Raw genomic sequence first — 288358 nt, forward strand, 5'->3', positions numbered from 1 at the left:
GTTTCTAGAGCTAAAAAAAATATAATAGCAATAGTAGTTAGACTTATATACTGCTTCATAGGGCTTTCAGCCCTCTCTAAGCGGTTTACAGCATATCGCCCCCACAGTCTGGGTCCTCATTTCACCCACCTCGGAAGGATGGAAGGCTGAGTCAACCTTGAGCTGTAAGGTGACCAGACGTCCTGCATCTGGCGGGACAGGCATGCCTTTTAATAATTTTTCCCGCGTCCCGGACCGTTCTAGAAAAACCCTGCTTTATTTTGGGGCTCGCTCGCTCCCCCGCCCATCAGCTGCCACTAGCTCGCTCGTTCGTTCCCCTATCTATTTCTAAAAATCTAAGCCAGCCCAGCCTGCCGCTCACTGATTGGCCTGGACTCCAGCCAATCAGTGAGCTGGCTGGGATGGAAAACTTTAAGCACGCACGCGTGAGTTGCAGGAGTCTCCATTTCATTTTTCATCCGTTTGCTTTGTTTTGCTGCTTCACTGGTGAGTAACCAGTGGGAATTATTAACCTGCGCGGGGTTAGTGAAACAGCTGCCGCCGCCCTCCTCCCCTTCCCTGTGTGTGAGAAAGGCGCCCACTCGCCAGCCCGCCCACCCTTGGGCTCCAGGGGTAGCACCTTCCCAGCGCCGCCACCGCGCTGGTTCCTTCAAGCCCTCCCACCCCTCTGCCTCCTCAGACCTCCACGCAAGAGTGGCGGAGCGAACGAGTGGCCACGGCCATCATTGCTTTTAAACGAGGCTCCGCTCGCTGCTCATCCCGCTCCTTCAGGGCCGGCAAGCGCCAAAATAAAGCCAAATCCTTTTGAGAGGGGACGGGCGCGATTGGCAACGGTGGAGGCCATGCCGACGCTTCCCAGGTTGCGCCCGCCCCCTCTCAAAAGGATTCCGCTCAGCCACCGCTTCCTCCTCTTCTTCTTCTTCCTCCTCCTCCTCCCCGTCCAAGGCCCTGAGCAGCAGCAGCAGCAGCAGCCGCAGCAGCAGCCGACCTTGCGCGGCGGTCCTTGGAGGTGCTGCGGAAGCCCTGCCAAAGTGCCCCTTTCCCGGCTTGGCGGCTGCAGGGGACTGCGCCGCTGCTTCTTCTTCTTCCCCGCCCTTCCCAGTTAGCTTGCTTGAAGCTCCGAGGAGGCAGGAGGAGGGGAGTGGGAGTGGGGGGAGGTCTCCCCAGCCGGGAAGGGCTGAGAGGCTGCCGGCCCCTTTCGCCAAAGTGCCTGGAACTTTGCACGGTGGAGATCGTCAAAGTGCAGAGAGGACAGTTCCGTAGGGATCGACTTTGCAGCGGCAGCTTCCGGGTGCGCTTCCCGAGAAAAGTCTTCCTCCCATTGATTCTGCATCCGTTGCTTTCGCAGGTGTGTGAGGCTCAAGAGCTAACATAAAAAAAAACAGGACCATATTTTCCTGGCAAGATTCTTGCAAAATTTACTTGCAAAATTTTAGAAAGGCTCCTTATGTGAAGATTTTAAAAAGGTGAACTAGACCTCTATTAGGGAGGGGAGTAGAAGATCAGAGGTAACCATTTGAATCCCTTTTCAAAAGGGAATAAATATTATCAGCAGTTTGGTTAGTAAATTGTAGTTAACAGCATGTTGGCTTGAAAAGTGGTCTTTAGATTAGAGATTGCAGCTTGCATAGAATAAAGTTAGCATACTTGAAGTGAAATAGGCTTTGGTTATGTTTAGGTTGCATTAGCTAAAATGTGCCAATACCGTCCTTGTTGGGTAAGAATTGTTGTCATGTTAGAAGAATGACTAAGGCTGACAGCCTAATCTACTCTGTGTTAAATAAATAAAATGAATGGATGGAAATGAAAGAATACACAAAAGGTTGGTGATGCATTTAGTGGCCTATGGATGAGAATGGCGGCTGTTTAGTAAGAAAATCTGTTTGGAATGTGCATATATATTCATATGTGGCCATAGCAAAATAATAAATAGAAATAAAAAAGCATGATTGATTTTTACTGTTTTTGATGAAAGTGAGAGGATTAGTGAAGGCTTGGTGCAGCAAGGATCCCACTATCTTAATATTTTATTTTTCTTTATCTACACTGAGAGCATATTCACCAAAGACAAATTCCTTGTGTGTCCAATCACACTTGGCTAATAAACTATTCTATTCTATTTTACTCTACTCTATTCATGTCTATTTCAATTCTAAGAAGGAGTTTAGCTTCTCTCTCTTGAAAATGTAAGCTAGCATAAGGCATTATAATGTAAGCTAGCCTTAACTTTCAAACAGTTCATTTAGTGACCAAAGTTACAATGCCATTGAAAAAAGTGTCTGATGACCATTTTCACATTTAGTGACCATTTTCACACTTAGCGACCGTTGCAGCATCCTCATGGTCACGTGATCAAAATTTGGATGTTTGGCAACAGATTCGTATTTATGATGGTTTCAGTGTCCTGGGGTCATGTTTGATAAAATATAAAATTTTTAATCAAGCCCCCCCTCCCCCCCGTCAATGGTATCCCTCTTTACCAATCTGAAAATTTGGTCACCTTATTTATTGAGCCGGTGAGATTAGAACCGCTGAACTGCAGATAACAGTCAGCTGAAGTGGCCTGCAGTACTGCACCCTAACCACTGTGCCACCTTGGCTCTTACTACAGTGCCCTAAAAAATTTTTTTTATAACTAAAGCTCAAGAGTAAACTTTCCTTTCATTCTTTCTCAAAGATAAAGTCTACTTTCAATTCCACAACTAAAACAAGAAGTCTCTTTTTTGTCATGCAGCAATACTGACCTCTGCTGAGCAGTTACAATATAGAACCAAATGTATCAGCGTAAAATGGAAAATTCTTCTTTAGATTGCCCTTTGCACTCAAAAAGTCTGAGAAAATCCTGTAAACAACAATAAATGAAGCGGTCTTATCAATTGTGATTGGAGTTAATCAATGAAGAATTGTATTTGGAACTGTGATTTTCTTGGTGTTCTCTGAGCTTGGTTGTTTTCCTGCAGATGTTTCATTACCAAATTAGGTAACATCATCAGTGCTAAAAGAGAGCGGGAATTGGTCTCATTTCATATACTAGTGGTTTGCCCTGTCAGTATTCATGGGAGTGTTCATGTTGGTTCCTTGATAGGCTGTTGTTTATTGTTTGTCTGAGTTGGTATTTCCTTAATTGGAGTATTATTTCTTGATTGTTGGTCTAGTGTTGTAAAGTCTTGGGGTTAATTTCTGATCATCTGGGTATTGAATGCTGTTGAGAAGGTGTTTTGGTCTTTTTGTTTCTTTTTTGTGTTTTTGATTGTCTTTTTTGAATGGTGGATATTGTTTATCTCTTTTCCAAATGTTCTTAAAGGGCCAGACCACATAGACCATATTGCAGTAATCCAACCAGGAACTGACTAAAATGTCAATGAGTGAGAGCCTTCCAGTCCAGGATTTGCACAACTAATGCACAAGATGAATCCACACAAAGGCCCGAAAGCCATGACTTGCTTTTTGAACAGCAACTATCAGTCCAGGGGAGCTCCAGATTGGGCACCAATTTTGTGTGGGGGAGTCCTACCCCATCATGAGTTAAAGAACGAGATCTAGGGGCTCAAAACCACTGAGTCTTGCCAAGATTGAACTGCAGCCTATTCTCACTATTCAGGCCCTCACAGCTTCCAAGCACTGAATAAGAACTTTGATAGTTGTCACCTGGACAAACAGGAAGCGCATACACTATATAGGTAAGTCCTTCATAATAGGTTTCTATATAATTCTTATGAAACCAATTATAATATGAGTTCAATGAAATTTAAACTATGTATAATAAAGTATGTTCTTCACTTTCACAGTATGCAAATTGCATTATTTATCCTATAAAAGATATTAGTTTGTTTAGCAATCATCTTTATGATTAATTAATAGGGTATCTAATCAATGCCACAGTGGAGTCAATAAACAAAATTATGGAAACATTTTTAACAAAGCTTATCTGACCACCATTGATCTCAGATCTGCTTGATTTGGATCTGCTTAGAACTTGAAAGTTACACCTCAAGGAAATCTCAGGCCTACACTTAGGTTGAGCACTAAAAACAAAAAGAAGAAAGCAGTGACCAACTGCTTCTGCCTTACTGCCAAGAAAATAACATGAAATCACTAGGAGTTGAGCTTGTGTGCAATGTTGAAATAACAAATGTATGACTAAGGGCCTTAACCAATCTTTATGTGTTGACTCATTTATCATTGGGATTTGTTTCTTTCTTTTCCCTTTTGTAAGCATAATAACACTTGCACAAGGAAGTTAGCCAAGGAGAGAAGAGGACTTTTCAGTTTCCAAAGGGGAGGGAAGTGCAGTTTGGAAGGAACGTCTAAGTAGAATATTTGTGATAAGCGAAAGGATTAAGACATTCTTTATTTTTTCCTCAAGTTAAGATAATATACTTATAATTTACAACAAAAGAAGTAACAAAATATAAAAATAATCCCAGAGTAATAGCCAAATAGAGTAGCTTTAGTCCAATATTAACATTACTAGTAGTGTTTGACATAATCTATATTGCAGTTTTTGTTTCTCAGACAAATGTCAGCCTTTTTTAATGTCACATTTCCTAATGAAGAAATGTGTGTTTATACAATATATCATCTATCTATAGTTTAGCACAATGTTTTGTGTAATCAAGCCATATTAATGAATCTTCATATTCATATGAACCTAGAATTTTTATTTTTAGTTGAGTGATTTCACTATTAACACCTGTGTAAATATACCAAATAGGTAACAATGTGTCAAGTAGTATCAAAAACTTTCAAATACACAAACTCTTTTCCTCAAAAAAAAAAAAGGTGGGGGGAATGGTATTTATTAATAACTAAAACCATCAGTGGCAGGTTTCCAATTTTTTGACTACTGGTTTGCTTGTGCATGTGGCGTCCGGGCGGCTGATCTGGACCGAACCAGGAGCAATCCACCTCTGATTACCATGACATATTTAAGTATCATCAGGGACATAATTCAATTATTTCTAGCTAATCTTTACTTTGCAGCATTACCTTATCTTATCATTCACCAAGACGCTCTGTCTAAAACATTATTAATCTAAATCAAGCTGGCCCACCCAATTTTTCCTAAGTATAATTTTTATCTATAATCAGGCTCTACTTGGGTATGCCCAAAGTCTTAACTAGAGTAGGGGCCAGAAAGATGAAGAACAATCTATCCCTGGAACCAACTACCATGATAAGAATTTTTACATTTCTGACAAGTGGACAGCTACTTGTCAGAAATGCTTGAGCAGGGGTTGGACTAGATGACTTACAAGGTCCCTTCCAACTCCGTTATTCTGTATTCTGAAATGCATTTTTACATTCCTTTCAAAAGTGCTCTAAAACTTTATTTCACTGTTAATTCCATTAAGTTATTCCCACCCATGTGCAATACACACTGGCATTTTACTAACTGGCTAAGATTGGTCAGGTTTAACAATACATTTCTAGCAGTGCAGGGATACTTTTCTGAACCCTATCACAGTAACTTACATGTAGCTTCATTACAGTTTCTGAGTCGTATTTTGGAGCAGTTAACCTTTAGACTGAATTGCATATATAGATGTTAACATGCTTAATGATTAAAACTCCGGCTTAACTGATTGTAAATAGTCACAGATATTTTATTCAAAACTCATATAATGCTTGTGTGCTGTGCAGTCAATCAATCAATTATCAGGGGCAATTCAAAGCATTCTGTGACATTCCTGCATGCCATTTGTCATAAAATCTGCACAGAGGGAATTCTGTATACAAGTATAATGTATCTTCACCACAGCTTTCTTTGTTTGGAAGGGGAAAATGGTATAAAAAGAATTTATTTCTACAACTTAACTATGTCTCATGAATCTGAATAATATTCTAACAAATAAGTAGTAATGGTGCATTCACTGGTAACCTGCATCATCCTACTCTTAAATGCAATTTCATTAAAAAAATGTTCTTAAATAAATCACGTTGTGCTTTGCTTAGAGTTGATTGGTGGCTTTAGGCCAAAGCCTTGAAAGCAGTCCTGGAAATCTAAAGTGTGTGGCTATTCAAACCACTTGAATCTCAACTATCTAAATCTTGGTGCCTAAATAAAGAATAAAGTTAAAGAATAAAGTCTAGGACACATACAGTTGCCAATCCTGTTTTCAGATTAACCAGATACTGACAAAGTACAAAGGTTGTAAGTGGGAAAGAAAAAAACAAAATAACCTCAATTGCCACTAAGCAATTTGAAGTCTTTGATAACATCTGAATTATCTAACATATTTGTACTTCCTCACTGATTCCTTATATATACAATAAAATATCACCGTTATATGATTTGTGAATAAAATGAAGCCTTATGTGAAATAAACATTTAAATTATACAGTGTTTTTTAAATTTAAAAAAATGCTGCCTTTTAAACTACCATAAGATTGAATAGTTATTTAAATTCACCCACAGCAAAACAAGTTAAGAACATAAGAAAATCTGACTTACATAAGTGTATTTGCTTCAGGATAGAAGTTAATTATCTACTAAAATGTGGATGGAATTTTCCTTAACATTAAAGGAGAGGTCTGAATACTTTGCAGTTTTGTTCTGCTTTCAACAGTACTGAAAGCACAGGACAAATTCCATTGAACAGTAGCTGGTTTCTGCTACTGCTAAATCTAAATATGCTTTCTGTAGCTTGATTTAGGCAATGCTGACTATTTCTTCAACAAGGAAACTAGATTTTGAACAAATATGTGCTTATGTGCTTACTATTTTTGTAGTCCTCTTCCCTGTCTACATGTAAGCATCAATTTAATCCACAGAATAGTTATATGGAAAACTTTGATTTACAAAGAATTATTTTAATTGAATGTCTGTTCCTGAGATTTAAAAAAAACCCTTTACTTAAATTCAAACATCCTGACTTTTAGTGCTTCCTTGGTCTTTTTTCTCCATTCACTCCCTTTTTTACAGAATTTTAAACGATACCTTGATACTGGTATTAAAGTATCATATTTGATCTTCTTACAATAATTCTTACATGTTCTTCTACCAGCTCCTTAGTAGGAGTAGAAGTATTAAAGAAGGAAAGAAAAAATTGCTTTATATTTTGAAAGCTGCTAGTGCTTATGACATGAAAGACTACACTTGAATTCATTAAATTAATGAAATTGAACCATTTTGAGCATATTCATTTATTACGCTTAGTACACAGTCAGCCAGATGTTTAGAGGCTGTGCTAAACAAGAAGAGAAACCAAAGATGTTACATAGTCATGTAATGTAATGTCTGCAGGAAAACAACAAAGTTCAGAGAGCACCAAGGACTCGGCATAAACTAAGTAGAAACCATAAAACTTGGTTTCTAGTCCCTCAAGTACCCTCATTACCCTTCTTTGAACTTTTTCCAGATTATCTGAATTCTTGAACTATGGACTCAATACTAAAGATGAGTGTAGCCAATGCCAAATAAAGTAGGACAGTGATTCTTGTGATTTGGAAATTATATTTCTGTTCATCCAGGCTAACATTTTCATATTAAATTATTATCACTCTCTTGTCAAAGAAGCACATACATCTAATATTCCTGCTGCTCTCTATCCCCCCACTCCCAACAAAGAAAATGGCCAGGTAAGTTTTCATGACTAAGAGAAGATTAGAAGTCCTTGTCTCCTGGTTTTTAGCCCAGCAACCAGGTCATTACCCAAACTGTCTCTGTGCTTTTTGTAGCCACACTGCTGATTCATATCCAGTTTCTAATAAGTTACTAATATAAAATAATTTTCAGAAGTACTTTTGCTACATTAGTTATGTCCTGCTCTAAATCTATTAATTTGGATGCATTTCCTAAAAATAAATTTGCCTATCAAACAGTAATCTTTATGAAACATTATATTTATAGCAATAGCAATAGTTAGACTTATATACCGCTTCATAGGGCTTTCAGCCCTCTCTAAGCGGTTTACAGAGTCAGCATATTGCCCCCAACAACAATCTGGGTCCTCATTTTACCCACCTCGGAAGGATGGAAGGATGTGCGAGTCCCTTGGTCTACAAGGTGATCAAACCGGTCAGTCCTAGAGGAGATCAACCCTGACTGCTGTTTAGAAGGCCAGATCCTGAAGATGAAACTCAAATACTTTGGCCACCTAATGAGAAGGAAGGACTCACTGGAGAAGAGCCTAATGCTGGGAAAGATTGAGGGCAAAAGAAGAAGGGGATGACAGAGAATGAGATGGCTGGATAGTCACTGAAGCAGTCGACGTGACCTTAAATGAACTCCAGAGGATAGTAGAGGACAGGAAGGCCTGGATGAACCTTGTCCATGGGGTCACAATGGATCGGACATGACTTCGCAACTAACAACAAAAAACATTATATTGCCCATTACTTTTGTCAAATAAGATCATTCTGAATTTGATTTTCATGTTCTAGAATATTAGTTGTTCTATCCTAGGTATGCACAAATTTCATAAATAGATGGTGGCAGCACGAGAATTTGTTGAGGTTTTATTCTTTTACAGAGCTGATGATGTTTTTCCCTTTTGTGGAGCTTGGGTGGCCGCGGGTCACCAGTTTGACACCCCTGACAGCTGTGGTACAGCTGTGACTAACATTAGGGCCAGCTTTTTCTGACACTGGGCAAATAGCAATCTTAGGAGAGATAGGACTTAAAGGTAATGGTTTACATTCTCTTTTGCCCCATGCGTAGTACTGATTAGTATTAGTTTGGTCTCAAGTCCACATGCATAAAACCATGTCCAATCATCCTCATATCTGAAGGTTTCCCTCATATTCATGAGTCTGCATCTGAGTGAATCAAGGGGGTATCTGTTTGAATATGCATTTACATGACCATAGTTAGATATCACAAGCAATCTTCCAACTAACTTTAGGTAAATTTATGGTCCCTTAATTGCTATTTGACTCAAGGTCTCATATTGGCAAGCTATATGGCACACTAAGGCTAATGTGTATGTCATTCAGCTGAGAACTTAAGTCAAGCAGCAATTAAGGTATCTTTTTTTATCCAAGATTGTTGGAAGATGGCTCATCTCAATTTTGTTTGCCTATGTTGCTCAGGTCAGGAAGGAGAATGTTAAATTGAAATACAGGTAGTCCTCAACTTACGACCACAATGAGGCCCAAAATTTCTGTTGTAAATGAAAAATGTGTTGTGAATTTTGCTCCATTTTATGACTTTCCTTGATGCATTTGTTAAGTGAATCACTGCAGTTGTTAAAATTAGTAACCTAAATGTTAAGTGAATGCCTTCCCCATTGATTTTACTTGTCAGAAGGTCTCAAAAGGGGATTGTGTGACGTCGGGACACTGCGACCATCATAAATGTGAGTCAGTTGTCAAGCATCCGAATGTAAAGCACGTGACCATGGTGATGCTGCATCAGTCATAAGTGTGACAAACGGTCATAGGTGTGACAATGGACATAAGTCATTTTTTTCAGTGTCATTGTAACTTTGAATGGTCACTAAGCGAACTGTTATAAGTCGAGGACTACCTGTAGTCTTTTCTGGTTTACAGACCGACACAAAAGATAAAATTCTCCACAACTGGTGTATTGAATTTGAAAGCTGTAACTGGTGTAAAGTAAATTAAGAATGACTCGAATAATCTGCCTTGGGTTATTGTTACTCTTGAAGGAGGAGTAAAGCTCTTTTCAAAACCTTCCATCTCCCTTTAAGAGACATATTTTATGGCGTGGCAGAGAAGCCCTTCTGCAGACCACAAACGCCTCAGGTTTTGCATGTCTGACAAAATATACTGAGCATTAGGAAAATATGCAAAAGTCCTCTCTTTCCCCAAGCATTTATTACCAACTAGGTTTTATGCGATGTTGATCGCAAGTTTTTCCACTTTCAGATATATTTTAATTTTGTTGTCTTGGGTCCTCTGAAGAGGGGAAAGCTCTCCCGAGTAAACTGCACGCAAAGATTTGGAATCGATTAAATAAAAGTGCAATTGAAAAGGTATAAAATAAGATGCCATAGCAACAATTCTGATTTTTTTCATTGCAAAGAGTACGGATCACCTAAATAGCTGCAGCTTCGTGACAATCGACTCAAAGCCAGGCTTCCTCTCCCCACCCACCCCAACCCCCACCTCCACCCCGCACCCCACTTTCCTCAGTGCCACGTTCCAGGCGATTAGTGCTCCCGGCGGCTATCGACAACGCCCAGGCGAACTTTTAACGTCCTCGACGTTTTCTCCATTGGACCAATGATGTTCCGATCGGCGTTTCCACCTCTGCCTCGCGATTGGTTGAGACCGGCTGCCAATCTTGTGTCATCAGAGGGCTTGGTTCACGTGGCCGCCGGGTCAGGCTAAAGCGCGGGGCGGGGCTGCTTCAGGTTAGTATTGTCATCCTCACCTCGTGTCGGCCCCGCCCAAATCTTGGCTCCTGCGCTCCGAGGCAGCGTTGTTACCTGACAGGAGGCGACATGGCTCCGCGCAGGAACCCTAAAAGCGGCAGTCCCGGCCCCGGAGCCCGGAGAGGTCAGTAACAGCCGGTTCGCTGGGCCTCAATAGCAGCTGAATGGGACGTGGGGGGTTGGGATTGGATATGGAGATTGGGGGGGGGGGCGTAGACCAGCATCCCCCATCTTTCTGCTGCTGGAGACGTGATGGTTTTGCAGACCCGAAGCTATTTGGGGGTTCCCCATAGCGCCCCTTCAAAGAGCCGCAGGGTTTTCTTTTGCTGGCGCCACGATTTCGAAATTGGCGCTTTTCATCCTCCTCTCACCCCAGTCGGCTGAATTTGCTCCTCTGCTCAAAGGGAAAACGAAGTGGGACAGGACCACCTATACTTATAGAAGGAAAGTGGAAAGTAGAATGGGCTCTAGGATTTCATTTCCTGCAGTGCTTTAAGCTACAGGTTTTGAAAGAGCGCCTTACCCTTTTTCTTTGACCTCCTCCTCCCTAAATGCACACAAAAGAGAGACAACACTAAGGGAGGAGCTTCGCCTCGTTTCTTCCTCCACCATGCACTCGGGTCACACCTGTTTGGGGAGGTTTTCAAGCGAAGCTTGTGCAATGATGAGTTTATCTGGCAGCCAAATCTTTTAAATGCACACAAGGGGGATTTATTTTCAAACGGATTTATGTAGATTTCTGTTGCAAGACTACCGTGGTATTCACATTTAAAGATTAAAAACATGCTATGGCAGTTCTGCTGGATGATCTTGTCTGGGTTTGGAAACCAAGCTGGGCTGGACCGGATTAGTATTTTCATGAGAAACAAAAAAAGAATTCTGGGGTTGTAAGAAGAAAAGAGGGAGGTTGAAAAATATTCCCAAAGATGTAGGGATAACCTGCTTCTTTATTGTTTGCAAGAAAACCACACATTTTCATCAGGAGTTAAGCTTGTGTTGGTTATCTTACCTTTTAATGTTTCCTGGAAGGGCTGTTTTTACATGTTTGATGGAAGTTAGTGAATATTAAGTACTCTGGTCATTCTCTTTCCCATCATACTTTTTTTTACTGAGTCATCTTTAAACCATAGTATTTTATTCAAATTGTAGCTGAGGCCAACAGAGCTTTAAATGACGTATTTTTGCCCTTCAAAAGAATATTCTGTGCTTAAGATCAAAATACTGGGTTGCTTCCGTTGTATTATTAAAATATAGTTCAGTTGTATTATTAAAATATAGTTCAGTTGTATTATTAAAATATAGTTACAATTATATTAGCCTTCCTGACTTTTATTTTTTCATTGAACTATGTATGAAATGTTCAGAAACTTTGTCTCCATTTTTCAATAATCAAAGCTTGTTACACTTTTTGTACCTGGACAAACTAAGACGAACACAAACAAGCTAAATTTCCCTACAGAGAATGATATTCCTTTGAAGAATATAGATGAATACTTAGAAAACAAAATGTATTAAGGATTAAGAATTAATTAAGGTTTTTAGATTCAGAGAAATATTTTGACAATTTGAATTGAATTTTTCTATTTTGCAAGGTATGAATTCTAGCGAGTATTTAATAAAATGAGTAAAGTTGATTTGTGTCCCAACTCCCTCTCCACAAATTTTTGTTAATGGAGATCTAACAATACCATGTGCAATACAAGACAGGGCAGCCCACTGTCTCGTCTTCATTTTATTTTAGTTCTTGAAATTTTTAATGGAGATATAAGACAAAATAACAAAAATGTGGGAATAAAGATTTTTAAAAGGGAGAAGGTAAAAATGTTTGCAGGTGATTTGATGCTAATTTTGTAATATTTTTTAAAGAAAATTGAAATATTTATGGAAAAACAATCTATTTTGTGCCTTAGCAGGCTTCGAGATTAGCAAGCAAAAGACAAAGAGATTAACAAAAAAAATGAAAATAAAAGAACACAGAATTAATAAATAAAAGATCTAAGAGAAGTTAAAATACTTTTTGACAAATATGAATTACATGTTATTTTAAAATAATGATGTTATGACATAAAATGAAGTTAATATATATATATTAAGTTGAGAGAAATTACAACTCATTGTTGGGTTGTATGAACATTTTGCTTAGAATGTTATTTTTATTATAGACAATAACCATTTTGACAACCAATATACCAATTAAACAGTGTAAGAAAGATATAGCTATATTTGTGTGGAGGCAGAAAAAAAACACAAGTTAAATAAAAGCTATTGTAAGATGCAAATGAAAAAGGATTTAATTTATCTGATTTGAAATTATACTTTGCAGCTTGCTGTTTGGTTTGATTGAAAAATTGGGATATTGCTCAAAAATAAAAAGCTTTTGGAGCTAGAGGGATATGGCCTGATTTTGGATTGTATGGATATTTAAGGTATGATAAAGCTAAGCTTAATGTAGATTTTAAAAACCATTTTGTTAGATTAGATTTGCATATTGAGAAAATGGAACAGATATAAATCCAGGTTGTGTCTAAAATACCTTTGTGACTCTAAGCACAAGAAGCATTTCATAGAGAAGAAATGATAAGTAAAGACAAATAGCCCTATTAGAATTTTGTCAAGGAAAATATAAAATGCAAAGTAAATTCAAGACAAGATCTGGAGGCAGGAGGTTACACTTGTCAGTGACAGTGAAAGTAGATAAAAAAAGTTTTGATTTTGAGCATTGTAAGAGTGAGTTTCAAGTTGAACTGCTGATGAACATGTTATTGCTAAATTGTATAATTGTCTTAAAAATTCAAACACAACAAGGGATAACGTATGATAGCATAGGTTAAAAATGCTTACAATGCACAAATGGATCAATGGCAGGATGTGTAGTTGAAAGAACATTTATGTTGCAATCTTTAAGAGTAGTTTTATAAAATGATGTATCATTGATGTATTTCACCAGAAAAAATGTCTAGAATGTATAAATATATTCCAATTTATGCTGGAAACATAAAGAAGAGGTGCTTGGTTTTCATACAAAAAACAAGAAAAGTTTGAATTTGATTACATATATTAAGTAATTCAGAAGATTAAAAAAATAATATACTGTTGACACCTATAGCTTTTATATTTGGGCTGATTGATAAGCAACATGGAACTTTGTCTTTATATATTTTCTTTACATATAATAACTGTAGCAAGATTATCACATGCACGAAAGTAGAAACATTCAACATTACCCATAATGGAGGAATGGATTGTGTAGTTGATGGAACTTGCTGAGATGGTCAGTTGACAGTTTGATTAGAAAATAGACATTAAATTTAATGGTGACAAGAAAAACAATATAGGCATTTTGGTAAAATGTAAAAACATGAAATTATGATACATAGTTTTGATGGTTAGAAAAAAATAGATTACAGAAAAATGTAAGTCATGGGGAAGAAGTTAAATCTATCCTTATAGCTGTAAAAAAATCAGAAGTACTATTTATTTTGTGTGTGTGTGTGTGTGTGTGTGTGCATTTATCTTTGTAATTTATAAACTTTAGGATTATTGTTTTAATTATTATTTTAATAGGCAAGTTCATTACCTTACATCCCTTGCCTTGCTCCCAATGTACTTTTGTTCCTTCAGGTTGGTTAATCCTTGATTTCTTCTAAAATGTTTACATGTCAACTGCTGATGAAAAGGAAATAAGTCAGGGCCAGATTGTTTTACATCTCCTACCGTGTTTCCCCGAAAATACGACCTAATAATAAGCCCCCAAAATAGGCCCCCTTTTATTAAGATTGACTTGAGGGAGATTTTATCTTTCACTTATTTAGGATACATATTTTGAAAGAAGTATATATTCAAAGTATAGTCTTAAATTGGTTTTTCATAATAAGAGGAGTTTAATACAATCTCTCTTGGAACGATCTCCCCGTGGAGATTCGCACCCTCACCACCGTCCAGACCTTCCGCACAGCCCTCAAGATCTGGCTATCCCGTCAGGCCTGGGGATAAAGATTCTAATCTGCCCCACCCGAATGCTGAATGAAAGTTGTGTTTTATCGTTTTATTTTTTTCCACTCACGTATTGTCTTATGTTTTGTCTTGCACTTCCCCTCCCATGAATTGTAAGCCGCCCTGAGTCCCTCCAGGGAAAAGGGCGGCCTATAAATAATAAATAAAATCTAAATCTAAAAAATCTTGCAGAACATTCAAGTTTGCATGTACCATAACTTCCTCATCCATTTTGACTGTGTGTACATCTAGTACTCAGTGGTACCAAGAGATTACTCAATGGTAATCTCCTTACCCATAGTTTATCTTACCTGCTTATTAGAGTATAACCCAAAGCCAGAAATTGTAGTAAATCAAACTTTAAAATAGTTTGTAGGAAGAAAACAGAATTTACCTTTGTCTTTCTCAAATGTTTCTTTTATATGCCAAGATAGGCTGGGATGCTCCCACTGCAATTCTGTTCAATGGTGATATTTGATTTAAATAAGTTTCTCTTATTGAAATAAGAGATGAGATAAGAGATAAAATGATTGCTTCTTGCCATGTTCATAAAGTTCCCTACTATTGTGGAACAAACAATAGGGGGAGGTAAAATTGGCAATGTTACTTTCAAAGTGCTGTTCTTCAAACCTGCTGGATAAAAGTCTAAGTGGAGGAACAAAGAAGGAACAATTTATGTATCCTTCCCTATAATTTTTTTAAAAAAATTACATTGCTTAAAAGTGTAGTGTATCTCCTGCTACATATACATTTGTGGTAGCCTAGTATTCAGTTGCAGTGTAAAAAAATGTGCATTTACCATCCCTATGGATTTTAGAATAGATTACTATTAAATTGTTGTAAATCTCTTATTAAAACTGATGATCCCCTCTTTTTATCATTCAGCTTCTCATTCTATCTCAAAAAGAAATCCTATATAAGGAGCTATTTACAAAAGGAAAGCAAGCTCTGCCCTTTCTGAATGTCAATAATCCTTGCTTCCATCTCTTTTATTGCAAAATGGAATACAACTTGAACAATTGTATAAAAGGTAAAAAAAAAGTTTTAAATGATAAGTTTCCTCCTAGAAACTTACAACAGGAAAGTAAATTAGATGGGAAGAAGGCATGACATTGAAAAGGATAGAGAATAGCACGAGACTAACTAGGTCAATCAGCATATGAAGATTTCATGAATTTAAATTAACAGGCTACCTTTATAGTAACAACAAATATACTATATTTACTCTGTAAGTTTTTCCTGTCATCATCATTGTATTATTTGCTTTTATATAGCTTTGTTTCATGATTTTAAAGGTAGCAGTGCAGGCCTACCTCCACTTTACCCCTAGGTATTAGAGTAGGATTAGGTATTGTGCTAATTCAATATTTATCATAGTTACTGTATGTGTGTCTGTGTGTATGTATATATATATGTGTGAGTGTATGTGTGTATAATTGATACATAAATTTCATTTTAATTCTGTTGCCATATATATATCTCATATCATTAATTTGTGACTCAGTGTGATACAACTGTTAATTCAATAAGCCTTAGTTCAATTACCATATTTTTCAGACTATAAGATGCACCTTTTTTTCTCAAAAAAGAGGCTGAAAATCTGGGTGCATCTTATACACCAAATACAACATTTTTTGCCTCCCGAAGCCTTGCCCCTTCACCAAAATGGCTGTGCATACCCTTATGGAGGCTTTCAGAGAGCTCCTGGGGGTTCGGGGGGGGGCAGAAATGAGCAAAAGATGGGCCATTTATTGTTTCCCCAGCCTCTAGCAGCACTCTATAAGCTTCCATAAGGCTATGCATGCAATTTTTTTGACAAAAAACGGGCCTGTTTTCATGAAAAATGGGCTGTTTTGCTTGTTTTTGCCCCCCCCCCCGAGCATTCTGCAAGTGTTGCCCCCCCCCCCCCAGCATCACTCTATAAGCCTCCCCAAGGCTATTCATGCTTTTTTTAAAAAAATAAAATAAACGGGCCCATTTTCATGAAAAACGTTTTTTGGGAAGTTTGTAGAGTGCAAAAACTTTCCCCCCCTTTTGGAAAGCTCTTAGATTGATGAGAATTACATTGATCAAGTGCTGTGCCAGCAGAAACACCTACTTATCCCTCTACCTACCTACTACACACACACTCTCCCTAACTACCTACTGTATTTCTCTCTCTATTTCTCTCTATCCCTTTATTTATCTACCTACCTACCTACTCTCTCTACCTATCTTCTGTATTTCTCTCTCTCTATTTCTCTCCCTCTACCTAGCTACACACACTCACTCTCTCTCCCTACCTACCAATTGTATTTCTCTATATCTACCTGTCTGTCTGTCTGTCTGTCTATCTATCTATCTATCTATCTATCTATCTATCTATCTATCTATCTATCTATCTATCCCTTTATCTACCTACCTACCTAACTACTCTCTCTCTCCCTACCTATCTACTGTATCTCTATCTCTCTTTCTATTTCTCTCTCTCTCTCTCTCTCTCTCTCCCTCCCTTTATCTACCTACCTGACTACTCTCTGTCCCTACCTACCTACTGTATTTCTCTCTCGTCCTCTCCCTCTCTATCCCTCTATCTACCTACCTACTTTTTTTTTAAAAAAAAGCCTCTTCAAAACCTTGGTGCATCTTATACTCCGAAAAATATGGTAATAATGGCTTGTTAACACAGTTTTGAAAATATAAGCCAAATGATAAATCAGATATAGATGATTATAGATGCCCTCTAAGAAAAATTTATTTTTTCATATAGTAGGGACTATATAGTAATACATTCACAAGGGATGTAATCAAAGAAACATATTTGTTTGGAGTTCTTAAAATCCAGATTTCTTACAATATGTAAAGAATAAAGATGTAAAAGATATACCTTTAAAATAAAGAAATGCAGTATGTGACAGAAGAAAGAATTGCCTACTATGCAATTGAAATGACTTTCAATTTACTTTGACTTTTCCTTTAGAGACAGTTCTAAGAAATACTTATTCTTATTTTTATAATATTAGAATTATAAACAGTGCTGAATCTTAAACGTCGTTTGTTGGATTCTTCATTGTAGGTTTATTATGCATTGAAGTTTTCCTTACATCAAGGTGATTGTTTCCTGATGAACATCATAAACTGGTAAAGTGTGATAAGACTGGAGTATCAGCACTTATTTTATAACCACATTTGTAGGTTGACTTGCTGCATGAAAAGCTTTCGTTTTACTTTTGTTGTAATTTAAAAAAAAACTAGGGCTGGAAAATCCTTCAGATCAACAGATGTCAGTTTTAAAATTTGAAGTTTTAGCTATGGAAAATTTGAATAACTTTATGAAGAAAGCTGTGTCAAATCAGATCATTGGTTTGTTTATCTACTGACAGCAGCTGTCAAGAGTTTCATGTGTAAATCTTAGCTTTGCTAAGTTTAACTGCAATTTATAATGTTTAAATGTTATTGAACTTACCATTTTATTATTATTTACATTAAAAGCTTACAAATAAATTTTAATTCATTTTTCGATGTCCAATCAACTTAGTTCTAAAATCAAGATAGCAAATTATATTTGATTTTTCAGCCCTGGAGAGAATTATTGTGTCATCTCTTCATTTTAAAGCTATCTTATAATAGTTATAATATGAACTTGTTCATTTATATTGCTTGGATTGCTAAGTACCTAATTAATTTTTTTAATGCTTCTGGCTTCTAATTTAAAAAATACTAAAGAGTGGTGTGATTGTAGAATGGTCATTTTCTCTGAATTCAGGAAACATCTAACAATATAGTTTTGCTTTAAGAAATTTTTATTTTAATAATAATTAAGTTATGTTCTAATTAAGTTCATATTTGAGATCTGAAACTATAATAATTGAGGACTTATTTGTAGATCTTTTCTGTATTAAAATGTTTCTTAAATGTTATGTTCCTTATAGGAACTTTACTCTAGTAAAGTTTACAATTTCTTCATTTAGGTGATGGAGGATGATTTAGTAATATCGATTCATAAAGCATGTTGCATCTTCAGTATATGCACAAGCTTTTTTTCTTGTCATATTAAAATATGACATACACATGATATATTAGGTTCTTTAATGTGAGTGGACAGACTTTATGTTGGGCAAAAGTCAAAGCCAAATGCTGCTTGAGCAACATTTTTTGCTTCTTAAACATGTATTTGGAAATAAGTGGCAGGATTTCAAATTTAGGTTATTAGCTAGAAATTACAATAGTGGAACAGTAATTAAAATTGTGATAGCGATAAAATAGGATTAACTATTTTTCTATTTTACAAGTCACAACATTGTTATTATTTACTGTTTATTTTTTCAAGTGTGATAGAGATATAAATCTTTATTGGGAACATTCAGCCACGTAGGTGATACAAAGAAGTATTAAAGCATAAATGATTAATTTAAGATTTAAAATTAATCTTTCTCTTTCTTACCTGTCCCATTGATTAACAGCATAATAACTAGCACTTATCTGAGCTGTGTCCAACTAAAACAGGATACAAAATGGTTCATAAATCACAGGAACCTCATAGATTCTGTTTTCATACAGAGGACTCTTAGACAATCCATTGCATTTTATGATAGCTAACTGTTCAAATATAATTGTATTTATTTTTATCCCATCTTTATTACTTTTTAATATAGTACTTAAGGCAGCAAACATACATAATACTCCTTTCTTTCTCCTAATTTCTCCATATCAACTGCCCTGTGAATTGAACTGAATTACACATCTGACTTCCATGCCTAAAATGGGACTCGAACCCACAGCCTCCTGGTTTCTAGGTCAGCACCTTAACCAGTACACCAAACTGGTTCTACCACACAACGTAATATAATGCCTTGTTTAGGTGGATCATTCATTACCCTCATAAAACAAAGATTTTGATCACAGAATTTTCAGCATTGAGGATTGGGAAGAACAAATAAAATGGAAGCAAATTAATGTTAAGCTTATATCAGCCACACAGTTTGGAGTTATTTATCAAATAGCTACTATTTAAAGATTATTAAACAACATTTTTAAAAGCCATTTTTAAATTTAAAAAAAGCATCTATATTGGGACATATACTTTAAAAATTTATCAACTAGTTATGGGAAAGAATTTAGGTGGCTAGGTTTGCTGTGCTAATAAATTTCTTAGGCATACAGGTAGATCGGGAATTCAAATAATGCAATATTCAATTGAGCTCATATTGTAAATTGATATCAGGTCATGTTTAATCTAGACTAAAATTCAGTTAATGCTAGGTACTGTTAAGGGTTCTGCTTCTTCAATTGCTGTTGTGATTTACATCCTTTTAATATTCATGTGTTCAAAATAGAAAAAAGGAGGATTCTGTCAGAGAAAAACAATGCAAGTTTTAAAAAAGAAGAGGCTCATTATTAGTGCAAAAATTGATGAAATTCAATGACATGTACGTAACCATAGCAATGTTAAAATAGAGTGAGATATTGGAATGCCTGAATCTGGGGTTCACAGCATTATGAAACATGCAGGAGAATTTTAAAAAAAATTAAAGTTGCAAAAGCTTTTTGTGGTTTACAAACAGATACAAGGAGATTGAGAGATAATAAAGATGTTTTTATCATATATATATAAACTGTTATATCGCATATATAAACTTATCCTTAGTATTAATAGATTCTTTTTTGTTTTTATTTTGCTTTCTATAACTACTTTGTGACTTTGTTAAAAATAAGTTTAAATTATTGCATTCTTTTTATTTTTTACTGTAATATTTCATTAATATACATCTAAAACATGTTTCAAAATTATATTTTCTTTGTCCTAAAAATTCAAACTAATCGCCATTTTCTCAGAAATATAAATATTAATAATGCAAATTCAAGATAGATGCTTGCAACGAAAAAGACAATATCCACGTTATATCTTTTCAAACATAGTTGAATATTAATTGATGCAGTGCTAATTTTTTTTAGATACCACAAGGATATGCCACAGAACTAAAATGTTTGAATATTTGCACATCATAAATGATGTTGTAGAACCAGACAGTATACAGAAGAAAAACAAAAAGAAAAAAAACATACTTTTTCCTCTAACTATTTTGTAATACCCCCCCCCCCCCCTTCTACACTGGAGTTTTAAAACTGTGTTCTTACTTTACAAAAAACTTGATTAAAAGTTTTGGATTTTTTTTTTAAAAAAAACTAACTAGTTCTGCAACTGAAAAATTTTGAAAATACTTGGTCTAGACTATCATACTGTAGGTTCACATTTGCATTATCTTCCTTCATTGTTAATCTTTCAAATTTGCATTATCTATCTTCAGTTCTAATCTTTCAAAGATATTCTTTCTCTGTTCATTTTCTGGAAAGTAACTATATGTATTATTGGTCTTAATTGTGCTACAATTAATTGCTTCTGAAATTACCGTATTTATCGGCGTATAACACGCAGTTTTAAAACTAAAATTGGAAGCTTAAACCCTGCCTGCGTGTTATACGCCGATACTGCGCGTTATACGCCGGGTCCACTGTTCCCTCTAAGGTGCGCGGCCGCGCGGCCGCGCACATGGCAAGAAACCCCCGCGCAGAGGTTTCTAACTCCCGCGCAGAGGTTTCTTTCAAAGCAAACGTGGGGGAGTCCTTTGCAGGCGGCTAGAACTGGCCGCCCGCAAAGGACCTTCCCAAACTTGTTTCAGCGGCAGCTCTCAGCCTGGCGGCAGCGTCACTCAGACTGTGGAAGGAGGGGGAGGAGGAGGGAACTAAAGAGAGCTTTTACCGAGTCTGCGCCCCACAGCCAGGACCGTCCTTGCGCCTCCAGCCGCGTTTCTTCCCCGCAAAGCCCTTCGGGCAACCCGAGAGTTCCGCTTGACGCCAGAAGGGCTTTGCAGGAAGAAACGCGGCGTTTCTTCCTGCAAAGCCCTTCGGGCAACCCGAGAGTTCCGCTTGACGCCAGAAGGGCTTTGCAGGAAGAAACGCGGCGTTTCTTCCTGCAAAGCCCTTCTGGCGTCAAGCGGAACTCTCGGGTTGCCCGAAGGGCTTTGCGGGGAAGAAACGCGGCTGGAGGCTCAAGGACGGTCCTGGCTGTGGGGCGCAGACTCGGTAAAAGCCTCTCTTTGGTTCCCTCCTCCTCCTCCTCCTCCTCCTCCTCCTCCTCCTCCTCCTCCTCCTTCTTTCTGGAGCCCCTTCCTCAAAGATTTGGTACCAAAGCAATGGCGGTGAGGAAGTTGTGTCTTTTGGATTTTGCACTGTTGTCTTTTCAATGGTTCTCAGACTGGTTGAACCTTTAGCAGCTGGGGTGATATTCTTTACTGTTAAGGTTACAATTGGATGTGTTGGACAAATCTTAAAAGATGAAACTTTTATTAAAACGTTTGACTTAACTAAAAACGTCTTCCTTTTTCTTCTTCTTCTTAAATATGATTTATTTATTTATTTTTACTTCAGAAGTTTGATGACCGTTGTACAAACTAATCCAACCTAAATGTAGAGGAGGAGAAGAAGGGGGGGGGATTTAAAAAGAGCAGAGGAAAAAGAAAAGAAAGCATGAAGAAAACATAAAGAAAGGGATGGGAGGGAGGGAAGGAAGGAAGGCACTTTATGTTGAAACAGAAAATATTATATAAGGAAGAAAATGGAAATAACTTTTTGCTCAAAGAGGTGTTTTTTCATTTCATATTTGCCTTTTAAGAGGAGTTAATGTTATAATTCATGTTCTAATGTTATAAATTTTAATCCAACATTAAGTTCCGAGCTTCCAAGTCATTTATTTTTAATGAAAAAAATTTTTACTCAAATTTTTGTGTTAAAATGGGGGATGCGTGTTATACGCCGGTGCGTGTTATACGCCGATAAATACGGTATTGTTTTTAGTTTTAATTTAGCAGATCCTGAACTTTTCCTATATTTCAGAATTGTGTAAACTTTTAAAATCATGTACTTTTTGTAAGCCAATACTGAAGAATTCATTAATTTGTCAGCCGTTACCCTTATTCTTATTAACTCTTCTTGTTTAGTAAAATAAAGTTGCAAAAAATATCATTGAGGCACTGAGTCATTCTTCCTCTCTAAAGTCAGTTTGTAATCTGTTTGTTTTATTGAATAGATCAGGAAAAACAGCAAATTAAGGTTAATGTGATCAATGTACAGAGAGTACTAATGAGAGTATAGGTAGTCCTTTCTTATTAACTATTTTAAGTTTCAACAGTGCTGAAAAATGAGACAACTGGTCCTCAAAGTTACAGCCATTTCAGCATCCCTGTAGTCATGTGATTGAGATTGAGTTTCTTGGCATTTGGTTTGCATTTACAACAGTGGCAACTTGCCACAGTCATGTGATCATTATTTATGATGTTCACAGCTACCAACAAGCCAAATCAGTAGGGAAATCAACAGGAAATCATGTCACAGTCGCTGGATGTCATACGTAATCTGTGTTCACTTGCTTAATGACCTAATTGAAACTGATGTCGAGATGACTATGACACTTAGAGATGTAATTGCAGGTCACTACAGTGACCAGTAAATCAGGCAGGACTACTTGGAACAAAATAGCTCAAGGGTGTTAAACTGGTGGCCTGCGGACCGGATGCGTCACGGGCAGGCTACACCCACCCCAGCTCCATGAAGTGAAAGAACATCGCGATATGTCATGTGATGACAATATGATGCTGTGAGTTTGACGCCTGTGAAATAGTTGAAAGACTAGTATTTACTCATTTCTGTCTGTGTTTATATACGGTACTCCTGGTCATTTCAATGATGTCCAAAAATGCCATAAAAATGATCAATTTTAATCAGGAGCTATTCCTCTGGAATAGTAAAAACATGAAAACCCATATTCTATTTCAAATTCAAATAACATTTGTTAGTCCTCCCACAAACATACATTTTGGGAAATGTATTTTAATATCTCCTATCACTTTTAATAATTTAGAAGTATAAGTGGTGCTTTAAAATCAGTTCAATTTAAATTAAAAAAAACCCAAAGTTGTAATATTTATTTGATGATTTTATGTTTATCAAATTGGCCAGCAAATCATCATGCTACTAAGTGGAGGAATTACATTTCTTCTTTGCGGTAATAGAGAATGTGATATTTGTAGATCAAAACATCATGATGACTGAATATTTGTTCAACATTTCATCCAGGTAATATTTTCTCGAGATACAAATAATTTAAAATAGTTCCTTATTTGAAAGAAAAGCTAGATACTTGGACAATAATAAATGTGTTTTATAAATAAAATACAAATATTTATTATTTAGAGCTAATAAACACACATTTATTAAACTATGTTTTCTTCCAACACTGTACTCTGTTTCTTTAGAAGTTTTGTTTTGTTTTGTTTTTGGCAGTTCCCCCAAAATATCCGCAAGAACTGGGGACTTAACTGTCCTATATTCTGAAATAACTTTCCAGGTCTACAGCTAAATGTACAGTTTACGTCTTAGGAAGTCATTAATTTGTATCAAATGCATAAGAGTTTTATTATTTGTTGTAACATTAAGAATGGCTACAGGTAGTTCTCAACTTACCACCACTCATTTAGTGACTCTTCAAAATTACAACAGCACTGAAAAAAGTGATATGACCGTTTTTTACACTTACAACTGTTGCAACTTCCCGATGGATACATGATCAAGATTTGGAAGCTTAGCAACTGGCATATATTTATGATGGTTGCAGTGTCCTAGGGCCATATGAACTCTTTTTGACTTGCTGACAAAGTCAATGGGGAAGCAGGATTCACTTAACTGTGTAACTAACTTAACAACTATAATGATTCACTTAACAACTGTCACAAGAAAGGTTGTAAAATGGAGCAAAACTCACTTAACAACTAACTTGCTTAGCAACAAAAAGTTGGGCTGAATTGTGGACATTAGTCAAGAACTACCTATACTAACCTAGGTTAATAACAACATTAAGGCAAGCAAGATATATTCTGGGACAGTATAAAGACCATCCAAATTGGAAGACCTTCCAGCATTGCTGAATCTTTAATATTTGGTCTGGAATTCAATAGCTCAGATTCAGTGGTTGTGAAGCAATCTTAATGTCATTTGAGGGGGAAAAACAGGAGGCAGAGTTAGAAAGAGAAAGGGGAGAGCATTCTTACAGGAGCAGCCTGAAGATTGCTTAAAATTACAGTATGGGTTCATACTCTATTACATTTCTCACTCAAAGTTTGGTTTATATATAGTAACTTAAATGTATTTTAGCTTCCTGTCTCTTTCTTACTTGACAAATTAGTAACAAAGTAATCTCTAAATTTTAATATACTATGGACATATTATTGGACTTTTTATAATGCTTTAACTTATTACTAGTTGTGGTTCAGTGCTGCCATTGAAGGAAATAAGTAAGAATGACTATCTGATGCCCAGATTGGACAGACAAGCTTTGTACCTGGACTTTTGTCTGAGTTTGTATAGAAGATTTGATGATCTTAGATTTTAGTTGCTGAGGCATGCATTTAAAAAAAAATCTGTTCCATTTTGCTTTTCTGGTATGCTGATGTTTAGAGATTAAATGAGACATAAAAAATTATTACCCATGATGCTTTGTTACTAGGAGAGGGTGAACTTGATTGCTGTCAGCGCTGGGTTTCAATATGGGTACGTAAAAGCATTTAGCTTGTGATGGCTGCACTAAAAATAGCTTTTGAGCAGAGTTTGCAGTCGGGTCTAATTTCGGGGTTTAGCCGAGTTGGCCATAAAGATCTTCCTGTGCTGCTGTTGCAAGACAGTGCAAGTGAATTTTGCTGTTTGTATCTTGGACACTGGTTTTATATTAAAGTGTACTTTATTCATGGATAAAAGGATCTGATACCATGGCTGAATATTCAGGTATGTCTCTTGGAAAATTGAATGTGTTTATGACTTTCAAACTGAGCAACAAAATTTAAAATACCGTTATCTAAAAATTAAATGGAATTTTTAAGTTTAAAAATTTGAAATGTTACCTCATTTACTGTATGTCACCATTACATGAGATACTTGATTTTAAGATTCTAAGATTCTTTAAATACAGTGATTGAACATAGATTGTTTTAATAATAAAGTACAATGTTATAAAACTGTAGCAGAATCAATATCATACAATTAAAACAATTAAAATATATTTCTTGACATGATGTTAATGCATAATTATATTGCTTTAGACAAGTGGCGGATGAAAGCAAAGGCGTACCAAGTTTGGACATTGACCTACTTTCTGATTGCTGGCAGTATCTGGGTGAAAGATAGTAATTTTGTTTTAGCTCTGAGAAATTAGTTTACATCGTAAATAGTTTTTAATGAGTACTTTTGGCTTGGTTAAATATTATTTGATAAATTTAAAGTCAAGGTAAAAAAAAAAAAAAGAGATTTTTGTGCGATTTCTAAGAGAAGACCAAAAGAGAAACTAATGTTTAAGTAATTTGCACGATCATCGCAGTAATGGTTTCATTATTCTAAAAATAAATATAAAATTGTGATATCTTTAGAAATACTAAATAGTTCAGTTCAGAGAAGATTATATGAAAATATTTTCATTTATCTGAACCCAATCATATTTTACCTAGATATTTATATTTAAGATACACCAGTTCTCTCTCTTTCTATTTTCTCTTTCTCCTTCAGTGCTCTCTATTGATAGTTATAATATTGAATACTTTATGGTACTGTCAATAATAAGGGCAGGGAACATTATGAAACTGCAGTATTCCAGTATATTTTAAACTGATTAAAAGCATAAGAAATATAAATATATGTTTAGAAATGCTATATATTGGATTATGTGTGTCTGACCTAAAAAAAAAACTCTGAGGCACCAACCAGATTAGGAGTAAGCATAGCATTAACGTTTAAATTAGTTGGTGCAAGTCTTGTATCATTAATGGTGTTTTCTAGAAAGAACAAACATAAATACTATTTTTCAGCGGTAGATGAAACAATGAAATTAGAAAGAAAATAGAGAAGAAAATAAGTTGACAGAATAATTTATATTTATGTATTATTTATTTTTCTTGTTTATATTGCCAATAATGTTACTTTCAATGAAGAATAATCGCTTCTAAAATTAATTTAAAATCTCTTTCAAAATATTATACAATTTTCTTAAAAATGACAATAATTTACATATAAATAGCTGAGGCAGGGAATAAAAATCACACATCTTTTCAACAGGATGGGCTCAGGTACCATCCAGTTCCAAGGTATGGGAGAAAACTCAAGTCTTCACAGTTCTTATAAAAGGATATCTAAACTACAGAAAGGAGAAATTCATTCTGAACATCAAGCATTGTAACAAATAAGGCATGTCTCAAATTGTACCATTAAATGATTCTTAAAGAGGAGAACTGGAGCACACCTACCTTATGCAACTATTGGATGGGCAGAAATAATCAGAGATAGGTAATTCTGTAAGTAACCTGGCCTGGTGCCTTGGTTGGCCACTGGCAGAGATATTCATCTGAGTATCATCAGGATACTAATAGTAGTTAGCTGACTTCACACAGTGGATTTATGTGGATATTAAAATGAGAGTGGGGGAGAAAGAGAGACAGGAGCCCCGAGACTTTACAAAGTAGATGTTAGAACTTGATTTCTTCCTTATCAATATCAATTGCAGTTGGCCCTGGAAAAAGAGGAATGACTAGAACACCATGCTTCCAATCCCCTAAGCTATTCAAAAATAATACAGTGATTGATGGTATCAAAGACTGCTGAGAAATCAAAAAGGACCGGAAGGAATGTACTCTTCCTATCTTGAGCCTGCCATGTCATCACAAAGTGCAACCAATGCTATCTCAGCCTTATATCCTGGGTCCTAAGTTGCTGCAACTTAATTCCTAAGAAAGTAGAGAAGGTCCCAATAAAGGAGAATATTTGTAGCTCAAGTTTGAAATGAGGGATCCTTGGTCCTCTCTGAGCTTGCTTGTTTTCTTGCAGACATTTTATTACCCTAACTAAGAACATTATCAGTGCCTGCTTAGCACTGATAATGTACTGCATCTCTTTCTCACCATACATTCTCTCTGTAGCACACCCACACCCTGAATCTTTTCTCTTCCATATTAAATGATTCAATCAAATCTTCTTTTTGGCTGATGATTCAGATATTGGGGACACTTCTGCCTTGTATTCAGTGTCCCAGTCTCAGATCAATAGCCACCAATACCCATAATAACACATCTACATAATATCTTGATTGACCCTGTCTCTCCATATCAATCAAGATAAGATATCACAATTAATAATAGGTAAGCTAGAAAATTTCATGCCCCTGCCTTCCATTTTGTACCCAGCCCACCCATTATTATTATATACTTTATTCATTAAACATGAAACTCAAGCCAACTGAACATTCAAAAATGCATTACAAATACCAGTGACTGGTGCTAATGGTTGATACGGTTTGCTGCCAGCGTCCTAGGTATCAACCAAGTACCTTCTTAAAATATAAGATGTTCCGAGTAGCGCAGTTTTTTGCAGTTCCGCTGGTGTTATTGCAGGAAGCTGCAATTTGTGGCTGTATCTTGTAAAATTCTTGGACATGGTGCCAAGTGCCCCGATGACAATGGGTATCACTGTTACATGCTACATCCATAGCCGTGTAGTTTCGATGGCCAGGTCGCGGTATTTCATTATTTTTTCTAGTTCTTTTTCTTCGACTCCGTCATCTCCAGGAACAGCGATATCAATAAACTGTACACTTCGGCCATCATCATCAGTATCATCATCATTATTTGGTTAATCTTTGGTGAGATTCACAGCCTTTGGGGCTGGTTGGTAGCTCAACAGCTCGAGTCCTAACCAAGGACCTAGGAACTGTTAAGGTAACGTCCGAGGATATAAGCTGTTCCAAGTAGGGTGGTTTTTTGTAGAATCAGAATGTTAGTTAGTTAGTTAGTTTATTAGTTGCGTTTATTTATAGGCCGCCCTTTTCCCTGAGGGGACTCAGGGCGGCTAACAACTTATATGGGAGGGGAAGACATACAATAACATAAAAACACAGTATATAATTAAAAACAAGCAACATTCATTCAACATTCGGGTGGGGGCAAATTATAGTCTTTACCCCCAGGCCTGGCGGGATAGCCAGATCTTGAGGGCTGTGCGGAAGGTCTGAAGGGTGGTGAGGGTACGAATCTCCACGGGGAGATCATTCCAGAGGGTCGGAGCTGCTACCGAAAAGGCTCTCCTCCGCGTAGTTGCCAGCCGGCACTGGCTGGCAGATGGAACTCGGAGGAGGCCTAATCTGTGCGATCTTATGGGTCGAGAGGAGGTGATGTTCAAGTCTGATAAATTTAAAATTTCCAAATAGCGAGGTAGCCCTTTAGGTATTGCTCCAAGGGCTCCAATTACAACAAATGATTTCTTTTTCCACAGTTGGTCAACTTCAATTTGCAAGTCCCACAAGATCTTGACTTTCTCATTCTCTAAAACCTTCTGAACCTGATGTTCCCAGTGGTTTTTGCTGTACTCAAATCAAAACTTTTGGCACAATTTCCAGTGAATGATCTTAGCAATGCGGTCATGACGTTGTAGGTAGTCAGTTTGTGAAATTTTGCTGCACCCACTGATCAAGTGGTCGACTATCTCGTCTTTTTACCAATCAGTGTGACAGACTACAAAGGTATTAGGCAAACAGTGCAACAAATGATTATATAGCACAATGAGGAGTGCATGCCTAAAATTGTCGTACACAATGAGCACTGTTTGGCATAGATTTCTAATCTGGACACTACTTTCCAAGTCAACAACATAATCCTACCAAATAGGAAATATATGCTGTGTATTAAATTTGCTTTGAAACAAATTAATTTATAGTTCTTTAATCTTTAGATATAGTGTCATGTATTTAATAGTAGCATTACATTTTATGTTATGAATTTTATTTAGTAATTCATTTCCAAAGTTTTTAACTTTTGATAATACTTCATTTGTATATCTTACAGAAGCAAAACATGGTGGAAACAAGAGTGCCAAGAAAGAAGGAGTTTCCGGGAGCTCTTTTTTTACGTGGTTCATGGTAATTGCCCTCCTGGGAGTATGGACATCAGTTGCAGTAGTTTGGTTTGAACTTGTTGATTACGAGGAAGTGCTAGGTAAGAAATTGGCCTAGTAATGATAAATGAATGAATATTTATTCATTTATGTAAAACATTTTTATGGTTTTTCATGTTATATAAAATAATCCACAGGAGCCAATAGGCATACATATAACAAAAATACAACAAAATTAAAAATTCTTACATACCAGCAATAGTGATAACACTCCATCGCAAGAGCACAACCTGGCCTATCATTGAAGGAGGCCTGAGGTTAGGGGTTCTCTATATCTCAGCATTGGAATCTTTTCCATAGTTAGGTGCCACTATGGAAAAAGGCTTGTTTCCTGGATCCCATAAAATGGCACGATTTAATAGACCTGGAGTACACCCACTTATCCAATCTGGCAGGAGATCCTCAGGAAGAGGTATTTGCTCAAATAAACTGACCCTATGCTATTCAAGACTTTAAAGTTAATGAGCAGCTACTTAAATTACATATAGAAAGAAAAAGGAACCCAGGCAACTTATACAGTTGTGGTGCAATGCTGGCAAACTCTGAGCAGCCCAGAGCTGCTGCTGTATTTTGGACCAGTTGAGGTTTCTGAGTGGTCTTCAAGAATAGCTCCATGTAGAGGTCATTGCAGTTGTCCACACAGGACATGAATAAAGCACGAGTGACTGTGAACTGAGACTTCTGGCCTAGGAATGAGTTTGTTTGTTTATATCCAAGCTTTATTATTTGTATAGATAGCTCAAGGTGGTGAACATATCTTGCACACTTTTGTCTTCTATTTTCTCGACAACAATAACCCTGTGAAATGAGCAGGCTGCGAAAGAGTGACTGGTCTAAAGACACCCAAACAGCTTTCATGGTTTAGATAAGACTAGAATTCACTGCATCCAGCTTTCTAGCCACTAAATTGGCTCTCAATATGCACATTAAATACAATATGCACACAAAATAAATGACTGACAGCTGTTCTTCAAGCAGTAGCCCTGCGTACAAGAGGACCTTCGTATTCTGTCCCAACCTATATTCCAGAGTTGACTTCAAAAAAGAGAGCTGTGTTTTTATGACAAATGAAATTGATCTGAACACAACTGCTTCTATATCTGTCTCAAATTGATGTGGTAATAGACAGTCTTGAAATATGGGCAATCTTGCATTTGCTCAAGTTGAAACACCCTCAGGATGGATACATTCCCCACCCATTCAATTTCTCTTAGACATTATTCCTTTATTGCAGAATCCGCAGCCTAGCTCTGTGGATAAACAGAGAATAATTGTTCCATCAAGAGTTAAATATAGCAACTATTCAGATCCAGGGGACACAGAAAAACAAAGATACTTGCATGTCTATAATTCAGTTATAGCTAGTTCCTTCCCATCCAAGCCTTATGGCTTCCAAGCACTAAGTCTGTCAGAGATGAACAACTAAGTAACATCAGTGTGCTGATCATACTTCATTCCATTCTGCCAAATAATCTCACCATAGCTTCATGCAATGTTAAATTGGAGGGGTGAGAGAGCAGTCCTCTCTCCCATGTAAGAGGGACCTATGGCTTGATCTCCCCTCCCCACCCCCCAAACACTGACTGGAACTGGTTATAGAGGAAGGAAGATAACCATCACAAAATCATTTCTAAACCAGTCCAGAAGAATACAAATGTTTTTCATTCTCTGAACTACTTTCTCTACAAATGGAAGGTGAGGCTCTATGTATGTTATCCAACATTATTGGGTCCAATAATAGCTTCTTCAGGATTGGGTCCAATAATAGATTCTTCAGGAAGGAACAAATCATTGCATTCTTCAAGCCAGATGGAACTATATTCTTCCTCAAAGTGGCATTAACTACTGTTTGGACTCAGTCACATGGCACTTCCTCCCAAGACCTTAGACAGCCAAGAAAAGCAGAATCTAGAATGGGGGTCCTCAACTACTTCCCGGCGGCTGGATACGGCTTGCCGAAGCCATTAATCCGGCCTGTGACAGACCACAAGGCAACCCCACCCATATCACCCCACCTACTCACTAGCCCCCACCCACATGTTGGATGCTGAGGAGCCCAAAAACAGGAGGCGTGGAGGCCTCAGAAAGCCAAAAACAGGCCTGGTTTTGGGTGGCAGAGGGGTTCTGGAGGCCACGTAGCCACACCCACCCATTCATATGACCACCTAGCCACACCCAGCCAGCTATGAATTGGCCCCCTGCTTAAAAAGTTTAAGGACCCCTGATCTAGAACATAGGTGGCAGAGCTGACAATAGTAAAAATTCTGATCACTTCCATAGGATCACATGCCTGAAATTGCCTTGATTAACTAAGCAAAGGTGGACCTCAATAATTTCTGTAGGATTTGCTCAGCTGGATTCCAACAGTGCAAATCTAAGCAACTTTATTCAGTTGATGCCTATTCACAGTGGCCCTGCAGGTGTTTCTCCAGTTCCTGCTATTAATATTAAAATCTGGAGGAGGGGTTAAAGTGTTGAACTAGGAGCAAGGAAAAAAAAAGTTCTAGTTCTGCTTTAGGCATCAAAGCTATTTGGGCAATTTTGGGCCATTCACTCTGCCTGAACCCTAGGTATAAGGCAGTAATAAACACTTCCAAAAACGGTACCAAGAAAACTGCATCAACCTCTCTAATTAGTCACCAAGAAACAAGACTGACTTGAAGGCACAAAATAAAATAAATATTAAAATACAAGAAATTATATTAGAAAAGTAGAGTTAGATATATTTTTTATTTAGTATATTAAGTCCAAGGGGTGCAGAGAAAAGATGAACTTGCAGATTGAAAGGGTGGACAATTTTGTGGATTCTGATAATGGTATCTGTATTTTTGCCTTGCATGCAGCCAAGGCAAAGGACTTCCGTTATAACTTGTCAGAAGTACTTCAAGGTAGGATTATAAAGGAATGCTTATATTATGTGTTATACATGATGGGGTTGATTTATAAAATTTTATTTTTAAAAAATATAGCTATATTTATTTCTCCCTAGACAAGATGCTTTTATTTCCAGATAACCTTTGAAGCTGTGGTGAAATTAACTTTAGTAAGAAAATGTACTGTTACCCTTTGTTTTTGACTTCTGAAGAGGATAGGACTGATTTTCTTTTATTTACATTTCGTCCCCCCCCCTTCTTTTACATTGGTTTTGAATGTAGCTTCTTTTCCTTAGCTTATGAAATTGATTCAGAAAAGAAGAAATAAGTAGCAGGAAAAAGCAGATCACCTGAATAGTATTTTGCTATTGATATTTACTTCTGTAGATAAGATTGTTCAATATTTTAATGCCATTTGCAAACTTCTGTGAATAACTTAACCAGGATATTGGCTTTTGTTTGTTTTTTTCTCTAGTAAAGTTTGGGTACATTTGGTTAGATTGTCACCACTTGCCTAAATAATGCAGAAATTGTTTGCCACTATGGTTTTAATTGGGGCAGGGGACTAGAAATTTGTGAAATGAAACGTAACTGTGTTTTACTTTCCTATATCAAACTTTACATTTGTTTATTGTTGTGAAATGGCTATAGGGAAAATTATAACCTCCAATATCAAGGCTATGAAAATCAAAGTTCTTGACAGAATCTGTGGAACACCTTCCCTGGTTCTTTAGAGATTAATAATTTATTGGTATTTTGAGATTATATGGAAATGATTATATGGAAAGAAAATGTTTAGAAAAGTGCTATTCTGTTTTATTTTAAAATAATGTGGGTATACAAAACATTTAAAAGAGGTATTTTGTAGAAACTGCTTTCCCTAATTATTTATACAGCCTTAAAGCGATACAATTTTCAAAATGCTATGAAGGCTCTCCTGGGTTCTTTTTTAAAATCTTGTCATGCACAGTCACTTTGCTTTACTGATGTTTCCCACAAGGGGCAACTGTTGAAACAGCTGTGCAAGCCTTCCACTGGTTATTTTAATACATTTAAGAGAAATACTTTGCTCATTCTAACACTTTTGTAAAAGTTCCTATTTCAGATGATTTGCACTTCCCTAAAAAATGTGTGCGGCAACTAACTAGATTGACAACCTTATTAGGCCATAATATAGTCCATTTCATTTTATCTGTCTGTGTTCTGTAAATTCAGTCAATTGTGATTTACTCAATAATCCATGTTTGCAAAGGATGATTTTATTATTTTAGTTCTTTATTTATTCAGTTTGTTTAGCTACCCATCTCAGACCAATGACTGGCCAGCAAATAATCATAAAAACAATTGTCCTAAAGGTGCTTTTTCAAGAGGCAACTGGAATTCCTTTGTTTTTCTTTGAAGATGTTTTGCTCCTCATCTGAGAAGCTTCTTCAATTCCAGAACTTTTAAAAAATGAAAGTCATTAAGGAAAAACAAAGAAAGTCCAGTTTGCTTCTTGAAAAAAATACTTTTGGGACAACCATGAACTGAGAGTCTCCATTGACCTAACAACAGTTAAAACACAATACAGGGCGGAAAAAGTACAAATAGCAGCTGAGAGTTATTATAATCCACCAGTAGAGAGATCTATGAAGTCCAATAGCTATCCCAATTTAGACATGTTGTTTGGAAACTCAGTTATGGCATTAGTTCTAAACTGTATAGCAAATTATGTTTTAGTGGAATTTCTTGCTTTATTTTCTGTTTTGTACCTTTTGTACCTTTTTTTGAGGAGCTTTGGCTTTTAAAGGCCAATAGATAACTCAAACCTCTCAAATCATTGCTAGGCTATTTGAAATGGTTATGTGTTGCCTCTTGGGCAACCTTTTAGCAAATCTGAACAGTTTTTTTTCCCTTTCAGTAAACAGTAGTCCCTAGTTTTTGCCAACTTGACATGTGTTCCTCATTAAATAAAATATTGGATACCTGCAGTTCAGTAATGGTATCCTCTTTTCTTCACTACCAGTTTGGTAGCGGGAGCGCGCAGCATGCACAGAAGGTCCATGATGATGCAGCCTCTTACCACTACCGATTTGCCCAACCGGTGTGAACCGGTAGAATACCACCACTGCTGCAGCTATTCCAGATGCAGTATTTCACAAATTTTCTTTGAAACAAGTATATCTCTACATTGCTCCTATATGCCTGAATGCAAAGTTTCTGAAATCAGAATCTGCCTATTTAGGGAATAGATATGTAAATATATTAGCACACAATCATACATACATAGTACACAGTATATTATTAGTAATATTCCTGTTGAGGTGAAAGGTTTCCACTAATGTGAAAAGAAAAGGATCAAAGTTATTATATCATTTATTTTATATAAATATATCTATCAAATATAAAATTGTTTCGTTAATGTTAGTAGATACCTATATATATGTATGTATGTATGTATGTGTATATATATGTATGTATGTATGTATGTATGTATGTATGTATGTATGTTTTCAAAATAGCTTATATTTGCATTTAAGAGTCTAGTAAAAAATATCAACTGTACTTTTTTTCTTTGCTATTTTTTCACTGTTCAAAGATTCTGAAACAGATTTATTTCTTCCCCTTTAGGAAAACTTGGGATCTATGATGCTGATGGTGATGGTGATTTTGATATGGAAGATGCCAAGGTTTTACTAGGCAAGTAGATATTTTTAAAATGCCATTCAAAAATGCAACATTCAAATAGAAAGTATAATGCATTGTAAAGTTATCCAGAATCTTAACAGTATTAGTAAAGTTCTGTGATACCAACAATGTATTGCTATCGCAGAAGAATTAGTCTTTGATGTTTATTTTTATTTATTTATTTTATTATATATATTTATATGCCGCCCAATCCCGAAGGACTCCGGGCGGCTTACAAAAAATATGAAAAAAACCCACATAACAAGAAAAGAAACAGTTTAAAAACAGCAATACCCTCATACATTCATTCTAATCGGGGCTGGACCTCAACAGTGAATTTATGTTGAATTTATATTTTCATCTATAATACTAAAATATATATTTTGTGGAGGTTGCTTATTTTATATGCATTTATTTTGTTTTTGTTTCTTTTTGAAATAAATGGACTGTGAAAACGATGATAACGCTTGGCCTGAGGCCAATTTCTCCCTCTCAATCCCTTAATTCATTAAGTAGCCTTCAAGTTACAAAGACTTTTGGTAGGGTAAAGGAAACAAAAAAGATGCTGTCAGTTCTTCAGCAACCACATTTATTGTCACTTATACTTCCTAGCAGCATGGTGCCTCCCATTCAAAAGGTTGAGAGTTTAATCCTAGATAGCAGGATATATTTCTTAGGATGCAAAGAAAAAAATATCTGCATTTACTGGCCATATGCCAGTCCGCCTAGGCATCACGACAGCCCTCCAGCCAGTAAATGCTTAGCTCCAATCAGTCACCCCAACTCTATCACAAATTAAGGGATTATAGGATCATAAAAAGAAAAGAAATTCTTCCTGGCATGTAAGAGTTACTGAATGATTCTCTTTCATTGCTCTTGGTCACAATGAAGTATATTCAAAATAAAGGGCTCCCTGAATTTTGAAATTGACATTAGTATTGACCAAGAATTAGATCATGCTTAAGATAGAGCTGTTAAAATGAACTGCTTAATTATCTACTTAATTTACCTGTTCCATTGATTACAGAAGTCTTAATACAATACTATAATACAATAGCAGATTGGAAGGGACCTTGAAGGTCTTCTAGTCCAACCCCCTGCCTAGGCAGGAAACCCTATACCAGCGATGGCAAACCTTTTTTGGCTCATGTGCCATAAGGGAGGGGAGCGCAGGGCGGTCGTGTGCGGGCATGCCACACCCATTATGCAATGCATGACCCCCCCAGTGCGCATGGGTGCATGAGAGGTGCCCCCCCCTTTTTCCATGCTTTTTTCGCCCTCTCCAGGCTCCAGAGGCTTTATAGGAGCCTGGGGAGGTGAAAACAGCCTTCCCCCCCCGAGGCCCCCCGAGGCTTCAAGGACCTTCAGGAATGCCCAGTGTTCAAGTTTGTCAAGATCCTTCTGTATCTTAAGATCCTTCTGTATCTTCTCAGAACATAATTATATTTGATCCAAGCTGTTGCCCTGCCTTTCTGAAAATATATATCTAGTAGCCTTATAATCTGAATCTCTATTATGAAGTACTAAAGTATTAAGAACTATAAATGAAAAGGCAAAATATTTGCAGTGAATATATACTTTGACCTATTTTTGTTCTCCTGAGAAAAATCTATCCATGTGGTTGTTAAGCATCAGCACCAACTTGACAGGGCATGATACCAGTCTATTTTTATCATATATAGTGACATGCTCAGTACTCTTCATAATCTGATTTACTTCTGTAATCTATGGGAAAGGGGGACATAAAAATTATTTGCTGTCATGGTTTAAGTCCTTTTGTTTTCCACTAACAATAAAGAAAAAAATAATAGAAAATAATTTAATCAGGTAGTTAATTATTTAACTAGTTCAAAATGTTTCAGAATTGGAAAGTATCGTGCTCAGAACATCCTATTCCAAATAGCTGTTTTGACATTATCAATGCTGTTTTTATGTTATAATCATTCTAGAAATATTCAGAACTCAAAATATTTTTAGAAGGGTGAATAAGTTTGGCTTAACCTTTTGGATTCAGAACGTTTTGCATATCCTATTGAAGAGGCATAATATCTAAAATGAAGTTTTCCTGCAAGCAATTTCAATCCCCACAATAGTTTCCTAACTTTGATGGTGGTGGGGAGAGGGCAGAGTTGTCAGTACTAGCTTAGCATAGATATCAGTAAATTGTAGGGGGCTAAAAGTAGGAGGCTGAAACAGAAACATTCTAGCTGTGCTTGGTAGGGGTAAACAGCAAGCACCTAGACACCCATGTACCTATGACATCACTGATTTATGTTTATATATCTTGGCATATTTTTGCAAAATCAGACATACTATTATGCGACATCACTTGTTGATATCCAGCACTTGAAAATGATGTGAAGGATTATACATTTTATGTTATGCTCATGTTTTGTTTGACTGTCAACTATATGCTACTCTTAGGCTAAGATACATAGCATCCCCATCTGATAGAACTTCAGAGCCCATTGGGATCTAAATTGTAGATTGTTCTATTTCCTCCTACATTGTGAAAGAAAGTTTATAGTTAAGGCAGTTGAGATAAAAACCCATTATGTTCAACAGAATTGGCGTATCCTATAAAGATAATATATTTTTCTGAATACTAATTCTTTGTATTTACCACATATGTATTTTGTTATTGTATTTTCTGTTACCTATTTTATCCAAGAATTAGATCCTGTATTTTATTTTTATTTTTTGATATGGTTCAAATTAATAAACAATTAAACTAAACAATTAATAAATTGTTTTATAATTATATGTTAGATGAAGTTACTTGCCTGTATCTTGAAGTTCAAAGGACTTCAAATCCGAGTTTCCTCATTTATAAATAATACAAGACATTGTAATCTCTTAATTTTAAAAACCTAACTCCATAATATTATTATACAATTCTTCTGTATTATTCACTAAAAACAGGAAAAAAATAACAGCTTTGTGGGCACTTTATGTTTAATATCATGAAAGCATGTCCCATTGGGGAAACCGTAAGCTAGATGATTGAGAATCTTCATAGACATCATGCAGACATGTATTACATTCCCAAATATTATTCTAACAGTTCTCATACTTCACCCTTTGCCTTTGCACAAATCAGTGAATTATCTGTAAGGACAACACATGGAGGTCATAGCATCAGTTTTTAGAAATCTTAATTTTTCCTCAGAGCAAGTAGTTTCAGTTTTTCCCCTAGGCAACTAAATTTCAAATATGACCAATAAGGTTGTTAAATTTTAACAATAGCTATGACTTACAGAAATCCTCTGGTGCTTTCCTTATACTATTAATTGCTTCAGGTTTTATATATTTTATTTTATTGTTTTATGTTGTTGCTTTATATCTTATGTGTTTTATGTCTTTTAAATATTGATCATGGATTGTAAATAAATGAATATATTTCACCTGCAGCTTGACAGAGATGGGATTTCCATTACTTTTCCTTAAGTGGCAAAGTAATATATAAGCTTTACAAGAAATACACCATTCCAATTTCTGTAAATCTGTATATAGAAAAATGCCCGTGTGTGTGTTCCAGCATCACTCTGGAATGCCTCGAGCAATTTCAACCAAACTTGGTACACAGATGACTTACTCTATAGAAACAAATACTATGGGGGCTCCCTCTGGTAAGAGGGAAAATCCAACATTAGAAATTATGTTTGGTGTGGACATTTCCCACCTATAATTACATACCTGGGCAATGCCAGGTTATCAACTAGTTGCTTATAATCCTCAACTTATGTTATAATGGACCCTGCCCATTACAGTCATAGGCCATGATGATCATAAAGCAGATTATCACATGATTTACATGACTTCACAACCTTTTTATAATGACAATTGTTAAATGAAACACCATAGTTGTTAAGAGACTCCATTGTTCACTATGGCTCATTTTGCCAAAAATCAGAAGTAAATATGGATGGATTGATGGATGGATCGGAAGAAGAGAGGAAGCAAGCAAGCCTTTCTGGCTCTGTCAGTCAGCTTCCAACTAAGCAAAGTCAGTGAAGAAACCAGCAGGCAGTTGGGTGTTGATCTTGCTTCCACTATTTTTTTCTCTCTGTTTATGTAAGGAAATCTCTCTAAAATATCTTAATGGGTCATGGGTTATTTAGGTTAGTCATGAAAACCATGACTAAAAGAACAGAAAGATTAGTGGTCCAATTTTGGGACTCTGTGTGAAATTGATTATCCTAATATTTCTCAAACACTTTATTTCATTATCCAAAATGCTTACCAGAAATTCGCTTTTACCCAATGCAAGTAAAACATTGCTAGAACAACAGATAGATATAAGGATAACTTTGTGATTTCTGGTGTGCCAGTTTTAGTCCTGCCTAATGCAGAGAACCTGGCTATAGTAATCTATGCTCTTATTAATATGCATTTTACCTAGGTCCACCCTCATAGTTTATTCCAAAATTGCAAATGTGTAAAATGTGGCAGCTTGCCTACTGGATGGCTCCTGCAGTGAGAGCATATTAATATCATCACCTCATTTCTGCCTCCCCCCACCCCCTGGTCCTCAAAACTGAAAATGCACTGATGATATTACCTAGTTTGCAGAATGAAATGTCTGCAAGAAAACAAGCTCAGAGAGCATCAAGGACCCGTCAGATAGCAGAATTTTTTTTAAAAATGAGAGAAATATGATGTCGCACTGGGGGAAGGGGGGGAAACAATAGCAGATAAAAGTTGTAGATGCTATACTATTTTAGACCTACAGCAATATTAGCAAATGATTTGCACCTGATTATATATCCAAAGCTAAGAACTGAAATATTAAACTGCTGAGTTCCTAGAAAAAACAAAATATTAAATTAGCAGAATAAATAAATAGCCATTTTAACACCTGTTTTAAAATGAAAATGGCAAATAATTAGAATTGGAGGCCAGCTATTTAATTTGTAATTAATTAATTGGTGGAAAACATGTTTATGACAGAATAATTAAAAATAGAGCACTCGCTCATGGAAAGTAATATTATTTTAGGGGGTAGTCTGTAGGCTGTACAAATGTTATATATTTATGAAAATATTTATGAAATAATATAGATCATAAATATGGTTCTAAAAGTTTAGCTTCATATAATAATAATAATAATAATAATAATAATAATAATAATAATAATAATAATCGCACAGACTGATTATAAATTGCGGCACAATTCAGTAGCACAAATGATCCACTGGAATTTGTGCAAAAATTATAATATTAAAACAACAACAAACTGGTGGGAACATCAGCCTGAAAAAGTCACCGAAAATCAGATGGTCAAGATCTTGTGGGATTTCCGTATACAAACGGACAAAATACTGGCGCATAATACACCAGACATCACACTGGTTGAGAAAAACAAGGTTACAATCATAGATATTGCAATACCAGGTGATAGCAGGGTCGCCGAGAAGGAACATGAAAAAATCGCAAAATACCAGGACTTAAAAATCAAAATTCAACGACTATGGCACAAACCAGCAGTGGTAATTCCAGTGGTAATTGGCACACTGGGTGCTATTCCAAAAGAACTGGAATTACATTTAAAACAGTTAAAAATTGACAAAATCACCATCAGTCAAATGCAAAAAGCCGCACTGCTTGGATCTGCACACATATTACGAAAATACGTTACAACGTCCTAGGCCCCTGGGTGGGGCCCGACTAGTAACCAATGCCAAATCCGGCGAAACAACTGGCCGCTGTGATACAATTGTATAATAATAATTTTAATAAGTTAAAAATTGACAAAATCACCATCAGTCAAATGCAAAAAGCCGCACTGCTTGGATCTGCACACATATTACGAAAATACGTTACGACGTCCTAGGCCCCTGGGTGGGGCCCGACTAGTAACCAATGCCAAATCCGGCAAAACAACTGGCCGCTGTGATACAATTGTACAATAATAACAATAATTTGTTGCTTTGCATGTAAACTGAGAACAACACCAGAAGAACTGGGCTAGATATTTTCTTATAACTATGCCAGTTGAAATTTAATCAGTTTTTGGAAACATTAAATTGGAGAAACCTAGTTTAACCACTGGACTATGAACTCATTCAATCCTTGATCAAGTAGATATTTCTTTGGATTGGCATTTAGAGTACTTTGTTTTTAACTTTACCTTCTTTACTGCTATCCTTGTTTGTTTTTTAAATGTCATGAAAGCATTTGCTTGTCACCTGTGGACAGTTTTATTTTCAATAGAGTAGATGTTTTGTAGCAATAACAAGGAAGGAGGGAGGAGGGGGAGAGAGAAAGAGAATATATCTGTATATGTCTATTGGACATTTTCCCATAATCTATAAATAGAAACATTTCATCCCTTGACACTTTTATTTTTCATTTTCTTTTACTAATTTCTTCAAATATCTTTTTAAAATATTCTAGTTAATCTAGGATCTCTTAAAGCTTTCTAGATCAAGATTTTTCTTTCTACCTAATACTTCCTTTTCTCTCTCTTCTTTCCCCTTTATTCTTGTATAGGCCTAACCAAAGATGGCAATAATGAAAATATTGATTCACTTGAGGAAGTTCTTAATATTTTAGCAGAGGAAAGTTCTGATTGGTTTTATGGCTTCCTCTCATTTCTCTATGATGTAATGACTCCTTTTGAAATAGTAGAAGAAGAAGAGAACGATGCAACAGATGATGTTGATAGTACGTCACAGAATGAAGGGGTTCAAGGAAAAAAGACATGTGTTATTGTGGATTTGCAGAATCAGTGACTTCGGTTCATGGAACAGTTCATTGATGAATGGAAATGTCCATAAAATTAATTAAGTGCAAAAAGGTGCTGGAGTAAAACAGGCAAATCCCTCTTACGGACAGATCAGTTGTATGAAGACTTGCTGTCTAGACTCTTTTAGATAAATACAGTCAAAAGATAAATAACATTTGTCAATATTAACCCAACAGTATTCTAACTAATGTGATTGGTTTATGTCTGCCTTTGCACAAGCTCTATAATAATAGCCTACATTACTAATCTGTAAATGGTTCTTTTTTCTAACAACTGTTAATTGGCTGTAAATATTTAGGCATGTCTGGCAAATTGCGTATCTATTAATATTCTAGATTTTAAGATTCTGCCTACCATAACATCAAATTAGAGAACTATTATTGAATTTAGTATCAGTAATTATTTCCTAATTTTTTAGTTTCTTTGATTTTACAGAACACAACAGTTGTTAGCATTTGTTATCTGGCTAATAAGCTATTTATTATTTAAAATAAAGCAGGCAACTTCTATAGATTTTTAAAACGGGCTTCAGTCACTTCTTCATATATTACTATTCTTTTAAAGGCAGTTTGTTTGTAAAAAGAAGTGGATATTTTATGAGAACAAAAAACTGTAAATAAATAAATATACCCCCCCACCCCACCCATGTATATATGTGTTTTTTTGTAATTCTGAACATATTAAAGATAGTCAGTACAAACTGACTTTCAAAGTGATGGCTGACGGGTTTGATTTTATTCCTTGTCTTAACCCTGGCCTTATAATGAGGTAATTGATTATTCAGACTCTTGAAATCCAACTAGTTCTCAATGCCTATGTTTCTGTGCACTGGATTTCCTTTCTGGAAAATGTGAACTTTGAGAAGGAGAGAATCCAATATCCTGCTTTACATGCACATCGCTGAATAAATGCTGAACTTTGCAGATCATGGATTAGTCTTGTAAACAGTAGCAGCTTTAATTATTTGTACTAACATTGCTGTATGGTTTTAAATAATATTTACAATTTACAAGAGAGATCTGTAATTTTTGTTGCTTGTCTTACTTGATAATACTGAGCATGTAATTGTGAAAAGCTGCTTTTAGTTTCTGCTTGTTTTGCTGACATGCTAATATGTAAATAATTTGCATAAAATCTTTCATTTTTATCTGTTCAAATCAAAACTTATCAGCTGAACCCTGGATTTCTGTGACCACCTTCAACTGTATCTGAAACAAGCAATGAGTTTCCAATCACATTATAAAATACTTTTTGAGTTAAATGAATAAACATTCCAACCATGTAATATATTTTGTATCATTAGCTATTATAGAACACCTTAATTGTACAATAGATCTTGGAAGTCAACATATAATGAATAGCAAATGAATTGTAACAAAATGATATTTGTAGTATAGAGTTTACTTTGCTAATTCTTTTCATATATACAAATGTTTGTATCATTGATACTGCATATTGAATTGATTTTTAGTGTATCTTAGCTGTACTCAAAGATTCCCAGACTCATTAGGAAGGGAAAGTCAGAATAAACTTGCTGGGTTCATGTTCTCATGTTACGTTCTTCCCTTCACATTTATAGAGCAAGGCTTGAAATAGCCTGGATTATTTATGAAAGCTCATGGAATATAACTCTGTATAAAAGGGTTTTAAATTGTTTATGAAACTTAACAAAAATAGAGCAAGATCTTTCCCAAATATGTGAGAAATTGGTGGAGGTGGATTGAAGGTTACAGATTATGAGAGATTCTTCCCACTCAGATGGCTATTATAGGTAAGTCTAAATATGCAAATAGACCCAAATTCCTATTTGTAAATGGTCTTTATTCACAACCTATTAACAGATAAGTCAGGAAGTCTTGGTCCTAGATTATTTATTAAACTAACATACCATATTTGCTTTTAAAATTTTAAATACTTTATATTTTGGGCAGATTAAATATAAATAATATTTCAGTTTAAATCTTGCTAAGTGGTGGAAAAACGTTAAAAATACTTTGCCTCAATTGCCTAATATTTAAGACTAACTTGGTATTGTAAGATTTTGCTAAGGGATATAATCTGTTATTTCATGAAATTGATTTATAATTTTTTCTGAATTCCACTTGAAACAATGGCACTTGGCCAGGCACCAAACATTAAGAGCCCAATTAGGTTTGAGATAGAATGGAACAGAGAACTTAATAAACTTAACTGAGCTTTTCAGAACTTTATCATACACAGTGTGGGTATAACCTCCAATTCTGTCTAGAACAGTATTTTCCATGCTGCAGGATTTCTTTGGCTTTGGATGGGTATAGTCCATATAAAGGATATGCTCCAAAAATTAAGTACTATAAGATCATGACCAAACTTTTAAGTTACATCTGCATTGTAATATTTTCTTATTTCACATTTTACATTTAGCAATTTTTTAGCAATGTTTACATTCAAGCTTTTCAAGGATCTTCTAAGCTTGGTCTAAAATATAATGAAAATCTTTGATAATACGCAAAATGCTGTGGGAAAGGAGGAATCTGTTTCATTTCAACTGTTCAAGTACAATCAGCAGTACTGACAAAAGCTGGGCGGAGTAGTATTTTGGCATGAATGGGGGATATTAAATTGTCTTCAACTTGTGCCCCCTTGTCTTTTTAAACACGTCTGAGATCTGGGAGGCCTCATGACCTTCCAAAAAGTTTTGTAGACCTGGCTTTTCTCATAAGCATTGGGATAGTGTGTGGCTGGGAAACCTGTCTGTTGGTATGAGGGGTGTGCTGTTTGGGGACATCAATAATTTTATGTAGGGGTTATGTTTTTTATTATTTTCGTATATTGTTTGTAAGCCATCCAAGATGTTGATACATAAGATGTATAATTACAGATCTTATAAATAAACATAAAATAAAATAAACAGTTTAGAATCATGGGATAGGTGTGATGTAGCTATTACTTGTGCAGCTTCTTTAACACTTCTAAAGATAAGAACAATTTCAATGCTGTACTTATCTCTATGACATATATATGAATTACTTGTTTACAACTGATTACTCTCAAATCAGATTTCTGTGAACTATTACCAATTCATATATTCATGTGTCCAGAATACTTTGTTAATGTAGTTGACATAATGTCAGAGCCCAGATTGCATTTATTTAAGATTTGTTTATAAACATATTTTATCCTAAATATATCTTTCAATCCAATCCAATGACTGCAACAAATTAAATCTCAGTACAGTTATAACTAGAGATAATTGCCAAAAGGAAAAGTGAAATTGGAATTCCAAGTCTGGTAACATGAATAAACTAATGTCTACTGGAATAAAAATTGGGATGTTTTTGAGGTTTGAGGTTTATTGGGATTTATATGCCGCCCTTTTCCCTGAGGGGACTCAGGGCGGCTTACAACCACAGGGGAGGGGGGTGCAAGGTCAAAAACAAAACAATATGTGCACAAAGAAAAAATAATAAAACACAACTTTCATTCAGCAATCAAACACTCGGGCGGGTAATTGGAAACCTATCCCCAGGCCTGCTGGGAGAGCCAGATCTTGAGGGCTGCGCGGAAGGTCTGGATAGTGGTGAGGGTACGGATCTCCATGGGGAGCTCGTTCCACAGGGTCGGGGCAGCAACAGAAAAGGCTCTCCTCCGTGTGGTCGCCAGTCGACATTGACTGGCAGATGGGATTCGGAGGAGGCCCAGTCTGTGCGATCTGATTGGTCGATTTAGGGAGGTAATCGGCAGAAGGCGGTCTCTCAAGTACCCAGATCCACTACCATGGAGTGCTTTAAAGATGGTCATCAGTATCCTAATGTTTCCTTATCCTGCTTTATTATCTGTAAAAAAAATCTCTTAGTCAAAAGGAGATATTAGGCAAATATTGTGTATTGAGCTTTTTCTAGCTTTACTGAATAATGAAAAATATAAATGTAGACTATTAATAACTTCATGGTGAAATATTTCTGGTGGAAATTTTATTTTTTAATTAGTGTATGAAATTTTCTAAAATAATGTTTGCAACCTATTTCCATTTTTAAAAATTCAGGAGTAAAACCTGGAGAGATTATCAAGAGCAAAGTCAAAGGTACTTTACTACCAAGCCTTAGCAATGTTTATTGCTTATTGAGCCTGATGCCTGCAGTGCATGAGTTTTGCCATGTTAATAATTATACCTACTAACTTTGGATGCTATTATACAAATTTCAAATATGGCCTATTTTTCTAAACAGTTTTTCAAAAGACTCAAGCAGTTTATTATATTTATATTATGTTTTGGCTTCAATAGCTCGGTACTTTGCATTGTGCTTCCAAAATATATAACATTTTTATCACTATGCCATAATAGAATCTCTCCTGAAAACAGTTCTGTGTTATAAATGTATAGAAGCAAGTTTCCAGGTGCATCTCATCTAGCTGGAGAAAAAAAAATGCCTTTATTGAGATCTATCAGCTGGAGTTATATATAATTATAATCTCAAAAACACATACTACTCTTATAAATTATCTTTCTAATGATATAAACAAGACTTTGGATTTATTCATCCTGATGCTTGCCAAATATTTAATTTTTGTCTATCAGATGTGTAAACTCTTGGTTTATAATTTTACTCATGCAAAACATTTGGGCAAGCAATATAATCAGATGAATTGATAGGTTCCCCATTTTATTTATGGTAAATGAAAATGTGTTTACATCCCTTTGAGTAGTAGTATACTCTGAAAATATATAAGGGATTTATGGGATAGTGATCAGCCTTTCCTAGTAAAGAATAATACTGTTGAGAATTGTTTTATATGTATATTTAGGATGTAATAGTGACTATTTTAGCATAGCATGAGGATTTGGAGGGGGGGGAAACTATAGGATAGAACACACACTTTATTTATAATGCCATTTGACATTAATACATTTATCTTCAATTATTCTTAAGAGTTCCAACAGCTTTTGGGGTTCAGACAAGGGTACTAGAAAAAATTAAGGGTTGACAATATCTTGGCAGATTGATGAATATTGGCCTTGATGGATGCCTAGTGAGAATAACCATTTGCAAAGGTCTTTGATTTCATTTGTCTGTCTTTTGTTCATGTTGATGATTCAAGACTATTTTTCCTTCAACTGAATTCACTTATGGTTTTGGAGTGCCACAGTAATTGAAAATTATGCAAAACAGCTATTTTCAGGAAATAATCATTTATGCATGTGTCAATTGTTCACCCTTACCTCACTTCCATGGTTGCCTAATGAATATTGTGTATTTTGAGATACTCCCGACATGGAAGTCAGTATTTGAGTCAGTAAATTTAGATTTGATATGCCTTATAGCACTAACAAATTAATTGTATAACACATTTTTTATATTTTATATTTCTCAGATTGCAGTCAGAAAAAAATCTTGTAAATATTAATTTATTGGGGAGTAACATAATCAAGTTTAACCTGAGTAACATAGATGTGCACCTCAGTCTCTTCAAAAATTACCTAAATCTATTAAAAATAGTGCATTCTTTTCTTATTTTATCATCATAAAACACTGATTTCTAAAAATGTTTTACTAGGTCTGTATTAGGTTCAGTTAAATTATGGTAATTGAAGTTGACTACAAGAGGATATTTTTGATGTTGGACTAACCACATTCAGTGTCTATCATGTCATTAAGTCGCTGAAGTTAATACCAGTGCTGAACTTAACATTTTCTAAAAAAAATGACATCAATATTTCCCAGCTGGTTCCTTGTGGATGTATAGAACCTACACCTCACAGATGGCATAGTCATTGCTATCCTTCCTTCCTTCCTTCCTTCCTTCCTTCCTTCCTTCCTTCCTTCCTTCCTTCCTTCCTTTCTTTTTTTCTTTCAACAGCTAATATAGCCATCCATCTTGTAGCTGTGAATCTGGATGGCCTAGGCAAAATTACAGTACCTCCCCCCAGCAATATAGTATATAAGTAACCAAACAATCAAAATAACAGTAATATTGAAATTTGAAACCTCAGAATAAACTTTTGCGTAGCTTAAAATACAGTAAAAAATTTAAAACAAAATTTTAAAATAACAGTTCTTAAAACAAATAATATTAGAGTACCAGCTTAAATAACTGATATCTGAGCAATGACACATCACCAAAACATTTTCACTTGAGACTAAAAAGCATAGTAAAATCCATATCAAGTATACTTCACTGAGAAAGATGTTCCATAGACCAGGGGTCCCCAAGCCCTATTGGTTATTGTTTGAGAACACACAAGCAGCAGGGGAACTCACAAAGCTTCATTTGCACAAGCGGTGGACACGTGCAAAACCATCCCTTCCCCCCACTGCCACTGCTGTCAGTCTACAGAGCTGGAAAGGTTGAGGACCACTGCCATAGACTGCTAATGAAAGGGCCTGATTTGAGTAAACTGCTATACCTGCAGCATATCTCTGATTTCAGTATACATAGTACATATAACAAAGTGGTAAAATAATAGAAAGCAGAAATAAACTGGGACCCTGTATGAAAGTAACAGAAGACTGAGGTATTAGTCTTATACTACCCAGTTCCATTCAGTAGTCTGCTTGTAATTATTTTAGTTTTGCAATTCAATCACTTGTCACTGTCATTTGCGCACTTCACAGTTCTCTTCAGACAAACAGAGTCAATGGAATAACCTTCAGTAAATTGCATGTCTCACATGTCTCTCTTAACAACAGTGTCACTTAGTGCAGATCCCAATTGTGGTCATTAAACAAGAACCAAACTGTATTATATTGTGTAAGTATTGTATAAAGATAACCCTACTACTTAAGAAGACAGATCTGAAAACAATTAATTTTAAATACTTAAGTAGGAAGAACATCAACAAGGTCAATGAAACAACGCTAAGAGACACTTCCCCACAAAATAAACAAAAGGCAGAAAAGGCTATACATTATGTATATTTTCTGCTTCTACTAATATTGTGTGAGCAGCTTATTTTGAAGTGGAAACATGAGTTCATGATTTGAACTTGGAATGGATATGCATTTGGCATGCTAATCTAGTGTTTTTTAAATACCTATTAAAAATATTTTCTTTTTTAAATAATGAAAAAGTGATCAAAGAATCAGCCAAGAAAACAAAAGAAAAGCAGCAATTAAAGAAAGAAGCCAAAGAAGAAGAAAAGAAGAAGACAAAGAAAAAAATTGAGGACTTTGATATAAAAGATGAGAAAATTGATGATAAATCAAAGAAAGATTCTCATAAAATTAAGCAAGACAGAAAAACTGGAAAAAATAAATCAGAGTTAGACAAAAATCATAAAGATAAAGATACAAAAGTATTAGCTAATGGCAAAGATAAAGAAGTAAGGAAGTTAGCAAAAAGTATTTCTAAAGCATCTGAAGAAGATAAAAGAAAAAAACCAAAGTAACAATTCTTAATCTCTGAATAGTGCTTGAGTTAAAAAAAAAATAAAGAAACCATTGATATTTCATCTGTAATACAATTTTTCTTGAGTTGGTTGGAATAAACAAGAATACATGCTTATTTCCACCCGAGCCTTGGTATATGTGTGAATTTATAAACATGCAGTATTCCAGTTCACATAGCTTGTTTACACATATTGTATTGTTATCAGTTATACAATGGAATTTATTTTTGCTACTCAGTATGTCGCACAAAAAAGGCTAATGTAAAAATAAAGAGACTGAAATGTTTGAAAGAAGTATTTAATTTAGAACAATATTTCATACCAATTCTTAGAAGTGTAATGGAAAAATAAACTTGGATTTGGTTCTCAGGTTTCTGTCTTTGTATGTGTGTATATGTGTGGGCAGTGCACAGACATCCATCATATAAAGCATGGATTCAATAACCTGTAATATTCCAGATGTTACTTATTTTTGACTCCTACCATCCCTCACTATTAAGCAAGGTTGGCTGGACTACTGGAATGCAATTTCTATAATAACTGGGATGCCATAGGTTGCCTTCCCTGTTACAGGTTTATCACAATAAATGACCTCATTAGATTACATACACCATAATATTTTCCATAATGAATTATTTAACTGTATCAAACACGAGTTGTTTGAAAATATAAACCATGACAGTGAATTTAGAATGCATAAACTTGATCAAAATACTGATTTCATCTACCCTTTTGCAATACTTTTTCTATAATGTTTGTTGCTTAGAAAACCAAGGGGTGTTAGGGGAGAAAATTGAATTTTATGGTTGTATTACAGTTTAAAAAAAAACACCATTGAACAGAGTCGTCATTTGCAAAAAGTAATGACTTTTTAGAATTCCTTTCAACCAAGAAGCCTTACAGAATAAGATGTACTTCAGAAACATATATGAAAAAATAATGGAGATATCCAGGCCACATTTCGGAGGAATTTTAAATAGTTAACATTTTGAACATGACAATAAAGCAAGCGTTTTCATAATGGCTTTGAAGTTATGCACTGAATTTGCAAATGTATAAAATATTATATTTTAAGTGACTATGTGAAAAATAGTAACTACATGTATGCAATTTAGAAAGAAATGTGGCATGTTTTATTTTGAGAAGATAGTTTTAGTGATTTATTTAAAAATATTTAAAAATATTTTAAGGGTGTGTGCTTGAGGTATGCATTTACGGTATATAATAGTATTGATCTAGTTGTTTGATACAAATTCTTAAAGAAAATATTAACTTGAAATAGAGGCAGATAAGGGAGAACAAAATGAATAATATGCAACCACAATGATCTTAGTATTTCTGTAATAGTATATTTTTTGCAGTTAAATAAGAGATAGAAAAGAATTTCACAATAGAAACCTCTTTGAAAATTTAAGAACTTATACATGAGCCAATGGTGATGTCATTTGTCAGGGAAGAGAAAGGTTATGTAACATTTTCAGAAAACATTTAGGAATAACGATCATATTTTCAAAAGGCATTTTTGTCTGGCCATCAGGAAGGACCTGTAGACACTGTCCTCTGTAATAAATGGAAGGCACCCAACTGCTTAGATGTATAGATAGTCCATGGAGTCTCACTGTAAATATTTTTAATTCATTTTTGAAGAATTTAAAAGAGTTTTGAATGAATTTTTACTTTTATGACATGTTACTCTACATTTATTTTGTAATGTAGAACACTGAAAATAATTCATATCCTAAAAGGAAATAAGGTAATGAAACCTGTCACTTATGCACATTCAGTTTGTTTATTTGAAGAGATGAAATTCAATAAAAACATCTGAGCAGAAGAATTGTTCAATTCCTTTTTATTCAATGTTAGAATATTTAGTTACAAATCGGCTATCTAAGAAATACAGGTAGCAATACAGATAGTTCTGGCTTAATAGTGGTAATTAGGAGTGACAACTCTTTCATTAAGTGAGACATGTGACTGCTGACTTACAGTGAAAGTTGCGGCAGTTCCAGTTAATGTTGTACAAATCCTGCATAATGGTTAAGCGCAGCTTTATGTGATCACTGTTTGCAATTTCCTGCTGGTGAGGGGATCCTTGGTGATTCCTGAGCTTAGTTATTTTCTTGCAGATGTTTCATTATCCAAATTGGGAAACATCATCATCAGCATGATGATGATACGTCCACAAGAAAACAACCAAGAACCTTTTATTTCAACCCTGAGCTACAAATATTCTCCTTATTTACTCTGCTGGTTTCATCATTGATTTTGCCTATTGGAAGTTGGTGGTGAAGGTTGCAAATGTGAAAATGGGATGCTGCAGTATTTGTTAGTTGGTTGCCAGCACCAAGTTGCTATTGTGTTACCATTAGGATGCTGCAATGACAATAATTACGAGGATCAGTTGTAAATCTTCCTGTTCAGCATTGTTATAATTGTGAACAATTGCTGAATATGTGTTCATAAACTACTTGAAATAATTTAAGATAAAAAATAGTAAAAATCAGAATGTACTCTAGTTTACTGTCCCTTAAGAATTAGTTATATATGGGAACATTGAAAATTTAGCTATTTCTCTTTCCTGTCTAACTACAAAAGTACAATATATAATCATTTTTTGTGCTATGTACATAGCTCCTTTTTGTCTGTATTTCTTGCTGCTGGGTGTGCAGTATGAATATAATTCATAATCTCCAATGCTCAAGAAACCTCAGGAATTATACTGTTAAGTGAAGCAAAAGATTTTTTTCTATTCACTTCCAGCAGGTTAAGGTCTACTATAACATCCTTTAATCTATTGTATTTTATTCATGAGTGGATAAGAGGGACAGAGCTAGAAAATGTTGAGAGTAACAAATTTAAGGTTGTACTAAATGACATTGTACTGCTGGTTGATATTTGATCTCTAAAAATAATGCACACATATAGACATAATTTTAAAGAGATTTCCATGAGACAGTGGTCTTTTAATGTCTCCCATTGTATTCTAGGCATCTATATTAGAAATCAGTTTGGGAATATGATATACAAAATGTTCAAAGGAAATTGGGAATAAAGCCAGTGTATGCACATACAGAGCAATTCCTTTTAAATAGTTGATTTAAAAAAAAAAAGTATTATAATTTTTAAACGTATGTTTAAAACTTAAATTGAAGATGACATGATTTTCTGGAGGTGGTAAGTATTTTTCACCTTGTTTGATGTCCCCCATCTTAATTAATTAATTAAATTTATACATCTCCCATCTCACCCTATGTTATAATAATGATACCTAATTGGATCAAAATATTGATGCAGAGATTAAAGTTAATGTTATAACTAAACAATGCAGGACTTAAGGAAAGATCTGTCCCAGAACAATCAATACCAAGAAGTGCTGAAGAGGTTATCCAACCTGCAGAAAAGCCACATGTGAAAACAGGTGAGCCCTTAATAATACAAAAGCTTCAGAACATGAGATCTGCAATTACAACATTTCACCACTATTGCAAAATTACATTTATTCTGTGCTTCCTATGAGTTTTTTCAGATGTACAACATTATAGTTAATTTCTATTTAATATGATCTTTGTTTTTACAGTTTCTTTAGCAGTGAAGCTTTTTCCCTGATTGATATAATCTTCAGAAATTATTCCAAAATCAATATTTCATAAAAATGAATTGCAAGTCAAATATAATGCATATTTCAGATGTAAAATGGCAGCTACAATTAAAGGAAATTGGCTAAGATGTATAACAATTTAACTTTTAATTTAATAGTTTAGTTAATAGTTATACATGAAATGAGAAGAGTTTTTAAATAGATGCTTTGAAATATCAATAAAACATCCTACTTAAATTTACTAATATAGAGATATATACAAAGGGCCACCGTTCAGGAGATGGCCAATTTAAAATTTGCTGCTATTGTGGGTACGTTTCAGATATATTACATGAAGAGAGTGATTTGCTGAAATTAATACGCCAGGTGAATGTAGAAATTTTGACTAATTGATGAAATTGCAAAGATGAAAATGCTAGAGTTATTTTCAAAAGCTGCAAATTGCATAACAAGAATATACAACTGAAGGTTCTGGCTTGGATAATCACTCTTAGGCCTTGCTCATTGGTGGAGCTAAAAGGCAAGCCACCTTCGAAAGCTTTTAGTGTCCAGTCTTTACATATTGAAAATGGCATTCTAACAAATACTTGGACTAAAGCCATTTAAAGCTTTATAAAGTAACAATTAAAGAGGGCTTTGAAATAAATTGGTAACCATTGTAAATCATAAGGAAGAGAGGTTTTGCAGTTGTTGGAATTTCTAAGTAATTTTCAGGAAATCTCTATGTAAAAACATAGTAATCTACATAATGTCACAGCCATATTAATATAGTGCTCATGGGATGCAGTAATTTGTTGGAAACATAATGTAAACATCTATGTTTACATTTGACCCCATGCTGATAACACTATTTTAATCCTGGAATCTGTTCAGAGATCTTAAGGTTCCCTTAAAACCTGTTGTCTTATCAAAGACAAGCTATAATTAAGTATTTTGCTTGTAGGCTATGCTTGCTTATCCTCGGATATGTTAAAATACAACCTAGAAATGTATTAAGGTGAAAATTTCAAGAGTACATTTTTACATTAGGTAACAAATTCCATTCCAAGCCCTGTATATAGCAAATTTGCTTACACTATAAAATGGATGGATTGAGATCAGTTGCCTTATCCTATTTACTCTCTTTTCTTCACCTGAAGTTTTTTATTATGATTTCTTTTTAATACACACATTTGCAAAATACATAAATTGGTAGCCAAATGCATACATGTAGTATGTTACAAAAATATATATATTCTATCTTAGGTTAATAGTATTGAATAAAAAAATTGTATCAGGAACACAATAAAAAGAAAATATTTGTTGAATAAGATTAAATGTAATATTTTCATTTTATTTGCAAAAATCAAAATGTTTTGCAGTTTTTTAAAATTTGAAAATGATATCTCATTTGAACTTGCTTCAACTTATTCCAGGCTCTGGAAAAAGTTGAAGCAGGTTTAAATAGTGGTATAAAAATCCAAAAAGCAAGATGTAGCTGTTTTGAGCTCAGATATAGCATATGTGTCAGTTTTTAGTTTCGTCAGATCATTGGAAGAAGCTTTAAGTATATTTTAAAAAGTTGTAAGAATGCTTTAAAAATAGTAGAATGAACCAACATCTGAAATGCCAGTGTAAAACATCGATTACGTAGTTGAGAGAGACTCACAATTACAAACTATTTTAAGGGTAAAACATATTAATTTTTCTCTAGATATTTATTTTCCATTTTCTGCTATTTCAAATTCTGTTCATACTTTTCAGTAATTTGTGATATATTTTCTAAACTTATGCAGAACACGTACATGTTAAAACAGAACCTGAAGATGAAATTGAGGCCTTGCTACATGAAGTTCTTGACTCACAACTTGGTATGAATGTATCCTAGATTCATTTCCCCCCAAAATGTTTGGATTCTTCCCTTTTTTTTTTTTTTAGAAAATAGTTTGCCACTACTTTGATCTATGTAAGATAGATTATAACATACGTTTCTGTTTATTCCTCTGTTGCATTGACAATTATTTCTTTCTGAGGTGGAAAAATGTTGTCTTTGCACAGCATATAGAACTTTCCCATGATAAGAATAAATGTTTCTGGCATAATCTATTCATAAATGGACAATAAGGCATTAGACAAAGTAGACCGCAACCTACTTTTTGGTAAGATACAAAAATGTGAGATGGAGAGCATCATTACCATGGATATGTAATTGGTTGATCAACTGCACTCAACATGTAGTCCTCAATGAAACTACATCTACATGGAGAAAAGCATGCAGTGGGATACCCCAAGGTTTTATCTTAGTCCCAGTACTCATCAATATCTTCATAAACAATTTAGATAAGAGGATAGAAGGGGAGCACATTAACTTTGCAGGGAACATCAAGCTGGGGGAAGTAGCGAACTCTTTAGAAGATAGGCTTAAATTCCAGAAGGATCCGTACAGACTTGAACACTGGGTCCTATCCAACAAAATGCAGTTCAATGATGAGAAAAGTAAGGCTTTAAACTTAGACAAGAAAAATGAAATGCACAGGAATAGAATAGTTGGTACCTTATCAGCAGTATCTGTCAGAAAAGGATCTAGGACTCCTAATGGACAATCATTTAAATATGAGCCAGCAATGTACTGCAACTGCCAAATATCCAGCGCAGTTCCAGGCTAGATGGGTGGAATCAAAATCATGTGAAGTGTTAGTATTTTTATACTGCTTTGGTAAGGCCAGTCTTGGAGTACTGCATCCAGTTTTGGTCACCATAGTACAAAAAAGATGCTGAGACTCTATAAAGAGCGCATAGAAGAATACAGAGATGATTAGGGGGCTGGAGGTGAAATCATATGATAAATGGTTCCAATATCTAAGAGGTGTCACACTGAAGGGGGAACGGGACCTATTCTCCAAAGCACCTACGACAGGACAAGAAGCATAAAGTGTTAGTACTAGTATATAAAGCCTTGATAAGACCACGCTTGGGATATTGCATCCAATCTTTCTCACCACAATATAAAAAAAGATGTTGAGACTCTAAAAAGAGTGCAGAGAAGAGCAACAAAATTATTAGGGGACTGGGGGCTAAAACATATGAAGAATGGTTGCAGAAATTGGGTCTGTCTAGATTAACGACAAGAAGGACTAGGAGTGACATGATAGCAATTTTTCAATGTCTAAGAGGAACTGCCACAAAGAAGAGGGGTTCGACATATTCTCCAAAACAGAAAAGGCAGAACAATGGAGCAATGGATGGAACTAATCAAGGAGAGAACCAACTTAGAACTATGGAGAAATTTCCTGACAGTGAGAAAAATTAGTGAAAAGCTTGCCTCCAGAAGTTGTGGCTGCTCCATCATTGGAGGTTTTTAAAGACAGCCATTTGTCTGCATTAGTGTAGGGTCTTCTGCTTGAGCAGGACATTATACTAGAAACCTCCAATGTAGAATAGAATTGAATATTAACTTTATTGTCACTTTGAATGTACACTAATTGCCATACATTAAAATGAAATTTCATTGGATACAGCTCAAAGAGTCACCACTTCAATATACACTAAATAAACATGATTAACTAAATAAAAAATAAATTATGTATATACTCAATATAATACATGACAGTGATGTGTGGTGAAGTTTATACCTGGTGAGGTTCAGCTGGGCATCCTTTTGCGAAGCAGCTCAGCAGGGCAGCGGTCGGCCTCGGCAGGGGGGATTTGCATCACGGGAGCAGCCAAGCGCCCGGGTCTGCAGCAAAGGCGCTTGGCGGCTCCTACGATGCAAAGTGCCCCGATGCCGCCGCCCACCTGCTGCCCCGGCCTGTGGCCGCTGCTTCTCCAAGCTCCGCCGCTGGAAGTCCCGGATCACCTCTGGGGGAAGGCTGGGTGAGAAGCGGAGCGAAGCTTCTCTGCACTATGCAGAGGCTCTCGCAGGAGCACGTGCCGGCGGCCTGGAGCGGCCCCGGCTGCAAGACAAGGCAGCGCTTAAAGCAGCCGCTGCCGCCGCCACCACCCTTCCTTCACCCGGAACGCCCCGCCGGGCGAAGGAGGAGTGGTGGCGGCGGCACGGCTGCTTTAAGCGCTGCCTTGTCTCGCAGCCGAGGCCGCTCCAGGCCGCCAGCCACTGGCACGCGCTCCTGCGAGAGCCTCTGCGTAGCACTGGGAGGCCGCGGAGAAGCTTCGCTCCGCTTCTCACCCAGCCTTCCCCCAGAGGCAATCCGGGACTTCCAGCAGCGGAGCCTGGAGAAGCAGGCCAGGGCAGCGGGCGGGCGGCAGCAACGGGGCACTTTGCATCGCGGGAGCCGCCAAGCACCCAGGTCTGCAGCAAAGAGCCAGCCTCCTCCTCGCCCACTCCTCTCTCCTCTGAAGCACGCCCCGCCCAACGTAAGCGTGCTCAAGAAGACATGATTCGCTGCTTCCAGATCAGGAGGCGGGAAAATTAGTGCCTCTTTTCCATCTGAACTTTTTTGCCTTTTAACTCTTTCTTAACTTTTAGAAGGCGAAAAATTCCTCATGGAAAAGAGGCCCCGAGTTCTCTCGCCTCCTGCTTTGGTTAACACTAAGCAGACACCAAGCCACTGTGACCTGGAATCTGGTAGCAACTATCTTGGCTTTAATTATTTTAAAAAAAATATTTAAATTTCTTTTTCCTGAGGAGACTGGTGAGGCTCCGCCTCCCTTGCCTCTAGTGACTGCATGTCCCTGATACATGACATACAGAAACAACACAGTCTGGTTCGGATGTACATATGTACATGGCGAGAAAAACAAATCTTGCGAGTTTACCAGTTGGATGGCATAGGGAACAAAGCCATTACAGAATCTGGTAGTCCTAGAAATACTTTGAATATCCATTCCAACTTCTCTTATTCTATTATTATGTAATGCTGATTGAGCATTACATAATGCTCAAACCTGATGTGAGTTTATGAATGAATGAACGATTCACTAAGATGCCAAAATTACCCATTTTAATTTTAATACCCTTTACTTTTGTAACAAAGCACAGATTAAAGAAAAATATACACAAAAATGCACAGACTAATTAAATTATTTTTGTAGAGAACAAACTATATTTAAATCATATTTGTTCTGAAATATTAAAAATATTGAAAATTATATTGAAATACTTAAAATTGTAAACTTTACAAACTTAAGCATCACTGTTTATGCTTTTTTATTAGGCAAGATGCAATTTTTACTACTGTTTAAATGGATGGTTGATTTAATGAAATTAAGGCTGTTTACTGAAATTCAGTCTTCTCTCTTTTTTTTTTTTCAAAAAAGAAAAAGGTGAAATAGATGTAGAAAAAGTTGAAATCGAAAAAGATGAAGTAGATGAAGACCATGAAGAAACAGATTTTCAGGAGGAGGAAGAAAAAGAAGACAATAATGAAGTATCTGAAGAACCCACAACAGAAGAGACTTATGATAAAGAAATAGAAGATAAAATACCTGAAACATCAGAGAAATCAAGTTCTACCCAAGAAGGTATCTCAATTGTAGAGAAAAATAAACATATCTTAGATATTTATGTAGCATTTAATTTTCTGAACCAATTCAGAGAGGCATTGAGGGTTTTGATGTTTAATATGTATGTAGCTCAGTGTTTGTTGTAATTGTTCACTTACAATGCAGTCTATGCTATTGTATTTTGTATAGTGTGTGTGTGTGTGTGTATTTATGTATTAAGGCAAACATATATATGTTTTTATGTACCTTTTTTCCAGACTCTTATTTATTTATATATATCCTTTTTACATACATACATACATACTTAGGACTGTCTAGGCACAGGTTTTGATTCATGCTTGAATTGATTTTACACTTAGATAAAGGCATGGGTGTATTCAAATGCAATAAAAATGGAATTGTAAGAAAACCTGCATAGTTCTAAGACTTGCTCACAATCCTTGAATTCTAATATCTGTGTATCATATCGAATGGACTTCTAGGCTTCACTTGTAAATTAATTTAATTTAGTAAATTTAAATTTCACTGTATTTTCCGTAATCTTTGTACATATTTAAAAAGAAACATTTCATTTTCAGAACCTGCAAGTCACTACCAACCCAAGGATCAAGAAGAATATGACACTGATGGTATCTAATGTCTTTCATAATTTGATATAAGAATTAGATATAAGATGGACATATAAAAATGTTTTAAATTAATAAATAAACTAATAACTTTCTAGTGCTATCAAGTGACTAAGTGCTGAATATGCAGGAACTGCAAATTACTGTATTTTTCAGAGTATAAGACGAATCTTTTTCCCTCAAAAAAGAGGGCGAAAATCTGGGTGCGTCTTATACACTGAATGCAGCATTTTTTTGCCTCCTGAAACCCCGCCCCCTTTGCAAAAAATGGCTGTGCATAGCCTTTAGGAGGCTTCCAGAGTGCTCCTGGGGCTGGTAAGGGTAAAAATGAGTGAGAAATGGGCCATTTTTTGCTCATTCCCCCCCGCCAGCCCCCAAAAGCACTCTATAAGCCTTCTAAAGGCTAGGCATGCCTTTTTGTTTGGCAAAAAATGGGCCTGTTTACAAAAAAAAAACCAGGCCATTTTTTGCTTGTTTTTGGGTGTGGGCCACAGCCCTCAGAAGCACACTACAAGCTTTCTAAAGGGTATACATGCTCTTTTTTTTGACAAAAATGGGTCTGTTTTTGCGAAAAAGACTGTTTTTTTCTTGTTTTTGCCCCAGCCCCCAGGAGCACTCTACAAGCCTCCTAAAAGCTATGCATGCCCTTTTTTTGATGAAAAATGGGCCGTTTTTGGGAGGTCTGCAGAGTGCAAAAACTTTTTTTTTAATTTGCCTCTTCAAAATCTTGTTGCGTCTTATACTCCGGTGCATCTTATACTCCGAAAAATACGGTATATTCAACACTTTCAGTGAAATTTTTATATAGAAAAAAAATGAATCTAAAGGACCAAGGACTCTTAAATCTAAAGTTTTGATAAGAGTTTCAACAATTCAATTACAACATAAAATAAATTTACTTTATATTATTTTAAGTAAAATTTCTGACTGAGAAAAAATTAATTAGTACACTAGGAAAAGGCATACACACACACACACACACACACACACACACACGCTATCTGTACAAAAACTGTCAGTGTTTGAATTTCACACATGCAAAATTGCTACTGTGAGCACTAGTTGGAGATTTGTAGAAGATTTTCTTCTGGGTCGAATACAGATTTCTTTCCTGTTACCTTATTTCCCTGAATTTTTTAACTATTGGTTTATAATATAATATGGCATTTCTAATTTTCAGTTTTAAATGACTATTCTCCTGTGGAAGAAGACACAAATGAGCCAGAAATCCCAGGTTTGTCTGATTTATATTACAATAAAGGAAATATATTTAATGATTGTTAAAAGTACGTAATAGATTGGTCAAAAAAAAGTTTTTACTATCCTTTAATTGTATAATCAGCCTTTTCTATTTAAATGATCAAGACTAATAAGTATCTTGCTTATTTTTGGTCATAAAAGATAATGTTGATAGAAAACAGTTATATCTACTTCTACCTAGAACCTAAGACGTCTTTCTGAATTTAGAAAAAAACTCTCTTTGGTTGCATGCACTGATTTCAACCTTGAATTTGCTTATCTCCATCTTAAGAGGAGAATAACAAATTTCACACATACACAAACACGAACTGTATATTTGAAAAGAACATAGAAAAGAGAATTGATCATGTTCTGAAGTATGTTCCTTGCTACTTGTCAGTAGTTTTAAACCTGAAGAAGTAGAATTAATTTTTCTTGACATATTCATCTTTGGGGGAACCAAAAGTTACTTCATGATATTATAAAACTGTGATAATTTCTGACTTCTTTGAAGAATGTGACTGAGCAGGAAAGAAAGCATATGCACTCAGTCTTTTAAGCTTCTCCTAGAGAGATTGGTCATTTCCAGTTTTGTGAATCAAATAGAATTAGTAATGTGAAACTATGTATAAGTGTATGGAATGGTATGGTTGGAGAGAAAATGATTTTATATGTTTAAACAAAAAATTGTAATTGCAATCAATACTGTAACACACTTTCTAGGTGGCAAGTAAAAATGAGGAACACATCTGTGAAAGCGTAGTGGCTTTCATCCATTTAGGAATCAGTATGATACAGGATTGCGGTGGCTCAGTGGCTAAGACACTGAGCTTGTCGATCGAAAGTTTGGCAGTTCGTATCCCTAGTGCTGCATAACTGGGTGAGCTCCCCGTTAGTTGTCCCAGCTTCTGCCAACCTAGCAGTTCTAAAGCACATAAAAATGCAAGTAGAAAAATAGGGACCACCTTTGGTGGGAAGTAACAGCGTTCCTTGCGCCTTCTGCGTTTAGTCATGCCGGCCACATGACCATGGAGACTTCTTCGGACAATGCTGGCTCTTTGGCTTTGAAACGGAGATGAGCACCGCCCCCTAGAGCCAGGAATGACTAGCACATATGTTCGAGGGGAACCTTTACCTTTACCTATGATACTTAAGGGTGTGTGTGTGTCATGATTTCCATTTTTATAACTACCTCTGAAAGGATATACTTTCTGAATAAGATTACATAACATCATGTTTCTTCCAGATCTTAATATTCTTCTCATTTGCAGAATCTGGTCCAGGAAATGCAGAACAGCCTGACCATATAGAAGAAGAAGGTATCTTTTTGCATGGTTTTCTAACAGTATTTCAGTAGTGATTATCAACATGGCATTGTTTTCCATTATTAATCTGTCATATCAAACCAATAATTCCATATTTTAAGTCTCTTTCAGTGAATGCTGGCTTACTTTTGCATACCCAAAGTTTTGCCCCATTTGACTCTATTGAAATTCTGTGGCTATGTGATGTTTACATAGACTTTTTCCAACTGATTGGTATCTTATGCTGATGGAGATCTGTTCTGTTGGCTGAACACATGGGAGTGATGTAGAGAAACAATGATAGAGCGCTAAGTGGGTAGGAAAGAGCTGGCTCATCAAGTTTGTAAAACCTAATATGTCAGTGCAAATAAATTGCCAGGCCAAACCAGCCAGAAACAATGTTGTGGCCAAAGGTCTTGATACACTTCCAATTTTTCCCAAAGAAAATGTGTTGTGAAGTATTTTGAAACAAGGAAATGGCACAAGGAAATGGCATTCACCATTTTTATTCCAGAATCCACAGAGCAGATACTTTGCTTTTAATGCATAACGTATTATTGTAAACAATGTCTATATATAATTGTAAGTAAGAGAAATGATATGTTTTAACATATGATCTACTTGTTCTATAACAGAAAATTTTAATTCCTAGCAAGTTGCCACTCAATGTTTAATTTTAACGTATGCAATTTTTTTTTAGAATTAGAGAGAGAAGACTTCAATGAAAATACTGGTATGTAGATTACTATTTCCTTACTGTGCATTAAATGTTTACAATATCTATATCTAGTCTACTCAACATTTGAATGTAAATTGACCAAGAAATCTATTTAATATTTTCCTCTGCAGTTTTTCAAAATAAGTAGAAGTACACTGACTCCCTGATGTGTGATTTCACTCACAAAGAATAAAAAATGTTTTTTCTGATAGTTTACAATTACAAGAAAATGTTATCAACATTTTTAGTTAATGATAGAAATTGTTCTGTTGTTACAATTCTAATAATTGTTTTACATTGTATTTGTAAATTTATGACACAGAGCACTGATAACCAATTTCACACTTCCCTTCTTTTTAATGAAAAGTATATTTTTAATGCAAAGCTATTACATTCTAATTGCAGTCTCTGTTTATATAAGACATAATATATTCTTCATCTGTGAATTCTGTATCTATACTTTGTTTTCAAATAGATAGTAATGGCACTTTTATTTCAGATACATAACATTTAATTGAACACATATAAACATAGCCAAAGTGAAAAAATATCACAATTAGAACAAGGTATTGTAATTGTTACAGAATCATTTATTGCTGGATTGCAAGTACCCTACTTAGTAGCAATAGCAATAGCAGTTAGACTTATATACCACTTCATAGGGCTTTCAGCCCTCTCTAAGCGGTTTACAGAGTCAGTATATTGCCCCCACAGTCTGGGTCCTCATTTCACCCACCTCGGAAGGATGGAAGGCTGAGTCAACCTTGAGCCAGTGAGATTTGAACCGCTGAACTGCAGATAGCAGTCAGCTGAAGTGGCCTGCAGTACTGCACTCTAACCACTGTGCCACCTCAGCTCCTTACCAGCTGCAATGCTTACTTTTAACTCCTGCTAAAAAGCACAGCAGAAACAGGAAATTGTACATATTCTTACTTATTTAATATTGCATGATGACTATATATGTGTATTTTCTATATCCTGTATAGAGTAGAAAATATTGGAAACATCCATTAATTAAGGATTCTTATGTGGATGCATAACGTGAAATAAAACACATACATTAAATAAAAATATAAAATCTATAAAAATCTGATTTTGAATACATTGGTAAGCAAGAACATAATGAATAATATCTCTTGAACTACGTTTCAGGTGGAAATATAGTAATAAAATAGTTCAAACATCAATTATACAATGAACTGAAAACTCTACCTATAGCGTGCTTCCAGCTATAGCTTCATCCTTTTTAAAAGAAACTACTTTTGGAGAAAAAAATTGTTAGTTATGTTTTCCTAAAACTTCCATTTTCTTTGTTACAATAAATTTACAGAAACAATTGATCGTCCAGAACAAATACATGAACGTAAGTATAAATTGGTCATTTTTATTTCTGAAGATTTTAAGGCAATACCCTATGAGGAAATATTAATTTTTAGCTTTCATTTTCTGGTTACTGCCACCACATTTTAAAGCAAAGATTCACACAAACAAAATAGGTAAGTATTTTGTGTGGTCAAATACTTTCTGACGAACAAGATCCAAGTGATACTGGTTCGCAGGGCATTTGCTCCAGAAGAATCTAAATGGGGTTGCTTCACTGAAACACCACTTTTTCTGTATGTCAAGTGTGACATGTTAAAAAAAGGGGGGGCTTGAAACCACAGTTGCAGTTGTCATTATGACACTGTGATTATGTTCCTCAGAACATATGGAATATATAGTTTGAGCAAGATGGCTATTCCCTTGTATTCCCAGAGTCAAAGTTCTAATCACCCTTTTGTTGTGTGGAGCATTTGTGGACAACCTCAAGTGCTCTTTTTGTCCAAAGAAGATTACAAAGATCTAGTCTATTCACCAGTTCTTCATTCCTCTATAGTCATTCCCTCTGCTTTTAGTGGAGAATTCTTCTAGGTCACTACTGTATTTCTTCTCTGGAAATCCAGCCTCATGAAATTGAATAGGTTGTATTTTCAAGTAAGCATGCATGGAATAGAGTTTCACAAAATAAAATGAAGAATAAAATGAAGAATAAATGTTCCTTGAAAGTATTTGTGATTATTTCTTGTGAAAGAACATAGAACAAACCAAACATTTGGGGCATAGCACAAATTGCCATCCCATCCCTCCCTGGTCTTTAAAATTAAACACTGTGGTACAAAAAAAGTATTCTTTCTCTTACCAGCAGTAGTTGATTTCTCAAAATGCTGAAATATTTGAACGCTTCAAGTTTAGAGAAATAAATGAAATATTCCTTTTTTATAGGATTGTTGAATACACATTGAACTGAATAATCAACCTGACAGACACTGGTTTTCCTATTGTTATTTGTTGAAACCAAACTGAGATGAAAATTATTCCCAAACTTAAATATATTTTACATATATTAATAAAATATATTAACATATATCAGTAAAAAGGAAAACTATATTTTTATATTGTACTCTGTTATTTATAGTGCTTTTAAATGCTGTAACCTGAGATGCACAGCTTTATATCAAATAAATATGCAAATGTTACCATTAAGAGTATGGAAAAAGCCTTATTCATCACATTAGCCATTTTGGATGGCAAGGACATGACTTTATTCACTTCAGCAACAATCTAAAAAAATCATTGTTGAAATATGCCTTATTGTGCCCTATGAGTTTTCCATAATAATATATTAATAGAGATTTTATTGTTTCCTTAGGTGATGCAGATGTTTCAGATTCTGTTACTGAACCTGTTCAATCAGGTAGATATCCATGAATTATCTAAGATAAAAAGAACTGAAAAAGAAATTATTAATTATCATAAATATATGGTTGTTCATTTATATGCATTTTATACAAACAATTTTGGAATAAACAAATGCAGTATTGCAAGAAAGCTTCATCATATAATTTGGAACCAATTAATATAGTCCTTGACGTACCACCATAATGGAGCCTGCCTATTGCAATCATCAATGGTGACAGTTATAAAGCAGATTATCACATGCCCAAACCAATTATTAATTAATTTGTTTGATTATTCATTCATTCAATTTCTATAGCCATTCATCTAAGTCATCTAAGTCAGTAATTCTGGGCAGCTTACAATTCAAAAATATGTTACAATTGAAATGCTAAAATATTTTAAAACAATAAAAATAATAACTAAATAACTAAATACATGCATGCATGCATGCATGCATACATACATACATACATACATACATACATACATACATACATACATACAGTAGGCCAGATATTTGGCCAATTAGCAATACGCCAGGAAATAGGGCCCTTAACACATTTAGCTCCTGGGCAAGGGAACATAGGTAGGTTTTACAAAACCTTACAAAAGACTAACTGCTTTCATTCTAATCATCCCTGCAGAGAAACCTTCAGTGACCTTTTTTTGACTTTTTCATTGACTTTTTTTGTGGCAATTGTTAAAACCACTCAGCATTGTCATTAAGTGCATGCACAGTCATTGAGCAAATGCATGGTCGTTAAGAGGTCATTATGGGGCACTATTCCAAAAACAGGAAGTAAATACCATGTTTTGGCAAAAACTTTATAAATTGTGGTCATGTAACTGCAGGATGTTGCAAACAACTGTAAATGTTGACAGACAGTCAAGTGACTGAAATGCAGCCAAATGATTGCAGGGGGAGCAGGTATAGGATTGTTGTAACTGAGTTGTAAGTACCTTTTTGGGATTCATCATAACTTCAAATGGTCGCTAAGTGATCTATTGTAAGTTAAGGACTACCTATAGAGATTTTGCACATTTTGACCAGTTTTAACCAAGTGTGGTTATTCCTCTCGAAAGCTTTCACGTTTGTATATTCCTTGGTGTTTATTTCTATTTTTTATGTATGAATGTGTGCAAATAAGCATGGGTTTTCCAATTATTATGTGTGAAGTCCTTGGGAATAGATTGGGAATTAATTATTGCTTGAGTGAGAAAGACAGCATTATGAATTATCAGGAAAAACAGAAAGAAACAGCAAATGTATGTTCTTAAGTCAACTTGTTGCAAACATTTAGCTCTGGGACCCAAGCTTTGATATGTCCAGGTAGTCTTTGAATTACAACCATTCATTTAGTGACCAAGTTACAATTGCACTTTAAAAAGTGACTTATGACGTGTTACCCCTGCCCCGTGCATGCGCATGCAACACCCACCTATGGCACAAGCCAGCTGATTTTTGGCTTCCGGAGTGCTGGGGGCAGGGGTGAGTTCCTGCCAGTTCTAACCTCTTCTGTAGAAGAGGTTCCACAAATGTACAGTGCCATTGTACAGTGCGGTTCCAGCTCCCTCCTCCCGCCCGTCCGCAAATCATCAAGATGATGAGCAAGAGGAGGAATTCTGGGAGTTGAAGTCCACAAGTCTTAAAGATGTCAATTTGAACATCCCTGGGGTTTTTTTCTAAAGGGCTAGGGGTGCAAGGGTCTTGTAACTTGATAGCTTTAAGACTTGCGTGTTTCAAAAGCCAGAGTTCCTGAGCCAACATGACTGGAGGAGGAATTCTGGGAGTTGAAGTCCACAAGTCTTAAATCTGTCAAGTTTGAACACCCTTGGAGTTTTTTTTCTAAAGGGTTAGGGGTGCAAGGGTCTTGTAACATGACAGCTTTAAGACTTGCACACTTCAATGCCAGAGTTTCTGAGCCAACATTTTGGTTGCTAAGCAAGAGCGTTGTTAAGTGAGTTTCATCACATTTTACAAGTTGGCCACACCCACCCAGTCACATGGCTGGCAAGCCACTCCCACTTGGTCACATGGCTGGCAAGCCACTCCTACTCGGTCACATGGCTGGTAAGCCACTCCCACAAAGCAGGCCACACCTACAGAAGGGGTTCTAAAAAAATTTGAAATCCACCACTGCTTATGACCGTTTTTCACACTTAAGAATTGTTGCAGCATCCCCATAGTCACCTGATCAAAATTGGTCATTGACCTGTATTTATGATGGTTGCAGTATCCTGGGGACATGTGATCATCTTTTGCGACCTTCTGATAAGCAAAGTCAATGAGAAAGCCAGAGTCACTTAACAAAAGTGTTACTAACTTAACAATTGCAGTAAATCACTTTTAGCAAGAAAGGTCATAAACACTCATTTAATTATCTTCTCAGCAAAAGAAACTTTGGGGTAAATTGTGGTTTTAAGTTGAGAACTAAAGTTGTAGTTGTAAGTTGAGATATAAAGAAGCAAAAAAGGGGTAAAATTTGAATTGGAGGAAGTCCTGCAAAGAACATTAATCACAGCAAGGGTTAAGTGAGACGAATTTGGAACGTAATTCCTACCCATCATTTCATTTTGCATTCCTTTGCAGCAAGTTGGGGAACAATTAAAATTTCCATTTCCCTGTGACTCTAATCTTTTGGTTTCTGTTAATGTTAAAGGTGATATGTGTCTCTAGACCAGACACTGGGGTGTTATGGTTAGCAGTTGCTATTTTGTATTTGATCTCTATTTTTATTTTGCTATACTCTATATAATTTGTTTAATCTAGCCCTGATAATTCAGAATAAGGTATTACTCATCAGTTTCTGTTATTGAAATTACTGAGTCTATTTCAAGAAACAAGTGTACATAATTTAAAAATACCATTTTTTCCCAACTTGTGTTCATAGTACACAAGGAGGAACATAAAGAAGATCATGTAGCTGCTCAGCAACATGATACAGGTTGGTATAATATTTGTCCATTCAAACTAGTACTTTGTATACAATAGCATTAGTAACTGTATGTGACCAAAGCTGCTGCTAAAATACATCAATATATATTCTGCTTTTATATTTATATGGTATAAGCAGAATTATTTTATAACAATGTTCATTTGAGTTACTTTTTATCAAGAAAATCACTATGTACACTAGAAGTTGTCCATGAACAGTAATATACAGCCTGAATGTAAATAGTAACAATTGGCAGTTGCCAATATAACTATTAAATATAACGATCTGTCTATGGATTGTTTGAATAAACCCAATTTTGGCAGAACGTTACCCTTCTTTGCCATGTATATTTGCACCATTTCATTTCTGAAAAAAGATTATTTTAGTAATCCTATAATGTTATAATAACATCTGCAAGCTTGTTTCATAATAATTGACTAAAAAACTTTGAATTACAGAAGTTCCTGTTCACGCAGAAGATTATACAGAGGATGATGTAATTGGTAAGTTACCTCTTCACATTCTTATCTTTAATTAGAAGTAACACTGTGCTCGTAAGACACATAAGACACATTTGAAATAAAACTCATAAGCAAATTTGAGGTTTGTTGCCAAAGTTAAATGGATAACGTTTTTTCTTGACAAATACAGAACCATAGAGTTTAGGAATTATTTTTCTTGGAGTAGAAAAAGCAATTAGAACAAGGCAATAATTGTCATTTTTATTGATATTGATCAATAAAATTGGTTGATTTTTTATGTATTTATAGCATTTTTTTATTCCTAAGAATCCTATATTTTTTCATTGTGTTTATTCAGATTAACAATTCAACATCTAATTTAATAACATCATTTAATAAAACAGATGGTGATACATTTTTAAAAATATTGATTAGTCTTTAAATAATGGAATAGATAAAACCATGAAATTTGAACAAAGGCCAGACATAAAGTCTTTGAATTGGACAAAAACTATATTAAAAATGAGATAATTATAAAATAGGATCATAGATACCATTAAACAGATGACACTGCAATAAAAAACACGTGTCTTTAGAAGAGTGTTAAGTTATGCTCATTTTTGGGAGCTACTGAGCTGCAATAGGAACTTTTCAAATCTTATGCCATAATAAATTTATACAGTATTTTAATTTTCAAAATACATTCCTAGAAAGCACATAGTTATTGATGTGGCATGCAACAGCCATATTTTATGAGATGTATAGCAAAATATGATATGGCGTAACTTATTATCTCTCCTATATTCACTGCACTTTTCCATCCACAATATAGCAAAATCACCTCAAATCTTCTACGTTTGTGGCTCCTATTAGTATGAATTCTAAGCAGTACTTTAACAAGGACAGACACGTCGCAGGGGAGTTTAATGTGTGTGATCGCATAGATAAATCCGGAATTATTTCCTATAAATTTAGCCTTTTACTAGGAAGTTGATTGCCAGAAAACAGGAAATGTGGCTTCATTTAAACAACCAGTTTTGCATGTTTTTCAAGATTGGAAAATATACTGAACTGAAATTCCAGAAGCCCCTTTCATTTTCTATATTCTTTCTCTACTACAAATTTTGAAGTTTCTATTTTTGAACTGAAAAGTATATTAATACTTATAGATCTACCAAGAACTGAAGTGAAATTGCTATTTAATCAGTTTTTTAATGTTGCATTTTTTCATGTGAGGCAAATAATGGCTTATAGAGTGTTGGTTGGAGTTTTTTATGTGTAATGTTCAGTTATTGTCTAAAAAAAGTCTACAAAAGGAATTATTTGTTTAATAGCATTATTTCTTTCAGTTTTAAAAATAGTTTAGTTTTACATGAGAAAATTTCATTGCATTTAATTTTAGCTAATATTCACACATAAATTTCAGTAGTAATAAGAATCTGGCAATTTTTATTCATCGTGGTATGGATTATCCATACTATTAAATAGTAACAGTTCAGTACAGGTAATGTTCTGTTTCAGGGTGATATGCCCCCACACATACTTACAGTATTCAAAGCTGGCAATGAATTTTAAACAGATAACAGTCAGATGTGTGAGACAAATGTCTAAGAGAGCTTGCCTGAACAGTCCAAAAAACAATAACATAGACAAATACATTCCAAGAGTCACAGGATGCCAAATTGGGTAGTTAGTTGGTCCAGTGGTCAATGTCGGGAACAAAAAGCAAGAACTAGAAAGTCAAACAAATGTCTCTAGCAAAGACTGCAAGCAAAGGGGCTAACTAAAGCTAGTTAACCAACTGGCTACAATTACACATGCCTTGCCCTTTTCTTAGTGAGAAGCCTCCTTGGGGAATGTTGCTTAGGTCATGTTAGGATTTGTCTAGACCTGAGGCTTGGAGATTGTGCCTCATCATCTGAGCGCTCCAGTTGAACAGGAGATCCCTATGGCTCATCAGCCTCCATTGAATCCTAGCTTCCTGATTCTTAAGACTGACCATCTTGAAGCAAAGGCTCAGCTGGAGAAATATTGTCAGATGCCAAGTGAAAATTGTTAAATCCTAATGTAAGTCTTCGACTTACGACCGGCCACAGGTCCTACTTACGAATGACAGCCGACTCCAGCTGAGCCATGCCTGATTGGCTAAGGTGCCACTGGCTGAGCGTGGGCTGTTTACACCATTCCTATTGGTCGCCCTGCTTGACAGCTCCTGTATAAATAGCTGTCAAGCAGGGCGAGGTGCTGAACTCTGTATATAGTTACCTGTTAGCTGGTTCTGTTAAATAAAGCTGTTCTTCGTTACCTCAGCCATCCCACATCTCTTCAATCAGCTCAGTCTTCAATAAAAGTCAAACTTTGAATCATGGCTATATAAGAGTCCTCATTTTGTGATCACAGCTGGGTTGGAACTGCTATGTGAAATAGTCACTAAGTGGTCAATTATATAGCCACAACTGTGCTTTCCTTTTCTTCACTTCCCTGCCCTTTGCAATGTTTCTCTCAGAAACAATGCTAGGATATCCACTTCAAAACTGACAAGACAATTAGTTTCACACCTTTTGCTTTTGTTTGCCTCCTAAATTTCCTGATCCTTTCGAATACTCACTCAGATGTTGATATAATTAATAAGAAAGGAATTAATGTTTATATTTGACATTCAGTGGAGAACAAGGGTTTACAAGAGAGTAAGCAGGTACATGATGAGGAATACACCTTGAAAACAATAGCAGGCAGCTGTGAACACACTCAGCAAATAGCCAGTATATTCACCATTGTTTGCCTGCTTATAATCTTGAAATCCCTTCCTCTCCAATATTTCCACTCTGCAAAGAGGGAGAGAATAAATCAGACGCAAGAGAATGCCTACAGAAATCACGTGTATTTTCTTGTCGTCGTCCCCCCCCAATGCAGATTTTGGCTGCATATATAAATTCCTTGTTTGTGTATATCTATCTTCTTGTAATCAAGAGCAAGAGTTTATAGAAAATAGCTATTAGGGTGTTATTAGTGGCTTCAAACTATGAAGTTGATGTTTATTTTTTCATTATATTTATTGTTGTAAGTAAACTTGATTTTTAAAAAAGTCTTACCATGTATATTCAATAACTATTGTATGGATTTACATACAGTATCTCTGAACAATAGAAAATGTCAAAATTTTGTTTTAAAAGATGTTCCTTTTATGGGTTAGTCAGGAAAACACAAAGTATTAATATATAATTAATAAAATATCTATATTAATTAATGTAGGTGTTTTAGGTATTCAGGTATACATGACTTAGTTTGCATTTTATAGCATAGCTCCTTTCCCCAATATAAATGCTGAGAAATATATCAGGGAGATGGTTCTTCTTAGGATTAGGACACAATCTGCTGGGACGCATATCTAGCTTGGCTATAGACTGGACAACTGCTTGAATGAATCTTACCTTCTTAACCAGATGTGAAGATGAGTTGATGTGAAAGCTTTGTGGACAGCTTATAGAGTAATTGATATGCATTTCAACAGTAGTTTTGATGATACAGGTCCTTCTACTGTATCTTATTTTGTTACAGTGTCTGAATATGAATGTTTAGTTCAACTGACTTATATTTGAAAATTAACTGGCACATGGATTTGTAGTTCCATTCTCATAATTTTTCTCAAAAGACTCCAGGAAATAAACTACTCATATTTAGTTTTAGTTTTTTTTTTTTAGTTTAGTTTTATTAAACATTTATAGGCCGCCCTTTTCCCTGAGGGGACTCAGGGCGGCTTACAATAATAGGGGAGGGGAGTGCAGGACAAAACACAAAAAGAAAATGTGAGTAAAAATAATTAGTGGTAAAAACACAACATTAATTCAACATTCGGGAGGGGCGAGAGTAAAGTCTTATCCCCAGGCCTGACGGGATAGCCAGATCTTGAAGGCTGTGCGGAAGGCCTGGACGGTGGTGAGGGTGCAGATCTCCACGGGGAGATTGTTCCATAGCGTCGGAGCTGCAACTGAGAAGGCTCTCCTCCGCGTAGTCGCCAGTCGGCACTGACTGGCGGATGGAATTCGGAGGAGGCCTACTCTATGCGATCTGATGGGACGGAGGGAGGTAATTGGCAATATTTCTCTGGTTTTGGTCTTGAGGCATCCATAATGGTTCCATATCTGATGCTATCAATACCCTTGCACATACATCTTACTTAATCTTGTATGTATATAATTCCTGCTATTCCCAACATGATATTTGCCTTGACTCTTTTTGGCACAGTTTTGTGCCATTTGAAGGTATATCTCTTTATGTAAAATGTTTGACATGATAGAACAAAGGAGAATATAAGTAATTTTAGATGTCTTTTCTATTTAAACATTGGTTTGCCATTTTTTTCTACCTTCATGTTCACGATTTGAAGATTGGTAGCAGAAATAATATATTGTGATTTGGAGATAAAGACCTAATTCCAGTCTATTTGTTTTCAACTTCATTATTCCTTCTGCCCTTCAGTATACATATAAACTACTTTTTCAAACATTCTGCCACAATGTCTAAGATCAAATTTGTTCATTCTTCGGATACTCCAGCTTTCATAAATATGAATATATGTTGGATAATTTTCCTTCCATCATAATGAGAGTTTTTTTTTAATGTATATCTAATAGGTGTCTCAAAGAGAGGTGGGGTAAAAGACTGTTGGATTTCTGTGATCATTTCAGTTTGAAGGGAGTGTCCTTTAATTCTGTTATTGTCTACCTTTTCCCCTAGGTAGCAACTTTGTGCTTAAACAGTATTTGTAATAAAATTAACCATATTACAAAGTTGCATATTTATATTAAAGATTATTTCTAAATCACCTGTTTTATGGTTGGTCCTCTAATTTAGATCTCCCCTTATTTTTCAGATACTTAACGCTTCAAAAAGACTCCCTACATCAGGAGGACCAGCCTAAACCATATTCTACACAGTGGCAGCAGATGTTTGTTAAATTTTTCTATGACATAATTAATGGAGCTCAGAAAATTAGTGGTGGGGGGTAGACACTAAAAAGTGTTTTACAAATTACTTTATGAGACCATTCCATTTAGAAATTCCATTTTTAATTCATTTCCCATAACTACTAATATAACATAAAAATGTGAAACCTTTTTAAAAGTACTTAATATGCATGGCAAATTTCTTTCTTAAAATGATCCAAGAAATGCAAAATATACTTCTGAAAATTCCTAAAACAGTGAAGGATTACATAGCGCAGTGGGTCTCAACCTTCCTAATCCCACGACCCTTTAACACAGTTCCTCATGTTGTGGTGACTCCCAACCATAAAATTGGTGTCTCGGTTTCTAAGACAATCGAAAATATATGTTTTCCGATGGTCTTAGGCGACCCCTGTGAAAGGGTCTTTTGACCCCCAAAGGTTGAGAACCACTGACACAGTGCCATAGCACATAGTTGACCTTTTAGTATGCCAATTAACTTTAGCATATATTTAGAATACTAATATTCACTTTTAATATTTTTGTAGCATTTAGTATATAACATGGGTTTTTTTTACCTCTCCCCTTATTAGTGGACAAACAATTTTATCTGAATCTTAATATGTGCTGTTCACATAACTGTAAATGTGCTATTTATAGTGTAACAGTAAATTATGGATGTAATCTGATTTTACAAAGTTTTAAAATGTGAACAAAATATTATGGTATATTTACATGCCTTCTGGCAAAAAAGCTAGTGAAATAGGACTGTGAAATAATTTTGACTTGGACTTCTACATACTAATTTTGTATGCCATTATTTATCTGACATTAGCCCAGATAAAGCAAATAATTCAATCATGGGCCTATTCCAAGAAGGTCACTAAATATATTTTTTACTTTTTTATGTTTTAATGGACTGATTCTTCTAATGAAACTTTAATATTGAAACACAAGGATTTTCCTTCTCCTTTTGTCTTTATTATTATCTCTGCTACAGTTTCACATAAAATGCTAGGCAATTAAATATTGATAAGTGATGTCTTTGTAACTTCTTATAATAATAGAACTTCTGTAAATAAGATTGAAAAGTAAATGATCTTAGGCTTACAGTTTAATCATTACTGCTTGTACCTGCTTTACCAAAAACTGTTTGTTACCTAGATTTCTTAATAAATATTTAGTCTGCTTACAAAAGATGAATATTAACTGACGCAGTGTGTAAAAGAATTGTTCTCAGTCTGCTGCATAATTAAAAGATATTCTTTCAGAAAAAAATAAAAAGCAGTTACATTTCAAACTGAGATTTTGGTAGGAAATATATACTATTTGAATCCTTGAGGGTTCACAAGAATAGCAATAGAATATGTGGCTTATATATTTTAGGAAATGATTGGTTGTAACTTGATTTTTTGAGAAAAAAAATAGAGATAAATGCAGTGCATTTTTATTATGTTGAAATCCAAGATAGTAAGGACTACATAGTTTGAGTGTGTACGTAGTGCTTTATCAGGTATTTCTATGGACTTGTTCTCTTCTTCTCAATTTCTCCATCTATGAAAGAGTTCCCTGTAACTGCCTTGGTCTCTTCCTATTCATTGTGTATGCACAGGTGCTGTAGCAAATGAGAACACTGCTAGAAGGACTATGCCATATACATTTATAATACTTAGGAAGCAATCTGTTCATACAGATCGAGGCAAAGTATTATTCTTCATGGAATTAAAATTGTACATTTCTAAATGACAGCAATACATTTTATAAAGCCATAATTTTAAGGATAATTAAGATTATTTTGGGTAAAATAAATTGAATTTTTGTACGATGACTCTATTTTTGAAATAGGATAAGATGATTGTGCTGTGATCAAATTTTCTGTTATGCTACTATGTTTTTCTTGTTTACATAAGTGTGCCATGGAGACAAGGTGAAGGGGACTGTTAATATGTACTTTTTCTTCTGTGTTAACATTTGCTGCAATAAAATACAGGAGAAAGTTTAATGAATCGAGTCTTTTTTTTTAAAAAAAAAATACTGTTATATACTTTAGTGATTGGTCATTAAATCATTATAAAGGTTAGAAAAAGACCATTCAGGAGGAAGGCAAAGCTAGAAACAATTCAGGGAAACAGAAAGAAAATAAAACATAATATGGCCTTAACTATTATTTCCAGAATATGTCATGAATTGTATTATACTAAAGGTATAACTCAAACTGTTATTTAACACATTAGGACCATTTGTTTCATATCGACATTACAGAGACTTGTGGCATAAAGATGGATTATCTTTAAGGTTACTGCACAGAATTCCTTGCATGTGCTGTAGAACTAAACCTAGCCAACCATTGCTGAATTTATTTCACAAATTATGTTTATTTGTTTATATATTATATTGTATACCCAGACTGCTCTTTGAAAAAATTTGATGGTTTAGAAAGAAAGAAAGAAAGAAAGAAAGATAGATAGATAGATAGATAGATAGATAGATAGATAGATAGATAGATAGATAGAGTAGTAATTAGAACTGAATTTATCTTATCTGTTCACTGATAAGGGCACCTTAATTTATGTCCTGGATAACAAATGTTGCCTTCCTAAAAGTGGTATAGCAATCTCTGTAGAATTAATAGTATTGAAGACATATAAAGCAAATCTAAGCAAACCATATAAAATCTAATTTAGATTAACAGTTAATTTGTAAAATTGATCTAGTAATTAGTAATTAGTAATTTAATAAATTTATATGCCGCCCAATCCCGTAGGACGCCGGGCGGCTTATAGAAACAAGATAAAAGTTAAAAATAGAAAAATAAACAATTTAAAAACAACACGCCATACATTCCATCTAGGTGGGGCTGGACCTTGTTTGTGAAGTCAACAGCCCCAGGCCTGCCGGAATAGCCAGGTTTTAGTGGCTTTTCGGAAGGCCGAGAGAGTGGGAAGGGTCCGGATCTCTACGGGTAGATTGTTCCACAGGGCCAGAGCAGCTACAGAGAAGGCCCTCCCCCGAGGGGCTGCCAGCCGGCATTGTCCGGTCAACGGCACCCGGAAAAGGCTCAACCTGTGAGATCTTATCGGTTGTTGGGAGGTATGTGGCAGGAGGCGGTCTCTCAGATATCCAGGTCCTAAGCCATGTAGGGCTTTAAAAGTAATGGCTAGCACCTTGAAGCGCGTTCGGAGACCAATAGGAAGCCAGTGCAGCTCACAGAGGATAGTGTAACATGGGTGTATCTAGATACACCCATTATCGCTCGTGTGGCTGTATTCTGGACCAACTGTAGTCTCCGAACGCTTTTCAGGGGCACTCCCATGTAGAGTGCATTACAGTAATCGAGCCTTGAGGTGACGAGGGCATGAGTGACCATTCGAAGTGCCTCCTGGTCCAGGTAGGGCCGCAACTGGTGCACCAGGCGAACCTGGGCAAAAGCCCCTTTGGTCACAGCCGACAGGTGGTGTTCTAACGTCAGCTGCGAATCCAGAAGGACACCCAAGTTGCAGACCCTCTCTGAGGGGTGTAAGATTTCACCCTCCAGGCTAAGGGATGGAATGTCTGAACTATCCTTGGGAGGCAACATCAATAGCCACTCGGTCTTGTCTGGATTGAGTGCAAGCTTGTTCGCTCCCATCCAGACCCTGACAGCCTCCAGGCACTGGCACATCACTTCCACCGCTTCGCTGAGTTGGCACAGGGCGGACAGATACAGTTGGGTATCGTCCGCATATTGATGATATTTAATCCCATGCCGGCGTATGATCTCACCCAGGGGCTTCATGTAGATATTAAATAGGAGGGGTGACAGGACCGAGCCCTGCGGCACCCCATATTTGAGGGGCCTAGGGGTCGACCTCTGTCCTCCTACCAACACCGACTGCGACCTGTCCGAGAGGTAGGAGGAGAACCACCGTAAAACGGTGCCTCCCACTCCAACCTCCCATAACCATCGCAGAAGGATACCATCTGATCTGATCTGGTTCAACACAACAAAAAAAATAAATTTGATTTGACTTTGGTACCATATTTTTCGGTATATTCAGAGTATAAGACACAACTTTTCCTCTAAAAAAGAGGGTGTGTCTTATACACTGAATACAACATTTTTGGCCTCCTGAAACACTTCCCCTTCATAAAAATGGATGTGCAAAGGGTTTGGGAGGCCTGCAAAGTGTTCCTGGAGAGTGGGGAGAGCAAAAGGGGGCATTTTTTGCTTATTCCCCCCCCCAAACCCCTAAGAGCACTCTACAAGCCTCCTAAAGGCTATGCATGGCCCCTTTTTTGGCAAAAAATGGATCGTTTTTGCTCATCTCCCCAAGAACTTTGCAGGCCTGTCAAACTCTGCATGCCCCATTTTTCACAAAAAATGAGATGTGCAGAGGTTTTGGGAGGTCTGCAGAGTGCAATTTTTTAAAAAAAAATTTACCTCTTCAAAATCTTGGTGCTTCTTATACTCCGGTGCATCTTATTCTCCGAAAAGTATGTTAGATATTTTTTCAGATATATTCAGAAAATTTAAGCAAACTCACTAACTTGTTTTATAAATGTGATTTGGTATGAACATTTCATAAGCATCAAATCTCCAAACTGAATATTTGAGTAGCAAATGTGCTGTTATATAGGAAACTGATCAAGACTGGGATTCCATCTGAAAAGGAAAACTATTTCAAACTTTGTTTTCAGATGTGTTGTGATTCTTGTTGATGATGGTAATGGTACTTTGTGTCATCTCAAAGCCTCAGCCAGCAGTTCATATAGCCAGCAGTAATAATCAGTAATATGCTTTAACATGGGCAAAAGCTTTTTTCCATACATTGGTGTTACCAGGAGAAGCCTCAGAAGTGAAACGAAGCAAATCAATGCAGACAGCTTGATATTCAAAGCTGAGGAAAGCACACTGCTTTTGGAAGCATTTCAAAGGAATGCTTTGCTCAAAGTATCATCAAAGCAAAGCAACCCATTTAAACTTTGCACATCCTTAATTAACAACACATGTATATTTTACTCTGTGTACATTATGATTCCATGCTATTTATTTAAAGACAGCATTTTAATAATTTAGTGAATATACACTTGAACTTGCGTTTAAAAAGGATCAAGATGATAAGAATTTTGTTTACCTATTCCAGGAGATGGTGAAAAGGATACTCTGCAAAAAGAAAAAGGTAAGCAATTGAAAATACAAACAGTTCAAAAATCTAAAATTCCTGCATTGGTAAGAATAGATATGAAATAGTCTAATTTTTTTCTGCATGTTTATTTTTTGGGGGGTGGGGTAAGTAAGACTTACTTTTTTGGGGTGGGTGGGGTCTAACTTGAGAAAGTAATGATCGCATCTTTAAAAAATACTTTGGATACCATTCTAGGATTTAGGAGGAAAATGTTTCATCTATATAATCTGTATAATTACAGATATCATGTTCTCTATTGGAAATGGCACTCAGGCAAATTTTAAGACTACTCTTGTCCCTAATATATCATTTAGACTTCTTGATTTACAACCTTTTTTGTTTATTTAAGATTTAAGAAATATATCCTTTTTCACATTCTCCCCCTCCCCCCAAAATAGAAAGCCTCAAAAGACGATAATAATTTAAAAGCTTGGCCAACTAGATGCCTATTGTGCATCACACGCCATTGCTCCCTGGCATTTGCAATTTGGAAGCATGCTGTTCTCATGCTAAAAGACAAACAAAGAGACAACCCTTCAAATTTCTGAAATGATCTATCATTAAATATACATTGTTGAAGATCTCTAGTTTTCTTACTAATCTTATGCTGAATGAGTTGAGTCAGCTACACTTTCAATTTAAAATCAAATGGGTAAGAAATGAAAAGTTTTGCTTTGGCTGGCAGTATTGATACCTTTTAATTTATTATTATGACATAGTATTTGAACAGAAATATAGCAAGTAAAACGGCTACTACGACTTCCAGTGAAATAAGAAATGCTCTGTAGAGGTTGCATTCTTAAGGCAGCACTTTATTGATTTTGAAATGTATTGTAAAAGTTATACCATATGCAGATATATGAATTGTATGCATTTAAAAGAACAACTGAATTGTGCAAGCATGAAACGGCCCCACCTTATTTATTTCTACATAAATTTTATATGTATATATACATACGTACATGAATGTGGGTATATGTATATATGTATGTATGTGTGTATGTATGTATGTATGTATTATGTCACAACCCTGGTATGCCCAAATATGGGAAGAAGCATACTGCTTCCTTTCTCTGTCTATCGGCTCATCACAAGAGACCATCCAGACAGAAAGCCATTATTTTTACTGTTGCCTTTGTTACATTTGTGTTGTATTTGTGCTGATAAATAAATAAAGGGAGACTAGTATAGATCTATTTCAAGCTATTTAGCTCTCATCAGCTAGCCATACCCTTACTGGGATTTGAACCTGTGCTGTACCAGGGGTTGTGACATAATACATACCTATTTCCCTGGCTTAGCTGATAAAGAGCCTGTGGCTTAGTGGCTAACACAACTGCTAATATGTAATACAGCAAAGGTATAAATCCCAGTAAGGGTATGGCTAGCTGATAAGAGCTAAATAGCTTGAAATAGATCTATACTAGTCTCCCTTTATTTATTTATCAGCACAAATACAACACAAATGTAACAAAGGCAACAGTAAAAATAATGGCTTTCTGTCTGGATGGTCTCTTGTGATGAGCCAATAGACAGAGAAAAGAAGCAGTATGCTTCCTCCCATATTTGGGCATACCAGGGGTTGTGACATAATACATACCTATTTCCCTGGCTTAGCTGATAAAGGAGGAGTGCCTGTGACTTAGTGGCTAACAAACCTGCCTAATATGTAATACAGCAAAGGTTCAAATCCCAGTTCGGGTATGTCTAGCTGATGAGAGCTAAATAGCTTGAAATCGATCAATACTAACCTCCCTTTATTTATTTATACAACACACACACACACACACACACACACACACACATGTATGCAAACATACACACACACACATTTGTAGATATTAACGGGTGTAGGTATGCTGGTCTTGTATTCAGGTTTTCTCGCGTGTAAGATTGAGATTGTCTTGGCAACATTTCAGCAAGGCCTCACTCGCCATCTTCAGGCTGGTGTTTTCGAAAAGTGAGACCTCGCCGAAATGTTGCCAAGACAATCTCAATCTTACATATATACATATGTATACACACACACACACACACACACACACACACACACACACACACATATGAATGGATTTCTGAAAGTGGATACACTTTTTTACAGTCATACACAAGACAGGTTGCTTTAATGGACCATTGAGACATTTTGTTTGTACCAGATCCAACCATTTCTTCTGAATCCTCTTCAGAATGCACCGGAATATTATACAATACTGGCCAATGTAGACATCTGTCATTGTTTCCTTGTCCAAAAACAGGATACCATATGGTAGAATGTGAACTCAATGTCCTGAAGTTTACCGGTGTTCTTGGAAACAATCTATGAAAATAGACCTCCCAAATCTTTAAAAAATATTATTTTATTTTCATGCATTCGTCTATGCAATCAATCATATTGAGCTAAAATTCTGTAATATTCAAAATACTGAAATGTAGATGTATTTAAATATTAAGAATGGACGGACTAATAACACTGCTACATAGAAATATAACTCCTACAAATACAGTTTTGACAGCTGAGAAATATATATGTAAAATAGCTTACAGTAACTGTAAATATTTCATTTGGCAAATTGGTTTAACAGTTGGTGATTTTGGAGTTCTGGTTAAAAATATCTACAATTTGTCTTATCAGCCATAGTTGTGTTGAATTCTATAATGGTAAGGTCCTTGAGTTTTTGTTTGTTCTGGATTAATTTTCCCCATACAAAAATTTTGGAACCCCCCCTTCATATGCCCAAACCAGCAGGGGGGAAATGCTTTAAAAATTGGGGGAAAGCATTGTGCGGATCAGCTGTAAGCCATGCGATCATCAGAAGCTTTCCACCACATTTTTTAAAGCATTTTTTCCTGCCTATTCGCACAAACAGACAGGAAAAAAATGCTTTAAAAAGGGGGGGGGAGCTGACAATCACAGGGATCAGCTGTAAACTGTGTGACCCTTGGAAGGTTTTGTTTTACTACTGGTTCGCAGAACCAAGGACATTCGTCCTTACCGAACCAGGAGGATTTCACTCCTGCCCCCCCCCCCCCAATTTGCAATCCTTGTTTCCTGATGTAATGTTTTCAATGTTAATATTGGAGACTCATAATCTGAAATTTCAGGACCAGTTTTATTTCCAAGGGCACCTCCGAAGGACGGAAAAAGATACTGTACACAGAAAGCGACCATATTAAATTCAATAATTTAGATTTTATTACATCAAATTTATTTTTTTGTCTTTATTCCACCCACTGCTTGGAGGGAGAGGCTTTCTTACTTACAGTATTTATATTTTATGTTCATGTTGATCCCCTATGTGTATATTGAGACCTCCAAACAATAAAAGCTATAGCTCTGCTACTTACCACATTTGGAATAGTAAAAACCAGAGAGGATAATAGGACTGGCAGAAAGGCAGGAGAGAGATCTTTGGAAGTGCAACTGTGGGGCAGGTTTGGGGAAAGGAAGGAGGAGACCGAGAGAGAATGGGAAACAGAAGCTGATACCAACATACAATTTTTAGTTTGCAAATTATGGATGTAAAAAGTATTTTTCCTTCCAAAGGAAAAGTTATTTATTATACCAGAGTTCCTGAGTTGTTCTAAAGTAATCTCCAATATTATTGAATTTGGTGGAAATTGTGTGTGTTTTTTATGTTCTTTCATAGTAAAGAAGAAGAAACCAAAATTGCTCAATAAATTTGATAGAAGTATTAAAGTTGAACTTGATGCTGCAGAAAAGCTACGCAAAAAGGTAAAATTTGGTTTGAAAAATTAAAACTGTGTGTGTGTCTGTTGGTCAGTCGGTCGGTCCATGTAGCATGCCACATTGCTAAATTAATTGCTAGTAAACTTCTTCTGGGGGAGGGGAGAAAAGAGTATGTGAGTGGGCATTAGCAGAAAAGTTTTAATAGCTTTGAACATTCATCAACATCAACATGCCAGTAATTGATATAAAATCAATCTTGTCTTTGGAATGATATTCTTGCAACTATAGAAGTTAGCACAAGCCATTTGTCATAATTTCTTTCAGATAAAGAGGATTTTTTAATGATACTGTAAATATCTCATGTTAATTTCTTAACATAATGATCAGAAATTATTCAAAGTTAATACCCTCTTAAATAATTATATTTTAAATACCTATTGAGGCCTTTTTAAAATTTTCCTAGAACATTCCTTTTAAACCAGAAACTACAGAATTTTGTTTTCTTCCCTGAATGTATATCATTATTTGTATTTCTTTTAATGATATTTTAATAATGGATTTGCAAAATGTCTTTGTATCTGTTCTTAAAAATGTATATTATATATTAAATACAAAATATTCCATCACGGTTCCTTGACACTTTAGGTTCTGCTGCCTCCAACTTTTGTCCATTTATATGTGTTGGGTTCCAATATTTTATATTTCCTTGTTTGGGCCTTGTGGGAGTCAGCATCCAACATATCTGGTGTGCAGTCTTACTTAAATAATAATTGTAAGGATTTATCTTCTTTATTGATAGCATATCTCTACCTGACTTTCAGGGGAAAACAGAAGAAGCTTTAAGGGCATTTGAAGCTTTGGTAAGCAAGTATCCCCAAAGTCCTCGAGCAAGATATGGAAAAGCCCAGGTAAAAATTAATAAAGCAAAAAGTTGTGCGTGGAAAATCAAACTATGGTATATCTCATTATATATCCAAGTTTTTTACTGATTGCAAATAAAGTAAAGCAAATGAAGTAAAGTATTGATATTAGGAAATAAAGAATTGCATTAGGAAACAGCTTCAGATTTCATAATCTATCACTTATTGTATTCTTTAAAATGCAGTGATATCTTGGTACTCATCATTAATTGGTTCCAGGATGTGTGATGAGTACCAAAAATGATGAGCACCAAACAATTTTTCCCCATAAGGAATAATATAGTGTGTCACAAGGCAGCTGACACTGACAAATTCTAGCTTATGCATTGAATACCAAACAAATAATGAGTACCAGGACAACCTTTTCATATCAAAATGCACTGGGTACAAAATTCAATGAGTTTCAAAGCAATTGCATACCAAGCTACCACTGTATATAGGGAGAAAATGCAATATTATCTCATAGGTTAATTTGATAGATTATGGGTACATTATTTTGTTGTAACTAAATTAATTGGACTTTGACAAATTCCTCTTAACTGAGAGTATCTTCCTTTATTTCTCTCTTTTAATAAGTAATCAGGAAATTATATGTATCAGAATTGGCAAAAAAACAAGTACAGAGCATAGTGAATTGTTGTGGCCCGGCAGGAGCCGTTGGAGCTGCCGCCAGACTCCGACAGCGAGGGGTCTTATGAGTCGGCCTTGGAAGAGGTGGAGGACCCTGGACAGGGTGTCGACTCCGAGCAGGGCGAGGAGAGACTGGTTGGCCACCAGGTGGCGGCAAAGCAGTGGACCAAAGGGAATGTTCAGGAAAGCATTTGGGAGTTGTATCAAGATGCATGCAGGCGCAGGGCTACTGGGTGTAAAGAACAACTGAGTACTTACAGGAGATGATTACGAGCAGCTGTTGCTCGTTAAGGTCTCCTCCTGCTGATAAAAGAGACTGCTGGTGCCATGCCCTGGTTGCAGAAGTCAACGTTCTCGTTCGCGTTCATAAATCGAGAGAAGCCAACTTGGATAAGTGGCTTGAGATAGAGAAGCCTGGTTGCAGTGTTGTGTGAGTTAAAGGACTTTTGCCTGAGCAATTATCTTTGTTTCTTTTGGGCTCGCAGGCAGGAAGAGCCGGGACTGATTAAAACATTCTTTCATACGTCTGTTTGGCTTTCGTTCCTGAACGGAAAAGGGGGGGGGGGTCAGAACAGTGAATTATGGAATTTAAGGGCCAAATTGTAGCATGGCATGAAAAGGATTCTGGTGGGAATGATCACCTTTTCTGAGGCCAAAATCTGACTTTGAAAGAAAGCATTAATAAAATTGGGATTGGGAGGGAGAAACTTAATAAAGAGTGAATGATTTTTTTCAATGTTATTTGTTTGTCCTACGGGATTGGGCGACATATAAATTTATTAAAAGTTAAAGTTAAAGTTTTTCATTTTGTCATATTGAAAATTCCAATTTGCTACTAGCGTTTGTATGGATTTGGAAGCAAGCTCACATTTTCCAGATTGGTGGGCACAGGTAGCTCTCTGATTCTGCATGTTACAAACCTCTGGATTTCTAAGGGAGTTCCCTTGCAAAATCTTTATTGCCTAGAATTGCCATTTCATTATTTTGTGAATGAGATTAGCAATAGCAATAAGACTTCTATACTGCTTCACAGTGCTTTTACAGCCACCTCTAAGCGGTTTACAGAGTCAGCATATCGCCTCCAACAATCTGGGTTCTCAGTTTATCAACCTTGGAAGGATGGAAGGCTGAGTCAACCTGAGTTGGTGAGAATCAAACTGCTGGCAATGGACAGAATTAGCCTGCAAAACTGCATTCTAACCACCAAACAGAAGAAGCTTTAAAGACATTTGAAGCTGAATAGTTCTGTTTATGTGTGAGGGAATATTTGATAGTTAGCCATATCCAACAAAGTTGTAGTCAGGGATAAGTAATGAAAAAAATAGATTTTTGGATCTAAATAATTGAAATTAATATGTTTCTTTCATGGTATTAGAATGATCATTAAAATTTATCCTAATAATATTGGCTAAACACAGACAAGGTACTAATTTGGATCCAGTATTATACCTTTCATCTTCTTGTATTGCACTGAGTGAATGGAACTAAGTCCCAAATACCCATTTAAGTCAGCTCCAAAGATCGGAGAAAGAGAGATATAGTTGGATGGTTCAGATAACTTAAGTGGCAAGGAGTTGAGTAGAAATTGCAAATATTAAGGGCTAAAGTTATATAGGTGATGGGGGGGGGGAGAATTCCTTACATAACCCTACACAGGGCTACAGTTTCCCCTTGTCCTGTAAAAATTGAATGGTTAACTGCTTAATTATTAAAAGCAACACCACTTTGCTCCTACTTCATCAGCTTTCACGTTTTCCCTGAAAGAAGGGAACAGGTGATATAATGTAACACTTCCTTACATCATGAGTAGAAGAAGCTAGCTAGCTCATGCCTTTCCTCTTCTGAATGCCTTTGAGCTTCTCACATTACAAGGGATTAAGACATGGTATTTACCCTCCTACCCTTCTCAGGTGATGTAATCCTAAAATGAGAGTGTGTTCCCTAACCCTGCAGTCTGAAATTATCTGGTGAAAATGTACAGACAGTCCTCAATTTATGACCATTTGTTTAATGACTGTTCAAAATTATGAAGGCACTGAAAAAAGTGCCTTACAATCAGTCTTCACACCTACAACTTTTGCAGTATTCCTGCAGTCACATAATTGTGATTTGGGTATTTAGCAACTGGCATATATTTATAATGGTTGTAGCGTCCCGGAGTCACATGATCACTATTTGTGACCTTCCTAGGGGGGTTCTGACAAGCAAACTCAATGGGAGAAGCTGGATTTGCTTAATGACTATGTAATTTGCATAACGACTCCAACAAAAATGGTCATAAAATCAATTGTATCTCATCTAACACGCGCTTCGCCTAACAACAGAGGTTCCGATTCCAACTGTGGTCGTAAGTTGAAAATACCTGTGCTGTGTAACTTCTTTAAGGACATCAGTCTAAAAACCCACAAAAGAATATATTTAAATCCTTAAAACCTAGTAGCACTCTAGAGTCATTCCTGACTCTAGGGGGTGGTGCTCATCTCCGTTTCAAAGCCAAAGAGCCAGCGCTGCCCAAAGATGTCTCCGTGGTCATGTGGCCATGACTAAACCTAAGGTTCCCGGAACACTGTTACCTTCACCAAAGTGGTCCTTATTTTTCTATTTGCATTTTTACATGCTTTCGAACTGCTGGGTTGACAGAAGTTGGGATGAGTAACGGGAGCTCACTCCGTTATCTGGTAGTAGGGATTCGAACCGCCAAGTTGCTGACATTTCTGAGTGACAAGCTCAGCATCTTAGCCACTGAGCCACCACGTTCCTCTAAAATGCAGACATGATACTATTCAAACTTACAGAATTTATTATGAAATTACCTACTATTAAAACACAATAGTCATTTTAGATGCATTTAGAATACAGAAGCAGATATTTTAGGTTTTTTTTCAGCCTTCTGTCCCTTTCGCTGCAAGGATCATCTTAAGTTCAAAGTCATTTTACAGACATCTCAGAAAAAAACAACAAAAGAAAGGAATGCATTGAAAATGTATTGATTGTTTTGAAGCAACAGTGATATCTGGATATAGACATGGCTTTCAAAGTCTCAAAATAAGTTCTTAGTTTTTGATGATTTAACAGTGTCAGAGAGTTGAAGTCTCATTCTTCCTTTTGTATTCAAGAATTAGGTATCAGTTTTTACACATCAAAACTTTAGAACTCACATAATGGTGATTTTGAAATAAATGTTATAATCTAACAGCCATTGATTAATTTAACTTGTGCTTTAAATTTGATAGAAATTTCAGTACTAATTAATGCTTTATTATCACATACAGAGTGAGGATGACTTTGCTGAGAAGATGAGAAGCAATGAAATACTACAGCGATCTATCACCACCTATGGTGAAGTGGCCAATCTGCCAAATGTCCCTGATGTTCTAGTAAAGATGACACTGAAACGGCGGGCAGACAGGCAGCAGTTTCTTGGTAAGTTTCTGAAACTATACTTACCAGTGGCCCAAATGTTGAAAAATGTTCCATGTTTTCATATCCAGAAATTTGATATTCTTGTGCAGTTTCCAAGCTCCGAAGCTTATGAGCATCAGGCAGGATGGAAATTTATTAAATTAATTTGAATACCTCAAAATACCTCTCAGTCTCTTAAATGTTTATTGTAAACCATCTAGAGTCATTTAAAGTAGGTAGGATGGGTGGTGTATGAAAGAAAGAAAGAAAGAAAGAAAGAAAGAAAGAAAGAAAGAAAGAAAGAAAGAAAGAAAGAAAGAAAGAAAGAATAGATGATGGATGGATGGATGGATGGATGGATGGATGGATGGATGGATGGATGGATGGATGGATGGATGGATGGATAATCCTGCAACAAATTTCTATTGAATCTGAAAGTGGCATTTGAAGAAAATTGCATTGGACAAATTATCACTTAAGTAGCAATTGTTAACTGACTGGTATTTCAGAAATTCCTAAATTCAGCAATTCCTACAAGCCAGTTTGGTCTAGTAGTTAAGGTACAGGCTAGAAACTAGGAGACAGTTCTAGTTCCCACTTAGGTATGAAAGCCAACTGGGTGACTTTGAGCTAGTCATTCTCTCTCAGCCCAACTCACCTCATAGAGTTTTTGTTGTGTAGAAAATAGGAGAAGGAAGGCATAATCAGGTGGAAGGAGTATTAGATATGTTTGCCATCTTGAGGTAATTATAAAAATAAATGAAATAATAAATAAACAAAATAAATCAGATAAAAAAATGAAATAATTCAATGAAATCTAATGTTATGAACTAGTAATTAAAATTAACGGCTTTTGTGAGGAGTCAGGGTGTATCCAGCCTCACTTCTTTTCACTGCACAAATGCACAATGTTACCCTCTTTCTGCCTGAGATTAGAAACAAATCACATTAGTTCCTGAGAAGTATTTGTCCTCATGAATTTCTGCCTACGTCTCGTCTTTTTCAAGTTATACCTAAGAATGTCCCAGAGAGTAACTGAAGAAACAGGTTAAGCCTATTCAAATCAGATAGTCCAATGACGGCAGGATCTTTCCAAGTTGCAGACTTTTGGTAACTGTTATCACTTTCCCCTCTGAGAACTCATGTTGGGGAAACGATAGGTGGAGAGAAATGTTTTTCTGTATTTGTGGGTCAAAAGTGCTGCAGCTGCACTCTTGCCAGCTTTGCCAAATGCTGTGGAAATTTGAAGGTGTGCTGAAGCTGCCCGACTAGAGAATTCTTGACTCATGCTGAAAATCTTCTTATGCTTTTGGGAAGGCTATGAGTAATCCTCACAGCATGTGCTGAAGCTGTCCAGAACATAAGTGGCCAATGCATATAGAGAATGCTAAGATGAGCCTTCTCCTGCAGCTTAAAGCAATTGGAGGTAATATAAACTGTTTTGTCAAAGTGATTCATGTTACCGCTCACATCTACAAAGAGAATCTGGTCACCTGCTTGCACAAATCTCTTTGTTAAAGTGAATCAAATACAAGGCTAATGCAAATACACCTGTCTGTTTCCAGTGGCTAAAATTGCAGTGTACAGGCTTAAAAACTGAAGTTTTATTGTGCAAAAATAAATAATTTTCACAAAATGCATTTCAACTAATCATTCCCAGGAGCATTATATTACATATATAATTTACATTTGAATCATTAAAGGTAGTAATTTTCCTAGTTTTATTCTGACGTAGCCTATGTAGTTTCAAAGATATACAAGCAGCAAGCCTTTCATTAAATAGTGTGATAATTGTGAATACTGTGATTAAAGTCAGTTTATTTATATCTATAATGGATGCAGTTGAGAAAAAAGGCCAACAATTTGGAACAGGTATTATTGTCCAAAAAGAGAATGGTGAAAATGCTTTGATTGTGCACTAGAGGTCTCCAAAACACTAAGCAATGCAAGCATAGTTTTCTAAGGCCTTAGAAGTGTAAGTTTTACACATGTTCTAATGTTTAATAGCACATAGTCTGTTTTATTATTAAACAATCTTAATTTATTTTGCTAGCAAAGTTCCTGTATTCCAAGTTGCTTCTTCATGTATGTAGCCAAGTTGCTTTTTTATTGTTTCCCCATCAAATTAGGTCGCATGAGAGGTTCGTTAGTTACACTACAGAAACTGGTTGACCTGTTTCCTAATGATACTTCATTCAAGAACAACCTTGGAGTGGGTTATCTTTTAATTGGAGACAACAACAATGCCAAGAAGATTTACCAGGAGGTGAGCTTCTATTAAGTACAGATAAATGATTCCAAAAATAATATATATGTGATTATGCAAGTCTTTATATATAAGAACCATGCATTAAAATAACCTAGGTAGTGGATAAAAACACTAGCTATAAGTAATTAATTAATTGTATTGCCTATTTATTTTCACAAATCTAGAAACATCATTTGGATATTCTCTAAGGCATTAATGGGCAATGCCTATAAGCCTTAAAAGTAGTTTTTGCTATTTATATGCTTTTTTCAAATTTTAGATCCTTAATTTTTATATTTTTTACTCTTTTTTTCTTCCATTTAGATAAGGATGACATATTCAGGGCAACACCATAGCTTTCTTTAGTCAATCAAACCCAGCTATGTGACAGTACAGCTACAAATAAATTAAGCAAGTTGAGAATGAGGATAGTGCTTCTGAAATAATCATGTCTCAATAAAAGAGAATATTTGTAGCTCATGAGGTTGAAATGAGGGGTCCTTGATGTTCAGTGAACTTGGTTATGTTTTTTCAGATGTTTCATTACTTAAACGAGGTAACATAGGGGTGTCAAACTGGTGATCCACGCGCCAGATACATCACGCGTAGGCCATGCCCACCCTAGCTCCATGAAGGGGAAAACCATGATATGTCATGTGACAGCAACATGACACTGCAAGTTGGACACCCGTGAGGTAACATCATCAAAACACTGATGATGTTACCTAATATGGGTAATGAAAAATCTGCAAGGAATAACCAATAATAAGTTCAGAGAGCACCAAGGACCCCTCATAGTCATCTCTCTCTGTTGGTCTGTCAATCTGTGTCTCTATCTATCTGAGAAAAGCAATCTTGCATGGTTTTCATGAGATTTTATGAAATTTTATTATTTATTATAATAGCAGCGCTGGCACCATGGCATCTCTGAGTGCCATAATGTTTCACCATAATATACTCCTTCACATACATGAATTGGAATAAGAAGTTGTAGGTGAGCTGCAAACTGACAGAAATCTTTTCTGTCGTCTTAAAATGCTTTTAACTACTGTTCTCAATAGCTTTAACTAGCAAGATCAATGGTAAAGTCATGTAATCTGTCAGATGTTAAAGAGCCAGATGTTAACAGCTTGACTTCAGTGTTATTCAACCCTTCAATTATTCAGACCTGTTTTTTTTAAAAGAATCTCACTCCTTCAGTGAAGAGGCTAAGTAGTAAAAATTAAATCAAAGAATTATATGTCTTTAACTGGAAATCAATCTGATGGGAAATGTGCCCTATTTCTGGGAAATGTTTTATGAGACCATCCATTGTATCACAGCTTGGAGGCAATGTTAAAAAAGGGGTAGCATTTCACTTTTTCCCCCCATTATATATTTTTCTTTTTACTGTCATAGTCTGGAACTGAACACGATACATTAAAGATACTCTTTGTAAGAAATCAAAGCTGCTTTTGTTTTCAAACAGCAATTGATCTTGTTTTTACTTTTTTCAAGGGCTTCCTCTGTTGTACAAGAAATCTGAAGACATGTTTTCGCTTATTCAGGTTATGCTAGTGCTCCGAACCGTGCATGTAATGGCTAATGGAGTCACTTGACTATTACAAAGAAAATTCTCCTATCAAACAGACATGTGGTGTTCTCTGTACTGTTTGACACCCCATCCTCCATTAAATCCATTGTACAGATATCAAATCCAACATTCAGAATTCTTAAAATGCATCTGAATAAAATTCATTTCTATGAGAAATTTCATTTCTACTGTATTCCATCTGAGAGGCAAAAAGAAAATGGTACCGAAACCACTGTCTTCCATTGATATTGAGTTTTTTTCTTCTTTCTTGTAACATTTCACATCTGCTGCCAAGTTTGAATTTCTCTGTTTCTACTGGAGAAGAAAGTGACATATAGCAGGGACTTGAACATCATGACAACATCACTTTCTGCTTTTTAAAAATTTGTTTATTAGATTTATAGTCTGGTGCTTTTTGTGTGTGTAGGAACTCAAGGTAGCAAACATTGTGGTCTTCCTTCCTATTTTTCTTCTGTAAGAGCCCTTTGCAGTTCATTGGACTGAGAAAGAGTGACAGGCCCAAGGGTCACCCAGTGAACATCTATGAGTAGGGTAAACTACAGCCTAGGCCTCCCTACTCATAGTCCAGAACCTTAACCAGTACACTCATGGTCTGAAATAGCGCACCTGAACCAAAGTTCCCCAGGGGCTGAGTAGGGACTAGAATCTGAGTCTGTCAGCTGCTAGTCCCATTCGAGAGTTCATAATGCTATGAGATAAAGAAAAGAGAAGGACTGATAGAAAAAAGTGCATCTTTAGGTTTTCTAAAAGGCTATAAATCGATGTTTTAGAAAGCTACAGAAGTGAAGCCGTAATTATTATTTGTTTTGTTCTCCCTTAGGTTCTAAGCCTGGCTCCTAATGATGGGTTTGCGAAAGTTCATTATGGATTCATTCTGAAGTCAGAGAACAAGATTGAAGAAAGCATTCCTTATTTGAAAGTAAAATTTACATTACGACTTTTATCTTTTTCTATTTCAGAAAACAAAAGATGTTGCCCAAAGAAGGGCAATTGGGATGTCATGTATTGTATAGGATCCGATGTGAAATACTTAATAGTAGAGATGTCTTAAAGGCCATTGGTGTGTGCTATGTATCTCCAGATTTGGGACTTCTAGTAATCATATAATGTTTTTTCCAGTTTTCTAGCCACCCTGTTCAAAAGCTAATTCATATTTCCCTTTTTGTGACGGTTTTTCTGAAGTAATCCTCTTTATGGTAAAATAGTACATTAACACATGTTGAGTTATAGGCAACAATGTTTTTCACCTATGAACACTTGGGAAAGAAGTATCTTGTGTTGCAGGGAATAGTTGGCTTGGAGATCTCAATACACTGATAATGTTAGGAATGATTTTAAAATGACTTATCAGGTAATTGATGGGGTTTCTTTTTTTTTCTAGGAAGGTCTAGAATCAGGCGATCCTGGCACTGATGATGGCCGCTTTTATTTTCATTTGGGTGATGCCATGCAACGAGTTGGAAACAAGGAGGTAGGAAGACTACTGACTTCATTTGAAAAAGCAAACTAGACCACAGCCATAGAGGGGAGGGGTAACTTAGTCCTAAAGACAAGGAACCTGACAAGAGAAGACGAACATCCCTATCTTGCTGTACAGGAAGTACTTTGCTGCCTCTTCAATTGTATGTTTTGATCAACACTCAGAACTTAACTAGAGGCAATGCTATTAATATCTTTAACATTGGAGTGGCTGTTCTGTGCCTATAAAAAGTTTAACAAATGAATAAATAGCTGGCATGGAGGCTTTGGCTAAACCTCTGACTAATATTTATTCCTTATACTATAATTTCTTTCCAGTTATTAAAAGTTGCAGCTGAACAGAAAAGTGGCATTCCCTTCCTTCCCTTCCTTTTAAGTTATCCCCTCCCTATTAAGTTTAGCCCAAGTTTTGGCTAAAAGCCATGATTTTGGTACTAATCATGCAAATCTATGGAGGAATCATGCAAATGCTATTTCAGAGATGGCTTATTGCACATAGAATCCAATTGACAACCAGTACAAATCACAAAGCATAGACATTATAAATATAATATGGCCTGCACATTACTGTTTAAGCCACTGGATTTTGGACTGTCTGTATCTTCCAAATGGTTTTCAGGGAAAGCCCTATGTAGATTACAGTCCAACCACAAGGTGATTAAGGCATGAATGATTATTAGAATGGCCTTTTAATCTAGGTTAGGGCACCCTTGATGTGCAAGAGAATCTATGGAAAGGCCCTCCTCCTGGCCACCTTCTGCAACCTGCTGTTCAAAAGAACTGTGAGTTCAGAAGGACCTGCAGATTGCATGCTAGACTCAACCCAGATTCTGCACTCCCATTAAAAGCTGAAGAAGAAAAATCTCTCATAGCTGGGCCCAAACATACACAGTTACTCAGTCTGATTACGTTTAAGGTCCAGCTTGTTCCTCTTCATCGAAATCTTCAGTGCCATCAAGCACTGGGATATGACTTCAACAGCATCATTTAGCCAGCCCACAATTGAGATATACTGTTGTGTATCGTTGATATACTGAGAATATCTGGGCCCAAACTGATGGATGACCAGACTCAACAGCCTTATGTTGATGTTAAATGGTGGGAGAAGAGTATTTAGTCCTGAGGTTTCCCATAGATCAGCTCAAATTATCTTTTTCCTGTTACGAACATGACAAATCAGGCAATCAAGCTGTGTTTATTTGGTATATTCATTAGTTTCAGTGTGATTTATATTGTATATGTTATTCAATGGATAATCTAGTTTGGAACAAAATTAGTGTTCATGAAAAAAGATCTCCTTTGGTCAAAACATGCCACTGAATTTATCACTATGAGTCAGTTCTGAATGAACACAAAGAAATCCTGACGATGTTCAAATTCAAGATTTCATCAAAGAAAGCAATCAGTACATAAACATTTGTAATCTCCATTACTAAAAATATATGTTCATTATCTAAGGTTGCAGTCAGGACTAAAAATTAAGCTACTGATGTTTTGAAAGATTAATTAAAAATCAGTACTTTTACATAACTGGCTAAAGATTTTTTTAGTTAAACTGCTCTTAGCTATATAATGCCAAAAATGGATACAAGCATTCTTAACTGCAGTTGTAGGAAATATATCCTTCTGGTCTGACTCTCTACTCCAGGGGTATCAAACTCAATCCGCCCCCGCCCCCCAAACCCGGCCAGCCCACAGAGAAGTACAGTGCTGATCCAGCCATCAAAGAAATCCAGTTTGACACCCTGCTGTAGTCCAATCTTACCATTTGAATAAGAAGGTGTGAAAAATAGTTTTAAATGCTTTTGATATACTAGCAATGCCTTATACAATATAGGACCCTATAACATAAGAGTTCTGAATTCTGTGCTTTAAAAAATACAATGTAACTCACCTTCAAATTGCCCTGGTAAATCCAAGGAGATCAGAGGTCTTGAAAAGTTGAAGTGAAGCACATATCTTTTCTCATCTCCATAATTATAGTTATAAAGGGGTTTTAATGCAATAAAAATTGGCATAGGAAATAAGCTCCTGCTTATTCACTAGGTGGTGGAAGATGAGGCTTTTCAGAGCCCTTTGCACTATCCCAAATAGAGAAGCCAAGTTTTGACTTTCATGCTTGACATTTCAGTTAAATGCACACGAAGGAGTTCTTATACTTGATGCCACTCCAGATAACTGCTATTCATTCTTTTGGTTCTGACAACATTATTCATAACAAAGTAATGCTTGTCTTTGTTTTGCCAGAAGAGAAGGCATAAAAGATATAGAGAGCCCTCAGAAACATTATGAGGCGTAAGAGGTATGCATTGTTGCAAATAGAGAACATTGCAGAGATGTGGGTAAAGACGTATTGAACAGGAGAATGAGGAAATCATCTCACTTTTCATTATTCTTTATTCCAAATAGAATTAGAGGCCTCTTTCTCTTTCCTCTTTTATTTCATCCTGGTTACAGATCATCAGTGACAGACATTGGATTTTTTGAGTCCTGATTCCTTTGTTTCCAATGTATTTCTGCTGCTTCATGGGTAACAATAGCTTCTATATATGATCGTGGTTTTATTACATCAATGCCTCAAAAGAAAAAGTTCACTCATTCGTAGTTGACTTATACAGTTATATTAATACTCGTTAAATATAATGCCAGTTAAAGTGATATTATAAAATTTTGGAAATATGAACTACAGTAATAATTTGGAACTAATTTTGTAAAAAAATAACTTTTCTCCAGGCCAGATTAACATTGCTTTCTTATAAATCACAGTAATTTCAAAAATGGGTTTCAAATTATGTATTATGTGGACAAACAATAGAGTGAAGCAAATGTTCTTCTGCTCTAATGCTCAACATGATCATTTCAATTTTAATAACTATTGATATTTTATTGTGAAAAATAAGTATCATTAGAAAGCTGGAAATAATGACTAAATTATTATATTTCTTATTAACTTGCTTTTTCTGTTGAAATGCAGCAACTGAAAAATATGCTGTCAAATTTCAATCTTCTAGGCATACAAGTGGTATGAACTTGGGTACCAACGAGGTCACTTTGCATCTGTCTGGCAGCGTTCTCTGTATAATGTCAAAGGCTTAAAAGCTCAGCCATGGTGGACAGCAAAGGAAACTGGTTATACAGAACTGATCAAGGTGTGCAATGTTGTTCTTCCTTTCTCTATAGAAACATTAGACTAAGTTGATTTTAAAATTGCTGCTTTGTATATTTTAGAATAAGCCCAATGAACATAACGGAACGTACTTCTAAACAGAAGTGAATGACTGTCAGTTCTGGTTTCTATCCTAGCCTCAATTTTTTTATTTCTATTTTTGTTTTGCCTAATTTAATTTCTGCTTAAACTGTGATTTTAAAAAACTTGGAAAATGTGTATATTTTGCATGCATATTTCTCCTTGGATGAATCTCCTTTCCCTCTGCCTCCTGCATACACAGCCTAAGCCAGGAGGCCCTCTAAGAAATGTAACTTTGGATGTAACTCTTTATCAATCCAAACAGAAAAGTAGTTTTTTAGGGAAAAAATATTAATAAAATGTGTTCTGTTTGTTACTTTTCCTAATGAACATGGTCAATTAGCCTGCTTTTTTTAGTCTATTTTTGGCTCCTACCATCTGGACTAGTCCTTACAGTTGTTTTTTTTTGGGGGGGGGGGTAAAGATTTTTGGAAGTGGTTTGCCATTGCTTCCTTCTTAGAGCTAAGAGAGTATGATGACCTGGAGCTGAGCATGAAAACAACACAGCCAGAACAAAGGCTTAACTCCCTTTTATTGTTCCAACTTTAGCCCAAAAGTTCCACCATTCACTACAAGTCCAGGAGCCAACCCCTAAACACGCACCTCCAATAGGTCCTGGCTGCTATTAGTCCAGAGGAGCAGCGCAGTACTGAGAGCAGCTACAGTTCAAGGAATTTGGTTTCAAAGAGAGTTCCTTGTCCCAGGAAGAGTTCCCTGGGACTGCAGCACCACCTAGAGTATAACTGTATCACTGTGACCTCACACTTAGCCAGGCCAGGCAAGCAAGGCCAGGACGCCATACAAGGCAAGCAAGACAAAGTGTCCAGACGTCAGTAACAGCACCTGAGAAAGGAAAAAAGCAATGCTTGTTCCCGACAAATGCCCCTCCCAATGGCGTCTCCCTAAATCTCATTCCCCAGGTAAGGCCTGTGAAGAGCAGGACGCCCTTCTCCTGAGATCCCACTTCCTCTCCATTCTCCAAATTCGGGGATCAGAGGGAGGAGGTAATTGCTTCATGGTAGAGCTCCATCGCTTCTCTGTTCTGCTGCCTGCCCTTTCCTCCCCAATCACTGGCGACCCTTCCCAGGACCGAAGGACCTGGAATGCCTTGTCCTGCTCCTTTGATCGTTCTTCTGTTGGCCCTAGCTTTGTCTCGTCCTCCTCCTTGGACTCAGGCTCCAACAAGGCCATGACAGAGAGAATAAATAGTCCAAGATCACCCAGCTGACTTTGTGCCTAAGGCAGAAGTAGAACTCACAGTTTCTCAGTTTCTAGTGTGATCTCTTAACCATTGCACCAAACGTATGCTACACTGCCAAAGATATAAATAGAAAAGATAATTACACTTTGATTTAGCATCTAGTTACATAGGTTTGCACTAAAATGAGAACAAATTAATTTCTCACTACTGTATTTCTATTCCTGAATAATCCTTCAAAATATAAGACTGCCCCAGGCAAGACGTACTTATAACTGATAAGATTTATTTTCTTTCTTCACTGGAAGTTAAATTATTTCATCCTAGTTGAAATTGCTTTACAACAATGTATTGGAAGAATTAGATTGCATAAGTATGTTAAGTAGCAAACACAATGAATTGCATTGTTGGCCCATGAGTTGGATACATAAAGATAGCTTCAGTAACTCAATAATTCACACTAATTACTAGGAGGCAAGCCTTTAATTGCTGAGTGTTGTAATTAGTGGATAACAGGCCAATCTATGTTTCCTTATGCTCTCATAACTCTTAGAGGTTTCAGTGGGACATTTAATTGCATATGGTAGAGGATATTGGACCAGCTGGATAAATGGAGAAATCAGGCTAGATTGAAAGAACTGAGAAATATTTGTACTCCTTGGCAATAGATGAAAAAAGTATTTATGATTACTACACTACTGTTCCTTAACTACAATTTATTTGCTCTAGTATTAATCTTACATTTAGAATATCATTTGCTGGAAGTTTTATTTTTGATATACATCTAAGACAGGCTTACCTGGAACTGGTTCTCCAACTGTATATCTCCAACTATAGTCACATTATTTGGGGGAAGAATACTACATTTATGGTCTTGCAATGCCTGAAATACTTTTTTTAAAATCACGTTCAAAAATGCACTGTCCTAAATAGGAAATTTTTAATTTGTAATCCCAAATCACTTATGAGAACACAGAATTAGGAAAGATGATCCACGTCAAATTATAGGAGGGACATTACAAGTTTTGTAATTTTGAGCTATTCAAAATTTTAAAAGACGATGCAGTAAAAGTGCTGCACCCAATTTGCCAGCAAATTTTGAAAACTCAATGGTGGCCACAGTATTGGAAAAGGTCAGTTTACATTCCAATTCCAAAGAAAGGCAATGCCAAAGAATGTTCAAACTATCACACCATTGTACTCATTTCACATGCTAGTAAAATTATGCTCAAAATCCTATAAGCTAGGCTCCAGCAATATGTGGACCGAGAACTACTGCAAGTACAGGCAGGATTTCGAAGAGGCAGAGGAGCTAAAGATCAAATTGCCAACATACGCTTGATCATGGAGAAAGCTAGGGAGTTCCAGTACTTCTGCTTCATTGACTATGCTAAAGCCTTTGATTGTGTGCATCACAACAAATTGTGGCAAGCTCTTAAACAGAATCACAAACTGGAATTAAGATTACCGGAAGAAATATCAACAACAAAGATATGCAGATGATATCACTCTAATGGCAGAAAGTGAAGTGGAACTAAAGATCCTCTTGATGCAGGTGAAGAAGGAGAGTGCAAAAGTTGGCTTGAAACTCAACATTAAGAAAACTAAGATTATGGCATACAGCCTTCTCAATTCCTGGCAAATAGATGGGGAAGAAATGGAAGTGGTGACAGATTTTATTTTTCTGGGCAGATGGGGAGTGCAGCCAAGAAATTAAAAGACTTTTGCTCCTGGGGAAGAAAGCTATGGCAAATCAAAGCAGAAATATCATTCTGCAACAAAAGTGTGTATAGTCAAGACTATGGTTTTCCCATTTACAATGTATGGCTGTGAAAGAAAGGCTGACCACCAAAGAATTGAGGCCTTTGAACTATGGTGCTGGAGAAGACTCCTGCGAGTCCCTTGGACTGCAAGGCGATCAGTCCTAGAGGAGATCAACCCTGACTGCTCTTTATAGGGCCAGATCCTGAAGATGAAACTCAACTACTTTGGCCACCTAATGAGAAGGAAGGACTCACTGGAGAAGAACCTAATACTTGGAACGATTGAGGGCAAAAGAAGAATGGAACAACAGATAATGGGGTAGACGGAGTAACTAAACCAGTAGGCATGAGCTTAATTGGGCTATGGGTGATGGTAGAGGACAGGAAATCCTGGAGGAACATTGTCCATGGGATCGTGAAGGGTTGGACATGGCTTTGCAGCTAACAACAACAATTACTAGTCACCCTTAAGCATTTCAATATCCTGTCACAGGTTTGCATTAAAATTGCTAAGGTTTCATTCATGTGTTCAAGAAGAACTTGGAAGGTCCTCTGCTAGAGATGCTTCCGTTTGGATTTCTGCAAGAAGCAGAAGGTAGGAAATCCAAACAGTTTCCTACAATTCTATAATTCTATGAGGAAATAAAGGGGTAAGTGTCCATGGGCAGAAATATTCAACTATTGTGGGTTTTAAAAGCAATCAAGGAGATTTTTTTTTAAAAAAAAGTGTATTCTAGTTTTTATTTTATTTATCTTATTCTAAAAATATGAAATATAAGATAAAAATCATGACTTGGTCTAGTTTAGGCAGACTGGGGAGTTTGCTTGTTACCACTCCGTCTAGTCTTCTCACTATTACTTTTTATCAGTTCCAATTCCAGTTATTAATTTCTGAGATTGATATAGCTGTCCATCTCTCAATAAAATGACTCTAGGCAGTTACAATGAAAAGAATTATAAAAACAATTAAAAATAATTAAAAATTGTTAGATCAGGTAATGGAGAGGCACACTCAGGCTTAGGCAACAACAGATCTTTATTTTAACAGAACAAGTATGTACAATCCAGCAAAGGGTCAGTCTGACAGCAGCCATTTTATAGGGAACTGTCAGACCCTTCGACCAATGAGATTGAATCTCTGTTCTCGCCGGAACAGAGGACCTTGGTGGAAACCTTTATGACAGTTGCTAGTATCTAACACCCCTCCCCTCTTAGATGGAATCAACTGACTGGTGACGTAGTCACGCAGGTAGGTGGGCTTTTTGGTAGCTCTGCTAGACCTGCTCAGTTCAGTCGGAGGGTGTTCTTCAGACAGGTCGGACGGACTTGTTGGCTCTGCAGCTTCGCCTGATGGAAGCTCCTGGAATCTTTCACAGGCCGCGGCTGGAGTTTCTAGAGCCGGTTCGCTCGGAGCTCGCTGCGAGCCTGCAACACAAGTAGATAAGTGTTGTGACTCAGCAGAAGTTTGCTGTGAGTTGAATCGGGATGCAGGAATAACAATGCAGCTGGGGCTCATTAGTGTGGTCTTCTGAAGATAAAAGGACTGATGGTGCCACGCCCTGGTTGCAGAAGTCAACGTTCATCATTCATCAGTCGTGGTTTGTTTGTGAGAGACACTTGGATAAGTGATTTGCTTTCTGTAACCCTGATTCAAGGAGACACTTGGAGAAATGATTTGCTTTGTAAGAGAACTTTGTTTTTGCATTCTGTTATCTTCTTGCCAGAGACTTTATTTATGTTTATTTTTGGGTTCGCAGCCAGCATGAGCCGAGGCTGATAAAGAAAAGTCTGCCTGACTGTTGTCTGTTAACGAGCGGAGAAGGAGGGTCAGAACAGATTGACTTCTGCCAAAACAAGCCTCCATTTGATTAATTATGGAGCAATTAATTGCTGAAAATAGGCAAATGGCTCAACAGATATCGTTGTTGGCGGACCAAATTACACAGCTGCAGAGAGCTGCAAACCCCCGCCCCCAGCCAAGGAGGAAGTGCCCAGTAGCCATGCCTGATAAATATGATGGGAGTCAGGCCATGTTTGCCGCGTTTCTGGGACAATGCCAGCTGTTCCTGAGTTTGAGACAGAGGACTTTCCCACTGACCGGACGAAGGTGGGATTCATTATCAGTTTGCTCTCAGGCACAGCTGCCTGTTGGGCTACCCCCTTGTTAACTCAGCCAAGCCCTTTGTTGGATGACTTCCAGGCCTTTTGTCAGTACTTTAAATGGATGTTTGAAGATCCTATCAAGGGGGAAACATCAGCTAGAAGTCTGAAGTCACTGCAGCAGGGGAGTGGTTCCACATGGAATGAACCAGCTCTAATGGACACGTTCCAGGATGGTTTGTCAGAGGCCTTGCAGGATGAACTGGCGACATTCGACGCGTTGGTCCACTTGTGCCTCTGGATAGATGCCCGGCTGCAGAGGCGAAGGCCTCGCCGTGCATTCCAGGGGACCACCAGCATGCCGGTTCAGCAAGGGACTGCAGTGGACTGGGAGGAGCCCATGGAGTTGGATGCTGTCAGACCTAGAGTGTCACATACTGAGATGGACAGACGACGTGCTGAGGGATTGTGCTTCTACTGTGGGGATCTTGGACACGGGGCAGGGAGTTGCCCCAAGAAGAACAGAAGGGTTGCGCAGACTGCAGCTGTCCCTCAGCAACGCACTATCATGTCGGACAACCAGCACGTTTGTGCAGCCATGATACCCCATTCACACAAGGTAGCATGCATTCGGGGAGTGTGGAATCCCAGGGCAGATGCCCTGTCTAGTAAAGTAGAGAACTCTGACCCTGCGAACTCTCTTCCACCTCGGACTGTTCTACCCGTTGCATCCTGCGCTGCCGTTTGTCATCCCGTGAGCATGCAGTCTCTGATACGGGATGCGCAGCGGGGTGACGACTGGGTGGAGCGATGAAAGGCGGAAGTAGGGCCGGCGTCCCCATGGACTTTGGAAGGGGATCTTTTGACGTATCGGGGCTGGTTCTATGTTCCCGCAGGGCACATCCGTAGCCGGGTGCTCTCACAGGTTCATGGTGCTCCTGCATCGAGACATTGGGGGTTTTTCAGGATTTTGCACCTGGCGTCCCGTCAATTTTGGTGGCCCCATCTGAGAAATGACGTGTGGAGGTGCGTGGAGCCATGTGCCCGGTGCCAATGGGCCAGGTCTGCAAGGAGGGCTCCGCCAAAATTCCAGACTTTGTCGACTCCAGTCCCCGCAGCACTGGACTTTGTTTCTAGGTTCCCAGCGGGGTACCAGTGTCTTGGACTGTGTTCCATGGAGGCCATCACCAACCCTTCTGGGCTACACCCTGATCGTCGGAACCGGGGGAAGGGCCCTGCAAGATGGGAGTGTGTGGTGGCTCGGCAGGAGTCGGTGGAGCTGCCACCAGACTCCGACGGCGAGGGGTCATATGAGTTGGCCTTGGAGGAGGTGGAGGACCCTGGACAGGGTGTTAGGGCTCGGCCGGAGCTGTTAGAGTGGCCACCAGACTCCGACAGTACGAGGGCTGGTTGGTCGGCCATGGAGAGGGTGGAGGACCCTGGACAGGGTGTTAGGGCTCAGCCGAAGCTGTTAAAGCTGCCGTCACCCTCCAAAAGTATGGGGGATGGTGGGTCGGCCTTGCAGAGGGTGAAGGACCCTGGACAGGGTGTTAGGGCTCGGCCGAAGCTGTTAGAGCTGCTGTCAACCTCCGACAGTAGTGGGGCTGGTGGGTTGGCCTTGCAGAGGGTGGAGGACCCTGGATGGGGTGTCGACGCTGTGAAGGGCGGAAGGAGACATGGTGGCTACCAGATACATAGGGAGTTCCGGCTCAAGGGGACTATTCCTGCAGAGGTTTGGGACTCATGAAAAAGGCACCACAGCAAATGCGTGCGGGCCATCTTGTGGACAAGCCATTCCAACCGCATCCAGACTATCGGAACCCGGGGAAAGGGCCCTGCGGTGGGGGATAGTGTTGTGACTCAGCAGAAGTTTGCTGTGAGTTGAGTTGGGATGCAGGAAGAACAATGCAGCTGGGGCTTTTTAGTGTGGTCTTCTGAATATAAAAGGACTGATGGTGCCACGCCCTGGTTGCAGAAGTCTTCATCGTTCATCGTTCATTGGTCGTGGTTTGTTTGTGAGAGACACTTGGATAAGTGATTTGCTTTCTGCAACCCTGATTCAAGGAGACACTTGGAGAAGTGATTTGCTTTGTAAGAGAACTTTGTTTTTGCATTCTGTTATCTTCTTGCCAGAGACTTCATTTATGTTTATTTTTGGGCTCGCAGCCAGTGTGAGCCGAGGCTAATAAAGTTCTTTCCTTTTAAGTCTGTCTGACTGTCGTCTGTTAACGAGCGGAGAAGAGTGGTCAGAACAGATAAGTATCCCGGTATTTTCAGGTTTGAGTTGGCTGTGGAAGGAGTGACTTCGTGCTCCTTTTGGGTAGGGCTTTGGCTAACTCGTACAGGAGTTACCTCTGGCTGCCTAAGAGTGGAGTTGGAGAGGCGGCCACGGAGTTGGTCAACATACCTTCTCCAATTCCAACCATCCTCAAGCTCTATGAGATAAGAGCAAGACCCGGTGATGCTTATCACTGTGGCAGGAATCCACAGAGTTCCCCTGGCATAGTTGTGGGCGTAAACTGAATCCCCTATGCTAAAATTCCAAAATTTGCTTATTGAGTCTGGGGGCGATGCGGCAGAATAGTTTGGGTGTAGCTGGTCTAAGTGGGACCTTAGTCGGTGACCTATGAGAATCTCGGAAGGGCTTCTCCCCGTGGTAGCACTTGGCATGATGTGTTGAATTACAAGATAATGATCAACCCGTGTTTGCCAATCTCCCGCGCCCATCCTGGATAGGGCCTCTTTTGCAGATCTCACCATTCTCTCCACCTGACCATTGGAGGCCGGATGGAATGGCATGACCAGGGCATGTCTGATTCCCTGTGCGGCTAAGTAGGTCTCGAATTGCATGGCCATGAATTGGAGCCCGTTGTCAGAGACCAGGACATCGGGCAGGCCGTGTGTGGAAAAAAGTCTCCGTAGTACCTTGATAACCACTTCTGCTGTAGTGGAGATCATGAGGACTACCTCTAGCCATTTCGAGTAGGTGTCCACAACTACTAATAATGTCTGGCCATGAACTGGGCCAGCAAAATCTCTGTGCACCCTAGACCATGGTGCTTGAGGTCACTCCCACTCCTTAGCGGGTGGCTCTGAGGGAGCAGGTCTGGACTCCTGGGATGGTATGCAGGTAGCCACCCATTCTTCGATCTCCCTGTCCATGTTAGGTCAGCACACATAACTCCTAGCCAAAGACTTTATCCTGACAATTCCAGGATGCCCTACATGTAAAGCCTCTAATACTGCAATGCGCAGTTTGGGTGGAACAATGACCTGGTCCCCTCACAACTAACAGCCATTAATAACAAACAATTCATATCTTTTACAATAGTACATCTTGAAATCAGACAGGCCCCTTGGACCACCCCCTCCACACCCAGGTCAAAACTTGTTTGATCGTGGAGTCTCTTACAGAGTGACAGCCTTGCAGCCTTGCAGACTAGGGTCTCAGGGGTAGGATCCACAAGTAGTTCTGGCAGTGGGCAGCAACTCAAAGAATTGGCATGCCCCAAGGTTGAGCCTGGTCGATGGACGAGGCAATAGGTGTAGGCCACGAGGAAAATAGTCCATCTGGTCATTCGCGGTGACAATAACACAGAAGTAAGCCAGTCCCCAGCCAGCAAGCCCAGTAGCAGTTTGTGGTCCGTGATGTGTTCAAAATCACGGCTGTAGAGGTACTACACTGGCCACTGCAGCCAAAGCCTCACGGTCCAGGTGGCTGTAGTTCCGCTCGGCAGCGGACAAGGTCCTTGAGTAATAGGCTATGGATGTCTCGGTTCCATTGGGCATGCGGTGGCTGAGGACAGCTCCGATGCCAAACAGTGAAGAGTCGCAAGTTAACACAAGTGGCAGGGTCTGGCTGTACTGGACCAAGAACATGCCTGCTGACAGAATTTGTCAATTTGTCAATTTTAATAGATTTGTATGCCGCCCAATCCCGGAGGACTCCGGGCGACTTACATAAAAGACAGTTTAAAAAAGAAGATATAAAAAATGTAAAATATAAGAGAACAACTTAAAACAGAACACAACATGCATTCGATCTTAATGGGGCTGAAGGTCAATCAAGATCAGCAGCCCCTAGGCCTGCTGGAACAGCCAGGTCTTAAAAGACTTTCGGAAGGCCTAGAGAGTGGGGAGGGTCCAGATTTCAGGGGGCAGTTCGTTCCAAAGGGCCGGGGCAGCTACAGAAAAGGGCCTCTTCTGAGGAGCCACCAGACGACATTGTGCAGTCGATGGTACCTGGAGAAGGCCCACCCTGTGCGATCTTATTGGGCGCTGGGAGGTTTGCTGCAGGAGGCGGTCACGGAGATATCCAGGTCCTAGGCCATGTAGGGCTTTAAAGGTCTCTTTACCGTGGCAAATGTGGCAGCTTCAGCTCTGCCCCAGGACCACTTCGCGTTTTTTGCCAGGAGACAATGTAAAGGCTCAGCAATGGTGCCTTTCTGTTTAAGAAAGACGCTATACAAAATAAGGAGCTCGAGGAATGCCTGCAGCTTGTTCTGATTGCGAGGTGTAGAGGTGCTTTAATTTTCTTAGTGGTTGGGTGAATCCCAGAGCCATCGATGAGGTACCCTAAGAATTCAACCCTTGGCATGTTAATTTGGCATTTTTCTTTTTTGAGACGGAGGCCTTCGTCTCTAATTCTGGTCAAAACAGTTCTTAAACGTTTGAAAAGTTGCACCTCATTTCCAGCCGATACGAAGATGTCGTCAAAATAGGGACGACTCCTGGAATCCCCTGCAAAAAGCCGTTCCCTGACACTTTGGAACAATCCAGGGGCAATACTAATTCCAAATTGCAGGTGGTTACATTTGAAAGCACCCCTGTGCGTCACAATGGTTTGGGCCTCTGCCGTAGCGCCATCTACAGGCAATTGTTGGTATGCTTGCGCCATGTCCAATTTAGCGAATACTTTGCTGGGGCCTAAGGAATGTAATAAATGCTGTACAATGGGTACAGGGTAAGCACTTTGTTGTAACACTTTATTGATTGTGCACTTGTAGTGGAAACCATTATGACAGTTGCTAGTATCTAACAAAAATATTTTATAATTATTATAATTATCATCTTTATGGGCATATTTAGAAACAACATACTGGGTCTCAGCCAATGTTTATCTTCAAAAGATATTTATGAAGCCTACGTATAATCTAACTTCCTAGAAATAAAGAGGTTTCTGAAGCTACAACTTACTTTTAGTTCCACCTTAAATTATTTTTAAAAACTAATTGTAGTAGAATCTGGTAATTGCTAAGGGAGATGTTTACAGAAACACTGCTACAGTTGGCACTTCACTGTACTATCTAGTTTATATGTGCAAACTATATGAAAAAATAAAAATATAAGTAATATACCTGGACTATAACAAGAAACTAATACAGTAATTGAATACTATAATTCAGTGGTTAAAGCAATTTATCCTTTGAACAACATTGGTAACTGATTTTATCTAGCTGTGGTGGTATAATGTTTAGAATGTGGTACTGCAGGCTAACTCATTGCTCACTCCAGAAGTTCGATCCTGATGGGTTCAAGGTTGACTCAGCATTCCATCCTTCCAAAGTCAGTAAACTGGAGACCAGATTGTTGGGAGCAATGTACTTACTCTGTAAACTGCTTAGAGAGGGCTGTAAAATGCCATGAAGCGGCATATAAGCATAAATGCTATTGCTATTACTATTACTATTGCTTTGTATGCCTAACAGCAAAAGTTCTTGCTGCAGCAAATATCTATTTTGTTTAATTGATATTATATGTTGGGTGCATAGCTAATACAGTTGTAAGGTTGCCTAAGGAATCAGAAAATGATAAAGTTGTGGAGTCATTAGAAAAGAGTATTTGTAATTTATCATATTTTGCATGTTAATGCACTGTAAAATTATTACAATTTTTGAACAAAAATAATTATAATAAAGACCTTTGTTTTTGCTACAAGCAAAATGTGGCATAACAGAATAATAACCAGCTTAATAAAGATGATATTTTCATTAATTTTGAAAAGGCTTTATGCTTCTATTACAGCTATTTTTAATGCCAAGAAATTTAGGCAAGTTTGCTGTTCATAAAATCTAAATTAGCTAGTGTTTTCCTCTTTCATGTTTCCAACTTTGGCATTCCAGTTACCAATCACAACAGCACATCTTGCTTGCATGTTCTGTTGATTTTAAATTGGACTTGATCCTAAAGTCCCCCTCTTTTTCGAAATCAGCAGTTAGAACATAAATTTGAATGACTATCATATTATTGGATTGTCCAAAAAATAGCCCTCCCTTGGGTAAATCAAAAGCAAATTAAAGTGGAAACCATTCTGGTAATATTGGAATAGTTATGCTACAAAGATAATTGAAAATGAGAAACTATGGGAGGCTATATTTATTTTTGAGGAGAAATAGCTAAAAGAATATGCAATGTATAAGTATAATCTTTATTGTCATTGTACTTAAATACAGCGAAATTGGTTGTGTGTGTTTGTGTATGTGATGTTTTGTCCTATTAGTCCTTAGAAAAAAACTGGAAGGTGATCCGGGATGAAGGACTTTCTGTAATGGATAGAAGCAAGGGCCTCTTTCTTCCAGAAGATGAAAATTTACGAGAAAAGGGTGACTGGAGCCAGTTTACTCTGTGGCAGCAAGGTACACAACTCATTACTTTTCTTGTCTGTTCCAGTGTCCCCTTTCCATGCTAACAAAAGGAAGCAACTAAAATGTTAAAGGGAAAATATGTTTTGTGATGCTAAAGAGCAGGATAATGAAAACTGAAGTGCCAGGCCTATTATTATTATTATGTAGTTAATCTTTGGTGAGATTCACAGCATTTGGGGCTGGTTGGTAGCGCAACAGCTCGACCCCTAACCAAGGACCTAGGAACTGTTAAGGTAACATCAGAAGATATAAGCTATTCCAAGTAGGGTGGTTTTTTGTAGAATCAGAATGTTCAAGTCAATATTACTATTATTATTATTTGCAACAACAGAATTGTATCACAGCGGCCAGCTGTTTCGCCAGATTTGGCATTGATTACTAGTCTGGCCCCACCCAGGGGCCTAGGACGTCGTAATGTATTTTCATAATATGCGTGCAGATCCAAGCAGTGCGGCTTTTTGCATTTGACTGATGGTGATCTTGCCAATTTTTAACTGTTTTAAATGTAATTCCAGTGCTTTTGGAATTGCACCCAGTGTGCCAATTACCACTGGAATTACCATTGTTGGTTTGTGCCATAATCGTTGAATTTCGATTTTTAAGTCCTGGTATTTTGCAATTTTTTTCATGTTCCTTCTCGGCGACCCTTTATTATTATTATTATTATTATTATTATTATTATTATTATTATTATTATTATTATCTATTATTATCTATTATTATTGTACAATTGTATCACAGCGGCCAGTTGTTTCGCCGGATTTGGCATTGGTTACTAGTCGGGCCCCACCCAGGGGCCTAGGACGTCGTAACGTATTTTTGTAATATGCGTGCAGATCCAAGCAGTGCGGCTTTTTGCATTTGACTGATGGTGATTTTGTCAATTTTTAACTGTTTTAAATGTAATTCCAGTGCTTTTGGAATAGCACCCAGTGTGCCAATTACCACTGGAATTACCACTGCTGGTTTGTGCCATAGTCGTTGAATTTCGATTTTTAAGTCCTGGTATCTTGCGATTTTTTCATGTTCCTTCTCGGCGACCCTGCTATCACCTAGTATTGCGATGTCTATGATTGTGACCTTATTTTTCTCAACCAGTGTGATGTCTGGTGTATTATGCGCCAGTATTTTGTCGGTTTGTATACGGAAATCCCACAAGATCTTGACCATCTGATTTTCGGTGACTTTTTCAGGCTGATGTTCCCACCAATTTGTTGCTGTTTTAATATTATAATTTTTGCACAAATTCCAATGGATCATTTGTGCTACTGAATTGTGCCGCAATTTATAATCAGTCTGCGTGATTTTTTTACAGCAGCTGAGTATATGATCAACAGTTTCATCAGCTTCTTTGCAAAGTCTGCATTTGGCATCATCAGAGGATTTTTCGATTTTGGCCTTAATGGCATTTGTGCGGATAGCTTGTTCTTGCGCAGCCAGGATTAGTGACTCTGTTTCTTTCTTTAATGTACCTGTTGTTAACCATAACCAAGTTTGTTCACTGTCCACTTTATCTTTTATTTTTTCCAGAAATTGACCATGCAGTGCTTTGTTCTGCCAACTCTCCATTCTTGATTTTATCACATCTTTTCTGTATTCTTGTTTCGTCTGTTGGGCCTTCAGTAGATTTTTGTTCTTTACTTCGATTAATAGATGTTCTTGACTTTCTTTTAAATAATCAGCCAGTGCATGTTTTTCTTCTTCAACTGTTTGCTTCACTTGTAATAATCCTCTGCCACCTGATTTTCGGGGCAGATATAGTCTATCAGTATCACCACGTGGATGTAAACTGTAGTGCATTGTCATTAGTTTCCTGGTTTTTCGGTCCAAAAGGTCCAAATCAGCTTGTGTCCAGTTAACTATACCAGCTGTGTATCTTATATCTAGTATTGCCCAGGTATTTATGGCCTTGATTGTATTTCCACCATTCAATTTAGATTTCAAAATTTTCCTAACTCTGTTGGTGTACTCTCGTCTGACAATAGTTTTTACTTCTCCATGCTTGATATTATCCAACTGCAGAATGCCTAAGTATTTGTAGGCTTCATTTTCATTGCATTTAATTAGTTGGCCATTGGGCATTTCAATTCCCTCATATGCAGTGATTTTGCCCCTTTTTATGGATACAGTGGCGCATTTTTCCATGCCAAACTGCATTGAAATATCGGTGGTGAATACTCGGACTGTGTTTCAATTCATCCATATATAGTAAATGCGAATTTTTTTCAGCTTCTTTGGCTGTTTGGTAGCCTAATTTCATTTTTTTAAGATTGCTGATAGTGGGATCATAAGTTCTTCAGACATCTGTTTGTTAGAAGCAGCTATTTCTTCCTTAGGTTTTGCGTCCATCGTAACAGCATGATTTTTTAGCGCATCGATTAATTCCTTCTGCAGAATTTCCCTTGTCAGGGTGTCCCCTGCAGAAGTAGAAGGGAGTGATGATTGTATTTTAGCAGAAGGCGCTGGTGAATTTCCGGCACTTTTCAATGCAGGGGAGAGGAGGAGGGGGAATTTTTGCTTAGAAGCCATCTCAAACTTAATCTTCTTTAGTCAGTTAAAAAGTCCAGGCAGTCCAATTATACAGCAATTGCTATTTGTTTTGATAATAAATCACTTCTTGGTAATAAATCACTTTTAGGCTTCGCAAAAGTTCTATCCGAGACACGCCCCTCCTACACAGCTCGCACCATTTTTATAGAACTTTCAACAAGTAATCAGCAGAAGGAATTCTTTGCAAATGGAGCTAAGGATTTATACATACAATTAAGATGTTCACAGGTATTGGTTCAGCTCGGCTTGAAGTCCATAATAAATCATTGTGCTGAGGATGAGCGAAAACCTTCGTTCTGCAACAAAATATAGAAAATATAGAATTGTATATAAATCCCGGCTCGGAGCTGCCATACTACAGCCGGTGCTTTCCCCCTTCCTCCCAGCGTTTAGGCTGAAAGGGCTAGTTGGAAAGCTTCCGATGCATAGCTTCTCATCTCTCTCTTCTAAGTCTGAAGGGAGGATAAATAAACTGCCAAACAGCTTGATAGATTGCTGTTTAGACATATTAACGACGCCAGGATTCCAGAGCTGTTAAAGATAACAGCCTTCTGTCAGGCTCCGCCCACCAGAAGCCAAAATTGCTTTTATTTCTGAAGTTCTACTTTCTTAACTTCCTGTGGTGACATTACTGTGCTTAGAGCGGAGGAAATGGAGCTCTCCTAACCTCTAACTCTAACTTCTTAGTTTGGGCTCATTTTTGAGCACTGTTGATCCTGAAGGGGCCAGCAGATTAAAGGGGATACTCTGTAAACATTGGGGTGATAAGGCAAATCCCCCAGCGGATAGGAGAAACCCCCTAAATGGACGAGGAACTATCCTGCCATTTGGTTAGGACCAGCGATGGTGACCACATAAGAAAGAAGGAAACAGAGAGGGAAGCAGTTGAAATTGGGATATTTGTTACTATTGCTGACAACCGAAAGAGGAGGTCAACGTGAAATTGGCAGAGAGGGTGAGCTGGAAAGAAGGAGACGCTGGGAAGGAGACTGGGTTTGCAGTTCAATTTTGCCGAAAAGAAGTGAAGCAGAGACGCTGAGTTCGCTGAGTTGGAAGGGACAGCCCGAATAACTTGAAGGAATTGGCCAAGTGAGAACGAAAACCCAGCATGGACAACAGGAGTAAAAAATAATATTTGCCGAGAAGATTTGGAAAGCTCAGATTGTTTAACAATTGGGTTGGTAGTTTAGTTCTTTTTGCTTTTACTTCTTCCTCTTCCGTCTGCTGTTTTGTTTTCCCCAAAGACTTGATATTTATTTGCCTCGGAACAGTGTCGGAGAGAGAGGAATGTTTTGGAAAGGACCTTAATTCTTTGCTGGATATATATTTGTGTGTGTGTGTGTGTATGTATACACATACATACATAGAGATAAATTAACTACTAGAATTGAATACCTGTATAAATGATAAAATTAAGAGACATCTTTTGGTATAAGATAATAGTGTGGTATATAAATCTATGATATATATTAATTAAGGACTAAAATAGAATTGAATACTATATAGGAATGTTCAGGTATTGAAACGTGATATTAAGGAAGGTTAACTATTGTCAAATATTGAAATATACAATTGCTTATATTATTGATATTACTGATAAAGTAGAAGTAAAGTAAAGTAAAACTTATATGCAATTGTGGGCAAGGATAAATAGGGGGATAAAAATGGCAACTTCAATAAATTTAGTGAAAAAAACTACACCCAATGTGATTTCAGCCACACACCCTTCCTCAAATCAAAGATCAATTGAGAGTGCGTTGGGGTTGGAGAGAGGCGAAAAGATGGCAGGAACAATCGGGCCAGCTCCAACAATGCAGAGTATGCAATTGATGCTCCAGATGATACAAGAGACATTGACAAAAAGCCAGGAAGTGACAAATACTAATCATGAAGAGACAAGGAGGAATCATGAAGAAATGAAAAATGAAATGGGAGAATTGAAAGGAACTATCAAAAATGTAGATGACAAAATTGAAAGTATACAGAATGCCTTAGCAATTAATGAACAGAAAATCCAGTGTATGGAAGAAAAAATAGAACAAGCAGATCGGAAGATGGGAAAAATGGAATTGGAATATAAACAACTTAATAAAGAACTAGAAATATCAATAACCCGACTTGAAAATGAAAGAGCTGCATTCTACCTAAGATTCTAAAACATACCGAAAGAGAAGGAGGAAGACCTGAAAAGAAAAATGATTGAAATTTTCACTGAAATTCTCAAAAGAAAAGAACAAGAGTTGAGAGGAGAAGTCGATGAAGCTTATCGGGTGCATACTAACTATGCCAGAAGACATAGTCTCCCGAGAGAAGTGCATGTAAGATTTGCTAAAAAACAACGAGAGATGAAGTCTACAAAAAAACTAGAGAAGAGACTATTACATTACAGGGAAAAGAGTTGATCACGTTCAAACAGATTCCACAGAGAATTCGGGAACAACGTAGGCAGTACCAATTTTTAACAAACCAGTTAAATAAAAATAGAACAATGTACAGATGGTTGGTACCAGAAGGGGTTCTGATATCTTGGCAAGGAAAAAGATATAAGATAGAGAATACAGAAGAAGCACAGAAATTCTATGAAGAATATAGCAAAGCGGAAGAAGAACAAAGAAGTAAGGAGGGACTAGAAAGTAGAGGTCGAGAGGAAGAAACATTAGGTGACAAGGAAAGAAACAGGAGAGAAGAACAGAGGCAAGAAAGAGAGAGAACAGAGAACGAAGGCGCGAGAGGGAAAAGTCAGATACAAACTAGAAGTTAAAAAAAAAAAAAAACCAGCTAAAGATAGATCAAGAAATAACAATTATCTCGATAAACTTGAATGGACTGAATGCACCCCAAAAAAAGGGGCCCAGATGTTTAATAAACTTAAGAAATTGAAAGTAGATATAGCCTGTATACAGGAAGTAAGAATTGACAGGGCTTAGATTTCATCTGGGCTACGTAATCAAGTAGACGAAATTGAAATAGAACCAAATGAGTGGGCAGACCAATTTAATAATTCAAAAGGAATTAGCACAGAAAATTAAAGTAGTCAGACTGAATTACTTGGAATAAGTCATCAAATCAGGACGATGGCTGGCATATAGACTGTAGAACGAAAGAGAAAAAAGGAAATGATACGAAACTATATGGGTTTGTGGAAATACCATCCCCAAGAAAACATAAACTGAGATTTGAAAGAGACACCTATAACAATAGAAAAAGAAAGGGAGGGGAGAAGGAAGGAGATGAGAGGAGGAAGGAAGTAGAGAAGGGGGGAAGAAGGAAGGGAAAGGAGAAGAGGGTGGAAGGGAGAGAAAGAGAAGGAGAGATAGTAGGAAAGGAAGAGGAAGAGTGGAGGAGAGGTAAGGGAAGAAGAAAGAGGTAAGGAGAGGTGGGTGGAAGGGAGAGAAAGAGAAGGAGAGAAGGCAGGAAGGGGAAGAGAGAGGGTAGGAGTAGGGGAGAGGTAAGGGAAGAAAAAAGGGGTAGGAGAAGAGGAAGGAAGGAAGTAGAGAAGGAAGGGAGGGAGAAAAGAAAGGGAAAATAAGGTGGTGTTACAACAGGCGCTAGGGATGGTAAACAAAACAACTCAAACTGTATATTATAACCTTTTAAATGGAATAACAAAAGTATAAGAATGGCAAAGAAAAAGAATAACTATGTGAATGTATACCTATAATTGTATGTAAGAGAATAAATGACAGTAAGAATATAAAACACAATATAGGTAAACAATATTTTGGTATAAATAGCTAAGTATAAATAAATATAGAATTGTATATAAAAATGGATAACGAATAAGGAGACCATGAATGCAAGATGGAAAACTATAGAAGGGAAAACACTAACTGTAAAGAAACCGATACGGAACTGCTGTATGATATATGATGGAACTTATTGTTCCTATGTTGTTTTAAGTCATGTGTTTGTTTTTGTTGATGTGTTTATGTGTTTAACATAAAAATTTAAAAAAAAAACTTTCTTTTAGTTGGTCATAATATTCTGTTTAGAAGATTAATATTCCGCAAAGCATGAGCCCATCACCACTGTTATAAAAAGACACAGAATTTCATTTATATTTTTATGAAATCCTTCTTTGCATTTCCTTAGGGAACTAAACATTATCCTCTTTCACAAAACTAACCAAGGCAAATTAAGCGGTAAGAGAGACCATGGAAGGGAGAGCAAAACTGGACCAAAGTCACTCAGGAAACTTTGTTCTTATCTATAGTCTTGATCCTGCAACTAGATTTTATGCAATATTCAAATAGCTCTTCAATGCTTCCCTCTCAATTCAATAAAAGCAGGTTCTAGGTTCAGTGAAAATTTATTATGAACTATCCATAGATATTAGGACATATCATATAAAGTAGTAGACAGCCTGGTATTAAATCTGTGCCAAAGCAAAATTATTTTCAAAGAAAAAAAGTTATCCGTCTCTGGATAGATGGATGCTAACTGTAATGAGTGTGGAGTATGAGTTATATTCTGTATAAAAAGAAATACAAAAGTATTGCACTTCTATACTTGGATACAGAGGCCAATTCGATTAGAGTTAATCACCCCTGGATTTTTGGATGATTACACGTTTAAATCTCTTTCAAGCGCCTATTGAGCTGACATTTTCAAATCCCCAGTATGACTATCTTAGATTTTTTTTGTTGGGGGGGGGGGGTGAAATTCAGATTACCTGTGCTTAAACCATATTTTTCCTCTTTTCACTCTAGGGAGAAAAAATGAGAATGCCTGCAACAGTGTTCCAAAATCATGTGCCTTATTAGAACGTTTCACAGAAGCCACCGGATGCCGAAGAGGGCAGGTACTGTCTGGTTTGTAGAGCAGGTCCATAGATAGATATGAAGAAGTATCCATATATATTGGGCAAATATCCAACTTCAAAGGGCAAAGTGTGATTCAGATGCCACATGGGCGCACCTATAGCTTCTGTTCTGAACATCTTAAAGCAAAGAGGTCTTCTCCTGCGATTGCATATTCACTGCAAAAGACAGCCAAGTGAGTGAGGAATGGCAGCTGCTTTTAGCTGCTACACTTGTAAACATGTGCTCTGAATCACATGCTGCCCTTTAAATCCTTCCTCCCCTGCCCCCGCCCCCAACTGAGATTAGATTGATGCTAACCCTGCTGGCCTTAAAGACATGGTTTTGTCATCAAGGATCCAGCTGTGTGGCAAAACCTGTTAGGTTGATTTGATGGTGGTAGATTTATTTTTACTCAGCTGCTGATTACATGACTGGGAGTTAGTTACTTTCAACTCTTCAACCAGAATCATGTACAGTATTTAGGTTTAGGTTTTAGGTTTATTCGATTTATATGCTGCCCTTCTCCCAAGAACTCAGGGCGGCGTACAACATTAAAAGAAACACATAATACAAAAGTTAAAAAGAGATTAAATAGGATATCCCAAACCCAATTAAAATTGACAATGACATTTCTTTTAAAAGAATTCAAATTCAAATTAACAGTAATCAATAATTTGTTTTGTTTTGTTCAGGCCAGGCTGGCTTGCTGGAAAAGCCAACTTTTTAGGGCGCATCGGAAGGACTGGAGGTCGGGGATTATATGAAGCTCCGGGGGCAGCTCATTCAGAGGGAAGGCGCTCCTACAGAGAAGGCTCTCCCCCTGGGGGTCACTAGCCGACACTGTCTGGCCGACGGCACCCTGAGGAGGCCAACTCTGTGGGATCGCACTGGACGATGGGACGCTACCGGTGGCAGTAGGTGGTCTCGCAGGTACCCTGGGCCTAAGCCATGGAGCGCTTTAAAGGTCATAATTAGTACCTTGAATTGCACCCAGAAGACAACTGGCAACCAGTGCAGGCCACCTAAAAGGGGTGTAACATGGGAGTACCTAGGTGCCCCCATGATAACCCGCGCAGCCGCATTCTGGACCAGTTGAAGCTTCCGGGTGCTCTTCAAGGGCAGCCCCATGTAGAGAGTGTTACAGTAGTCCAGGCGAGAAAGAACAAGGGCATGAGTGACTTGTGCACAGAGCATCCCGATCCAGAAAGGGGCGCAACTGACGTACCAGGCGAACCTGGTAAAAGGCCCCCCTGGTCACGGCCGTCAGGTGTTCTTCTAAACTAAGCCGCGTGTCCAGGAGGATGCCCAGATTGCGGGCCCTCTCTGAGGGGGCTAAAATTTCTCCCCCTATCATCAAAGATGGACCAAGATGCACAAATTGGGATGACGGAAACCATAGCCACTCCGTCTTGGAGGGATTGAGCTTGAGCCTGTTCCTCCCCATCCAGATCCGCACAGCCTCCAGGCATTGGGACATCACGTCGAGGGCATCGTTTGGGTGGTTTGGGGTAGAGATGAAAAGTTGGGTATCATCAGCATATTGATGATACCGTACCCCAGTGGTTTCATATATAGGTTGAATAGTTGGGTATCATCAGCATATTGATGATCTCACCCAGTGGTTTCATATATATGTTGAACAGGAGGGGTGAGAGAACCGACCCCTGGGGCAGCCCACAAGTGATGTGCCTCAGGGTCGATCCCTGCCCTCCAGTCAACACAAACTGTGACCGATCCGATAGGTAGGAGGAGAACCACCGTAAAATGGTGCCCCCCACTCCCAATCCCTCGAGTCATTGCAGTAGGATACCATGGTCGATGGTATTGAAAGCCGCTGAGAGGTCTAATAGGACCAGGACAGAGGAACAGCCCCTGTCCCGGGCCTGCCAGAGATCATCGACCAATGCGACCAATGCTGTCTCCATGCTGTATCCAGGCCTGAAACCCGACTGAAACGGATCCAGATAGACAGCTTCATCCAGGGACTGGGGAAGCTGACGTGCTACCGCATTTTCAATAACCTTCACTACAAAGCGAAGGTTGGAGACTGGACGATAGTTGGCTAAAGAAGCTGGGTCCAGGGAAGGCTTCTTAAGGAGGGGCCTCACCACTGCCTCCTTCAAGGCGGTGGGAAAGTATTTGAGATGGGTAGCTATACAAATTGAATAAATAAATTCAGTACTTGAGATGGGTGGCTGTAAAAATTGAATAAATAAAAATATATAAAATAATGTACAAAAAGGTATAATAAAAATATAAAATTATACATTTACAATTCTTATATATAGTGGGGAGTGTAGATGTAGATGTATATGTGTTACTGTAACTTGTAAATATAATTTACAAAAATATTAAGAAGGATATTTGTCTGGGAGCAAATGCTAAAATGAAATCTCTGACTTTCCAATTTACTTTTACTGAATGTTTATGAGTGAGTCAGCATGGTATTTGTTATATATAAATGATACAATGATGTTTGTTTTTCTACATAGTCTATGATTGAAAACAGAACAGTACCTGTCCATCACAGCAGTCAATAAGTACAATTGATCTAGAACATAGGTGTCAAACTTGATTGCGTCACATGACGTATCATAACTTTTTTACCTTAATGGAGCCAGGGTGGGTGTGGCCAGCACATGACGTATCTGGCCCACGGGCCGACAGTTTGACAGGCCTGATTTAGAAGGAGATACAACTAATTTTGGATATGCAAACCTTTACATTATACATACTGTGGCTAAAATCAAGTTTATTTCAAATAGGATTATGTTAACATAATTGCTTATTTATAAAAAGTGCTGACCATAAACTGATTTGATTGAACTGTCTTTTGGGATTGTGTTTAAGGCCAACAATATGATTCAGCTTCAGAAATCAGTTAACAAATTGATTGTTTAATCATCTACAACCGTAATGACACCTAAATATCCTTGGTTATGGTGTTAAAAAAAAAACCACTTAAGTAGAGTTGGTTTTCATTTGCCCTTGGAGGCAGATTACAAGACAATTCTAGCTGTTGGCTGGACTGGAAAAAAATAGAAGCAAATATTTTCTATATTGCTGTTGTGAAATCACCTAGAATCAGGTTTGATTGAAAATTTTATGTGAGTAATGGAGAAAATTAAGACATTTACCGTATGGCTCTTTACACTATGATTAATAGATGCAAATAAAGCCACTGGTGTGTGTGTGTGTGTGTGTGTGTGTACACACACACACACACACACACACACACACACATACATACATACATATTTTCTTACGTCCTTATTTTTAAAGTGAAAGCATAATCCACAATAGACATTCAATGACATACAGTATACATAAAAGCATGTGCCTATGTTGATTAAATGGAATTAGAATAGTTCTAGGAGACTCAATTTTAATTAAGATGCTATCGTGTGTTCTGAAGGGCATAAATTCATTTTCATCCATAAAGCTGTTCTCAAGTAATAAGCTTCAAAACTTCAAGTAGGGAGCCTAACATAAACTTTAGTCATTTTGGTTGGTTCAGTTATATATAGTTTATTTATATTTCTAGAAGGTTGATATAATTGAAGTGGGTTTTTGAAAATCAACTGAACATCTTTGTGCAGATCAAGTATTCTGTCATGCACCCCGGGACTCACGTCTGGCCTCACACAGGACCCACTAACTGTAGGTTGAGGATGCATTTAGGCTTGGTCATTCCTAAAGAAGGCTGCAGGATACGGTGTGCTGAAGAAACCAGGTATCTTTTCCTCTCCTCACAACATATTTTTTTCTAGAGTATCGAGAGCCATGATGCTAAGAGCTGGTATAGAATCCAAGAGAAACATCTCCATTGTAAGCTAAGCTAGCAAAAAAACCATCAGAGAGAGTAGTACGAATATAAATCTTAGAATCCTGCTTATCTTCACCTAGTCAGGTCTACTACAGTATCTGTACTTAACAATATCTACATAGCGGAGATGGGTTGCTCCCGATTTGGCCTGGTTCGACTGAACTGATAGTGGTATTTTGGCCTGGGTCGCAGAACCGGCAGCGACCCAGGCTGGCCATGCCCCCAAACCGGTTCCCTGGTCACTGCTGCCATTGCCAGCATGTTTAGTAGTGCTTGTGCATGTGCAGTTCACTGTAAATTGTTCTGCACATGCGCGAAGAACAATTTACATTGAACTGTGCATACACATGCGGCTCACATCTGGAATGCGTGCGAAGTGAACCGGTAGTAAAACCGGGAGCAACCCACCTCTGCTACATAGGCATTGAATTAGGCATCATGCAAGCTCCTGCTTCATCTGAGTGTCATATAATTTTGAGATTATTACCATTGTTCTTAATGGTATGCAAAGTGAAGCACAGCTTTTAGCTTCATAATTGTTGTGCTATGCTATGGGGCTGCAATCCAAACATTCTTTTTTGCATGAGTGCCCACTGAACGCCCCTCCCCTCCTTTAAAAAAAGTGAATTTGAGTGGGGAAGGTAAAGAGTATTCTGAGAAGCTGTGATGATGATGCAATGAAAAATAGGGGGATATACAGTAGGGGATACAAATAAAAAAGTCAAGATGGCAAGCTGCAAAAGTGTAATCGAAGCCCTGTTCCTTTGTAAGTGCAGGGTACAGTTGCAATGCATGTAAAAAAAGAAGAAGAATTATTTCAATCCCATAGTTGCAGCTATCTTTATGACTGTTTTGACACACATGCATATGCATGGATAACAGAGTTTATTTCCTGGCAAATCGGATTCATATGATTGGTCAAATTGTGAGGGTGCCAGTATTAGGCTGTCAACATTCCTGGTGTCCAATGGCACAAAAAAAACCCCACCCCTCTCTCCTTTTTGGGTTACTCTTGTTAATTCAAGACTAAAAACCAGCCCAGGAAACGAGAGCTAATTTCTAATATCACTTAACAGCTGACACATTGCTCTCTTAGTTCATCTCTACATAATATAAATGAGTTGAAATCTTTGTAATATACCTTACAATTTTGTCTTGCCTAGTCTTGATTGGTGTTTTTTTCAACTGTTCTTGCTATAATACCTGTTTGAATGTTCAGCAACTTCAAAATGTGGTATTATTTCACACAGTGTTACAGTTTTTTCCTTCTTATCATGTGCATCTCCCACGTTGCCTTTATTTCCTTACCTATTATCCCATAATGTGTCAGTAGATGGGACTTGTGCATTTGGAAGTGAAAAAAAATCCAAGGAATAAGGCATAGTTGCAAACACTATTTCAGATTTTTTTTTTTCTTATGGAGAAATAGTACGCATAGTACATTTTCTGTGAAAGCCTCTGGGTCAGTATAAACAGGTTAACTCCCATCAAGGTTATCAGTTTTTCACTTGGTAGAATGAAAGATATAGTAACTACAGGAAGTCCTCAATTTAGAACCACAATTGTGACTGGAACTTCTGTTTCTAAGTGAGGGAGTTGTTAAGTGAGTCATGTCTGATTTTATGACCTTTTTTCCACGGCTGTTAAATGAATTACTAGTTGTTAAATGAATCACGCAGTCATTAAGAATATCCAACTTCTCCCATTGACTTTCCTCATTGGAAGTCAGCTAGGAAGGTGAATGAATGACAGTCATTTGAGGCCAGGACTCTGTAACAAATATATGTTGGTTACCAAGTGCCCAGATTTTGATTATGTGACCATGGAGACACTGCAACAGTTCTTAAATGTGAGGTCATAAGTCAGTTTTTTCAATGCTATCATAGGTTCAAATGATCTTTAAACAATAGTTGTAAGTCAAAGAGCACCAGTAGGATACTATAGATAAACCATGTCACTTTGATCAGCTATGTAGATTTTGCATCTAGGATGTAGATACAATTGGAAAAGTTTTGAGTTCTCATAGGCATCAGGTAAAATATAATTTGTTTTTTTTTCCATTTCAGATTCTGGGAAGAAGGGAAGATTCTCATTTTTGATGATTCTTTTGAACATGAAGTATGGCAGGATGCTAATGCTTATCGGCTGATATTCATTGTGGATGTCTGGCACCCAGAGTTAACATCACAACAGCGACGCACCCTACCAGCTATTTAAGTAGTCTTGAAGTTTTTCCCTTTTGAGCGTCACACTGTGTGCTGAGAAGTACAACAAAAATTAAATGCAACTGTATCAAGAATGTGTAAGGACTTTAAAGCATCCTGTTCTGTGCACTGCCCAATTACAGCACAGATCTGAATGCTCTGTATTCATGCTGCAAGTTGGAATTCTATGCCTTCATCAGCCAAAGAACATCCTGTGCTACATTTTGAAAGAAAACTTGTGCCAGATTTTTTTGATATATATTTTTGGAACGCCTTCACGTAAAAGCCACCTTCAAAAGCCTGAATGTAATCATAAAGAATGCAGATTTCCAGACTGTGCAATTTCTAATCATTATGAGAAGGTTATTCAGAAGCAGTATTTAGTGCATTGTGTCCTCAAGCACTACATCTACCACTCATGATAAAAGCAACTATAAGCTCTTATAGAACAAAATGAAAATTCATTATTGCTATCTTTTATAATTCTACATTGGTTTCGTCCAGTGGATTTGTAGTGTGACCTGTAGATAAGAGGAACAGGTGGCTTTCTATTTTATTTTTGATAGATAAAGACATTTTTTCATCAGAAATAATATGTATGGATACTTTTATTCTGTTCTATTTTAACCACTTTCTTTTTCAACTTTTCTTTTAGTTCTCTTTTTATATTAATTTAGAAACAGTGAAGCCTTCAAGCAGCAATCTATTTTACTGAGGGTAGCTTTTTCCTTCCAAGTCAAAGGATGAGTAAACATTACCTTTGTCCAATTCTAGTTAAGAGCAAACTTTATCCAATTTTGTGTTTATTTCTATTTTCATTATAACATAAAAACATATTTTAAGCTTAGATAAAGTACATACAGGCTTTAGGCTGCAATTTTTTTCACCAACTTTTTAATGCAGTTTTTTTTTTTAAAGAAACTTTCTTAATCTAAAGCTTGATTAAGAAATAATTGATATCTGGAGCCATTTTGTAACATTTTTGTTTTCAATTACAGCCAATTTCATATCATACATGAAAATAAGACAGAGAAAGTAACATATAAATATAGTTCTGTGGTGTTTGTTGGTATTCCCATTCATGAATGATCGTGAAACTTTTTTAATGATTTATTTTCATTCAACCTAACAGTGCCAACCTTTGAATCTCTTTTCTCTTTTTTTGCTATTGAAGCCACTATATAATTTTACATTCATCTCTGATGATGCAATAAACAATACTGACATTTAAACAGCTTTGCATAGATGTTTCAAATTACGACCACTAAGACTAGTTATAAGCAATTAATTGCTCATTGTCAAAAGGTATAGGATTGGTGAAATTTTATGCAGAGAAATGTGCCAAGGTACACATTCCGAATGTAGATCTGCAAAATTTAACAGGTGCTCCTGGAAATAATTTCTGGTCATAATTCGTGCAAAATACAGCATTTCATAGATTGAATAATCTCTTAATCTGCCTTGATTGCTGTTTGTTCCTTGCTATGACAAAAGTTGTCAAACTGAGGGTTGGAAACATCTTAAAGAGTTCCAGAGTTGAAATAATGTATATTGTCTGAGGTTTGATATTCATGCTAATACTAAAAATTGTATAAATCAATTTTCCAGCTGCCTCTTTTTCTTATCACAGCCACAAGGACTGTGTAAACCGCCTACAATTCTTCTTCTTTTTAATTATTTATGTTATAGAAAACTATGTTGTTTGGCGTCTCTCAGAAATATTATTGAGTCTTTATTCGGCATCTCTGCCAAATAAATAGTATATCTTTTGCAACTTGCTAGTCTGGTAGCAGCCCATCAATAGTGTACCTGTTTCTTTGGAATTCCTGTAAAATATGCAAGTTATAGAATTTCAGTTTTTTTAAAAAAAATATTTTAAATGACTAGTCTTCCATAATGGATTTTGGGGAAGGTAAATATAGAAAGCAAATAGCTAACTATACCCAGTCTGCTGATTAAAGTTTGGAGCACCCTTTTAGTATGATTCTATTGTTGCTATAAAAAACAAATATGGGCCAAAAATAAATGATAGATGGTGTGGAAGGTGCCTCTAATGAATATGCAAATTTATGTGTCCTTCCCATTAAAAAAGATAGACTCCCATTTAATTTTTTTTAATTTCAAATAAAATATTTTATGTAGTAAAGTTGCAAGATTCTATCATTGCTTTTTGATATATAATTTGTTATTCAGTAATTACAAAGAGTATTTTATAGAAAAGAATATCTATAGCTCATGATAGAATTGTGGAGTTCTTGGCATTCTTCGGACTTGGTTCGTTTGTAGATGTTTCCTTACCCAACTAAATAACATCATCAGTAGGGTTCATCTGTCAGCAAACAATCAAACTCAGAGAATACCAAGACTCCATATTTATTTCATGTACAACCCTAATCAAAATAAAATTATTAATTTAATTCCTGGGAAGAGGGGTTCTCATACACATTCATTATCATTTTAGGATGATATTTCAAAATTTAAGAATGCTTGTGGTATGGCATTCTGTGCCTTAAATTCAAGAGCTTTCAAAACTAGTGCATGGCTGCTGGTGTATGTGCATGGGTGTACAGATGCGCAGAGAGAGACAGGCCCTAGAGCTGTACATCCTTTAAAGAGAAGCTCTGGACCTTATGAGGAACAAGGCCATCATCTCTATAGTATTAATGGATTAAAAGCATCTTTTTATTTTCAGGATTCCCCGTGAACTAATGCCTTATAGCAGTAACTGCTCCATTTTTAATTCTGGTGCAGAAAATTCAAAAACAGATGCATTAATAAATATGCAAAGGCTCAAGGTTCATGCTTTGGTAAAGTCCAAAGCATTATTTCCAAATAATTTTACTATCCTAACACATGCACCACATTCTGTTTCAGTATCAAATCTGAGTTTTGACTCAAAGTAATGAAGCACAGTTTCCTTGAACTACTGCTGCTAGCAACCCTTAACTGAAAAGTATATTGCACAGGGTATACATGTTTCGGTTTTGACTTTTTTATTTTAAAGGTTATTATACTCCTCTATGTTACTGTAAGAAGCATATTAAAAAAGTGATGCACTGTACAACTGCAGACTTAAAGCGTATTCATCCTCAACCTTAGTAATACTAAGATTCTTCAGGAAAGATATTCCTGTGATATTTTCAAAGTATATTATAATGTTCACACAAGCTTATTTACTTCACAATTTCAGGATTTATTATCTGAGTTGAAATTGCTACCTTGAATGTCTGTGGATTTTATGTATAGCACACCAATAAGATGTCTGACTTTTTTTTCTTTGTTTTGGCCACCATAAACGTTAAAATCTCATGCCCAACCATTTTTGTCCACCGCAGGCATAATTGATTGGTACAATATCCTTCTTGGGATTATTGAGTGGGTACCTAAATTTACAGAGCTAACTGCCAAACATTGATCAATAGCAATAACCCGAACCCATGTGGCATGGAAGAATCTGAGAGGCAGCTGAAATCAGTGGATGTAATCAATTAGTGTGTAAAACCCACTGAAAGCAAGAAACATATGTGAAAGTGGTGAGTAGTGAGTGAAAAAAGAACAAGTGCCAAACATTCTTTCATTGTGAAAATAAATTACACATGTCTTTAGATAGGTTTTTAATGCTTGTTGAAGCCTGTTTTCAAAATTTACAATGCATTTGGTCATTGTTTTTGGAGGGTATGACATCCTCCTGAAACATAAGTGCAGCACATTTTCCCTAAATCATACATTGATTAAAAACTCACTTGCTTGGTTATGATTAACAGTTTTCATTGTTGGTTCCATGGCAAAAAAAACAACAACCAAAAAACGTTGATTTTTGACCCGGACAAGCTGTGGTCCAGAGTAAGCTTCCTTTATGAATGGAGACCCTGTATTTCACTTAGAAGAAAGGACTGATGGAGCATTACTGGTTTCATAGAAGAAAGAAAGTCATACTCAGCTCTTGGACAATAGCAATGTTAATTAAAGTATATTATATCTGTAGAAAAATGTACAAGCAATATTTTAGCACTGTAGATTAGACAATTCCTGAAAAATCAAGTCCCCACTAAAGATGTTTGATAGCAACATATGATTTGATTCATCATTTATGGCCACTGCTGAAAAACATCACTGCTTCAGACCACCACCTAGGAGTTGCATAGCCATCCTTGGTCAATGGTGATTAAACCTCTTTAGAATATGGTTTAAATATTCTCTGATTAAAAATTGCTAAATACTGCTATGTCATATTTTGATATCCAACTGAAGTGCTTACTGTATCTGAAGAAATAAAATGACAATAAAAATAATGTTGATATAACTGATTTGTTAAAAAAAAAAAGTGTTTGAATTGAATGGAGCCCAAAACAGAACAAAGTTAGCATAGCAATCTGTTCTTTGGCTTTTGATCTCTGGATATTTTATGATTTATTCCACTTTTCTTTCTAATGGTAGTATATTCAATAACTGATCCCAAGCTTTTTCTTTCTATTATAAACATAACCAAATATGCAGTCAGTAAACCTGACTTGGCTAGATCTTTAACTGATTGCAGGAGAAAATATACTTAAGGGAATTCTGCTGAGCTCAATTGACCTAAACGAGAAATCCTCAATTGGAATATTAATCTCCCAAGACATTCAAGACACCCTGCTTGTGTTTGCATGTATTTCACACATGCCAACTTTCCCAGCTGGGTGCCCTCCAAAAAGGTTAGATTACAATTTCTACTATCCCTAGTAAATATGATCGATACCATGCTGCTGGTGATAATGGAAGATTAATTAGGAAAAACTTTGGACGTGATACTTCTGTGCTGCAAACCAAGCTTGGCTTCTTACTGCAATACTTAAGACATTTTTAAAGTGGTGGTGTAAATACATATGTATGTGTATATGCACAGGCATGCATGCCTTCTAATTTTTATTTAAACAAAACTGTAAATATCTGCCTAAACAATACGAGAGGACTTCAATGGATTCATCTTTCAGTGACAGATCACTGAAAGCAATCTGTGTTCCAGACATTATTAATATAATGCACTCTTATAAAAAAATTGTTTTACAATCAGACTTGTTCACTTGTTATTCTGGGCCACAAGGAATAGTTTACCTCTGGCTTTGGACACAGACACATGGCTGGTGATAATCATTACTTGCTCCACAAAGATGGAGTGCTTGGGGATTTTTTAAGCTGAATGCACATTAATGTGTATTAAACTTGTCATTCGCTTCAGAAGGATTGTGGACCACTGAAGTCTGAAGATACAGCTGCATTTCACAGGGCTTTCAATCTCAGTCTAGAGCTAGTAGTGGCTGGGTGTTCTCATTCACATTCTGTTCTTCGTGCTTTAATATGCCGTGTTCCACCACAGATTGAGACCTGAAAAAAGCAGAATGGTAAATATTGCTTAGAAATTAAATAGCATGCCTGTTGTTTGTTGCTATTGTCTTTTCGGACACAAAATTCACACAAAGTAGCTGGCAGCTGTATATTTTTCCACTCCTGAAAAAACCTGGAAGCCGATTTGGTTCAGGTACTATTATGAGAACTCTAAATCAGAGGTCCCCAATTCCAGCAACCAACATGCCAGCAACTGGTTCACACAAACAAGTGAAGCCCCATCCATGGCATGCAGGTAGCATGCAAAACCATGTCCCCTCTGGTCCACCGAAAAACCTTTCTCCATGGAACTGGTCCCTGGTGCCCAAAATCTGTTGTCCAATAAATCTAAACCTTTGACTTTGGGACAGTCTTAGTTCAGATAGGAAGGAATACCATCTCTTTGCAATGGAGAGGTGGGGAAATCCGTTCTTTTCAAAGAATTGTTTTAAAATAATGCCAATGGCAGGTGAGAAGTCTGTGTACTGCAGTATTTTATCACACCAATTTTCAAAGAATGAATGTAGCAATAACTGAATAATATTCCAAAATGCTGTGAGATCTACTACACAGAACTGAATTAATGGTGGACTGTGATTCATTCATGTTAAATGTCATTTATCCATTAACTAAATTTAAAAAGTAGATATTATATTCTACCTAAATCGTCACCAGCAGTTACTTTAACACTATTACCGGGTAAAAATAGAAATGCCACCATTTTCTCTCTTTTTTAAAACTATTAATAAAAATTATCTTGGGAATAGGAAATCAATTCCAGTTGTTTTCTTTCCAAGGACAAATGATCTCTTCATTGAGAGAAAGGGGAGAGGCTGCTTTGCTTCTATAACTTTCTAACCTTCAAATTAAGTCTTTGATCATTTGCAATGAATTGAAAAGACTTACTCCTTTATCAAAGCTAATTTGCAAGATAAAGATTTGAGCCTCCGACTCATATTCGAATCTTAGGCTCAACTAAGAAAACGGCATGGAATGAAAAGCAAACATATTTCCTATGATTAGTTTGTCCTTTATGAATCAACCAAAGTAATATAATATTATAATAATCTAGGTCCGTGATGGCCAACCTATGCCATGCGTGCCAGAGGTGGCACACAGAGCCCTGTCTGTGGGCACGCATGCTGAAGCCAGCTGCTCTTTTCTGGGTTTTGGTGTGCGCATGCCACAGAGGGGGCATACTTGAAAGACCAGCTGTCCGTGCACATGTGTGCAGCAAAACCTGGAAGAGTAACTGGCTGCCACATGCATGTGCACCAGCTGGCTGCTCTCTTTCAGGTTCCAATGCTCTGGCGCATGCATACGTGCTCCAGTTTTGGCACTCAGTGCCAAAAGGGTTAACCATCACTAGGTAGTTTACTGCTAAAGAAAGAATAATATCTCTGCTATTCATGATTCTACACACTCGAACATTGGTCTAGAAATCCCTTTCTGTAATTCTAGGTTAATATTATACCAAGTTTTTTAAAAAACCAATCTATACCTGCTCCCTTAAAGATCAAAATGTATTACTCATTCTTGTTTGTTATTCTGAGGAAGGGAGGCTGCTGCCAAAGTGTAATCATATTGATATAAGAAATTCCCAGCAAGCCAAGTCAATATTACCAAAGGTTGACGATACTGGACTTTGTACCTCATGGACATCTAGAAAGCTACAATATTTAAAAACTCCTAAATATTATTGTCCTCCTGCTGTGCATTTTGCTTTGTAGAGAGTAGATAAGCTATGAAACAGGCCAGGTAGTTGTCCTAAAATGCTTTTCCAAAAACTGAAAAGTTCCAACTGGACTTTCTTTCTTTTTTTTCTTTGAAAACATTTTGCTTCTCATCCAAGAAGCTTCTTCACTTCTGAGAAGCTAAATGAAGCATGATCTTGCTTGATTAGAAGTTGATAAGAAAGTCACCTCTCCTCAAGAGGCCATTGCTTTATCCTTGACTTTGTGACAATTTTAATCCAGGCTTCAAGTTCTCTTTTAGGCTCATAGCTCCAAAGGATCCTGGAGAAAACAGAATTATCTAAGAGCTCTTTAGGTTGGATTCAGGCTGGGGCATAGCACCAAGACAACATTAATCACTGTCGATAATTGTTCTGTTGTGAGAATTTGAGGAAGAACAGGCTCTAACTCAACTCTAGCAAGATTAAATGGCTATAGGTTTTAGGCAGGAGTGAGTTCCTACCGGCTGAACAACCAGTTTGCTTCACATGTGCTTTGTGCTTGTGCTTAGTTTAGCAAAAATTGAATTTCCACATTGCAAACAAGGAAAGGAGCAAGGAACACAGCTGAAGGGCGGCAATTCAATCTGCTGCCAATGATCAGCTGGGCTTCAGAAGCAGAAATAAAGGCCAGTATGGCAGGTTTTCACAGAAACAGAGAACCGGTTCGCTCTCGGCTTGTAATCAGAGCTAACGGTTTGGCCAAACTGGGCGAAACCGGTAGGAACCCACCACTGGTTTTAGGGACCACCACATCTGGAGAGTTTCCATCAATAACTGTGGATGTTGTACCCCTCTGACAGTCTGAACTGGTGTGTCATCTAAGGGTGCTCCTGAGCTCCCACAGGTGGCAGCTGTGGCCACACTGTTGTACTTCTTTGTGGATTGAGTTGTTCTGCTCATAGTTACTCATGTATTAATGACTTCCTGATTGGATTATTGTAATATGATGTGTGTGAAAATGCCCTGAAAGTGTATTTTGAAACCCAAAGCTGGTCCAGAATGCAGAAACCCAGAATGTTATCCCTAGATAATATCATATAACATCATTGACCTGGGTTTGCTTCCAGTAAGTTTCTGGGTGCAATTCAAGGTGTTTTTAATCCAGTCTGAAGCCCTTTATGGCATACATCTAGGTTAGTTGAGAGACTGCCTGATTCTGGTATTTTCTCTGCATCTCACCTGATTCAGCATGGTAAGCAAGTTCCAGGTGCCTTTTGTGAAATAGTGTTTTCTTATGAAGCAAACCCAGGTCAACTTAGGAGGCGTGCCTTCTCTGCTCTGATACCCGCACCATGAAACAGCCTTCACCCTGAAGACTGGGTGGTCCTAACCTGTTAGCCCTTTGAAAGAACTCAAAACCCAGCTCTTCCCTCAGTCCTTAGAACTAGAATGTTAATAAACATTTGTGGTTCTGCCCTTATTATTTGAGACTTTTTTTTCTGTATCTATTTTCTATATGATTTTTCTACTCCTTTTATGTACTTGTTAGCTGTCCAGAATTGTTTGAGCAGTAAGAGAAGAAGTCATATAAGTTTGATAAATTTGCATAATTATAGCTTTGAAGTATAATCCTCCTTTTTTATCTGTAAGCATATAACAACTTTCCATGAAATATTAAATAAATCAAATTCAGCTTTAAAGTTAGTTTCAGTTTAATTTTAAAAAATGTGTAAAACCCCAATCATCAATTCCCCAGCTTTTTATTTCTGTCCTATTGTTTTATTTCTGTCTTCTTAACAGCCTTATTTGCTACAACCAATGTGTGGGAGAGGGGGAGGGAGGAACAGAACTCAACTGTTCTGTTGAGTTTAGTTGAGCTTCGTGCCTTTTAAATTATGACCAATCGATCAGGCCACATTGCAAAGCTTACAAATGCAATAGCAGAATTGGAAGGGACCTTGGAAGTCTTCTAGTCCAACCCCCTGCCTAGGCAGGAAACACTATACTGTTTCAGACAAATGGCTATCCAACATCTTTTTAAAGACTTCCAATGTTGGGGCATTCACAACTTCTGGAGACAAGCTGTTCCACTTATTAATTGTTCTAACTGTCAGGAAATTTCTCCTCAGTTCTTCTTGCTTCTCTCCTTGATTAGTTTCCACCGATTGCTTCTTGTTCTACCCTCAGGTGCCTTGGAGAATAGTTTGACTCCCTCTTCTTTGTGGCAACCCCTGAGATATTGGAACACTGCTATCATGTCTCCCCTAGTCCTTCTTTCTATTAAACTAGACATACCTAGTTCCTGCAACCGTTATTCATATGTTTTAGTCTCCAGTCCCCTAATCATCTTTGTTGCTCTTCCCTTTCCAGAGTCTCCACATCTTTTCTGCATCGTGGTGACCAAAACTGAATGCAGTATTCCAAATGTGGCCTTATCAAGGCATTATAAAGTGGTATTAACACTTTACGTGATCTTGATTCTATCCCTCTGTTTATGCAACCTAGAACTGTGTTGGCTTTTTTGGCAGCTGCTGCACACTGCTGGCTCATATTTAAATGGTTGTCCACTAGGACTCCAAGATCCCTTTCACAGTTACTACTGTTGAGCAAGGTACCACCTATACTGTACATGTGCATTTCATTTTTGTTGCCTAAATGTAGAACCTTACTCTTTTCACCATTGAATTTCATTTTATTAGATAGTGCCCAATGTTCAAGTTTGTCAAGATCCTTCTGTATCGTTAGCCTGTCTTCTGGAGTGTTGGCTATTCCTGCCAGCTTGGTGTCATCTGCAAATTTGATGAGTTCCCCATTTATTCCCTTATCTAAATCATTGGTGAAGATGTTGAAGAGTACTGGGCCTAAAACAGAGCCTTGGGGTACTCCACTGCATACTTCTCTCCATGAAGATGCAGTTCCATTGAGGACTACACGTTGAGTGCGGTTGGTCAGCCAGTTACAAATCCATCTGGTGGATTTACATTCACTTGGCTCTCATCTCTAGTCTGTCCCATTTTCATCTAATTTTTCATCTATTATACAACTTTCCCAGGCTATTTGTCTTCCAATGATTTATTCCTGCTGAAGAAAATATTGGGGGAAAGAGTTCCTTTCCAATCTGTGACTATTGATTTTCTTGTCAAGAAAAACAGTCTTTTTTTCATTGAGAGAACTTTGACAAGTTTTAAAATTTCCTCCTGTGTTACAGGTTGTTTCATTCCAAGTTTTTATTGATTTGATTACATCGGTGTCTGAGTTTTAGCCATAGCATTTCTTGTGGAAACTTAGGAAGGGCAGGAGGGAAAAATCCATTACCAGTCTTCTCAATGACCAGGTAAACTATATAATAGATGGCTATAGACCTAAACAACTTTGATAGTGACTTCTAAATATAGCAAACAACTTGGGGCCTACTATTGATTTATCAGTTATCCCACTTGTGTGGCTACAATGAAAGACATTTGTATATGAGTTTTTTTTACTATTTAAAGAAGATAGCATATCTCAAAATCTAATACTATTTTGTGATATTTGTAATAACTGTGAGTGAGCTAGTTCATACATACTAATATTTTTAATCGTAATGTTTTCTAGATACATAGCCATGCTTTTGTGTGATGTATAAGTGTTCATGCACATAGTGATGAGATAAAGTAGACTGTGAGCCACAAAGGTTTATGCAATATTAGATGTGTTAGTTTTAACTATGCCAAAAGACTCTTGATTTCTGCCATGTCTCTTCCCAAAGAGTTTATAATCCAAATTATAGAGAAAGAGGGGATGGAACTGAGAATTTTTACTGATTTATTAGTTTTTTTTAGTCTGCTTTTATTACTTTTATTAGCAACTCAAGGCAGCAATGGGTCAGCAAGTTGGCCACAGTGAGTTGTCCCATTCCACAGCAAACACACATAATACTACATTCTCTTCCTATTTTCTCCAGGACAGCAACCCTATGAGGGGAATTGGACTGAGAGAGAGTGATTGGCTCAAAGTCATCCAGCTGGCTTTCATGGTTAAGGTGGTACTAGAACTCACAGTCTCTTGATTTCTAAGCCAGTACCTTAACCACTACACCAAACTGGCTTTCTCCTGGTGAAACATCCTATTATAATATCAAAAAATTCCATTTCATTTTTATGATCTACAGTTCAAAAATAGTTTATTATATTTTAGACATTTTTTCCCACTGAAGTAGTGAATATTGAATCTAAATCTTTTCAAGTTATATGGGACTCCAAGAGTGTTTATCAAGTCCTATACCCTGTATCCACATCTGTTTAATTCTTGATCATTATTATTTAGAGAAAATAAACATAGTTTCTTTGGATTTCTGTGGCTGTTCAAGCAAACCCAAATAAGATCATTGCTCCTTTAGACCTTCTTTATTAGCATGGATGACCAGAAGCTGAGCATAAAGTGCATCCTTCATTGGCACATTCTTTGAAGTTTAAGTTGAGCAGGCCAAATACCAGCCTATATACATGGTTATGGGGGCACTTGCCTAAACCCTGAGATGTTTGAAGAACAATATTTACCTATGTTAAGCTTGCTTTAGAAGGAGAAATTCCCAAAGACTTGTGGTCATTTTGAGAAGAGAGAGATGGAGGAGGAGGATATGTAATGTATGTAACCATATTTTTTTTATATCAGGGTGACCATTCATGAAAAAAGCCTACCGGCTTTTGGTGCCCACCAGCTTAATACTTCACCGGAGATTCCACACAGAACCTACAATTTGAAAGGAAGACCCATTTACACCATTATTGTGGTAGAAGAGATAAATATTAAAATTCATATTGAGTTGTAGATTTTGTCAATGTCGTTTGGAAATCTGCAGTTGATTTGGTATGGTTTTCATGCCAAGTGGTGTGGGTTTCCCCCCACCCCAAGGTGCCTACTATAGTTTCTCTATACTGTCAATACTTCTTTCTCTTGCAGTGTGGGGCAGCACACAAAGGACAATTAAGTTGTCATAGTAACTACAGTTGGAAAAGAAATCTTTTTAAAACAGTAAAAATGCAGAAAGTATTCTCCAATAAGAAAAGAAATGGATTTTTTCAGCCATTTTATTTATAAGGTCCTCCCGGGCATAACAGTTTTAAAGTGCCCTTCTAACCATGATATCCGCAAGGGGGTCAAAGTGTGATATTGACATGAAATCAAGCTCCACCTCTTTCACGAGTTTGTGGTCACCATTTTGACTTTTTGATTCTTCTTTCGGGCAGACACCTCTGCCTCTAAATATCTATATCTGTGATTTAGGATTAATTTTAATGTACATTTTTGTTCACAAACATTACAAGAATACAACCAGCAAAGGTCTCCCAAAGCCTTGGTATCTCCAATTGTTTTATCAAATTGATATTGAATTCACAAAAGAGAAAAATATTGATTTATGCATACATTTAATTAAGAATGGAATCCAATTGAATTGAAGTGTCACCCAGTTCCACTATTCTTTGAAGGGTAACTGCCAGCACACCATACAAAAATAATTCAGAATAATTCAGAGGAAAACCAATGGGAATCATCATTCTCAACACTCATATCAAAGACATCATCTAGAAACTATAACACTCCCATGCATACAACCAACAGTATGGCTCTGGCATGTATGACACATTTGTCATAATAATAGCAATAGCAAGAGCAATACCAGTTAGACTTATATACCGCTTCATAGGGCTTTCAGCCCTCTCTAAGCGGTTTACAGAGTCAGCATATTGCCCCCAACAACAATCCGGGTCCTCATTTTACCCAACTCGGAAGGATGGAAGGCTGAGTCAACCTTGAGCCGGTGAGATTTGAACAGCCGAACTGCAAAACTGCAGTCAGCTGAAGTAGCCTGCAGTGCTGCATTTAACCACTGCGCCACCTCCGCTCTCACAATAATGAAGGAACAATTGAGAAAACACATGAAACTATCAGCAACATCTTTAAAGGATAAAATTCACAAGGGAAGAAGAAAATAACCACACACTACCTTTTCTGGATATCTTCTTCAGGAGAGGAAATGGCAGAAAATTAGAAAAGCAAGTCTATCGAAGAATCACCCACACTAACCACATGCCCCATTACCAAAGTAACAATCCAATCTCCCACAAAGGGATATATATATAAGAACATTACTCAGATGAGCACAAACTCACTACAGCAACCCAGAATACCAAGAAAATAAATCAGACTTGCTATTCAACCTCTTCCAACAAATTGGATACCCATGCAATTTTATCAAAAAGTACCTGACTATTCAACTCACTACAATACAATCAACACAAGTTATGAAAAGAATAATAGTACCATGCATTAAAAAAAATCAGAAATAACCAACAGGCTCTTAAACCACACAACAACACAAATAAACTAAAGCACTTCGAAACATCTTAAGTAAATCAAAAGACTCAGTAGCCCAAAAAAGAAAGAAAAAACATTAGTCATCTACAGCAGGATAAAACTGTAACAGCCACTAGGCAGGACAAAAAGGCAGAGGACTAGCAGTCTTCACATCCATGAAAATAAGGGTCAGAAGATGTGGACAAACTCAGCTATGATTTCAACAGGGAAACTGTAAACATTCTAAATTAATCTTAAAAAATGCTAGGGAATTTCTGGATGATTGGTACCCAGACAAATAAGGGATCAACAGGCACATAGAGATAAACTACATTTACATACCATTCAAAAAGGACAATAAAAAAGCTAAAAGGGGGGTCAGATTACCTCTTCATCAACAATCAACACTAAGATAAAGAGGAATTAACACAAGGATTAACATCAGACAAACATTCAAGCAATAAACAATACCCTAATTAAGGAAGTAGCAACTCAGACAAATAATCAAATAGTAAACAACAGGCTGATCAAGGCAACACAGGGTGGGGGAAACACCCTCATAAATACTGACAAAGAAAGCTACTATATTTAAACAGAGAGCAAACTCCCTTCTCTTCAAGCACTGAAGATGTCAGCTAATCTGGTAACAAAATGTCTGCAAGTAAACAACTAAGCTCAGAGAGCACCAAGATTATCTGTTCAGCTGTAACTTACATATATTCTCTTCTATTAAAATTAATATTTTTGTATTTAAATGGCCATAATAATCAACATAATATAATATTCCCTATCACCAAATATATAATAACTATAATATTTTGTATTATATTGATTATTATGTGCAGCAACAAGAAGAACTGAACATGAGAAGTGTTTGTTATTTGTTTTCTATTATTTAGAGTTATACTATTCATATTGATGGAAAAATTGCAATAGAGCACAATCCTATGTGTGCTTATTCAGAACAAAGTCTCATGATATACAGCTAAAATTACTCTCAAATAAATGCTAGATCTGCTCTGTGCCAGTCCAATGCAGAGGTGGTATTCAGCAGGTTTTGACCAGTTCAGATAGCGAAAACGTTGAGTAGTTAGAGAACCAGTAAATACCACCTCTGACTAACCGTGCCCCCATCTATTCTCTCCTTTCTGAATGCCAGCTGATTGGGAGGAAATGGAAATTTTGCAGTAATCTTCCCCTGGAGTGAGGAGGGAATGGAGATTTTACAGTATCATTTCCCTGCCACGCCCACCAAGCCAAGCCACCCCCACAAGCCATGCCCACAGAACCAGTAGTAAAAAAAATTGGATCCCACCACTGGTCTAATGCCTTAATAAATGGCAAGCCTGATTTCTTCATGAGGGATAATCCAAAACAATGGAACCGTAATAACAAGTTTCTAGCCTTGGCTCATTTCTGTGCATGAAAATGAGGGAAAGAAATACTTCTTTGCAGGATTATCGTACATAATGTTTTGGTTCTGGTAGGAAGAGGCAGTCTAGCAAGTACCTTGGTGCCAAGCTATAAGTCACCAGCAAACATTTTGAATGAGCCTTCAGTATAGATATTACCTGTTTCTGGTAGCTACCATATTGAATACCAACTGCAGTTTCAGAGTGCTTTTTCAATGCAGCCACTGTACAATGCATTAAAATACTCCAAATGCATTAGCGATGAGTAAATCCTTAACTGCCTAACTATACCCAACTGTCTCCTTGTGGTCAGGGAGTATCAACAGCCAATACCAATCAGTAAATCCATGAATCCCTGTCTTTGAAATGATGAAAAACAGCTCTTGACTTTCCTGTCATATTCATATAAATTATATTCATTTAAAGAGGGATCATATTTCCCCTTTAGCTTTCTTTTTGTACGAAAACATTACAAATTGCTTCAATGTTTCATCATTGTTTTTAAATCTCCTAATCATCCTGTCATTACTGAACCTGTTCTAATTTGCCTGATCAATTCTTAAACAATTGTGTTCATAGTGCTCAAGATGTATTTTGGTCACATCCAGTGGTGGGTTCCGTATCCTGGTGCAACTGGTACAGTGTAACGGGGCCCGGCATCTACCACATGAACCCGTGTAGCATGTGCATGTGTCCTTACCTCCTGTGACACCTCCGCAACGCTCCAGCTGCTCAGCGCGGAAGTGCCAAAGAGCTCAAATACAGGTAAGGAGGGTGGGTGGGTGGGTGGGTGGGCCCTCCAGAGCACCATACTGGAACAGTACCCGGTGCTCCTGGCAGACACCGGTACGCTCGTACCAGGGCATACTGCCTGCAACCCACCACTGGTCACTTCCACTGCTGATGAAACCTAAGATTGTATTTACCTGTGTTTGGCAGCATATTATGCTATCAGTTATTTTTTAATTTGTAATCAACAGTATAACCCAACCCCTTTTATATGTGCCTTGGATTCTTGTTTCCTAAGCAAAGAATTTTACATTTGAGTTTGGTTCATGTCATTCTCTCAATTTTAGCACACATTTCAAATTTATCAAAATTATTTTGAATTTTATGTCTGTTTTCTGGGATATTAGTCCACCTGATTTTGTATCATCTGCAAATTTTATAAGCATTGATTTCAAATTATTAAAAAATGAGTTATCCCAGACCATAATTACAATATTAATGAGTACAAGGATTGGGACTAAATCTTGTGGCAATCGACTCAATACTCAATAACACTTTTGTGCAGCCCACACTTAATTAGATTACTAATCAAAGTAGCCTAGCATATTTATTTATGCATTTGATTGATTTGACTGCCACTTTGCCAACTGATGCTGGATGGCTTAACAAATATGTCTAAACATTGTAAGGATCAATAATCCAAATAACTCATATTAGCACATCTTTACTGAAATCAAGATATATATCAAGATATATAGCATTTCAAAAATTGATTAATTAAATTATGCAATAAAAATGTGGTAACCTAAAATTTATTCATTAGTGCCCATGCAACTTTTTGATAATTATCACATTGCTTTCAAACTGCTTAAAGATCAATTATGGCATAAACTGCTCTAGAATTTTATCAGATATCAGAATATTATAAAAACTATAACTGTCATTAAAAGTAGTGGTGGTGAATAGTACATCGGCAAATTTAACTTTTTAAATTTCAGATCATTATAGTTTCAGAGTTTATTTTACTCTACTGCATCCATGATAAAGAGATTCCTTTCAACCCTGTTTGGTGTGATCAAAAGGCACCCAATCACTTGTTATGTACAACATGACACCATGGTAAGCATTAATGTACCTAGTATATTCAGTGGCGGATTAAGGCTCACTGGTGCCCTAAGCACTGACCAATCTTGGTGCCCCTCCTTTGTACATACTGTAAAAATCTTCATTGGCTTTTTTTCTCTCTCTCAACTTCGGGCCTGGTCCCCTAACCATGTGCTTAGTCTGCTTAATGGTTAATACACCGCTGAGTATATTTGACACCAGAAGCACATCAGATTTAATATTCCCTTCCTTTGTTGTTGAGAGCCACTTTGCTCTAATGGTTAAGGTACCAGGCTAGAACTGGGAGACCATGAATTCTAAGACCTAAATCAGTTAGGTGATCTGAACCCAATCATTTCTCTCAGACATAGGAAGAAATAAATGAATTTTTCATTTTATGAAAAATTTATTTATTTATTAAATTTATAGGCCACCCAATCCCGCAGGACTCTGCCAAAATATTGCCAAGAAAACCGCAAGGGTAGTCACCAGGAATCAAAATAGACTTGAAGGCACATTTCCTCTGTATCTGCTGCACCTATTGTCAAGCAGCTGATCAGCATGCAGGCAGCAGTAATCTGACTCCACACCTCCCATACCTTCCTTCTATATTCAGCTGTGCCCCCTTATTGCTTGCATACAGAGAGGACTCTGTCCCCCATCCCCGTGATAAACTACTGATGTTGAAATGAAAGCGATAGAGAATAACCCCAGGAAGATCAGTTGTCATTGATAAAGTCCAGGAACATATTTTGTGTGTGTGTTTGTGTGTGTGTGTGTGTGCGTATGCATATGTGCATATATAATTTTTATTCTGCATAAAATAGCATTCACAGTGCTTTACACCTGTTTTCAAAATGAGGAGCCAGTAACATTACTTCCAAGGGCATTCCTCTCTGGGCTGCAAAAATCTATATAAACAGTAGATGGCAAAGTTTTCAAAAAAATTTGCTTGCTCCTCATCGTGATTTCAAGATTTCAAGCTCAGATATATTTCCTAATCCTCTAGTTCAAAGAGAGAAAACAAGCAAAATTCTTCTAGATGGAAGCTTTTTCTTTAATCTTACCTTTTCATGAGTTTTGGAGAGCATTCCCTTTCTAGGTTGGAACACGAATGCTTCACATGCATGGCGTTGTAAGATGTGTGAGTGTAATCATTCTCATCGCTGTAATCCGGTCCGAGTAACGTCCGAGCCCATGTGCCCATATCATAGGGAGGAAGAGTCCCTCCAAACTCTGAAGGTAAGCAATCAGGGTGTATGAGCTGATGAAGGCTGTTAAGATTGTTTCCGTGAAGAAAGATCTTTTTAAAAACAAAACAGGTATTAGATGTTGTTAGTGTATTTGTGCCATTCCAATAATCAAGATTTTTGTAAAAATAAGAAAAAAAGTACATTAATAGCAAAAGAACAATGGAATTGACCTTTATGTAAAACCAGGGGTGGTTTCCGGCAGAGACTACTGCCGGTTCGCTCAGATATGTGCTGCGCATTTGCACATGCACTTGATGTGCGCTGCATGCGCAGTACAACTAGAAGCAAAAAACGAGATGGTGGTGCATACGGCACTGCCTGGAGCACCGGTTCGGAGTTGTGGCAGGCCTAGGTCACTGCCAGTTCCAGCAACCCAGGCTGCTAAGCTACTACCAGTTCGACTGAACTGGTCTGAACTGGTAGGAACCCACCACTGTGTAAAACCTACCTTTGAATAATGTTTAGAAAGCTCTACGGGTAGTTCTGGACTTACAACAGTTTGTTTAGTGACCGTTTGAAGTTACAACGGCACTGGAAAAAGTGACGTGTGACTATTTTTCATACTTATGACCATTGCAGCATCCCCATGGCCGCATGATTCACATTCAGATGCTTGACAATGGACCAACATTTATGACAGGTGCTGTGTCCAGGAGTCATGTGATCCCCTTCTGCGACCTTCTGACAAACAAAGTCAATGGGAAAACTAGATTCACTTAACAACCATGTTATTAATTTAACAACTGCAGTGGTTCCCTTAACAAACATGACAAGTGAAGTCATAAAATGGGGCAAAACTCACTTAACAAATTTTTCACTTAACAACATAAGTGAGAATTTTGGGCTCAATTGTGATCATAAGTTGAGAACCAGCTGTACTATTGTTTTGCAAAAATAATAATAATAATAATAGTGATTGGCCTGTTCAGTCAGCTTTTGTTGTTTTCATTGCCTTCTGATTTGTTTGCAGGCAAATAATTTTGGTCTCCCTATTTGGACATTCACACATTCAACAAGAGGTTTACCTTGTGAATGACAACAGAGTCCAGCCATTATGCCGAAATTGTTGACCACCAACTCCAGATAAAATCAGCCCATTTTCCCTGAAACTTGTCATGTATTTCAGCTGTTTCCTGATGTATTGGACTTCAGCTCCAACTAACAAGTCATATATCAGGAAACTGAGAGAGGTAGTTAATTGCACTCCTATTCTGCTACCTATTTGTTTTAGTATTCTTTTCATTTTTGTTCTCTGTCTCTTTTGAAAGATATTTTTAAGCATAGTCATCATCTTATTGTACTACTATCTTATTAGAAGGTGATACATATTTATATATGTATAAGAAATCTGTCAGCCATAAAGCAAGGATTGGATAACATCAATCCAATGAAATAATTCTGTGTTTGATTATTGAATAAACAAATGGTAATGAAAATATAAACTGTACAAACATGGATGAGAAAATAAAATGTTAAAGAACAATGATGTTGAAGTTTCCGTTCCATTTTGATTTTGATCTTTGAAGTTCTTCCACCATGAGTGCAGTACAGGGATCTCCAACCTTGGCAACTTTAAGACCTCTGGACTTCAACTCCAGAATTCCTCAACCAGCTTTGCATTAAAGGACATTGACAGAAAGCTGAGAAACCATTGCTATGGACACAGAAAACTCTGGGCATGAGAGAGCAGCAGCATCTGAAACCAAGTTTCTTCAGGTAAGATTCCTAAAGAACCCTAACCTTAAGTATGTCCAAACCTCTGAGCAACTATGTGCTCCTGCAACAGAAGTGTATAGAGGACACCTAGATTATCTCCAAATGGCAATACACACATGGTAATATCATGATGCAATATTTCACCCTTACGTATCCTGCATTCTGATATGTGATAAAAGTTAATGGTGTTTGAATCATGATGTCACAATGCATTTTTGCATTTGCTTCCCCCTTGTCCTCCCATAGATCCACATGCCCTGCAATCAAACAACAATGAGAGACTACAAAACATAACGCCATACATAGCAAGAAATTAGCACCCTCCACCTGTATTGCTCTCATAATAGGATTTTTAAAAATCATCACATTGAATTGACCTGCAATTTCTCACATCCAATATAACAACGGATGTCTTTATAAGATTTTTATATATAAAATTTACAGTAATGTTTTCTTATTGAAAGATTCTTGCCTCATTATGGATGAATGGACTCTACATTAAAAAAAACCCCATAGTCTAATCCTCTCCATGGCTAGGCTGGTATAAGTATCATTAAATTCAAAAGATTTTATTTCTATGGAACTATCTGTAAAATTGCAGCTTGCTAATCTGTGTTCACAATGTTCCTCAATTTATTATAATTTTTTTAAAAGATTTGTTCAAGCAAATAGACTAGAGCCACATTACAACCAAATTGCCTCTGTGGCTACAATGCTTTCCATTAGAAGAATTGCATTTACAAGTAACTCTTTTAAACCATACATATGAATGAATTATATATTCATAAGTAGATAAAAACATCTCCATTATGCTTTTTTCCTGCTAGGATAAAATAATGTGTCCCAAAGTACAGAAAAATAATAAAAAATAATAGTCTCAAAAAGGAAATAGGGAAATATTGAAGAAAGGGAAATCTAAATAAATCTAATTTGTTTAAGCATCATTTGCTATATCTCAGGATACTTTTCTAAACTTTCAAACAATTCTTCCTTGCTTTTATCATGTCCATATACTGCTTTGTACATGGTCTTATTTTTCTTTGAATATCTCAGGTAACGGTTCCCTTCGCAAATATGTGCTAGTCATTCCCAACTCTAGGGGGCGGTGCTCATCTCTGTTTCAAAGCCGAAGAGCCAGTGCTGTCCGAAGATGTCTCTATGGTCATGTGGCTGGCATGACTAAATGCCAAAGGCGCATGGAAATAGGTGGTCACTATTTTTCTACTTGCATTTTTACATGGTTTTGAACTGCTAGATTGGCAGAAGCTGGGACAAGTAATGGGAGCTCACTCCGTTACTGGGTGCTAGGGATTCAAACTGCCAAACTGCCGACCTTTCTGATCAAAAGCTCAGTGTCTTAGCACCTGAACCACCATGCCACTTTGAATATCTTATCTTTCACTTTTCAAAGATATTCTTAATTTTAGTCAACCACAATTTTTATGGTGTTGCTTCCTTCTTATGAATAGCTTTTATAACTTTACAAACTCTTGCTTACTATTTCTTACTTTTTATTTAGCATAATTTTGCATTTCCCAGCAAAAGAAAAATGGATGTATACTTATGCATTCATGCATCATAAAAATAAATATCTCAAGTTTTTTTTATTTTATAAAAGCATTTGAAGTTTAACTATTATCAGTGATTTTGCTCTCAGCTGGTTACATAAAAGACAGCATACTAAACAGCAAAATTAGAGATTTCTCCCAAGGTTAAAATGTTTGGAAAAAAGGATTTGAAAACATAGACTTGAAATGTTATCTATCCATGTGTTTAGCAACCTATTGTGTCCTGGATTTTTTTATAGATCTATTGCAGATAGGGAACAGGATGAATAATCCATGACATTAAAAGGACATTGGGTTGAAAAATAGATAATTTTATATTTTACATAAAGTTGCTTTTTCCATGTGAATATGATGAAAGATTTTCTGACACTTGGCTTGGAATCTGGAAATAATTCTCTCCTGCTGAAATAGTGATTAGATGTAGGCTGCTGACAAAATCCAGCTGAGACTTCACCCCTTGTTGCAAACCACAAAGAGAAAAAGGAAGAGGCAGAGAAGAATAGAAATTCCCTAATATCACGTGTAGCCTTGCAACACACAGACTTGTTTCATTTTCTCATTACCCTTTTCCGTGTCTTGTCTTTGAGGAAGGGCTTGATTAGAGTATAGAGAGCATGGATGTACCACGGCTGATTCACAAAATGGATGCCTCCAAAGCGAGCAGGAAAGCTGTCCTGTGGAGAAGAAAGAAACAGATTCTAATTAACAGAGACTGACAGAGATAAACAGCGGGGCCTGTTGTCGGAAGTCAGAGGAGAAGGAGAAGTCAAAGGAGAAGTCTTGGCTATTAATTGGTGCATTTGAGACACAATTCAACCACGCAGCCATGCTACACTGTGCTTTAGTCCTCGATTTGCTCTTTTATACAATAGAACAAATTTGAAAAACCCACAGCTGGGGCTTACTCTCATCCTAGTTCTATTTTCATGAGAGTTTGTATATGTGCATATCTATCAAGCATGAATATGACGTGGTTTGTGGTTTGTATTTCCCAACGGGCTCACAGAACTAAGTCCCATTAGACATCTACAGGCATGATTTACCTCTTCACCCTGTGCCTTTGCCCTTCCTCAACCCTTCCTCAAGGCATTGTTTCAATAGCTGAACTTTCTGGGTGAATGAACGGGGCATAAAGGATAGAGGAAGGTGTTAAGTGAAGCTGTCGAGAGGGAGGAACAGCAACAGCGCCATGGCAACTGACACAAATGCCTGCTTTGGGGGTTCTGAACAGATACCCAACAAATTAGTATGCAGGTAGAGTCAAGCTTTTCAGAGTCAACAACAGTAGGATTCTTTTTCAGGTAACCAGAATGCAGCATCTGAAATTATATTTCTCATAGATCCTGTTAAATCAGTACATTAGATTCAGAGGGAAACAGGGAATAAACTAACAGCGAATGTATTCATTCCAAATGCACTTAAGATGAAGGGCAAATTTCTTCTCTTGAGATTTCTGAATACGAGAGAGCTGTGCATTCAACAGAACCAAATAGCTGTCTTTACAATATACTACTCAATTATTCATTTATTTAACACATTTATAACCTGCTTGCTCCAGATAAAACTAGCCAGTAGCAATTTACAATATAAAAACAAAACATTAATAATAAAAGCTCACCAGTAGAAAAACAGAATTAAGCTCACAAAGGACTATATAAAATTCAGAAACTGTAGGTAACCAGAACATGGCAAGCAGGCTCCTTTTGGGATTTCTCAGAAAAAGCAGACGCCTTGTTGAATGTTTTCCACAGATCCAATATTTTGTGTAGAACACCCTGCAAGAATAGATGGATTGAGGCCAAATTTCTTTAAAAAGTAAATGAAATTCCTACCATTTCAAAACAAATGCATAACTTGAACACCCTGTTCAAGCAATCAAATTCAATCATAGTTTTAACTCTAAAACTGTGACCATCCTAGACCAAGCCAAACCCCAAAATGCTAGGGAATGTCTAGAAGCTTGGCCTTCTGACAAACTAGCCATCAATCGACACATAGCCATAAGCAATATTTACCGGTATATACTATGCCAAAGAAATAATCCACAAGCCAAAAAGAGGACAAAAAATACCAAAGCATCTCCCACCACCATTCAGCACCTAGATGAGCATTGATTAACTTCAAGAATAATATCAAACCAATAAGGAACTGCCAAACAAGCCAACAATAAACAGCCCAATCCTCTAAAACACCCCCACCAACACTGACAGAGCAAGCCACTAGAATATAAACTGAGAACAAACCCTACTCCTTACTAGCACTGATGATGTTACCTAGTTTGGTAATGAAACATCTACAAGAAAACAACCAAGCTCAGAGAGGATTAAGCGTCCCTCATTTCAATCCTGAGCCAAAAATATTCTCTTTTATCATATCTCTTTTTCTATTGCACCTTAGAGCAGGTGCAGTATCCTCTAGGTTTTCTGATTTTCTGTTTAAGAGACCCTAATGGAATGCCTGTTGCTAGGTTATGCCTCTTCAAAAAAATCCTGTTATAAACATTTTCATTCTGAATATCTTTGCCAGCTAGATGGAAATAGAACCACAGAACTTAATAGCATATGATTAATCCTGTTAAACCATTTCTTTCATACTTTTCACTGTAGGAAATAAAGCAAGGAAAAATCAAACAGGAAGTCTTTCTTCATAATACTTTTGTGACATTAGTTTATCACACCTTGTTCATGAATATCACTAGCATGTTAGCTGCAAACCTTTACTTCCTGCTGGTAAATGAAGCACTTTCTTGATCTGCCCACATGCTCCCATTTAGAAAATTATATTCAGTTTCATTCTTTTTAGCATGAAAGTCAGCATTATAACTGAATCAAATATGCCAAGAAATTAGGAAACAAGAAAACAGCCAGTCTGTGGGTTTGGCAAAAGCTAGCAAGCAACACAGATGGGGGAACAAAAAAAACCTGATGAAGGGAGGGAAGGAAGGAGGAAAGAAGGAAGGAAGAAAGGAAATATTACAGAGATAATCAAATTTAATATCCTTAATTTAGTTTCAATTCATTTCAGCACTGCCTTTATAGTTATTGTCAGCATTGCTATTGCTGGCAAAGAACATTTTTAGGATCATCTTTAATTCTGAACAAATGAAGAGACTAACAAATGAAGGCAATCTGATATTCATCCTCTAAATTCCTCTTACCCATTCAAAATGCTGAGCAGTATTTTGACTATACCCAAATCTCATCACTTTCTTTAATATGGTATTTATAATGTTACATTAAAAGTATAAGTAAAACTTCCACTGAAAGAAATCATCCCAAACCCATTAATTTTCTGTTAGATTAACAGAAAATGCAAAAATGCAAAAAGGATGAATCTGGTAAATACAAAATGTACAAATAAGGAAGAATATATGTAGCTTAGGGATGAAATGAGGGGTGCTTTGTGCTCTCTGAGCTTACTTGTTTTCTTGCAGACGTTTCATTAGCCTGACTAGGTAACATCATCAATGCTATTGAGGAGTGCTGTTTGCTGTCAGTTTATATTCTGGTGGCTTGCTTGTCTGTGTGGATGGGAATGGTTTTACAAATCATTTGATTGGCTGTTTATTGATGGCTCTTTGGCAGTTTCTTGATTGGGGTATTGTTTACTTAATTGTTGATTTGAAGTTAACCTTCAACTTAATCTATGCTGATTTGATTACTGATTACTGGTGGAGAGGTGTTGGAGTCTTCTTGTTCTCATTTGGACTGATTGATTGTTTCTTTTGCATTGACTATAGATGTTGTTAATGTCTATGAGTCTATTGAGGATGGATTTGTGAGAGTGCCAGAATTCTAGAAATTCTCTGGCATTTTTAGATTTGGCCTGGTCTAGGGTTGTCACATTTTCCCAATTGAAACTATGGTTAAACCTGTCTATATATTGTGAAATTAAATATAATTTTTAATGAAAATTTTTTCACACGTCTCCACCAGTAATCACCACTCAGATCAGCATAGATTAATTCCAGCGTTAACTTCAGACCAACAATCAAGAAACTGCCAAAGAGCCATCAGTAAACAGCCGAACCAAAGGATCTCTAAGACCTCCCCCAGAATATGAACTGACACCAAACTCCTTATTAGCACTGATGATGTTACCTAGTGAGGGTAATGAAACATCTACAAGAAAATAAACAAGCTCAAAGAGTACCAAGGACATCCTAAAGAGACTTCTGCTTAACCATCAAATGAAAATCTTATGATGATCACAGACTAGCTTAAGGAGGATGGGATACAATCAATTAAAAAGCATAAATGGTAAATCAGAGTCCAAAATAATATCAATTTTTAAACAGTTAGAGCAGATAAAACAGAAAGTACGTATATATTAAAACAAGAGTGTAAAAGGAATCTAGAAGAATTAGTTGGGTGTAGGGAAGTATAAAAGTTAGTATGTTGCAGACTATATCCTCACATTACTAGATGTTTGCTTCCATCATCTGTGTCAGCTTCTGCCTTGCTGTTGCTTCAGCTGTCATGAAACGGGGAGGGGGTGGTGGTATTTGGGAGGGGTTATTCTATGTGCTGGAGGAATGTTCTAGTATTTACCAGATGGTTGGATTACGCATGCGTGAGTGCTTCCTGCCTGGACCAACGGCCTCGACATTCCATCTTCGTGATGTCTTTTGAAGTTATCTCACACCTGACACTTGAAGGACTTATGATTGGCCTGAGGCTATGATCCCAAGGGGTGGGGAATGGACTATTCTATATATCAATTGCTTTCGCGCCTAATTAAACAGACTTCGCTTCGCAACTGCTCGCTAACCATTTGTAATTAGTAAAAGTACTTTTGATTTCCAATACCTGGAATCTCTGGGTCTTTCTTTCCTAATTATATAATGGAGGGATGCTGACAAGAAGCGAAGTCTCTTTAAAACCCTTTCCAGGAGACCTACGTCTACCTTGAAGGGAGGAAATGTCTTCACCGGTCAGGGAAGAAGAGGGGGCCACTTGTGATGTGGATACCAGCGGGGCCGGCCCTCCCAAACTTTCGCTTCACGAGCCCGGACCTCCCGACCTCTCGCTTCATGAAGATTTGTTTCAACTACAAATATCAAGCCAGCCTGATCCACCCCCCCCCCCCCACGATGGTCCACTTCGGTAGGACAAAGAGAGGAAGAGGCAAGCTGGAATGCAGGGGTCACCCAAAGGCAACCCCGACAACGAACGCTGGAGACGGGAGCCGTAAGAAAACCCCAGAGGAGTGAATTACCTGATTACTGGGGACAAAGGTATTTTGGGGAAAGAGGTGGGGAAGATGAGAAAGACTGGAGGGGCTGGGAACGACAGTACCCACGCGCGGCTTCACCCCCCCCCCCTCGACCTGCTTCACCCCCTCCGGCTAGAGGTTTTGCTGGACCGGGGGCCCCACCTCCCCAAAGACACAGGATGGCCAAAATCCCTCCCCTGCCTGTGCGATACAATGGAGATTCTGCCAGCCTGGCCTCCTTTATTATGCAGGTTTTTAATTACATGGAGATTTATGGCCGTGATTTTGAGACGGATGGTATGAGGGTGAGAATGGTTCTCCTATCCTTAGACGGCGAAGCGGCTACCTGGTCCACGGCTTTACATATGTCTGCCTCCCCCCTCCTGGGGGATTTCAATCGATTTATGGAGGCTTTCCGATGACGCTTTGATGACCCCTTGACCGAGAAGCGAAGCAAATTGAAATTTACAACCCTCGAGCAGGACGATAGGCCTGTCGCCCAATATATCCAGGACTTTCAATGCCTGTCCCAATACATGAGAGGGTGGGGCGAGGACGCCCTTTTGGACAAATTTGCTTTGGGCTTAGATGAAGACATTTATCAGCAGTGTGTCAATCGCAATCTGCCCAGACGTTTGACCACTTGGTTTGAACACGCAGCTGACGCTGAACTCGACTTAAACAGGCTCCATTGCGCCAAAGAGGAGAGAAAGAAGAAGAAGGAGAAAGCTTCTAAGAGCACCCCCCCTCCAGGCGGCAAATCGCAATTCAGACGGAGAGGCGAGGGGAAAGGGGCCCCTTCAGTGCTCTCCAGACCCATAACATGTTTCCGTTGCGGGAAATTGGGGCACACCGCCCCCGACTGTCGTGCTAAATTACCCATCACCGCCCAACCCCCGCCCAAGCGAGAGGAGAAGTCTGGCAGAGCCTCTGACAAGAGGAAGAAGGAAGCTGCCTTTGCTGTGGACTCCAAGCCCCCCCGTTTCGGCCAGGCATTGGAGTCCTCCTCTTCTGAGGACTCCGATGACGACACATCGCCTCATTGGGTGAGTTCAAACAAAGGGCCCCTGCTAATCCCCATAGAGTTAAAAGTTCCCCCTGAGGGGCAACCAGCAACCTTTCACGCCTTGCTCGATTCGGGTTGCTCCCGATCCATGATCAACCCGGCCATGGTGGAAAAATTGGGTCTCAAATTGCGTACTTTGAAAACCCCCATTGTGTTTTGCCAGATAGATGGATCCATTGCGGGGGGGGACCCGCCCATTTCTTTACGGAGCCCTTGGAGATGAAGATGGGTTCCCACACTGAACTAATTTCTTTTGTAGATGCACCTGGCATGGACAGGCCACTAATTTTAGGCCTCCCTTGGCTCCGGAAGTGGAACCCTCACATAAATTGGCGGACAGGCCGCTTGCGCATTCGCACAAAGGAGCCTCCGGAGGGGGAGGGCACTCCTGGGCAACCTATGACTGACACTCCTGAAGTGGCCGCTAGAGGGCAGGAGAGGATTGATGGAGAGGAGAAAATTCCTAAAGAGTATTGGGACCTTAAGGAGGTTTTCAGCGAAAAGTCTTCCAACAAACTGCCACCCCACAGGCCTACTGACTGCTCCATTGACATCTTACCCGGGGTTAAGCTACCAAAACCCCAAATATATTCCATGTCACCCAGGGAGATGGAGGAAATGCGGACTTTCATTGATAAAAATTTGGAACGTGGATTCATTGAACCTGCTCGCCCCAAAGTGGCCGCCCCGGTGCTTTTCCGTGAAAAGAAAGATGGCTCTCTTCGTCTATGTGTGAATTTTAAAAACTTGAACACCATATCAGCTCAGAATGTCTACCCGCTCCCGTTGATGAAGGACATGTTGGCCCAGCTGGAGAAGGGCCGCATTTTTACTAAATTGGACCTCAGGGAAGCTTATTATAGGGTCCGCATAAAGGAGGGAGACGAATGGAAGACTGCTTTCAACTGCCCTCTTGGTTGCTTCCAGTTCCGGGTCATGCCTTTTGGCCTGCAGGGGGCTCCTGCAGTCTTCATGCAATTAATCAATGAGATCTTGCATGACCATCTCTACAAAGGAGTTATTGTATATTTGGACGATATCCTTATCTATACTCGCACTTATGACCAACACGTCGCTCTTGTGTGCACTGTTTTGAAAAAACTCCGAGCCGCTGATCTTTATGCCAAATTGTCTAAGTGTGAATTTCACCAAACTAAAATTGACTACCTTGGATATCACATCTCCCCTGCCGGCATTGAGATGGACCCTGAGAAGGTGAGGGCAGTCACTGAATGGGACGCGCCCAAAACTCGTAAACAGTTACAAAAATTTTTGGGCTTTGCTAATTTCTACCATCAGTTCATTCCTTCTTTTGCTAAAATTGCACTTCCTATAACTAATTTGCTCAAGTCAAAGGGGGAGCCGAAACCTAAACCTAACAAGCCTCTGGACTGGACCATGGAATGCCAGGCGGCTTTTGAAAAACTTAAACGTCTGTTTGCCGCTGAGCCAGTGCTAAAGCATCCTGACCTGGACAGGCCGTTCGTCGTCCAGGCTGACGCCAGCGACGTCGCCGTTGGGGCCATCCTGTTGCAAGCCAACGACCAAGGTAACCTACAACCTTGCGCGTACACCTCCTGAAAGCTCACAGACACGGAGAGACGTTGGGCAGTTTGGGAGAAAGAGGCTTTCGCGGTCCGTTGGGCCCTGACCACGTGGTGCCATTTCCTGGAGGGCGCTAAGCACCCATTTGAGGTGTGGACTGACCACAAGAATTTGGAAGCTTTGAGAACGCCACGCCGTCTCTCCCCCAAACAAATGCGTTGGGCCCAATATTTCAACCATTTCAATTTCACACTTAAGTATATCCCGGGGGGGGGGGGGAAATTTCATGGCAGATGCCTTGTCCAGACTGCCTCAATATAATTGCTCTAAACTGAGCATCGTCCAACCGCTCCTAGCGGCTCCGGTGGTCACGCGCCAGCAGACCCGCGCCAAAAAGGATGTGCCTCAAGATCTTCTTTCTGACCTCAAGCTAGCGCTTCCTCACGACGACTGGTTCCTGAACCATTGAGACGAGTGCACTATGAGGGATGATCTGCCGTGGATAGGCGCCAAATTGTACATCCCCGCCTCCCTACGCCTCGTGGTCCTTCGTCGCGCACATGATTCCAGATTGGCGGGTCATTTTGGATTCGTGAAAACTTTGCATCTAGTGAAGAGGCAATTCTGGTGGCCCTCGTTGAAAAAGGACATTGAACATTATGTGGCCAGTTGCCCAGTTTGTGCAACCGCTAAAAGACCGCCGGGGAAACCACAAGGGCTGCTCCAGTCTGTCGCTCGCCCGGTTGCCCCTTGGAAGGAGATTTCTATGGACTTTATTGTTGAGATCCCCGAAAGCCAGGGGCATACGGTCATATGGGTGGTCACCGACTTGTTTTCCAAGCAAGTTCATTTCGTGCCTTGCCACAAAATTCCTTCCGCTAAGGCGCTGGCTAAACTCTTCATTTCCCACATTTACCGTTTGCATGGAGTGCCCGATCGCATCATCTCCGATCGTGGTGTCCAATTCACATCTAATTTCTGGAAGGAATTTCTCAAACGTATTGGCTCCGCCCAGGGCCTTAGCTCCGCCTACCATCCTCAGACTAATGGCGGATGTGAACGAACTAATTCCGTTCTTGAGCAATATTTACGTTGTTTCATCAATTATCAACAGGATGATTGGGTGGACTTGTTACCACATGCTGAGGTGGCCTACAACAATTCTGTTCATTCCAGCACGGGTTTCACCCCTTTCCGGGTCGTTTACGGTCAGGATTTTGTTCCTATTCCTGAATTGCCTCGGGACCAACCGCAGGTTCCCTCAGTTGCGGACTGGAGTGAGCATCTCAGTCGTGTTTGGCTGTTGACCCTCTCCACTTTGGACGCTGCACATAAGGCCCATAAGAAACAAGCGGATAAGAAACGCTCTCAGCCCTATGAATACCGGACTGGTGATTTGGTTTATTTGTCAACAAAGTTCCTGCACACAACGCAGAAATCAAAGAAGTTGGGGCCCAAATATGTGGGGCCGTTCCCCATTGTAAAGGTCATCAATCCTGTCTCTGTTCGTTTACACTTACCCAAACACCTCAACCGGATCCACCCGGTGTTCCACATTAACCTCATCAAGCCTGTTCGGGTTTCCCACTTGCGCCCCCCCGATGACCCTCCGCCTGCTCCGTTGCTAGTTGATGGGGAACGTCACTTCGAAGTTCGTGAAATTCTTGATTCCCGCAAGCACCGTAATCGCATCCAATACCTGGTGGCTTGGAAGCATTTTCCTCCCTCCCACATGGAATGGGTTGATAAATCCCATGTTCGTGCTCCCCGACTGCTTCAGAAATTTTATGCTGCTTACCCTGACAAGCCTTAATTTTCTCTCCCCCCCCCGTTTTCTTTTTCTGTTTTGTTGTTTGTCTGTTTGTTTGTTTTTTTTCTAGGCCTGACAGCCTTTTTCCGGGGGACGGCCGGATGTCAGCTTCTGTTGCTTCAGCTGTCATGAAACGGGGAGGGGGGGTTGGTATTTGGGAGGGGTTATTCGATGTGCTGGAGGAATGTTCTAGTATTTACCAGATGGTTGGATTACGCATGCGTGAGTGCTTCCCGCCTGGACCAACGGCCTCGACATTCCATCTTCGTGATGTCTTTTGAAGTTATCTCACACCTGACACTTGAAGGACTTATGATTGGCCTGAGGCTATGATCCCAAGGGGTGGGGAATGGACTATTCTATATATCAATTGCTTTCGCGCCTAATTAAACAGACTTCGCTTCGCAACTGCTCGCTAACCATTTGTAATTAGTAAAAGTACTTTTTATTTCCAATACCTGGAATCTCTGGGTCTTTCTTTCCTAATTATATAATGGAGGGATGCTGACAATCTGATAGATTTTAAGGACTGCTATGCACAACCTGGCAACAATATATGTTGTCACAGGATTGGTATCTGAAAGCAGTTGCTATCTGTAGAATTGCTCCACAAGCCCTGGATATTTGTGCAATATTAGTGAGATGATGGTAATAGAGATGTTTCTGTAACCCAAGCGCTAGAGAAGCACAAGATCTGTTGGTGGCAGAAATAAAGAAGTTTGCCATAACTTTAAAATAAGGAAACATATGTTTTTACAGAATATGAAAGGAATATGTTCATGCTGATGAAGCAAAAACTATTGTAATAAGCTGAAACATTTATTTTATTGATAATGGTTGTCTAAATTTTGAACTAAAAGATCTGTAAAAAGGATGGAAAAACCATGCTCTCTGTGGCTGTTCAAAGCACCTTGACAGCTTTGAGTGAATAATTATATTTTGACTCTCCACCGATTATCTGGTGATTTTGACTAAGTTCCTAGCTTGAAAACAAACAAAGAAAAGGAAGAAATCTCATCTTTCTGACACTCAGAGGTGGGTTCTTACCAGTAGTAACTTGGCGACCTGGGTCACTGGAACCGCCAGACCCCTGAACTGGTTCTCCTATGGGGCCCCTATCTTGTTTTTCGGTTCTGCACGTGCACAGAACAATTTTCAGTGCAAAAAGTTTTTTTCATTTTTTAAATTTTTGTGCATGCGCAGAGCTTTTTATTTGCAAATGTGCATGTGCATGGAGCACACATCTGGCGTGTGCATGGGTGAAGCCAGCGTGCATGCGCAAAATGTTTGAGCTATTGAACTAGCAGCAACCCACCTCTGCTGACACTCTCATAGTTGTGCAATTCCTAACTGCTTTTTACTATTTATACTTTGCAAATTCAGCTTAATACATCTTTAAAAAGAGGAATCAATTTTGCATATACATTATTGCAGCATTACAGACTTCTGTTATAACTCGAGAGTCAGTTTGGTCTAGTGGTAAAGGCTCTAGGCTAGAAAGTGGAAAACCATATACCTCCCTTTATTTGTACATTATTGTGACATTTCCCTCTAAACAAGTCTCTCCAGAGGCAATATATATTTTTAAAAAATAAGAACCTTAAGATGGCATTTACATCATGAATGAAGTTTACTGGTGTACAGAATAAAGCAAAGAGAATGACATTATGCATAATAAATGCCCCATGCTATTCCAAACAAATCTATATGCAGTAAATCAATGATAAAGCAAGCCATTATTCATTTACAATAAATACCAGAACCAAATAATGTGGTTGCTACCCAATAATTAGTTATAGGAAAAATATAATCTATCCCTGACAGTAGTATCAGATAGTACATATTTGTGAATGAAGATAAATTGCACAGGAGGAAAGACAATATTCATGCAGTTTGTGAAAGAGGAAAAACACTATTGTTTCATTCTTCCATTTTTCTTCCTCAGCAAGACTGATTTCTGCTTTCTTCACTACACCATTAAACAATCTAAATATCAAAGGCTGTTGAATTTTACCATTCTGGGAACAACCATAAAGCATTACATTGCAATGTAAACACAGCAAAAAAGGCAATGAAAAATTTATGCCAATTCCAGCTGTCCTTCTCCTCAAGCAACTATCATAAGTAAGTTATGTAATTCTATTTTAAGGATTTGTTTCCTTAAGCTGGGTATCAATGGCTAATTGCATGAAAGATCCATTCACAGGCACAAAGTATTTTGACCAGCCATTTTCACAACCCTTTTAAGAACCAGTGTACAACTTCTTTAACTCTGTCTTACTCTTCCCCTATCACTTTATATTTCTTAATTCATTCACCATATACTTTAAACTTCATAACAGACCTATTCTGGACTATTAGAATAGACATTGAATTTTTATACTTCTTAGATCAGTGTTTTTCAAACTTGGCAACTAGAGCATTGGAAATGATAGTCACATGACTATGGCTGATCGCAAGCAGCACAGCAGTATGGCAGTACTAAAGCAGACACAAATTTATCAAAATTTAATCTCACAGGGTTAGGGTTAGGGCTAGAGTGGGCTCTGGATTTTGCATGCATTGTGAAAATGAGCCCATTTGAGGTATGTTGTTTCAAAAATTGATGCCTTATGATGTGTTATTTTGTCCTGTTGAAGGTTGCAAACAGACACAAGAGATTGAGTAGTAGATAGATAGATTAATATACATGCCAATGCCATTGAGTCTACGTCATTGTTGATGATTCACAAAAATGCTACATACATTTTTCTCAATATCCCCTTTTTTACCAAACTAGGTAACATCATCAGAAAAGAGCTCTGATTTTCATATACTAATGGATTACCCTGTCAGTGTTGACCAATTGTTTCACAAACAGGGTTTTGATTGGTGCCAGATCTCTTCAACTTCAGGCAGAGAAGGGTTACTCTCTGCACCCCTCCCTCAAATGTTCTTTAAAATACAGAGTTTTCCAGCATTCCTTTAGGAACCTCCAACATGCAAACTGTAGCTACTAATCCTAAAATGAATCCTCTTTACTTGGAGCTTCAAAATTTGCTGTTTGCTGGGAAGATGTGTAGCTAAAAGTCAGTCTACATTTAGTGTACATCTGACTTTGGGGATATTTTTTTCATAACCAAACAAAAGTGCATTTTCTGTGCAAATCACACCCCTTGTTCACTGAATCTGGATGTCACAAAGCAAAGCCCACATTTTGTAATGAACCCCCACACTCTGTTTTGCCTGGCAGAGTGCTGCAGGAGACTGAGTGCTGTCACACACCCTGGCCATGCCCACCCAGCCATGCCCACCCAGCCATTTATTAGGTCAGAGAATTGGTTAAAAAGTTTACAGCCCATCACTGGATATAGCCATTATTTAGGCTCCTTCTTTGCCCATAATGCTATCAGAAAAAAATATCTTTATCCTAAAAGAATTGGGTGACACTCAAAGATGCCATCTGATCGTAATGGAAATTATTTGAAAATCAAGGAAATGTGTGCATGTTTATGTATTTGAATCAGGGGTGGCTTCCAGCTGCTGGTGCTGGTGGTGGTTCGCTCAGGGACACGCTGTGTGCTCACACACTTGATGCACGCTAGGCATGCATGCCAGTACTAAAAAACAAGATAGCAGATCATTTAGGGCTGCCGAAAGAACCAGTTCGGGGGCATGGCAGGCTGAGTTACTACCTACTCAGCTGAACTGGTCCAAACCGGTCCAAACTGGTTTGAATCGGTCTGAACCGATAGGAACCCACCCTCTGATTTGAATGTATCTGAATGTGTGGATATAAGAAAAGGCTTAAATATTATTTACTTTGGTGCTTGAAATGTGCTGTTCTATTCAGCTAATGTTTGGGGCTTTTAAATGCCCAGCTCTTTTTATTTCCCCCTCCCGGGGATGTCCTAAAGGCCAGGATGATCTTTTGGGAGGTTCATGGAAGAACACTGAATGAGAGGCTTCCAACAACTTTTCTCTGAAACACAAAAGCTATGAAAAAAAGAAAATTATACCTTATTCCCTGTAATCATAAACAATATTTGTCAGCCTTTCAAGGTAGATTATATTAGGAAACCAAAGTTTTGAATGCTAATACTATTTCTATTATAAGTTTACATTAAAAGAATTTTGCAAATCTGAGTTCCCTCCCATCCTTTATGTTCCAGAGAGCTACAAGTTAGGTCTGAGACACTTTCTCAAATTACTTTCTGCCTTGGACTCAAATTTCTTCTCTGATCTTGTCTTTGTTGTTGCTCATCCTACTGTTCTTCAAGTTTATTGCTACTGCTCATTTTATCTCATCATTTTCCTCCAAATTCTACACAAAAATAAAATGATGTGCAAAGAGGACCTGGACAAAAGTATTGTCCAATTTAATGGAATACACTTTCCAAAGATACTCAATTAGAGAATCTCTTTTTTTCTCTTCAGTATTTTAAATTTTAAGATTTTACCAGCAGTATCATAGAATGCAACTTTGATAGGTGTCTCAATTTCACTCATCTTGTCCTTTTCTATACTTTTATTACCTGTTATTATTATTGCAGAACAGATTGGTCAGGTAATGAGAGTAATAATGTTATTTTATGCCCAATGTTGCACCACTTATGAAAAGTGAGTAATAAATCTGAATGCAGGAATGCAGGTAATAAATTTTATGCAGAAATTTAATGACCCGACTTAACACTGCCCTGTCACAATTAGTTTGGTTTACCTGTTCTATTAAGTTTTGGGAAACAAACAAAACAAACATAATTGTTAGATTGGGAAATGGAAAGGCACACATAGGCTAATGGTAACAACAGCTCTTTATTGTGACAGAACAAGTATGAACAATCCAGCAAAGGTTGAGTCTGACAGCAGCCCTTTTATAGGGAGCTGTCAGACCCTTCAACCAATGAGATTAAACCTCTGTTCCCGCCGGAACAGAGGACCTTGATGGAAACCGTTATAACTGAAGCTAGTATCTAACAATAATGGCTTGAAAATGAGCAAATATTATCCTAGTGATTGGTGCAGCAAAACCATGTTTATAGCCTCTGTACATGGTTTCATTGGCAGTACCTATATCTCAAATTATCTGTACGTTTTCTCTCAGCTTGTAAGAGCTCATGAAGGCCTATCTATAAAGCTACAATTTTCAATGATAAGGATTAATGTGCAGTTTTTAAACCAATTGATAAAACATATAATTTCTCATCATTCCAATATCCTTCTGATTCTGACACTTTAAAAACAAATCTTTTAAAGTTGACGAGCATTTGGAATACAGCATTCTAGAGTAACACTTGCCCCAGAAATAGTATCCTGAGAATGTGACAGGTATGGCAATAAAAAACAGAACAATGCATGTTTTCCTGTGCCTTTGGTAAACCCAACAACAATACATTTCTTTCAAATACTGTTCCTGATAAGAAGTTTATTACTATTTAATACATTGCTATATAAAGAACGTGTCTGCATAATTCAGATGCTGAACAAAATATAAATGACACCAACTACTTCACCTCAAGAAAGCTTTACTTTTAATAGCTGTTGGTTGAATTGTGGTAACAGCAGATGTTTTTAATCCTTTGTCCAAACAAAATGTTCCAAAACTACTATTAGCCTTAAACCAAATAGAAGCATAATTCACTCTTCGATCCTTCAATCATTGGTTTTCAAGACTGCAAAAACTGAGCTTACATGCAGCAGATTTAAACAGTCCTTTCAGGAAGTGATAGGATGGACAGGATGGGATTTCTATATGTTCCAATGCCCCACATAGAAAAAGCAGAATAACACACAGAAACACAAAATAACTGGCATTTTGAATTCTAAATCTGTGTTGATCCAAAATTGAAATTATTAATTACACCCACACTTGCTGTTCAGTAAGGCATATTGCAACAGCCAATTGGAAACTTCCAATGACTACATTTATGTTCCAAAGGTCATAGGTTTATATTATCTGCCTTTAAAATACTCAACACTCACAACAGGGATGCTAGGCATATGTTCAGAAGCATGATAAATAAATTGTTGCTTTTAAAATCCAGAGAAGTTTTATTATTGGTGCATAAAAACTGCAAATTATTATTATGCATAAGATGTTGGAAAATCTTGGTAGCATACAGTGTTGACTATATTCTCATCAACTAACTATGCAATGTGTAGCTAAGTCACTCTTCTTACATCTAGAGCAAAATATAACATGTAAGTAACATTAGGAATTTATGATTAAATAAGACAGAGGCAAATAGTAACCTTCTGCACAAAAGTGCTCATTTCCTATCAATCAACTTGGGACTGCAACTTAACATTCTTTAGAAAGCCCAATGAAGGACCCAATTGTTTACACACACACACACACACACACACACACAACTATAGTATAACTATATTACGGTATATACACAACATTCCTCTCAACAAGGAAATTTATCAATGGTACATTAGGGATAAAGAGAAACCAGTATTCCAGTATTATTTCAATTATTTCACTTTTGCCTTTGAAAATACTATGTAGCTTTTTTGAATATTATATAATTATTTACATCAGGCACACTTCTAGGAGAGGGATCCTTATTTTTATGAACTACAATATAGTAAGTGAATAATACACTTTACTGAAGAGTCTTAGTAAGTACTATTCAAAAATAAGTTAAATAGCATCTTTAACAGATAAAGCATTTCAAACATTCTTATCTGAAGAATCCTTACCAGTGTATCAAAGATAAAACATTTAAACATGCCTCACTTTAACTTAATGTTATTTCAATATTAGATAAACTAAGTACTTTTTAAGACTATTAGATGAATTACGCAAATTCTGGATAATTGCAGCTATTTAGGAGTATTGATAAATATTGCTTAGCTGTTAAAATGCAATAATTTAGAGACTTCCCATGGATGTTATTGCAAATTATACATCCCTAAAGGTGTTGGGTAGTATTGCAGGAAAGATGGCAGCCAGACAGTATAAGTTAAAGGTAGAGGTTCACCTTGCACATACTGTATGTGCTAGTCATTCCTGGCTCTAGGGAGTGGTGCTCATCTCTGTTTCAAAGCCAAAGAACCAGCACTGTCCGAAGACGTCTCTGTGGTCATGTGGCCATCAAGACTAAAAACCGAAGGCGCACGGAATGCTGTTACCTTCCCATCAAAAGTGGTCCCTATTTCTTTACTTGCATTTTTACGTGCTTTCGAAATGCTAGGTTGGCAGAAGCTGGGACAAGTAACAGGAGCTTACTCTATTACACGGCACTAGGGATTTGAACTGCTGAACTGCTGACCTTTTTGATCGACAAGCTCAGCATCTTAGCCACTGAGTCACTCCTAGCATTGTTGCCTAGTTCAGTAATGAGATGTCTGCAAGAAAACTACCAAGCTCAGAGAGTGTCAAGAACCCCACAGTTGGCTATTCCCAAAGCACTTAGTGATGCAAATTTTTCTGATCTGAAAAAAAATGGTTGTGGATTCAGCATTTCTTTTCCTAGTATCCTTAGGTTGCCTACAGCTGAAAAAGCAGCCTCATTCAAATGTTATCATTGATAGAATCTAATATTTAAAAGCAAACCACATATGTTGCTCCCACCATTCTAGGAATGTTTGTTCATTTATTTATGGATGTAAACATAGGCAACATATCCACCTCTGACTTTAATAGTTTAGAGACCTTTTTGTTTTAATTTTTTTAAAAGCTATTTGGACTTATAATAATGCAGACTGATGCTAACTCGGTCTCTGTATACTTATTTTATCCTCCATTCAGCACATATGCAGACATTCAGTATACATGTGGTATATATTTTGTCTGACAGATGTTGCAAATTATTAATCCCCCTGAAGTCCCATGGATTAAATCTTAAATCTCTAAACATTTCTAATTGCTGCAGCATGCAGTATAGCCCTGTGGTAAAAATGACTCACAGTTTCATTGAAACAAATAAGCATCAGACTTTCTTAATTAAGCCTCAAGTTTCAACGTGATTTTTCTATTTAAAAAATCTATTGATTTTTTAAATTATTTCTGTACTTGACAACAGTGTTCCTGGGAAAAAAGAAAAGAAATAAAGCCAAGGTATTCATCAAGGTATTACACTTTCTTCTGTGCTACATACCTGTAACCCTTCAATGGCCAGTCTGAGGATGGAAGGGGTCAATTTGGAGGCTTGCTTGAAAGAAAAATTACTCCAGTCTATAATTAGAACAAAGCCGTTTATCTGAAGCTCTTGATCTTCAATCAGAACTTCCAAGGACAAGAGAATAGCCCGTAAAATATCTACGAAGCAATTTCTAAGAATGGGAGAAAAGAGAAAAAATCATTATTGCTATCTTGAAATCATTCAAAAAATATCTTAATCATTCTTCATAAACTGGAAGCAAGAACAAAACAAAACCACTTGCTTTTGTGGCACTACACAAATGCAGCTCATTTTCTACCAGTAGAAATTGTAACAAAGTGATGGCTTTACTTCTTTGAACCTGTGCAAAGTTATTTTTTGAGTTTCTTCTCATTATTATGTATAATAGGCATTGTTAAAATGTCAAGATATAACAACTAAAACAAAATATTTTGAGAGTCTCATGAACTATGGAGAGAATTGAGAGTCTCATGAACCATGGAATTTTCCAAAGCAAAAAGAAAATAGTGTTTGGATATCAAAATAGAAGTCAGGATTAAGGAGAAAATATAGTAATTATAGGGCTGGGGAAATTTATTTTCTTCTCATCAGAGCTAATGATATTACAATTTACTTTTAATGCTTGTTAACTTTAATTTGCTGGCATAAATAAATGTGGTTCCTTGTACTAGATTTTTCATTCCTAATCTTTGTAATTGCTATCCTCAAAGTTATGATTCAATAAATCATAAAATTGTGGGACAATATATTATTATAGTAAATAATATAATGGCAGTTTTAGAAATAATCAGTGGACTGTAATGAACGCAGTGAACAAAGTTATTTTCCAGTTATATCTTCTGTCCAGAGATGGGTTGACAATTTTTTTACTACCTGTTTGGGTGTGCTCCTGCACGTGCTCACGAGACTCTTCTGCATGTGCACAGAAGTGTCTGGGTGGGTGGGCGCAGTGTCCCGCCACCACTATTACTGGTTCGCACTATTGGGACTGAACCAGAAGCATCCCACCTCTGCTTCTGTCCTTCCACATCATTCTTGCTAACCCAGGAGCAAGGAGGCTTGGCAATGAGGCTTTTAGATCTACATTGGACTCAGGGGTGGGTTGCTGCCAGCATTACTGCCAGTTGGGTGTGCACACTGCCAGTTTCGGTGACTCAGGCCAGCAAACCACTATCGGTTCAGCTGAACTGGTCCGAACCAGTAGGAACCCACCTCTGATTGGACTAGAGATGGAATCCTATCAAAATTACATCTTACTCAACAATACTTCCCCACTCCATGTGATAAAAGTATATGAGTTAGTAATCTGGTCAATGAATTCGAATAGACAATTCAATTTTATCCTTGTAATTAATAACATTGATAGCAAAATGATAAGCAGGTCCTCCTATTCACCCCAATACTTTCACCTCCATAAATGGTCTCACTTTCAGGCTGCAATTTTGTCTCACTTAGTTTTTAATGAAAAATTGGATATAAAAATAATTTTTCTAATTAGCAGTAGAACAAAAACTCACCTAAAAGTTGGAATGATTGAATTAAATTTCAAATTATCCCAGGGGACAGTAGCAATTTCCTGATAAAACTTTCCAGGCAGTTGAATTTGAAAGCCAAAGCAATACCAGCAAACTCTTCAAATGGTGGAATTTATATCATGATTATTATGCATGAACTAAAAACACGCTCACTAAAATGGTTTTTAATATAAAATGCAGCAAGGTGGAAGCCAAGGGAAGTTTGACATATTAGTGCGGGCACTATGTCGAAGATTCTAGCACTAGACTTTGACTGAAAACATGACTTTCATAAGCTTCAGCAGTAATTCTTAAGGAAGAGTTAATATTAGGTATGGATAAAGATGAAAAGATAATTGAAGTTTTGAATCAATCACATAAGAATAAGACCGAATACATGGCACCCATGACATTTTTACAATGCTATTCTCATTGCAATTTTCCAACTAACTCTTTAAAACCCATAACTGCTTTTAATGAGAATCTACCTTTATTATTCATAATTAATTTATTATTTATGCAGATTGGAATCAAGTATGAATGGTGCTTCTATTACAAATAGAGAAATATTATGAATTACATTGAAATTCTGTCACTGCCAGGACACACTTCCTAGTTCTTCCAAAAGTCCAAATACCAAATTGCTGGTAGTAGCAAACCAGACTGAATTAGACACACACTGTAGACAGGCACTGTTTTAATTCAAATTATTTTTCCCTTAAGCAACTCATGAGCATGTGATATCTGATTTCTACTTGCAGTGCTTTGTTTTTCGATGTCAACCAATCAGCAGCCCCTTTTGCAATTTAGCTGCCTTCCAAATGCATTCTCCCAATGTATACTTTTATTGGCATCTGATTTCTGACCGCAGTAAACATAAAAGATTCATTTAACAATTTTTCCTAAATCACCATTAATGGATTGAGGGCACAGGTGTCAAACTCATGGAGTCACATTGCCATCATGTGACATTTCGTGGCTTTTTTCCTCTTCGTGAGCTGGGCTGAGCGTGGCCTGTGCATGATGCATCCAGCCCATGGGCTGCCAGTTTGACAACCCTGGTTTAGTATTTATAACTTTAGCACATTTTCTTTAATGTGCTAAAAGTGAACAACTTTTTTAAGTCTGAAGTTACATTTTGGTCAAGGGAGGTAAGATAGGACAAATGTTCAATTTAACTCTATATAAATGTAGTTATTATGATTTCTCCTCGTGTCTCTAATACATTGTTGTTGTGTCAAATTAAAAATTTAGTGGTCATTCTGAATGGGCTTGGGGCCACATCTGAGACTTTTATAAACTGCAGACATTGTCATCACACTTTAATTTGCCAACAGACTTTCTACTACCAATCATTTTAATTCAGTGACAAAGACTTTGAGAATGATAGGACGAGATCTCTCAAAGTGCTATTTATGTCCTCTGTCATATCTTTCTTTAAAATGAACATTTTAAAAATACTTCAAATATTATTTCAGAGCCTCTTTCTATATTTTACTCAGCTTTATAATGTTCTTATCAGATTAGAAACTGTATAGTTCCAAATATAACTAATGTGTTTAGACAATCAAGATTGTATTTTCACTACAATTATACTCACGAAGAAGGGATTTGCCTTTTCTCATTGACATGGTTGATTTTTTTAATGGATCTTGTTATGTGTCAACAACTTGTGTATTAGTTAAATTGAAGAACATCCACAAATTTATTCCCAGGTCTGAAGTCAAAACTCCTTCCTTTTTTCTCTCTGTAAAAACCAATATCATGCATGTATGGCTATTACAAATTATATTATGCATGTATGGCTATTGCAAATTATATTAGAACTGTGGTTAGGATAAATTGAAACTACAAGTCATTATATGTAATAATGGTACTGCATGCTGGAAGATTCTTAACTTTGTGCCAACTGATCTTTGCAAAGTTGTTATGACTTTCCCTAGGTTGACTGGTTACAGCCTGCCTGCTCTTGGTCTGGTTTTAAAAATATTTTGTTCATCTGTTAAAACTCTGTTGAACTTCAAGTTTAAGATGCATGAAAGGGATACATCATTTAATGATTTATGCCAGATTAAGTCTGTAAAGTTTAAAAAATCAACTCTGTAAAACAGAAGCATATAGGTTACAGATGCAAAGAGAACAATCTGTAATATTAAATGTTATACAAATATTTTCATTGTACCGCTTGGAACACAAAAGAAAAGCTATGGAAAAATACTGTCATATAGCGATTAACAATAAACCGTCTTCCTTGAACCAATTCATAGAGATGATGGAGAAGATTGTAATCAGATTTTACTCAAATAAAAGCAATCATTCACTGGAATTCATAGAAGGGTTTCTTCCTCACCTCTCAAATAAATCTGGGGAAATGGTAAAAGAATGCAACCCTCGCTACTTTTAAATCACAAAAGGAAACCTAGGAAAAGAAAAGTTGTAAAAAAAAAATCTACCAGTCATTCTATGCCAGGCCAACAACTGCCTGTTTGGGCTGTATATGTGTGCATGTTGATTTTTTTTTAACCTTGTACTGTATGTGTACATTTAGTTTCACAAGTGTATGTACCTCTGAATGAGTGAGTGAGTGAGTGATATTTCTCATTTGTCCTTGTGTTTTTTTTTTTGAGATGCTATCTATTTATTGCATACTGTATTTATATCCTACTTTTTCTCTAGAAGGTCAAGGCAAAAGGCTTATTTCTTCCATTTTATCTTTATAAGAAGATCTCTTTAATTATAACAGAATGAAAGAAGCATAAACAGTCTAGACTCTAGCCCCGTGATGGCGAACCTATGGCAGGGGTGCCACACATGGCATGACGAGCGCTCTCTGTGGGCATGCAAGCCATCACCGAGCTTAGCTCCACCATGCATGTGCGCACACCTCTCACCAGCCAGCTGATTTTTGGGTCTCTGCCACACATGCGGGAGATGCGCATACATGTGGGGGGTCAGGGGGCATGCATGCGCGGGCGCAGGGTGAGTGCCCCTCACGCTCCATTTTTTGTCTCAAGAGGCTTCAGGGAGGCCTGCTAGGCCCAAAACCGGGCACAGGGGTCACGTACACATGCTCAGGGGAGCATGATGGTGTCGTGTGCATTGCATTATGGGTGTTGGCACATGCCTGTGTGCTGTCACACGCGTGCACACACTTTCAGCATGCGAGGACAAAAAAATTAGTCATCACTGCTGTAGCTTATAAACTGAAGAAAACTTGAATTTAGAATTATTACTGAAATAATAAAGGGTATGAAAACCATACTTTAATAAAGGATGTTGTAACTGTATAATATAAATGTGATTATATAAAAACTATGAAAGTGGAGTTTTATAGCTGTTAGAAGTATTTTTTAAATCAGGCAACACTAAAAGTTTAATGAAATCCTTTGCAGAAATGACTGGAAATTAAATACAGTAAATCTTTCAGTTTTTAGAAACAACCAAGGACTCAACATTATAGATTTTTATAAGAAAACACTTCTTTGATGAAATAGCAAAATGAACACAAATTACATGAATGTTTAGGCTTATTGGAAAGAATATATATATATATATATATATATATATATATATATATATATATATATATATATATATATATATATATATATATATATATATATATATATATATATATATATATATATATATATATATATATATATATATATATATATATATATACTTAAAGTCACAACCCCTGGTATGCCCAAATGTGGGAGGAAGGTCACACTTCCACTCTCTGTCATTAGGCTCGTCACAAGAGTCCATCCAGACAGAAACCCAATATTTTTACTGTTGCCTTTGTTATATTTGTGTTATTATTTGTGCTGATAAATAAATAAAGGAAGTCTTCCTTTATTTATTTATCAGCACAAATAATAACACACACACACATATATATATATATACACACACACATACATACATGCACACACACACACACACACATACACACACACACATACACATACATATCCTTTGTCTAATATTTTTTTCTGCCCTATCCACCTAGTATAATTTAAAGAGATAGCTTAATGAATTATTTTGGAGTCATCTGAACAAAAGCAAGGGAAACATTGGCATTTCATTTATAAATCAAACCATACCTACTGCTCACCTAATTAACACCAGCACAGCTGCTAATTAAATAGTTTACAATACTCAGCTACATAATTGGCCAACAGATTGAGTAAGGCCTTTGCTACAGGCAGTAAGTACTTTTCAAAGGCTTGCATTCATAGCCTATTAATGGTTTATAAAATATTCAGGCTGACAAAAGTTCACAATTTTTTGGAAATATGCTGTCAGCACCATTCATTTCCGTTCGGAGATTCTTTTATATCACTTTTCAATAATTCAGGAAGTAATATTCTTACTTTCTTTTTTCTTACTACCTTCCAATTTTAGCTTCATGTGCTACTTCTTCATTGTAACTAACTTATTTGTTGTGATTTTTTAAAAGAAACAAAACACAAATTGACTTATCCTAGCTCAGGGGTGTCAAACTCGTGGAAAATGGGCTGGATGTGTCACATGCTGGCCATGCCCATCACTGGTTTAGCGAAGGGTGAAAAAGTCATAATACATCATGTGACAACAACATGACAATGTTATTTGACAATTTGAACCAATTTCACCTAATAATCAATTCCCCCCTATTTCTTTAATTGAAATCAGTACTGACATGATTCCAATCTGCTTAAATCATTATAGCAATAGCAATAGCAGTTAGACTTATATACTGCTTCATAGGGCTTTCAGCCCTCTCTAAGCAGTTTACAGAGTCAGCATATTGCCCCCAACAACAATCCAGGTGCTCATTTTACCCACCTCGGAAGGATGGAAGGCTGAGTCAACCCTGAGCTGGTGAAATTTGAACAGCTGAACTGCAGAACTGCAGTCAGCTGAAGTAGCCTGCAGTGCTGCATTTAACCACTGCGCCATCTCGGCTCCTTATAATTATATCATAGCTCCTTATCATTATATGTCAGGTTCAAGAAACTAGGAATCAAGGCAGTTGAAATGACTATCCAGGTTTCTGGATGTTAACACTCTCTACAAGAATCTGAACTACTAACAGTCAAAGCACATTGGCGGTTGATAAGAGTCAATAAAATCCAAGGTGGACTGGACTTAGATCTTTTTTGAGAGTAAAGTGACTGAAGACTGATCGTGCACTTGACCCTTCCCTTGGGCTCAGCCTGGTCATCTTCTACATCATGTTTAGAACTTGTATTACAAGTCAACACATTTTAATATATAGGTAGTCTTTGACTTACAACCACAGTTGAGCTCAAAATTTCTGTTTCTAAACATGACAGTTGCAAAGTGAATTTTGCCGCATTTTAAAATCTTTCTTGCCATGTTAAGTAAAACATGGAAGTTGTTAAGTTAGTAACATAGTCGTTAACTAAATCAGTTTCTTCATTGATTTTGCTTGTCAGAAAGTCACAAAGCAGTAAACACAGGACCACAGGACAAGACAGCCACCATAAACCAGTTGTCAAGTGTCCAAATTTGATCACAGGGATGCTGCCACAGTCATAAGTGAGAAAAATGGACACAAGTCACTTTTTCAGCTGCTGTTGTAACTTGAATTAGTTACTAAATGAATGGCTGTTAAGTTGAAGATTATCTGTACTTCCTGGTGGATCAAATGTATCTAAGATTATATTAGTCTTTGACTGCAATAAATCAACCTGAATTGAATAGAAATATGTTTTTTAGGGTTCTTTAATGCTCTCAAAGCTTGCTTGTTTCCCTGTGGAAGTTTCATCCCCAAACTAGGTAACACCAGTGCTGCAAGAAAACAAGCAAGCTCAGAGACCCCTCATGTCAACCCTGAGCTACAAATATTCTCTTTTATTAGTATGATTTTAGTAGGACTTTTCATCATAATGTGCAATAGAGTATAAATAGTAGCATTTAATCTAGTTTAGAAAAAAAGACACAAAATTGAACTATAGGAATGACATATTAAAACTGATAGAATGTATGCATCCATGCATAAATGCACTCATGTTGTTTTTCTGTATAGCAGTCTTTGTTCATTTAATATTGTATCTTATTAATTTTCTGACAATTACTTACTCTAAAAATAATTAATTTTCTGACTGGAAAAGGCAAGTTTTTTTCTTCAGGTTCTAAATAATTCAGGATTTAATAATGTTTACAAGAATAGAAGTATAACAGAAGTTCACTATTCATGATAGTATTATAGATGCTTGCATTTTATCACTAATTTTTTTTATAATAATTTGTAATGCTTTGCATTTTATTCTAAAAATCCTGACCTTTCTTTTAATCAGCAAAATTAATCTTATTTAATTGGTTACACATGATATTTGTAAAAAAAACACCAAATAATAAATTTAGGTAGCCCTCCCTTAACAATGGTAATTGGGTCAGAATTTTTATCTCTAAGTGATTCAGTTGTGAAGTGTGTCATGTGACTGCACCATTTACCAATGGAAATTCCAATAGTTCCAGGTACTGTCATTAAACAAATCACTGTGGATTGTTAAGCAAGGATAACATATGCTTTTCAATCTCCAGTCAGCTTCATCATTGGCTTTGCTTGTAGGAAACTTGCAAAGATGGTCACAAATGGAGATCACATGACTGTGGGACACTGCAATGTCATAATTGGGAGCTGGGTGCTGAGTGCCTGAATCATAATTACATGACTGCCAGAAATGTAAATACAAGAACCAATCATAAGTATCACTTGTTGGACTGTTATCATTTTGAATAGTCACTGAATGAGTGGTCATTAAAGGAGGAGTTATATAGCCCGTATAGTTATGCCCAGCTATTAAGAAGTGGAGGAAGTGCTAAATTACACTTTATTATAAAAAAATTTATTCTCATATCAGAAAGGATTTAGGCTATTCTTAAGGAATTGCAATGATTCCTGCCTCAACCAGAAGAACCTCATTATTCTTTATGGTTTTGGAAGTCTTCTGGCAAATATTGCTAGTCAGATGTGTTGGATTATAGTTCTCAAAAATTCAAAAAAAAATTAAAAAGCAGTTATTCACGAAGGCACCATAACCGAGCCTTCCACCAATGACCTTAAAAGCGGAGTTAGTACACATTGGAAGAACTGTTCCATTGAATACCAGGACCTCAAGCTAATCATTCACAATATGGTTTGCAGTAGCTTCAGGATAAAATAGTCTTTCGAGATTATGGAGAATTGATGTGGTTAATTGTACACATTGCCCAGTAATTTAACATGATTATTCTGCATCATTTAAAGCCTCTGCATCATCTTCAAGAGATGTAAAGTGCAGTAGAATAATTAGGACATGAAATTACTACTGGTAAGATACTCACACTATAATATAGCTAATCAATTAAAACTGAACAGAAATAGTCTTAGTCATTGCAATCACTATGAAATCTAAGCACCAAACAAGATCCATGAATATCCTTAAGACAGATATTTCTACTTTCTTTTCTTGAGACCTCATCACATTTCACAATGTCTGTTTTTCTTAGCTTTCTGGATCCCTTTAGCTGAAAAGCTACAAATTGTGGCAGGATTAGAACTAATTTATCCTGTAGCCTAACAAAACCAAGCATAAAACCACTTTTTATCTCTTCAAAAAGCATTTTCATGAATTTATTTATCACCAACTTCCTTTGCCCAGAGCTTATCTGTTAGAAACAGATAGATATTTTTCATCATAGAAGATATAATGCACAAATGCACTTCTCTCTTCTTTGTTTTTTTAAAAAAACCAAAAGATATTTCTGTTAATTACGGTATCTCATAACTTGATATTTTCAAATTTTTCAAAAGCACATAGCTACCACAAACCAATTTGGAAAAACCAATAAATTCATTGAATCTGGATCGATTTAGCTTGAATCACTAGTCTATTATATAACTCAGTGTTTTCTATGCGTGGCAGCTTTAAAACATGGCGACTTCTGATGATGCTGATTGGGAAATAAAAGTCCAAACATCTTAAAGTCGTCTACTTTGAGAAACACTAATTGCAGGGGTGTCAAACTGGCAACTGCAGGACGTATGGGTCATGCACAGGCCACATACACATAGCTCGATGAATGGGAAAAACATTGTGAAATATCACGTGACAGCAATGTGACGCCACAAGTTTGACACTTGTGTATTAATGTATTCCTTAAATAATGAATAGTTTACTACTAAGTTTACTACTAATTTGTATTAGAAAGGATTTTAATGCTTGATTACAGAGCTATTTTCATGTGACTTTAATTTCTGGAGTCTGCTAACATTTTTCTTGCTGTTCTTATAATCTTCTCAGTTATGATGTCTTTGCTACTTGGCAAGAGGAAAAAAATGAATGTCTGTGTTTGCCACTGAAACCTTTTAAAGCTGTGCAAAAGTGAGAATGGAATTGTTTTAATCCTGGCAGTAAAATATAGAAATGGAAATTATATTTTCTCACTATTTCTCACTACACATCCTTGTTTCTTATTTTGAAGTGATTTATCAAACAGGAAAAAAGAGCATTGATCTGGTTCAACTAAATAGACTTTATCATAATAAGCATCTTCATCCCTTCCTTTTTACTTTCATAGGTATCCGTATAATGTTAGGTTAAAAGCTTATTTTTTTTCCTTTTGCCACTATTTTTTAAATTAATTCTGTGGTCAAAAACAGGGGTATCAAACTGGCAGCCTGCAGGCCATGCTCACACCAGCTCTGCAAAGGGGGAAAAAAGTCATTAAATATCACGCGACAGCAGCATGACACCACGAGTTTGACACCTGTGGACTAAAGATATTAAATGTAGGGCTTTAATCAAAATATAATTGATCTAAATTAAAGATTCAATATGTTGCAAATGTTTTTGTTTACACTACAAGTAGAAGTCTTGGCATTATGTATTTAATAATAAAATATAGAACTTAAAACAGAGCATGGGATTTTGCAAACTTTGTTTTTAACTATTAACAAAACCTTGCAATAGTAAAATAATTCTTCATTTTAATAGAATTTCATAAACACCTATTGACATTCAGAAAGTTTAAAAATATTGTTCTCCTTCCTTCCTTCCTTCCTTCCTTCCTTCCTTCCTTCCTTCCTTCCTTCCTTCCTTCCTTCCTTCCTTTTCAAATAATAGTGATGCTTTGCCCTTTCTATCCCAGTCACTATGCAATTCAAATGGTTAAGTATTTGACATCTTGGATTAATAAAGTAGAAGTTATTGGACCTACTGTTATGGAAAGATTGAGGTAAAGACGAATTTTCCTCTCAACACCTGGGTTATTCAACCTTCTTTTAGTCATATAGAATCTCCAGTATTAAAATCAATTGTAGTCAGCTGTATTATGACATTATAAATTATATATCAGTGTAAATATGGTTTCAAAAGGAATTGTTTTTGAAAATAGATAAAAGGTAAAGGTTCCCCCTGCAGATATGTGCTAGTCTTTCCCAACTCTAGGGGGTGGTACTCATCTCTGTTTCAAAGCCAAACAGCCAGCAGTGTCTGAAGACGTCTCTGTGGTCATGTGGCCGGCATGCCAAAGGTGCGTAGAATGCTGATACTTTCCCACCAAAGGTAGTCCCTATTTTTCTACTTGCGTGTTTTACGTATGTGCTTTTGAACTGCTAGGTTGGCAGAAGCTGGAACAAGTAATGGGAGCTCACTCCGTTATGCAGCACTAGAAATTCGAACCGCCAAACTGCTGACCTTTCTGATCAACAAGCTTAGCATCTTAGCACTGAGTCACTGTGTCCCATGCTTTTGAAAATATATCTTCCCAATACCAATAAAACAATACTTTAATTTTACTAGGCAATATTTCCCATTGTGTTGAAATCTGAATTATGCATGTGAAATAGTAAATACACACCTGAAGCAAGATTTAAGCACATTCTTCATTTATCATGTTAAATATTAGATAAGTCAAATAATTGGCAAAACAATGCAACATTTGAATAATATTTGAATTGTCAATTATATAATAAATCATTTCCTAATGAATGTTGTATTTAAAAAAAAGATAAGGATGCTATCTACATTTACCTACTCTGATCCCAACTGGCTGCAAAGAGCAAAAGTATCTTTCTGCCATAGTGATCGCGGTTTTCTAGCACTCCTGGGAATCCATCAATCAGAGCTCGTTTGATCCCTGGATCATCAGCCTTGAAATTTTTAAACATATCCAGATTCAGCTGCCGATATTGGAAATACTGAGCCAATAATCTGAAGGCATCTGTTTGATGAAATTTTCTGGCTCGAAGAAATCTCAGGATGAAGGCATCATCTGTGCGCAAGAATCCAATGTCAGGTCTTGTGATGATCATGTCCCTTACTTGCTGAATATCCTGGTGCAAAACATCTGGGTTTTCATTAAGTTCCAGGCGGGCTTTCTCTATGATTTCTGGACTGAGTCCAGTATGCAAATGGGTCATGTCTTCAAAAGTTGCTTTTCCAAATCCTTAGCTTTAGAAATAGGGTCAGAATATGCAATGGCCCCATTCAACTAAGTCTATGTGGTGATCCATTCAAGTGCATTTATCTCTTGCATTATATTGAGTGGGGGAAAAAATTCACAGGTATTTCCCTTCATATTCCCAGATATCCATCCAAGGTACAAATTTGCATTCTCTGTAAAACAAATATATAGATAAAAATCAGTAATTGTGAATAAAGTGAATAAGCACATTGAATAAGCACATTTCAAAACTCTCTATCTGCCTTTTTACTGCCAGTCTAGATCTGGTTAAAACTGAAAAATGGAATAATACATTACCATCAATTCTGTGCCTCACATACATCATGATGAAAATATAATTGCATTGAGCCATCAGCACTATAGATATTACATTGATTTAATATTTAGTATTATGCTATTGCTCTTATTTAACAAGAATAAAGTTAAAAATGGAAGACTGGGAGTGTGATATACATATGTATTCTGAGAATTAATAACACTTTTTGTAAATAAAACCTGCTTTTCTCTTGCTAAATGGAATTTCATTCTTATTGCTTCCAACTTGCTTCCAGAAGTTGTGAATGCTCCAAAACTGGGCATTTAGGGGTGGTTTGCTGCTGGTTTGCTTCATCCAGAGGGGGCAGACTGTAAATTGACCATAAATTGGTTTGCTCATGTGTAGAACATGAAAAAAATACTAAAAAACATGCCAGCAATGGCAGCACTGTTCCCTCTAAGGTGCGCGGCTGCGCAGCTGCGCACGTGGCAAGAAAATCCCGCGCAGCAGTTTCTATCTGCCGCGCAGAGATTTCTGTCAAAGCAAACGCGGGGAAGTCCTTTGCAGGCGGCTAGAACTGGCCGCCTGCAAAGGACCTCCCCAGACTTGTTTTGAAGAGCACGGCTCTTCAAGTCCATGTTCGGGGGATCCCTTGGAGAGGGGATTCCTTCCTGCGAGACCCCATCCAGAAAATGCGGGGAGCGGCAGCGGAGACCCGGGGCTGCTTCTGCTGCGACCGCTGGACTGTGGGGCTGGGAAGGGGGCGGGAAGAGCGGCGGGGCTGGCGGGGCCAGCGGTGGCAGGCTGGTTGGCTGCCTTTCCACCGCCGCCCCCTCTGTGCGGCGGCTTTAGACCTGCTCCCCCCTCCCTCCGCCGCCCCCCTAACTTGAACCTGGTCCGCAGAGGGGCGAGCGGGCGTGGGGGGGTCCGGCACCTGCGTTCTGGCGCAGCCCAGCGGACAGGGCACTGCACGAGGGGGCGGGCGAGGAGAGGAGAGGCGGGGCGCCCTGCCCTGGTGGCTTTTACTTTCCGGGGCCAGGAGGAAGGTATCCAGAGTCAGTCTGCCTCTGAAGATGGGGTTTTATTTGCAACCGGGCATTCAAAGATTCTCCGATAAAGGAGGATTTAAGAATTGATACTTTAAAACGCAAGTTCTTCTCACGCTCCACTAATCTATCAAGAAGGGAAGAAGGGGGAATCAGATGCTTCCCCCTTCACTAAAGAGGCAAAGGTTTCCAATTGTCCAGCAGCCTTCGTGGCAAACATTTTTTTTTCCATTTTCTTGAGGAAGTTTGACTCCGGCGGTTTCCGTAGTGTTTTACTGGTGGGCTTTTCATTTTAGGAAGGGATTTGGTCCTACATCAAGATACATTTCTGAAGATGTTATCAGTACCTCCTTTCTGATTTTTATTTTGATTTGCTTGTTTGTAAAGTAAATACCTTACTGGTTGCAAGTAGTATGAGGTCACCATTGGGTTTCTGGACTAGAAGATCCCATTGATCTCTCCAAGTGGGTCTCCTGTGCTTTCATTGGGAGTGTCACAACTTCATGCACTGTTCCTGTCTGGGGCTGCATCAGAATGAGGCTCTCCGGCTCAGTTTCAGGGAGGCTCTCCTGGCACCGGGCGAGGGGGGCATCCAAAAGAGAAGATTGGAGTGGAAGTTGTCTAATATGTCTAAGAGTTGCCTTGGATGAGATAGATGTGTGGCTATATAAATTTGATTAATGAATATAAACTTTATTGCTCTTACTGTTGCAGTATATGATTAGGAGGTATATCTGCTTGAACATGTATGTTTATACATACTTACACACATACAAATATTAAAGTCTGTTGTGGGCACATATTTAATGGAATGGCGAGGATTGGTTTAAACGGAAGAATTACAAAGTGAAGTAATGGACATTACATAATCTATTGTATGTGTTTATGTCTTTTTTCCTATTTACTTGTTTAAGCTTTATTCTAGAAAAAGTTTTTTTCTCTTTATTTTCAAGATATTTTTAAATCCTTTGGGGCAAATAGAGAAATGTAGGTATAGTAATGAACATGGCTGACTTCAGAGAATACAGCTTGATATTTTAATTATAGGAAGTTTAAAGCCAACCTGTTTGTTGGCTTTAATTGAAATATTTTCTATATTGGCTTCAATTTTGGTCCAGTAAATTTATTTTTATAAGTGGAACTAAAATGAGCAAGCATGATTAACGTTAAGTAGATAATACAGAGTTTAAAAGACATTTTGGTTAAAAATTTAAACCTTTAACTTCTTCAGGAAAAATTTCAGATTCCAACTGTTTATCAAGCAACAGTAAGAAATCATTCTCCTACATCTGCTGCCACCTCCTCCTCCTCCAACAGCACTGCCGGATTTCCGCCCAATGCTGCGGGGGCGCCAGTGGGAGCTTTGGCAGCTTCACCTCAGCCGCAGCGCTGGGCAGCAAATGTGTTGGTGCTGTTGGAGGAGGAGGAGGAGGAGGAGGAGGAGGGGGAGGGGGAGGGGGAGGGGGAGGAGGAGGAGGCAGCAATAGCACCTGAGGACAGGACAAGAAGCAATGGAAACTTGTCAGAAGGAGACTCAAGCTGGAAATAAGGAGAAATCTGACAGTAAGAACAATTAAAATCAATGGAATCTTAATTCATTTGCTACATGTTTTCAAAAGACTGGACGGCCATTTGTCTCAGATGATATAAAGACTCCTGCCTTGGACAAGGGGCTGGACTAGAAGACCTCCAGTATCCCTTCTGATTCTATGATTTTAAAAACCACAAGCTTTTTACAGCTCGCTTGCAACTTTACCAAATTTAATTCAGCCATTTCCTTTTGTTATTAAATGGGTATTGCTAGTTCAATGCACATGCACTCCACTTTTAAGATGCTGAAAAAATCCCCATGACCTGCAACAAAATTCATTCTTCCACTCTTATCTTGCCCTAACTTCTGATAGGTTCCTGAAATATAGATCTACAAAATTTAGTGAAAATATTTCTATCTATTTTAATACAGACTCGTAAAACAGATTGGGACAAATGACATTAGTGCTCTGGGATAATAGCAGGTTTACTCTATTTGGATTTTCAGATAAAAGGTATCTTTTGTGCTAAGTTCTAACAATGTAGTTCTCTAATGTAACTATGAAACAGTCCAAATATATAATTCCCCTCAGGGAGGAATTCCACAAGTTGAAGTCCACAAGTCTTAAAGCTGTCAGGTTTGAAGACCCCTGGGGGTTTTTTTCCCTAAAGGGTTAGGGGTGCGAGGGTCTTGTAACAACAGCTTTAAGACTTGCGTGCTTCAAATGCCAGACTTTCTGAGCCAACATTTTGGTTGCTAAGCAGGAGCGTTGTTAAGTGATACTGATATTATATAACACTTTTAATTAAGTGGGTACCTTGAATAAACATAACTTTGAGTTTCAAATAATACTGATTTCGTTGTTGTCTTAGGTAACATCTGTGAAAAAAATTCAGGTGCTCAGGCATGAAAATATGCTGCTCAAACACTATACTTTTCTGCTCACACTGAAAAAAAATTAGAGGGAACATTGAATGGCAGTGGCGTGGCCAGCCTGGTTTGCTGCTGGTTCTGCGACCAAGGCCAAAATACCACTAATGGTTTGCCCAAATCAGTGCAAACCAGTAGCAACCCACGTCTGTTGGACATCAATTTGTCTGAAGTGGTGTAGGGTTTCCTGCCTAAGCAGGGGGTTGGACTCGAAGACCTTCAAGGTCCCTTCTGTTATTCTATTCTAAACAGATCATAATTTCCAAAGAATCATACTCAGAACAATTTTCAATATTAAAACAGTTCTTACTAATCCCCAACAAGAGATTGTTCTTTCAAACATATGCAAAATAATTTATGCAAAACAGAGATATACATGTACTTTGCACATACTGTATCTCAGTGTACAAACCAGTCTTCTTCTAGTAGGAATAATTTTTAACATCCAAATCCACAAAACAGCCTTTGATCTCAGGAACCTCCCCTCCCTTCCTTCTTCCCCCCTCCTCCATAGACTAAGGTAGATGGATTGCATTCCTTGATCTATTCAGATAGCCACAAAACCTTATCTGAACACTTCTGAACAAAACTATTCTAGAGAATCACACAAGCATGGCATTGCAAACTACATAATTGTTTCTGGCGAAACTCTGAAGCAAGATTAGGAAAGATTTCTGTTGAATACATGCAAATTACCTAAATTAACACATTGAGGTGATTCAGTCAGTTTCTTCTGGAGAGATTCCTAGACTCCACATCAGTGATGTGCGGTGAGGTTTATGGCTGGTGAGGCAGTGACACAGGGGTTTCAAATTTTTTTAGACTTGTGGACTTCAACTCCAAGAATTCCACAGTCAGGCATGCTCAGTTCCGATTTAAAGCGACAGCATTTTTTCTCCTTTGCGAAATAAGTTTTCCTTCATTCTTTTTCTTCTCCCTACCCCTCCTTCCTCCCTCTCTCCCTCCCTCCCCCCTCTCTCAAACAGACACACGCATACAGAGAAGTTGGCTCCCTCTCTCACTTAATCTCAAACAAACACAAACACAGAAGTTGGATTGGATATATTTTCCAATGGCTTGAAACCAGCTCCTCTGCCATAGCCCCGCCCATTCCCCTGCTGCCTTCCGATCTGAGCCTTTGATTGCAGGTGGAGCCACGTTGCCTTTTCAAACTTGTAATCAGTGAAGCTGGGCTTATATACTTTTATCCAGCTCTGTGTGTGTTTGTGTGTGTGTGTGTGTGTGTGTGTGTGTTTGAAAAGGCAACGTGGCTCTGCATGCAATTCAAAAACTTTTTGAATTCCTCCCCTCCCAAAACACGCACCTTTTCCAGCTGTTTCAGAGAGGATTTCAACTCTGCTCTTGCCTGCCATCATGAAAAGAAAAATAAATGTAAAAGGAAAAAGGCATGAGCTCTGAGATCAGACTGAGCTAGCTGCTCCCAGAGTGTCTAAAAAGCCTCTAAAAACACCCTTTACAGGAGGCAGGAGAACCACGTGCCTCATCTACATAAGGATTTTTTTGGCTTTTAACCCTTGCTTAGCTCTGCTCGAGTGATCATAAAGTCAGACTAAATGAGGCACCTCGTTCTCCTGCCATCCCCTGTAGAGGGCACTTTTTAGAGGCTTTTTTACACAGTTAAGCACTAAGTAGAGTCATCCACTGTGACTCTGGCAGCAACTAGCTCAGCCTTTTTCCTTTTACATTTTTTTCTTTTCATGATGACAATGGTGAGGCTGTCTCCCCTGCCTCCCCTGACTGCACGTCCCTGCTCCACATCTCCCACAACTTTCCACATATTCCAATGCAGAAAGTCAAAGGGATCATCCCCTCTGTTCAAACAAATTTCTATGTGTCTTTATATATGTATGAATTGCAACATATATAGGACTCTAATAATTTGTTTAACTCTATATTGATGACAAATCCACATATCCATGGTAGAATGAAAGAGGGCAAAGGAAGGAAAGGAGAGGAGGCAGGAGAGAGGAGAGGAGAGACTATAGTGAAAGTGGAATGATTACTGGAAGAGAAATAATTCCATTTTCATTCTAGTTTCTTTCATTTCTTTGCTTTTCTTTCATGTCCATTTTTCTCCTAGGGTTATTTTTGAACCACCATAAAATTCCCCGTCCCAAATTCAGAACTTCTTTTCACTTTTGTATTCTCATTAATTGTCTAGACTTTCATCATAAACAATTAAACCAGTCACATTTTTAAAGCGATTCCCTTTTGTGTTACACATGAAGATCTTACGATGAACCATGCATTTATCCAATACAAATATAATGTCTGAGCAGATGGTCATCAATCCAATTACCATTGACTCTTGAATATGCAAATGGCACAGTCACATTCTTGAATTCTTTCTTACTCGCTCATTCATTCATCTCACTTCACAGAAAACAATTGTTTAACTTTTTTTCCTGAAGTATGATGCAATATTTGATTATAGGCAGAATTTTAGGCTGATACTAGTCTGCCTTCAGAAATGAAACCTAGAACTCTCAAGATGGCAGAAAATCCTGAGTGCTTCCAACCAAAAACCAGGGCAAGAACCAGTGAGACTGCATCAAAAATGATTTCCTCTTCTACAGTTCCTTCATGAAGAAACCAAGTAAGTTTCCCCTAATAAACACAAAGGTGAATCCAGATTCAGAGGTAACTGACATTCCTGTTTGGGCCTAATAAGCTTTAAAAGTACAAAAAAAAATTTCTTTTTAAATAATCTTTATTGGTTATACATTTTTTTAAAGAATAAAACATACAAATATAAATACAATTTTAAACATACAAAATTCTTTTTGATAAGAGTCTTATCCATAGAAGAGTAAAGACAGACTGGACTTTTAGTAAAAGTTTTACTTGTATTCCATCTTAATCATTATTAAAGCTGAACTCTGAGGATCGTATCATCTACTCAGCTATCCAAAAAGGTCAGCTCACATGCCTTCCCTGATTTAGCCCTGCTGTCATTATTTATTTGTTTGTTTACTGCACTTATGTGCCTAGAGGTAAGCCTAGATGTAGAACCGAGGTGGGTTGCTCCTGGTTCAGCCCAGATTGTGTGAACCGGTAGCAGTGGCAGCGGGAAGCTCCGCCCACCAACCCATATGCTTCTGTGCATGTGCAGAAGCTTATGCGCATGCACAGAAGCTTATGTGCATGCTCAGAAGCACTGTGCGCCTGAACCAGTCGTAAAAAAATTGGCAACCCACCACTGATGTAGAAATCCACAAGGGAATGCTGTGCTATGCTAACCAGCTTTTGATCATATTCAATAGATCATAGTAAGTCACAGGAAATTTCAGACTTTACCAATTGAGCTGGTGAAAAGAAAGAAAGAAAAAAGGGGAATGTGTGCTAAAGAGATGGCAGCTGGTAATATTTCCAACTGCATGTGTGGTACCAAATAGGGTGACTTGTGCTAGCAGATCATGACGTTAAATATTTCACATAAGTAAATGAAATGTCAGGTTTACTGTTTTGGTAAAATGTCCCATTTTACATGGACACATATAAAATCACTAAAAAGTAAATAATGTACATCATTCATTTTTACATCCCTTCTTTCATTCTAACATTTGGCCTTAAGGCAACATGTAGGCAGCCAGAATAATCAATATTCCTTTGAGGTTTCCTGATAGTATTATTAAATATGCTATTGGCTATTGTAATGTGTTCATTTAGTGGCTGAATCATGCCTACTGGTTATTTCATTCATAAAAATTCTTGAATGCTATAAGGCATTAAACAAAAAAGTATTTAATTTTCAGCTTTAACAATTAACATTTATCATTCAATATAAACTGCTACACGTTAATTAACCTAACAAAGCTTTAGACTCCTATAGTATTGTTATAATTTGTTTACAAAATCTGAAGATACAACTGCCAGGTATTTAGTATGAAACCATCAAACCTGGAATGTCATAAGGCAGGGCCATCAAACTCACATTGTCACAGCAACATCACATAACATATTTGAACTTTTTTCCCCTTTGCTAAACTAGGCAGGGGCAGAGCCAGCACATGATGCATCCGGTCTATGGACTGCAAGTTTGATACCCCTGTCATAAGGTATCAATATGAGCTGATCCAAGTGGTGTGGTCTTTGCAATTGACAGATGGAAAATTTAGCAATGAGCAGATTTTCTAAGTGCCATCCAATATTTTAATTTATGCCATAATTTTTCAATTTAAGTTTTTACATCTTGATAACTTATGTCCTTCTCCTGTCCTTTATCTGCCTTTCTACTAGTCCCAAGAATTGCCACATCAATTACCTACACTTTCTTCTTTTAAGCCAATTATATCTGGTGTGTTACGAGCTAAGACTTTATCAGTCTACATTCAGAAATACCATAATATTTTACACCATGTTCATTTTTTACTTCTATTTCAACTATATATACCCACCAATTTTTCATTACTAGTACATGATAATTTTTACTGATGTTCCAGTGAATCATTTTGGCAGATAAGCTTTATTGTATAGTTTGTAGTAATTACAAAATAAATGTAATTAGTTTGTATGATATTCTGAATATATGAGCTACTTTTTCCTGCCTCTTTGCACAATCTGCACTTTGAATCACTTAAAGATGTCTCAATTTTGGTGTGGTTTCATTAGTTTGAATAGTTTGCTCTATCACAGCAAAAAGCAAGCCTTCAGTTTCTTTTTAAAATATTATTATAGAGTAAATACTAGTAAAGTACTACTTGTGAGAAGATATTACAGTATTTAACTGGAATTGAATAAATTTTATAGTTACCAATTCTACAAAAATCAGTAACAGTGCTTACAAAAAGAACTCTTCAGTATTTTAACATAATCTTTGTCTTCTCACAGTAGCAGAAATCAAAGTGTTTTAAATATATTACAGTTTAAGGAATTAAGAAATGAAAAAACTAATATTAAGACAGAAAATGCATATAAATAAAAATATGCATTCCATATATATATTCCATATATATATTCCATATATATATTCCATATATATATATATGTATATGTGTGTGTGTGTGTTATATTTGTGCTGATAAATAAATAAAGGGAGACTAGTATAGACCTATTTCAAGCTATTTAGCTCTCATCAGCTAGCCATATCCTTACTGGGATTCGAACCTGTCTGTATTACATCTTAGGCAGATGTCTTAACCATTAAACTTAAATAGATCTATACTAGTCTCCCTTTATTTATTTATCAGCACAAATACAACACAAATGTGGCAAAGGCAACAGTAAAAATATTGGGTTTCTGTCATGATGGTCTCTTGTGACGAGTCGATGGACGAATAGTGGAGGCGGTTAGCTTCCTCCCATGATTGGGGCATACCAGGCGTTGTGACACTAAATATATATCTGGATGGTCTCTTGTGACGAGCTGAAGGACAGAGCCAAAGGACAGAGAATGGAAGTAGTGATCTTCCTCCCATATTTGGGCATACCGGGGGTTGTAACTTTATATTTTATCTATATATCTATATATCTATATATCTATATATCTATATATCTATATATCTATATATCTATATATCTATATATCTATATCTATATCTATATCTATATCTATATCTATATCATCTATATCTATATCTATATCTATATCTATATCTATATCTATATCTATATCTATATCTATATCTATATCTATATCTATATCTATATCTATCTATCTATCTATCTATCTATCTATCTATCTATCTATCTATCTATATATATATAATGTTATATTTATGCTGATAAATAAATAAAGGGAGATCTATTAGATCTATTTCAAGCTATTTAGCTCTCATCAGCTAGCCACACCCTTGTTGGGAATCGAACCTGTGCTCTATTGCCTCTCAGGCAGATGTGTTAACCATTGAGCTACAGAGCTCGGCTCCTTATCAGCCAGCCAGGGTGAGAGGTATATATTTAAAGTCACAACCCCTGGTATGCCCAAATATGGGAGGAAGGTCACACTTCCACTCTCTGTCTTCGGCTCGTCACAAGAGACCATCCAGACAGAAACCCTTTATTTATTTATCAGCATAAATATAACAAATGTAACAAAAAGGCAACAGTAAAAAATATTGGGTTTCTGTCTGGATGGTCTCTTGTGACGAGCCGAAGACAGAGAGTGGAAGTGTGACCTTCCTCCCATATTTGGACATACCAGGGGTTGTGACTTTAAATATATATATATATATATATATATATATATATATATATATATATATATATATATATATATATATATATATATATATATATATATATATATATATATATATATATATATATATATATATATATATATATATATATATACATACATACATACATACATACATACATACATACATACATACATACATACACATACACATACACATACACATACATATATATATATACACACACACACACACACACACACAGATACACATAGATACACATAGATACACATAGATACACATAGATACACATAGATACACACATACATTCATTCATTCATTCATTCATTTAAATACAACTTCCCAACATAATACTTGTTTACTCATTATTCACAAGTCTACACAAAATTAACATATTTAGCAATATCAATAACACTTAGACTTACATACTGCTTCATAGTGCTTTACACCCTCTCTAAGCAATTTAGGTAGTCAGCATATTGTCCCCAAATATCTGGGTCCTCATTACCAACCTTGGAAGGATAGAAGGCTGAGTCAACCTTCAGACAGTGAGAATTGACCTGATGGCAGTCAGCAGAATTAGCCTGCAATACTGCATTCTAAACACTGCCCCACCATGGCTCTCTGATTAAATCTAATCATAGAATTATTTGGTCAAATAACTGATTTATTTGAAAAAACTGAAGAGATAAAGTTTCTTTTCTACTCTTTTTTATTTTTCACCATTTTTATAATTTCTTTGTATTTTTAAGCTGTCTGCAAGATTCCATCTATTTATTATAGTTGAGATCACTGAAATAAACTAGGGCTAGAATTCTAATTTAACAAGTACATGTGTCATTAAAAATTACTTGTAAATATAATGCTATTCACAAAAATGTTTCAAAAATCATGTTATGAACGGTTGGCTGAAAAAAACCAAATACATTTTCAAAGGCTTACCCGGCCCTAATTGCTTTATGTGAAATATTAATGTAGTTTATTTTTTTAGTGCTTTGTTGTTTTTCTTTGTGACTTCAACATTAGGGGAGCCCCCCCCATCTTAGCTAGAAATGACCTAAATTGTAGCCAAATGTTCAGGAGATCATTAGGTTTGAAAAGCTGTGATCACTATTTTACAAGTCTAACACAATATTTGATAATGTATTCACAAATGTTTGATGTAATGATTACTATTACACCAATTATAATACTTACATTTCACCATCTTATTTATTTATATCCTGACTTTATTTTATATTTTTGTAAAGGTACAGAACAATCCAACACATCTTCTTTCTCCTATTTTCCCCACAACAACCACTATGTGAGGTGATAAGTAGATAGATTAGATAGATAGATAGATGATAGATAGATAGATAGATAGATAGATAGATAGATAGATAGATAGATAGATAGATAGATGGATATAGATAACATAGACATAGATGTACTGTAGATTATGCATAGATTAGACATAGACGGTATATACATGAGAGAGAGAGAGAGAGAGGAGAGAGAGAGAGAGAGAGAGAGAGAGAGAGAGAGAGAGAGAGAGAGAGAGAGAGATATTTATATAACAATAACTAATATTTACCATTAGTATAAGTTCAGGCCTATGTCTATTGCAATAAATTACACCAGTGACTTACTGTTTATGTGGAACTATTTGACTAAATAGCAATAACACTTAGACATATACCACTTTACAGTGATTTACAGCCCTCTCTAAGCAATTTACAGAGTCAGCATATTGCTCCCAAAAAATTGGGTCCTCATTTTACCCACCTCAGAAGGATGGAAGACTGAGTCAACCTTGCGCCTGGTGAGATTTGAACTGCCAAATTGCAGTCAGTCAGCAGTCAGCAGAAGTAGCCTACAGTACTGGACTTTAACCATTGCACCATCGTGACTCAATATTACCATAATGGCAGATAGGATGTGCTATTGGTTTATTTGTTCAATTTATATATCACTTTTCATTCACGAGCACAAGTTGGAATGTTGGATTGAAAAAGAGTGATTGGCTCAAAGTGACCCAATGACCTATGGTTTAAATCTGACCCTCCCTAAATCACCACACCATGCTGGTTCTAAATCACTATATTACATATACTACACTGATATAAAGCTTTTATGGAAATGTCAGGCTAGGGTTTCTTTGGTTTAGAAGTCATCAGTTATACATTGTTTGTCAATAAATTCAACAAATATTTCTCACCTTCCCCAAAAAATATTCTGTACCATGTATAAAATTCATCTCTCAGTTACTATCACGATATCAGTGATAGTTTTGAAGGCCCAATTGTGCTGTTTTGAACTGAAAAACTATGCTTAATTACATCAATATGTTATTGCCAATCTAGTTTTTAAAAAGGTTAAAGAGCCAAAGCAAAACAATTTCTTATAATTATCCATGCATTGACAATCAAATGTCAGAAAACATTCTTTCTCTCTTTTAAAAATCTTCTCTCGCGTTTGATTTCTTGCTCTTCATTTTCAGAACAGGGATGAGTCAACAAAACAGGGAAATTATTAATATACCTGGTATAATTTCATTAAAAATGAAAGCCACAACAAGAGCTGAATCATTGAAATCAAACCAGGAAAATAATTTGTTGAGTGATACCCTGTTACAAGCTGAAAGAGAAAACGCATACGTGTGTCTCTTCTGCATGACATCATGCTGTTACATAACATCATTTTACTTGTTGGCACTGCACTAACTTTTAATGCACTAGGACAATCTGTTTTATTGTCTCAGTATACCATGTAGCCACAGGGAGCTTCTCCTTCCATGTGTGTCTCATATTTGTCTGTCCCTTCCAAATATAAACCAACTGCATTTAAGAACAAAGAGCAGCCATCTGTTCTTTAACTTTAGATTATTGTTTTCATCCATTGTCCTCAAAGAAAAGCCCAATAAAAGATTGCCAGTATTAGAAATATATTGTACAATCGTTGTATGATTTCATGGCATTTAGTTATATTTATTAAAATTTTGACTTTTATACTCCCTCTCAACACACCCACCTACCCACACACTATTCTAACTCTCCTATACTTTGACCTTTTTTCTGAATTGTAACCTTCAACTGAACTTCCCCACTTAAGGCTTCTAGAAATATTAGTATATATGTATGCAAGCATGTATGCATGTGGTTATTTTTTCTGCTCCCCTCTGAGAATGTAAAGATGCTCAAATGTAACCTCTGTGGGAGTTTAAAAGAAGAAGAAAAACCACAAAAGTCCAGGAAGAAGAGTTAGGTAGTGGGGTGAAGGAAAAGCTTAAGAACAGATGGATTGCAGACAAGAGCTGTCCACAGAAGATAGTGCTGAAACGCCGCAGCCATGGCATTGCAACAAAAAGAGAGAGAGAGAGAGAGAGAGAGAGAGAGAGAGAGAGAGAGAGAGAGAAATGGGAAAAAACAAAAGCTATTGCAAGAACAGAAAAGATGCATCTCAAATACCTTTAGAGTGTCGTAAAGCTCCACCCTGGATGTGGTTCTTGGCTCATCGATAGGGATGAGTGTAAGACAGCTTTCGCTCTTTGCAGCCTCAACAGAAGATTTCTCTAAAGAACTGTGAATGAGCAAGCTCTGCCTCCACGGGGCTATGCATTTTTGGATTGGATGAGTGTGTGTGTGCTTCTCCATACGGCAGCAATCATCCCTCCTGGGTCCTAAAAACCTTCTGTCTTCAATCCAGTCTTATAGCAGAAGAACACAATGCACATATGACAATAAGATCTCGCCTGTCTGACAGATGATTCCAGAAATGTCTTCCTGATATGACATGCTGAAAACGATATAGGAATATGTTAGGGAAAAGAAAAGAATGGAGCCCTTATGCAAAAGAGGCTGATGCTGCAATGCTGAGTATTTGTGTGTATTTATTGTGAAAGCTAAGGCAATTGGAGATATGATCTTGAGAAAAGATATTTGTATAGCCGCATGTTATGAAGAACACTAATAAAGCTGGAAAAACCACCATCTGTGTAGTAACTGTGTGTTCCCAAAGGATGTATTTTGCTCAGCACCAGCTATTTAAAATGTCATTGAAATTCAGCATGTTGCAAACATTTAAATCTCCATAAAGCAGCTTCCTTTTTTCTCAGTGAGGAACTTCCAGGTTATCACCCATACAATCTGATTGAAGAATTGTATATTATGAGCTTAATGGTCTCATATATAAAAGTAGAAGAAATGCAAGGAGTTACTACAGGAATATATTTTCAGCTTCGTCCAAAATCAGAATTTACTGGTGGAAATCTAACTAATTTACAGGGTAGCATCAAGGAGCTATAATTCCCATATATTACACAACAACAATGAAAAATATTCCCATACTCTAAATAACATTGCTAAAATCCTTATTATTTGAATGGGGTGTGTGTATTGTGTCTGTGGACCACAAATCCCATCTACTTCTAGTATTCAGGACACATTCCTGGTCTCAAATATTCTTTAACTTTAAGTTTGTATACATTGCTTTAAACTGTAACCAGTAGATATTCAGGATTCTAAGGTAGTATGGGAACTAAAGTTGATCCTGCAAGCTGGATGACTGTTGGAAGCTACACTTAATTAAATATTATTTGGAGTTAGGTATATGGCCCAAATCTCAACTATAGCAGAACAACAGTTAGATTCACACATTATGATAAGCTACTGCTAGTATTAACCAATGACTGCTTAAACAAGCATACAATTAAGAAAATAGGGAGGAGGAGGAGGAATAAGCTTGAGTTGAGTACCATTATGTTAATACATAATTTGCTATCCAGTATTTTAATTCATTATTGAAATATGTAGCACATATGAAATCAGTATGCTAGTCCTTCATTCTCTAGACCAGCAGCCCCCAATCTTTTGGGCAGCAGGAACCAGTTCTGTGTAGAGAGGTTTTTCCGTGGACCAAAAACATAGTTCCTTGTGCTGCCTGCATCCCACGGATGGGGCTCTGATTGTTTGCGTGGCCTAGTTTCTGGCATACCACAGACCAGTTGGGGACCCCTGCTCTAGACTAATGGAATATATTTGTTACTCCAACACAGGGTTTAAATTCAAATTATTCTCCAAACACTGGGGGAAACTAACCAAAGAGAGAAGCAACCTAGAATTAAGGAGAAATTTCCTAACAGTGAGGACAATTAACCAATGAAATAGCTTGCCTTCAGAAATCATGGGCACTCCATCACTGAAGATTATTAAACTAGACAGCCACTTATCTGAAATAATATAGATTCTCCTGCTTGAGCAGGGGGCTGGACTAGAAGACCTCCAAGGGCCCTTCCAGCTTTATTCTATTCTAACAGGATGTAATGTTTCTACCTCATCTTAAAAGTGCCAGATAAGTTGGGAAACACCCAAATGACTACACTATACAGGACATATATGCAATGTTTCATTTAGAGTCTATGAAATATTTCAGTGAATTATAACCATATCATACCGTGGTGGCACAGTGGTTAGAATGCAGTACTGCAGGCTACTTCTACTGACTGCCATCTGCCTGCAATTTGGCAGATCTCACCAGGCTCAAGGTTAACTCATCTTCTGTTCTTCTGAAGCAGGTAAAATGAGGACTCAGGTTACTGGGGACAATATGCTGACTATGTAAACCAGTTAGAGAGGGCTGTAAAAACATTCTGTATGTGTAACTTTTTGTGAGATTGATAGTTAATTTGTATAAATTTGATTAATAAATAAATAACATATACCTACAATAGGATGATCACTCTTTATTTTTTTCTGATGTATTATATACTGCTGGCTACCAACCATGGAGATCTACAGGTAGGACAAATTATAATGAAAATTCAGTCTGTTAAATACTTGTGCTATGATTTTGTGTTGCAACTGCATATGGGGCAGAATTTCTAATATAGATACCAATTGATATTGTGCAAAAAACCCAACATTTAGTGGAAATATCTATGTACAGAATCCTGCAAACAGTTTCTATTTTTCCCAGGATCCTTTGCTCTTTTTAATGAGCTTGCTATATACTAGTATACTATAAAATACTCATATGAAATAAAGTACTTAAGCATCAATTATAATACTACAGATTTTTGTTTCATTTTACTTTTTTAACATTGATGTACTCTGCCAAATTCTACTCTCATATTTTTTATCTTGAAAGCTTAAATGAGTTGCTTACTATACAGATGGCATTTGACATTCACCTGAATACATCATTCTTTGAGAGAAAATATAGGTAGGCAATTTTGAATCTTGTCAAATATATGCTGCATATATATTATATTATGGTAGTTTGCACTATCGGCCAGATGTTTAGACTTGATTTGGCAATTAACACCAGTGAGTTGGGGGGTAGTTATGTTTAGGAAAATATTTGTTTGGAAAAACAAATGCTATGATCTTAAGAAGTGTAGTTTGAAAGACTACACTTATTTGAAGATAATGTTTACAGAGATTTTTTGGAGTTTAGTCATCTTCTTTTCTTTTACATAAGTCACTAAAGCAAATGATAATAAGGGCTGGCTTCTTCTGAAGCAGAAAAGGAAAGAGCCATGGTGGCACAGTGGTTAAAGTGCAGTACTACAAGCTATTTCTGACTGCAGCCAGCAGTTCAAATCCCACAAGGCTCAAGGTTGATTCGCAAGCTTGATCCTTACGAGGTCAGTAAAATGAAGACCCAGATTGTTGGGGCAATATGCTGACCATGTAAACCGCTTAGAGAGGGCTGTAAAGCACTGTAAAGCAGTATACAAGTCTATTGCTAAATGTTTCATTTTGTTGTCAGTTTGTTGTAGTGATGTAAATAATGGCAGTCTATGCTTCAAAAAATTTGTTAGGTTTCAGATAGATACAAGCAAACATCTTTTTGCTATTCATAAGAACTCAAGTTTTCTCAGGCTTCTACCACAGCTTGAAAAAAAGATGCTGTTGCCTTAATGAAGTAATAATAAAAATATTTTCAATGAAATGTTTAAAGCAATTATATATTTTTTCAGTCTGTCAGGGGAGTTTGAAAAATCTCATAACCACTGTAATAAATAGCAAATTGATGTTGTATTTACACAAGATTCAAAGCAATCCTGAATTACTTGTGAAGCATCTACTATTTTAATAAATAATTCAAACATGTATAATTATATATCTAGAATTTTCAAACCTAATTCTGTAGCCTCAAACTTTTTTTTCTTGTTACTGTAGAATTATAATCATGAAACATTCATTGGAAGATATGTTGACATTGTGCTGCATAAAATTATTCAACTCATACTTTATAGGACTTAACATTACCTGAAACACATGTTTTCCTTTCAGAAAACAAGTTATGATTATAGTATGAAGAGTGGAAAATACTTTGTTCATCTGACTAGAAATAAAGCAGTAAACATTATTTCCATTGCTTTTATGCAAATGTACAGTATATCATATAACCTTCCCTTAGAATAGCTGTGAATTGAAGAAACTCTTTACCTTAGAGATGGACTGACATATAGTGGATGACATTCCAGTATGATAATAGTATCTTCTGTGATATTCAATAATTTGGAAGTTTAATTTTGGATTTAGAGTAACAGTAGAAGGCTAATTGTCATCCCTTGCTTTCATTCATGGGAAAGGTGTAAAATCCTTGAACAGATTTTGTGTTGGGTGATTCCTTAGTTTGTGTTTGTGCCTGCTTCTTCTTTCCTTTTTCCAGAATCTTTAGTTTTCTTGAAACTTCACACCCTAAACTTAATAGGGGTAATTGCAAATTATGGGGGAAAGAGCCTTAAAAGCTAAAAAGGCTGTGCATGAACCCTAACTAAGTCTAAGTCTACTACTAAGTTTTCGTTACTATTACTATTAATCTTCTCATTGTTCCTATCACCCATCTCCTCCCACTTATGACTCTATGACTATAACTTTTTTGCTTGTATCCTTATAATTTATATTGATTGTTTCCTAGTATGATTTGATTGCTTATTTTTACCCTGTAACTATCATGAGGTGCTGTCCCTTATGATTCATGATGAATGTATCTTTTCTTTTATGTACACTAAGAGCATATGCACCAAAGACAAATTCCTTGTCTGTCCAATCCAGGGGTGTGTTCCTGCCAGTTCTAACCTCTTATATAGAAGAGGTTCCACAAATCTACAGTGCCGTTTAGAACCAGTTTCAGCTCCCTCGCCCCGCTTGTCCGCACATCATCAAGATGAAGAACGAGAGGAGGAATTCTGGGAGTTGAAGTCCACAAGTCTTAAAGCTGTCAAGTTTGAACACCCCTGGGCTTTTTTTCTAAAGGGTTAGGGGTGCAAGGGTCTTGTAACTTGACAGCTTTAAGACTTGCATGCTTCAAATGTCAGAGTTCTGAGCCAACATTTTGGTTGCTAAGCAAGAGCGTTGTTTCACCACATTTTACAAGTTGGCCACACCCACCCAGTCACATGAATGCCAAGCCACTCCCACTCAGTCACATAGCTGGCAAGCCATTCCCACAAAGCAGGTCACACGTAAAGAAGAGGTTCTAAAAAAAATTGAAACTCACCACTGGTCCAATTGCACTTGGCCAATAAAGAATTCTATTCTATTCTATTCTATTCTAATCCTAATCTTTGTTTTAGTTCTCTACATTTTAATGCATTGGAACAGACTGATGGCCTTCCAGTGCTGGAATAAGATTCTTGTCAGTTTCTAATGTGGAATGGTGGGAGGGGAAGACAGTGACCCTTGAACTGACCTGAATGCTGCCACCTTCCCTACCCCTCAATGGATTTTTTTACATTTGTATTGGTATGGTCCTCCCACTTGCCTGGACTCATATTTCTGATTGAATGATATTTTTGTATTCTATTTAGCATTGAACAAGAATAGGATGTCCTTGCCAGATAAAATGATTCAGAAGGATTATCAGAAGGATTTTCTCAACTGAGATTTTTTGTTAATAGAAAAGAGCTAATGCTCTGATATACCTTGCTGCTCACACTGATGGGTTTTTGGCACGTCTCCTCCCAAGCATATCTGTATTCCCCCCCCCCCCCCTCAGATTGAGTTGAAGCATCCTCTGGATGCATTCATGGCATTTACTACCCTGTTACCCTGAAAATAAGATCTCCCCAGATAATAAGCCCAATCAGAGTTTTGAGTCCATGCACTAAAATAAACCCTCCCCCCAAAAATAAGCCCTCTCCAAAAATATTGCAACACAGCAGCAGCCATGAGTTGACCATGCTTGCTGCCTCCTGCACCCCAAAAATAATAAGACCTCCCTGAAAATAAGGCCAAGTGCTTATTTTATGAGTCAAAAGAAAATAAGACCCTGTCTCATTTTCAGGGAAACACGGTAAGTTTTACTACTTTTAGCAAAATTTAGTAATTTTAGTACTTTTAAAGATTTTGCAATCCATTCAGCTATTGGGCAGATTGGAAATGAATGAATAATAACCCCTTTTACCTTACAATTATAAGTAATATGGTTCTTCCTCTGAAACCTCCCAATTGTGTGGCTACCTCCAATAATGTTCATGTCCTTTTTATGTTTGGAACATGATACTTTACTCACATGGAAAGGTAATTCATTGGAACACCTATATATGTGTGAGCCAGATGTTTGTGACAGTTCTCCGGTCTCGATAGTAGCAAGGATTGCCTGCTGGATGGTGCGGGAGCTGTGGGAGGGGTTATGGGGTCTACGGTTGCGGGGGAGGGCCGGAGCATTACGGTCACTATGGGGAGGGGCAGGTATGACAGGAACTTCAGGGCTGGCCATTACCAGGGAAGGAGGGTTCACTACATCACAGAGATCCCTCCTTCCGGCCCTGTTAGTTCCACTCCAGGGCCAGGTGGCGAGAATTGTCAGGGCCCTGGTCTCAGGCTGTTGTTGCTAAATGCCAGGTCTGTGGTTCACAAAGCTCCCCTTGTCCGGGACCTAATTTTAGACGAGGGGGCAGACCTGGCATGTATTACTGAGACCTGGCTGGGCCCAGAGGGAGGAGTCCCCCTCACTGAAATGTGCCCAGAAGGTTTTCAGGTGCTTCATCAGCCACGACCTCAGAAAAGGGGTGGGGGAGTGGCTGTCATCGTCCGAGTGTCTTCAGTTCCTCGTAGGATCCCTGCTCCGGAGTTTGTCGGGTGTGAATCCCTGTTGATGAAGCTGGACCTTGGTGGTCAAGTGGGTCTGTTGCTAACGTACCTACCTCCCAACAGCGTTGCAACAGCCCTTCCCTCGCTCCTCGAGTCAGTAGCTGAGTTGGCGGTGGAGTTCCCCAGACTTATGGTTCTGGAGGATTTCAACCTGCCTACAATTGGTGAACGCTCTGATGGGGCACAGGAGTTCATGGCTTCCATGACAGCCATGGACTTGACCCAAGTAATTCAAGGTTCGACTCATTCAGCGGGTCACACACTTGACCTTGTATTTCTTTCGGAGCAGTGGAGATGTGATCTAGAGTTGAAGGGCATTAAAACCTTGCCCTTGTCATGGTCCGATCACTTCCTGCTGAGGCTTGACTTTTGGAAGCCAATCCCCCACTGTAGGGAGGAGGAACCGATTAGGTGGTTCCGCCCCAGGCGCCTGATGGACCCAATGGGGTTTCAGACGGCGCTTGGAGAAATACCTGACACTATCGTCCACAATCCGGTGGAGTCCTTAGTCGCTGCTTGGAATACAGCGGCGGCAGGGGCTCTAAACCAGATTGCCCCTTTGCGACCTCTCCGAGGCGGCGGATCCAGGAGGGCTCCTTGGTTCACCGAGGAACTCCGGGAGATGAAGCGCCAAAAGAGACGCCTAGAACGCCGCTGGAGGGCCAGTAAATCTGAGTCAGACCGAGCACTGATGAGAGCCTTTATTAGAGCCTATCTCGTGGCAATACGGGCGGCGAAATGTTCACACTTTGCCGCCCTTATTGCATCCGCCGAATCGCGCCCAGCCGCCTTGTTTAGAATAACCCGCTCCCTCTTGAAAGGGAGGGATGCGGGTGACCCTCTACAGGGTAGAGCTGAGGAATTTGTTCAGTATTTCACAGATAAAGTCGCTCAGATTCGGACAGAGCTGGACTCCAATTGCACGATACCAGCCGAGGTACCGGGGGAGGGTCTTGAGCATGCTTTATGGATTGAGTTTCAACAGGCTTCTCCTGATGAAGTGGACAAGGCCATGGGAGCGGTGAGTGCCTCCACTTGTATACTGGACCCGTGTCCCTCCTGGCTTGTCTTGACCAGCAGGGAAGTGACACGCGGCTGGATCCAGACGATTGTGAACACCTCTCTCCGGGAGGGAATCTTCCCACCCCTCCTAAAGGATGCGGTGGTGAGACCCCTACTGAAGAAACCGTCTCTGGACCCAGCCATTTTGAGCAACTATCGTCCAGTCTCCAACCTTCCCTTTGTAGTGAAGGTTGTTGAGAAAGTGGTGGCCTCGCAACTCCGACGGTCCTTGGATGAAGCCGATTATCTAGACTCTTTTCAGTCGGGTTTCAGGCCTGGTTACAGCACGGAAACTGCTTTGGTCGCGCTGATCGATGATCTCTGGCGGGCCAGGGATAGGGGTCACCCCTGTATCCTTGTGCTTCTTGACCTCTCAGCGGCCTTCGATACCATCGACCATGGTATCCTTCTGCGACGGTTGCAAGAGGTGGTGGTGGGAGGCACCGTTTTGTGGTGGTTCTCCTCCTACCTCTCGGACAGGTCGCAGGTTAGTCGGAGGGCAGAGATCGACCCCAAGGCCCCTAAAGTATGGGGTGCTGCAGGGTTCGGTCCTGTCCCCCCTCCTATTTAACATCTACATGAAGCCGCTGGGTGAGATCATACGCCGGCACGGGATTAAGTATCACCAATATGCAGACGATACGCAGCTGTATCTGTCTGCCCCGTGCCAACTCAGCGAAACAGTAGAAGTGATGTGCCAGTGCCTGGAGGCTGTTAGAGTCTGGATGGGAGCAAACAAGTTGGCACTCAATCCAGACAAGACCAAGTGTCTTCTGATGTTCCCTCCCAAAGATTGGCTAACTGTTCCATCTCTCAGGCTGGGGGGCGAAATTATATGCCCCTCAGAGAGGGTTCGCAATTTGGGAGTCCTCCTGGACCCACAGCTGACTTTAGAACACCATCTGTCAGCTGTGACCAGGGGGACCTTTGACCAGGTCCGCCTGGTGCACCAATTGCGACCCTACCTGGATCGGGAAGCCCTTCAGACAGTCACTCACGCCCTTGTGACCTCAAGACTGGATTATTGTAATGCGCTCTACATGGGGCTGCCCTTGAAGAGTGTTCGAAGACTCCAATTAGTCCAGAATGCAGCCGCGCGAGCGATTGTGGGTGCACCAAGGTACACCCACGTTACACCTATCCTCCGCGAGCTGCACTGGCTACCTATTAGCCGCTTCAAGGTGCTGGTTGCTACCTATATAGCCCTACATGGCATCGGACCTGGGTACCTGAGAGACCGCCTCCTGCCGATTACCTCTCTCAGACCAATTAGATCGCACAGGTTAGGTCTCCTCCGGATTCCATCTGCCAGCCAATGTCAGCTGGCGACTCCCCGGGGGAGAGCCTTCTCTGTTGCAGCTCCGGCCCTCTGGAACAAGCTCCCTGTTGAGATCTGGACCCTTACTACCCTCCCGGCCTTCCGCAAAGCCACCAAGTCCTGGCTGTTCCAGCAGGCTGGGGGGAGCTGAGAAGCATCTACCTCCACGGAAATTGTGAATGTTGGTTTTGTTTTTAATATGTTGTCTTTGTCTCATTTCCCCTCTTTCCCTTGTCTTTTGTGAGCTGCCCGGAGTCCTCCGGGAGTGGGCGGCATACAAGACAAACAAACAAACAAACAAACAAATAAATAAATAAATAAGGAGAGCTAATTCTGTGGATTTAAGGCATTTAGGAGATTTTTCTAGGGAGACCTATCCCTGAAAGAGAAGAGACAGTTCCAGAAAATGGAGTTATCGTGAGGAATGGAAACTGATTATACAGTTGTCTGTAAGCTGCTTTTCTATTCATTTCTAAATGCTGCAGAAAACATGCTAGCTTTCCAGATTCCAGGTGCTTCCCACATATGTGTCTGCATTCTGAAGTGCGATTTTGAAGCGGCATCTCCAAAAACTGTTTGAGCTTTGTAAGATTCATGAAGCTTTATTTAGAAAACATCATAAACATATGATCATTGCAAATGAAACACTTTATGTTGATGTAAATACACATGCACAGTTTCAATTTGTCTGAATGCAGCGGGAACAGTAAATAATTTCTGCTCTTGAAGGATTGGATTATATCGAGGTTTGTGCCACTGAAATGAACAGATGGAGGACATGACCCTTTTTGAAAAAAAGCCATGCAGTTCATACAATTGAGGTTGAATAGCCTCTGTGCTGAACAGAATCAGACTGCCAGTTTTTCCCATATAAATCATAGAAAATCAATAAAGCAATACTGATTTACCCCTCCTAAGGAATGATTTGTTTTGCTTCCCCTACTCTAGGGACAAATAAATGTGCTACTGCAGCATACTAACACAAAATAGGACAGGAAATGAAGGTGATAGTTCAATACTGAATCTCTTTCCCAGTGTTTTAGTTCTTCCAACATTTAATTAGAATAAATGTATAACATGCATCAACAGAAATATTGTATTGATGGAAGTAAGGTTATAGTATACAAAGTGTATTTTTGCATAATATATAAGATGTACAATCTAGTTCTAAATATGAGTATATGATCTCTTCCACAATCACATTAGCTGCCATTCAAATATATTGTTGTACAGTCAGTCACCCAGAGTCATTGGGTATGAGATGGTTGGCAAATAAATTTAACAAACAAACAAACAAACAAACAAACAAATCTTGGATTCAGTGCTGGTCTTTTTTTTTTTTTAAGCTCCCTGGTATATGAGACACTTTACCATATTTTCCAGGTGCAGACTGGAAAGTCAAATGGAGTTTTTGCAATTGCCATTTCCATCTTAGACATGTTGTTTTAGTCATTACAATTTTTAGGATTTATTTTTAATTATTTAATTTCTATGCCACTTATATTATTTTACAGATAACTCAAGGCAGCATTTATTCATCTTCATTTGTCCAGACAGGATGTTACACACTGGGTTTTATTAAAATTGCTAAAATTAAGTTGTTTTAAATCATCCTGAGATCTGAGTGGCAATATGACACTGGTAGTGGAAGGAACACTGATGGTGGTGAAGGGAACATTGTGGTACAAACAGCTTTCAACTTTATGAACTGCTCAGCTTTTTCATTACAGTCAGGAAAAGAAGCCAAAGCTATAATAGAGTGACATTTCACTCTATGCGTTTGCCTGAAAAATAAATGGACTGTTTAGATCAACGTTTCTCAAACTTGGCAATTGTAAGATGTGTGGACTTTAATTCACAGAATTCTCAGCCAGCACAACACTGGTTTAGATTATGCTGTCTGTCACCTCTGATCTGCTCAGTTTTGGGAGAAGGTTTCTGCTGATGAAAAGAGAAACTTTTGAATTGCTCCACCACCAATTGGATTGGAAAGGAGGTGGAGCATAGTTTCCAATAAAGTTTAGAACTCTTTTAACAGCTGTTGCCACTGGAAGCCCAAAAGCCCCTGTTCCTTTTTTCCCCAACTTTATTAATCTTGGGTGGGGGGGGAGAGATATGGAGATAGGAAAAGCATGTGATGCTTGGTGGAATTATGAAAGTTCACAAGACCAGAAGGAGAGAGGGAGGTTAGAGTGGAATATAGGTAGTCCTCAGTTTAGGACCTTGGTGACTGTACAGGTAGTTCTCTAGCCCCACCTCAGTCACATGACTGTACTTCAGGCACTTGGCAACGAGGCCTCATTTATGACCATTTGCAGAGTCCTGCAGTCATATGACCATGTTTTATGATGGTTTTGCTGAAACCTGGAATTTGCTTTCAATTTCCGGCAAAACTGAACCCACAGTAAACCATTGATTTCCTTAAGGTACATGGATTTCCAATCATGGCGATTTACTTAACAACTGCTTTGAAAAAAAATCATAAAATCAGATCAGTCACATGATCAACCAGGTTTATGACTGTTGTGAGTTACCACCATGACGAGCAGGCTTCATTACACTCATAATATGTAATTATATAAAGTGTTAATACCACTTTATAATGCCTTGGTAAGGCCACACTTGGAGTACTGCATCCAGTTTTGGTCTCCACGATGAAAAAAAAGATGTGGAGACTCTAGAAAGAGTGCAGAGAAGAGCAACAGGATAATTAGGGGACTAGAGGCTAAAATATATGAAGAACGGTTGCTGGAATTGAGTATGTCTAATCTGATTAAAAGAAGGACTAGAGATGACATTATAGCAGTGTTCCAATATCTCAGGGGTTGCCACAAAGAAGAGGGAGTCAAACTATTCTCCAAAGGACCTGAGGGTAGAACAAGAAGCAATGGGTGGAAACTAATCAAGGAGAGAAGCAACTTAGAACTGAGGAGAAATTTCCTGACAGTTAGAAGAATTAATCAGTGGAACAATTTGCCTCTAGAAATTTTGAATGTTCCAATAGTGATAATTTTTAAGATGTTGGATAACCATTTGTCTGAAGTGATGTAGGGTTTCCTGCCTAAACAAGGGGTTGGAGTAGAAGACTTCCAGGGTCCCTTCGAATTATGTTATTCTATTCTATAATCAAGGACTATCTGTAGTTAACAACCATCTGATCAGTTGCCCAGTTTATTTTCTCATGGAGAGGGTGGAACTGCATTGTGGAGATTTTTCTGCATTTTTATCTTTTGATGGCTTTGTTCCACAGTTCTTCTGAGGAAGGACATCCAGAATCCTCAGCAACTTCTGTATTTCTTACATTTTGTCTGGTGCAAAGAATAATAAAATATTTTTAAAATCCTTAGAATGGCTATATGTCAAGCAAGTATGTCAATGTTATTTTGAATTTTATTCCCAGAAGGTAATAGAGTAGAAAACAAGCAACATGCAGCAGTGAAGATCCAGGTAAAGAATGGAGGCAAGAGTGCTGAAATCTAATATCTGGTGAGGCTAATTGAAGGAGAGACCAAACACAGATTTTCAGGCAAGGCTTCTTGCTACAGTCAAACAATAATTTGGGCATAATGTTATGTATTGACTTTTATTATGGTTCATTGCCAGATGTTCAACTGGATTTGGTATTTTTGTTGGCCTATAGAGTCTTTCCCAAACACTTGGGACAGGCAGATGTGGATATTTGATGGTCTTACAGATATCGTAGCTGTTCCGAGTAATGCCGCCTTTTTCAATTGACTGATGCTGAATTTTATCCATGCCAATTGGGTTCAAGTGGTGCTCCAAGCACCTGCTACTACTCTACTTTCATTTGCCACAGTCATTCTATTTCTATTTGCAGGTCTTTATATTTTATTAGCTTCTCCAGTTCTTTCTTTTCTACTGTCTCCAGATACTGTCACATCTATTATCCAGCCTCTTTTTTTGTCTTTCTTATCAACAATTATTATGTCTGGGTGTTAATTATTATAACATTTGTTATTATTTCAATTTTTATCCCACCTTTTTGTCCAGAATGAAGAAATATATTTCTTATTGGTTATTTTAAGGTTATGTTATTGTTATCAGGATAAGTAGAAGATAAATCAAGAAAAACATATCATTGGACGATCTGCAATAGATCCAAAGGGTGATTAATTGCCATTGTTCCAACAAAACCAATCAATAAAATGTTTTCTAAATTAGGGAAGTCATGACTCATTGTTGTGTATATGACTGTGATATGATCAGTTTAGGTTTCCATAGTACGGTCATATGCAAAATAATGAATAAAATAACATAGCTTCACCTCTTGACACACTGTTTTGCATTATTTTCATCTTAAGTTTCCATTTTTAAATAGGCTTATGTGAAGGATGGAAGAAAAAACGCACAAACTAAGGTCTGCATATCACTGGGCTCTTGACATGAGTCATCCTTACTTTACCATGTTTGGCTATGTTGATCTTCAACATTGTACATTTTTACTTCACTTAAGGCTTTAATCATTTCATTTTCCTCCTGTTTGTTATTTGATTATTTGTTTAGGGGAGGAATTTGGCACTGTACTTTTTACTTTTTCTAAATCATTCTTTAGGGATGCTGTGGCTCAGTGGCTAAGATGCTGAGCTTGACGATCAGAAGGGTTGGCAGTTCAGCAGTTCAAATCCCTAGTGCCGCATAATGGATTGAGCTCCCATTACTTGTCCAAGCTTCTGCCAACTTACCGTGTTTCCCTGAAAATAAGACAGGGTCTTATTTTCTTTTGACCACCACCCCCAATGTTGCTTAGGCCTTATTATCGGGGGGTGGCAGCATAGCAGCGCAACAAAGCTGCCATGAGGTGACCACGCTCATAAGCAGCCACCCGGCAACCCCTTTTCTAGCCGGGCAGAGCACCACTCACCGACCTAGTAATATCCCAAAAGTGCTAATCTGTGTGGCGCTCTGCCCAGCTGAAAAGGGAGGTTGCGCGAGCACCTGTTCTGTCCCAGCTCATGTGCATCCCAGCTTCACCATGCACTGTGCCAGCTCTCCCTGCAGGGCCAGGGCACTGCCACTGCTGCGCTGCCACTGCTGCCGTCGTGCTCCGAGCATAACCGGCTTCCAAACTCCAGAGATCCACTGCTGAGTCTTCTGCTCTGGGACTACGCTCTATGGTTGTGGGCTTGCTGCGGGAAGACTCTCTGTCCCACCAGTGTCTTCCAACAGGGCCAGGGCATGGTGAGGCTGGGAGGCACGTGAGCTGGGGCAGAACAAGTGCTCGCGCAACCTCTCTTTCCAGCCGGGCAGAGCGCCACGCAGCTTAGTGCCTTTGGGATATTACTGGGTCAGTGAGTGGCGCTCTGCCCGGCTGGAAAGGAGTGTTGCCGGGTGGCTACTCATGAGAGCAGCTGCCCAGCAACCCCCTGCTCCAGCTGGGCACAGCGCCACCCACCAACCTAACTGTATCCCAAAGGCGTCAAGCTATGTGAGCGCCTTTGCCTTCCTCCCCGGCTCCTGTGGCTTTTCTCCTTCGGGATATCGCTAGGTTGGTGAGTGGCACTCTGCCTGGTTGGAGGGCGGGTTGTCCAGGGGGCTTATTATTGGGGGAGGGCATATATTTTTGCCTACAGGAAAAATATGGCATGGCCTTATTATCAGAACATGTCATAATTTTGGGGAAACACAGTAGCAGTTCGAAAGCATGTAAAAAATGCAAGTAGAAAAAATAGGGACGACCTCTGGTGAAAAAGTAACAGCGTTCTGTACAGCTTCAGCATGTAGTCATGCCGGCCACATGACCATGGAGACATCTTCGGACAGCGATGGCTCTTCGGCTTTGAAACTGAGATGAACACTGCCCCCTAGAGTCAGGAATGACTAACACATATGTGTGAGGGGAACCTTTACCTTTAAATCATTTTTAGTTTTGAGAAAAGAGCTATCCCTCCAAGTTAGCCTTTTACAGCCATGGTTCCTTCTTACTGATTTTCTAAATCAATACAAATATACTCACACAGCCTAGTAAATTAGTATTGCTGAACTAATATAATAGCATGAGAGGCTGAGCCACAAAGCTACAGTAGTTAAATGTTGCTGCTGTTTTGGAACGTGTCTGTAAGACAAATATCAGTTTTAGATCAGAATCACATAGCAGTTCAGTTTGATTATCTGCAGCTCAGTGTTAGGAAATAATCTGTTCCTTATTAAACAAATATAGCTCATTCATCTTTTATAGGCATGGGTTTAGGCAAATACAAGCATGGCCTGAGGTACTAATGTTCAAATATTTTGCTAATTCAGGCATTAGCATTTTACTAATAATTTTTACTAGTCATTTTGCTACTTGGATTAGACTTTTCCCATTTCAGTATAAAACTGAACATATGTAAGAGTGATCTAAAAATCATGCAAGGCTGGATAATCTCTAGCAACATAGGGCATGTATGCATCTGTTGTACTATTCATTAACTGATCTCATTTTAGTTTGTTCTTATGGACTGTAATTTCCCCTCTGAATTATCTACCTTTCCACCTCTTGTCGGCTGTGACCAGGGGGGCCTTTGCCCAGGTTCACCTGGTGCACCAGTTGTGACCCTATCTGGACCGGGAGGCCCTTCGGATGGTCACTCACGCCCTCGTCACCTCAAGACTGGATTACTGTAATGCGCTCTAAATGGGGCTGCCCTTGAAGAGTGCTCGAAGACTGCAGTTAGTCCAGAATGCAGCCGCGCGAGCGATAATGGGTGTACCTAGATACACCCATGTTACACCTATCCTCCATGAGCTGCACTGGCTTCCCATTGGTCTCTGGACACGCTTCAAGGTGCTAGTTGTTACTTTTAAAGCCCTACATGGTTTAGGACCTGGCTACCTGAGAGACCGCCTCCTGCCATTTACCTCCCAAAGACCGATAAGATCACACAGATTGGGTCTCCTCTGGGTGCCATCGGCAGGTCAATGTCGGCTGACGACCCCCCAAGGGAGGGCCTTCTCTGTTGCTGCCCCGGCCCTATGTAATGATCTCCCCATAGACATCCGGACCCTCACTACTCTTCCGGCCTTCCGTAAAGCCACTAAGACCTGGCTGTTCCAGCAGGCCTGGGGCTGTTTATCAGCATCCAGCCCCATTTTAAGTGGTATGTATGTTGTGTAATTTTAAAATAATTATATTTCTATTTTTAATTTTATATTCCCTTGTTTGTCTGTAAGCCGCCCAGAATCCCCTGGGAGTGGGCGGCATACAAATACCAATAAACTTCCAAACTTCCAAACCCATCTGATTATCAATTCGTGTTGTCGCCCAGCAGGAGCCGTTGGAGCTGCCACCAGACTCCGACAGTGAGGGGCCTTATGAGTCGGCCCTGGAGGATGTGGAGGACCCTGGACAGGGTTCCGACTCCGAGCAGGGCACAGAGAGAGACTGTTGGCCATCAGGTGGTGCCTGAGCCTTAGATCAGTGGGGAGGAGACAAGAGAGTGTGATCCAGAAACCACCTGTGAGTTGTTCCGGGATGCACGCTGTCAAAGGGCTACTCAGCATCAAGAACAACTACATAATTACAGGAGGTAATTACGCTCAGCTGATGCTCATTAAGATCCTCTCCTGATTATAAAAGACACTGCTTGTGCCATGCCCTTCTTGCAGAAGTCAACGTTAGGGACTAACAAGAAACAAACTTGGCAGGCTGGATTGCTGCCAGAGTTTGTTTGCATTGCTGCCAAGGTTTGTAGGACTTGCTGCCAAAGTGCTTATCTCTTTGTTTATTTGACTTTCAGCCAACAAGAGTCTGGACTGATTAAAAAACATTCTCATTTACGTTTGTCTCGGCTTTCGTTCCTGGAGGAGGAAGGAGGTCAGAACAAATTTGTATAAGATATCACAGTCATTGGAAGTTAATTAAGTTTATGTAGACTAGGATTCATTTGTCATCTTTGGTAAATCTTGGAGAAAGGATATTAAGAAGTAGCTGGAGTGAAAACAAGGTGATGAATAATTGATCTATAAATCAACACCTTTAAAGATGGCTACTGCAGATTTAAAAGAAATTTATTTTAAATATTTTCTGTTACTTTTAAGGACAAAAATCTCTCTCAAGGGGTTTGAAACAATAAAATTTAAAAGTATACACTAAGCCTATGAAATTATAAATAGCAAGCCTTTGCAAAATGCATACTTCAAAAAGCAAGCCAGCATTCAAATCTAAGCTTGCTACCTCAACAAGCCAATAAAATTCAGTCAAAGAAGAGTAAGAATGAAAGCTTCCGTATTTTTATAAAAATTTATGATAATGGGACCTAATTTTTCTATCTTTGGGACTTACCTAAAGCCATGGTGGCCCAGTAGTTAAAATGCACTATTGCAGGCTAAATCTGCTCACAATGGCAGTTGTTTTATTCCTTAGATCCTTACTGGCTCAATATTGACTCAGACTTCCATCTTTCCAAGGTTGGTAAAATGAGGACCCAGATTGTTGGGGCCAATATGTTGACTCTGTAAACTGCTTAGAGACATAGATTTAAATGCTATTGCTATATAGCAAAGGCCTCCTCCCTTATCAATTTAACTTTCAGCATCACCTGCTACTGGTCTAATGTCATTTGGTTTTTATCTTACTTATTTGACATACTTTTTACATGAGTTATACATTAAGATGCATTTTAATTTGCTCAATATTAAAGGTTAGATAAAGGTTGCCCTAGCACATATGTGGTAGGTGTTCCCAAGTCTTCAGGGCATCATCTCTGTTCAACGCTGAAGACCCAGTGCTGTCTGAAGACATCTCCGTGGTCATGTGGCCAGCATGACTAAATGCCGAAAGCACATGGAATGCTGTTACCTTCCCACCAAAGGTGGTTTCTATTTTTCTACTTGCATTTTTACATGCTTTTGAACTGCTAGGTTGGCAGAAACTGGAAAAAGTAACGGAGCTACTTTATGCAGTACTAGGGATTTGAACCTCCAAACTGCCGACCTTTCTGATGAACAAGCTCAGCGTCTTAGCCACTGAGCCACCGCATCTATAATTTGAAAATGCATCTCATACGAATAAAGAAAGTATAAAGCTCTGAAAAATGAACATATGAAAAGGGCATTCATTATTATTATTATTATTGTTGTTGTTGTTATACAATTGTATCACAGCAGCCAGTTGTTTTGCCGGATTTGGCATTGGTTACTAGTCGGGCCCCACCCAGGGGCCTAGGACGTCGTAACGCATTTTTGTAATATGCGTGCAGATCCAAGCAGTGCGGCTTATTATTATTATTATTATTATTATTATTATTATTATTATTATTATTATTATTATTATTATTAAATTGTATCACAGCGGCCAGTTGTTTCGCCGGATTTGGCATTGGTTACTAGTCGGGCCCCACCCAGGGGCCTAGGACGTCGTAACGTATTTTTGTAATATGCGTGCAGATCCAAGCAGTGCGGCTTTTTGCATTTAACTGATGGTGATTTTGTCAATTTTTAACTGTTTTAAATGTAATTCCAGTGCTTTTGGAATAGCACCCAGTGTGCCAATTACCACTGGAATTATCACTGCTGGTTTGTGCCATAGTCGTTGAATTTCGATTTTTAAGTCCTGGTATCTTGCGATTTTTTCATGTTCCTTCTCGGCGACCCTGCTATCACCTGGTATTGCGATGTCTATGATTGTGACCTTATTTTTCTCAACCAGTGTGATGTCTGGTGTATTATGCGCCAGTATTTTGTCCGTTTGTATACGGAAATCCCACAAGATCTTGACCATCTGATTTTCGGTGACTTTTTCAGGCTGATGTTCCCACCAGTTTGTTGCTGTTTTGATATTATAATTTTTGCACAAATTCCAATGGATCATTTGTGCTACTGAATTGTGCCGCAATTTATAATCAGTCTGCGTGATTTTTTTACAGCAGCTGAGTATGTGATCAACAGTTTCATCAGCTTCTTTGCAAAGTCTGCATTTGGCATCATCAGAGGATTTTTCGATTTTGGCCTTGATGGCATTTGTGCGGATAGCTTGTTCTTGCGCAGCCAGGATTAGTGACTCTGTTTCTTTCTTTAATGTACCTGTTGTTAACCATAACCAAGTTTGTTCACTGTCCACTTTATCTTTTATTTTTTCCAGAAATTGGCCATGCAGTGCTTTGTTCTGCCAACTCTCCATTCTTGATTTTATCACATCTTTTCTGTATTCTTGTTTCGTCTGTTGGGCCTTCAGTAGATTTTTGTTCTTTACTTCGATTAATAGATGTTCTTGACTTTCTTTTAAATAATCAGCCAGTGCATGTTTTTCTTCTTCAACTGTTTGCTTCACTTGTAATAATCCTCTGCCACCTGATTTTCGGGGCAGGATTAGTGTATCAGTATCACCACGTGGATGTAAACTGTAGTGCATTGTCATTAGTTTCCTGGTTTTTCGGTCCAAAAGGTCCAAATCAGCTTGTGTCCAGTTAACTATACCAGCTGTGTATCTTATAACTGGTATTGCCCAGGTATTTACGGCCTTGATTGTATTTCCACCATTCAATTTAGATTTCAAAATTTTCTTAACTCTGTTGGTGTACTCTCGCCTGACAACAGTTTTTACTTCTCCATGCTTGATGTTATCCAACTGCAGAATGCCTAAGTATTTGTAGGCTTCATTTTCTTTGCATTTAATTAATTGGCCATTGGGCATTTCAATTCCCTCACATGCAGTGATTTTGCCCCTTTTTATGGATACAGTGGCACATTTTTCCATGCCAAACTGCATTGAAATATCGGTGCTGAATACTCGGACTGTGTTTGTCAATGATTGGATTTCTATTTCTGACTTTCCATAGAGTTTCAAATCATCCATATATAGTAAATGCGAAATTTTTTCAGCTTCTTTGGCTGTTTGGTAGCCTAATTTCATTTTTTTAAGATTACTGATAGTGGGATCATTGCGATGATGAAGAGAAGAGGTGAAAGTGAATCACCCTGGAAAATTCCTCGCTTGATATTAACCATTCCGTAGATCTCATTCCCTACTGCCAACTCAGTTCTCCATTGTTTCATCGCCTTTTCAGTAAAGGATGTAATATTTTTGCTAATGCCAGTTGTTTCTAAGCATTTTATGATCCAACTATGTGGCAGTGAGTCAAATGCCTTTTTGTAATCAATCCAGACCATATTCAAGTTCGTTTTTCTGTTCTTACAATTTTCTAATATCATTTTATCAATTAGAAGCTGATCTTTTGTGCCCCTGCTCCTTCTTTTGTTGCCTTTTTGCTCTACTGGCAAGATGTTTGTTTCCAAATAATCCATCATGTTATCTGCAATAATGCCTGTGAGTAATTTGAAGGTTGTTGGCAAGCATGTTATTGGTCTGTAGTTTTCAGGTGTTGTTCCTTTAGTTGCATCTTTCTGAATCAAGTATGTTTTTCCAGTTGTCAACCATTCATCAATTTGGCCCTTTTGTAAAATTTCATTCAGTTGCCTGGCCAATATTGCATGTAAACTGGTCAGATATTTGAGCCAGAAACCATGTAATTGGTCCTTTCCAGGTGATGTCCAATTCTTTACCTTTTTAACTCGATTTTTGACCATCTCAGTTGTTATTTCTAATACTTGCATTTGTTTGCTGCCAATGCTTTTCTCAGAGTCATGTATCCACTTTGCTTCCTTGTTGTAGTCCTTTGCATTTTCCCACAATTCTTTCCAGAATTCAACTGTGGCTTGTTTTTCTGGTTTTTCACTTTTGGTGTCACCATTCACATTAAGACTTTGATAAAAACGCCGTTGGTCTGATCGAAATTGCTGATTTTGTTTATATTGGATGATTTGTGCCTCATATCTTTCAATTTTTCTAGCTATCGCTGTTATCTGCTGTTTTACAATCTCTACAGCTTCATTGATGTTTCTTGTATCCAATCTATGTCTTCTGATTAGCCGATCTATGATTTTGTTGTTTTTAAGCCGTTGCTTATGCATGTTCTTTAAGTTACTAGCATCTGCTCTAAAAAAATTTATTTTTTGTTCTAAACGGATTTTCCACTTTGGCTTTGATGCTTTTTCTGTTGTGTGACTAGGTACTTTAATTTTAATGCCTAGTTCATTAGTTACTATTACAGCTGCGCTGTACATTAATTGGTTTGTTTCCAAGATGGATTCCGGTTCAATTGTTGAAAACACTGCATTAACCATTTTCATGATAGGGGCCAAAATTTTCTTAGGCACAGTTTTTAGCGATGGTAAACGTTGCCTTTCCTCATTAAGCAGAAAATGCTCCATGATCTTATCCTTCAATTCTTTTTGTTTTTGAGTTAGTTCATCAGTTGGTTCAGTGATAACTGGTTCTAGTGGTGGTGATGTTATTTCCCCCCCTAGAGCTTCTTCTGGGAGTTCTACTATAATGTCTTTAGTTGTGTCTTGAATATCAGTTATTTCCGCTTGTGATATTGTTTTTTGGGTTTTGCAATTTGCCTGAATTTCCTCATGTTCAACTTCACTAAACATTTTATTCCGTATAATAAATCGCCTTTGATCTGCTAGTCGTTGTTCACTAACATTTGAATCTGGATATTGTTGTTTCCATAATTCATACATTCGCTTTAAATAGCCTCTTTTTTCTGGCTCTGAGTTGTAGTAACAGGCCATTATGGCACTGCACTATATTTTTGTCGTTTTGTTGGCTGGTCCACTTGTAGCCCACTTGTCGATGGATGTCCAGGGACCCCAACATCCGCCGCGGCCCTTGTTAACCCGCGCGACGACCGATGCGGTATGGAATTCTTATTTGTTTTTTTCACCATATTGTATGGGTTGGCGGGTTTTTTTTTTACGGGACCAGATACCAACCTGACCCCAACCCTCCTCCTTTCTCATCCAGGCTTGGGACCGGCAACGGCGGAGTTGTTATTATTATTATTAATAATAATAATAATAATAATAATAATAATAATAATAATAATAATAATAATAATAATAATAAAATTTATATGCCGCCCAATCCCGAAGGACTCCGGGCGGCTTACCAAAAAGAGGGGGGAAAAAGACACATAACGAACACATAACGAGAAAAAACAGTTTAAAATCGCAACACCACATACATTCATTTTAATCGGGGCTGGACCTCAATAGTGAGGTCAACAGCCCCAGGCCTGCCGGAACAGCCAGGTTTTTACAGCTTTCCTGAAGGCCATGAGAGTGGGTATGGTCCGGATCTCTGGGGGTAGCTGATTCCAAAGAGTCGGAGCAGCCACAGAGAAGGCTCTCCTCTGGGGGCCCGCCAGCCAACACTGTCTGGCTGATGGCATCTGAAGGAGGCCCAATCTGTGGGGTCTTACTGGCCGCTGGGAGGTATGTGGCAGTAGGCGGTCTCGAAGGTACGCTGGCCCTAAGCCATGTAGGGCTTTAAAGGTAATAACCAACACTTATATCGAAATGTGGGACCAGTTCATACTGGTGAAGATGATCCTTCAATAACTTGGTCTTAAAATAGTTTTAAAATCTGAGTACTTTTAATTTGTTTTGAAAATGCACTGCCAGTGTTATTGATTCAAGTTTATTTTTAAGGGAAGGTACAGTGAATGGTGGCTGTAAGTGTGTGATTAACCCCTTTTCTCTTTTTATACCATCTGAACTTTTTACCCCAATTCTTTGATACCACTGCTTGTCTTCAGGCTATTAGTGAGGACCTACAACACTAGTTGAAGTTTCCAGACATTTTCAAAGGTGGCCCACATAAAGCACGTTATAATACTCCAGCACAGAAACAATAATGGCAAAATTGTCTTCTTCATACAGAACAGGGAATCTAGTGCCAGATTCATAATCATACAGGTTACATTTTAGCTATTTCCCCCTTCTCTAATGCAAAACTATCTCCAAATCCTCATTCAAAAGTCCCATACTGTCCCTGACATGAATAAGGGGAAAGAAAGGTGGAGTGCTCATAAAAAGTGCATTCTGTGAAAAGAGAATATACTTTTCATCCATCACATTGTTGGATGCTTGTCCTAGATACTGTATATATAGAATAAAAACAAGCTTTTGTTCTTTTGGGGAAAGAATATGTTTTGCATTGGTACAGAATTTATTGTTTTGCTAAACTTAGGTATGTATCTGGTCAAGTGAATTAATAATTAGCTTTCCCCATAAAACATCACCATATCTTCTCATACTTTGAAACTATCTCACTTACCTTATAGCTGTTGTAAAAGATGCTCTCTGTGTATTACCTTTAATTTGTGATTGTAAGGTAAGACAAAAGGCCAACAAATAAAGAGTTTGTAACTGTCAGTCAGTCAGTCTATCCATCCACCCATCCATCATTTATTCAGTATCAAAAGCATAGCGAGCAGCAGAGAGTTGCAAGAGAAAATTTCTTCATTCTGTAAAACAAACTCTTAAAAATTAGCTATAGTTCTAGAGATACTATAGGAATTGGAGCATCATAGTTAAAAAGTTTAAAGGAATGCATTTGATCTTCTTTTACAGAGAGAAATGAACACTCATGGATTTATCCGTTGCCATGTATTTGAGCATCAACCTGCACAACAAACACCCAGCATAATTGCTGACCAAGTAGCCTCCCAAATTGTTTCCCTCTCTAAATCCCTTAAGGGTAAAAGAGCATTCAACTACCATCAACAAAGCGCTCTCAGCTTTTTGACAGTTGGCTCTAAAACACTCTAAATTCACCCATCATTTTTCTGTGGACAAAATCAACACAGCCATCAGCAGTCTGAAGTACCAGGTTTTGATGGCATCTACTCTGAATTTCTAATTCATTCTGGGAGACTAACAAGGAATTGGCTCTGCAAATTCTTTTCAAACATACTTTCTAGCAGATCTCTCCAACGGAATTCAAAAAAGCCAAAGTAATATCACTTTTGAAACCTGGCAAACCACAAGACAGAGTAGAAAGGTATCACCCCATTGTCCTTCAGAGTTCTTGTTACAAATTTCTGGAAAAACGTATCAAAACAGAATTTGAACCATAATAGACACATTTCTGCCTGTGGAACAAGCTGGCTTTTGTCATAATCGCAGTTGTGTTGATCAGGTGCTGAACCTAACAGGACATATTGAGGCTGGCTTCCAGCGAGGCTTAAAAACCACAGCTATGTTCATTGACCTTACTGAAGCCTACGATACTGTACGGAAGAAGGGTCTGTTTTACAAACTGAGTCACATCATCCTGTGTAAAATCCTCTATTATCTAATAAACAATTCCTTCTTACTTTTGTTCCCATCAGTGCACTTAATATGCAGACTCATGGTATAATTTAGAATTTATGTAGATGATGGCATCTTAAAAATAAGGTACATTAAATATGTAGTATGCACTGTCCTCCTGATTTCTGTTTATATATTAAAAGCCTCCAGCAGTTTGTTCCTAAGTAGGGGGGGGGGGGACAGTAACCAAAAAATCCTACTTTCAGAATGAGAATTGGCAAACTACTGAGGATTATATATAACTAATATAAAAGTAAAGAACAAAATTGGGTATCTGAGATTGTGGCATTATTTCTTTTTTGTTCTCAAACTTTCTTTGGCATAAGATTTCTGTGACTTAAACTGCAAAGGATTTACATTGGCCCGGTTCGGCTGAACCGTTAGTAGCGACGGCGGGAGGCTCCATCCACCTGCCTGAATGCTTCTGTGCATACTCAGAAGCATAGTGCATGCGAGCGAGTGTGCGAGCACGAGCGAACCAGTAGTAAACCAGTTAAAGTAGCAACCCACTACTGGTTTACATTATATTAATACAGAAATAAAATAAAATGATAAAGGCCAACTTCTGGAATAAAAGCAAATATGTGGAAAGAGAAAAATGAGTTAAAGCTTTTATGGTCCAGGTGGAGCTTATCTCTTTATCCCAGCTTAGGATGGAGCTTGAAAACTTTCTCTTTGTTGTTGACTACACCATTTTATGTAGATTATAAATGGTTTATAACTATTAGCATTTATGTCGATTATATTCCACTAGAGCTATCTGCGAATATCTAACATATAAAATTTTAAAATAAATAATCTGCATAAATAAAACTCAAGTCACCCAACTAATTAAAATGATACAGCCAAGTATAAATTATCTTTCTTACATCCATTAGAAAAAGACTTATACAGAAGATGTTGAAATGAACAATATCAATCCCTTACCAGTTGCAGTATTAAACATATATAATATAATATACCTCAGATTTAATTCTTAGTATTATCTACTCTTTCAAGAAGTGCACAAATGATGATGCTCCACAATGGTTTTCTTTTTATTCCTTTCTCAGGACGATCATATATTCAGAGACAATCTGAAGTCTTCTTACTTGCCTCCTGTAGAGAAATGTGGTACTTTGTTCTTTGTGATGTACATCCTTTCAATGGACATCCTTTCAGCTTTCAATCTGAAGTTTGCTCTGCTACACTCATTTACATCAATCTACTCTTTGAGTCACACAAGCTGTTTCCATTTATGGAGACAGAGACAGGAGGGAAGGGAAGGAGAGATGATAGATTTAATATAGATATATATAGAGGGGGGAGGGAAAATAGATTGGGATACAAATAGATATGTAAAGAGATAGAAGAGAGACAGATAATAGATAGAGATAGATATGTAAAGATAGTGAGAGAGAGGGAGAGAGGCAGAGGAGAGAGAGGGAAGAGGAAGAGAGGGACGGCGGGAGACGGAGACAGAGATTTTCTTATTGGTTGAGCACCTGAAGGCCAGATGGGGAATAATGAATGGAAACTAAACAAGGAGAGATTACAAGGAGAGATTCAACCTGGAAATAAGGAGAAATTTTCTGACTGTGAGAGCAATCAACTAATGGAACAGCTTCCCTTTGGAAGTTGTGGAAGATTTATCTCTGGAATCTTTCAAGAAGAGATTGGATTGCCATCTGTCAGAAATAGTGTAGGGTCTCCTGCTTAGGTGGGCGTATTTCTTCCATCAACCGGTTCTCTGAACTGCTTGGAAAGTTAACAACCGGTTCTCCCGAAGAGGTGCGAACTGGCTGAATCCCATCACTGGTGTGTATATATGTGCACATGCATGCACATTTGTCTGTGTTTATTTGCATAAATCAAAAATGATTTGGAAAAAGTACTTTGTGCTTCACATATATTTTGGGATTATAGCTGAGTTAACATGCTAGGCCATTATGTTGAACTTATTAAGCAATAAAAGGCTATCTGGTTCCAGATAGCCTGCTAAGAAGAATGAGATGAAGATACGTTTAACAGATTAACAGAGTTGGAAGGGACCTTGCAGGTCATCTATTCCAACTCCCTGCCCAACTCCCTGCACAAGCAGAAGACCCTACATCTGCCTCTACCTAGGATTGAACTCACGGCCTTCTGATTGTGAAGTGAGAGCTCCACCTCTATGCCACAGCAGCAGGTGTTTAAATATTTTCGCTTATTGATTAAGGATTCTCAGACACTCAGGCTCATTTTATCTACATTTTTTATTGTCCTACCATAACATTCAATTTTAATCATTTTAAATGTTGTTACATTTGTTTTTATTGCTTGCAGAACCAATCAAAATTTAATTATCTTTCCTTAGTTCAATTCTTTTTACTGTCAGTTTGTACTGTGCTTTATTGCTTATTATTTTACCATTACACTGATATCAAAGCTTTTATTGAGATGTACTGGTTAGTTGCCAAAACAATAATTGCAATAATAATTACCACTATATTAATAACATGCCCTATGCCATCGTTTTAAAACTATGACTCGCTGCATTCAGACATTGTACGAAGTTAAAATAAAAGAAACTGTATTATGGTAAAATATGAGCTATGATGGGCACCTTGTCACCCTACATTCACATGCAAGACTAATTTATGTGGCCCTTGGAGCTTCTTCTAACCATCTTGTAAAAATTGACAGTGAGACTTCTGATGAGTATTCATGACAAACCAGGTGTCCCTGCTTGAATGGGATACTGTCTACAGCAGAGATTATGGCTGAACCCAGGATATGGACTGGAGAAGTCTGCTAGGATCAAGGAGAGAAGGTAAAATAACCCACATGTATTCCTTACAGTGTTCCTCATGAATAGATTCCAAGAACAGAGGTTTTTGAAATGGGCTGAGTTGACAGGCTGAGAGCCAAGAATTCTATCTTAGAACAATTATTCAGTGGAACAACTTGCCTCCAGAAGTTGTGAATGCTCCAATACTGGAAGTTTTTAAGAAGAGATTGGATAACTATTTGTCTGAAATGGTATAGGGTTTCCTGCCTAAGCAGGGGGTTGGACTAGAAGACCCCCAAGGTCCCTTCCAATTCTTCTATTCTATTCTCTTCTTTGTAAAAAAAAGCATAACATATACATTTAAGGATGCAACAAACATATTTTAATAAACAACAAAAGGAGTTTTAAAGTGATGATTTTCAAAAGTTAAAAATGAATTAAAAGTCCAGATGAAATGAGAATTCATAATTAAATATATTAATCCTACCTGTGGAAACTTGTGATTGTTTTGGTTGGCTGGAAAGATAACCTGATAAGAAGGGCCTTTGAATACTGGACACTAGAAGAAACCAGAGGAAGCTGAAGATTATTTAAAGAAGATTACCACTCAGTTTAGACATGTTAATACAAAATGGAACAAAATATTTTAACAGCAGATGCTTTTATGGGGCCTGGGACTCATGGATTGAGGAATTAATTTTCAAAATGTCTAACATCATAAATAGATAATGGACAATTATTGGTACAGAAGAAGAACAAATTATAATGGATAAAACTGTATTCCATTTTATTTTATTTTTTATTTTTTAAAAGATTTTTATTAACAAACATGTAAAATACACACACACAAAAATTAGACATACACCACATTTATACAATACAGTGCGAACATGAATTTCCTGTTTTTTATATTATCAATTATCAATCGGTATCGCCCACCTTATATTATTTCCCCTTCTATTGTATTTCATTTAGATTTCACCATTCTTAACCCTCTTATTTTACTCATAACTATTATTTTTGAGTGTTGTTATATTCTTTCATTGGTTTTTGTTTCTTTCCTCCATCCACCTATGCCATTTATCCCATATCTAGTAGAATTCTGATTCTTCCTTTCCCTGTATTTCTTTAGTTAGTTTATCCATTTCGGCACAGTCCATAATCTTTCTTATTATTTCATTTTCATTTGGGATTAATTTGTTTTTCCATTTCTGGGCAAAGGCAATCCTTGCCGCTGTAAGTATATGTAATATTAAATACTGGATTTCTTTTTTTTATTTCACCGACATAATTCCTAATAAAAAAACCTTCAGGTTTCCATTCTATTTTAACCCCTGTTATTGCCTCCAGCCAATTTTTGATCCTTTTCCAAAAAATTTTTGCCTCATCACAGGTCCACCATAAATGATAATATGTTCCATGTATTGATTCGCATTTCCAGAATTTTGGGGAGGTATTTGTTGAAATTTTAGCTAACCTTGATGGTGCCAGGTGCCATCTGTAAAACATTTTGTAGTGGTTTTCCTTGTATGGGACTGATAGTGTCATTTTTAAATTTATTCCCCAAATTTTTTCCCATTTGTCTAATTCAATATTATAGCCAAAGTTCTGTGTCCATTTTATCATTTGTTCTTTCACAATTTCCTCTTCCAATTTATACTTCAGGAGGAATTTATATATTCTCCCTATGATCTTTCTATCTAGGCTTTGAATAATTTTATCCAATTCGTGTGGTTCTGTTTCGATGCCATATAATTTAGTATCTTTATTGTATTTAGTTTTGATTTGGATAAGGTGACCAAATTTTCAGATTGGTAAAGAGGAACACCTTTGACGGGGGGGGGGGGCTTGATTAAAAATTTTATATGGAGCAACAAAAATTTTCATACAACACAAAAATAGTATTGTAATATTTTTTTATTTCAACATAACTACAATTTACAAATATAAATTGTAACTGTTGCCAAACATCAAAATTCTGATCACGTGACCATGAGGATGCTGCAATGGTCGCTGTGAAAATGGTCGCTAAGTGTGAAAAATGGTCATCAGTCACTTTTTTCAATGCCATTGTAACTTTGGTCACTATACCACCTTTCTTGCCACAGTTCTTAAGTGAATAACTGCAGCTGATAAGTTAGTAACATAAGTGAATCTGGTTTCCCCATTTGACTTTGTCAAAAGGTGATTACATGACCCTAGGACACTGAAACCATCATAAATACGAATCTGTTGCCAAACATCAAAATTTTGATCGCGTGACCATGAGGATGCTGCAACAATCGCTAAGTGTGAAAATGGTCGCTAAGTGTGAAAAATGGTCATCAGTCACTTTTTTCAATGCCATTGTAACTTTGGTCACTAAGCCCATTATACCACCTTTCTTGCCACAGTTCTTAAGTGAATAACTGCAGCTGGTATTTTGTATTTTGGGTAGAATCTTTTTTTAAATAGTCTAAGACAATTTAAAAGAAGAATCCACACAGAATAAATTGAAGTAAAACATTTCAAACTATTCCACACAGAATAAATTGAAGTAAAACTATTTTTAAAAAATTCTATGCACAATATATTTCAAAGTATTTTGCATAGAATTTTTAAAAATGGTTTCACTTCAATTTATTTTGGATAGAATCTTTTTTTAAATAGTCTAAGACAATTTAAAAAAAGAATCCAAACAGAATAAAACTATTTTAAAAAACCCTATGAACAATAAATAAAATATTATTTTAAAATACATTAAAACAATAAAAGAAAAAAACCCAGCTCACTTACCAGCATGCTTGCACTCCAAGTCAATCCAGAATGATGTAGATGTTAATACAAAGAACTGAGCAAATTAAAATGGTGAAATTAGTCAGGGAAATATTTTTCAAAGAAACTTTGCCACCATTTTTCCCACATGAGCCAACCTCCAACCTCCGTGCCCCTCCCCTCCGGAAAATACAGAAAGGAACACTCGCGGCTTCTCTAGCCAAGTATTTCCTGGAGCTCTATGGTACTTGGTCATTTTTTCTTATAAAATGAGGTAAAAAGGGCGCAGGGGGGTTCGTTTTCTTGCTTTAATGTTTTAATATCTTCAATGAAAGTACTGAGACAGAGAGAGAGGTTAATTAGACAGAGTGTCTTTTGTCTTGCCCTGGTTAGGATTTCTTAAGCAAATCCAACATGAAGCTTTCAACATGAAGCCAGAAAATCGGGACTTTTTAAAAACGCCCTGGGAAACGGGACAAATTGTTATAAATCGTGACTGTCCTGCCAAAATCGGGACATCTGGTCACCTTAGATTTGGAGGTAAGTTAGCCGGTCAACTTTCATGTTCTGATCTGCCAATTCTTCAATTGTTTTTAAATTTCCCTGTCTATCAATTAAGTCTCTGTATTTTAGGATTTTGTTCCAATCTGTAAAATTTGGGTGAGTCATCCTTTCTGTTGGTGATAGCCAATTTGGGATTTTCACATAGTGGATTTTTTTTTATTTTGAACCATTGTTGCAGTAAGGCTCTTCTGATGAAATGATTTTGAAAGTATTTGTGCATTTTATTTTTATTATCCCATAGAAATGTATGCCAGCCTGCCTGCAGGTCATGGCCTTCTAAGGTAAGAATTCTTTTATTCTTTAGCTCTATCTAGTCCTTCACCAATGTTATTGTTACTGCTGATGCATATAAATCCCAATTTGGTAATGCTAAACCTCCCCTCTCTTTGCTGTCTTACATTGACTTTAGTTTAATCCTCGGTTTTCATCCCTGCCAAATGAACCTAGCGGTTATTTTCTTTAATTCTTGAATTCTTCTGGATTAATAGGTGCAGCTTGCAACAGGAATAGGATTTTGGTAAGATATTCATTTTAATTGTTGCTATACGTCCCATAAGTGATAACTGAATATTCTTCCAATTTTCTAAATCTTTCTTTATTTGTATCACTAATTTATTATGATTATCGTCTTTAATTGTGGAACATTTTGCTGACAGCCAGATCCCCAAGTATTTCACTTTCATAGTTAATTGCTGGTTCCAGTTCCTCTTCTTGCTTTTTTGTCATGTTCTTGGTTATCATTTTTGTTTTGTCTTTATTGATCTTTAGTCCTGCCACTTCACCATATTCTTCTAATTTTTGAATTAATTTCAAGCTGGATTCTAATGGGTCCTCTAGAACGAATACTAAGTCATCGGCATAGGCTTGGACCTTATATTCTTCATTTTTGAGTCTTAAACCTTTCATTCCCTGGTCTTTCCAAATTTCATTTAGTAAAATTTCCAAAGTCAATATAAACAGCAAAGGAGAGAGGGGGCTTCCCTGTCTGACTCCTATTTTTTATTTCAATCTTTTCTGTTAGATCTCCATTCATCAGAATTTTGGCTGTCTGAGTGTTATAAAATCCTTCTATCATTTTTATACATTTTTCTCCAAATTTCATCTCATCCAATAGTGTTGTTATCAATTTCCAGATTACGTTGTCAAATGCTTTTTATGCATCAAGGAAAACAGTACCATTTGCTTTTCTGGATGCTCGTAATACTCTATTATGTCTAGGATGACTCTCGTATTATTTTTAATATATCTGTGGGGTAAAAATCCATTTTGGTCTGGATGTATTCATTCATTTAAAACCTGTTTAATTCTTCCTGCCATAATTGCTGCAAATATTTTATAATCGGAGTTTAATAATGAAATTGGTCTGTAATTTTGAATTTCTTGTAGATTGGTTTCTTCTTTTGGGATTAGCGATATTATTGCTTCAGTCCATGATTCAGGTATCTTGGCTTTTCCTAAAACCTCATTAAACATTTCCACTCCTAGCTCTTTCAATATTATTTTGTTATATTTGTATAGTTCCACCGGTATTCCGTCTGGTCCTGGGGTTTTATTATTTTTCTGATTTTCCAGGACTAATTCCACTCCGGCTAACGTTATTGGCCTGTTTATTGCCTCCCTTTGTTCTTTTGAGATTGGTGTTATCTTTTCTATGTTTAAATATTGTTTTATTTTGATTTCCTCCATACTATCTTGTGCATATAGTTTTGTGAAGTATTTATGAATGATATGTTTCTTTTCTTCCGCTTTGTAGTGAATTCATTCCTCATCATCCTTTAATTGATATATCGTCCTTTTTTCTCTTTTGTTCTTCAGTCTATATGCCAGCCATCGTCCTGGTTTGTTGGCTTGTTCATAGTAATTCTGTCTGACTACTTTAATTTTCTGTGCTAATTCCTTTTGAGTTATTAAATTGATCTTATGTTTTATCACCTCTATTTTTTCCTTTTTAGTTTTATTCTTTAGATCTTCCTGTAGTTCTTCTTCGGCTTCCCTAAATTCTTTTTGCATGGCTTCTTGTTGCTCTTTTTGTTTTCTAGTTTTTCTCGCCATGTAGGCAATCGTAAGGCCTCTTGTATACGCTTTCATAGTATTCCAGAGATTTTGAATTGAGGTGTCTTCTTTTTTATTTATTCTAAAAAACAATTTTAATTCTTTCTCCAACATTTCAGTGTATTCTATTTCATTTACAATACTTGAATTCATCATCCATCTTTTTCTTCTTCTTTGACCTTTCCATCTTAATTTTATTGCCCACTCATTAGCTTCTATTTCAATTTCGTCTACTTGATTACATAGCCCAGATGAGATCCAATATAGAGATTGATGGGGGTTCGAATAAAAGGTATATTGCTTTCTTGTTTTGTGCCTTTCTCTCCAAATATCCTGTAGTTTATATTCCATTGCCATCTCAAAAAAGGATTTGGGTAATGTATTTTTTTTTTTTTGCTTTCATAGTCCATTTTTTTATCCACTATTGCATTATAATCCCCAACTAAGCAAATGTTTTCATATTCTAATTCATTTATTTTGTTGTGTAATTTCCTATAAAATTCCTCTTGTTCCTGGTTTGGTGCATATATGACTATTAATAATATCGGTTTTTCTGTTGTCTCTACTTCAATCATTAGCATTCTGCCTTCTTCATCTGAGTAAACTTCTTTGGAGTTTATTTTTTCCTTTATATAGGTTGCTATCCCTCTTTTTTTATCTGCCAATGCTGTATATAATTTCCCTAGTTTTTTGTTTTCCAGTAAGTTCCTATGTTCACTTTTAATATGCACTTCCTGGATACAGGCTATATCTACCTTCAATTTCTTAAGTTTATTAAACATCTGGGCTCTTTTTTTGTGCATTCAGTCCATTCAAGTTTATCGAAATAATTGTTATTTCCTGATCCATCTTTAGCTGGGGTTGGGTTTTTTTACTTCTAGTTTGTATCTGACTTTTCCATCTCGTGCCTTCCTTCTCTGCTCTCTCTCTTTCTTGCCTCTGTTCTTCTCTCCTGTTTCTTTCATTGTCTCCTAATGTTTCTTCCCCTCAACTTCTACTTTCTAGTTCCTCTTTACTTCCTTGTTCTTCTTCCCCTTTGCAGTATTCTTCATAGAATTTCTGTGCTTCTTCTATATTCTCTATCTTATATCTTTTTCCTTGCCAAGAAACCAGAACTCCTTCTGGTACCAACCATATGTACATTATTCTATTTTTGTTTAACTGATTTGTTAAAAATTGGTACTGCCTAGGTTGTTCCCGAATTCTCCATGGAATCTGTTTAAGCGTGATCAACTCTTTTCCCTGTAATGTAATCATCTCTTCTCTGGTTTTTTTGTACACTTCATCTCTTGTTGTTTTTTTAGCAAATCTTACATGCACTTCTCTCGGGAGTCTGTGTCTTCTGGCATAGTTAGTATGCACCCGGTAGGCTTCATCGATGTCACCTCTCAACTCTTGTTCTTTTCTTTGTAGAATTTCAGTGAAGATTTCAATCATTTTTCCTTTCAGGTCTTCTTCCTTCTCTTCCGGTATATTTTGGAATCTTAGGTAGAATGCAGCTCTTTCATTTTCAAGTTGGATTATTGATAGCTCTAATTCTTTATTAAGTTGTTTATATTCAAATTCCATTTTTCCCATCTTCCGATCTGCTTGTTCTATTTTTTTTTCCATACACTGGATTTTCTGTTCGTTCTCACTGTGGCCAATTCCTTCAACTTATTCAGGCTGTCCCTTCCAACTCAGTGTCTCTGCTTCACTTCTTTTTGGCAAAATTGAACTGCAAAAACAGTCTCCTTCCCGGCACCTCCTTCTTTCCAGATGACCCTCTCTGCCAATTTCGTGTTGTCCTTCTCTTTGGGTTGTCAGTAATAGTAACAGATATCCCGATTTCAACTGCTTTCTCTCTCTGCTTCCTTCTTATGCGGTCACCATCGATCTGGTCCTAACCAAATGGCAGGATAGTTCCTCGTCCGTTTAGAGGGTTTCTCCTATCCAATGGGGGATTTGCCTTATCACCCCAGCATCTACAGAGTATTCCCCTTAATCTGCTGGCCCCTTCAGGATCAACAGCGCTCAAAAATGAGCCCAAATGAAGAAATTAGAGTTAGAGGTTAGGAGAGCTCCCTTTCCTCCACTCTAAGCACAATGACGTCACCACAGGAAGTCCCCTGTATTCCGTTTTAATGTGGATGAAGTACAATACTTTTATTGATTATACATCTCCATCTGGTATTTATACAAACCTGTAATTATGAGACAAATAGTAGATATTTCCTTATATAATCTTACTCAAGAAAACTTGTGGTTTTCTGGTGTCAGAATATTTGTTATATAAAGGCTAGATAGAAAAAAGTATAGTTGAAAGAATATACAATATACAAATATTTCTATGTATTAGAAATATGCAATGTGTCCTCCAAATTTAGTTGGCAAAAAAAAAACAATTAAAAATGAGGCATTTGGGGCAATAGTATGTTCTGAGGAATGCTTCATTAAACAATGTGTAATCGGCTTGATATTCATTCATGCACTAGTGAAACTAATTTGTTTGAGATGAGATGTTTAGCCATTTTCTCAGAAATGAACATCATCTGATTCATTATCCAGTTGCAACTTGTGCTTAATGGTAAACTGCCCTGCTGGAGCTATGTATTACAAATTCACATGATCACTTTTCTCTCACCTTCTTCGAGCCTGAAGAACAAGGATTAATAAAGGTAATAGAAATTGCAAATATACTAAAAGTAAGAAAATTAGCAATAGCTGTAATAACATATGATCTCAAGAAATTTTGCCTTGCCAGTTAAAGAGCAAACACCTAACCTAACTTAGTTTGAAACGGCTTCAAAATGAAAGAGATTTTCACACCCAGTAAATAATATTGGGATGTTGCTTTGAGGAAGAGTGACAGCTGAGGCGTGGATAGATTAGAAATAGCAAAATCAATATACACAATGCTAATGATTTCCAATACTCTCCCCTCACTGAGTATCTAGGATCCTAACTATCTGGCAGCAGGCAGATTTGTTGGCCAGGACCTTAATCACTACTCCAAACTGGCAGTATCTGAAAATTTTTGTCACAAGGCAAATTGTTCTAACCATGGACAACAGCTAAAAAAACCCTTCCTTGTTCTACAAAGTAATCACTGCACCCCCACTCCCCCAAATGAATTATTGTTGAAGTTGGTAGCACATAACGTAATACATAGGGAAAGTGTTATCAATTTTATATTTTTATAGATTTTTTAAAAGAGCAAGCTGTATTGCTTTGAGGAATGAGCCTTCTAATTCTAATGTCTATTTTAATGGAGGGGGTGGGGGAAGAAGAAGAAGAAGAAGAAGAAGAAGAAGAAGAAGAAGAAGAAGAAGAAGAAGAAGAAGAAGAAGAAGAAGAAGAAGAAGAAAACTGAAATTTAATTCTATCATTCTTTTTTTGCCATTCAAGTATTTTATTTTTAATACAAATTATACATATTATTGGAACAAAGAGTTGTCCAGGTCTTTTCTTTTACATCTTCTCATTTACATAGTCCTTTTTACATCAGTTTTGTTTTTACTTTCTGCTAAATTATTCTCTTCCATTATTTTTCATCTTTATGATTATTTTTTCTTAATACATAAACGATATCTTCAATTGCCCCTTCAAAGTTACACCAAATTTTCCTTTCTTATTTTCTCCATTGGTATATTTTGCTATAAACAGCATACATTATCTAATTCAATTTAAACCTAGAGAGCATTTCTTTCAATTTTTTTCTACAATTAACAATGTACTATCACTTTTTTATTTCTTAATTAGTTACTTCACAATCACAAACTTACTACTATTCTCTTTACCCTACTAATGTTGTTCTTTTTCCCTTTATTCCTCTTTTAACCGTTTACTCTTGGGCTCTCAAAAATTCCAGTTTTAATTCTTTTTCTTCTTCTCTCCCTTTCACCTAACTTCTTTAGAAGTAAACAAACATTCTACAAAAGGACAGTGATGATCCATTTCCTTCCTATTGCCAAGAAAATCACATGTATTTATGTGTGTACTCAACAAAAGCTGAAGTCAACTTGAAGAGGAGGCACAAGAGCCAAATCAAAGCTTGTCAGTTCTGTCCAGGTGACGTTGAGAATTCTTGGTGAGCATTTTTTGTTCTTTACTCTAAATACTGTTCAGAGATGATGCAGACCATAGTATTTAAACTGACATTTATGGTGATTGACATTCTCCAAATAGTTGTTCTAAACATGATGGAATTAGGGGGGCAAAATCAATCAATTTTACTGGCAGTATGTGAGATGAAGGTCAGTTAGAACTTACTTGGGGAAAAATACCACAATCACAGACTTCTGTTCAACCAGCTGGAATAGTCATATAGATCTGACCTCTGACTTTTTATACTAGCTTCAATATTTTAGCTTTGCACTTAATCTCTGGGCTACACTTTGTAAATTCTATATCTCTTTTTTTAAGAGTGGATAACCTATAATCTCAGGTCCACTTTGTTTAAGCTCCTTTTTGTGTCCTCTGAAAATCTCTGACTCCACCACTCAAATTCAGCAAGTGCAGAAAATTGGTCATGTGATTTTCTCCTGTGTACAAGAGGAAGGAAAGAAGGATTAATCTCTGGCAATTTTTGTGATTCTATCATAGCCTATTTGCATAATACACTATGTCTAATTATACATAAGGTGACCAGATTTTCAGATTGGTAAAAAGGGACACCATTGACCGGGGGGTGGGGGGTCTTAATAAATTTTTTTAAAAAATGGGACTTTTTAGTTAATGCTACCTTCAATCCTCATGAAGGAATAATCCAATTGAATTGATTAGGAATAAGATGTTCTGATAGAATAAATGGTCTATGGTTCTTTTTTTTAAAATTATTTATTAGATTTTTATCCCACCTGTCTTATTTTTACAAATAACTGAAAGGCGGAAAACATACCTAATCTTCCTTTTAATATTTTCCACATAACAACAACCCTGTGAGGTGGGTTGGGCTGAGAGAGAACGACTGGCCCAAAAGCAGGACTTGAACTCATCTTCCCTTGGTGTGTAGGCCAGCCTTTTCACCACTACACCGAAAGGCTTTCATTTAGTAGGAAGACATGGAAGAGGTTTTTTTTAGTGTAATGAGGGAAATGGGGGGAAATTCGGCTTGAAGCAAGATTTCTGGGATAGGGTCTTTCTTTTTTGGGTTGGCTTTAATGCCCACCTCTTGGCATTCTGGGAGTTCTCCCCTGGGAAGGAAGCTTTGACAGAAATATTATTTTTGCTCCACTACAAAAGGCCAAAGTGAGAGGGAAAGGCACTGATGGTTGGAGGAAGATGAAAAGTGAACTTTAATCACATTTACTTTTCATATTTCTCACCTGCTTAATTATTTTTATTAGTTTATCAGAATATAAAAGACAAAAAAATGAAAATAAGGGGAAATTAAGAGTGGAAAAAGGGAAAAAGGAGAAAGTGTGTGGTAGAAGGGGAAAAGGGCGGGGAGGCATTGACTTCTGACTCTTTTTTAGCACAGTAGAAGATAATAACATTACAACCTCAACTTTTTACTTTTACACAATAATATATACTACCCAATTCTATAGCGACAAACTATCTAATCAGGAAAACCAAAATCAAAGTTTTACTCCCCCTCCCCCGAAGCACAAAAGGGGTTTCCAAGTAGAAACAAAATTAGTTGTGTTCTTTAATCAAAGCAGTCAATTTTGCCATCTCTCCTAATTCCATCAACTTTTGCAGCCAACATTTCTATATTACTTTGCAAGCATTATTTCAAGAAGCCTTGTTTGCCATCATTCCCTTAAATCAGAATATATTATTATCTTCATTCAGCAGATGGGGGTAGGTACCTTAACTGACAGCTGTACTTTCCCTAAGGTCACCTAGCTAAAATGACATTTAAACTGGAGACTTTGACATATCAGCTCCAGCTTCATAGCCTTACAGTGGAAGGGGTGTTTGCACTCATCCCCCTTCTTACGGAATTTAGCTGTTGGACTACAGTTCTTATTTGAATCCCAATTGAAACCAAGGGCAAAAACGAAAAGAGAATATTCTCTGAGAATGAATTAAGCAGCCTACAACTTTTTACTATCAGAGAGCTAACTCACTATCTGGTTGCCTAAAATGTACTCTTAGCTTCACATTCAAGGGTTCCTTTCTTTCAATAACATCCCAGTTTAGAAGCTGGCAAGGAAGACGTTTGCTGCCGTTGCTGCTACTGGGAGCCACAATCCTTTTGTGCTCTGCTAAAATCTCTAGAGGGTTAGCCGTGCATCACAGCCCACATTCACCCTCCTTCTGCTCCATAATCTTTCAGATGACACACATTTCCTCATCTAAGGCAATCTCTCTGCCTACATGCACACACATACATAAAGTCATGAATTATATGAAAGCACGTCTTCGGACAAATCCCTAATACAGCAGCCTCCGTTCCCCATGGGACGAAAAAAACAATCAAAAGATGGTTGTCTGAGATGACCAACCAATGTGCTCGTGGCACTTACTGTCTGCAAACAAAAGAGGCTTTCCCAACCACCACCCATTCTCTGGACGGGTCAGGCTTGCATGGTTCCTAACAGGATACTAAAAATCTCCAACTCTTTTTGAAAGGAGCCCAATTATTGAGAGGAGCATGTAGGAGTCCTAAAACTTGCATGGGACACTCTGAGTGCACAACATCCTCAGGTTCCCATCCTGTGGAGAGCCTACCCTCATCCCAAACCGTTCGTTAACATCTCTTTATCAACCGTGTTGTCTTAATCTCTCCCCACCCATCACCCATCCCCATTCCTCCAAGGAAAATAGCCGCTCAATCACCCCTTATCTTTCCTTTTCCATCAATCGCGCCTCGTGACCATATTGATAACTGCCAAAAGCTGAGCACCCTTGTGTCTTAGCAATAAGGATTGGGGTGGGGGAGGCGCGGATCGCAGCCTTCACAAGACAGAGCAGAGAGGTGGGAGAGGGGACACTCCACTGGTGTGGGGGGGAGGAAGAAAACCAACCCCGATCATCCTTTCTATCCCACCGCAACAGCCTCAGAGAGTTCAAGTCCTGGGCCCTTTGGCAGGAAAAGAGCAGCCCCACTGGCCTTGCCCCAGTCGTGGCGCCTCTTCCGGAGCTTTATATCTGCCTCCGATGGATGGCAGCGCCATAGGGGAGTCGTGCGACATAGGAAGAAGGAGAGGGATATGCGCGGCATGGGGAGCGTCCACCCAACAGTGTCCGCAGCTCCCACCAAGCATAAGGTGGCCAGATTATAACACGGGGTGACTGATGATAGTTTGAGTGGGCGTGGCTGGCACAAACTACCGTCAGTCACCCCGCACTCATCAAAACAAGTCCGGGGAGAGTAGGTGTTGGGCAGGAAGGCTTCTGGGGTTCTGGCGGCTCCCGGGTGGCGATCCCACCGCCATCCACTCATGGCTCTTCCTGCCCGGATGCCCAAAGCCTTCCAGCCCGCCTGGGGCTAGTCAGCTGCGGTGCAGCCAATGGTGGGCAGGAAGGCTTCTGGCGGCGATCCCACTGCCATCTGCTTGAGGCTCTTCCCACCCGGACGCCCAAAGCCTTCCAACCCACCCGGGACGAGTCGGCTGCGGTGCAGCCGGTGGTGGGCAGGAAGGTTTCGGGCGGCTCCTGGGCGGCGGGTGTCCGGGTGGGAAGAGCCGGTGGGGGTGGCAGTGGCATCTTCGCTGCGGAGCAGAGGCACAGCAGCGCCAGCAGCAGGGCAGCCTCCATCGGGCAGCGAGGTGAGCTGCGTATGCGAGGCTGCTCGCCAGCCCGCCCTGCAACTCCTGTTAGTGCTCAGCAGCGCGTACCTGCCATGCAGCCTCCAGCCCCACAGGCCGTCCTCCCGGCACACAGCCACTATCATCCTGCAATTCTTTGGCGGTGTTGGTGGCAGTGGCGGCCGGGAGACCTCCTCCTCAGCCACCGCCATCTTGGCTCCCCCTCCCTCCGAGCCCCCTTCTGCCGGCTTCCCTCAGGCCCCGCCCTCCTCTTCCCTCGCCCTCACACAGCGGGTCCTGGCTGCACTGCCAATGCCCATCCACTCACCCATGAAAATCGGGACTTTTTTAAAACATCGCGGGATGCGGGACAAATTGTGAAAATTTTTAAATCAGTCGTCTGATTTTGTGCATAATATATCCTTATTCCTTTGCACGCCAACCATTCTGTTGAGCATTTTCTATTGTCCTTTCCTTAATAACTGTCAATCTCTTGGGGCTCCTGGCTATTTCTCTCTCTCCATTGTAGTCCCACCATGTGATTGGAAGCAGTTGGGACTGGGTTGCTGGAACACTTGTGACCTTTTTCATCCAATGCCCTGTTGTACAAGCAGTAAGGTACATCACTGAAACTAGATATTAAATGCTGGCCTCCCTCTCTCTTAGGAATGATCTTTGTATGCTTGAAGTGTGAATTTGTAGGGAAGATTTGGAATTTTTTGCATTCACAATACTGCACTGAGTTTTGGTCGCCGCAATGTAAAAAAAGATGTGGAGACTCTAGAAAGAGTGCAGAGAAGAGCAACAAAGATGATTAAGGATTGGAGGCTAAAACATATGAAGAACGGTTGCAGGAATTAGTTATGTCTAGTTTAATGAAAAGAAGGACCAGGGGACACATGATAGCAGTGTTCCAATATCTCAGGGGCTGCCACAAAGAAGAGGGAGTCAAGCTATTCTCCAAAGCACTTGAGGGCAGGACAATAAGCAAGGCTAGAACTTAATCAAGGAGAGAAGTAACTTAGAACTAAGGAGAAATTTCCTGAAAGTTAAAACAATTGATCAATTGAACAACTTGCCTCCAGAAGTTGTGAATGCTCCAACACTGGACGTTTTTAAGAAGATGTGGATGTCTGAAGTGGTGTAGGGTTTCCTGCCTAAGCAGGGGGTGGGACTAGAAGACCTCCAAGGTCCCTTCCAACTCTATTATTCCATTCTATTCTATTTGTACATTAGTTGTCAATGTTATTAAAAACATTATGCAACACATCTCAGATATGTTGCATTCATTTTTTTTCCTTTTATTTCCTTTGAAGGCTTTTTCAAGACTGATGGATGCATACATGTCTATAAGAGGAGACAAAATTTATTAACACTATATGGTCTTTGTATATCCTCAGGGCATGGTATGCCTCTCCTCTTATTAAATAAATGCAACTGAAGTTAATAGAAACAGTAAAACCTAAGATTTGGTTACCCTATTGATCCATGTAGCTCATTATTGGTTGTACAGTTTAACAGCAGCTCTTTAAAAATTGCCATTAATAACTTTATATTTAGAAGCTAGAAATCTCTTTAATGTGAGGCATATGGTTGGTCATAAGCTAAATATCTTCTCTTGAGCAAGTTGAAAAATATTCATTCTATATTATACTGACAGGGAAAAATCAAAGGAATCAGATAGCAGCTACAGCCATGCAATTTAATTCCTGCCTATTGTCATATGTATCACACCTAAAAAGATGTAGAAATTTCATTGCACAGGTTTGGCCACCCATCATACCACAGTATAAAATATATATTTCCTGTCCCAAACACACTTATGGGTGTGTGTGACACTCACTCTATTTCCTGTCCCACTGTTACTGCCCTTAAAAAATGTAGTGTGGATTACTTCAGAGTCAAATAATAAGTTCATAAACATGTTATTGTTGCAATTGCTGTAACAATTAAAAGCATTCTACAAATATATTCAATAAATCATAACAAAAAAAATTATCGAGGGAAACAAATCCTTGGCTTAGGACAACATGTGAGTATTGCCATGGCCTTTTATCCTCTCAAATTACAGTTCTGCATAATAATTAGCTATGAGACCACACTTCTAATTTGTTTGCTCTTCTTTCATTCCTTGGCTTGCCAAGGTGTGTCTCTGTCAAGTGAAGAAAGAAGCAAACAAAAAGGTTAGGCATCTTCTAAAATCCTCAAAGATATGGTAAGAGGGTATGGTAAAATTCTCTCCTGTGATCAATCAGGAGGTACCCAGAGGACTACATTTTCTCCTGTTGACTTTTAAAAAGCATACATGAGGGTGTTATCACAATAATAGAAAGATTCTCCTGGGTCTTGCAGAATTTCTTCTGGGAAATAATTGCTTGCCCATTCAATGTTGGTTTTAGTGAGCAGAAAGACAGGCATCTCTCTGCCAAAGCAAGGTGACTTTCCTGCTTAATTCTTGTTAAAAGAATTTTTTATACCCCTTGTTTAAAAAGCATTTTAAAATGCTATTTATGAATATTTCCCAATATAGGTGCCCAAAAACTATTAGAGTGTAGTTATACTTGTATCATCTGCTAGTACAGTGTTCCTCAACCGCAACAATTTTAAGATGTGTGAATTTTAATTCCCCCAATTTCCCAGCTAGCTAGCTGTAGAATAATCTCTATAGAAAGGAATTTTGACCTACGGCTGCACAGGTTTCACTTAATTAATGGGTTGAGTCTTCACAATGAAGACTGGGGATTTAAGCAAAGAAGACAACAAATCAATCAAATGGTTTCCTCACATTTTATGACAGCTCACATAGTTCTCAACTTACAACATTCGTTTAGTAATTGTTCAAAGTTACAGCAGCCTTGGGAAAAGTGACTTATTTAGTTTCAGTTTCAGTTTCAGTTTCAGTTGTGTTTATTTATAGGCCGCCCTTTTCCCTGGGGGGACTCAGGGCGGCTAACAACTTATGGGAGGGGAAGACATACAATAACATAAAAATACAGTGTGTAGTTAAGATCAAACAACATTCATTCAACATTCGGGCGGGGGCAAACTATGATCTTTACCCCCAGGCCTGGCGGGATAGCCAGATCTTGAGGGCTGTGCGGAAGGTCTGAAGGGTGGTGAGGGTACGAATCCCCACGGGGAGATCGTTCCAGAGGGTCGGAGCTGCTACAGAAAAGGCTCTCCTCCGCGTAGTTGCCAGCCGACACTGGCTGGCAGATGGCACTCGGAGGAGGCCTAATCTGTGGGATCTTATGGGTCGGGAGGAGGTAATTTACCTGCCCTTGAAGTTATGACCATTGCATTGTCCCTGCAGTCACTTGATCACAGCACTTAACAACTGACCTGCAATGCTTTGTGATCACATGATCACCATTTGTGACCTTTTCAGCTGGCTTCTGATAAGCAAAGTCAATTGGGGAAGCTGGATTTGCTTAATGACAGCATGACTCACTTAACAATCCCATGGTGGTGTTTTGCCTAATGACTGTGGTAAAATAGTCATAAAGTCAGTCACATGATAGAAGTTCCGATCTCAATTTGTGGTTGAAAGTGGAAGACAGCATGTCTTTGAATATTAGTAGTGTGGGTTAGTAGTTATGATGTTGGTTTGAGCTCCAAGCTCAGCAATTTGGTTGCAAACATTTCATCTGCATGAAACGTTTGCAATTTCATGGGGACGAAACATTTGCAACCGAATCACCAAGCTCAGAGCTCAAACCAACAACACAAAGACACCATACAGCCTATGAAGATCTGCTTACTCTGTAGTCTTTCTACATTGGTATCATTTATTTTGTTTTAATGAAATGGAACCTTGGCGAAATTGTGTTGTTATCTAAACTTGTTTAGACTTAATGTTACATAAAGAAACTGCTTTGTCATAACAAAAAAGAATTCTAACTTACTTTTTCTAAATTAAAAGTGATGGAAGGCATTATCTCCTTGATGAATGAAATGCCAACAATATTTATGTTATTTATATTTTATAAGCTATGTTAGCATCCTGGCTGCCATTCCTCTTCTGAAACTTTTTTAAAAAAGATTAATAATATTTTGTATACTATGAAACACTTCTCTGGAAGCCATAAAATGTAGCATTTCTGATTATTATTTTTTTGCAATATATGTAAACTTGACAGCCTTTTATGTAATTTTAAGCTAAATGGATCATTACCACAATTTATTGTGAGTGTGTGTGAGTGAGTGTATGGAATTAATGTGGGCAATATCTCTATCTAGAAATCAACAGAGGCACCTGGCAGCTTTTATTCTCTGGTGAATAGGATGCCAGTGACCCCTGTGGTTAAATGATTTATTATGTCAGACATAGTTTCTGCAAAATGATGCATGAGATCAAGATTTGTTAATGAAAAGTGATGCCTGAAGGAAAGCCTCTCTGGTGTAGGGCCATAGGTTCCTACTTTTAAGTTTTTGCTATCTATAATGATGCACAAGTCCGTAGCTACCTCTTGGAACTGTGATTCCCCACTGTTAATATTTTACACTGTGTTAAAAAGTTAACATAATTTTCTATTGATTATATGAAACAATTTGTTGCATGTAAAATGATTTGTTGCATGTAAAATGATAATTAAAGGAATCCTAAATCTGCACTGGGTGATCCTAAGATAATTTTACTAGCATTGAAATAAAAGGTATTGTATGATAATTTGCATTAAGTTTCCCATTTTTTGTTATTGGGGTGAAGATTGATGTCTTCCAATTGGTTGCCCACTGTGTTGTTCCCTAGATTTGCTGGCATGGCTTGTTAGCACCTTGAATGATTATTCTTCTGTTGCTTGCCATATTTCATTGGGTATTCCATCAATTCCTGTAGTTTTCTGATTTGGTAATGATTTGGTAAAATGCTGATCTAACTTCGACTTCTACTACTAGATATTCCTATAAGTAAGGAGTATCTTCTAAGGAATATTGGATGTTATGATATCATATGATCATATGTACATCTCTACTGTATAATGGTTGAGTATACCCTTCCATCTTCCTTTGATCTCCTTTGAATCAGTTGCTCTCTGTCACTCGGCACCATTAACATACAAATTCAAAGTGGGATCACCTTCTGAGTTTAGAGATCCTTTTAAAGACTTTCCTTGTTTTACCGTGTTTATTTCCACCTTCAATGTCTTTAAAGATGTTGTTGTACTATTGCTTCTTGCCCCTTTTAATAGCTCTCTGAAATTATTTGTTAAGTTACTTTCTAAGTAACTTTATTTTTGTCTTTCTTGGTTTTGAGTTCTCTTATCTTCTTGGCAAGAAGGCATGATGTCTCAACAATTAAAGGCACTGAGCTTGTCAGCTGGAAAACTGACTGCCCAGGTTCAAGATCAGAGCGTTGCATGATGTGCTGAACTCCCATTACTTGCCCCAACTCCTGCCTACTTAGCAGTTTGAAAGCATTCAAATGTGAGTAGATAAATAGGTACCATTAATGAGAAGGTAACAGTGTTCCGTGCATCTTGGCATATAATTTTGCTGGCCACATGACCACAGAAATATCTTCAGACATTGCTGGCTCCCTTGGCTAAAAAACAGAGATCCACACCACCTTCTAGAGTCAAATGTGACTGGACAGAGAATATCTTTACTTTTATCTTCTTGGCAATTTCTAAGACTTAATATAGCCATACCCCATAAATGTCACCATTATTCCAAAAAACCATCAGCTATTCCTCAATCGCATGTTGGCTGCTATCTGACCTAAGGGGCTCATTATCCAACACGCTATTGTCAATTATTTTATATTTTCTATCCATATGGTTTTCCTTCTTGGTAAAGACAAGGAGCAGTTCACTTTCTCCCACACATTTGTCTCTTGCTATATCATTACTGCCCTGCTTGCTTCAACTGAGCAGATGGGCTTCATATTTACATCTTGGGGTATCCTATTGGGAATATAGACTCTTCCCAATGTTCTTCATTCATCCTTCCCAGGAGCACTCCCCCGCCATGATGAAGCAGCACAGCGGGACTTGAAGAAGAGTGATTTCAGGTGAAAGGGGAGATTTTAGAAACTATGTATATAGGATAGTAAAGAAAGATGTTATTTCTAAAATCGCAATAAAAATTTAATTTCTCAAGAATATTTTGAATATTTCTAAGAAAGCTGTTCTGGAACTCTTGAAAGAAACACATATCAAATAAAGTAACTATGTATTTAATATTATTGTTCATAATATTTTATATACCATTTAATATCCACTTTGTTAAATTATCAAGTATCTGTGAAATTCATCAGTCTAACCTATCTCTCCTAAAAATGTCTCCAGTTCTAAACAGATTTATAAGGAAAGGTGTTTCCAGTACAATATAGTGATCATATATCATAGCCCAACTTTCTCATTAGGCAAGAAGTTTTAGGGATTTCAAACTGTAGATCATTGTCAAGGTTATTGAAGGCTGATGGTATTTTCTGTAATAGAATAACAAGTTGCACATATATACAGGCTGAACATTCAATGAAGAGTTCATATTACTCTCCTACAAATACTTTTCTTCCATCAAATTTTCAGATAAATTCACAATTACAGGTAGTCCACAACTTAGGACTGTAATAGAGCCCCAAATTTCTGTTGCTAAGTGAGACATTTGTTAAGTGAGTTTTGCCCCATTTTATGATCTTTCTTGCCATATTTCTTAATTGAATCACTAGAGATTTTAAGATAGCAATTAGTTAGAATAGTTAGAATCACTAGAGTTGTTAAGTTAAGTGAACCTGGCTTCCCGTTGACTTTGCTTGTCAGACGGCGGCAGAAGGAGATCAAATTACCACAGGACACTGCAACCATCATAAATATATGACAGTTGCCAAGCATCAAAAATTTTGACCCATGACCATGGGGATGCTGTAATGGTCAGAGCAGAGGTGGTATTCAGCCAATTCTGACAGGTTCTGGAGAACTGGTAGCGGAAATTTTGAGTAGTTCGGAGAACCGGAAAATAGGCTGGACTCACCCCCACTGTCTCCCAGCTGATAGGTATTGGTATAGGTATTTTAATATCTTCTTCTATGATCTTCTTTTGTTGCCCTGAACAGGAGAATGGAGCTGGAAAGTAGGTTAGTGCGGAGGAAATGGGAATTTTGCAGTATCCTTTGCCTGCCATGCCCACAAAGCCACACCCACAAAGTCAAGCCTTGTCCACAAAGCCACGCCCATAGAACCAGTAGTAAAAACATTTGAATCCCACCACTGGGTCAGACGTGTGAAAAACACTCATAAGACATGTTTTGACTGCCATTGTAACTTCAGTGCCATTGCACAGGATTACCTGTGCATAGAATTTATCCAGATAGTCCAACCTCAAAGGATTTCAAAGGTAACAGCTCAAAGGGCTCAAAAATTGTCCTCTCTTCATTTGCTGAGAAAGACAAAAGGAGAAGCCACTTATCATTCAAGAGTTGCAGGACATGCTTGGGCATGATATGGCAAATCACCATGTCTTCCTGGGGTTATTGAAACACAATCCAAGCAATCAGCTCTCCCTTTGTCTGTTTTAAGAAGCATGGCCTCTGGGAACTCACCCTGCTCAACTTACAGAAACCTGAGACAAGATTTCAGACAAACGTTTAAAAGAGTAAAGAGGCTCTTTGTGATTATCTTGACCAATCTGCTGACCTCATAACAATATTATTTTTGTCTTCAGTCTAAACACCTTTTACTGCACTGAAGTGACAAATTGCATGATTTTCATTGGATATTTGTTGGATACAATCTAGTGTTCAATTAAATAAACATCCTATTTTACAATTTATTGGGAGGTGTGTATTGATAGATTGTATGGAAATGTTAAGAACAATGGAGAGGGTTTTAAAGCTTAGACTTGTAGCTAAATCTTATTTAGCAATGTTAACATTTTGATTGAGATACACTGACCTCTAGTGGTTCTTCACAATTTTCACTGTTTACATGAAATAGGTACACAATAGCTGTAGGTATGGTGGGGGGGGGGACCTTTTTAAATAATTCTTTCTAGAATCAAAGTTCAGACATACTTGCTGTTACTTAAAATGAGAGAGCAGAAGAACGAAAATTAAATACAAGTATTTGGTAGGGTCCTATTTCAAAGTGAATGTCAGCCCCTATCTTTAAAACGCTCAAATCTCTAATCATCTTAGATCTTCAAGTATTATAATATATGAACATCTGGATTAATAAAAAAATGTCAGCTTATGAAATATTAGACAACATTGGCACCCAGTGGCTGAACACCATTAATCACATGATATTCCCTTGAGGTGTAACTAATTCAACCTTTTTTAATATTGTTTAAGATATTTTGCTTTCTTAGAGCTACTATGCTGATGAGTTTTTTAAAAAGGGTGTTTAGGGCTTCTATACATAAAAAGAAAAGTTACATTATAACAGTAATTTCCAGCACCATAACTTCCACGGGAGGTTAATTTACAAATCACCGGTTTTCATTTAGCTGCACTCTCCCTTCTTTCACTTAGAGCTGCTCAGATATTTCGGATTACAGTTTTCATAATGTCCATTCATTGAGGGTGCTGATTGAAAAAATAGAAGAAATGTGATTCAGAATATTTGCAGGTGATTAGGTGACATACCTTCAAGGTACACCAAGATTAGGACACCAAAGTTATAAAAACTAATACTACTTTATTATAAGGTTACAGCAGAGGGGGGGTGTTCACATAATTTTACCACCGGTTTGCCATGCACCAAAACTATGACCATGAGCATGCACATGCTCTCTTTGTGAGTGTGTGCGCCCTCTGCGCACGTGCGCACCCTTCCATGCATGCACTTTGCTTGCATATGCAGTGTGCATGGATGCACGCGGCTTAGAAAACATTGCTAAATAGGACGGTATAGACCTGGGGACCTCATCCACAAGGTCACCAACCACTACAGGTTCTCCCGAACCGGTTTGAACTGGCTGAATACCACCAATGGGTTACAGTAATGGACTCTTGCAAGTCTGAATGTTCTTCACTGCTCTCTCGCCTTATCTCCATGAGGACTAGATAAAATCATTGCAGAGATGCTTTCTCAAATTACATTTCCTCTTCAGGTTCTGATTTGTTTTACATGACCATTGAGCCAGATTGCCTTTCTTTGAATCAAACTCAGATCCTAGTGATTTCATGAAAGTTTTCTTCATAACAATTTGGAAATTCTTTTCTTCTGGACTTTTTTTTCTGTTTAAATTTTTCATATTCAGCCTAACCGCTTGGACCCTGGTTTCCCAACCATATAATGACGAAGTTTATTTCTGATTAGTTTTGTCTAGTATGAACAGGTTGATATAATTCCTAATAACATCTGAGCCAAACATTATTTACATTAAAATTAATTATCCAAACATCATTTACATAAAAACATTTTAATACCCAGTTGATTTATACTTATTTGTTCATTCGAGAGCACTTTTTCTTTCATTTTTCTCCCATCAATTATAATTCTCTGACTGGTCTTAGAGTAACTGGCTGATCCAGTTCCTCAAATAAGCTTCCATCACTGAGAGCAGACTTGAAACTTAGACTTACCAACATTTTAATTACTACACTGCTGTGATAATTAAAAGAAAACCATGCAACCCACTTTACTCTCTTTGTACAGTTATCAGTAACTTTTCTGTTCAGGCAGAATGCAGTCTTTCCAAAAAAATATTTGGGAAAACAAGACAAGACCATAACACTATATGTTGATACAGGGGTGAAATCAACTTACCTTTGCTACCGGTTTGCAAATGTGAGTGCACGCTTGCTTTGCTTGCACGCACCACCTCAGTGCATGCGCAGAAATGTCCATTCATGCGCAGACCATCAAAAATGGGATATGATGACGTCTGGGCGGGTGAGCGGAGCATCCCTCCATCAACGGATAGAACCGGCTAAATAGCACCACTGTGTTGATATATACACAGACACGAGTCATAGCAGCAGCTGGATCAAAAGACAAATTTAGATAGGTTATTGACTAGATAAAACAACCAAGGGCTGTCCTGGTAGATTAGCCAAAAACAATTGCTGGGCCTCTCAAATTCTGTTGTCAGCATTGCATTGCATGCTTCCTGCAATGGTCCATCAGGTCCAGTGGTAGGTTACAGGTGGTACGCCCCAGAATGGGCATACCATAGCCACCCCAGAGCACCAGATACCGTTCCGGTACAGTGCTCCGGAGGACCCACCCGCCCGCCTGAGCTCATTACCGGTGTTTAAAGGCTTCTGTGCTTTCACGGAGGTGCATGGTGCATACAGCATCTGCGCAACGCTCCACGGAGCAGCTGGAGCATCGCGGAGGTACTAAGATGCATGCGCGCACTACACATGTGTGCACGCGTACTGTGTGCATCCATGAGGACGCCGCCGGCCCCATTCCAACTGTACTTGTTGGAACGGGATTTGCAACACCCCCCCCCCCCCAAATCAGGTCAAAGTATTTGATTCAAGCCTGAGTCTCCTTGATGTTCATGAATTGATCAAATTGACCAAAGTACAACCAGACTGAAGTCTGATACCAAACAGAATATTCCTTCTTTTTTTATATGACATAAAATTATTGATATTATTCTGATCAAATGTGCTTGCCAAAACAGGAACCAAACTGGATGGAACACATGTCCATATTGTATAATATTGTGATAATTTACTACTGTGCCAGATTCGTGCCTGATGGAGATGAAGTAAACACTTAGAAAAATGAGCACTGTGGTGGTATCTTAAGAAGGCCTTTAGATGGCAGTCTAAGCTTAAGGCTCTCAAAAAAAATTAAATTTCAGGAAAAAAATGCATATAAATATTTTGCTCTGGCTGTCTTAATTTTCCGGCACCAGCATAACAAAACACAAGATTGATCTTTTAAAGAAAAATAACCATGAATATTAAAAGCCCTGGTCATGTGGTTGGCATGACTAAATGCCGAAGGTGCACGGAACACTGTTACCTTCTCACCAAAGGTGGTTCCTATTTTTCTACTTGCATTTTTACATGCTTTTGAATTACTAAGTTGGCAGAAGCTGGGACAAATAATGTGAGCTCACTTCGTTAGGCAGTTATAATAATGTCCTGGAGTCCTTGAGTGCTGGGGGAAAAGGAACTTTTAAATATAATTAAAATGTTCATTTTTTTTTTTTTTACTCTAGGGTTCACCATGGAGCAAAATCCAATTCCAACCTAGAAAACTGAACTCAAATGTCACCTGCATTTTAGAAAAATCTGAAAAGAAATTAACAAGTAATGCTTGTGTTAATAAATCTGTATAAGAAAAGAACACCATAAAAGAGAACCCATAAAACTAAATGAATTGTAATTTCAATAGATTCCACCAATATACAAAATATCTTAAGTCTTGGATAGGACTGCAAACTATATACTGAGTAGTGCAAAACTAACGATACAGATCTAACTGTGTCCTGCCATTAAGTAATTTGTCATGTATTGAAGCAAAGACGTACCATTCTCCTGTAAAGTTAAATATAAAATAATGGAGGGGGAGAATCATTAAGGGTGAAACAGTGTCACTTACTTAGATACAGCCAATACAAACTTCCTTTCAGAAAGAAGACAAAGACCAGCCTGTCTTCTCTAGAACAGTCACCAAAGGCATGGTTGTATGCAAGTTAAATAGTTCACTGCCATAAGGGATGCTCACACTTCTGTAAGCCGCAACAATTCTACAACTAAGTCTGCCTAAATATGAAACTCAGCAAGCAATGGCTACTATTTCCTTGCAAAAATGAGGGGGGCTTGTGTTAGAGCTGTGAAAGGAAGGAGTCAAAATTATGCAAGATTCAGACAAACAAGAGATAAATGATATGATCAGTTTAATCCTATACTTTTATGCTTTGTGAAGGAGTACATTGCTAGCTATCTAGCACTGTGTATTTATGATTAAAGGGATTTAAAATGACATTTACCTCCTGCACTAATCCCATTTATTTTGCACTAGCTGGATACCTGTGCTTCATGACAAAACTATGTGATTGGGCAATGCAGGGAAAATCCGGTTCACTCCGGTTAAATCTGGTGACTCAGTGGTGGTCGGTGATTGAAACACATAGGGGAATATCGCTGCCGCTTTGAGTCCGGAAGCAGTTCCATAGGTTGAAAGTGTAGACATTTTGGTGAGGTACCGACATTTAGTGCTGTAAGGAGCCCCAGCTCCTGAGTGAAGGAGTGGAATGTCTGCCAGTTTGGACCGAGGTAAAAGAATGGGAGGCAACTGGCAGCTGGAACAGAGGTCTTTTCAGGTGATAAGGGGAGTGGAATGTCTAACTCCTTAGTATCAGACCGTGTTAATTACTGTATCAGAATTACTAATGATCTGATGGTCATTTTGAAAAACCCGTTATTAGCGAGAAACTAGAAGCCACGAGGAACATAGGTGCCAAATTTCAAGTTTGTAGGCTTTACAGTTCTGGAGATTTCATGATGAGTGAGTAGTATTTGGCTTTTATATATACACCCATATTTTTCAGAGTATGAGACGCACCAAGATTTTGAAGAGGCAAATTAGAAAAAAAAAGTTTTTTGCACTCTGCAGACCTCCCAAAAGCAATGTTTTTGAAAATGCGCGAAAATAGACCTTTTTTGTGTCCAGGAGGCTTATAGGAGGCTTATAGAGTGCTCCTGGGGACTGGAGGGGGGCAAAAAATGCCCCATTTTTCACTCATTTCCCTCCCTCCCCTCTGGAAGCCTCCTAAAGGCTATTCATGGCCATTTTGGTGAAGGGGGCAGGGTTCCAGGAGTCAAAAAATGCTGTATTCAGTGTATAAGACGCAGCCAGATTTTCACCTCTTTTTTGAGGGAAAAAAGATGTGTCTTATATTCTGAAAAATATGGTATTTAGATTTCTCCTGAATGAAATAGAAATCATGGCACAGTTTCATTAGCGGATGGGTTAACAATAATCTGCATTTTCTTTTCTATTCAGGAAATGCCTGGATTAACTAAGGCTTCTTAAGCACAGAATGTGCTTCTACATCAAAAAGTGGGAGGAAAGATTGAAGACAAGAAAATAGCCTTCACAATATTTTGAAAAATGTTGAACAAATAGAAAACAGTGAACATTGACTAGTCTGTACATATTGAACCTCAAAGTAGCACCTGTTAAGGTGTTGTCTCTTCTCTAACATGAAGGGAAGTTCTCTGACTGCCCAAAGTGTAACTTTCCCTGAGGTATTAATATTCTGTTCCCATAGTTTAACAACAGTATGACAAAATTAATTATGAAGACTCAGCTCCATCAGAGGCCAAAAGATTGAGGAAGGTTGAGATGGGGGAAAGGGCGAATAAGCTGAATTCATGCTTCAGAACTATGGGGATGACCATACGTATTAGCAATAAGCCAAGAATTTTAGGCATCCAAAAATATTCTTTTTCACAGATGGGTTTATCCGTGAGGATATAAAGTAAGCTTAACATCCAAGTACCAGAAAATACAGGGCGGGGCATAACCTTTTCCTAGGGGGTCACAGCAAGATCGACAGCAGTTTACAACTTCCGCGACACCTCATTTTAAAGCCCATAAAAAACTGAATTGAATGAGCTATTAAATGTTAAATTTGCTTTAAGAATGGCTGGAAAATTCGATTCGGAAGAACAAAGGATCATTGACAGAATAAAATGCATTGCCTTTCGAGAGGCTCGCGATGCTGGAGCGACGTTTATCAATCGAAAATGGATTGCAAACAAATTGAAACGTCATCCGGATTGGGTTACTGATAATTGGAACAAAACAGCCCAAGAATGTTTCACAAAATTTGGAGAAGGGCGTCCTCTGCAACTGTCCCAAGAAAGCAAAGCCATCATTGCAACTGGCAGTCGCAAACAACGAAAAGGAAACCGAAAAGTGGCCCAAGAAATCCTTCAAATTCGTGGAAAACGAGTTGATCAAAGGACAATCGGCCGATATCGAGAACGAGAAGGTTTGAAGCCATTCCACGTCATTTGCAAACCATTGAAAACTCAAACACACGTTCAAGATCGGCTTTGGTTGTGCGATTGGTTGTCTGAATGGACCGAGGAAGATTTTCTTCATTTGGCGCCATCTGACGAATTCTTCGTTTATGCCATTCGAAAACCGAATTTCCAGAACGATCGAATTTGGGCTAAAGACGTCGACGACATCGCCAAACATGAACGATATCGACAAATCGTTCGCAATCCGACTTGCATCGGGATTTTCGTCATTTTCACAGCCAAGAAACTGCATTGGGTTTTGAAAGATAAAGGGGAATCCTGGGATGGCAGTTATTTCCGTGAGAAAATTTTATTGGAGAATGTCATTCCATTTCTCAGTGATCCAGACAATGTCTTGGTGGTTGGTGAGGCTGTCTTTCTTCATGACAAAGCTCCTTGCATGCGTGCAAATGCGACTCAGCAATTGTTAAAGGAAAACAATGTCGAATTTTGGGGCAATGACGTCTGGCCGGGAAATTCGCCAGATCTCAATCCGACAGAGAACATTGGGGCCATAATTAAGGATGAAGTGGAAGCTCTGATGATTCAGGAGCAAGGTCAAAATCGATATTCGGTTGAAACTTTGAGAATGAATTTGGAAACTGTGTTGAAAAATCTGGAAAATCGAACGGAACTGTTTGAAGATTTGTTGTGTTCTTATCCACCTCGTTTGAATGCTGTTCGAAGGGCTAATGGTGGTCATACTGACTATTAAATCGTGTCAATAAACTCAGTTTTTGATGGGCTTTCGAATGGTGTATGAATTATTTGTGTTGTTATTACAAGTGTTGCTGTGACCTCCTAGGAAAAGGTTATGCCCCGCCCTGTAAATACTTCCTAAACTCACTGAATTCAGTGGTGCCATTTTGTTTTTATTAATGAATATTTGTGACGGAATACAGGAACCACATGGACAATGAACCTAGTGAGTATAAGAAAAGGCAGCCTATCTCAGGGGTGGGGATGATGGGAAATTTTTTTAAGAAACATTCCATCTTAGATATTGATTGTACGTTTGTCTGGGAACTTGAACATTTTCAGTTCTTAAGATTATGTTTTTGGCCAACTTTAAAATATGGAATCCATGTAGCTCTTGCTTCTTTAGTTTGCCACTATTGCGAGACTTGATATTATGCCAGATATATGACAATTCATATTTTACTTACTTTTGGGCTTAGAGGCTATGCAACAAGAAATTGTATACAATAATAATTGAAGAAGACAATAAAAGATAAAATAAACTAAGATGGTGTTCTGGCCCCCCTTCTCCGTCCAGGAATGAAAGCCAAAAGCCATGTAACTAAAAAGGTTTCTTTTAATCAGTCCAAGCTCTTGTTGGCTGCAAGCCCAAATAAACAAAGATAATTAGTTCTGGCAGAAAGTCCTATAACTCACACCAAAATGCAAACCCGGCTTCTCTATATCTCAAACCACTTATCCAAGTTGGCTTCTTTCGGTTTGTGAACGCGAAAAAGAACAATCACTAGAACGGGAACGGAATGTTGACTTCTGCAACCAGGGCGGGCACCAGCAGTCTCTTTATACTCAGGAGAGGATCCCAATGAGCAACAGCTGCTCGCAATCATCTCCTGTAAGTACTTAGTTGTTCCTTCCGTTGAGTAACCCTTCGACGGGGTGCATTCTGCAACAACTCCCAAGTGTTTCCCTGAACACTCTCTCTGATCCAATGCTCTGCCACCACCTGGTGGCCAATGGCTCCTGCCGGGCCACAACAGATGGCCACACTCAATCAGCTAGAATCAAATGCACAAGGGAACAAGAATAATTCCACTGCCCTGAGAGTAAGAAAGATGTTGCATTCCTTTGTGAAAAAAGCATCTTCCAGCGTGCCGAGAATGGACTGCTCCCAAACCTCAATTCTGTGTCCTTCCAGGGGAAGTAGAATTCTTAGCAGATCTTCTCTAAATGTCTAAGCAGGATGAGCAGAATCAATTATGGGAAGTGCCTTACAGTATGTAACCTAGCACCACATCATATACGGCTTTGCAGGTTATGACTGAACCTTTGAATAGGAACTGTAACCTTATTAGTGACTAATGTAGTTACTCCAACATTCATGCTTTCCGGCACTGGCTGAGTTTTTCCATCAGCACTCTGGCTGCTGCATTCTGGACCAATTGTATTTATCAAATCATTTCAAATATAGTGATATACGCCAGCGGTGGGATTCACTTACCTTCCCTAGTGGTTCGCAAAACTGAGCATGCGTGTGTGCTTGTGCATGTGCATGTTTTTCTCACACACATACCTCATCTGCACATGTGCACCGCCTTCTGTGCATTATGTTGGGTGGGTGGGTGGAGCCTCCCGCAGCTGCCACTACTGGTTCACCCAAATCAGAGAGAACCGGCTGAATGTACACTGATATAATGTAGAACATGTTGTAGCATGTGCTAATCAAGCTATGCATTACCATTACCAATCAGAACTCAATTTTTAAGTAATGTATCTTAAGAAAGAACAGTGAAAGTGTGAACAGTTTGGTGCAGGCCACTCATTCTTCTGAATTCTGAATGGTATTCTGATGATCAAGTCACAATACCTTACATCCTACTGGTCTTATTAGATCTGATACAAGATTAAATATACTTGACCATCAGATATTGATATCTACATTATAATTTAGAGACATTATTAGAGCATTTGATTGATTTAAATATTGTTGCTCTTACTGTTCTTATGCAGTATTCTGCAGCAAGGTAGATTTCAGTTTTAGAAGTTTCCTCTTGTCGGGGTTGCCCGTAAGTCTACCAGCCCATTTTGTTTACTTTGTATATGTTTACTTTGGATATCATGATTCATGATCAGAACTTCCAATAGCATTGTTGTGCTGATGATACTCAAGTTTGTCAATCTTTTTAGCAATTGATGGTCATGCAATGTTATTTGCAACTAAATGTCTTGTTAGTATTTCTTCTTTGATGTGCACTCCCTAGGGTTACAGTATATAAAATAGGGGGTCATATAAGTATTTTAAATAAATGAATATGATATTTCTATCCATCCATATTATCTTCTACCTATCTATTTATCTATCTATCTATTTATCTATCCATTCATCCATATTGTATTTATCCATCCATATTGTATCTATCATCTATCTATCTATCTATCTATCTATCTATCTATCTATCTATCTATCTATCTATCTATCTATCTATCTATCTATCTCTATCTAACCATCCATCCATCCATCCATCATCCATCTCTCCATCTCTCCATCTCTCCATCTCTCCATCCATCAATCTTCTAACTCTATCTATCTAATCATCTACCTTAGGATGTGAGCCATATAAATCTCTGTGAATATATTATTCTAGAGCCTAGGGCAGTGATGGCTAACCTTTTTGTTGTTGGGTACCAAAAATGTGAGGGTGCACATGCGAGGTGCCAGCACCCATAATGCAAAGAGGGACAACCCCCCCCATGCTCCCCCCATACATGCTGCACTGCTCGCCTCCAAGCTGAGCCTGGTATTTCCTTCCGGAAGCTGGGAAATGCCGTTTTCACCATCCTCAGGCTCCAGGAAAGCCCCAGGAGCCTGGGCAGGGTGAAAAACAGCTCTGGAGAATTTCCTGAAGCCTGGGGAGGGTGAAAACAGCATCCCCTGGCCCCCTGGAGCCCCCCCCCCAGAAGCCAGAAATGGATGGTTTCTGAACTTCTGGTTGGCCCGCTGGACCCATTTCATGCCCTCCCCAGCTTCCAAAGGCTTTCCTGAAGCCTGGGAAGGGTGAAAAGGGCCTCCCCCAGCTCTCTGGAAGGCCAAAAAAATCAGCTGGCTCACGTGCCGGCAGATATGGCTTCATATGCCACCTGTGGCACGCATGCCATAGGTTCGCCATCATGGATCTAAGCATTCCAAATGACTGGATACACCTCCTGGATTCTAAAAAATAACATTGTATAATAGACAGTTATATATTTCTTTATTTGGCTTCCAGAAAATAGCGAAGTAAATTAAAAAATAGAAAATCTTGACATACTTGACATAAATACTGTTAAAACAAACCTCTCTCTAGATCTAGAACTATTGTGTTTCATCTAGAACAGTTTTTTTTTATGCTGGGTGGAAAATTCTGGGAGTTGAAGTTCACAATCTTAAAGTTGCCAAGTTTGAAAAACACTAATCTAGAATTTTATTTTTACCTTTTGGGTGCTATTCATTGTAGACATATGAAATGCACCGGAAGAGCCCAAAATAGTCTTGGTTACTAAGCTAAGGGCTTTTTGTGGGTCTTCAGTGACTCACCATTGTTTCATTTTATTGAGCATAAGTAGTCTCTTGATTACTCTTTTCTATTTCCTTCTCTCCTAATTCAAACATATCCAGCATATAAAAGCAAGATTTACAACACTCCAGGTAGTACTTTTGTGTTATAAATATAACATTCCCCATTAAATATTGATACACACACCACATAATATAAAGGCTTTTCTTCATCATATCCTTCTAGACAGTGAACTCTTAAGAAGAAGTCAATGGAAAATATCATATTTAAAAACACAACTCCAAAAGTTACTGTGTCAAATGTAATACTGTGGGTGAGATAAAAAAAAATGAATAATAGTAAATTATTTTGGTGTTGCTTTATAATAGAAGATGTGTCTTAGTTCTGGTCTAATTTAAAAAATGTATATACCTATAACTGAATGCATCAGTATGAAGCAATTTAACAAACATTATTTTATAATGTGCCCCTTGAAATGGGATTTAGCTCCTACCTTCCTGACCCTTCGAAAGGGCCTGGAAACCTGTCTCTGACAAATGAGTTGGGCACCTGATGAGGTCTAATCACTCTGGAGGTGGAAGTGGAAAGTAGACTAGGAGGAGATCTCACCTCCATCATTTACATATCAATCTCTTTCTAATCCAATTTTTTTTGATAATTTTAATGTTGAATGCTTAATGTTTTTAAGAGTATAGCTGTTCTACATTGTTGTTTTATAAAGCTGTAAGCAGTCCAGAGTCTTTGACAGTGACATGAGAACCATATGCATTTAATAATACATAAATAATAACTGATGATACCACATCCTGTTCTTCTGGAGGCTCTCTCCAGAGTTCTCATATAGATTTTGAAGAAAACACTGAAAACTAGAAAAAAAAGTTGTCTAAAAAGGTCAAGTCCAAGGAGAGTCCCTTAAGAAGCTTCATTCAAGATAAGGACACCACCCCTTCCTGCAATGAGGCCTTAATTATACTTTGTTCTGACCTAGGCTTCCCAAGAGCATGAAAAAAACTCTTTCTCCTGACAAAAAACCCTTTTATTGATTTACTGTGAATTCAGCTCATTCACATCCAGCAAAGTCTTTCAAGAGAGGATTTACAGTCACAGACCTTATCTAGGCCGATATCTGCAAAACTTGGCAAGGAGTCTCGGAGAGTCACAAACCAATTAAGCAAAATAATTGTCTCCTGCAAACTCCACTCCTCTTTTATTTCCTCTGGGAGGGCCATTCATTGTCCACCTGTGGCCTTATTCCCAAGCCAACCCCTGTTCTTTAGCTGTTCCCTTCATCTGGCAACTCTGTGCATGAGCACACTGGGAACAGGCTCCAGCTGCTCATCCACCTTGTTTAAGGTGACCAGATTTTAAAATTGGTAAAGCGGGACACCATTGACGGGGGGGGGGGGGTTCTTGATTAAAAATTTGGTCCAAAAGCCTCTTTCTCCCAGCATGCACCCCACTGATTAAAGTGCTTTCTTTCGCCCGCATCAGAGCTCGTGCGGGCGAAAGAAAACACTTTAATCAGTGGAGTGCCGGGAGAGAGGACTGCGTCGTGCATTCTCTCCAAAAATCAGGACTTTTTAAAAATGCCATGGGACACGGGACAAATTGTTAGAAATTGGGATTGTCCCGTCAAAAGCGGGACGTCTGCCTTGCTGATGTCTGACTCTGAAGGCAGCTGATAGCTGGCATATGACTCTGGTCCCTCTCTGCCTCCGACACAGAGCCCTCATCAGAGCCTCACCCTAACCCTAACCCTAACCACAGATTCCAGGACTGGCCCATGTTTCTCCTCAACCTCTTCACTGTCTGAATCTGCTGCTAGCTCCGCTGGCCACTGGCGGGCCATAACACACTCCTAGGAGCATTAACCAAGCAGAAGCTGCATGGATCCAGCAAACAGGTGGCAGAACTCGCAAACCATTTTTTTTTTTTGCTTCACCTTCACAATCACAAACTTTTATTTAGTATTAAGTATCATTCACAAATAGTGTTATCTTCTAAAGCCCTATAAACTAGGAGAAGAGAGATCTATGACCTTTAGCGTTTTAAAAGAAGACAAGATCAACCATTGAAATATCCATAATATAACTGAAGTTGAGGGAAGTTAAGGACTATTTCAGCTGCCAGCATCTGAAAAGAAAAAAAACTAGGCTTAAAATTTAACTAGAGAATGAGATATGAAACCTAATGGAGACAAGATGATATAATATATCGTTCTGGAATTTATTGCTGCAATGGCCTAGGTCCTACCTTCAATCAAAATATCCAACCCAGAAAAAATATAATTCTGAAAGAAAATAATATAAAATGGAACAATGAAAAAAGCAAGAAAAGTGAAATACAACTTTGAAATTGAATAACCTATCATTTGTACACACACACACACACACACACACACACATATTGCTTATCCAGTTTTGTGACTAAACATCCAAAGAAATTAAAACTATTCAGATAAAAATACTATTTTTCCAAAACGTATCATATTCTCTCAGTACTTAAGCTTTGGAAATTGATCAAAATCACAAAAGACATATTAATTTTTATCCTCCTTTGCTGGAATGAAAGACAAATTCCTTGAATTTCTCAGATTATCTTGTCAATTGATCTCAATAGGTAGATTACTGATCTCTGAATAAAGGAAATTAGTACAAAGGAGCCATGGTGGCACCGTGGTTAGAATGCAGTATTGCAGGTTGCCTCTGGACTTGGACCTGTGCTGGACCTGTACTGGGCAGTGCTGGTGCGGCGGTCTGCACGGTCTGCGCCTCGCCCTGAGGAAGGGGCGGTTGAGTCTTCACAACAACATCTGCCGGGACTGGGCGGCTGGTCTTTTGCCGCCACTGCAGTCCTTCTAGGCCTCCCCCCTCCTTCTCTCTTGGCACGGCCTCCTTCCTCAGGGAAGGGGCAGTTGAGTTTTCACAACAATGTCTGCTGGGACTGGGCGGCTGGTCTTTGCCGCAGTCCTTCTAGGCCTCCCCCCCCCTCCTTCTCTCTTGGCACGGCCTCCTTCCTCAGGGAAGGGGCGGTTGAGTTTTCACAACAATGTCTGCTGGGACTGGGCGGCTGGTCTTTGCCGCCGCCGCTGCAGTTCTTCTAGGCCTTCCCTCTCCTTCTCTCTTGGCGCGGCCTCCTTTCTGCTTCGTTGTTGCCGCTGCAGGCGACGTGCAGATGATGGCGGCATTTTCTACTAACTCTCAGTGCCTGCAACATCTTTTGACTGTGCCCGCCTGGCTTGTTGAGCCCCTGGGGACCTTTTTGGATTGCCACCAACCCGGAGGGGGAGAGAACGACCTGGGTGCCCATCGAGGTTGGGCAAATTGGGCGGCTGGCTACAATTTCCACCACCATGGCCCTTCCGGATGCCCCTTTCCCCCCTCTCTGTTTGGCTCAGCCTTTGTATTAACGCTACCTCCTTTCTCTTCCGTTTGCTGTTTGATTGGACTTCTTCCCTTGGTGAGTTTGGTGAGTTTCTTCCTCAGCCCATCATCGCTGCTGTGGAGCCTTTTTCTACTCCTCCTGCTTGTCATCTGGCTCCTTTCCATCTGGGCTTTTGAATATCCAGTCTTCTTTGGGATTTCTCTGAGACTTGCTGCCTCAGCCCCAGTCGCTTTGATTATTACTAGCCGCGACTGCCCCGGGAATACCAACACCATCTTGGACAGCACTTGCTTAATTCCACCCACTACAGTGCCTTGGACTTTGGACAAGTGGGGGTGCATGTAGGAAGGCCTTCTGCTCCCCTCAACCGCCCCGGACTTTTTGAACCTTCTCAGGCTTACCGGAGAGGGGGAAACAAGACACCCCCCTGTACGCCTCCTGTGGACTGCTGCTGGGTTTCAACCACTTTAACCATCTTAAACATTAAGAACTACTTGCACAACTCCTAACATCGCGCGAACTGCTCTTGCTAATTTTGTATGTGAAATGTATGTGGAATGTATGTTGTATGTATGTGTTGAGTGGTCCCATGCTTTTAATTTATTGTTTTACTGTATTTCTGTATATTTAATATTAGTGGGGTATGCATGTGGAGAATGTTAGGTCAGTATGTATGGGGGGATTGAGAGTGCAGCCTGGTGCCCCCTCCACTGAGTGCAGAAGCAGAAGTGGATGGAGGCCCAGATCCACCTCTCGTCCCAGAATGGGTAGTATGAATGGCCTGCCAGGGAGAACGGAGGTCATGGGAGGGGAAGTGGGGCCTATGGGTGCGGGGATGGGCTGGTGCATTCTGGTCATAGTTGGGAGAGGCAGGTTTGATGGGAGTTATAGGGCTAGCCATTACCGGGGAAGGAGGGTTCGCTACGTTACAGCGATCCCCCTTTCCGGCCCTGTTAGCTCCACTCCAGGACCAGATGACGAGAGTTGTCAGGGCCCTGGTCTCAGGCTGCTGTTGCTAAATGCCAGGTCTGTGGTTCATAAAGCTCCCCTCATCCGGGACCTAATGTTAGATGAGGGGGCAGACCTGGCATGTATTACCGAAACCTGGCTGGGCCATGAGGGAGGAGTCCCCCTCACTGAAATGTGCCCAGAAGGGTTTTGGGTGCTCCACCAGTCACGACACCAAAGAAGGGGTGGGGGAGTGGCAGTCATCATCCGAGAGTCCTTAGTTTCTCGTAGGATCCCTGCTCCAGAGATTGTCGGGTGTGAGTCCCTTCTGGTGAAGTTGGACCTTGGGGGTCAAGTGGGGTTGTTACTAATGTACCTACCTCCCAACTGTGTTACAACAGCCCTGCCTGTGCTCCTCGAGTCAGTAGCCGAGCTGGTGGTTGAGTTCCCCAGACTTATAGTGCTAGGGGATTTCAACCTGCCATCGCTCAGTGACCGTTCTGATGAAGCACAGGAGTTTATGGCTTCCATGACAGCCATGGACTTGACCCAAGTAATTCAGAGTCTGACTCATACAGCGGGTCACACGCTTGACCTCGTGTTTCTCTTGGAGCAGTGGAGACATGATCTAGATTTGAGGGGCATTAAGATCTTGCCCTTGTCATGGTCAGATCACTTCCTATTGAGGCTCGACTTTCAGAAACCAATCCCCCACTGTAGGGAGGTGGAACTGATTAGGTGGTTCCGCTCCAGGCGCCTGATGGACCCTATGGGATTTCAGACGGCACTTGGTGAGATACCTGACTCTCTGGCCCACAGTCCGGCGGAGTCCTTGGTCGCTGCTTGGAATATAGCGGCAGCAGAGGCTCTAAACCAGATTGCGCCTTTACGGCCTCTCCGCAGCAGGGCTCCTTGGTTTACTGAGGAACTCTGGGAGATGAAGCACCAAAAGAGATGCCTAGAGGGATGCTGGAGGGCTAGTAACTCTGAATCCGACCGAACACAATTAAGAGCCTTTATTAGGACTTATCTAGTGGCGATACGGGTGGCAAAATGTGCGCATTTTTCCGCTCTTATTGCATCTGCAGAATCACGCCCAGCCGCCCTGTTTAGGATAGCCCGCTCCCTCTTGAAAGGGAGGGATGCGGACGAACCACTACAGAGTAGAGCTGAGGAATTTGTTCAGTTTCTGTCGGATAAAATCGCTCGGATTCGGATGGACCTGGACTCCACTTGGACGGTACCAGCCGAGGTACCGGGGGAAGGTCTTGATCAGATTTTATGGAGTGAGTTTCAACTTGTTGCTCCTGAAGAAGCGGACAAGGACATGGGAGCGGTGAGTGCCTCCACCTGTTTACTGGACCCGTGTCCATCCTGGCTGGTCTCGTTCAGCAGGGAGGTGACATGTGGCTGGCTCCAGAGGATTGTTAACACCTCTCTTCAGGAGGGATCCTTCCCACACCCCCTAAAGGATGCGGTGGTAAGACCCCTACTTAAGAAACCTTCCCTGTATCCAGCCATTTTGAACAACTCCGACGGACCTTGAATGAAACAGATTATCTGGATCCATTTCAGTCAGGTTTCAGGCCTGGTTACAGCACTGAAACTGCTTTGGTCGCACTGATCGATGATCTCTGGCGGGCCAAGGATAGAGGACACTCCTCTATCCTAGTGCTTCTTGACCTCTCAGCGGCCTTCGATACCATCAACCATGATATCCTTCTGCGACGGTTACGGGAGGTGGGAGTGGGAGGCACCGTCTTAAGGTGGTTCTCCTCCTACCTCTCAGACAGGTCGGTGTTGGTTGGGGGACAGAGATCGACCCCTAGGTCCCTCAAATATGGGGTGCGCAGGACTCGGTCCTGTCCCCCCCTCCTATTTAACATCTACATGAAGCCTCTGGGTGAGATCATATGCCGGCACGGGATCAAATACCATCAATATGCGGACGATACTCAATTATATCTGTCCGCCCCATGCCAACTCAGCGAAGCAGTTGAAGTGATGTGCCAGTGCCTGGAGGCTGTCAGGGTCTGGATGGGAGCGAACAAGCTTGCACTCAATCCAGACAAGACCAAGTGGATGTTGTCCCCCAAGGATGGTCCAGACGTTCCACCTCTTAGCCTGGGGGGTGAAGTTATACACCCCTCAGAGAGGGCCCACAATTTGGGTATACTCCTGGATCCACAGCTGACATTAGAACATCATTTATCAGCTGTGACCAGGGGGGCCTTTGCCCAGGTTCGCCTGGTGCACCAGTTACGGCCCTATCTAGACCGGGAGGCACTTCGAATGATCACTCACGCCCTCGTCACCTCAAGACTGGATTACTGTAATGCACTCTACATGAGGCTGCCCCTGAAGAGTGTTTGAAGACTGCAGTTGGTCCAGAATGCAGCTGCGCAAGCGATAATGGGTGTACCTAGATACACCCATGTTACACCTATCCTCCGCGAGCTGCACTGGCTCCCCATTGGTCTCCGGACCCACTTCAAGGTGCTAGTCGTTACTTTTAAAGCCCTACATGGTATTGGACCTGGCTACCTGAGAGACCGCCTCCTGCCATTCACCTCCCAACGACCAATAAGATCACACAGGTTGGGCCTCCTCCAGGTGCTGTCGACTGGACAATGCCGGCTGGCAGCTCCCCGAGGGAGGGCCTTCTCTGTAGCTGCACTGGCCTTGTGGAACGAGCTACCCGCCGAGATCCGGACCCTCACCACTCTCCCGTCCTTCCGTAAAGCAACCAAGACCTGGCTGTTCCGGCAAGCATGGGGCTGTTGATGAATATCCAGCCCCATTTGATTGAATGGATGATAGATTAATTTTAACAATTGTATTTTTAAATTTTTTATATGTTTTTACTTTTGTTGTAAACCGCCCAGAGTCCCAAGGGAATGGGTGGCATACAAATCTTATTAAAGTTACAAAGTTACAAAGTTCACAACCAGGAGTTTGATTCTGACCCGCTCAAGTTTGACTCAGCGTTCCATCTACCAAGCTCACTAAAATGAGCACCCAGATTGTTGGGGGCAATATACTGACATTGTAAATGGCTCAGAAAGTGCTATAAAGCACTATGGAGTGGCATATACATCTAAGTGCTATTAGAATTGTTAAAAGATTTACCATAGCTTTAGAAATATTACTAGTAAAACACTCAATTGCCCTATTCAGTCTGCAGTATTAAAAATTCAGGTCAGAGCTTTGAACAGAAATGGCAGAGAACATGTACAAAATCAGATTGCATACAATGTTGAGTTTACATTTAGTTGATGATAGCCATCATAATTTTTCTGCTGCAATTGTAGTTGTGAAGAATCATTCATGAGAGTTATAGGAAATAGTGAATGTTTCTTAAGAATAGGTTAATTTATTTATTTGTATATCCTACTGCTTTATCTCCATATCATGATAATATATTTAGAAATTATACTAAAATTATATTTCAGTTTTATAACTTTTATATTAAACAATTATAATTTTGCCACAATAGTCATTTTCTGTTTTTTGTTTTTTTTTATTAAGCTTCTCAAATCAATTTAAACTTAAATGAAGGAAAGTATTATCTTAGGACAACAACAAGGCAGGAAATTAGGGAAAGAGGGGGCAGTTCAGAGTTGGGTTGCTAATTTTTTTACTACTGTGCTCCTGCATGCTTGTGCGCAATGCTTCTGCGCATGCGCAGAAGCATCTGGGAGGGTGAGCGGAGCCTGCTGCCGCTACTACCGGTTCGGCCAATCCGGGCTGATCCGGCAGCAACCCACCTCTGGGGCAGTTTCTAGGTGTAATGCAAAATCTCGCTATGGGTAGGCAAAATATGAATGCAAAATGTAATGTAATGCAATGCATGCAGCCTATACCATGTGATTTATAAAGAGAAATTCCCATATTCAATCCTTTGTGTACACTGTGAGGGCTGAAAAAGAAAAGTGTCAGATAAATGTTTTCCAGCTCTTCTAATTCAGATCTTTTAGCTGGAAAAGATAACCAAGGCCTCAAGTGTTCAAACCATGTGGCGTTCCATAAACTCTGCTACTATTTCATAATTAATGAGTCTTTGTGGTGCCTAATTTAGAGATGTGGGGCTTTCACGTCTCTGTCTTAAGTTACAGTCTTTGTTTTTCCTATTATAGATTGTTCATATGAAATACTTATTATCAGCAAGAACGTTTCCTTTAAATCATATTTGCCCAACATGTTTTTTTTCTTGCACAGTCCCCCAGGCTGATCCCCATGGTTTAGTCATGCAGTTGCAAAAGGCTGTAAATTCTTGTAACAGCCATGTATGGTTTTTTTTCTTTAAGTTCCTGCTTTTAATATTAAAGAAAGCATTAATTATATTTCCCTTGCTTATGCCACCGTCTTACAGCTGGGCTGTATTAACCCTTAGTGTAATTTTCAGTAGAATTTTACCAGGGAAGAAACTGACCCAACATATCCTCAGGAAGGACTTAAAATGCAGAACATCTTGTTTCTGTTGCATTGCTGACATATTGTAAACATAATAATAATAATTTTTGAATCACACTTAAATTGCCTCTCCCTATTACTCATAACAGGAGTGTGAAACCACCAGGATAAACAGCCCAGAATATGGATTTTCTATGCCCTAGATATTCATCATACAACTAGTTCATTCAGGTTGTATGTTCACACTGGATTCTGAGAACTGTAGTCCCATACAGCTAAAGGGCACAAGATTGAGAAATCTATGGTATAAGCAGAAGGTTCCTGTACCGGTTGGTACTGGTTCGCTGCATGCGCATTTCGCGCATGCATTGCTCTCTTTGCAGTTGACTGTAAATTGTTCTGTGCATGCGCAGAAACATGCCAGCAACAGCAGAAGAGACCAGAGAACTGATTTGGGGGCATGGCCAGCCTGGGTCACTGCCAGTTTTGTGACCCAGGCCAAATCACCACTACTGATTCAGCCGAACCGGGAGCAACCCATCTCTGTTATGTACACATATACATATCTAACTCAGAGGTGTGTTGTTCGGCTCAGGCAAACCGATAGTAGTGCCAGTGCAAGACTCCATCCACCTGCTACCTCTGATCTAACTGATAGCATCAGTGTTTGGCTCTTCCTCTGCAGTTGAAACCAGTTAAAAATTATGTATTCAGTTAGTATCAATAAAGAAGAATATTTTTAGTTCAGAGTAGAAATGAGGGGTCCTTGGTGCTGTCTGAGCTTGCTTGTTTTTTTGCAGACATTTCATTACCCTAACTAGCTAACATCATCAGTGATAGTAAGGAGTGCTATTTGCTGTCAGCTAGTTAGGGTAATGAAATGTCTGTAATAAAACAAGCAAGCTCAGACAGCACCAAGTACCCTTTAGTTAGTATGCACTGAGGAATTTGGTATTCATCTAAACTTATGCTGTTCCAGGTATAGCAATTGTTCCTGGATCCAAAAGCATATGGAGCAAGGACTCCAAAAGCAAATTCTATGTTTGCTATGTGAATGCTATGTGAAGTCCAGAATGCTATGTCAATATCAGACTCCAGCTACTTTTTGAGCACCATTCAACATTTACTCATGGACCCATATTTGCTTTTTGAAGACTCTAAGGTATTATGAGAATACTCTAGCGTGTTTTGAGAGTATCACTTTCCAGTCAACTTATGAGCATCATTCAACATTGCCCAGCAATAGAAGAGACGACCCAGCAGGGTATACTTTGCCTAGGACTACGTCAACTCTGGAATTAGTCCTATCAAGAAATGAATTCATATTAATCCACTTCACAGTCATGGCCTCTAAAAGTTGTGAAAGGTTTATAATTTTTCACTACAATTTGTGAAAGGTTCATTAGTGTCAAAATGGACAAGAAATTAAATCAGCTTCAAAGTAATATGTAACACATGAGCCAATTCACAATATGTACAGTGAATAAATATATACGTATCTGTCTCAAGAAATAGGCCTTGTTAGAGAAGCACATAATTTTCAAAGTTCTTAGATTGTATTTTTTCAAGAACTATTATTGGCTATGAAATAAAGGTTCTTTTTGTTATGAAGTGATGTTAATTTATGTGCTCAAACATTTTTTATAATACTTAATCTCTCAATACATATAACAAGTTATTAATGTTTTTTGCAATTTGTCAACATCCATATAAATTTGAAGTATGCTGCCCACCTATACCAATACAACTATCTTATCCTGAGTTGTGGCAGTGCAGTGGTTAGGATGCATTACTGCAAGCTACTTCTGCTGACTGCTGGCTGACTGCAGTTTGGCAATTCGATTCTCACTGGCTCAAGGTTGACTCAGCCTTCCATTCTTCCGAGGTCAGTAAAATGAAGACCCAGATTGTTGGGGGCAATATTTTGACTCTGTAAAGCTCTTAGAGAAGGATATAAAGCAGTAAAGTGGTATATAAGTCTAAGTGCTTTTGAAAATAGCAAAAAAATACTGTTTACTGGTTTGAAACTTAATATTTATTACATGCTACAAATACATTTGGCATCTCTAAATGTAAAAACTATGCATTATCAACATAAACTTCATTTGAAATAGAGAGCAAAATTCTTCAACAGATTTCAACTGTGATTAAAAATAAAATAAAATAATCCTCAATTGTTTAACTGAACCATGTAAAATATAACAAGAGAACCAAGAGGAAGTTGTAACTCCCCATCTGATAAATAGCTTTCCCTGCCTAACTATAAACTGTACCTGTGAACATATTTTCAAGGATCAAGATACTAACATCACCCCAGGGATGAAGAAGGAAAACTACAGTGGGAAAGGAAATGACTAGATAAGAGAGAGTGTAGGAAGCAATAAAATTTCACAGTGATTATGGAAATCTAGTACATGCCTAATTTTTCATTTAGAGAATCAGCTAAAACACTAATCAATTAACAAAAGTTTGTGTTGAAAAAAGATTGATGCTCACTTCTAAAACTAACTTGTCAGGACACATGACAAATCAGAAGAGACAACATGCAGGAAAAAAAATCCACCAGCTTTTTTAATTGTGGTTTAATAACACTGAATTATGCCTAATTTGTTCCTTCAGTTTTTGCCTACAGCTATGTTCAGTTGGGTGTGTTTTCATTTGTACCTGGGTGTGGCTTGGACTAACTTTTTGGGTATGGTTTTAGAGCACTCTGAATTTGTAGGATTTATATTTTCAAATTAAATGCTAGTTAACATTAAAATGGGAGAGATACAAATAAGAAAAAGAAATGTAAAACATATTCTAAAAGTTACATGCAAAATAAAATAGGTTTAATCATCTTTCTTAAATTATATCACTATATTAAAAAGCAGGTTTCAAAAGATAGCACGAGGCTGTTTACTTGCCAACAACCCCTGATTTTATTGCAGATAAAGTATCTTACTCAGAGCTGCTGGTGTAAAAGCTTTCGTTTATTTCGTTCAATCTTTCTTTCTATAAACAGATGGAAGAAAATATGTACATTAAAACTGTGGCATTTAGGTTTTTCAGTGTGTAATCATAATTGTATAATAACATATGCTTGTAGTATGTCTGTATTATAACCTCAACTCTAGAGCAAGTAAATTAATGTGCATAACATTAAAAACGATCCTTTTATTTTACTACTGATTTCCATCTGTAGTTTTTTCTACTAAAAGAGACCTGTTTTACGTTTAAGGTTTTCAATTAAAATGGAATACATTTTCTGTGCCACATACTAATCAGTTGTTCCTTTATGAACACTCTTAATGGCATGTTGCTAGCATTTATTTATTTATTTTTATCAAACCTGCCGCAGAGAAGTGTAGGCAGACTGTTTGCTCTACTCCATTCCTTCCCAACCTTGCCCTGGAGATGCCCAGGATATGCAAGTTTGGAACAGGTTGTTCTGGTTGTTTCAGAAATCATTTGACCTCAAAAAGGAAGCCTTCCACTACAGTATATATACAGGAATAATAGGTACACTTTGCTGGATTTTGAAGTTCAGTTCTCTATTGGTAGAGGGAAAAAAGCAACACAAAAATCTATGTAGGGAAGAAAACTGTTTGCAAAAATGCTCTTTGGGGGAAAGTACATTGCAGTTTAGGAGAAATGTGTGTAATTAGTTGTATAGTTTTTCATGGAGATTCTTCTTTTAAAACATTCGAAACTGATACAAAAATAGGATGACACTGTTTAGGATTGGGAAAATGATGAAGTAATCAAATAAAATGTGACTGATTTTCAGGATCCTGGGCATATATTTTTGAAATGGCACATGCCAGTATATTATTTCTTAAGCAGGGTTGCTCTTCAGTGTCTTTAATCTTTGCCAGCTAAAGAGAAAATGTATTATTTCTACCAAAATTAATCCAAATTTGCATGGTCAGGATTCAACTCACCAAAACCCTGATTCAAATTTTCTGAAAATGTTAATTTTGTGTCAGCCAGTTCAAATACCAAGCATATAGACTCAGGCAATTTCAGAGGGCAGGTGAGATCTTTAAGGTGATTCCTCATCTTGGGGATGGGAATGTTCATGTGTTATACTACTATGACTTCCTTATCTCTCTAATATAGGGGTGTTTTTTTTTTGAATTATCAGGATAGAAAGCCAAAACGTTATCAGATGAATTATTATTGCTGTTTTAAAATATATGGGTAAGCAATCCTATTCCACTGCAAATTGCATAGCCCAGAAATCAGGATCTCAGTTGCAATACTAGATACAAATGTTAAGTCCTTGGACTTCCGACCTGGGCTGAACTGAGTTTCACTGATTGGTTCCATCTAAACATAACCGCGGATTGGATGTCTGCTCGATAGTGGTCTTACAAATAGCCGTCAGACAGCCCCTTGTTTGTCTATCATAGTTCTATGCTAGCTTGTTAATAAATGGTACAACTGCAACTTGGAGTCTGGTGTTACCTCGGCTTGCGAACAAAGCACTGGCAACGAAGGTGGGATCTGGGGGGAAGGAGTGTTAAGTCCTCGGACTTCCGACCTGGCTGAGCCAAGTTTCATTGATTGGTTCCAGCTAAACATAGCCATGGATTGGCTGGCCGCTCGATAGCGGTCTTACAAATAGCCGTCAGACAGCCCCTTGTTTGTCTATCATAGTTCTATGCTAGCTTGTTAATAAATGGTTCAACTGCAACTTCGCGTCTGGTGTTACCTTGGCTTGCGAACAAAGCATAAATATAAAGGAAACCAAGGGTACAGGATACTAGCCACAAAATTCTCAATTAAGAACTGGATATGCAATGCCAGACCATGAGACTGGCTATTAGAACAAGTATGTTTGATAGTCTGATATAACTAGAGAACTATCATGGCCCCATTGGAACTTGGCTCCAAGGAGGAAGATGAGATGGAGCTAGGGCCAATGGAGGAATGGCCAGAGGACAGGATGAAGCAGTCCCAGATGCCTCAGGCCTGGCAAGGGTCACCAGCAAAGGAGAGAGGGCGCAGGATGACCAAAAAAAGAGGGAGGAGAAGGAAGGCAGTGGCACAAAAGAACGATGGAGCTCTGGAGATTACCAATTACCTCTAATCACCTATCTCCCAGTACAGAGATTGGAGAAGAGGCAGGATCAGCGCAAGGTGACCTGACAACTCAGGAGGCGGTTGCCCCACCCTTCTTCACAAGCCTTACCTGAGCAATGAGATTTAAAGAGATGCTGTTGGGATAAGGTGACCAGATGTCCCGATTTTGGTGGGATAGTCATGATTTTTAACAATTTGTCCCGTGTCCCAGGACATTTTTAAAAAGTCCCAATTTTCTGGCTTCATGTTGAAAGCCCAGTGGATTTGCTTAAGAAATCCTAACCGGGGCAAGACAAAAGACACTCTGTCTAACCTCTCTCTCTGTCTCAGTACTTTCATTGAAGATATTAAAACGTTAAAGCAAGAAAACGGACAACCCCCCCGCCCTTTTACAAGAAAAAATGACCCAGTACCATAGAGCTCCAGGAAATACTTTGGCTAGAGAAGTAGCGACTGTTCCTTCCTGGATTTCCTGGATGGGAGGGGCACGGAGGTTGGAGGTCAGCTCGTGAGAAAAAATGGTGGCTCCTCATTTTTCTTTGAAAAATATTTCCCTGGGAGACTAATTTCACCATTTTCATTTGCTCAGTTCTTTATATTAACATCTACATCATTCTGGATTGACTTGGAGTGCCTGCCTGCTGGTAAGTGAGCTGGGTTTTTTTTAATGTATTTTAAAATAATATTTTATTTATTGTGCATAGGATTTTTTTAAATAGTTTTATTCTGTGTGGATTCTTTTTTTAAATTGTCTTAGACTATTTAAAAAAGATTATATCCAAAATAAATTGAAGTAAAACCATTTAAAAAAATTCTATACACAATACTTTGAAATATATTGTGCATAGAATTTTTAAAAATAGTTTTACTTCAATTTCTTCTGTGTAGAATAGTTTGAAATGTTTTACTTCAATTTATACTGTGTGGATTCTTTTTTTAAATTGTCTTAGACTATTTAAAAAAAGATTCTATCCAAAATACAAAATACCAGCTGCAGTTATTCACTTAAGAACTGTGGCAAGAAAGGTGGTATAGTGACCAAAGTTACAATGGCATTGAAAAAAATGACTGATGAACAATTTTTCACACTTATCGACCATTTTCACACTTAGCGACCGTTGCAGCACCCTCATGGTCACACGATCAAAATTTTGATGTTTGGCAACAGATTCGTATTTATGATGGTTTCAGTGTCCTGGGATCATGTAATCGCCTTTTGTGACATTTTGACAAAGTCAAATGGAGAAACCAAATTCACTTATGTTACTAATTTATCAGCTGCAGTTATTCACTTAAGAACTGTGGCAAGAAAGGTGGGCTTAGTGACCAAAGTTACAATGGCATTGAAAAAAGTGACTGATGACCAATTTTCACACTTACCGACCATTTTCACACTTAGTGACCATTGCAGCATCCTAATGGTCACATGATCAAAATTTTGATTTTTGGCAACAGTTACAATTTATATTTGTAAATTGTAGTTATGTTGAAATAAAAAAAATATTACAATACTATTTTTGCGTTGTATGAAAATTTTTGTTGCTCCGTATAAAATTTTTAATCAAGTAGTAGGCTGAAAATCTGGGTGCGTCTTATACACTGAATACAGCATTTTTTGCCTCCTGAAATTCTGTCCCCTTCACCAAAATGGCAGTGCATAGCCTTTAGGGAGACTTTCAGAGGGTTCACCGACAAAACCGCGAAGCCCTTATCTGCACCGACATAAGCGCGGAGGGCAAATCTGCGCTGTCCGAAGCGCTAAGGAAAAAGGCAACCCTAGCGCGACGACATAAGCGCGGAGGGCAAATCCGCGCCTTCCGGAGCACTCAGCACCCTAACCCTAAACCTAACCCTAAACCTAACCCTAAACCTAACCCTAAACCTAACCCTAAACCTAACCCTAAACCTAACCCTAACCTAACCCTAAACCTAACCCAAACCTAACCCTAACCTAACCCTAAACGTAACCCTAAACCTAATCCTAAACCTAACCCTAAACCTAACCCTAAACCAAACCCCTAAACCTAATCCTTACCTTAATTTAAATCGGCTTTCTGTCGCCACGCTGTTGTCGCCACGGTGATGACGTTGCAGTGATGACGTCACGGCTTTAGTGACGCGGTTTTGTCGCCTCTATTTTGACGAGCGCGGTTTTGTTGGGCCACGCTTTCAGAGTGCTCCTGGGTGCTGGAGAGGGCAGAAATGAGCGAAAAATGGCCCGTTTTTTTGCTCAATTTTGCCCCCCAGTCCCCAGGAGCACTCTATAAGCCTCCTAAAGGCTATTCATGCCCTTTTTTAAAAAAGCAGGTCGTTTTTGACTTGTTTTGCCCCCCCCCTCACCCCCAGAAGCATTCTACAAGCTTCCTAAAGGCTATTCACAATAACGGGCCCATTTTTGGGAGGTCTGCAGAGTGCAAAATCTTTTTTTTAAATTTGCCTCTTCAAAATCTTGGTGCGTTTTATACTCTGGTGTGTCTTATACTCCAAAAAATACGGTTCCCTGTAGGGATGCTGAAATAAGAGTAGCAGCCACATAGATAGACTGGATGACAAAAGATTTAATTTCAAGTGTGAGATTTGGGGAAAAAAGAGCCAGATGGTTAAATTCTCTCTGTCACATTGGGGTAAATTAGTGATGCCTTAACCAACCAGGGGCAGAATTACTCCACACTGTCCTTAGATGTAACAGAGAACAGAATTGAGTTTCAAAGCCCAAACAATAGTTCCCTCACACTGGATTTCACTAGAGTGTAAACTTAAACAACAGAAATTGTATACCACCTGGATTTAATGATGATTTGGTAAGCAATTGGCCTTTCAGAGAAGCAAGGTTGAAGTTCATTTCCATATCCATGACATTTTTTAAGTAATCACATTAACTAGCAGTGCCTTGTACTTGGCTAACTGCTGAAAACAGAGGAATTGGTTTTTCCACGGACCCTTTAGCTTGCAACAGCCTTTGTTCAGTTCAGCTGTGAAAGGGAAGGACGCCTCCTTTGCAGGGTTTCACTGCCTCCGAAGGCCTGCCTTCCCCAGGATGAATCGCTGGAGCTTTGCAAGCAAAGGGGCTACATGGCTTGATTTCAAATCAGTAGGAATAAGGAAGTGCTAGGCTAAACACCAAAACACAGATACATCAGAAAATACAAAGAAAACTCTGTGAGGAGGTAGAATGAGAATGAATGGGGTAGTATTGCACACTCTTGAATATTTGACAAAGAAAAATAGGGACATTTGTTTCACTGCCAAGTGAACAAGAGCTTCATAGTATGGAATTGAATAAGCTGGTTCTAGAGGGCCTGGTGATGTGCCTCAACAATGAATTTGTGAAGTATCAACATTGCCCCCCCCCCCCCCCGGCTCCCAGCCATGCTGGAATGTTAATTTTCCAATATATAGATATAGTTCTATACACTTTTATTGCCACACAATAACTCCTTTTCCAAATACTAAAACAAGAATTATATATTCACTGTACACACTGCTGTGGGATATTGATACAAATTCCAGGTGCATCTTTAATATCAAAATTGGCTATTTTGAGTATGTTAATTTCAGAATTGTATAAGGAAAATTCACAGAAATCAGTATTTTCTGAGCACACTATGAAAAACTATTACAGGTAGTCCTAGACGTATGATGGTAATTAAGCCCAAAATTTCTGTTGTCAAGTGAAACAGTTGTTAAGTTAATTTTGCCCCATTTTAAAACTTTTCTTGCCCCAGTTGTTAAGTGAATCACTGCAGTTGTTAAGTGAGGAAAGATGGCTGAAGAGACCAGCACAACTCCTTAAGTATCTGAGGGGATTCCACACATCAAAAGTTTAAGATTTGTTGCCTATTGTCCCAGAGTGCACAAAACAGAATAATAGCTTTAAGTCACAGAAAGGCATCTAAGATTCTGTGACTGAAGTGACTGATTATGATCTGATCATAAAATCAACTTCAGCTGGGGACACCAACAGTAGTTTGATCTGTAGACCATGAAATTTTAAACTAAGGACATACTGTCTTCTTCCTCATCTGTAGACTATGAAATTTTGAACAAGCAAACTGTTGGGATGAGTACACACTTCTGCTGCTCTCTCATTGCCATTGGCAATGGTCCAGAGCTCCATAATGACAAGCTGGGGCAGGCAATGTGGTGAAGATTTTAATTCATAACAGGATAGGTGATCTATCTGTTCTGCTTCAGGTAAATGACAATCTGTTCCAAATTACTCTGAAATGTCTCAGGATTGGGCTTCTTATAGATCTAGGGAACAGCTTTGAGTTACACTATTAACAAAAATATGTGGTGACAAATACTAATCTATAGCACATTTTAGGGTGAGTTTTCTTTCTAGTGAAAATGGAACAGCAATGCTAATTTAATGTATTTCCATTATGGCTGCATTGCTAAAATTTGTTCTAAATCAATTAAGAAAGTGTGAAAAAATTAATTATTATGTTATCAAGTTTTAAGTCCTAGGAAAAGGTGCTTGAACTTGTATCTGTTCTGAAAATTTTCTCCTAATTTCCTATTATTATTTAAATGCATTAGCTATTCAACTCCAGTCAACTCTATTACAAACCAAAATGCACTTTGTAACTACGCCTTCCATCTAGCATTTAATCATATACTAAAGGTAGCACTAGAGTTCCCAACAGCTGGAATTTTTTTTGCTGTATGATAAATTATTTGTAACAAAGAATAGTCATTGTCAATTTCAATTGTCAATTGTCAATTTAATAGGTTTATATGCCGCCCTATCCCGGGGGACTCAGGGCGACTTACAAATACGAATGAATAAAATAACACACAGGGGAAGATACAAACAATACAAACAGTTTAAAAACCCAACATACAACCAGTTTAATTGGGGGTTGAACCTGATTTGAGTCAGCAACCCCAGGCCTGCTGGAACAGCCAGGTTTTGGTGGCTTTTTGGAAGGCCATAAGGGTGGGGAGGGTCCGGATTTCTGCTGGTAACTCGTTCCACAGAGCCGGAGCAGCTACAGAAAAGGCTCTCCCCGAGTGGTCGCCAGTCGGCATTGTCCGGCCAACAGCACCCGGAGGAGGCCTAACCTGTGAGTTCTTATCGGACGTTGGGAGGTGTGTAGCAGGAGACGGTCTCTCAGATATCCACGTCCAGTGCCATGTAGGGCTTTAAAGGTAATCACCAGCACTTTGTAGTGCATCCGGAGACTAATAGGGAGCCAGTGCAGCTCGCAGAGGATAGGTATAACACAGGTGTACCGAGGTACACCTGATATCGCTTGCGCGGCTGCATTCTGGACCAACTGCAGTCTCCGAACACTCTTCAAGGGCAGCCCCATGTAAAGTGCGTTGCAGTAGTTGAGCCTTGAGGTGACGAGGGCATGAGTGACCATTTGAAGTGCCTCCTGGTCCAGATAGGGTCACAACTGGTGCACCAGGTGAACCTGGGCAAAAGGGGGAAGATGCATTGATTCTGCATCTATCTAAACAAGGTCTTTCTCTGTCTTTTATATGACTTATTAATATCTTTGAAAGAAGGAATTGAAAGCACTTTTTCCAAAATGATGTAAATAACATATTGAAAGAAATATTGTGCACTTTAGAAACAATAGCTCTATAAATAGGGTAGGATAATCAGAGACCTAAGTAATCATTTTTTAAAAAGCCAACAGATTCACCAGTTTCAAATATCTTTGTCACTTCTTATTGCTACAGTTACAAACAGCTAACTAATTGGACATTTAATGGTTTATATATGCATGGAATCCTAAATCTTCTGTCATTATTAATTCATTAGCCATTCATTGTAATTATCCTTCTTGTAATGAATTCATTTAGTATTAATCTGAATGTCATACATACAGGTCTGCTGTAGGTATTGCCATATAATTTAGCATTCATTATTCCAGCTTTAGGATGAAATATTAAACATTGTCAGAACACCTACACTTCTATCAGCTTTTTATTAAGATGATCACTATTATTTATGAATGATGGGAATTTAAATATTACACAAGTGTGGTCATCATTTTCTCCTCTCCCTGCTTGATGGTATACTTGGCCTGTGTCATATATCTACATGGCCTTGATCTAACTAATCAATACCCAACTTCCTTATCCTGAAATATGTCACCACATACCTTAATCATTGGCAATTCGTTATTCACAGATCAAGATCACAAGTGTTCAGTATGTGTCTGTGATGGAGGCATTATGAAGATTTATGAGAGTTATTCCAGAATCTGAAGGAGGAGTACATGGTTGAATAGCAATTTAACTTATTTAAGTACACATATTCATTGACAGAATTAATCTGTACCAAAAAAAAATCTCATAATAGTAATGAACCATTTTTCCACAGCAAATACAAATCCTGTGACTTCCACAACAGTTTTATAACTTACAGTTCTTTTTATAAAAGCTATATTTAAAAAATACAGAGACAAACATTCTAGAAAGTATGTCATTTACTGGAACTTATCATTTCTTTTTAATTTGTTTTGTCCATTAATTTTTAAATGAGACCAAATGAAAGGAATGTTCAGGAATGAGATGAGGGTGTGCTGGAATTAATCTTGTTTATTTCAGCTTCAGTCCAAAAACTGAAAACTATTCCTTGAATGTTTCTGACGCACTGTATGTTCACTTTCCCAGAAAAAAAGAAACAATAGTGAACTAATGACAAAAATCCTAGAAGGTAAGGGGAGCTAGGAACTAGGAAACAATCTCACCTGCTTGCTTCCAAAGAATGTCCTGTAACTGTCCAGCATTATAATTATTTTGTGAATAGGGACCTCTTCCCCTACTTATTGCATCACGGTATGGCATGCCGGTTTGACAGCTGCAGGTAGAAAACCATTACAGAGGGTGGTGAGCACAGCACAAAACATTGTGGGCTGTCCCCTGATACCACTAGATGAGATTGCTAGGGGTCGCTGCCTTAGAAGAGTGAGGAAAATCCTCAGGGATGACTCACACTATGGACGGCACTTCTTTACCCTCTTACAATTGGGAAGGAGATATAGAAGCATAGCCAGCCTCACAAACAGGCTGAAGAACAGTTTATATCCATGGGCTGTCCTGAATGCAAAATAACATCATAACTACGTAGTACGATGGACTTGCAGGGCGCAACGTGTAACATGTTCACACTGGTGCAATAGGACTGGGTGTTTGTTAATATTGGGTTAGGGATTTTCTGTCTTCACTGTGAGTTGTATTGTGTGGGGGGGGGTGCACTGAGGGAGCTCAACCATTCTCATAGTACATATGTTGTGCACTGACAAATGAATAATTCTAAAATGGCAGCTATTTTACGAGAGGACTAAACATGCTCAAAATTCCAAGTAACCTCATAAGCCCAAAGTTAGTCTACCTATTTTAAGTTAAAGTGAAGTTAAATGAATTTTTTACAACTTTAATTATTTTCTCCAAATAAAATTAACTTTCAGGACCTAATTTAGAGAGTTAGTAACATTTGCAGGACAATCCTATATAGGTCTTTCCAGTATTACCTATTTTTATAAATGATTATCAAATCAAACCTTTATTACACCCTCCAAATTAAAAAAAACTATATAGAAATACATACTCTTGAAATATACTGTATATATTCAAGTAAAAATGGGCATAAAATAAATAGCATCACAAACATAATATAACATAACATAGGTAATAGTGATGGCAGCAATATCAATGATAATAGATAGATAGAACAAATAGAAACACAGAAAAAGGGAACCTCAGATGATAGATCAGAATCTTGATGTCAACTCACGAAGTTTCCCTAACCTGCTCCTGATAGAAGAAGCAACAAATAAGCGTCCTAATCTTTACTAAAGATTTGAGACATATGATTTGAGATGTAGCTGTCTGCAAATGAGCATATATTAAGATATTTTTTATAAAAGCAAGCTTGGTGTAATGATTGAGAACTGTATTAGAAACTAGGAGACTGTGAATTCTAGCTTCATCTTAGGCATGAAAGCAGGATGGTTGATCTTCGGCCAGTCACTTTCCCTCACCCACCTCACAGAGTTATTGTTGTAGGGAAAATAGGAGGAAGAAGTTGTTTTAGGGATATTTGCTATCTTGAGTTTCTTATAAAGTATTAAAGGTGGAATAAAAAATATAAAAAGTAATATCCTCCCAGGATTGCAATGGGGAGTGCCTCCAACCTGGCCAAGGTGAAGTCCTGGCAAAATGTCAGTGTTAGGATGAAGGAGAGATAGGATGATGGTACATACCTATTTGAACAAGAAACACTGACTATAGTATTGGATACTAGGCTTAGACTGATTTGGAAATTAGTGCCCAGTTGTGCTGCTCAAGATAACTCCTAGCATTTTCAAACTTCAATGGTCAAAGGAGAGACCTAAAAAATGGAGTTTGTTGTTAGTTCTTGTTAGCCATATTGATTTAAAATGGTCACTGAGAATCACTGGAGCCAGGGGATAAAACATTAACTAGCAATTAATAAAATAGTGCCAGGCTCTGGCAACTACATAAACCAAAACTATCTCTAATTCTAAGGCTCTGGTTGATGAATCTTAGCACAACAAGCAGTTCTTATAAATTTGGGCTGACCTTGGATAGGATATTAAGTACAAATTTTAAGTACAAATATGAATACCACAATCAACAAAAGAAATAATCTTGCAAGCTGCAGGAATAAATTGTGTTCTCTTTCAATGGAAAAAATCTCAAGACAACCGAATAGCTCCACTGAACAATACCAATCCAATAGGAGAAATGTGTGCTCCAAGATAAGGACATCTGGAACTACACTCCAAGGTATTTATAAGCACGCACTTGCTCTACTGATGTCCTGTTAATTTGCCATTTGTGCATCTTATGGTTGATTGTGCAAAACACTAGTTATTTTTTTATAACTTATTACAAGTTGTTCTTTGGACGAGAGAAAGCCAATGTTCTTCTCAATCCCACCTGGGAGACAGACAAAAATTACTATATCATCTGTATATAACAAAGCTGGAATTGCACCATCAGTTAATATTGGAAAGTAAAGAATAAAAAAGGTGAGAACCTGAATTATTAAATTAACATATAGATTGAAAAGTGAAAAGTGAAGCAGAATGTGTCCTTGCCATATCCGTCTGAGTGGTAACAGCTCCAGAAAAGAGAAATATGGGTATAAGAATGGAACTGAAGTAAACTAGATACATTCTACAAATAAGTCAGTCTTCTTTATTTCAATTTAACTTGACCATCGCTACCTATATACAATTGGTTTTTCAGGCATGAGCACTATGAATTCTTCTGTCATTGTAGTCTTCATAATTTTTGGTTACTGAATTCAGGGTACAAAATGTATTCATTTATTTCTTTGTTTTGAGGCTTACATAATTTGGTAGAGTTGTAAATTTCCACATGATAAATCCTGCCTTTATCACTTAGTAAAATATTCATCATAAAATGCAGTATTGATCACAATGTGTCCTTTTTATAACATTTATCAGGAATACTTTGTGACATTTTCCCCATAGATATTTAAGATATGAAGGTTTGATGTATAAGATCTAATAGGTCATTTCCTCCACACATTCTTAGATTTACAGAAGCAACCACAGCTTGATAGTAATCTTATAAAAGTAAAATGATTTGTTTATTTAAGACTTTTAATGTGACCTATATCCATTAGTAACCTAGGAGTTCTTAAAGAGACACCTGCCTCATTGCAGAGGAACAAGGTGCCTGCTTCTAAGAGTCTCTTATGAATTGTATCTATGGAGTTCATTGTCCCTATCAGCCTTCCTTGCTAGGTGAGAAGCATTCCCTGGACTAGATCAAGTTTCAGAATGCTATTCAAATGCCATCCACATACTGTAGAATGGAAAACTCTGAGCTTTTAAAAAATATATGTGTGTGTGTTTGTTTGTGTGTGTGTGTGTGTGTGTGTATGTATGGTGTCACAACCCCTGGTATGCCCAAATATGGGAGGAAGCATACTGCTTCCTTTCTCTGTCTATCGGCTCATCACAAGAGACCATCCAGACAGAAAGCCATTATTTTTACTGTTGCCTTTGTTACATTTGTGTTTATTTATTTATCAGCACAAATGCAACATATATATGTATGTATGTATGTATGTATGTTTACTGCTTCCATTCTCTGTCTATCGGCTCGTCACAAGAGACCACCCAGACAGAAACCCAATATTTTTACTGTTGCCTTTGTTACATTTGTGTTGTATTTGTGCTGATAAATAAATAAAGGGAGACTAGTATAGATCTATTTCAAGCTATTTAGCTCTCATCAGCTAGACATACCCTTACTGGGATTTGAACCTGGACTGTATTACATATTAGGCAGCTGTATTAACCACTAAACCACAAGGTTCTCCTCCTTTATCAGCTGAGCCAGGGGAATAGGTATGTAATTAGTGTCACAACCCCTGGTATGCCCAAATATGGGATTTCCCTAATATGTAATACAGCCCAGGTTCAAATCCCAGTAAGGGTATGGCTAGCTGATGAGAGCTAAATAGCTTGAAGGTTGGACAACCCCCCCGCTCTAGATTTAGAGAAAGAGAACAAGAAGGACATAATGGAAAGCAAACCACTCAAGCATTAACAAAGGGGGATCAACTTGTTCTCTCAGAGGTACAGGAAGCTAAGGAACAAAGACAAGACCGCGTGGTTACTAGACGAATGGAACAGGAATTAAAAAAGCAACAAACACAAGCCACCGTTCAGGAGCCTACAGGCGTTACATCAGAAGCAGTGGGAGAAGCCATGCCAAAGGTTAAATTCCAAGATGTTCAGATGGCTCGTAAAAAGCTTCAGGGGGCTAATGATGGCAACTAAGTTTTTAACTTGGAATGTCAATGGTTTAAATTCCCAACAGAAAAGGAAGAAAATTAACCACTATCTTAAACAATTTAAGAATGGTATAATTTGTTTGCAAGAATCTCATATTAGATCAACTGATCAAAAATACCTGATTAATATAAGACTTGGACAACACTTTATAGCTTCTGCCACTGAGAAGAAAAATGATATTGTAATATACTTAAGGAAGGATTTGAAAGCTGAATTAATTGAAGCAGACCCCCATGGAAGATATATTGCAATAGATTTGGTTTTAGAAGGGAAAAAGACACTACTATTGGGAATATATGCCCCCAATCAACAACAAGATAAATTTTACAAAATGCTTCATGCTAAGTTAGTACATTGGGACTTTAGATCCTGTATATTACTGGGTGACTGGAATGGCGTCATGATACCAAGAAAAACAAGAAGGCTCTCCGCCAAAATATCCAAAAGCGAGCAAAATTACCTAAGTCCTTTTTTGATATGATAGAGGATTTTGAATTGAGAGATATCTGGCGAGAAAGGAATGCAGAAGAATATGACTTTACTTTTTTCTCTGATAGACATCAATCCTTTTCTAGGATTGATTTTATACTAACAACCAATGATTTGTTTTCTAGGGTAAAGAAGACGAAGATATGCTCCAGAGCTTTATCAGATCATAATCCAGTCTGGATGGAGTTGGGGGTGGGGATGTGAGCAAGAAGATCTTGGAAACTGAATGAAAACTTATTTATATATGAGAAAAACATTAATGAATGTAAAAAGTTGCTAAAAGAATATTTTGTTTTTAATATGAACAAGGGTACATCTATGGAAATGGTATGGGATGCAAGTAAAGTGTACATGAGAGGAGTTCTGATAAATATGAATAGACTACATAGATGCAAACAGGGGGAAACGAGAATTGAACTTGAGAATGAAATTAGAAAGAGAGAGCAGGAGCTAATCTTAAACCCAGGAGACAAAAAGATTAAAGAAACAATCACATTATTAAAAGAGCAATTTAACATGTTAATGTCAGATCAGGTGGCTACCAATTTGTTATATGCAAAACACAACACTTTCTGTAATGCAAACAAATTTGGTAGATGGTTAGCATATCTGATTAGGAAAAAACAGAAGTCTCGTAACATATCGAAATTACATTTTAAAGGAAAGGAAGTGTATCAACAGGAGGAGATTCAAAAGGTTTTTCGTGAATTTTTTATAGGATTGTATACAAAAGATAAAATTCAAAGCTTAGATATAGATAGATACTTGGATAAAGAAAAAATATCGATAGTTAAAGACAAGCAGAGGGAAAGACTGAATCAACCAATAATCTCGGGGGAAATCCTACAGGCAATTAAACAGCTAAAAGCAGGGAAAGCACCGGGTACAGATGGCTTGACAGCGGTTTATTACAAAAATTTGCAGTTAGAAATGGTAGACCCGCTTAAGGAATTATTTAATAAGATCCAAGTGGAAGGAAAGGTACCCCCATCTTGGAAGACAGCCTTTATATCTCTGATCCCCAAAGAAGATCAAGACCCTACTCATCCAAAAAATTATAAACCCATATCATTACTCAATATAGACTATAAAATCTTTACTAAAATACTAGCAAACAGGTTAATGTTGGTTATTCAACAATTGATTCATAACGATCAAACAGGTTTTATTCAAGGGAGACATATGAGAACTAACGTAAGATTAATCCTTAACACATTAGAATACCTGCAGTGCTTATACTTTTAGATGCTGAAAAAGCCTTTGATCGAGTGAATTGGTAATTCCTGTTGAAAACATTGCAAAAAATGCAAATAGGGGACCACTTTTTACAATCAATCAAAGCAATATATCAGGAACAAACAGCCCAAATCATAATTAATGGAAGCTTAACAGATTCATTTAAAATTGAGAGAGGCACAAGGCAGGGTGTCCCTTATCCCCACTATTGTTTATTATAACTTTAGAATTATTGTTGAATAAAATACGGGGTTTAGGGGACCTACAAGGAATCAGGATTAGGCAGCAAGAATACAGAGTACGGGCCTTTGCGGATGATTTGGTTATAACATTAACACAACCACAGGAATCTGGTAAGGTCTTAATGAATATGATTAATCAATATGGTCAAGTGTCGGGATTTAAAATAAACTTAGGGAAAACAAAGATATTAGCTATAAATATGAATACTAAACAAAGGGAAGAACTAGAAGGAATGACAGGATGTGAAATAGTTAAAAAGGTCAAATACTTAGGAGTTTATATTTCAAACGGGAAGTTATATAAGCATAATTATGAACCACTGTGGTATAGTATACAGACAGAGATGAAAAAATGGGAGAAATTACAGTTATCTCTGATGGGAAGAATAGCAGCAGTGAAAATGAATATTTTACCTAAATTTTTATTTCTTTTTCAAACGTTACCAATACTTAAAAATTTGTTAAAATGGCAGAAGGGTATTAATACATTTGTATGGGTAGGTAAGAAGCTGAGAGTAAAACTTAAAATAATGCAGGATGTGCGTGAAAGAGGAGGTTTGAAATTACCCAATTTAAAACTATATTATGATGCAGTAGTTTTATCTATAATTAGTGATTGGATCAACTTAACAGATGATAGAATATTCATTATTGAAGGGTATGATTTGGTATATGGTTGGCATGGTTATTTGCTATATAACAAAAAGGTGGATAAGAATTTTAAAAGTCATATTTTAAGGAATGCCTTACTGCGGGTTTGGAAAAAATATCAATATAAACTAAATGATAAGTTACCTATGTGGGCTATCCCTAGACATGCAATAGAAAATATGAACATAGTACAAAAACAGGATATAATTACTTACAGGCAGCTTCTTACTGTAGAAAGAGGTGTACCACAATTGAAATCTTTGGATGTATTAAAAAAGGAAAAGGTAATTCAAACATGGTTTCAGTATGGGCAGTTACAGGCTAGATGGAAAATAGATAAAAAAACTGGCTTTATGCAAGTCAAAGATAATTTACCTAATTTGTTTGAGACCAAAGTTCAATGCATATAAAAAGATTATATAATGTATTACCGTATTTTCACGACTATAAGCTGCACTGAAAATCCTAAAATTTGATCCAAAACCGGCAGTGCGGCTTATAACCCGGTGCGCTTTATATGTGGAAAAAGATCTCCCAGCTGCTTTCGCGGCCCCCTGGAGCGCCAAGAACCTTCGCGTTCTTCTCCGCTCCTCGCGAGTGCAATAGATGTCCAGAAGCGGCTTTTGGGGCTAATGGGGATTGGATTTCCAGCTCGATAGCCCCTGCCGCTTCTGGACGTCTATTGCAGTTGTGAGGAGCCGAGGAGAGTGCGGAGAACAGCGCGAAGGTTCTTGGCACTCCAGGAAGCCGCGAAAGAGGCTGGGGGAGGCGCACGGCTTGGTTTCTCCTCCCTGGACGTCGCAGCAGCAGCCCCAAGCACACCGAACTCTGTGTTTTTCACATCGGGGTGTGCTGCAAGAGCATGCCGCGATGCGAAAAACACAGAGTTCGGTGCGCTTGGGGCTGCTGCTGCGACGTCCAGGGAGGAGAAACCAAGCCGTGCGCCTCCCCCAGCCTCTTTCGCGGCTTCCTGGAGCGCCAAGAACCTTCGCGCTGTTCTCCGCTCCTCCTCGCGACTGCAACAGATGTCCAGAAGCATCGGGAAACGTGCGGCTTATAACCCGGTGCGCTTTATATGTGGAAAATTTTGAAAAATTAACGTTAATTGATACTGCGGCTTATAATCCGGTGCGGCTTTTGGTCGTGAAAATACGGTAATAGAAATTGACTCTGAAACAGAGCTAGTTAAAGACTGTATGATTAAATGGGCTCAAAATGTTGAAGAACCAATAATGCTGGATACATGGGAGAAGATATGGGTGAGAAATGTAAAAATTACACAAGCCCAAAACTTGAGAGAAAATTTTTATAAGATGTTTTACAGATGGCATCTAGATCCCCAAAAAATGGCTTCTATGTATTTGAATTTACAACCTAAATGCTGGAGATGTGATTGTATGGACGCTACATATTTTCATATATGGTGGACTTGCAAAAAGGTTAAGGCATTCTGGATAAAAATATGGTGGATTATGCAAAATGTTCTTAAAAAAAGGATAAAGTTTACCCCCCAGCTATTCTTGTTAGGTATAATTACTGACTGTACAGCAGTAGAGATTAACTTGATTTTACACTTGATAACTGCAGCTAGATTGTTGGTAGCGCAATACTGGAAGAAGGAAGATTTGCCTACTATCCAAGAATGGACATTGAAAGTTACAAACTTAGCAGAGATGGCTAAAATATCTGCATATCTTAAGGACTATTCAAACAAGAGATATAAACGAGACTGGAAAAAATGGATTGACTATATTCAAAATAAATATGGGTCTAGGAAATTTCAGATAGCTTATGATTAAGATCAGGAATGATACAAATTGTTTATAGTTAGCCTAGCAAGGAGGAGCTAACTCAATTTAAAGACGTTATTAATTTTCTACTTTCTCTTTAAGTATATTTTAAACTGTTTTTGTTAAAGATTTATACCTTGTATTGGTTCTGGGAAGTCAGGGGGAGAAGGTTGGGGGGGGTTGGGGGGAGGGGTGGAGGGAGCGGAGTTTACTAGGTTGGAGGAGGGGTGTTGGATTTTAAGGTATTATGATTGTACATGTATAGTGCTATTTTTTCTTTTTTATGTATATTGAATAAAAATATACCACCTGAATACCACCTGGCTGAATACCACCTCTGTAGTACTCATTAGTCAAGAGTTCACCTGGAAAAACAGCACATCCTTGTTGGTTAGTAAGGTTCAACAGAGACTTCATTTCCTTAGAGTTCTACTGAAAAATCAGGTGAAACAACAGCTGATAACTTCTTTCTATCATTCCAAGATAGAAAGTGTACTCACATACTGTATTACAGTATGTTATGTTGGTTTCACAGCTGCGGACAGGAAGGCACTACGGAGAATGATCAATTCGGCATAAGAAACCATTGGTTGCCCCCTAAAACCGCTGGAAGACACCACTAGGTCTTGCTGTTTCAGCAGAGTAAGGAAGATACTTAGGAATGATTCACATCCTGGCCAGTGTCTCTTTTCACTTTTACCATCGGGCAGAAGACACAGAAGTATAGCCAGCCTGTCAAACAGGTTCTACCCATGGTCTAGACTCCTAAGCACAATATAGCATCATAAACAGATTAATATGATGAATTTCATTGGTGCCAGGGTAGTGTGAAATATGCATATACCATGATATAAGGTCATACACCAGAATAATATACATGTTGCACAGAATATGATGTACATATTTGTATGACTAGTTGTTGTATTTTACTAACTACTTATATAAGGATTATTCTTATATTATTCATGTTGTCTAGTATTATTGTATGGACTGCACTAGTAGAGGCTAAACCAATTTCATTGTATACATGATGTACAATGTCAATAAAGGCTTTGGACTTTGAACTTGAAAAGTATTTTTCTTGGAAATATGCAATGTTACTGGCATGTCAGAACCCTCAATTTCAGTTTTACCACTTCTGGTATTACCCTCAGCCTTTCAACATGTACATTCAATGCAAAACTTCATTTTCCTGTGAAACTAGTACATTACAACAACCACAATTAATCTACATATGTTTACTTTTATATAATCCTGGTCATAGAGCTTCTTTTATGTGTTTGTCTATCAATCCCTCCTACCCCACAAAAGAATCTCTCAGAATCAGTTGGCTCAAAGTTGGCTCAAGGGATGGGATAGGATAGGGTGGGAAGGAAAGGAAAAGGAAATCATCTGTACATAAATGTTGCCATAAACAACAATATAAGCAGCATATCATGCTTTGACTGGGATCAATAATCTTTTTTATTATCAAGAATAACATTCTGGTTGGATTCATGTATCACATACTCAACTTTCTCTAATTTGGTACCCCCTTCTCTTCAGTGGTACCTCTATATACATATTTAGTAGGGCATCCATTTACTCCTTATAATCTCTTGACCATTGTAGGGCTAAGCCTAGCTGGGATTTTTCCAGATCTTTGATGGATGTATATAAAAACCAGTGGCTAAGGTACTAGGATAGCAACTGGGAGAATGTAGTTCTAGTTCCTGCCTTCAATCGGAAAACTGGATGGGTCATTTTGGTCCAGTCACTCTCTCTGTCAGCCCAACTCACCCTGCAGAGCTGCGGTTGCAGAAAAAATAGAAGGAGGAAGGAGCATTAAAGTACAAATCACCCCTTGAGTAAAGGTGGAGTTGAAAAAAAATCTAAATCTAATCTATTGTATTCCCACCAAAAAAGGGAATGCATTGTGAAAAAGTAGAGAAGTATTTTCCACTTGGACAATTTAAAAAACCCGAATATTTCAGATTTTTTTTAAAAAAAAAATGTAATGTATCTCACTGCAATAAGAAAGAGTGGTGACCAAGTTATTTTGCTTGCTGCCCAGATGCCAACTCTCAAAGTCAGTTCTTTTCTTTCATGGATACATTATTTAAGCAGAACTCAAGTGAAAGACTATTTGCAGAATAGTAGGATAGATCCCAAATAAGTCTAACTGAATAAATAAAGAGCTTGTATGCTACTCCTTACTTTCCCAATTGAGGAAAAAAATCTCTTTCGAAATGTAAACAATAAAAATAAATCCATATTTAATTATCATTTATAATTGCACATACTAAGAACAGAAAGTAGCAGGTGGTGCAAGCCCAGATGTCTCTTTTCTTTAAAACAAACAAAATATGTTTGGATGCAGGGAGTACAGTGCTTGCAGAAGAAGAAGCACTCATTATTATTAGTCACAAAGTTCTGAGCCCTTCTCAGTGGTGCTACCATTTCAGTCACAGCAAATAGCCTGCAAGGGCCATCTGTTGCTCTGTTGAAATCTTTGAATAAGAGGGAGAAAGAGGAGGAGATGGTTGATAAATCAGAGCTCTCCTGAAACATTTATATGCATAAATATTACATCTGAAATAGCTCCATGTGACAGAAAAGAACAAGGAGTTCTTCTATTCATACAGAGGGTGTCAGGAAAGAGCCAGCAGAATGGTCCTATCTCCATAAGACCTCTTGAGTCTGAACTATATTGATAACTGTTACTGAAAGAAATCCTGGTGGATGCTGTGACTGGAAAAAAAATAAGGCTAAAAACTGTCTTATTGTAACCCAGGAGACTAGATCTGTACTGGGTGGATATCATGGTTCTTTAGGCATGAATCTTCACCACATTATCTGAAGATTACAAGGAGTGAAACTCAGATTTTGATTACGGTTGCAAATATGAGTTCCATCATGATGCCACAAATGTGTTATATCTGGGTATGCGAAACAAGGATCCAGGGCCTTAACCAAGCATGAAATTTATCCCATAACAATAATTAATGTTATTTATTTTTATTTTATTTATTAATAAAAGTTAGGGACACTCCATCTCACTCCCAGAATGACTTTAATGCACTTTGCAAGGTTGTTTTAATGATAAACATGTAAGAATTCTAAAACAAACTGTACATTTGCAACAAATAAGTGTTTTAAATATTTTTTCATTTTTATCATTTATATGGTTTTGATCCTAAGTTTCCCTTAGTAATTTACAGTAATTCAAAATCATCTATAGCATTAAAACACAAATATACAATATAAATATGACTTAAAAATCAACATTAAAATAATGACAAATAAAGTTTCAGTATAATTCGCGCTCTACATGGGGCTGCCCCTGAAGAGTGTTCGAAGACTACAGTTGGTCCAAAATGCAGCCGCGCAAGCAACACTGGGTGTACCTAGATACACCCATGTTACACCCATCCTCCGCGAGCTGCACTGGCTCCCTATTGGTCTCCGAACGCGCTTCAAGGTGCTAGTTGTTACTTTTAAAGTCCTACATGGTTTAGGGCCTGGCTACCTGAGAGACCGCCTCCTGCCACATACCTCCCAACGACCAACAAGATCTCACAGGTTGGGCCTCCTCCGGGTGCCATCGGCCGGACAATGCCGGCTAGCAGCCCCCCAGGGGAGGGCCTTCTCTGTAACTGTGCCGGCCCTGTGGAACGATCTACCCTTAGAGATCCGGACCCTTACCACTCTCCCGGCTTTCCGAAAAGCCACCAAGACCTGGGATTGGGCGGCATACAAATTTTATTAAATTTCAAATTTCAATTAAAAAACTGAAAACTATTAAAATTTAACAGCATGAGAAAATAGTGCTCTCTCATCTGGTCCTGAATATGCCACTTTTGAAATAGGATTCTGTGCCAGGACATCACTACAAACAAGATCCTGTTTCTAGAAACTATCTACCATACCTCAAAAGCCAGGGATATTCAGAGAAAGCCGAATTCTTGAATTCTGGTTCTGAACAATTACTTTTTTGTATGGATGTTAATAAAAATAGTATCACCAACATGGTTGCCAATGTCCGATGATGGATATGGCACAGGAAAAAAAAAGAAAAGGAGGAGGAGGGAGAGGGAGAGGAGGAGGAGGAGGAGGAGGAGGAGGAGGAGAGGGAGGAGGAGGAAGAAGAGGAGGAGGAGGAGGAGGAGGAAGAAGAAGAAGAAGAAGAAGAAGAAGAAGAAGAAGAAGAAGAAGAAGAAGAAGATTATTCAAAAAGCCCTAAAGCCACCTGTGTCCCCACCAGTATTGAATTCAAAAAATCCCTCACATATCTTTGATCCTCTGAATGCATCATCTTTCAAAACATATTAAATATACTCAGTTGGATACATGGACTAGCCATTATGCATTTTGCATAGTTTGAACCTCATTTTACTAAGTTTTATTTTGCCAATATATCCATTGCAAGTATATCCATTGCTAATACAGAACATCAATTGCTGCATTTGATTAGATAAAATAAAGCAATCAGGAATTCAACTGATGATTGCTGGAGTAACAACATACAAAATTTGTATAATTTTCATAGTGGCTTCATAAAGATGTCAATATCATGAAAAACAAAATAAGAGTCACTCCTGCAGCATTCTCACTAAGGAGCACAGTGATAATCTTCTTTGATTACACTGGTTTTCTTTAAAAGCATTTTTAACTAATATGACTCAGAATCATTAAAAGATAAAAATCCTCTACCATGAATTTGTATTTATAAAATCCATCTATAAATATATTCTAAGGCAACAGTAATAAAATCTTGCAGTAATTTATTCCTGAATTTCTTAAATACATACAACATTTAATTATTAATGCATCCTTAAATTCACTTATCAAATTTGTACATTTCCATTTCACTAAAAATCCACCATAGGAATAAAAACATGTATAAATAGATCAAATAGAAAACTATTTAGAGAAAATTGACTCAGAGGCACAAAATAAATAAATACATAGAAAAGGGGATATAGAGATTGATTATGATATTGAATGGTAAATTCTTCTTTCTCCACTAACTGGAGTCCCCGTGAGATGAATGCTGCAAAACTTTGGCTGGAGTGAAAAATGAACAACTGTTTGTATACCTTCTAAGAACTGGTGCCAGGCCATGGGTCCTACCTGATGAAATGCTGCAGTGATGCATGTGTTAGTCTTTAAGATGAAACAAGACAAAGTTAACATAATCACCACTCAATTAATATTCTGCCTTTATTTTATAGAGCTCAAACTGTGTACATAATGCTGGTGCCTCCTATTTTTTCCACAACAACAATTCCTCTGTGAGGTGCTGGGCTGAGAGAAAAGGACAGGCCCAAAGTTGCCCAACTGGCTTTCATGCCTAAGGGTGGCCTAGAACATATGGATATGACGTGCATGTGGAGCAACTCAATGTACCATGTGTTTAATGGTTGTGTGTGTCCCTGCATTTTTGCCTGACAATTGGAAGAATAGAGTCATTGTTCCTCTACACAAAGGAAAAAAATACAACAATGAGTGGGGGATTAATTTGTTCAGTGTGTCTGGAAAGATGTTTGCAAAATTCTGATTGAAAGATGACCATTTGGGAAGTGCCCTGAACTTTAGGCTGGTAGTGGATATGAAGACCAGATTTTTGTTCTTATAAGGTCATTGCAGGATGTATATGAATATGAGAAATTAAGATTATTGAACACTTGTTGATCTAGCGAAAGTCTAATGTAAAGTCAGGGTACTTGAATTAGGAGACTATTTCATTTTTGCTCAAATGTAGTGTTGAAATTAATGCTCTAAGAGGATAGGTGATGCTTTCTTGAATGTTTAATATATTTATAAATAAATGTAGAAAAATTGTTATGATAAAATTATAGGTTGGAAATGACAATGTGTGTGTATTTTCATATGCAATTGATACTACATTGTTGGTTCAGTAAATGGTAGATTGTATGATTTAAGTGAGAAGTATGGATTTTAAAATTAATGTCTCAAAGATCATGATTGCTGCGCTTTCAGGAAAAATTGAATGACCAATTGCAAATTGTACAGAAATGGCAAAAAACAAGGGAAGTAGAAAAATGTATGTATCTGGTACAATGTAGGCCAAAACTGTAAAACAGATAAGTTTGGAAATGTGCAAACACAGATGTAAAGATAGTGATCAGTATGTGATCTGTTACAAGAAATGAATGTTTGTCAAAATAAATGGCTGCATTGAAGACCTTGCTTATTTTGTTATATGAAAGTGAGAGTTAAGTATGCCAGAAAAAAAGGTAAATTGAATGCAATGAAAGCAGGGGAATCAATATAGCTGTGATCTAAAACAAGAAGGGTAGAATAAAAAAATAAATGGGTACTGAATGACTATGGACTGGGTACAAATTACCTAAGGTGACCAGATTTTCAGATTGGTAAAGAGGGACACCATTGACCGGGGGGGGGGGGGGGGGGGCTTGATTAAAAATTTTATATTTTGTCAAAAGGTCACCCCAGGACACTGAAACCAGCATAAATACGAATCTGTTGCCAAACAAAATTGTTATCACGTGACCATGAGGATGCTGCAACGGTCGCTAAGTGTGAAAAATGGTCGCAACCATTGACTTATAAATAGACTAATGTTCTGAAAACCTGACTTAAATTACTATATATTTTAAATAGCTGTAAAGCTATGCTGAAAAAGTTGTTCTCAAGGTATTGTGATAAATTCAATAAAAAGAAGGGAATTCTTCATGATCTTAAGGAGAAATGAAAGTATTGGATAGTAAATGGGCAAATAAAATTACCAATCAAAGAGAATATTTGCACCTCAGGGTTGAAATGAGATGTTCTCTCCTACTCTTTCCTCTTCCTCTCTTCTCTCTCTGTCTCTCTCATCCTCTTTCTCTTTGTCTCTCTTCTCTTTCTCCTTCTTTTCCATTCTTCCTTCACTTATTCTTTCTTTCTCCCTTCTCTCTCCTCTTTGTCTCTTTCTGTCTCTCATCCTCTTTCTCTTTGTCTCTCTTCTCTTTCTCTCTCCTTCTTTTCCATTCTTCTGTCAGTTTCTCTCTCCTTCTCCCTTCTCTCTCCTTTGTCTTTCTCTCTCTCACCCTCTTTCTCTTTGTCTCTCTTCTCTTTCTCCTCCTTTTCCATTCTTCTATCACTTTCTCTCTCCTTCTCCCTTCTCTCTCCTCTTTGTCTCTTTCTCTCTCTCTCTCTTACCCTCTTTCTCTTTTTCTTTCTCTCTCCTTCTTTCCTACTCTTCTGTCACTTTCTCTCTCCTTCTCTGTCTCTTTCTGTCTCTCTCCCCTCTTTTTTCTTCCTCTCTCCCACTCTTTTATCACTTTCTCTCTACCACCCAACCTGTCCCCATACTTATCTTCGACTGATCATGTTTGCAATAATTTCTAAATAGCCGCAGTTCCCTTACCGGATCCCTCGCTCAATCAAACACACACACACACACACACAAAACCATTTTTCTCCAAACTTTGGTCACAGCATGGTTCTGACTTCGGCTGGTGGGAACAGCTTTCTCCTTTCCCTGTCCAGTTTGGAAGCGAGTCTAGCGGAGAGCTGTCCCCATCCCCGGTGACCGGGGTGGAGCGAGGGTAGCGAGAAGGCAGGTCCGGCTCTTCTTGGCTTCTGCCTCGCCTTGCAGCATACAAGAAACGGCTCGTGTCACAGATAAAAAGAGGAGATCGCGACAGAGAAAGAGCATCCTCCATTAGCGCTGCGCTCCCTCCCTTCCCTACTTCTGCACCCAGACTAGTTTCCCCTCCCGCCTCGGAGGCGCCCCGCTCACCATCTGCTGATGGGCGTCTCCGGCGATCCCCCACTGACGGCGAAAAAAAGGCCCAACACCACGCAGAGGGCGGAGAAGAGCAGCACCTTCCTTCACGCCCTGCGGAGTTTCTCGCACACAGGACGGGCGCAATCTGGCAGACACAGGGAAAACTCCGCAGGGCGTGAAGGAAGCAACGTGGCAGCGGCGGAGCTGGGAAGGTGCTGCCCCCGGAGCCCAAGGGTGAGCAGGCTGGCACGGGCTGGCAAGCGGGCACCTTTCTCGCACACAGGATGGGCGCAACCTGGGAGAAACAGGGAAAGGCACCTGCTCGCCAGTCCGCCCGCCCACCCTTGGGCTCTGGGGGCAGCACCTCCCAAGCGCCTTCCTTCGCACCCTGCGGAGTTTCTTGCACACAGGACGGGCGTGACCTGGCAGACACAGGGAAAACTCCGCAGAGCGCGAAGGAAGCAGCGTGGCAGCAGCGGAGCTGGGAAGGTGCTGCCCCCGGAGCCTAAGGGTGAGTCGGCTGGCGCGGGCTGGCACCTTTCTCGCACACAGGATGGGCGCAATCTGGGAGACAGAGGGAAAGGCGCCCGCTCACCAGTTCGCCCGCCCACCCTTGGGCCCCTGGGGCAGCACCTCCCCAGCACCTTCCTTCGTGCCCTGCGGAATTTCTCGCACACAGGATGGGCGCGACCTGGGAGACACAGGGAAAACTCCGCAGGGTGCGAAGGAAGCAGCGTGGCAGTGGCAGAGCTGGGAAGGTGCTGCCCCCGGAGCCTAAGGGTGAGCCGGCTGATGCGGGCTGGCGAGCGGGCACCTTTCTCGCACACAGGGAAGGGGAGGAGGGCGGCGGCTATTTCAATAACCCTGCGCAGGTTACTAAAGGCCCTCAGCAGCAGCAGCAGCAGCCGACGATGACGACGACCTCGCGCGACGGTCCTTGGGAGCGCTGCGGAAGCCCTGCCAAAGCGCCCCTTTCCCAGCTCGGAGCAGGATGAGCAGCTAGCAGAGCCTTGTTTAAAACGACGGTCGTGGCCGCTCGTTCGCTCCGCCGCTCTTGTGTGGAGGTCTGAGGAGGCAGAGGGGTGGGAGGGGCGCGAAGGAACCAGCGCGGCGGTGCTTGGCTAGCGGGTGCCTTTCTTGCACACAGGGAAGGGGAGGAGGGCGGCGGCAGCTGTTTCACTAACCCCGCGCAGGTTACTAATTCCCGGTTTACTCACCAGTGAAGCAGCAAAACAAAGCAAACGGCCGCGAAGGCGAAATGAAATGGAGACTCCTGCGACTCATGCGGCATGCTAAGCGGACTCCAGCCAATCAGCGAGCTGGCTGGGATGGAAAACTTTAAGCACACTGTGTTTTCCATCCCAGCCAGCTCACTAATTGGCTGGAGTCCAGGCCAATCAGTGAGCGGCAGGCTGGGCTGGCTTAGATTTTTAGAAATAGATGGGGGAACTAACGAGCGAGCTAGCGGCAGCTGATGGGTAGGGGAGCCAGCGAGTCCCAAAATAAAGCGGAGGTTTTTGAGAACCGGGCGGGACGCGGGAAAAATGATGAAAAGTCGTGCCTGTCCCGCCAGATGTGGGACGTCTGGTCACCCTAAAATTACCCCAAAATTAACTGGCAGATAGGCAAGACCTATGTATGTTAAATTGATTTGGTCATGTATGAAAAAAGAATAAGGAAATAATTGTAAAACATATATAATGGAAAGCCAAATGTGTTAAGAGGAGGGGGAAGTCTAATGAAGTTATATAGTTCTGGAGATAAGCAGATCCTGAGTGATTTGAGATCTTCTTTAATTACATAGTTAAAAGATTAAAAATCACTGATATATGGAAGTAAGGAAAGCAAGAATATTGATGATAGAAATATAAGAAGAGATATAGTATTTGCTGCAGATATAAATTAAGTTTAGTTATATTTCTTTTTCTTTCTGCGGTCCACATTTCTTAAACTTACTATTTCTTACTCCAAGTCTGTGTTTTCCATAATGTTGCTTAATCCCACAAAATATATTTTAGTTGTAGGAGCAGTGTGGAATTATCAAAATGAGATTATGATTTAATGTTTACATTTTAAAACTTACAAACTATTTTTCTAGAATTTGAGCTGTTATTCTTTGAATAGTAAAGCCATCCATTGCATATGGGAAGATGAGTTGCTATCTCCTATGGAGAAACTTATGCCATTCTATGTATATTTAAAGTAATTTTCTCCTTTATTAATGTAGCTTTCCCACTGTGAAAAAAACAGAGCGGATAAACATGTATTCAACAGCACCTATAGCTACCAACTACCATACTGATAGTTCTAGACTTACAACCACAACTGAGACACAAATTTTTGTTGATAAGCAAGACAGTTGTTAAGTGAATTTTGCCCCATTTTACAAACTTTCTTGCCACAATTATTAAATAAATCATTGCAGTTGTTAAGTTAGTGACACTGTTTTTAAGTAAATCTGGATTCCCCATTTACTTGGCTGGTCAGAAGCTTGCAAAAGGTGATCACATCACCCCAAGACACTGCAACCGTCATAAATGCATGCCAGTTGACAAGCATTCAAATTTTGATCATGTGAAGATTGGGATGTTGTAATGTTCATAAATGTGAAAAATGGTCATAAGTCACTTTTTTCAGGATTGTTGTAATTTTGAACAGTCACTAAAAGAAGGGTTGTAAAAGACTACTTGTACTCCTGATTATTCTCAATAAAACTTGTTATGTTTTAAATGTCTCCAGTAGATGGTGCTGAAAGCTATAAACTCAATCAGCAATAAAATCCCATGATATTTTGATTCATAAAAATCAAAAGACAGGACTACAAGATTAATAAAACAGGAAAATGAATTGACTGATCCATTTTTTCACACAACTACACAAAAAAGGCATAACAAATTTGTGAAAAGACTCAGAACCAAGATTTTACAGGAAGGCTACTCATGTAGCCTTTACTTCAATTTTTACACTTCTCCCCCCACATTTTTAATTGTGAAGTTTACAACAAAAAAGTATTTTTCAATCTACCAAAGGTGCGTTTTCAAGAAGCAACTAGACTTTCTTTGTTTTTCCTTGATGATGTTTCACTTCTCATCCAAGAAACTTCTTCAGTTCAGAACTGAAGAAGCTTCTTGGATGAGAAGTGAAACGTCTTCAAGGAAAAACAAAGTGCAGTTGCCTCTTGAAAAAGCACCTTTGAGACAGCCACAATCTGGATGACTGAGAATCTCCATTTTCTAAATGTAATACACAAATATTAGATGGTGAGAAAGGGGGAAGTAATATTTGTCAAAGTCTGTACATGAAGTAAAATGGAGACAGTAGGAAATATAAAAATGTTCTGAGGTATTAGAGCAAAACTGAGATTAAACTACAGGGAAGTTAAAACAAGCTATTTAGTCAATAGGAAAATACCTAGAAAACCCCAAATATTTAGCAGAAAAAATGCAGATATATATGACCAATAGCAGATAAAGTGAATATTTAACAAATTCTGACTTGGTAAAATGCATCTCAGTGGCTTTACAGGAATAATAATTTTTCCCTACCTACATCTGTACTCTATTAAAATTATTGCTCTGTTATGCAAAGAAATAATGTAACAGAACATTTATAAAGATCAGGATGCTCCCTGCAATAAGACACAAATAAATTAAACATGTTAGCCACCTAATGTATTTGTTTGAATATAAAAGTGGGTTATAAATGAAATGAAATAAATAACTTTTTGGTTGTATGGCTTGTTTACTCAGAAATAAATGCCATTATGTTAATAGGGCTCAGTTCCAATTATGGGCTGCAATTTGAATTTTCTCAAGCCTCTATGAGATCTGACTGCCAGGATTCCTGTTATATTGTTTTACCAGTAATCCAGCATAAAATATAAAGCAAAATATGTTATGGAACCTTTTGTACCATATTCCCCTCCAATTTAAGGGGAAAGGACAACAAAAACACATTGATAAAGCCTTCTTCCCTCCATGCACAGGGTCACACACTCACTAACTCTCTCACACACGCTTGCACGCACACATACACTGGGTCTCCTGTCTCTGTGCCACTCCCCTATTGTTTTCACTATAACTGATTCTGGCAACAGCTCTTTAGCACTTTGGAAGGGGCTTCATTAGCACTGGGCCATTGGCCAAAAGGAATCCTGAAAAAAAAATTCATCACATGGCTTCTCTTGTTCTTTGGATAAATGACAGCTTTGGCTAAAGAACAACAACATGAAGGAACACTATACAAGCCGAAAAGGAACAGGGCAGCCATCATGTGAAGTCCTGCAGATAATGTGGGGACTCCCTGAATTCCACATGCCCAAAGGGCCCTGCTGGAGAAGATTGCAATTCAAATATGGCTACCTGAACAGAGATGACAGGTGGGTTTTCAAAATGGAGGGTTTAAAGTTAAAACAAAACAAAACAAGTTAACACTAGCAGAAAGGGTAGAACAAGCATAGTCACAGTCTGGAAGACATTGGAATTAGGAAACGGCCACTCTTCTTCTCTGCCTGTCATAGATTTATTCTTCAAAATATTTATATAACAAGGTGCCATATTACTATCTGTTCAGGTCCTAGAAACTTTTTTTTTGTTTAGAGATGAAGCGATCGTGCTCTAAGGTTTGCAAAGGTTTGGAATTTCCCATCACTAGTTTTATTTCAGCATATTAAACATATTGGAACGGTTACTCATGGTTTCGCTTTGACTCAGATCTGTGTTATCTTAAAATGATATTGCAGGTCTGAAATATTACAAAAATAAAGCATTTAAGCCATTTTTAAATGCACCATTAGGAAATTTAAACCTTTAAAATTACTTTTCATTTTCTAAATCACAATTTTTGCATTAATAATAAAGACAAGGAAAACACAGATTTTTTTAAAAAAAAAATCATTCAAAGTTGCCAGTAGAAAATTGAGGACCAAATAAACACAGTGAAAATTTATGGAAACTGGAAGAATATTGCAGCAAGAGAGAAGCAGGAAAATAAACGCTCCAGCCATCACCATGGCATGGTTCCTGATCCTTGTGAGTGTGTGTGCAGAAGAGAAGGGGGGTTTGGAGTAGCAAAGCCCTACCTCTAAGTACTTCTGAGTCTGGGAGGGAGGGGGAAACCCCAGGAGCATCAGGGAAATGAGATATGAGCTTCAGCTCTAAGAAGGCAGCCGCCTTGAGCTTCAGAGGAAAAGCAGTGAAACCACCTTTATAGCATTTTCAACAGAGCAGGAACTGAGCTGAAAATTAATCGGCCCACTTCCTAAGCGTACTCCACTCCCACCTGCCCCCCCACACACACACACACCAAACCCATAGCTCAAAGGGATACAGGAGGATTTTACTGCTCTCGGAAGAAAGGGCCTTAAGTTCTCTTAGACTGGGAATAACTGTTAAATACTCCTTGGACAATTTTCTTCCTGGGCTTGGAGAAACACTTTAAGGGCGTAAGCGTCAGTTTGGTTCAAAGACGTTTGTTGTTGTCGTCATTCCTAATCTAAACTTCAATGTGAAACCTAGAAAAAGACCTAGTAAATATTTTTTCCACATATATTATGAGGATTTAAACTTAAAATACAGCTTGCAAAGAAGTAGTTTATAATAAATTTAAACAGACATTTCTAAAAATGGAAAATTCCGTATCCTTTTTTAGTTTCTATAAACTGGAACTATTTTTACATTTTTTACAAATGCTAAATCTTCAAGCAAGTTTGTTTTTCAAAGGTTAATATATTCTTATTGTTGTGGCTAATGTAAAATATATTAAAACTACTTTTTTGTTAAATTACTAGTTGAGAGCACTTTTTTTAGAGCTTTTGTCATATTACCATATAGAAAAACATTTTTTCAGGAAAAAAAAATCTGAAAGAGTTGTAGCTCTTTGAAACTGGGTTTGTTTTTTTTGTGAAAGCAAACATTTTTTTCCTTCTTAGTTCCCATTCAGTTTTGTGCTTGCCAGCAGAACATACAGCATTAACCAGCCAGAATATTGGTTTCATATACGGTCCCACATTTCTGTTCCCCAGGATCAGTGGATAAAACAGTGAATAAAACAGTTTCGCACGTGGAAATCCATTCACATGATATTGCATGTAGCCATTGATCTATTTAACTTCCTGACTCACAGTCATTTGGAGAAATGCTTTAAAGAAGTATTGGGTGGGGGAGGATGATTGTGCACCACAGTCAACCAATCAGACATTTGCACAGCCACACTCTAAGAAATTGAGAAGCTCTGAGCAAGCAGCATTGCACTTAATGACTTATTTTAGATATTTTTAATTTTTAACCATGAAATAGCACACTTGAAATTCAGTGATTTGTAGTGGACATTCAGTACTCTAATCCATAAGTGCAAATGGAAATGGAAATCCCCATTTCAACCACATCTGTAACAGCGGTGGGATTCACTTACCTACCTACTAATTCACATAGGTGACAGTGAGTGCTTGTGCTTTCTTCGCTCAAATGTGCCGCATATGTGCATGTGTGTCGTGTCTGAGCGTGCACACCGCCTTCTGTGCATGCACAGTGCTTGATATTACATTGGGGTGGGTGGCGGAGCCTCCTGCAGCCACCACAACTTGATTAGCCCGAACAGGAGAGAACCGGCTGAATACCACCTCCGATCTGTAATAGATGGACAACAGGCCTGATGCCTGTGGTAAAATTATTATGCTATAAAGATAGGGTGACCAGACGTCCCGCATTTGGCGGGACAGCCACGCCTTTTCATAATTTTTCCCACGTCCCGGGGCATTCTCAAAATATCCCGCTTTAATTTTGGCGCCTTCTCGCTCGCTCCCCTGCCCATCCGCTACCACTCGCATGGGCTGGGTGTAGCAAGTGAGCGAGCGGATGGGTGGAGAACGAGTGAGCCGCTCATTCGTTCCCCCGCCCATCCGCTGCCGTGTGCATGGGCTGGGTGTAGCGAGTGAGCGGGCGGATGGGCGGGGAGCGAGTGAGCCGCTCATTCATTCCCCTGCCCATCCGCTGCCGCTCGCATGGGCGGGGTGTAGCGAGTGAGTGGGCGGATGGGCGGGGGAGCGGCTCGCCTTTCCAGCCCCACTTCCACCCGGACAAGCCATGGGAAAGCCTCCGCCTCTCGCCCTCTCCGAAAAGAGCCACCTGTGTGTGTGTGGCCCTCGGCGGGGTCTGGAAGCAGAACCTTTCCCCAAAGCATCCCTCGTGCACTTCGGGGGCCGGCGGGCGAAGCGAGCACAGCAGCCGGAGACTCCCCTGTGGGACCACTGTTCCCAAGGCAAGAAAACACCGCGCAGCACTTTTTAACTCCCGCGCAGCCGCAGTGATTTGTTGTGATGAGCACGGGGCGACTGGACTGACGGTAAGCCCCCGCCATTACCGGACTAACTGCTGCTGCATCCTCCTCCTCTAACAGCACCGCCAGATTTGCTGCCCGGCACTGCGGCTGAGGTGAAGCCAGCAAAGCTCCCACCGTGCTTTTGAGGAGCCTTGAGGCCATGGGAGCCAGTAGGAAGGCGGCGGAGGGGTGGGAGCAGGAAAAAAGGCCCGATGGCTCCTCAAAAGCATGACGGAGGAGGAGGGGGCAGGGCCGTGGTAACGCGGTGCCCAGCTCAGGTGCTCCGAGCAGAGGGGGAGGAAGCACCACTGCTGCCATGGGCAGGAGCTTTGGCGGCTTCACCTCAGCGCCAGGCGGCAAAAATTTTAATCAAGAGCAATCCCCCCCGCCCCGCCCCGCCCCACCCGCCAATGGTGTCCCGCTTTACCAATTTTAAAATCTAGTCACTTTATATAAAGACCATCCTAATAACTGTAAATCCCAACAAAAGTAGTAATTGTCTGCATGCTGGCATATAGGATTAGAGTAACACCTGAAAGCTCCCTACCTGGCTGTTATTCATTGTAATTTATAGAGCAGAATCTTAAACATCCACTACATAAAAATTCATTATATTGAATGCTCTAAAAATAAAACTCAGGAGAGAAACTAAACATTTTGGTTACTTCTTAGAAACCTGTATATTCCAAACCACAGACATGCCATATTGATTATATAGGGATGAAATTTTATTTCCAGTTACCTGGAAACAAGCCCCACTGAACTTTGCAGTCATGCATAAGGTTTTATTATAAAGATACTGACATTTGGGCAGATCCAAACCACAAAACACTGTCAAGGAAACTGGGACTCAATAAACAGATCTGCATGAGTTATTTTTCAAGGGGCAAAAAAATTATGAGGAAGCTGCAGGCAGATCTGAGCTGTTTTTAATTTACCCACAAAACCAGAAAGTTATTATCAAAAATTTGTTACATTTACATATCGAGAATGCTGAACTTAAAAAAAAAAGATGAGCAGGCAGAGTACAACGGTTCCGTTCTGCGAAACTGAACTGTTAAGAACAATCAATCAGGGAGACTTCTAGATCTCCTTTCATATTCAACCAATTAAATTGTCATCAAATTGGAGCATCCAGTGATATGAAATAGGAGTCTCAGCTAATGCAATCTGAAGTTGTAGACCGCCTCCTGGGACTAGGCCAGATGCCTGATAGGTCTTAAAGCAAAAGGATTGGCTGCCTTCCCCCCTACATTGTGGCACTAGTGTATTTATTCTCTGACTCCCCCCCCCCACAATGTGCCATCAGGAAGGCTTATATTTGGCAGTGGACTAAGATCCCTATCTCTAAGCTGAAAAAGGGTTCAGTGCTTTGCAGA

General features: G+C 38.2%; 2 protein-coding genes and 1 long non-coding RNA gene across 6 annotated transcripts; 1 reads left to right on the forward strand and 2 right to left on the reverse strand.

The window, feature by feature from the left end:
- Positions 1-10274: 10274 nt before the first annotated feature.
- ASPH (aspartate beta-hydroxylase) lies at positions 10275-124074 on the forward strand. 2 transcript variants are annotated; one of them, XM_087707017.1, is made up of 26 exons: positions 24617-25145; positions 29240-29389; positions 34832-34900; positions 52331-52420; positions 54376-54450; positions 57854-58057; positions 58618-58668; positions 59846-59899; positions 61176-61223; positions 61909-61941; positions 63257-63289; positions 64616-64660; positions 67536-67589; positions 68039-68083; positions 78111-78146; positions 81800-81885; positions 82662-82748; positions 86663-86813; positions 88922-89058; positions 91455-91553; positions 92016-92105; positions 95125-95262; positions 106921-107056; positions 114325-114416; positions 118017-118150; positions 120310-124074. In XM_087707017.1, exons 1-26 carry the CDS (start codon positions 25130-25132, stop codon positions 120458-120460), a joined length of 2304 nt encoding a protein of 767 aa, XP_087563143.1. In that variant the 5' UTR covers positions 24617-25129; the 3' UTR covers positions 120461-124074. The 2 variants fall into 2 exon arrangements, with proteins under 2 accessions (XP_087563144.1, XP_087563143.1); XM_087707018.1 differs by lacking the exons at positions 24617-25145; positions 52331-52420; positions 54376-54450; ... (19 more) ...; positions 118017-118150; positions 120310-124074 and adding exons at positions 10275-10464; positions 32192-32236; positions 41381-42282.
- CLVS1 (clavesin 1) lies at positions 124049-224900 on the reverse strand. Of its 3 annotated transcripts, XM_087707020.1 has the most exons (8): positions 224783-224900; positions 214419-214473; positions 212131-212202; positions 170896-171480; positions 159327-159501; positions 142168-142278; positions 138135-138370; positions 124049-125811 (listed from the first exon to the last, which is right to left on the reverse strand). In XM_087707020.1, the coding sequence occupies exons 4-8, from the start codon at positions 171282-171284 to the stop codon at positions 125724-125726; spliced, it is 999 nt and encodes a 332-aa protein (XP_087563146.1). In that variant the 5' UTR covers positions 171285-171480; positions 212131-212202; positions 214419-214473; positions 224783-224900; the 3' UTR covers positions 124049-125723. The 3 variants fall into 3 exon arrangements, with proteins under 3 accessions (XP_087563146.1, XP_087563148.1, XP_087563145.1); XM_087707022.1 differs by lacking the exon at positions 214419-214473 and having other exon boundaries at positions 224783-224867; XM_087707019.1 differs by lacking the exons at positions 212131-212202; positions 214419-214473; positions 224783-224900 and adding an exon at positions 184723-185023.
- An 8041-nt stretch (positions 224901-232941) lies between these two features.
- LOC148049185 (uncharacterized) lies at positions 232942-234611 on the reverse strand. Its single transcript, XR_015695388.1, has 2 exons — positions 234403-234611; positions 232942-233216 (listed from the first exon to the last, which is right to left on the reverse strand). It is a non-coding gene; the product is annotated as an uncharacterized LOC148049185 (long non-coding RNA).
- Between the last annotated feature and the right edge of the window lie 53747 nt (positions 234612-288358).

This window comes from Thamnophis sirtalis, unplaced genomic scaffold (assembly GCF_051295495.1).
Source record: "Thamnophis sirtalis isolate CommonGarterSnake01/CBP01778 unplaced genomic scaffold, rThaSir2_p1.2 scaffold_2, whole genome shotgun sequence".
NCBI lineage: Eukaryota > Metazoa > Chordata > Lepidosauria > Squamata > Natricidae > Thamnophis > Thamnophis sirtalis.

Excerpts from the sequence above, each read along its gene's own strand:
- ASPH (XM_087707017.1), top strand. Across the intron at positions 59,900-61,175 it reads AAATGAGCCAGAAATCCCAG|AATCTGGTCCAGGAAATGCA; the intron begins GTTTGTCTGATT and ends TCTCATTTGCAG. Across the intron at positions 82,749-86,662 it reads CAAGATATGGAAAAGCCCAG|AGTGAGGATGACTTTGCTGA; the intron begins GTAAAAATTAAT and ends TATCACATACAG.
- CLVS1 (XM_087707020.1), bottom strand. The coding sequence starts at position 171,284 with ATGACCCATTTGCATACTGGACTCAGTCCAGAAATCATAGAGAAAGCC. Across the intron at positions 159,502-170,895 it reads GCCAGTTGGGATCAGAGTAG|AAATTGCTTCGTAGATATTT; the intron begins GTAAATGTAGAT and ends TCCCATTCTTAG. Across the intron at positions 125,812-138,134 it reads TCTCCAAAACTCATGAAAAG|GTCTCAATCTGTGGTGGAAC; the intron begins GTAAGATTAAAG and ends TGCTTTTTTCAG.